Below are 266470 nucleotides of genomic sequence, written 5' to 3' on the forward strand. Positions count from 1 at the left end.
GTCCCGTGCAGTGGAAGCGCGGAGTCTTAACCACGGGACCGCCAGGGAAGTCCCAAACACGTGTGGTTTTAAGCCACCGAGTTTTGGTGATTCATCCTAGCAGCCACGAGAAACCAACATGCCTTCACCCTGGGCTAACCCTAAGGGCTGAGCGTACTGCTGTGACAGACTGGCGTGGCTCCCGGGTGGTTTTGGGGGCCTGGACTGACGGACGAGTACGTTCACTTGACAGAGTTCCCGGAGGAACTCATGGTGGCCCCCGAGCTGAGCTGGAGAAACAGGCAGGGAGATGGGCTCACAGAAAGCAGGAAACGGGCCAGATGGCAGTGGAAGGATAGCAGGGCCAGCAGATGCCGGGCATCTCAAGGCTTTCTCCCTGCACCATGACCAACCAGGGACCTTGGGGGACCAGAGGTCAGGACCAGAGCCCAGTGCCTGGCCAGAGGGAGAAGTTTCCAGCAACTTGGCTGGGGTTCCTGGGCTGCGGGGCTTAGCAGGGACCACCTGATTCCATCTCTACTCTCCAGCAAAGTGCTGAAGGGGTCAAGTGTCCCCAGCGGGAAATGCAGGTTGACCCTCCACATCGGCTAGACGCTCAGACGGGCCCCCGGGGCGGGCAGTGAAGGGGACCCTGATGGCCTGGCGGGTGTGGGGACCGGCCTCCCCCCTCACCCATTTCCCAGCTGGCCTTCCTGGGGCAGAATTCTTGTCCAGGGATGCGAGGCCCTCAGCGGGGCGGCTGGAGGGCGGCTGCTGGTATATGAAACGTCCAGAACAGGCAAATCTACAGGGACAGAAAGCGGGGAGCTGGGGGGCTGGGGCTAATGGGCTCCTTTTACAGTGGTGAGGAAGTTCTGGAACTGGATAGAGGTGACGGCTGGACGACCTGTGAATGGACTGTAAGCCCTGAATTGTCCACTGTAAACAGATGGACTGCAGAGCACGTCAGTGACGGCTCACAAAGATGCTTATCAACAACAGAGACCCTGCACAGCCCAGTGGCGGCTGGCAACTGTGCAGTGACAGCGCCAGGTGGGCATCGAGAGGACCCTGCCGGCCTGGTAACTGAGGTTGGATGCAGAGCAAACATCCGCACGCTCCACGTTTCCTGACCGTGATGGAAGGAAGGAAGGGGTCTGAGTGGACAAAGAGAAGGAAGCCAGCACGCGTCCGCCACAGGTCAGGAGCTGGGCGCTGAAGGCCGCACTTTCGGAAAACATCCACGACGGGAAACAGGCATTTGAGAAAACACCTGCTGTCACTCGCAAGAGATTTCAGTGTACGCAAGAGAGGACATAGCTCAGAGGCGGTGCTGGTGAGGGTGTGAGGTCAGCAGGACCCCCAGACGCTACCCGGTGGGGGTCGGGGAAAGCGCCAACCTCCCGTGCCAGGAGTGTGCCCTGGAGCCTTTGCACCTGCGGGGTCCTGCCCCCAGGGGACACTGGGTCATGTCTGGGGATGGCTGTGGCTGTCACACTGGGGGGCTCCTGGCATCCAGTGGGTGGGGCCAGGGAGGCTGCTCCACACCCCCCAGTGCCTAGGACGCCCCTCCCACCCCCGAGAATAACCAGCCCCAACGCCAGCAGCACTGAGGGGGACAGACCGTGGTCCAGAGAGACTCCCCAGGCGGGAGGAGGAGGAGACGTCAGGAATGTCTCTAGACGTGAACAACTCCAACTGCCTTCATGACATCAAAGAGCCACCGATCTGTGTTCCTGTGACGTGATGGAGTGACCCCAGTAGTTCAATGGTGGGGTTCACGTCCACTTAATGAGAAAAAGCTGGAGGCTCTCACGTGGCCACTGCGACCTGCCTCCTGGTGGTCATGCCCTGGTGCCATCCCCTCCCCTGAGTGTGGACGGCACCAATGAGTGAGGCAGTGGTCACATCAGGTCTTAATGCCCATCTGGCCCAGTCCTCTTGCTGGCTCTGATGAAGCACGTGGCCATGTTGGGGTGACCCACGTGGCAGGGGGCTGAAGGAGGCCTCTGGTTGACAGCCCGCAAGAACCTAAGGCCCTCTGTCCTGCAACTGCAGGGAGTTGAACTCTGTCAACAACCACGAGAGCTTCGAATAGGATCGGTCCCCAGTTGGGTCTCTGGGTGAGACCCCAGCCTTGCTGACACCATAACTGCAGCCCAAGCAGGGCAGGGGAGGGCCTGGACTCCTGGCCCACGGGAACTGTGGACTGCAAATGTGTGTTGTCTCAAGTTTTGTTTGTGGTGCTTTGTTATACAGCACTAGCTGACTCATACAGCTACTCCATTACTATATAACTAACAGCTTCTCTTAAAGACACATACATGCAATCTCCACTTTACTCATGGAAGCTGATGTTTACAGAGCTTACATTTCTTGTTAGGTTTGTCTGACCCTACAGTCAGGACTCTCCCCTTAAAATGTGAGCTCTTCGGCTTCCCTGGTGGCGCAGTGGTTAAGAATCCGCCTACCAGTTCAGGGGACACGGGTTCCATCCCTGGTCCGGGAAGATCCCACATGCCACGGCGCAACTAAGCCCATGCGCCACAACTGCTGAGCCTGCGTTCTAGAGCCCGTGAGCGACAACTACTGAGCCCATGAGCCGCAACTACTGAAGCCTGCGCGCCTAGAGCCGGTGCTCTGCAACCAGGAAGACACCGCAATGAGGAGCCCTCGCACCGCAACGAAGAGTAGCCCCCGCTCGCCGCAACTAGAGAAAGCCCGCGTGCAGCAACGAAGACCCAATGCAGGCAAAAATAAATAAATAAATTAAATAAATAAATTATGAAAAAAACCCCAAACATCATTTAAAAAAAAAAAAAAAATCTGGGCTCTTCCCCCCATGCAGAGGTATCCATTCTGGAGAAGGCTTAGTATGTTTCCGGTGGCTGAGAGTTACTTAATCTTTGGCTATTAATTTCTAGTTTTAGTGGTGTAGTGTAAGCCCTGACAGTTGATTTTTTGTTTTCTTTTTCATAATGCAGGTGCCTGACTTAGATTGCTGACACACCTACTTCAAAGATGGCATCTCGAATAAACACCTTGCCAGCCATGGGACAAAGTAAAGAGCCAGGCGACCACCCCTCACTGAGTTAGAGATCTTGGTTGGTTTCCATAACTGACCATTTGGGCTGCTTGTTTTTTCTCTTCCCATGCTTTAAATTCCTGCTCGTATGTTTTAAAGTCACCAATAACGAGTGAGCCCTTGAAACCTAGGCCCTCACCCTCAACCCCAGTAAAACCACAACCAGACCCCTAAGCTCTCTCTCTCGCTCTTTTTTTTAACTATTTATTTTATATCGGAGTATACTTGGTTAACAACGTTGTGATAGTTTCAGGTGTCCAGCAAAGTGATTCAGTTATACATACGCATGTATCTATTCTTTCTCAAATTCTTTTCCCATTTAGGTTGCTACATAATGTTTCTCTTACCCAGGTGTGCCCTGTAATTCCCAGGTCCTATAGGCAATAAACTTTTTTTTTTTTTTCAAAGTTTCCTGATGCTTATTGCAGGTTGTCCTGCAATCATAATAAGAGCCACAGGGGCCGGTCCAGCCACAAGACTGGTTATCAAGAGGCTGAGATCTGCACACAACAACTGTGTTCTAATTAGAGGCAATGGCCTGTACAGTTTTGGGTATTATTTCATGTTTTTTGGAATTTGATATTTTTCATATAGTTGAATAGATCATCAATTGAAAAAGAAAATCAGTTTTCACAAATGCTTTGATGGTAGTCTGGAAAAATAGAGGCTCTCTAGTTGTTGAGTGAGAAATTTTAAAAATAGCCAGCAAATAAAGTTTAATAAATAGCATGTATAGAAAATATTATTTTACTTTTAATTATATTGAATATATTAAATATTCAGTTAAATATATTAACTTGTAAATCAGTTATATAAGTTATGTTAATAAATTTATATATCATTTTATAATCAATCTATCAATAAATTTATATATTGATATATCAGTATATTAATACATTTTCTTAGCTGGCAAGAGAAGTAACTTTAAATCATTTTGCCATGTTTTCCTTGAATTTCTTTTTTTTTTTAATTGAACTATAGTTGATTTACAATGTTGTGTTAATTTCAGTTGTACTGCAAAGTGATTCAGTTACATATACATATATGTTCTTTTTGATTCTTTTCCCTTACAGGTTATTACAAAATATTGAGTATAGTTCCCTTTTTTTTTCTTTTCTTTTGGCTGCGCTGCATGACTTGTGGGATCTTAGTTCCCCGACCAGGGATTGAACCCCGGGCCCGGCAGTGAAAGCACCGAGTCCTAACCACTGGACCATCAGGGAATTCCCAAGTATAGTTCCCTGTGCTGTACAGTAGGTCCTTGTTGTTTACCTATTTTATGTACAGTGGTGTGTATATGTTAATCCCATACTCCTAACTTATCCCTACCTCACTTTCCCCTTTGGTAACCATAACTTTGTTTTCTATGTCTGTGGGTCTATTTCTCCTTTGTAAATAAGTTCATTTGTATAATTTTTTTTAAGTTTTCCTTGAATTTCTATTTCATTTAATATATTTCAGTACATATAGTTTTCTGACTAATATATTTTCCCTATAGAGCTATTAATCAGGAAACTCGATCAAAATAAGTATACTCTTTCTTGTATGCATTAATACTGCAATCCCTGCTTTCTCATGGTTGTCTTTGCTTGGACATAACTTGGCCTGATCTACTCTGAACCGTGCTGTGCCTTTTGTGTAACAGCTTTGTTGGGATAGAAGTCACATGTCCTGAGATTCTCCCATGGTAAGTGCACAGCTCCTGGGTTAGCATATGCAGTTGTGCAACCATCACCACTGTCTAGGTCTGTGTGAAAAGAAGAAAGTGTTAAGATTGTGGTTTTACTCTTATGTGTGGTTCTCATATTTTACCAGGAGAAGCAACCTCGATGTCAGGGGTTGGCAAACTTTTTCTATGAAGGCCTGAGAGTGGCTGTTTTCAGCTTCTGGGTCGCAGCTGCTCCCCTTGTGCTGTAGGTGATGTGCAGGTGAATGGGCAGGGCCGGGTGTCAATAAAACTTTATTTACAAAACCAGGCATGGACTCCATTTATTTACCCAAGCTCTGTCCATGACTGCTGCCTTGGTTTTTCATGAGCTAATCTCGAGCGATGCTTTAAAATATTCAACCTTGCTGTTTTCTGTATTTTCTATCTTTTGTAGCTGCTGTTGTTCCTGTGTTTGCCCCTTCAGGTAATCTCAAAGGATGCATATCGTTTTATATTTTACTAGTGGTTAGCCATATGTATATATATGAGAGTCATATGTACATACACATAGAGAACTTAATTTTGCCGATTGTCATCAGTATCTACTGATTCTGGCCAAAAAAGATGAACATATTCAATTAACATCACCTGCAATGTGACTCTCTGCCTAGTAAAAGAAGGAAACTCAACTTCAAATTCAGAAAGCTAACCAGTTATGAAATCAATTCCAAAATCAAGAGATTTCCTACATATTCCAGATATAAACATTAAGAAAGTACAGTGGGAAAACATCTCGTTCACAGTAACAACCAAAGATAACTAAGAATTAACTTTAAAAGAAATGGGCAGATAGGAAACGTCCAGAACAGGCAAATCCACAGAGACAGAGAGTTAGTGGTTAGTGGTTGTCAGGGGCTGGCGAGGGGGAGAAGGAGTGACTGTTGATGGGGACGGGGTTTCCTTTTTGGGGTGGATGGAATGTTCTGGAATTAGATGGTGATGGTTGCACAGCTCTCTGGATATAGTAACATCCACTGAATTGCGCACTTTAAAATGGTGAATTTTATAGAGTGCGACATATCTCAATTTTTAAAATCATATGAAAGGAGAACGCAAGTGCTGAACTCTTCCGTGCTGGGAATGGCAAAGGGACCCATGGAGAGATGCATGAGGCTACTGGTGTCAATCTGTGTGCTGCAGTGAGCACCTGGGCCCACGGTATTTGGCACGATTTCTATTTTCACCAAAGTCCCAGAGGCAATTTTTTTTTGGAACTTAAAGTAATTCTAAAGTTCATCTGGAATTTATCTTCGGAAGAGTCAGGAAAATATACTTTCATTTGTTTGTTTATTTATTTATTTATTTAATTTATTTATTTTTGGCTGTGTTGGGTCTTTGTTGTGGTGCATGGGCTTCTCATTGTGGTGGCTTCTCTTGTTGCGGAACACGGGCTCTAGGTGGGCGGGCTTCAGTAGTTGTGGCATGCGGGCTCAGTAGTTGCGGTGCACGGGCTTAGTTGCTCCGCGGCGTGTGGGATCTTCCCAGACCAGAGCTCACACCCATGTCCCCTGCATTGGCAGGTGGATTCTTAACCACTGGGCCACCAGGGAAGCCCTATTTGTTTATTTTTATTTTTATTTTTTTACTTAAAAAAATATTTATTTATTCATTTGGTTGTGTCAGGGGGGCTCCTTAGTTGTGGCTCGTGGGCTCCTTAGTTGTGGCAGGCGGGCTCCTTAGTTGAAGCATGCAAACTCTTAGTTGCTCCGCTGCATGTGGGATCTAGTTCCCTGACCAGGAATCAAACCCGGGCCCCCTGCATTGGGAGCACGGAGTCTCAACCACTGTGCCACCAGGGAAGTCCCTATTTGTTTATTTTTACTATTATTATTTTCTTTGGCCACACCACGCGGCTTGCAGGATCTTTGTCCCCCGACCAGAGATTGAACCCATGCCCCCTGCAGTGGAAGTGTGGAGTCTTAACCACTGGACCGCCAGGGAAGTCCCAAGAAAATATATTTTAGAAAATGAGAAACTCATATTGCCAGATATTAAAATTACTCTAACTTCATAAGGTACATTAAAACTGGAGGTGGAATAGGCAAATTCCTGGAAAAGCCAGAAATGGACCCCTGTGTAAATAAGTAACATTTCTGAGGCAGGAGAGTCATATGGTGTTGGAACAGGGGATTCACTTATTATTTAAAAAATAAAAAATTTGGGCTTCCCTGGTGGTCTAATGGTTAGGAATCCGTGCTTCCATTGCAGGAGGCACGGGTTCAATCCCTGGTTGGGGAACTAGGATTCTGCATGCTGCGGGGTGTGGCCAATAAATAAATAAATAAATAAAAATTCATTGAACACTGGAGCACCTAAATATTAAATAAATAAATAAAATTTTAAAAAATAAAAGTAAAAATTTCTCTAGAGCCTTTCCTTTCACCATACATGGAAATTAAACTCTTTAGTTGACCTGGTATTTAATATTAAAAAAAAAAGAAACATGGAGAACGAGAAGAAAACAGAGGTGAATATTCACATAAAGGCCTTCCCCAGCTCAAGCTTATAAGCTCATCACCAGGGTTAGAAACCATCAGGGAAAAGGTTGACCAAAAATATGAAAGTTCAAGAATAAAGGAAAAGTGGATATATGTGTATGTATAACTGATTCACTTTGCTGTACAGCAGAAAATAGCACAACATTGTAAATCGACTATACTCCAATAAAAATTAAAAAAAAAAAGAATAAGGGAAAAGTATGTCAAAAGGATCATAAGTAATGTTAAGGACAAACAAGAAACCAGGAGAAATTTGTGTAACGTATATGACAAATTATATATAGGAAAGCTTTTATAAACAAGTATGTAAAAAACATTAATAAGCCCATATGTAAAATGTTTTCAGAAACCAATAAAAGACCACTTCCCAATGGAAAAATGGACAAGGGATATGAATTGGCAATATCTCTGGTCAACAATGAATTACTACTAGGGAGTTTGGGATTGGCAGTGGTTGAGAATCTGCCTGCTAATGCAGGGGACACGGGTTCGAGCCCTGGTCTGGGAAGATCCCACATGCCGCGGAGCAACTAGGCCCGTGAGCCACAACTACTGAGCCTGCGCGTCTGGAGCCTGTGCTCCGCAACAAGAGAGGCCGCGACAGTGAGAGGCCCGCGCACTGCGATGCAGAGTGGTCCCCGCTCACCGCAACTAGAGAAAGCCCTCGCACAGAAACGAAGACCCAACTCAGCCAAAAATAAATAAGTAAATAAATAAATGTATTAAAAAAAAATTAAGGATGTTTATAAAGATTCAGCTAGAGGAATATTTATCATAGCTATAAAATAATGGCAACAACCCAGAGGGGCTTCATTTGGTTCTCAACAGAAGGACAAGTCTATCTGGGCTTTTTCAAACTCTCCATCTGTCCCCAGGGCCAACTCTTCCCCTCCATGACCCCACATGGCCTCTCCGTTTGGTGGTCCAGGTGAGAACCAATTCTCAAATTCCAGATTCCACTATCGAGTTTTATGAACTGTAAAGGATTCAAATAATCTCTACCTGACCTTCGTTCTGACTCAGGAACTGCTTCTAGAAGCAGTGCCAACAGACGTGGCAGAAATGGGCGGCCGTGGAGACACCACCGACAAGGGCTTAGTGCGACGGAGGAGCTGAGACATTTTCCTTTTATTTTTTATTTTAATTAAAAAAATATATTTATTTATTTATTTGGCTGCACTGGATCTTATTTGCGGCATGTGGGATCTAGTTCCCTGACCAGGGATCAAACCCGGGCCCCCTGCATTGGGAGCGCGGAGTTTTAGCCACTGGACCACCAGGGAAGTCCCCATTTTCCTTTTAGTTGATCTTGAATTAGAAGTGAAACAGCCACCTGTGGCTAGTGGCTGCCATACTGGACAGCATGGGACACTAGGACAATGCCTGCCCCAGTTTGGAAGTTTCCAGTAGCACGGGGCTCCTGATTTTCCAAGGTGTCCCTACTAAGCAGTTCTCCACTTCCTGGAAGAACATCCCTTCCGGGTACACCAGAGGTTGCCTTCTTTGTCACCTCCATTGGGATGATACGAATCCACAGCGATGTCTAAGTGGCAGCCTCTCCCGTGCTGACCGGGAAGGAACAGGGCCAGCTGGTCTTGTACAAGCAGCACAGCTGGTTTCTTCTACCACTGCCCCGGCTGACCAGACTTCCAGACACCAGTTCCTGCCCGCCACTACCTCTCCTGGTTGGACAAGTTTTGGGGCGAACTGTCCTGTTAAGACGAGTGATTCTCAGGTCCGTGGAGGGAGGAGTTGCTCAGAAGCTGGCCTGGCTAATTCTCGCATTCCAGGCATGCGAAATATTTCCTTCTAAAGGGTGTGTGTTTCCCATGGCGGCTCTAACAAGTCACCACAAACTCAGTGGCTTAAATAATACAAATTTATTCCCTTAAAGTACTGGAGGTCACAAGTCCAAAATGGGTCTCACGGGGCTAAATGCAGGCGAGGGCAGGGTCGGTCCTTCCGGAGGCTCCAGGGGAGCATCGGTTCCCGCCTTTTGCAGCTTCTGGAGGCGCCGCATCCCTGGCTCGCGGCCCCTCCTGCATCCTCACAGCCAGCAGCGCAGCATCTCCCGTCTCTCTCTGCCTCTGACCCTCCCGCCTCCCTCTTATAAGGACCCTGGGATGACGCTGGGCCCCCCGGGGAATCCAGGGTCACCCCCGTCTCAGGGGCCTCAACTTAATCCCACCTGCAAAGTCCCCTCTGCCCCGTGAGCTGACACATCCACAAGTCCTGGGACCGGGATGTGGATGGCTTCGGGGTCTGTTGTTCCGAATCACAGCTCCCCAAACTTTAAAATGGTCCTGGAAACCTCTGTGGTGCATTTGCAAAATCAAGGGGTAAGGAAACAGCGGCTTTTTTAGAAGGTATTTACAAGTGATGGGGAGTCCCCCCAAGTCACTCTGTCCGTCCGATGGAGACGGCACGCCCTCTAGGGGCAGGAAGGTCTGGAGCACAGGCCCCAACCCGCCTGGCAAAAGACCATCCTGTCAGCCCCACGACCCCTGAGAGTAAGTAACCCCTTCCCATTCCTCACGTATAAGAGATTTTTGGGGTAAACCCATGTGTCAAGGTCACAGGATAGTTAGGACGGGGCTGAGACAGAAAACACCCCTCTGTCTGTTCCCACTCGGTTCAAAGTTTTCTGGAACCTTCTTTATGTAGCAAAGAGGCAGCAGTTAAAATGTTTGCTGAGTGCCAGAAGCAACGTGAGACAAAGCAGAAACGGGAGAGGGAGTGGGCGCCTTCTCAACCTGCTTTCCAGACAGTGGCCCTCATCAGCCCCGCCCTGCACCCTGTGAAATTCTAATCCCACTGATATTCTGTGCACGTTTATCTACTTGGGACACTCTGGGGGGCCACAAACTGCTGTGACATCTAAGATTTCTTTGCCACTTGGGGACATGTCCCAATGCCAGGCCCTCCCACCAGGAAGACAGAAATGACAACCAGCAGGTGCAGGTAAGGAGACACATGATTTACTCTGATGGTCCGGTGGGAACATCCACGGGCACGGGAGGGTGGGCAGGGGAGCCCCCCCCTCCAGCCCCGCCACCTTTCCAACCTGGCTGGTGACCTGAGTGGCACAGTGGTTATGGCGTTTGGTCGTGGTTCTGCATTTAAGAGGAGCTACACGCGACCGGGTGGTTTCCTGCAGTCTTTCCAGGACACCGGGAGTGGGATCCCGGCAACTTCAGGAAGGACCGAGGCCCAGGTCGCGTTAATTGCACTTGTTGGGTGTTGGTGTCGGGTGGCGGCCCCGTCTCCCCGCGAGCGTCCCAGACACCCAGAGGTACTCAGAGCTGGTGTGGTCCAGGTGGGCAGGACCGCCACGGCGAAAGGCCACGGAGGATGCTGTGCGCGGGTGGGGCGCGAGTGGGCGGGGCCCCCAAGCTTCTGCGGGGAGACAGTGCTGGGATTTGGTCCCGGAGCCACGGAGGGCCACGCTGACAAAGGGTTTCGATATGAAGCTGGCAGGCGTGTGAAGCAAGGCCAAGTCCGGCTAAACATTCGGCGAAACTCAAAGGTCCCAAACCGGGGGAGAGGCATTCCCTGGCAGAATCGTACTGCTACTCACGACGAAAAGGGGACATTTTTCTAGAGGGGAGGGGGATCACTCCTTGTAGGTAAAAAACTTTTTTCTTTCGGTAACATCTCATGGTGGTCGTAAATGCAACTAGACGAATTCAATCTTTTATGCGACATGAAGGGGCCCCAGGACACCTGGGATGTGGGTGTGGGCTCGGGAAGCCGGCACAGGAGCCTAAGGGTCCCGGAGGAACTGCGGGACGGAAGTGGCCGGGGGGAAGGATGCGGGGAGGACGGAAGCCGAGCACTCGTACCACTCGGAACCAGGCCTGGGCCGCAGTGGGGGGCACTGCGGGGTCTCAGCCTTGCTGACGGGGGCCTGGCCACCCACGGCCGAGCAGGCGGGCTGGTGCAAGAGACGGACCCGAGTGGGGCCAGCCTCCGGGCAGGTGCAAGCGGTTTGCAAACGAAGTGGGTTTTCCCGGTTGCTCATAACACATGGAATCACAGAGTTCAAGTTCTATCTATCTCCCCTGTGCTGGCCGAGGAGACTGGGGCTCAGGGAGGTTCAGACCCACGGGTGCTGCCACCTTGGGATCGGAGAGAGGACGCAGCCCAGACAGCACAGAATTTGCTGGGCTAGAAAACACCGGTCCCTGTTCTGGAGACGTGGCCCTCAAGTAGGACTGTCCCCCGGATGTGGACTCGGTGACAACGGGGCCGAGGGGCTCTCAGTGGCACATCCGTGCGGTCATTTCTTTCTGTTAAGAACAAGCAGGACATCAGGAAATCACACAGGAAATCGGGAGACGCAGTCTCATGGGGGCCCTCAGGCCTCACTTAAAGCAAATCTTACGAAATACAGAGCAGACGGCAGCGCGTCTCAGGCTGGGGCGCAGACTCTTTCTGTGAAGGGTCCCACAGTCCCTGTGTCCAGAAAGAGCTAACTCTAAGCATCAGTGCGGGACAAATGACCATGCGATTAGGGCACTGAGTTAAACAAAAGTGAGCTGATCACAAAACTGCACACGATGATTTTTAGTATTTGGTGAGATTCACATAAAAGGAACTGTGGTAAAGCGGCATTCACCTCCACAAGGGTGCACAACCCCACTTCTAATTCCAGAACATTCCACTACCCCAGAGGAAAACCCCAACCCCACTAAGCATGCACACTGTAATTTTAACTCTGGAAAAATGTTTACTGATAGGCAGAGCCTGCAAGGGAATATACAAAAATGAGAAAGTTCTGTGAAGGTGTTTTCAGAGATTTTTTAAAGTTGTAAAAGAATAGGGGCTGGGGCTTCCCTGGTGGTGCAGTGGCTAAGAACCCACCTGCCAATGCAGGGGACACGGGTTCGAGCCCTGGGCCGGGAAGATCCCACATGCCGCGGAGCAACTAAGCCCGTGCGCCACAACTACTGAGCCCGCATGTTGTAACTACTGAAGCCCGCGCGCCTAGAGCCTGTGCTCCGCAACAAGAGAAGCTACCGCAATGAGAAGCCCGTGCACCGCAACGAAGAGTAGCCCCCGCTCACTGCAACTAGAGAAAGCCCTCACGCAGCAACGAAGACCCAACACAGCCAAAAATAAATAAATAAATAAAATAAATTTAAAAATAAAAGAAATAAATAAAGTGGGTTAGTGGTTGCAGGGGCTGGGGAGGAGGATGGGGGTGACTGCTGATGGGGACGGGGCTTCTTTTGGGGTGGTGGAAGGAAGGTTCTGGAACTGGATAGAGGTGGTGGTTGCCCAACCCTGTGAATGTGCTAAACACCACTGAATCGTCGACTTTAATGATGGCTAATTTTACGTTATGCAAATTTTACCTCAATTAAAACGAAAAAAATCCTTGTTCTCAGCAGGCAGGGGACGGGGGTGGGTGGAGGAGGTGTAGGTGGGGACAGGCACCCAGAGGCCCATCTGTTTCTCCCACAGGGAAGCGGGGGCAGCTGCAGGCAGGAGCCCCTCTGGGCTGCGCGACGGGGTGACCCGCCCACCCGCGCCCCGATGGGCGTGCAGCCCCAGGATAGGGGGCACTCGCCTCCCCACGACGCCCCGACCCGCTCACCAGCGGCTCCAGCTCCTTGGTGTCGATGAGGCCAAACTCCGTGACGAAGTAGTAGAAGTGCTTATAGCAGGTGTTGACGTGTGCCTCGGAGCCCAGCTGCGCGATGCGGTCGAAGTGGTGGATGTAGACGTGCACGAACACGCGGAAGAGCCGCGACAGGATCTTCTTCACCACCTGCAGGAAGTTCTTGGGGAACGGCGTGCCTGCAGAGGCGGCAGGGGCAGCTCAGCTAGGACACGCCCCCAGCTGCAGGCGCGAACCCCTCTCTGCAGGACCCCAGGCCTGGGAAGCCCACTTCTCGGCTCCCTAACAGTGCCTGGGGGCGGGGCGGGGCGGGGCGCCGGCAGATAGAGCGCCAGCACTGCAGCCCCCTTGCGGCCCAGCGCCCGCTGGACGTGTCCCGCACCCCTCGCCCCGCCCCACCCCGGTCTGGCCAGCTGTGGACACGCCATCCCGCTTCCGGTGGCTCACAGGCTTCTGTGTGTGTCTGTCTCCAGTTACGTTTATTTTTCGTAATAGAACTGGAGAACCCATAAAAACCTATGTTTTGGCCTTTGACATTTTTCACTTAATACACTTCTCTCTCTCCAGCGTATGTGTCATGACATCACTTAAATCTGAATGTACATATCCTAACTTAATTGCATGCATACACTATATTGCACTTTCTTGTCCAATTACTGAATTTAATACGTTTTATTTCTATTTTCTCAAGTGTATTTATTATTTATTTATTTTGGCCGCGCTGGGTCTTTGCTGTGGCACACTGGCTGTAGAGCGCTTGGGCTCAGTAGTCGCAGCACGTGGGCTTAGCTGCGGCACGTGGGATCTTAGTTCCCTGACCAGGGATCGAACCCGGGCCCCCTGCACTGGGAGCGTGGCGTCTCAGCCACTGTGCCACCAGGAAGCCACTCTGTTTTCTAAATCGCGGTGACACACACGTACTGTGGGACTGGCGGACCCAGCCCTCCTCTGGCATTAGTCTGCACCCCCCATGTGCTCGCCCGCTCCCACCTCGTGTCCTCTTCGTCCCACAGGGCAGAGGCCACGCATTCGCTCCACCTAACCGGTACTACCAGGGGGCTGCCCAGGACCAGGGTGGACCGGCCCCAGTCCTTCAAGAGAGGGGCTCCCGAGCTGGCAGCCCAGGGGGAGGAGCACAAAGGTGCCACCAAGCGCAAGGAAAGCCACGGTGCCCCAGGCACGCGCTTGCGGAAGATGGAGAGGTCAGCTGCTGGACGGTGCTGTGCTTCACAGCCCTGTGGTCAGCGAGCAAAGGCCCCAGAGACGTGCGGGCAAGTGCCGGAGATCCGTGCGCAGGGTGGCGTCGCGGGATGGCGTCTGCAGTGAGACGGGGAACAGCCCGGCCCAAGTGGGAGGTGGAAGATGAGCCCACGCGGCGGCTCACGCCAGGGAAAGGTCCCAGGCCTGTGGAGGCACGAGGCAAACGGGAAAGACGCTCCCATGAATGTGCGCCTTCCCAGCTCCCGTCCTGCTCCCTCCTGCGTGTCCCAGTGGGTGTGACAGCTGATGGGACTGGTATTCCATCAGCCGGAAGCGCCTGTGAACGTCTGTTACAGGTGGACAGGGTCCAGCGGCTCCAGGGATCTACCTCTGCGGAAGGTTCGTTCAGCATCAACGAGGCCTTTGGGTTCTCTCCCTCCATCCGACTGGAGAAAAAAGGCTAAACAAAAGTAATGCTCGGGGCTTCCCTGGTGGCGCAGTGGTTAAGAATCTGCCTGTCAATGCAGGGGACACGGGTTCGAGCCCTGGTCTGGGAGGATCCCACATGCCGCGGAGCAACTAAACCCGTGAGCCACAACTACTGAGCCTGCACTCCGCAACAGGAGAGGCCGTGACAGTGAGAGGCCCGCGCACCGCGATTAAGAGTGGCGCCCGCTCGCTGCAACTGGAGAAAGCCCTCGCACAGAAACGAAGACCCAACACAGCCAAAAATAAATAAATAAATAAATAAATAAATTTATTAAAAAAAAAATGCTCCACCCTCGAGAGACGACCACATTCACGGGGCATCTCAGGAGCACACGCCGTCTTGAAGACCTGTGAAAGCCACTTGGTGGGACAGCGGTCTCCAGGGCATGGGGATCCCCATAAGGGAAGTCCCCTAACAGTGTCAGGAAGTCAGAGAGAGTGCAGAGCCCATGGCAAGCAGAGGAAGGTGAGCACAGGGTGTGGCTGGCACCAGCCACACGGGGTCCTGGGCCCAACGAGGCTAAGGCCCTGCCCTGCCCCCTCTCCTGGGAGAGGGATGCCAGGAGTCACCGAGGTCAACCTGGGCCATCCTGGGTGGAGGGGGAGTGGCAGCTCCGTAGAAGGGCCTAGAAACAGAAGATTCTGGGACTGCATTGCCCACACCTGCCACGATGCCCTCACACAGGGGTCACAAATCCAGCCCACCGCCCACTTCTGTAAATAAAGTTTTATTGGAACGCAGGCCCACTCCTTATGCACCCTTGTCTGTTTATATATCGTCCATGACAGCTTTCAGGCTACACAGCAGATCCGCGTAGCTGAGACAGACCATCTCGAGGGAAAAACCGGAAAGATTTACTGTCTGACCCTTTACGGGAAAAGTCTGTGAAAGAACTTTTCTTTTACGGGAAAGATCCTGGGTCTAAGCTCAAGAGCGTGGGCAGGTGGCTTTGGGGCCTAAGTGGATGCTCAGGTGTGAGTGGAACCAGCACGGGAGGTAGGATGAACTTTGGAGCTGCCCTTTCTTTGCCCGGCCACAAATTTCACCTTGAGGAGCGCGGCAGGCTCTGAGCAGCACCACAGACGAGCAAAGGGAAGCATTCCAGTCTGCGTGCCTGGCTGGGGGGTCGAACCAAGGCGAGGGGTGAAGCTGGCCCCAGGGTCCGTGGACAGGGCTGGAAGGTGTGGCCTGGGCCAGGTGGCCCGAGGAAGGTGGCAGCAGCCACAGAACCCACTGCGGCCGTGTGGCAGAGTCTCTGACCCCTGCTGGGCAGCTGAGTGATGTCTGCCAAGTTCATTTCTCTCGCCCTTCTAGTGCTTTCCTCTTTGGTAGGATTACTAGAACTTGCTTCCGTGGGCGAGGCGCTGACTAGAGGCCCTCAGGGTCTGAGTTCTAGGATGTGGACCGCTCAGGAGCTGAGGAGGCTTCAGGGGGTCCCAGCAAGGCAGGGACTCAGGATGACAGGGAGCATGTGTAGACCTGGACCGGCAACCTGATGGGGGACTGCCCAGGAATCTCTATTTTGAGAAAGTGATGATTCCCGGATGGCCTTTTCCCAGATGAGTCCCTGAAAACCCCGCCAGAGTCAGCCTGGTTCACTGTACCGACGGCGGGCGAGAAACTTAACGAGGCACAGAGCACGCCAGCGGCCAAGAGCTGGGCCCGAGGCCTGCACACTGGCCGGTTTGCCAGGAAGCCGTGTCGCCCCGGGTGAACATTGAGAACGACATCTACCATCGCCCGCAGCTGCCAGGACAAGTTACCACCTGCTCAGTGGCTCAGAACAACTCATACGGGTTCTCTCACAGCTCCTGAGGCCAGAGTCCACATGGCGCCCTGGGCCGAAGTGCAGGTGTGGGCAGGGATGGGTCCTCCGGGGGCTCCAGGGAGAACCTGTTCCTGCCTTTTCTGGGCTCACAATCCCTTCCTCCTCCCGTTGCTTCACTGTCTTCTGCTCTCCTGGGTGTCTAGTCTCCCTCTGTCTCCCTCTTGTTAGGACCCTTGTGATGACATTTAGGGCTCACCCAGATAATCCAGAATAATCTCTCCATCTCAAGATCCTTAACTTGAAGCAAAATGTAGTCCCTCCACACATGGGAGCATCACTCAGCCATGAAAAGGAGGAAAGTCCTGACACTCGCTACCATGTGGATGGACCCTGAGAACACGATGCTCAGTGAGAGAAGCCAGACGCAGAAGGACACACAGTGTGTGATTCCATTGATGGGAAACGTCCAAAACAGGCAAACCCAGAGACAGAGTGGGTTCCTGGTTGTCAGGGGCTGGGGAGGGGGTAGGGAGTGACTGCTGACGGGGACGGGGTTCTTTTAGGGTGATGGGTTTATTTATTTTTATTATTATTTTTTAAATTTTTGGCCACACTATGCAGCATGTGGGAGCTTAGTTCCCCGACCAGGGATCGAACGCGCACCCCCTGCATTGCAAGGCGGAGTCTTAACCGCTGGACCACCAGGGGAGTCCCAGGGCGATGGGTTTAGATAGAGCTGATAGCTGCACGACGCTGTAACTGTCCTAAAATGACATCAAACGGTGCACTTTAAGTGGGTGGGTTTTACGGTGTGTGGATTCCATCCTGATAAAGCTGTTATGAAAAGAACATGAAAGCGCAGAGACTCACCGACATTGGTGGGGAAGACGTCCTCGTTGTTGATCTGCACCTCGATCCAGTCCATGAGCAGGTCCATGTACCGGGGGGCCGACAGCGCCGTGGGCCGCCGGAACCTGTGCTCGTCCTGCCAGCGGTACTCGTACTTGGGGCCGCCTGACATGACGGGGCAGGAGCGCTCGGTGCAGCCGTCGCTGATGGTGCCGTAGATGAGGTTGACGCGGTTGAAGAAGTCCACCACGTGCACGGCCACCCAGTCGTTGAGCTCCTCGCCGGTGGGCAGCTGCACGGCCAGCTTCAGGTCTAGCCCCGCATTCAGCGACGCCTGTGCCTTCTTGTGCAGCTCGAAGCGCTGGGTGCCCGGCTCGAACTTGCGCTTGGGCCGGAAGGTCTTGTCCTTGTTGAAGACCTGCTTCAGGAAGGGGTTGGACATCTCCGCCGCGCACTCAGGACGCCCCCTGCGAGGCCTCCACGGGGAGGGCCGGGCGGGACGCTCACGATGGGAAGGTCACCGGGTCCCTGGGTCTCCCCCAGACCTGGAACACACAAAGAGGAGGCACTGTCACCCTGCTCAGAAGCCTGTTCTGGAAGCACCGGCGGGCAGACTGGGGACACTCCCGGGACTTGTGGTTTTGAGTTTCACCAAAAGGGCGCACAGCACTGCCCCAGGCACATCCCCCTGCCTCAGAGCAGAAGACACTGAGCCGGGCCCTGCAGCATCCTCTCTGCGCCCAGAGGCTTTCGGTAAAGCGGAGAGACCGCTAGCTCCCACACGCTGGCTGAGGGCGGCCCCCGCAGGTGAGGTGGTCTCTTCGTCTCCACGAAGAGACGTCCACAGCCCTGGGACTTGCGAATGGACCTTATTTGGAAGAAGAGACTTTGCAGTCTTTGCAGATGTGATTGGGTTAAGGATCTTGGGATGCCCTCTTCCCGGATTATCCCCGTGGGCCCTAAATCCAATGATGAGTGTCCCTATAAGAGAAGACAGACACCCAGGGAAAGGCCATGTGATAATGGACGCAGAGACGGGGTGATGCATCTACAGGCCAGGGGACACCAAGGACTGCCAGCACCATTAGAGTCGGGAGAGAGGCCTGGGACAGATGCCCCCTCAGAGCCCCAGGCCGAACCGGCCCCGCCCACACCCATCTGGGGCTTCTGGCCTCCGGGACTGGGAGGGGGTACACTCCTGCTGCCTCTCTGATCCTCCCTGTGTCTTGTGTCCCAATCTCGTCACTGGATTGGGGGCCGCCGTGACCCATCGCGACCTCATCTCTCCATCGTGACATCTGCACAGACTCCATTTCCAAGGGGTGGATATGAATCTGGGGGGACACTATCCACCCCAGTGCACTAAGTAAAGATGCCTCTACGAGTCGTCTGGTCTCGTGACTGACGCCGCCCGTTTTGGGGCACGAGGCCCCGGTACAGGGGCAGCAGCTGCCATGGCCCTGCCGTGATGCCCGGTCCCCCCTCCGGCTCCTCCCGAGCCTTTGCTCTGCGTCGTCTCCTCTGTTACAAACCCCACCTCAGAGGGCACGAAAGGATGAGATCGAGCACAAGGAGCCCAGGTCGGGCTCACGCTCGGGACTGGTCACGCGCCATCCCCGCCCCCACTGCTGCTACGATGACAGCGCTGGCCCGCCGCCCCGGCTCTCCATCTCCGGCCCGGGGATGCGCTTTCCCGGGAGTGCGGACGTGGCCGGCACGGGGGTGTCTCGGGCGCTCACCCAGGAGCAGCCGCAGAAGGGGAAGTCGGCCTAGAGGGAGAGCGGAAGCAGAGCCTCTGCACCGCCCAGGCTGGGCTCCACCGCACGCACCCGTGCACCCCCATATGATGCACACCCCACTTATCTGTGACGTTTTAGTAAATCCCTCAGGAGTTGGTTTCTGGGCCCTGGGACCATCAGCCTTGTCCGGTGGCCCGCCCTCCAGACTAGCACACTGTGTGGCAAACTGCCACAAACTGAGGGGCTTCGAACAGCCCTCTTTCATTATCAGAAAGTTCTGGATGTCCCACATCTGAGCCGGGCCTGATGTGTCTTTGAGCAGGGACCCTGTCACCCCCCAGGCCCAGGGCGGCCCTGCAGAGAGGACGTCAACGTCACCAGGACGGCCTCAGTGACAGAGAAGCCGTTCCAGGTGGGCAGGCCCGAGGCCGGCAGGTCTGGTCACCCCGGCCTTGGAGGACCCGTGTCCGCGGGTCCAGGCGGAGCGACCGGGAGGGGTAGGACCTCAGCAGACGGTTAGTAAGAGCTGAGGCACGACCCACCACGGCCTGTAGGCCAGCGTCTCCTGCAGGCTCAGCCCTTCCACAGCTCGGAGGTCTGGAAACCCACGCAGGCCTAGGGCTCCTGGCCTGGCCTTCAGCAGCTGCCTCTAGAATGTGAGCCTCTGGGTTAATTCCGGAGGCTGGATAGGTGATGTCTAGGGCGCAAACCAGGGTTCTAGCCAGGGCGGTCCTGCCCCCAGGGCAGCAGAGCCAGGAGCGATGCAGACTCTAAGTTATGAGAATTTACAAAGCAAAACGTTGCCCTGGCCTAAAGGGAGATGGCGCTCAAGCTGAGCCTTGAGAGCAGATCCTTCTGGAGCCCAGGGGTGGGGAGGGTGGGGCCCGATGGAAGGGGGGCAGAGGAGACCCCAGCGTCTCTCCCCTTAGGGCGGGAGTGACCGTGACCCTACCTCCTCCTGTGTCCTCAGCGTGTCCACAGGGCCTGCTCACAGAGGGCTCAAAAAGTATCCAATGTGAAAGCATGGAGGAGGCCTCCCTGCCCTGGTTAGGGGAGAGGGCGTGGTCAGCAGGATAAGGGCCCCAGGGACACCCCCGTCCTGGTCCTGGGCCCCGAGGACGTGTCACCTCAAATGGCAGAGGGGACTTTGCAGACAGAATTAAGTTGAGGCCCCTGAGACGGGGATGACCCTGGATTCCCCGGTGGGCCCAGCATCATCACAGGGTCCTTATAAGAGGGAGGTGGGAGGGTCAGAGGCAGAGAGACGGGAGATGCTGCGCTGCTGGCTGTGAGGATGCAGGAGGGGCCGCGAGCCAGGGATGCGGCGCCTCTAGAAGCTGGAAAAGGCGGGAACCGCTGCTCCCCTGGAGCCTCCGGAAGGACCAGCCCTGCCCACGCCTGGATTTAGCCCCGTGAGGCCCGAGTCAGACTCCTGACCTCCAGAACCGTGAGATAATAAATCTGTGTGGTTTTGGGCTACAAAGTCTGTGGTGACTTATTACAGCAGTCTTAGGAAACTCAGACAGAGGCTACGCAGATAATCCTAATGAGCGCTGGGCAAAATAACTTGCAGTTGATGTAACTGGGTCACTCAGGCCCTGGTAACATGTGGGCCTGGGATCTTCTGTTCTCCCCGCTGGCAGGCGAAGCCCGCTCATACTTCTGGGCCCCGCTGGACACTACGGGTGTGGGAAGGTCAACTCAAGGCAGCATGAACTGTGCAAAACACAGGAGCTGAGCATCCGGGGATGGAGCCAGATGGACGGGAGGAGCTCCAGTGAAGAGCGGAGGGACCCACCTCCCCCCACGAGGATGGCCGTAAGCTAAAGACAATCAACAGGGCTGGTGAGGACGTGGAGCAGTCGGAACCCTCCTGCACTGCTGGTGGGAACGTAAAGTGGGGCCACCGCTGTTGAAAACAGCCTGGCAGTTACCAAAACATAGTTAAATCTCACCCAGCGATTCTCTCCTGGGTGCCCACCCAAGAGAAGTGACAACACATGTCCACACAAAAACCTGTGCATGTGCCCAGCAGCATGGTTCACAACAGCCAAAAGGTAGAGACACCCAAATGCCCAGCAACGGGCGCACTGATCCACACACGGGAACATCACTCCGTCGTGAAAAGGGGTGAATCCCTGACACTCGCCACCACGTGCATGGACCCTGAGGACACGATGCTCAGTGAGAGAAGCCAAACACAGAAGGACCCACGGTGTGTGATTCCACTGATGGGAAACGTCCAGAACAGGCCAATCCACAGACACAGAGAGTGGGTTCCTGGTTGTCAGGGGCTGGGGGAGGGGATGGGGAGTGACTGCTGTTGACGATGGGGCTTCTTCTGAGGTGATGGAATGTTCTGGAACTAGACAGAGACGGTGGCTGCAAACGTTGTGAATGTACTGAAAACGCTGGAATGCACACGGGAGACAGGTGGAAAGTCCGGTATGTGAGTGACAGTCAGTAAAGTTGCCATTTTTAAAGCAGGGCGCGGGGGACAAGCCGAGCAAGTGCGGGCTGAGCCGCTACCCCAGGCACCGCTACCCCGGGCACCATAAAGAACTCAAGCAGTTTCCCTCTCAGCTCAAACTGAGGTCAGCGCTACCTGTAAAATCTGTTTACCGTGAAAGGTAACAACACAAGCACGGAAAACTACATGGGGTAAAAGGTGCAGTCACTGATGTGTCACAGAGTGAACACTCGCTGCGTAAGGAGCCCCCTGGCGACGCAGCTAGAGGCCACCTGTGCTCTGGAGCAAGGAGGCCCCGTGCCTCGTCCACAGACCAGAAGTGCCTTCACTTCCTTCCCCAAAGCCATCATCACTTCCTGCCACCTTGGTTAACACCCAGCGAGGCATTCACAGTAACCCTCAGAACAAAAGAGAACCCCCACTTTAGAGACTGAGGCCCAGACCTAGCACTGCTGCTATCAGGGCCGGCCCGGGCAGCATCCCTGCCCCCACCCCCTCGATGCCAGGAGCTCCGCCCAGTCCTGAAGACCACAGATGTCCCCAGACATGGCCCAGTGTCCCCTGGGGGCAGGACCACCCTAGGTGAGAACCACTGGGTTAGAAGATGGTGACTCAGCCCCACTAGTTAATGATTAGTAAATCAGTGCTAAGTCACGCAGCTGGCAGCGGGGGGGAGTCGACTCCGCACCTTGGACCGTGGGGGTGAAGCCGTGGCTCCTTCTGCCCGGCCACCCGCCTCCACAGCCCCACCCCTCCGCTATTCGAGCTTCTGCCCGTCTCATCCCAAACCCAGGGCCAAGTGCCCTCTGGGCCGGGGCTGCTCCCGCACCAGGTGCCTCTGCAATGCCTGCAGGCCGGCTGGGTGCTTCCGGCTCCGACTCTCCCTGGTTTTGGCGGTGCAGGCACAGCCCCAGGTGCCCAGGGCCTGGAGGGCAGGAAGGTGGTGCGTCCGAGAAGGGAATGCATTTGAGTACAGGGTGCAGCCACAAACGCCCCACCTGCCCGCTTCTCTCCCGACGTGGAGGACCTCAGACCCCGCAGGAGGCACTGATTAAAAGAGGCCACCTGCCCCGACCCTCTGTTGCAGAGACTGACCGTGTCCCCTGCGCTGGGCAGCCGGGACCTCTCTACGCGAGGGCATGGGCGCTGGACGCGTCGCGTGGGGACCCTGCGGCCCCACCTGTGACTGCAAACTTCCCAGGGGGCCGTGAACCTGCCCAGGTGATTCATCTGCAAACCAGCCACTCTCAGGCCACTTGGCTGCAGGTCAAGGGACAGTGACCCTGTGCGGACCCACTAGCGACTCAAGCCATCCTGCCCCGTGCCCACCACCTGCCAGCGGCACAGACCGATTTCAGCTTCCAAACACCCTTCGGCCCGGGCTGAGCGCAGCCCCACTTTGGTCGCGAGAAGACGGAGCGGGGTGCTCCGTGTTGTCCAGCCGGGGTGGGGCGGCGGGGGTCGGGGGGGAGAGCTGGGCCAGACCGGCCGCTGAGCCCTGGCAGCTGCTTCTGTGCACCCCCCCGCCCAGGTTCCTTATCCACCCTGCAGCCGGCCTTCTAGCCCTCACGGAAACCACAGTGTCAAGAGAAACGCAGCCCGCTAGTGTCCCACTGCTGCCTTCTATTGATTCTGAGGCCTCTCTGCGGACAGGTTTGGGAGTCTAACTCCCCACGATGTCACCTGGGGACGCATGACCTGTCAGACAGGTGCGTCTGCGGGGTGGAGAGGAGGGCCTCGGGGAGGGGGCGGGGGCGACCCCGCGGCTCTATCCACAGCCCGTCATGCCGTGGGCTGACCCAAGCCAGGACAGTTCTGCAAGACAGGGCGGGGCAGCGGAAGGGGCTTGGAAGGTTCCTGCCTGCCCTTCTGTCTCCTCAGAAAGTGGGAGGGTTTTTTTCTAAGTGGAAGCAATGATTTTCTGAAAAACTTCCTGGATGGGCAAAGGTCCCATCAAAAGCAAAGAGCTTTCTATCAGAAACACATGCTCCCGCGGCCGCGGGGTGGCCGGCCACCGGAAGTGCCTTTTCCTCGAGAAGTGCTGCCGCAGGCCAGGGCGCCCGGGAGTTGCTGCCCACCACCGCCCCGCCGTCCCGGGTACCGTCTCTGGGGCCGTTTTGTCTTGGTCCTTCTCAGAACACCTCCAAGGACGGCGGGGCCGGGGGGTAGGCAGGACAGGCTTCTCGGAATTCAGCGCCAAGGGCTCCCCTGGTTCTTCCTGCAGACGAGATGCGTATGGCACTCAAACTCTGAGAGTGACAAAAGTTAAGATGACAAAGCTCGCCTCCCCAGCACACACGCACCCCCGTTTTCTTCTAAGAACAAAATGAAACAGTTCCTGTAAGCAACTGCCGCACCTTGGCCCGGCGGCCACTTCCTTCCGGTGCTTCCACATCTTGCCCGGCCACCGCCGCCATGGGGACAGGCCCCAAGCTCGGAGGTCCCGCACGTTTTCGGTTGGTGTGTAAGCCCTGGTCCCTGGCCTGGAAGGCTGAGTGTCTGGCTGGAAGATGCTCACGGCCCAGGATCTGTCCTGTTAAAGATGGCTGCGCTCCAGAGCTGTCTTCCATCAACTAAATGTTTATATTTAAATACTGCAACTGCAGCCTGGGTGGCGAGGCGGCCCGCCATCCTGTGGGACACACACGAAAGCCAGGTGCTTTAGCGGGTTCTGTATATTCCAGCCCTCCTGATCATCCTTTTTTTTTTTTTTTTTTTTTACAAAAGCCAATTGAGATATAATTCACACAGCTATAAACTCCACCCTTTAAAAGCATACAATTCAATGGCTTTTAGAAAAATCATGGAGTATGCAACCATCACCACTATCTAATTCCAGAACATTCTCATCACCCCACAAAGAAACCCCGTGCCCATAAGCAGTCACTTCCTATCCCCCTTTATGGGCTAAATCACATTCCCAAGCCCCAAAAGACATGTTGAAGTCTTAACCCCCCAAACCTGTGAAGGGACCCTGTTTGGAAGTGGGGTCGTTGCATATGCAGTTAAGTTAAGATGAGGTCACACTGGAGGACGGTGGGCCCTAGGCCAGTGACTGTTGTCCTTATAAAAAGAGGGAGATCTGGACACAGACACCGGGAGACAGCCATGTGAGGGAAGCAGAGATCGGGTGATGCGTCTATAAGCCCTACAAGCCAAGGAATGAGTAGGATGGCCGGCCGCACCAGAAGCCGGGAGAGAGGCAGGAAGGACCCTCCCTGGGGCCTCTGAGAGCCCTGAGCCCACAGCAGATGAGAGCTGGCCTGGGATCTAAACCTGGCTGTCCCCACGTCCACGGCCTTCACTCCACCCAGACGGAGAGGGGCTGCTGGGTGCACACAGCCCAGCGCCACGATTCTCCTCCGAACCTCCTTCCTCAGTCTCAGTTCCCCATGGGGGCAAACGCGATTTTCTGTTCAACAGAATGGTGTCACGGGGGGTGGGGGGGGGACAGAAAGGAGAGAAACGCGAGGGGAGGTCGTGGGCGGTGTGTCTGTGTAGGAGCCACACCTCTTCCTTCAGAGGACCCGGTCCGAGGCTGCAAGAGCCGTCACCGCGTGTTTAACTGACCCGAGTCCTGCGTGTCAGAAAGGGTAACGGACAAGAAACCGTGGCCCAATCTCCCGTCCACCACGAGCTCCCCTTCGCTGGCTGCCCAAACTTCCTCTCAACATCAGGGTCCTCGGGATCTGGACTGGCCTGTGCGCTGACCCAGTCTGTGGGGAGGGCGTCCACCAAGGACCGCACTCTCTCCAGGCGCCGGCAAGAGCTCCTGCCACGCTCCTGCCACGCTCAGCCGCAGCCGTGGGTCTCGAATGAGGCGACCCTACCCCCAGGGGCCACGGGGGACTTCTGTGGTTGTCACTATGGGGATGCTCCAGGCACCGAGTGGGTGGAGATCAGGGAGGCTGCTCCACACCCCACGGCACCCGGCACGGCCTCCCCAGAGAGTGACCCGGCCCCGGATGTCTTATTTGGGACTCAGGAGCCGCAGGAATGACCATCTCCTTCCCAGAACTCGGTTTCTGAAGTCGGATTCGCCTCTTTTGCTGCAGCAATCTGAACCTCGCAATTCCAGGAAGTCAAGAGCAGAGCTCACCAGCTGGGGCATGTCCAAAAGTTCCCAGAGTAAAAACCCAAGTTCCAAGCCGGCTGCCTGGGGAATTTTTGTTCAACCTCCATTTCGAGAAGCCCTGGATATGAGAGAGCAGCTCCCGGAATGATGGTTAATGGCTGACTTTTCCATGAACTCTGGCTGGCTTGGGAGTGTCCTCACACGTGAAACAGACTAGCTTAACCTTCTTAGGAATACAAATCATCTAGAGTCCTGGAACTGAAACAGCACTTCCAAGAACCCCCTCAGGGACAAAAATAACCACTTATGCTTTTGCTGAGAGACACAGGTGATCTTAGAACTCAGCCTGTCACAGCTATCTGAGGCACCTGGTGTGCGAATGCCACGGTCCAGATTTTCAAGATGATAGTTACTCTTCCTTTAGGGAGGTCCAAATAAAAAGCAAACTATCAAGCCACGAAGAGACACGAGGAACCGTAAACACCCACCACCAAGTGAACGAAGCCCGTCTGACAAGGCGACACTGCGATTCCAACTCTGTGACGCTGTGGAAAGGGCAGAGCAAAAAAGGACCAGTGGTTGTGGAAGGCAGTGGGGGTGGGGGCTAAGGGACACATGAACGGGGGGCACAGGGGGTTTTTAGGGAAGCGAAACTACTCCGTGTGATAAATGATGGGTACATGTCAGTACACATTGTCCAAACCCAGAGAGCATACAACACCAAGAGTGAACCCAGGGGCCTTCCCTGGTGGCACAGAGGTTAAGAATCCGCCTGCCAATGCGGGGCATACGGGTTCGAGCCCTGGTCTGGGAAGATCCCACATGCCGCGGAGCAGCTAAGCCTGTGCGCCACAACTACTGAGCCTGCGCTCTAGAGCCCACGAGCCACAACTACGGAAGCCTGCGTGCCACAACTATCGAAGCCTGCACGCCTAGAGCCCGTGCTCCACAACAAGAGAAGCCACCGCAATGAGAAGCCCGCGCACCGCAACAAAGAGTAGCCCCCGCTCGCCACAACTAGAGAAAGCCCGCACGCAGCAACGAAGACCCAATGCAGCCAAAAATTAAAAAAAAAAAAAAAAAAGAATAAATGCCATGGAACACATTGAAATATAATGTACACCACGTATGTAATTTTTAACCTTTCGGTAGCCACACTGAAAAGTAAAAAATGAAAAAAGTGACTTCAACATTGATAATATATACTATTTAACCCAAGAGCACCAAAACATCACTTCAACATCTAACAAACATAGAAAATATTAAGGAAATAATTTGCACACACTCCCCGCCCCACCCCCACCTTAACACACAGAGTCTCCGGAAACTGGTGCATATCTTACACGAATGGCGCATCCCATTTTGGACCAGCCACGTTTCAGGTGCTCATTAGCCATGCGGGGCCAGTGGCTGCTGCACTGGACAGCCCGGCTCCGGGGTGGTTTAAAAGGGGAAAACCCACCTGTCAGAGGACAGGAGCAATGGGATGGGTGCTGTCTGAGGTGGGCGCTGGATTCGGACCCCGGGGAGGGGAGAGGCTCTGGATCAGAGAAGGTTGAGGTTTGAGGTGAACAAACAAAGGGCGCCTCCGGAAGGGAGGGGAGAAACAGGGCGCCCCACGGTGCAGGCAGGGGCGGGGCAGCCAGGACTTCCACTTGCTCCACTCCATAATCAGTACAACAGACACTGACAGGCTACCATGAACTTGGGGTGGGGGGAGGTGGGTGGACGGGTGCTCAGGGCTTTGGGAGGCTGCAGCGCCCTGTCCTGACACTGGCCAGGGCCAGGATTCTTGGCATCACTCCGCGCTGAGTCTGTAAAATGGGCTGATAAAAGCCCCTGAACTTTATGTTGCGGGGAAGGAAGAACAAAGAAGCCGCCGGCGGGGGCCACTTGTAACAGAAGCAAGTCCAAAATCACGAAAGTGCCGACAGGCAGTGGGGGTGAAATATGCAAAGTGCTCGCGCATCACATACCAAAATTTATCCAAGTGTATGCTGTGAATGTGTGCAGTTCATTGCATGTCAGTTGAGCCTCTATAAAAGGTTAAAAAAAAAAAAAAAAAAAAAAAGATGCAAGGAGCAGAAAGCACATATGAGTAGACTGGAAGACTCTTACCCCAAAATGAGCAGTGAGTGGCTCTCTGGGTGGAAGCATCACTGGCAATTTATTTTCTGCTTTGTGACTCTCCGTCACAAAGAGAATCACCCCGATCACACACCCCCTTCCCTCCTCAGTGACATTTTGTAAAATACATGGGCCTTTAAAGCAAACGCAAGCCCTACAGCCAGTGCACAGACGTAGCGGTGGAGTCAGCCAGTGGGCAGTGCTGACACGCAAACACCTCCCACTGCTCACGGGTTCTGGGGACCGAGAAGCCTGCTTTCAGAGGGCGGGGTCCCGGTGTGCTGGGAGCCGTAAAATCCTGTGGACTTTCCATCCACACCAGGAGGTGGGGTCCTGGTTACTGACACGGCCAGGGGGTGACCCCAAAGTGACACATGTAACCCCTAATTCCACCAAGGGCCGCCACCGGCTCCCCTCCCCTCCACTACCGTTCACCCTCTCTGAGGGGCCCGGTCTCCCCGCCGCCCGCGGTCTCCTCTCCTGAGGGGCTCGGTCTCCCCAACGCCCGCGGTCGCCTCTCTGAGTACCCACCTGCCGCCTGCCGCCAGAAGAGTCGGGCCAAGCTCGCCGCTGAACCGCGTCCCCGGGCCGCTGGCCAGCGTAGCCTCGCCGCCAGGCCGGACAAACTCCGCGCACGACCACCCCACCCCCCGGCCGGATATACTTCCGCTCCGGGCCGAGGCCTCCCCGGCTTCCGGGGAGACCTGCGGGCGGAGCTTGCGCGTAGCGCGGGGCGGGGACTCGAACAGAGGCCAGCCTGGAAGGAGGAGCTTGCGCCGGCCGATGGCGCATGCGTGGAGCGAGGTCGCGGGCGGGGCCAACAGAGAGGTGGAGCCTCCCCGGGAGTGGCGGCTCGTGGGCGGGGCCTGAAAAAGGAACCGGCTTCCTCAGTTGTCCGTTGCGGGGGCGGGGCCTAAGCCGGGGGCGGGGTGTGGGTGGGGGGCGCGGCCCGGGCCCGAGAGGGCGTCGTTGGTTGGTGCCCGGCTGGGGGTGTGGCAGGAGATACCGTTGGTTGGTGCGCGGTGGAGGGGCGTGGCGCGGGAGGCGCCGTCGGTTGGCCGGCGGCGGGCGGGGGCGGGCCATGGCACTGCTGCTGTGCCTGGCTCTGACAGCGGCGCTGGCCCGTGGCTGCTTGCACTGCCACGGCAACTTCTCGGAGAAGTTCTCCTTCTACCGCCATCACGTGAACCTCAAGTCCTGGTGGGTGGGCGACATCCCCGTGTCGGGCTCGCTGCTCACTGACTGGAGCCAGGACACAATGAAGGAGCTGCATCTGGCCATCCCCGCGGAGATCAGTGAGTGCGGGGCCGCGATCGGGAGCGCCCCCGGCCCAGCCAGGCCCCGGCCCGCTCACACGCCTCCTCCTGCCGTCCCCAGCCCGGGAGAAGCTGAACCAAGTGGCGAACGTCGTGTACCAGAGGATGGATCAACTGTACAAGGGGAAGATGTATTTCCCTGGTAAGGGGGCGACCGCCGTGCACGGGGGACTGAGGCAGAGCCCACCCGCCCCAGGACACCTCAGGTCCGCCCGCCGACTGTGCGTGACCTCCCCCCTCTTGCCTTCCCGCCATCAGGGTATTTTCCCAACGAGCTGCGAGCTATCTTCCGGGAGCAGGTGCACCTCATCCAGAATGCCATCATCGAAAGTGAGCAAATGAGGGCTGGGGGAGAGAGAGGGTGCTGCTGCCCAGGGCCTGAGGACCCAGGGCCACGCGAGTATTTCAGTCTCCTTCCAGGCCTGGGGTCCTGGCCAGGTCGTGGTGAGGCTGGAGTAATGTGAACAGGGCGTCTGGCCTGGTGCAGCCAGGTGTCAGAACTCAGAAAGGGCAGAAACGGGGGAGAAGGGCCATACCCTGAGAGGGGCCCTTTTCATCCAGTGGGCACCAACAGGAGGCCTTGAAGGATAAATCCCACCCGTCCCTGCTACCTCCCCCCAACGGGTCCCTGGAGGCCTCAGAGTCTTGCGGCCGCCCTCCCCCGTGCTTTGCCCCATCCCAGGCTGGGGCCCACCTAAGTGACCAACGGACAGGCCCTGAGCCTTGGGCAGCCTGGGAGGGGGAGAGAGCGGGGGACAGGCCAGGCCTGCTAAGAAGGCGCCGGCTGTGCTCTCGTCCCCCCACAGGCCGCATCGACTGTCAGCGTCACTGCGGTGAGTGAGCCTCTGTCCGGGTTGTGGGGTGTGGTGGCAGTGGCGGCAGCTCGGGGCCCCAGAGGCTGAGGGTGAAGGGAGGGTGCGGCCGCCTCTGGTGTGTTACAGGCATCTTCCAGTACGAGACCATCTCCTGCACCAACTGCACGAACTCGCACGTCGTCTGCTTTGGCTACAACTGCGAGTAGGGCTCAGATGCGGGCGGCCCCCTGCCCCTGGGGTCCGAGGCTCTCCCTGGAGGGTCCCCTCATCACCCGGGCAGGGGATGGAAGCCCCCCACCTGGCCCCTGAATGTGGGCTGCGCCCCCTCCACACCCCGTGTCCCCGCAGGTCGTCGGCAGAGTGGGAGACAGCAGTGCAGGGCCTCCTCCAGCACATGTGAGTCAGGGCAGCTGGGCTCGGGGAGGAGAGACCCCCGATCAAGGCCGCTTGGCCCTGACTCCAGTCTTGCTGTCATTGTAGAAATAACTGGAGCAAGTAAGTAGTTCCCGCTCCCCAAAGGCAGTGTGCGTGTGCGTCCTCGTGGGTGAGTATGTGCTGGGGCAGCCACAGAAGGCAGCACCTGCCCCTGGTGTGGCGGGCCCAGCCTCTACCTCCCAGGGTCTCTGAGCTCGGCTGGCACGAGGAGCACATCCTGGTTAAGGGGTCCCCAGAGTCTGGTCCTACCCCTGCCCCAGGCCAGTGGCAGGCTGTGGTCGGAGCTGGGGAGGGCGCCCCCTGGTGGAGGCGTGCCCCAGTGGAGGTGCCTCAGGGCCACAGGCACAACCTCAGCCCCAAAGCTCGGAGCTAACTGGGGCCTGTTGTGTCTTTCAGACAGGACACCAACACAAGGTAAGGCCCCCCCCCCCAGGCCCGTCCTCCTGGAGCAGGCGGGGGTATGTGGCGTGGGGTTGTCCCAGTCAGTGGGGGAGGGCAGGGGTGTTGGATGGGGTGGGCGCAGCCGGGCAGGACTCCCTCTCTGCACCTGGGACATGTGGACATCACGTCTGCAACCCCGCCCATGCCATCACTCCATGAATAAACATGAGCTCCTCCTCCTCCTCGCCTGGACACACAGAACCACTCCAGCCTTGTGAGTGACCCAGTGGGGGTAAGCCGCAGGGACATGGGTGAACTCCAGGGGCAGGAGTTGTGCCTAAGCCAGAGATCAGAACCCCATGCCCCCCCCACTCATTGCTGCCTTTTCAGCCCTAGTCGTGGGAGTGTAGGGCGTGACCCCACTGCTGTCCTAGGGATGTGAGAACACGCAAGGCCTCCGAGTTCAGCTTGAGGGTCTGTCTGCAGCCCTGTCACATGCCCAGCTGGGAGGAGGGGCCCAGGTCCCCAGCAAAAACCCACCAGGGAGAGCAAGGTGCGGGAGGGGAGGAAGGACCGGGGGCACCCACGTCTCCTTGCAGCTTGTTATCACCAAGCTTCAGGTGTCTGGAGCCCCCGCACCTGGCCAACCTGACTCTGGAAAACGCCTCCGAGTGCCTGATGCAGCACTGAGGGCGGCCAGGCCCGCCAGACCCGCCCCCGCCACGGTCTGGCGCTGTGGAGCAGGCCTGCTGCTGCCTGGGTGCCCCACCCCCTTGGAGCCCAGGCTGGGCCGGGCCGGGGCTGGGAGGAGGGGAAGGGAGGTAGATGGGTTTGTACATAGCAGCGGGATCACAGCTGTTTGACGGAATGATTAAATATCCCTGACATTTCTCATCCCGAAGTGGTCCTTGTTGGGGCTCCGGGCTGGGGCCCCAGGCGAGGTGCGACCTTGGCCTACAGGGCAGGGCTGCGGGGCTTCCCGGGTGCAAACGGCAACTAGCCTTCAGGGCAGGTGGTTCTCTTGATGACATGAAAGGAGGCTGGTGAAAGCCAGGGCCAGCATCGGTGCATCTTGGGGCTCCTACCACATCGGCTGCATCTCAGCCGAGGCACGGGAACTGCTGTGCCCACCGCTTGGCTTCTTGGTTTTGAGGAAACACCCCACATGGGTCATGAGGGGACAGACCCAAACTGTGACCCAGGGCTCAACATCCATCCAGCAGATGGGAGGTGCCTCTGTGCCCGCGGATGCTGTGGTGAGCTTGGCAGCTGTCTGGCTCCTGGGCTGGCCCTTCACAGCCTGGTCAGCCGCCGATCCCTTCCCCCAGCTAAGGGGTCCCCTGCCTGGCGTGGCGCCTTCCTTCCAAGGGTTCACTGACAGAACACTGGCCTCTGCCTGCCCAGGAATGTTGCTGAGGTCAGGGGAACTGAGAGCGGGAAACTCCAGAGGGATGCTCCAACGCCCTGGGGCCTGTGCGGGGTCCACGAGCTGGAGCAGGGCGGGCCAGGCCAACGACCACCCGGGGGCCATCCGAGGCCTCTCTCCCCACCCGCTGCCGGAGGGGGCTTCCGTGCGGGGCTCCACACCTGCCCACGTTTTGGATTCAGGCTGGAGTTGATTTGGGCTCTGCTGGCACAGCCCTCTGTCCACATGGCGTCAGTGAAGCCATCTGAAACGCTGAGAATCAAAACAGCAGCAGGGGGCTTCCCTGGTGGCACAGTGGTTAAGAATCTGCCTGCCAATGCAGGGGACACGGGTTCGAGCCCTGGTCCGGGAAGATCCCACATGCCACGGAGCAACTAAGCCCGTGCACCACAACTACTGAGCTTGCACTCTAGAGCCCGCGAGCCACAACTACTGAGCCCACGCGCCACAACAACTGACGCGCGCCTAGAGCCCGTGCTCCGCAACAAGAGAAGCCACCACAATGAGAAGCCTGCGCACCGCAACTAGAGAAAACCTGCACCCAGCAACGAAAACCCAAGACAGCCAAAAATAAAATATAAAATTAAAAAGAAGAAAAAAAAACACGAAACAAAAAACCCCCAAAACAGCAACAGGGCCTCCCTTCCGGCATCTGCCCCTGCTGATCCCTGGGGCCCTGGGCTCTGTACATGTGTGTCTGGACTCCTAACCCTGCCCTTTTCTCACTGGGCGCTTCGAAAATTAGAAACGAGGGTGTGTGTGTGCGTGTGTGGACAAGCGTTTACCTAACTTAAACTTTCCTTATTTATTTCAGTAATGCTTCTGCTCACCCCGCACACCCCTTACGAATGGGGTTCCCTGGTAAGGGCGGGAGACCCGTGGACCCCTCAGAATCCCGGGGGGGGGTCAGGTGGCTCCTCGTTACCACCGGAGCCCAGGGGCCTGGATACCGTGAGGACCACGTCCCCTGCCGAGGGGCTGAGGGGTGCAGGGCAGGAGGGCAAGGGCTCCCCTGCACACCGCAACCTCCATGAGGGTGCCCTGCACCCCCCGGGCCACGGGCATTTCAGGGGTGTGTGCTGGCCCCCACAGTGGGTCAGAGTCCCCTGGCTGGGGGGGCATACACTGTCATGGGCCAGAGACCCAACAGGTATACGTCTGTTTTGCAAGTTTATTGGATCATCTTGACACAGAATCATTACAGCAGCGTGATATGTCTCTCCTTTATACGGGAATGTCGATAGCAAATAAATTCTTATATAACACATCATACATTTCGAAATTCTAGAATCACTGCACAGGATTCTGTAATAGGTTACTCTACATGCTAAAGTGACAGTTTTCATCAAAAGGAAAAGTTAAAACGTCATCGAGGACTATCGTTTCTGAGGAAAGTTCAGTCTCACGGGGGTGGGCTGGGGTCCCCCTCCCTGCCCCTGAGGTGCATTTCAGGGGCCCAGCCGCCCCTGGACACACGTGCTTCGCCGTCAGGGCTGCGGAGCCCAGGACTAGGCCCTTCCGCACGTGCAGGCACAGACCTGCAGAGCGTCCAGTGATGAGCGGAGGGGCCAGAATCGCAGCTCTCCACCACTCACCCCAACACCCGACTGGGCACGAAAGCCAGTGAGGTCCGGGATCCCCGCTGGGCACCCCCCACTCGGCGGACACACGAACACAGCGGTGGGATGAACGGGATGTGATGGACGAGAGCCTGCATGACCCTCTCCCACCATGTGTCCTGCGGGGAGGACGTGACCCTTGGCGTCAGGGATCAACAGGAATGTCGCCTGGCTGAGCAGCTGGCCTGTTCTTCACCCCCCAGCTGCCAGTGGGCAGGGCATCCGGGGACTCACGGGACTCGGATGGCTTGACAGAAGCGGGACGCGCCACCCCGTCTGGTCCCCACCAGGAACCAGCCTGGATGGCGGTCACCCTCACCCTCGGGCAGCTCCTGTGGCCATGTGCACAGTCTGCTCCGGCTACAGAAGCCCCTGCTGGCCTGGGGAGTGGAAGGGGGCTTCTCGCCAGAGAGGGCGGTGAGGGCAAAGTAAAAAAGATGACAGGATAAATCAACGCAACATAAACCTCGGTGTCTACACAGTGGATGACGGTGGACTGGGTTATCTCCCGGCTGCACCCAGTCCTTGCGACAGAGGAGAAACCCGGCACCTGGCCGCCCTCCCCGCGAGCCCTCCCCATGGCGGGTGGCGCGCTCAGCATTTGGCCAGCGTTTCCTTCATCTCCTCTAGCACGTTGCTCAGCAGTGTTGAATCGCTGCACTTCCCATCCACCGACACCGACTTCTCACCCTGCAACGGGGAAACAACGGCCAGCGCCTTGAGACGCCGCCCTGCGACTCCCGTGTACCTCCAACTTTTGCAAATGCTCTCCTACGCCCGGGTGCTTTCATAATCAAAAGGAGGGGCTCCAGGCACGACGGAGCAGGTGCACCGCGCCCTGCTGTCCCCCAGGGGCCCAGGATGGACGCTCTGGCAGAGCGCGGCAGAGGCAGCGATGCCATGGCCCTGCGGAGGACACACAGCCCCACCCGGCCCGGCCCCACAGGGGTACGCAGGAGGCAGCTGTGCAGAGAGGAAGGCTGTGAAAACCGGCGGGCGTGGGCCCAGATGTCCTGCAGCTGGAACCTGTGTGTCAACGCCCTCCACAGGGTCTAAGGAAGGCCCAGGGTCTCCTCCTATTCAGAGTGTCCAGGATACAGTCCAAAATCACTCGGCACCGCAAGACCGGGGAAATCTCAGCTCACGTGGAAAAGACAATCAACAAACGCCCACGGAGAAGAGGTGGATGTTGGAATCACCTAACAGGCTTTGAAGTAGCTACTACGAGAACCTCCCATCACCAACCACGTACATTCCTGAAGCACACAGGAAAACACAACATCTCAGCAAAGTAATGGAAGAGTCAAGATCAACCCAGTGGAACTTTGAGACCTGAATACAACAGCCAAGATGAAAAGCTCACTGGATGGGCTCAACAGCAGAACGGACATGACAGAAGAGTCAATGACCCAGACAAGAGATTAATGAAAATAATCCAAGCTGAACAGATAGCGGAAAGGAGTCGGAGGTGGGGTGGGGTGGGCAGAGTAACAAAAGGTCTGAGATTCACATCACAGGGGTCCTGGAAGGAGGGGACAAAGAATGAAGTGCTGAAGAGGTACTTAAATCATAGCTGAAAACTTCCAAGTTGTGCAAAAGACATAAACGCACAAATTCAGCAAGTTCGGCAGACTCCACACAGTTAACATAAACCCAAGGAAGTCAATGCCCAGACACATCACGAACCGCTGAAAACTGAAGACAGAGAAAAACCTAAAATAGCCAGAGGAAAACGATGCATTCCCTAGTAAAAGGAAAATGTTCCTTGTCAGAAACCACAGACACTAAAAGGAAATGGCCTAGGGCCTTCCCTGGTGGTCCAGTGGCTAAGACTCTGTGCTCCCAATGCGGGGGGCCCAGGTTTGATCCCTGGTCAGGGAACTAGATCCCGCACGCCTCAACCAAAGATCGCTCATGCTGCAACTAAAAAGATCCTGCATGCTGCAACTAAGACCTGGTGCAGCCAAATAAGTAAATATTTTCATTTTTTTTCTTTTTAAAAAGGGGGAAATGGCCTATTTTTGAGGTACTGAGTGAAAAAAGACCGACAAAGCCAGAATTTCATACCCAGTAAAAATAGCCTTGAGGAATACTGAAATAAAGAATAATCAATCAGATGAAGGAAAACTAAGAGAATACACATCCAATATACCTGATCTAAAAAGAAGTTCTTCAGACAGAGGGAAATGAGCCAGAAGGGTGGAACGTGAGGAATGAAAGCGACAGAAATGGGAGACATGTGGGCGAGCACAAGAGGCTATCTCACCCCCTCCCGCCCCCACCCGCACCCCGAGTTCTCTGAAATCTGTAAAGCTGTAATGTGGTGTAAGGCGTCTTCAACGTCTGCAAAGGCAAAACCTAAGACAACTGCCCGTGCGAAGGGATGGTCAAGGGACCGAGAGGGTGTGAGCTTTTTACATTCCGCCTGAGTTCCAAGTAGACTGTGCACACCAAGTGTGTAATGTAGTCCCTTGAGCTCCCCAAGCAGATACACAGAGACCATCAACAACACAGCCAACATATAAACACAGGATACTGTAATGCTCACATACACCACAGAAAGTGGAAGTGGGAAGAAGAGGAACGAAAAACACAGGGAAAAAACAAAATGTGGGACAAACCCAAATGTATCAGTAATACTTTAAGCACAAATGGTCTCAACACGACAACTGAAAGACAGAGATTGACAGGATGAATAAGGACACGTGACCCAAACTCCACAGCATTCACAAGGAATTCTTATCCAAACAGGATAAAGGCAGGTTCATAGCAAAAGACATACCACGTAAGCACCCATCAAATGAGAGCAGGAGTGCCTGTACTGATACCAGACAAGGTAGCCTTCAGACAAAAGAACACAGCCCAGGACAGAGAGGAGCACACCCACTGATGAGAGGGTCCCTCGCCAAGATCCCACAATTCTAACGGTCCACACAGCCAACAACAGGGCTCCCACACATGGAGTAAAGCCTGACGAACTGGGGGAACAGACCAACTGACCACCACTGGCCTCATACTCCTTGCTCACTCATCAAGGGCCAGAAGAGAGAAAATCTGCAAGGATCCAGAAGAAAAGGAAAACGCCATCAACCAGCAGGATCTAGGTGACACGTATAACATGCTTTCAGGCACCTATGGAATATCCACCCAGAATGACCACATCCTGGGCCAGAGCACAGGCCTCAGCACATTTCAAAGGCCTGAAAAGTCAAACTAGAAATCAGTAACCAAAAAGCAACAGGAAACTTTCTAAATGCTTAGAAATTAACATACTTCTAAGTAATCCATGGGTCAGAGAGGAAGGAGTGATAGGAAGTATTTTGAACTGTACAGAAATGAAAATGAATCACAAAAATGTGTGCAGTTCATCCAAAACAGTACTTAAGAGGAAAATTTATAACACTAAAAACTTTATTAGAAGAGACAGGTCTTGGACTTCCCTGGTGGTGCAGTGGGTAAGACTCCGCGCTCCCAATGCAGGGGGCCTGCGTTCGATCCCTGGTCGGGGAACTAGATCCCGCATGCAGCAACTAAAGAGTTACATGCCACAACTAAGAGTCCACATGCCACAGCTAAGAAGTCTGCGTGCAGCAACTAAAGACCTGGCTCGAGTCAAAAATAAGTAAATAAATAAACGAACAAACAAACAAACAAATAAATATTAGAAAAAAAAAAAAGAAGAAGAAGAGACAGGTCTTGGTCTAAGTTTTCACCTTAAGAAACCACGAATGAGCAAAATAAACCCAAGGCAGGCAGAAGTAAGGAGATATGCAGCAAAACTCAATAAAATTTATTGTTTAAAGAAATATTAACTTTTTAAATTTTTTGGCCGTACCATGCCAGGGATCAAACCCGGGCGCCCGGCAGTGGAAGCATGGAGTCCTAACCACTGCACTGCCAGGAAAGTCCCTAACTTTTTAAAAAGATTGGTTATCAGGCTTCCCTGGTGGAGCAGTGGTTGAGAATCTGCCTGCTAATGCAGGGGACACGGGTTCGAGACCTGGTCTGGGAAGATCCCACATGCCACGGAGCAGCTGGGCCCCTGAGCCACAACTGCTGAGCCTGCGCGTCTGGAGCCTGTGCCCCGCAACGGGAGGGGCCGCGATAGTGAAAGGCCCGCGCGCCGCGATAGTGAAAGGCCCGCGCACCGCGATGAAGAGCGGTCCCCGCACCGCGATGAAGAGTGGCCCCCGCTTGCCGCAACTAGAGAAAGCCCTCGCACGAACCGAAGACCCAACACAGCCAAAAATAAATAATAAATAAATAAATAAAGTAGCTATAAAATTAAAAAAAAAAAAAAGAATATTAAAAAGATCGGTTATCAAATTGATCTTTCAAAAGATCAACAAAATGGATAAGTAAGACTTCTGGCCAGGATAACCAAGAAAAATGAGAGAAGACACCAATTACCAACATCAAGAATGAAAAACAGGGCTTCCCTGGTGGTGCAGTGGTTGAGAGTCTGCCTGCCAATGCAGGGAACACGGGTTCGCGCCCTGGTCTGGGAAGATCCCACATGCCACGGAGCAACTGGGCCCGTGAGCCACAGCTACTGAGCCTGCGCATCTGGAGCCTGTGCTCCGCAACAAGAGAGGCCGCGATGGTGAGAGGCCCGCGCACCGCGACGAAGAGTGGCCCCCGCTTGCCGCAACTAGAGAAAGCCCACGCACAGAAACAAAGACCCAACACAGCCAAAATTAAATAAATAAATCAATAATTAAAAAAAAAAAAAAAAAGAATGAAAAATAATCACCACTGATCCCTCAGACACTAAAAGGACACGAAGAGAACCGGCCAACTTGACACACCATCAGCTCCATAACCTGGATGAAACAGGTTATGAAACAAGTCTTACAACTATCAAAGAAAGAAACTGAACTCGTAGATAAAAACCTTTCAAAAAAGAAACCCCCAGACCCAAACGCTTTCCTTGGCGAATTCTACATAACGTGCAAGAAGGAATACTGACTACACGCAATCTCTTCCGGGAAATGTGAGAAGGGGGAACACACTAGTGCCCTGATGCCAAGGCCAGATGGAGAAAAGGAAAGGCCGACACCCCTCACAAACACAGGCTCAAGGAGGCACGGCGGCGAGGCGTGGACAGGCCTGGCGGGGGCCCTCCCGTGGGGCTCACCTTCTTCACCAGGAGGCAGACGTGGTGGCCCTGGATGGAACGGCTGTACATGGAGGCGCAGGAGTCCACCCGCTCCACAACTGCAACAGAGGGCCTGGGGGTGAGGCCGGGCCAGCCCCTGGCGGCAGGGGACAGTCACAGGTGCGGGAAGAGGGCCAAGCCATCTGTCGGCATGTCCAGTCTTACCGGAAAAATGGTGGTGAAAACAGATCTTTGCCAGAAGGTTCTGGAAGGACATACTAATGCCATCAACCTTGACTGAGCTCATGCTCAGGTCCCCGGACTCCAACAACTTGGCAAACGCGTCACTGTGGGAAGGACACAGAACGGGGAGGGACAACAGGGGGATCCCCTGCAGCAGGGCAGAGACCCCAGCCCAGGGGGTGGGGCGCCTCCTTTGTGGGCCTGTAACTCAGGGTCCCCCAGGGTCTGGTAGGAAGTCAAGAGCTGAACGTGTCCCCAGGACACGACTGCACTTGGAGACAGGGCCCTAATCTAACGTGACCAGGGTCCCTGTGGGAACAGGAAATGAGGATGCAGACGTGCAGGGATGGATGACCATGTGAGGACACGGGGAGAGGGCCACGGAGAGGGGCCTCAGGAGGGCCAGCCCTGCCCGCGCTCTGGGCTCGGACGTCCAGCGTTAGGGCCACCAGGCCTGTGCTGACAGTCAGGCGCCCGAGCTGGCCGGCCCGGCAGACGCGCTGGGCGTTCTGCGCCAACCACGAGCCGGTCACCCAACACTCCGTGCACATCCTTGTCTCGGGTCAGAGGACGTTGCCAAGGTGACCGCATGGAGAGCTTCCCACGGCACAGAAGTGGGGAGCCAGAGGTGGGCAGGAGGGTGGCGCACCTGTAGCACGGCGTGGTGACCAAGTACGAGGTGCAGGTGAAGTGCAGCTTGAAGTCCAGCTTCTCATGGGTGGAACCTTCGTCATTCTGCAGGAGCAGGGGCGCAGGGTGAGCGGGGGTGGGGCACGCGGCTGACCCTCAGGGTGCCCCCCTTCCCCACCAGGTACCTTGGCGATGAAAGACAGGGTCCCTTTGAGCTTCTGCGCCGTGACGATGCTCTGAATGGTGAACACAAACTGGGCTTCGTTGGAGATGCCTGGTGAGGGCGAGAAGCGGACCTGAGAAGCAGCACGGGGCACGGCCTGGGGTGGCGGATGGGGGTGCAGCCACCTGGGCAGGCGGCAGGGACGCAAGCCTGGCCTGGGTCTGTCCTTAGTGCTGCCTGCCCTGGTCAGGGAGCCAGGCTCAGCCCTGAGGGGGCACCAGATGACAGGATCCGGGGGCTCCTGGCCGCCCCGGGGGCCACTCACCAGGGGGCAGCTGGAAAGGCACGGGGACACCGTCGTGGACCGAGGAGCCCTCTGGCCGGGCCAGCCGGGCGTTGAGAGAGTCCAGCACGTTGAGCTCCATGTTCTTGAGGAAGCTGCTGCTCTGGTTCTCCAGGACCACGGACACCGTGACCTGGCTGTCCTTCTGCAGGCTGCCCTGCACGTCGTACGTCTGCAGAGCAAGGCCCGGGGTCGGCGGGGCAGGGAAGCCCACCAAGGACCCCCGTGGGCCTAGACGAGGGCCCGGGAGAGTGTGGGCACCACCCGCTCTCTCAGCGCATGAATGTGCAAAGAAGGGAACGTCCTGAGCCCTCGCACGAGCACCCGAGTTCCAGCTCTGTCCGCGACTGTCAGCTGTTCCCGACCCACAGTGAGCAGGCCTCGCTGGCCGCCCAGCTCCACTCCATGCCCTGCGTGTCCAGAGACAAGAGCCCTGAGCCCGCCCGGCCCCACCCCCCATAACCCCCACGTGGCTCACCATCTTGATGTAAGAATTCTCAGCCAGGAGAGAGTAGCTAGACATGGGCTGGAACAAAAGAGAAACGTTTCAGCTTCGGGCGGCGAGGACCTGGGACCGACGTCGGGAGCTGCCAGGTGCCGCCGGCAGGAAACACTAGGAGCCCCCGCGGGTCCCGGACAACACGAGTCTACACCCCGGGGCTCCTGACCCTGGCAGGGCCGGGAGGACCGCAGGGAGGGTGCAACGCCCATGGCCCGCTCCCAGCGTGCTCGGGAAGCACGCTCACCGGGAGGGGCTCCTCATCGAGCGCGCCGTTCTCCACGGGCTCGGCCTCCCCTTCCCTCGGAGGCGCCCTCTTCTTGGATTTCTTCTGGTCTTTGGAGCGCTCCTCCTTGTCCTTCTTGTGTTTCTTCTTCTTATGCTTGGAAGGTTTCTGAAACAGGAACAGGGCTCAGGCCAACCCCACGCTCCTCCAGCGAGTTACAGCCCCATGGTGCCGTGTGGAAGCAGAACCCCACACGCACAGCGACAGGAGGCCACTGTGAGGAGGCCCCAGCGGCCCCCCTCGGTGGGACCTGGGTGGCGGGCTAGCACCTCCCCCAGCCCGGATCCTGCACACCACGCCCCCACCTTCTCGAGGTCCTGCTCCCCGTCCTCGGCGGCGTCCTGCTCCTCTCCCCTGGGCTCCTCCTGCTCCTCCTTTGGGGCAGCGACCGCGGCGTTCACGCCGGGCTCTTCCTGCAGGAAGACAGGTGGCAGGCTCAAAAGGCAGCTGGGGCCCGGGATGGGGTGGCCTGCGCCCTCAGCCCTGACCTGCCTGGTCCGGGACACCCCGCAGTGACGAACCTCCCTCCGCACGCCAGGCGTGTCGCCAGAATGCAGACAGACGTGTGGCCCCCAGTAAGTGCCGGTGGCCAGCAGAGGGGAAAGGAGGCCCTGCCTGAGGCCGGCTGGCACTGACCAGGGTCACGGCTGGAGACCCCAGAGCCACCAGGCCCCAGCCACTAACACAAAGCGGTTGCTCAGGAGCGCTGCCTGGCTCTGGGGGCCCGGGATCTGCGCTGAGGGCCGGCCACGCAGCCATTGCCTGGGCGAGACCTCGGGCACAGAACCGAGCCGGCCCAGACCGGGCTTCTGCCTGAGGGTCCCCCACCTCCTCCACCGCCGGGGCAGGGCGCCAAGGTGGCACCCTGACGTCTCCAAGGCCGAAAAGCACAGGTGTCCGCCGAGGGGCACTTGGGGCCAGCACAGGTCACTGGCAGGCTCTTACCGGGGCCGGGGTGGCGGCAGGCGGCGTGGTGGACAGCCAGAAGTCTAAGTCCGCACCCTGAAACCACAGGAACACACGCCTTTGGCCAGAGCAGCAGCCCTGAGAGGGCACGGTGGCTCCGCCAGGCACAGGCCACTGCAGCCCCGCAGGACCCGAGCGTGCACGGAGCCGGCAGCACGTCCAGCGCTACCGCCACGGGAACGAGCGCCCGCCGAGACCACGCGGCCAGGCGGAGTCACGCTGCTCTGCGGCAAGGCCCACGACCCGTGCGTGACGGTTCTGTAGGAGCCCCCCTCCACACGCATGACACGCACGCCATGGAAGAGGGGCAGCTGGCAGCCCGGGCCCGCCCCGCCCAACGTGACACACGCCGCCTGGCCTCTCACCTTCTCCGCCTCCTTCTTTTTCTTCTCTCGCTCTTTCTCCTTGTGCTTCTTCTCCTTCCTCTTGGGCTTCTTGCTCTTTTTTTCCACGACAGCGATGTCCTGTCTCTCCGGGGACTTGGAGGTCTCAGCGTCTCTGTGTTTCTGGACGGGCAGCTTCTCGCTGTCGGCTAGGGGCCTGGGGGTGGTCACAGGAGGCATGGCCCGTGACAAGGCCACTCCCCCTCTGTGCAGTAAACAGAGAACAGAGGGAGGGACCAGGCCATGGGGAGCCCAGGCCATGTCCAGCCCCGCGGGGCAGCTGCCCAGGTCTCAGTCCCAGCACTCACTTGTCCAAGTCGATGTCCAGGGCCCTGTAGGGGTCGTTGGGGTCTTTGTCGTCCTCGTCGCTGGGCAGGGCATTCTGAGGGGGGAGAGGAGCCCTGTGTCCATCCAGATCAACCCGTCTGGCCCCCGACCCCGCCGAGCCTTACGGGTGGACAGGGCACCCATCTCCCTTCTCAGAAACAGGCCACCAGGTCCACACCCATGAGGGAGTCTGATCTGGGGCCTGGCGCTCGGCGCGGGCAGCGAACTCAACGCAGGTAATGGGGGCAGGAGTGCAGGGGCCGCCTGCTCACGGTGCACAGGGCACAGCTGGCTGAGGCTGCCCCATGCCACAGAGGCAGCAGTGATGGGCAGGCCCACGCGAGGGTGGAGCCCACCTCGGGGAAGGGTGCCTGCCCGCCCGCCACGCAGGCCCGCGGCTGACCTCGGGCATCTCCTCGGTGACGATGTCCACACGCTGGGCGGGGGTGATGTCCTCGTCGCTCTCCGTGTGCAGTGAGCTGTGGCGCCGGGCGCCCCGCCTCTCCCGCTCCCTCTTCTTCCTCTTTCTCTTGTCCTTCTCCAGCCTCTGCCGGTGCCGCCGTTCTTCCTCCAGCTTCACGTACTGGTCTGACATGGGCATCCCTGCCGACAGGCGCACACGCGGCACTCAGCCCGGAGCCGTGGACACGTCCCACCCGGCCAGCACCCTGCTGCCACCTGGTTCACCCACAGCCCCGAGACCCAGGCCTGGGGGAAGGGGAAGCTGGGCAATGCCCTCTGGCTACCGGGACACAGACAGGGTCCCCAGGGCAGCGAGGGGTATGGGGCTGAACCTGGGGGCCGTGGCGTGCACCCCTGCCTGCTGGGACGAGGATGCAGCACGGGGTGCAGGGCTGGAGCGCAGGCCCGAGGTGGCACCTGCACCTGGCCTGAAGCCCCCGTCACCCGTGCCACCGGGCACACACTTGCCTGGCACCTTCAAGGGCACCGAGAGGTCAATCTGCACCACGGGAATGTGGTCCACGCCTGGCGCGTCCTGGTACCGCTGGAGAGGAGACACCGAGGCCCCGTCACGGGGCAGGGCGGCGGGCCCAGCGTGATGCGCCAACGCCCCAGAGCAAGGGGTCACAAAGACGGGGGTGGGCTGCCAGCGGGGACGAGTACAGGATGGGGTGCAACACTTCCATTTTTTGCACCTGAATCTTTTTTCTTTCCGAGTCGGAAAAACAGTGCAGGCTTGGAACCATGGTGACATAGCGCTTCCCGCCCCCAGGACGGCTGGAATCAGCAAGCCCGACACACAGGTGCCGGCGGGGGACAGTCTGCAGCCCCTCAGAGAGGTGACCCAGAAATCCCAAGAGCAAGGAAACCGCGCAGCACCCGCCCCGTGGAGCCACGTGTCCCCAAGGGAGCCCAACACGGACGACGGGTCTGCGGGGTGGAGGGTACAGATGAAGGCCGTGGCTCCAGGCAGGAGCCCAGGTCCCCTCACGCCCCCTCCCCTCCCACCAAGGCAAAGGAGCCTGACCTCGCCCACGCAGGACTCACTCCCCAGGTGTTGGTGTCGGGAGCCCCTCACGGTCCTGCCCGTGGACCTGCTGACAGCCCCACACGGGCCGTGGGCAGAGAGCGGACGGGCCCCGCGGGAGCGTGTCTCAAGGGCGAGCAGGCCGGCCTCACCTTTTGGGGGGACGGGGAACTCTTGATGTAGAATGGGTTGTTGGCCTGCTCCTGCTTCCGGGCCTCGCGGCGCTGAGGGGACAGGACGCAGCGCGCACGTCAGCGGGCACGCGGAGCCCTCACCTTCGCATCCCCCAGGTGGGGGCCACGTCCACGCGCCAGACCCGGGGGGGGTGCTGCCGGGACCCCTCGCCACTTTCACTGTCGGCCTTTGACCACGAGGAGACGGAGGGCGGCGGTGGGAAAGAGCAGGTGGGAGACAGGCAGGCGGCAGGCGGGACAACCCAGGAGCTGCACGGGCGGGGCTCGGAGAGGCCGCGTGCTCCGGGGCAGGGCCTGGGGTGGGGGGCAGGCCGGGCGAGGAAGGCCGGCGGGGGAGCGGGGGACGCAGCACGCCTTGCTTCTCCAGTCTGCACGGCACCCTGAGGCTCCGCACCCAGGAGCGCAGGCAGCAGGCGGGCGCGGCATGCCGGGCACCCCAGGGCCTGAGCGCGCTCGGGCCCCACGGTCTCCCTAGGGAGCTCCCGGCCCAAGAGGCCACTCCTGGTCTCAATGAGAACCGCACGCAAGGTCGAAGGTGGCTCAGCGCTGCCCGCCGGACAGCGGACCCAAGCCCAGACCCGCCCGCGCGCGGCCCCGGCCCGCCCCGCCTCACCCGGGCCAGCTCCTGCTCGTCCGCCTCGGGCGGCCGCTGCCTGGCGTGCCGTGGCTCGTCGGCGTGGAACACGGCCTTGGGCTTCTCGTCCTCAGACTCGCTGTCCGAGAGCGGCTCATTGATCCAGGCGTCCAGGTCCAGGCTGCAGGACACAGTGAGACCACACGGTGGCTCCGGCCTGCACGCCTGGCCCTGGACACTGCCGTCCCCTTGGAGACAAGGACGTGAAGGCTGGGCAGTGGCCCGAGGTCACAGTGGGCGAGGCAGACCAGGGGCCCTGGAGCCTGGGCAGCCCCCCTCCCACGTTCTCACGCTGCCCCCAAGGTTTGTGGGCGACGGCTGCCAGCCAACCTGCTTCCCAGGGATGGCACCAGGGGCGGGGTCAGCAGGGCCCCAGGAGAACTAGTGAGTGACGTGCATACGGTCTGTGTGAGAAAGCTCTGTCCCGCCCACAGGGGGCTGGGGCCGCAGGGGGCCTTCCTCCCAGCCCCCTCCACCTCGCCCGTCTGGACGGCAGGTCCGGGCTGTGGTCCTGCTCCCACGGGCCCTCGTGCCACCCTGCATCTGTGTCCTCTGACGGACCGCACAGCTCACCCTTCGGGGACTGGAACCTTCTTCTGTGCCTTGGGAGCCACCGGGTTCAGCTCCCCAGCAAAGAGGGCGCTCACTTCTTCTGCCACTGGCACATCTCTGGCCTGAAGTTTCTGGATGTGCTTGACCAGCTGCAAGATGCAAGACGCCTGGGGGGGCCGTGGATGAGTCAGGAAGGAGTTACGGAGGCCTGGCCTTGAAGGCCACTCAGCCCCCACGGGGCATCGCTCAAACCGTGCAGACGCCCAGCCAGACCCCTGCTGAGGACTTGCAGAACACGCCGCGAGGAGCCGCTGACTGGGCCAGCCAGGAGGCCGGCCCAGCTGCTGTCTCCTTCACGAGGACACAAACGGGCTCCCGGGCGAGACAACGGGTTGGGGGTGGAGGGAGCACCGCCCCGCAAGGCAACCGCCCCAGCGAGCAGCAGGGCCGGCCACCAGGGCACCTTCACACGGCCCCCAAGAGCGCAGCTGACCCTCAGCCAGCAGACGGGCGCACGTCACACACCCGCCGGTGACCGCAGAAGCCGCCGGGGTCCGCTGAGCGCCAGTGCGGGGTCTGGGTAGCTGAGAGCCCCACGTCACCAAGGAGCCAAGAGGCGAGCTCCCAGGCCACCGATGCCCAGACGCCATGCCAAGCTCTCCTCCGACCAGCTCTCCTCCACCCTCCCGGCCAGCGCCCTCCAGGACCGCGGTCACCTCTGATGCTTCCCTCTCAGGCTGACCACATACCCTCACATGGTCTCCCGTTTGCTCACAGTCTCCCACCCCCCTTGACCCAGGGCTTCCCCAGCATGGGGGCTCCAGATCTGCCCAACCCCCGGGCCGAGCGCAGGGGAGCCACGAAAAGAACACCTGCCCAAGCTGCTCTCCCGGAGCTGACCCGACCCCGAGGACGTGCCGACGCGCGGCACTCACCCGCTCCTGGGCTTCCAGGTCCGCGCTCTGCACAAACTGGGGCAGCCGCTCCACCAGGAGCTGCGTGACCTCCTGGGCCGCCTGCGTGTCCGCGGCCCGCTCCTTCTGCTGCAGGATGGCTGCGTACAGCTTGACCACGTTCTGCACGTACACGGCCTGGATGTGGCCCGGCAGGGTGGTGACTTTGGGCCGCAGCATGGCCTCGAGGGTCTGCTGGGGCTCCTGTAGGTGCCTGAGGACAGGGAGGGCCAGTGAGCAGCCGCCCCAGCGGGTCTGTGTGCCAGGGCTGGCGCCAGCCATGCAAGTCCCCGCCCGATGTCAGGTGCTGAGGGAGGAGATGTGAAGGGAGAAACCACGGCAATGGCGAGACAGTCACAGAGCAGCCACACAAAGCAGTCGAGAAAAAGGAAAGGAAAACTATCAACGGCCTGAATTTGGCAACAGATGACCTGTGGCTGCAGCAGTGAGGAGGGGAGGAAGGCTGGGCCAGCGGCTGGCAGACCTCTCACCGCTCCCCGTGACGGGAGACGTTCGCGGCGAGAGCAGTTGTTGCCCAACGAGGGCGGGAGAGAGGAGACGGGCCGGTGGGCGGGGCGGCTGCTGGGGCTGGGGTCTGGTGGGCACACCCGCTTCCCCTGGGGAGCAGGAGGCCCCTGGCCCCCACTCACTCGGAGAACTCCCCGCAGATCCAGGCAGCCGCATAGAGCACCTCGCAGATGCCACTGCGCTGGGTGCTGCTGGCCACCAGATGGGCGCTGTCAAGCAGCGCAGACATCTGCGACACGGCAAACCGGCGGATGGCCTTCACGCGGATGGCCACATCCAGCATCTGGGCGGCGATGAGGTGGCCGTGGCGGGTGCCCTCCAGCCGGGTCAGCTCCACCAGGATGCTGATGTACCTGCGGGACAGAGCCCGTGAGGGCAGCGCCCCCACCTGCCCGTCCACCCGCCCGCACGCTGGGCCGCGGGCCGCACCACTCGAAGTTGGTGATGTGCTGGTAGTTGGACTGGCTGCAGATGTCGATGATCTTGGTGAGCAGCTCGTCGCGGTAGGTCGTGCCCTCGGCCTTGTCCACGTGGGTCATCAGCTTCTTGACGATCTCCATCAGGTTCTTCTTGGACACCTGGGTGGGGGCGGCTGGTGAGGGAGGGGCCGGGCAGGCAGGCGGGGCGGCTAGGCGGCAGGGTGGGCACGCACCATGCCGTACAGGAGGTCGAGGGCCCGCAGCCGGATGGACTCGTCCTTGTCGTCCAGGCACTGCAGGACAAGATCCTTGTGCGCCTGCACGGACTTGGGGTGCGTCCTCAGGATCTTGGACATGGCCAGGAGCCCCAGGTACTTCACTGCAGAGACAGCGCAGAGCTCTCAGACGTGGATGAGGTTCGGAGCGCGAGGCCGGGCCTGCAGCCCCACCCCAAACCACCTGGGCCCCGTCGGCCCACGTCTCACGGGCACCAGGCCCACCTCGCTGCCCACCTAAAGCAGCCCAACGCACTATCATCTAGACTGGGCCACAGGCCACGTCCGGCCGCAGCCCGTCTCTAGGGCAGCGTTACTGGCACACGACAGGCCTGTGGTCTACACCCGCCAGCAGGCTTCTACGCTACAGTGGCAGAGACCACACAGCCAGCAAAGCTGACGAGAATTACTATCTGGCCCTTTCCAGGAAAAGTTCGGCAACTCCTGCTCAAAAAAAACAGAACTGGGTTCAAAATGAGCAGCCAGGGAATTAATTCCCTGGCTGTCCAGTGGTTGGGATTCCACACTTCCCCTGTAAGGGCCCAGGATCAATCCCTGGTCTGGTTGGGGAACTAGGATCCCAGCAGCCACAAGGCGCAGACAAAAAAAAACAAAAACGAAAAACAAAAAATGAGCAGCCCACGTGAGCAGGCCCTCAGAAGCCCTCTCCACCGTGGTCCTGGCAGCAGGGGCGTGTGACTGGCTGGAACCCTCGACAGCACACGTCAGCTGAAGGAAGTGCACGAGTGGGCACCTGGGCAAGACAGACAGCGGCTCCCCCTCGCTCATCAGGAGCCCCACGCACCACCCCACCTGATTAACCGCCGGGGGGCCTGCAGCATGCCCGTGGGGACTTTCCCCCACGCCCAGCCTGCTCCTCCCGGGCCTGAGCTCGCCCCTGCTGCCAGGACCACGGTGGAGAGGGCTTCTGAGGGCCTGCTCTCAACTGCGCTTCTGCCGGCCTCCCCGGCTCCTCCCTGCAACCGGGTTCCAGCCCCCCGTGGATGTGGGCACGGGGCCCAGAGCTTAAAGACCTTTCCAGTGGACACAGCCAAGCCACACCCTGAGATGCTGGCTGGAAGGGACCTGCCGTGCAGACGAGGGGGCCGTGCCCAAGGAGGAATCTGCCAGCCATGCCAGGCCCACGCTCCTCTCGGGCGGGGACGAGCCCTCACTGGCGGAGGTCTAGGGCGCAGGGCCTGCAGGGCCTGCAGAGGGAGCAACTCACAGTTCTGATCGGAGTCTTCTATTAGTATCCTCAGTTTCTGAACACAGAGCTGTAAAGAGGGGAGATGCCACTGGTCACGTCTTCTAAACCAATGGCAGAGTCGGTGTCCCTGGGGCCTAGGAGGGGAGCCCCTGGTCCCATGACATACCTGGATGCTGGCACTATGGTTGGGCATGCCAGACGACAGCGAGATGAGCACTGAAACAGATGACCGGGGTGAGGGCCCCGCGTGACCGGCCCCAGTGAGAACCCCAGGCTGGGTCTCTGCGGCCAAGAGAGCAGACCACAGGCCCTGGGCACCAGGGCTCCTTGTCTAGGGCAGGTCTATGGGCCAGCCCCCAGCTGAGACCCGCTGGCCCCGTGACGCACGATGGACCAGGCCCACCTCCCGTCTGCATCCCCACTCCCTCTGCCCATCACCAGGGCCATCTGTGATCCTGCCACACCTTGATCCTCCCCTTGGACCTTTCCAGACTCAGGGACCACTCTCTGGCCAGCCTGCCCTGCTCCCAAGTCCCATACTCGCCCTTCCTCTCCCTTTCACTGTCGCTGACCCTCAGCGACACTCACAGCCCACAGAGCAGTCACGAGCGTAGACCCCGGGCCAGCTTCCTGGGCTTTACTGAACTTAAGGCTGCCCACGGGCTGTGAGGAGCATCCCAACAGTTTGGGGCAGGGACAGGAAGGCAGCGAGAAGCTGAACCCTTGGGCCACCAACTCCCTCTGCCTATCTACAGGAAACTGGGCTGCAGGGACAAGTCACCAGGCAGTCCGACTGCAACTAACGAACTCTGCGAGACCCTTTGGGGAACACGTGCCGATTCTCTCTCGAGAACTCTCCTGGTTGTAGGTCCTATGCTAAAGACGCCACAGGGGAAGTGGCCTGAGATTTGCTTTAAAATGCTCATGAAAAGCGGTCTTGCTGGTGGGTGTGGCAGGTGCCAGGGTGCAGTGTTTATCACTGGAGTCCAAGGTTGGCGATGGCTCTGGCTGCAACCGTGTCCGAGCTGACACTTCCAAAGGGGCTGCAGACGGGCCGGGCCAAGCAGCTTCCCAGCCGGGAACCTCAAGGTTCTGGTGAGGCCCGGGGACCAGCTCCCCCGCCAGCGACAGCTCCCTGCTCCAGAACAGGTCTCCCCGGGTGCTCACCTGCGATGACGGTGTTGACACACTCGTAGAGAAGGGACATGGCAGACGTGCTAGAGAAGGAAGCACAGGAGTCGGGAAGACAGGGCCGCCTGCCTCCCGGCTCACCCCACGAAGACCCCTGGGGGCACCACCTCCGAGGAAACGCGGAGCCCAGGAAGCCTCAGGTCTGAAGGCCATGCCGGTGACACCCCACCCTGGGCAGTGAGGCCATCAGATTCCTCCAAGGGACAGAAACACCCCTTTTAGCCCTCAAAAGCAGCCTGAAATGCTCCCGCCACTGCAGCCCACGCACAAATAACCTTCTGATTCTGCGACCCCCATAAAGAGAAGCCTAGTTCCCCAAAGGCCTCTCTCCTCCAGCCCAGACCCCGCCAGCCGGCTCCACTGGGACAGGGAGTAGGCCTGGCCACGCGCAGGCAGGAGGAACACGGAGTCATGTCCCATGTCATCCCTCGGGGGTGTCCAGGGCCACAGTGAGCACAGCCCAGGACGACCAGGGTGGGCACCAGGCACGTCCACTCCACTCTGATATTCTCACAGTGATGTTCTTGAGCCCAAATCCCCCAAACCCGAGAGCACGGGCCACCAGAGGCAGTCCACATGAACAGTCATAGGACCGATGGCTTCTCATCAATGCTCTGAAAACCACAAGCTACTATAAACCCGGTGACTGGTGATTTGTTTAAAATCAGCAACGTCCCAAGCCCTTGGCCACTTCCCAGGGGACCCCAGGAGCAGAATCTCCTGGCACCTGAAGCTTGGCCCCCACAATTCAACCACAGGCACCTGAAGTTGCGTAGAAGCTCCTAGAACATTCCAGAACTGGGCGGTGACACACTCACCTAGGGCTCTTCAACTAGGCTGCTGAGGTCTACTTGTGAACCAGAGACTGGCTGGGACAGCTTTCTCCAACCTTTTTTTATTTTTAAAATATATCCTCGTTGCCTGCCTATCTGTCTGTCTGTCTACTTCTGGCAGTGCTGCACAGCTTGTGAGACTTTAGTTCCCCAATCAGGGATTGAACCCGGGACCTCGGCAGTGAGAACTCGGAGTCCTAACCACTGGACTGCCAAGGAATTCCCTCTCCATCCTGTCTTGACTGTGCTGTCTGCAGACTGAGGAAGGGAGAGCCCAGAGACGCGGCTCCTGGCGGCGGCAGGCCCTCAGGCCTGGGTGCCCCTCCACCCGCCCCTCCTTGGGGCACCCCTCCCACGCCCGCCCCAAGCCCTACCTGTGGATCAGGTTGGTGAGAGGCTCAATCAGCTTCTTACCCAACCTTGGCTCCAAGGGGGTCAGAGCACCGAACTAGGGGACAAAAGAGGCCAGCGGTCACCCGAAGCAGGGATGGGACGGCAGCCCGGGGCTCTGCTGGCTGCGCGTGTCCAGGAAACCCCAGGGGCAACACTTGCCAGTTTGATAATCTTAATGAGGACCCAGTTGTTAGTGGAGGAGGTCATGAGCTTGAAGAAGAGCGGGGCGAGGGAAAGGTAGTTCTTGGGGTTACGTCTGGCCAGCTCACAGATGACGTTGACTGCCGCTGACTGGACCCCTGTGAAGCGAGGGACGCCATCAGCAAGGGGGCGTCCTCCGGAGCAGGCTGGTCCCTCGGGGCGTGTCCCCAGCAGGATCAAAGTCAATCCAGGTGCTCCGTCTGCCTCCACCAGGGGCTGCCCCCGCTCACGCCCCCAGCCCGCCTCGCCTGCCCCTTGGCTCCTGACCCTAACCACGACGCTCCACACCCCGTGATCCTCTGCGATGCACAGCAGATTCTCCCAAGACAAGCAAATATTTGGAGAAGTTGTCTTACACCTGCATGGCCTGAGGTCTCCCCAGAAGGAGTTACAGAAAAGGACGGGCGGAGGCAGGAGTGAACCCTGTGGCGTGGGACTGCCAGTCAAGGCAGCAGAATAAACACGAGACAGTGAACACGCGGACAGAGAGGCCTCCCCAGGGAACGAGTGTGGTGTCTGCTGAGGCCTGGAGGCAATGACGGCTGGCAGAAATAAGCACACCCAGTGGTCTTGGTTTCTAAATCCCACATCAGCTAACAAAACTAGAGCTGTTTGGAGAAATGGCGGATTCCAGGACTGGCGGGAAAGTAGAAAGTGAACCTGGCATCTCGTGGTGCCAGGAAGTAAGAAGGTGCCCTATGGGGGAGGGCTAGGACGGGGTCCCGGGACCTAGTACCCCTCCACTAAGCCTCACAGACGCTGATGAAGCATCACGGCCCTGCACGGGCCCCTTCTTAACTCAAGTCAACAAACCGGGATCGGGGTCCTCCAGCTTCTCCTTCAGGCGGGGAAAGGCGGGGCGCAGAGACTCAGGGTACTTCAGGAACACCTTGTACATGATCAGCACAGCCTTCTTCCGGATGTACGGCTTGGTGTGCGACATCTGCAGGGGCAGAGGCTGTCAGTCTCCCTGCTGACACCACTGCGCCCACCCTGCCCCGGTCCTTCCCGCACCCCCTGCTCCCCCCCCCCGCCTCCCCTCGCCTCCCACACCTGCCCGCGTCTCGCCTCCATCACCTGGAGGATAACCCTCTCTCCAGCTCATCTGGCTTCTGGCCTCTGAGCCCGGCCTGCATGTTTACTCCACTGCCCCCCCAGCCCAGGGGTTACACAACAGTGTCTTGGACGGAATCGAAACCTGCCTCCCTGAGTCCATGACCCCAGCTTGCCCTCTGGAGGCTGAGACCGGCCTCCTGGACTCACTGGGGCGCAATGAGGGACAGAAAGAGGGAGGGTGGCCCCAAGTGGAAGGTCACGCTGGAGAGAGCCTCCACCTGTCAACACTGGCCTCAGACTCTTCGGGCCACCCAGGCCTGTCCCCAGAGCAGTGCCCCTCGCCCGGGCCTCAGCCCCCTCCGCACCTCTGCACTGCACCCCTGGAGCTCCTGTCCTTCCTCGGGACTGTGCTCCGGCCAGGAGGGCCTCTCGTCTGCAGGTGGGCGCACTCCTCACCTGTCAGGGCCCCGGCAGCCTGGCCCTGAGGAAGCCACCCCGCCCCCGAGATGCATTGTGACAGCTCACTACCGCCCCACTGTGGGCTCGTGACCGCTTTCACCTAGAGAGCTCCTCACACTTCTTGAAGAGGGCCTGAAGATCAATACTGTCGGCTTTGCCGGCCAGAATCTCTGTCTGACTCTGCCCTTGCTGCTGGGAAGCCCAGGGACACCGTGTGGACGAAGGGGCGGGGCCGCGTGTGGACAAACCATTTATACCAGGCAGTGACTGGATGCAGCCCGGGCCGTGCTGTGCTAGCCCCGGATCTAGAAGCTGCGTGTACCCAAAGCCTTCCAGACCGCGGGCCAAGACCTGACCATCTGCACAGCGAACAGGCCACGTACGGACAGAATCCTCCCGGGAGGAACGTGCCACCCTTCCACGCTGCTTTATCGTGGCTGGAGGGGGAAAGCCTCCCGACCATGGAGAATCTGGCATGCAGGCGACCCTCTGAGGGCCGTGATTTCTTTCCTTTTTTTTTTTTTTTTTACGGTCAATTCCAGTTTTGTTTTAATTTTTTTTATTAATTTTTATTGGAGTCGAGCACTGTGATTTCTAAGAGCACGTCCACATTTCAGAACAAAGTTCTTGCTCACCTTGGAGATCAAGGCTGGCTGGGGTTTCTGCCTTTTGGATGGACTGGGCCCCAGACAACAGATTTGCTCAGATGAAAATAAAAAGTTTCCTGGCCGGAGAACCACCTGACCACTGCCTGCCAAGACCACTGCCATCACCACCCATGCCTCAGAACACAGCTGATGGGTCATGCGCTCACGACAGGCCATCGTCCCCAGCCAGACCCCGTCCCTCCCCAGCAGGACCATTTCAGAGGAGGTGAGGTGTGAATGCCGGGCCCCACCAGGTGATGGAAGGGGAGACGGTGACTCAGTGTCCCAGCTCATCCTGGGGACCCAGGCCGTTTCCGCCCACCCAAGTGCCCTCGACGTGAAATTACAACCTCAGTTTTCCAGGCACGTCAGGGAGCAAAAGCCAAGGGGGGGCGGGCACGCTCCCAGACTCACCAGTGTCATGATGTCGTTGGCCAAGTCTCTGGCAAGATCTGGGGTAACAAAACAGGACAGGCCAGTCAGCGCAACGCCAGTGTCATACTGGCTGGGGCTGCTCAGGTCCTGGAAAGGGAGAGAGAGGGTTAGAGGCAGGCGCCCACTGCGCCTCGCTGGGTCCCAGCTGCGCCTGCCAGCCCTGCTCTGGGTCTGGAGACGGGCTTGGATGAGGACTCACAAGAAACAGCCAGCTCCACGCTCTGTCACCGAGCAAGAGCCAGGACGGCTCTAAGGGGAGGGCTGTCTCGGGTCCGCCCCTCACTCCAGGGGTGCAATGGAACAGAGCCAGTGCCACCCACGGCTTCCCTATAGGAGAACCCAAGGGCCGAGGAAATGGTGCAGCCAGCCGGCTCCGACCGCCCAAAGGCACAGAGCAGGGGCCCCCCAGGGTGGAACCCTAGAACCTCCGTTGGGGTGTCTCCCCTACTACAACCAGGGGTGACTCCTCTGGGCCCCTCCCCAAAGCGGAGAGAAGCTTCCACCAGAGCTCTACCCCTCAGGGTAGCAGGAAAAGCAGCCACAGGAAGCGCACATCTGCCCTAGCCTCTGACGTCACTCGCCTGTGCTCCCGCTAAAACCGATGCGGAAGCCCCATCTCGGCACAAAGAGAGGACTCTGTTTACATAGAGGAACCTCCCCAAACTTCACACATGTGGTAAAAGATACACTGAGAGACGTTTTAAGAGTTAACCTTCCAGGGACTTCCCAGGTGGTGCAGTGGTTAAGAATCCTTCTGCCAATGCAGGGGACACGAGTTCGAGCCCTGGTCCGGGAAGATCCCACATGCCATGGAGCAACTAAGCCCGTGTGCCACAACTGAGCCTGCACTCTAGAGCCGGCAAGCCACAACTACTGGGCCCATGTGCCACAACTACTGAAGCCCACGCGCCTACAGCCCGTGCTCCGCAACAAGAGAAGCCACCGCCATGAGGAGCCCACGTACCGCAATGAAGAGTAGCCCCTGCTCGCCGCAACTAGAGAAAGCCCGCAAACAGCAACGAAGACCCAACGCAGCCAAAAATAAATAAATAAATTAAAAAAAAAAAAAAAAAAGAATCTGCCTGCCAATGCAGGGGACACGGGTTTGAGCCCTGGTATGTGAAGATCCCACGTGCCGTGGAGCAACTAAGCCCACGCGCCACAACTACTGAGCCTGCGCTCTAGAGCCCGCAAGCCACACCTACTGAGCCCGCCTGCCTAGAGCCCGTGCTCTGCAACAAGAGAAGCCACTGCAGTGAGAAGTCCGTGCACCGCAACGAAGAGTAGCCCCTGCTCGCCACAACTAGAGAAAGCCCGTGCGCAGCAACGAAGACCCAATGCAGCCCAAAAAAAAAATGAAAAAAAAAAAAAGGAGTCACTAAAAAAAAAGAGTTAACCTTCCAGACTGTGATAACAATACGAAAACACAGGCTTTTAAAGTTCACTCCAGGGACTTCCCTGGCGGTCCAGTGGTTAGGACTCCACGCTTCCACTGCAGGGGGCGCAGGTTCGATCCCTGGTCGGGGAACTAAGATCCCCCATGCGGGGAAAGAAAAAAAAATCACTCCAGCCCAGGCTGAGCAGACAGGGCCTCATGGCACAGTCCCTCCAACTCAGCGTGACTCACAAAGAGCCCGACAAGAGCAGCAGGCACCTCGGGAGCTGCCTGGGGCGTCAGCCAGCAGGTTTGCGGAGGGGCCCTCAGATGCCTGCCAACAGCCTGCCTGCCCTGCAGCTCCCGCTTGCAGCCCCGACACCAGCCACCTGCGGGGCGAGCACAACAGTTCCGCCCCGGCCCTGGCGCCAGCCGTCTGAGAGCCCCGGGCCACAGGGTCCGATGCGGGGTCTGGGGTGGGAAAGGGTGCCTCTGACACACCCTCTAAGTGTTTGCAGAGAGGCGGGAGACAAGAGATACTCAAAGTCTTGAGGCCAAGGAGGAGCTGACTACTCAGTGCTCTCACTGCAGAGCACAGAAAACCACATGGGGCCGAGAGGCGCACCCAGTCCAACTCACAAGACCCAGTGGGCACAAAGGCCCCCACGCTGGGAGGGGCGAGCCCTCAGCAGGCGCCCCCAAAAGAGGGGAAAGGGGCTGAAAAAAGGAGTGACCGAGAGGGCAGTCCCTGTCGCCAAGGGGGGAAAACGAGAGAGGAAAGTCCCGCGTGCCCCGCCGTCCCTTTTCCCATTTCCGAGGATCGCAGAAGGCTGTCCATCTGCCCGCTAACCTGCTCCCGCAGGAGGGGCCTACCTTGCGGATCTGGTTGGTGGTCAGCATGATGACGTCGGTCCCTTCGTGAAAGCACTGGGAAGCAGCGAGGTAGCCGATTCGCTGTGAGTGGAACAAATGGAGTCGTCAGGGGTGACAAGGGGACCGGGCGCCCTCAGGGAAGCACCCAGCCCTCCTGAGCTTCGCGCCAAGCAGCCCTGGCTGGCCCGTCACAAACCAGGAGGAGGGCACCCCTCGCCCTGTCCCAGGCGTACGGTCTCTGGAGCACAATGTCTTTCAGGGGTTGCCAAGCACGTCCTGTTGCTAACGTGTGCATCCTCACTGCCTTCTTGACAGCGGGAGCTGCTGTTATGGCCTGACGGAGTAAGTCATCACGAGCGCCTAAACTCGCGCTGAGTGTAACCTAAAATCGCACCCGCACGTGCGTGTGATACTTAAACACACGTGCAGAGCACTGGCCCAATTTTGGCAAATACGGCATTTAGTTTCTTCACCAAGAGTAACCGGCAGGCAGGACAACTGTGTCCTTCAGGAGGACGGGAACCCGCCCTCGGCAGTGACCCGCCGGCAGGACACAGCCTCAGACGCCGCGTGGTGTGTGTTCCCAAGGAAAACTGAGCCAAGCCAGGAAAACCACGGGACACCCCCACATGGGCTGTGGGCACTGAAAACCGCTTTTCAGAACGTTTACTAAAGCAGGACACGTGCTTATTTGTTATGATATCAAGTAAGAAGCAATATCTCAAACTGTGCACGAGTAGGATCCCTGAGACGCCAAGAAAAAACGCTCAGAGAGTGCTAAGAGACACAGGGACAAGTGACAAGTGGTGGCCTCTGGGGGAGACGATCAGCGTCTGCTTGTTTTTTTTGAAGAGTCACAAATTTACTTTAATTTGTATTATAAAACACATAACCAACCCTACAAACCCGAATTTCACTGACACTACTTAAAATGGAAAGAAAAACGTGATGCAAATAGTGGTAAGACCTAACTGGACAGAAGTGGTGATGGGAGTCGGTCGCTGTTGTCTGTCACTGTGTCCCCTCCCAGCATGGCCTGCATCACAGGACAGACGCCCTCCTCCCCCAGGACCCCACCCACAGGGCTCAGGCCCCAGAGCGAGCTGGTTCCCTTCACCTTGAATGTGAACTTGGAGGCGCTCATCACTTCTATGATGTTGAAGGCGGCCCAGCTGATGTCATATCCTAGCATCTGCAGCTGCGGAGGAAAGAGGCCGATTCTCACGCACCCGCCCCAGCTCCCCACCCCTATACACTCTGGGGAGATTCCTTTCTTTTTCTGACAGGTGAGTCTTCACGTTTAAAACCAAAGCGACAGGTTATAACACACTAAAATAATGCCTGATAAATAAACACCTGCAGTTTAAATACCAGCGTTACATGGGTTAAAATTCCCCACGAGGACCGGTAACCGGTCAGGCCGTTCATCTCCGTTCTCTGACCGGGGAGGCCAGCGTGGGGTTGCCTGGTCCAGGCTCACACCCCAACCAGGGACTGCAGGGCTCCACCCACCAGGCTTCGGGGCCCAGCCCGCAGGGGAGCCGTGATAGCTGGGGCGCTCCCGCCCCTCCATGTGGGAAAGGCCCACTGGACGGGGCCCCAGTTTGCCCTGTGCCATGTGATCACCACACATGCCTCACCCTCCACCCCAAGTCAGCCCGGCATGTGCCCCCAGGCTGGCGCTTGGAGCGGACGGTGTCCATCAGTGGTGGTGGGACGGATGGACAGACAGCAGGGGGATAGTGGAGCCAGACCCGGCCTGACAGAGTGAGCGGCCCGGCACTCACGTAGGTCAGCTTGCAGACCGCGTTTGCTTTCACCGCAATGTTGTCTTGCTTCAGCTCTTGCTTGATTTCATCAATGCACTGAGAGATATATTTTGCCTAAAAGGGAAAAAAAATTGAAAAGTTGCAAGTGTCTGGCTAAAACCTAAAGAAGCCAGACACAAGAGGTCACACAGTGTGCAATTCCATTTAGATGAAATGTCCAGAACAGGCAACTCCAGAGAGGCAGAGGGGAGTCCTGGTTGTCAGGGGCCGGGGGAGGGGGAAAGGGAGGGTGATGGAATGCTCTGGAATTCAACAGAACTCTGTGAATATACTAAAAACCACTGAATTACACATATTAAAGGGGTGAGCTGAGTGGTATGTGAATGATAACAAGGTTGTTATCCTGAAAAGCCCTGTCAGTGCGATAAGCTGCCTGGGATCCCCCAAAGCTCTCCTCCCAAGGGCCAGGGGACCACGGGAGAACAGGAGTGGCCTAGGCTGATCTAGCCTGAAGCAGGCACACTGAGCTCTGGGAATTCTGCTTCCCCTACTCGTGTGTATATCTGACATTTTCTACAATGAAAAGTTTTAAAACTTAGAAAAAAAGAATAACCATTTCAACACAGAGCATTAAGACACGGAAACGTTCTTAGTCCTCCAGTTCAGCCCTTTAACCAGCTGTGGACGAGAGAAAGCGCAAGCCCAGAAGAGAGCCCACGTCCCACCACCAGAGGCCCGTCCCTCAGCCCGCGTGGCCGGGGGCGGCAGGTCCACCTCGGTCCCACGCTGCTGTGACTGGGGAGCCCGGGAGCTCTGCCCAGCACGGCCACCCACGTGGGGCGCCCCACTGGCACCCACAGCAGGAAGGGCCCGGCCGCCCCAGGAAGCGTGCCTGTTGGGCCCCTGCCGTCCACCTCCACGCAGCCCAGGTTCATTACTGGCCCGTCCTGGGCAGCCGTCCTCCTTCCCCACACCGCGTACCACGGAGCCGGGGCCTCCCCCCAGACACCTGTCACAGCGCTTCACGTAACTCCACTCATAACTTCACATAACTCCACTTACGGAGACCCCCCTCCGTGCCCCCGTCCAGGTGAGTGTGCTGGTGCCTTCCAGCTCCTGCAGGGCCGGTGCTCACTGCCCACGTGCAGCGCTGCCCCCCAAGGGCAGGAGCACCCAAGGGTCCCCTGGGAGGGCCCCTCGCAGGCCTCTCGTTTGCTCTGGGGCTGGCCGCCCAAGAAGAACGTCGAGGTACCTAAGGCCTAGGCGGGCCAGATGGCATGGGCGCAGCAGGTGAGAGCTGCCGGGGGTGGGAGGGTGAACACCTCCGGCCCCCGGGACCCCCGACTCCTCCCAGGACCAGCCACACTGGCGGGGGCACTGCGGGCTCCCCTCGGGCTCCCCACTTCACTGAGGCCCTTCTCTAGGCAGCCTCTCCCGCAGGCTTCTCAGGCCCTGTCTGACAGGGTCTGTGTGCACGCCCCACCGGCCTCCCTGTGACGGACGCTGCAGCGTGTCAGCGCTCGGCGGCGCTGCCACCATGCGTGTCCACCCACCCAGCAACGCGAGGGCTTGGATCCTTCCCACTTTCCGGCTCTCGTGACGCACACTGCCGTGGATGTGTGTATACAGGCGCCTGCGTGGACACCTTTTCGATCCTCTTCAGTTTCCTCGCTACCCCAGCACTTGTACTAAAACACGGATCAAAAGGTCAGTACCGACACACACGGTCCAGAGTGAGGAATGTGTCCCATGGGGCGCAAGGCTCCACCCCCAGAGCCGCACAGAAGTCCCATTGGCAGTCTCAGGAGAGCCCAGCCCTACCCAGAGGCGGGTCGTCACTCAGGGCTGGGAGGAGTGTGGTGCCCCGCGCTCCCGTCACCCACCAACAGTGGCATCGCCTAAACCTGCCAGGCTGGCGAGCTCAGCGACCCCGCCCAAGTGGCTGCACCCTCCTCCCATGTCACCCCAGACCACTCGTAGGCCCAGCACAGGCTCCTGGGGAAGGCGCCACCCTGAGAGCGCTCTCAGCGAGCGTCTGATGAATATTCCATGACCAAGAGTCGGACAATGGAACATGGGTCACCAGATCCTTCCAACGGGCTTCCAGTTACTAATCCCCCAGGCGCCTCAGTGCCCATCCCAGTGCACGATAACCCCTTCGTGCACCCTGGATGTGCTGTTAACGATTCAAAAGGGAAAGAACAGAGAGATGATCCCAAGTGTGGGAGAACAGGCCCAGCACACAGCGCTGCGGGAGATGGTCTGCAGGTCCCAGGTGCAAACTGGTGCATGCGCGCACACACACACAGGCACACACACACACAGGCACACACACACGCTGGCCCCTCAACGCCCAGATGTCTGTCCGCTGGTGAACGGCCAACACAGTGCACCCTCTGCACAAATCCATTTCCTAGGCGCCCCAGTGACCCCTCAGCTCTCAGGAAGCCAGGCAGCGTCCACTCCCGGCAATGTCTGCGCAGCCACCGTCAGACCATGCCTCCCACCAGCACTGTTTGGAGACAAATGTCCAGGCAGCGCAGGACAGGCGAGACCACTGGTCCTGCCCCGGCTTTGGTCCTGAGAGCCATGCAGAGCAGGGAGCAGCCTGGGCAAACGCAGCTGCTGGGAAGTGAGGGGGGAATGGGGGTGGGGTACATCCTCACGTGCACTCTGCACCCACTGCGCGCCGCACACAGCCCAGCACTCCAGCGGCCTCGTGCCCACTGCAGGACAGGCTGAGCCGAACTTCCAGCACAGACAAGCTCACTGCCCCTAAAACACTTCCCCTCCCTGCAAAACCAACACTCCACTGAGAGTACAACAGAATCCAGTGTCTACAACATACCAGCCACAATGTCCGGGTCACAAGCCAAAATTATTCAAATTAGAAACAGGAAGGACTTCCCTGGTGGTGCAGTGGTTAAGAATCCGCCTGCCAATGCAGGGGACACGGGTTCGAGCCCTGGTCTGGGAAGATCCCACATGCCGCGGAGCAACTAAGCTCGTGCACCACAATTAGTGAGCCTGTGCTCTAGAGCCCACGAGCCACAACTACTGAAGCCCGCACGCCTAGAGCCCGTGCTCCGCAACAAGAGAAACCACCACAATGAAAAGCTCACACACCACAATGAAGAGTAGCCCCCGCTCGCCACAACCAGAGAAAAGCCTGCATGCAGCAACAAAGACCCAACACAGCCAAAAATTAATTAATTAAAATAATAATAAAAAAAGAAACAGGAAAACATAACCTATACCCAAGGAAAAAAAGACGGCCAATGAAGACCGGCCCTGAGGTGACCCTAGTGATGGCATGAACGCATTCATCTGCTGAGACTTCAACACAGCAACTGTAACCATGCTCTCATGACCAAAAAGAAAATATGCTCCTAATGAATAGAAAGAGAGAAAATCTCAGCAGAGAACGGAAAGTGACACAAACAACCAGATGAAAACCCTAGAAGTGAAAAACAATCTCCGAGGTAGAAGAGGCACTGCGGGGACTGGACGGGGAGCTGGAGCTGAGAAGAAAGTGGAGCACCAGGGCCCACCCAATCTGAAGGGAGGAAAGTCAGGCAGGGCCGTGGTACACCAAAGGCGTAGCGTGTGTACAACTGGGGTCCCAGGAGAGGAAGGACAGAGAAAATATGTGAAAACCAAACAGCTCAAACTTCCCCAAATGTGGTGAAAGGCATAAATTTACTATTTCAAGAAGCCCAGCACCGCCCCCCCCAAACAGGAAATATAAAAGAAAATCACACCCAGACATATCACAGGCAAACTGCTGAAAACTGAAAATAAGGAGAAAATCTTCAGAGGAGCCAGCGGAAAAGGGTGTGCTGCTACAGGGGAGCAGGGGGCTGAGGGAGGTGGGAGGACTCCAGGCCCAGGGCTCTCCATCCAAGAACACCCCTCAGGAATGAAGGCAGAGTAACATCCCTGCACCTCGGAGCACCCGCAGGGGTGACAAATGAGCCCACAGGAAGTGGCTGACCTGCAGGAAGACCCAGCCTCAACACGAGTTTTTAGCTATAAGACAGGTGCACAGGCTCATGGTTCCTACAGGCAGGAAAAGGGAGGAATGGGTTGTAAAATATTAAAATAATATTTCAGGAGGGTGGAGTCAAGATGGCATACTAGGAGGATGTGGAATTCGCATCTCCTCACAACCAGAGCACCTACCAGGCACCGGTGGGGGACCATGGACACCTAAGGGGACGGGAGGAACCCCCAACGACTGGTTGTTTCAATTATAGTTTTATTTTTCCTAATGTATTTTTTATCTCTAATTTTATTTTGGTTTTTATTCTTTGATATGGTACTGCTCCTTTTTTCTTTCTTCTTCTTTTTTTTTTTCTTACTGCACCACAAAGCTTGCGGGATCTTGGTTCCCAGGTGGGAGGTCGGGCCAGAGCTCCTGTGGTGGGAGCTCCAAGTCCAAACCACTGGACTAACAGAGAACCTCAGACCCCAGGGAATATCAATCAGAGTGAGGCCTCCCGGAGGTCCTCATCTCAGCACCAAGCTCTATCCAACTGCCTGCAAACTCCAGTGCTGGACGTCTCAGGACAATCAGTAAGACAGGAATACAGCACCAACCATCAAAAAAAAAAAAAAAGAAAAAACAGAAAAGACAAAAAAATTTGTTTCAGACGAAGAAGCAAGGTAAAAACCTACAAGGCCAAATAAATAAAGACAAAACAGGCAACCTACCTGAAAAAGAATTCAGAGTAATGATAGTAAAGATGATCCAAAATCTCGGAAACAGAATGGAGAAAACACGAGAAACGTTTAACAAGGATCTAGAAGACCTAAAGAGCAAACAAGCAGGGATGAACAACACACTGAAATTAAAAATACTCTAGAAGGAATCAATAACAGAATAACTGAGGCAGAAAAACAGATAAGTGAGCTAGAAGATAAAATGGTGGAAATAACTGCCAGGGAGCAGAATAAAGAAAAAAGAATGAAAAGAATTGAAGACAGTCTCAGAGACCTCTGGGACAACATTAAAGCACCAACATTCGAATTATAGGGGTCCCAGAAGAAAAGAGAAAAAGAAAGGGTCTGAAAAAATATTTAAAGAGATTATAGTCGAAAACTTCCCTAACATGGGAAAGGAAATAGTCCATCAAGTCCAGGAAGCACAGAGAGTACCATACAGGATAAACCCAAAGAGAAACATGCCGAGAGACACATATTAATCAAAGTATCAAAAATTAAGTACAAAGAAAAAACATTGAAAGCAGCAAGGGAAAAGCAACAAACAACATACAAGGGAATGCCCATAAGGTTAACAACTGATTTTTCAGCAGAAACTCTGCAAGCCAGAAGGGAATGGCAGGACATATTTAAAGTGATGAAAGGGAAAAACCTACAACCCAGGTTATTCTACCCAGCAAGGATCTCATTCAGATTCGATGGAGAAATTAAAACCTTTACAGATAAGCAAAAGTTAAGAGAATTCAGCACCACCAAACCAGCTTTACAACAAACGCTAAAAGAACTTCTCTAGGCAGGAAACACAAGAAGAGGAAAAGACGCACAATAACAAACCCAAAACAATTCAGAAAATGGTAATAGAAACATATATATCAATAATTATCTTAGGGCTTCCCTGGTGGCGCAGTGGTTAAGAATCTGCTTGCCAATGGGGTTCGAGCCCTGGTCCGGGAAGATCCCACATGCCGCGGAGCAACTAAGCCCGTGCACCACGACTACTGAGCCTGCGCTCTAGAAACTGCGAGCCACAACTACTGAGCCCGCGTGTCACAACTACTGAAGCCCACGCACCTACAGCCCGTGCCCCACAAGAGAAGCCCCCGCAATGAGAAGCCCGCGCACTGCAACGAAGAGTAGCCTCTGCTCGCCGCAACTAGAGAAAGCCTGCATGCAGCGACAAAGACCCAATGCAGCCAAAAATAAATAAATAATTAATTTTTAAAAATTATCTTAAGTGTAAATGGATTAAATGCTCCAACCAAAAGACACAGACTGGCTGAATGGATACAAAAACAAGACCCATATATATGCTGCCTACAAGAGACCCACTTCAGACCTAGGGACGCATACAGACTGAAAGTGAGGGGATGGAAAAAGATATTCCATGAAAACGGAAATCAAAAGAAAGCTGGAGTAGCAATTCTCATATCAGACAAAATACACTTTAAAATAAAGACTATTACAAGAGACAAGGAAGGACACTACATAATGATCAAGGGATTAATCCAAGAAGATACAACAATTGTAAATATTTATGCACCCAACATAGGAGCACCTCAATACATAAGGCAAATGCCAACAGCCATAAAAGGGGAAATCGACAGTAACACAATAATAGTAGGGGATTTTAACACCCCACTTTCACCAATGGACAGATAATCCAAAATGAAAATAAATAAGGAAACACAAGCTTTAGATAACACATTAAACAAGATGGACTTAATTGATATTTATAGGACATTCCATCCAGTAACAACAGAATACACTTTCTTCTCAAGTGCTCATGGAACATTCTCCAGGATAGACCATATCTTGGGTCACAAATCAAGCCTTGGTAAATTTAAGAAAATTGAAATCGTATCAAGTATCTTTTCCAACCACAACATTATGAGACTAGATATCAATTACAGGAAAAGAACTGTAAAAAACACAAACACATGGAGGCTAAACAATACACTGCTAAATAACCAAGAGATCACTGAGGAAATCAAAGAGGAAATCAAAAAATACCTCAAAACAACTGACAATGAAAACATGATGACCCAAAACCTATGGGATGCAGCAAAAACAGTTCTAAGAGGGAAGTTTATACCAATACAATCCTACCTCAAGAAACAAGAAAAATCTCAAATAAACAACCTAACCTTACACCTAAAGCAATTAGAGAAAGAAGAACAAACAAAACCCAAAGTTAGCAGAAGGAAAGAAATCATAAAGATCAGATCAGAAATCAATGAAAAAGAAATGAACAAAACAATACCAAAGATCAATAAAACTAAAAGCTGGCTCTGAGAAGATAAACAAAATTGATAACCCATTAGCCACACTCATCAAAAAAAAAAAGGGAGAAGACTCAAATCAACAGAATTAGAAATGAAAGAGAAGTAACAACTGACACTGCAGAAATACAAAGGATCATGAGAGATTACTACAAGCAACTATATGCCAATAAAATGGACAACCTGGAAGAAATGGACAAATTCTTAGAAAAGCACAACCTTCCAAGACTGAACCAGGAGGAAACAGAAAATACAAACAGACCAATCACAAGCGCTGAAATTGAAACTGTGATTAAAAATCTTCCAACAAACAAAAGCCCAGGACCAGATGGCTCCACAGGCGAATTCTATCAAACATTTAGAGAAGAGCAAACACCTATCCTTCTCAAACTCTTCCAAAATATAGCAGAGGGAGGAACACTTCGAAACTCATTCTGAGGCCACAATCACCCTGATACCAAAACCAGACAAAGATGTCACACAAAAAAACTACAGGCCAGTATCTCTGATGAACACAGATGCAAAAATCCTCAACAAAACATGAGCAAACAGAATCCAACAGCACATTAAAAGGATCAGACACCATATGATAATCGCAACAGATGCAGAAAAAGCTTTTGACAAAATTCAACACCCATTTATGATAAAAACTCTCCAGGAAGTAGGCACAGAGGGAAACTACCTCAACATAATAAAGGCCATATATGACAAACCCACAGCCAACATCATTCTCAATGGTGAAAAACTGAAACCATTTCCACTAAGATCAGGAACAAGACAAGGTTGCCCACTCTCACCACTATTATTCAACATAGTTTTGGAAGTTTTAGCCACAGCAGAGAAGAAAAAGAAATAAAAGGAATCCAAATTGGAAAAGAAGAAGTGAAGCTGTCACTGTTTGCAGATGACATGATACTATACATAGAAAATCCTAAAGATGCTACCAGAAAACTACTAGAGCTAATCAATGAATTTGGTAGAGTTGCAGGATACAAAATTAATGCACAGAAATCTCTTGCATTCCTATATACTAATGATGAAAAATCTGAAAGAGAAATTAAGGAAACATTCCCATTTACCATTGCAACAACAAGAATAAAATACCTAGGAATAAACCTACCTAAGGAGACAAAAGACCTGTATGCAAAAAACTATGAGACACTGATGAAAGAAATTAAAGATGATACAAACAGATGGAGAGATATACCATGTTCTTGGATTGGAAGAATCAACATTGCGAAAATGACTGTACTACCCAAAGCAATCTACAGATTCAGTCCAATCCCTATCAAACTACCAATGGCATTTTTCACAGAACTAGAACACAAAACTGCACAATTTGTATGGAAACACAAAAGACCACAAATAGCCAAAACAATCTTGAGAAATAAAAATGGAGCTGGAGGAATCAGGCTCCCTGACTTCAGACTATACTACAAAGCTACAGTAATCAAGACAGTATGGGAATGGCACAAAAAACAGAAATATAGATCAATGGAACAGGATAGAAAGCCCAGAGATAAACCCACGCACATATGGTCATCTTATCTTTGATAAAGGAGGCAAGGGTATACAATGGAGAAAAGACAGCCTCTTCAATAAGTGGTGCTGGGAAAACTGGACAGCTACATGTAAAAGAATGAAATTAGAACACTTCCTAACATGATACAGAAAAATAAACTCAAAATGGATTAAAGACCTAAATGTAAGGCCAAACACTATAAAACTCTTAGAGGAAAACATAGGCAGAACACTCTATGACATAAATCACAGCAAGATCCTTTTTGACCCACCTCCTAGAAAAATGGAAATAAAAACAAAAATAAACAAATGGGACCTAATGAAAGTTAAAAGCTTTTGCACAGCAAAGGAAACCATAAAAAAGATGAAAAGACAACCCTCAGAATGGGAGAAAATATTTGCAAATGAAGCAACTGACAAAGGATTAACCTCCAAAATATACATGCAGCTCATGCAGCTCAATATAAAAAAAAAAAACCAATCCAAAAATTGGGCAGAAAACCTAAATAGACATTTCTCCAAAGAAGATATACAGATTGCAAACAAACACATGAAAAGATGCTCAACATCACTATTCATTAGAGAAATGCAAATCAAAACTACAATGAGGTATCACCTCACACCGGTCAGAACAGCCATCATCAAAAAATCTAAAAACAAAAATGCTGGAAAGGGTGTGGAGAAAAGGGAACCCTCTTACACTGTTGGTGGGAATGTAAATTGATACAGCCACTACGGAGAACAGTGTAGAGATTCCTTAAAAAACCAAAAACAGAACTACCATATGACCCAGCAGTCCCACTACTGGGCATATGCCCTGAGAAAACCATAATTCAAAAAGAGTCATGTACCACAATGTTCACTGCAGCACTATTTACAACAGTGAGGACATGGAAGCAATAAGTGTCCATCGACAGATGAATGGATAAAGAAGATGTGGCACGTATATACAATGGAATATTACTCAGCCATAAAAAGAAACGAAATGGAGTTATTTGTAGTGAGGTGGATGGACCTGGAGTCTGTCATACAGAGTGAAGTAAATCAGAAAGAGAAAAACAAATACTGTATGCTAACACATATATTTGGACTCTAAAAATAAAAATGGTTCTCATGAACCTAGGGCCAGGACAGGAATAAAGACGCAGACGTAGAAAATGGACTTGAGGACGTGGGGAGGGGGAAGGGTAAACTGGGACGAAGTGAGAGAGTGGCATGGACTTATATATACTACCAAATGTAAAATAGCTAGCTAGTGGGAAGCAGCCGCATAGCACAGGGAGATCAGCTCAGTGCTTGGTGACCACCTAGAGGGGTGCGACAGGGAGGGTGGGAGGGAGATGAAAGAGCGAGGGGATATGGGGATATACGTGCACATATAGCTGATTCATTTTGCTGTACAACAGAAACTAACACACCACTGTAAAGCAACTATACTCCAACAAAGATGTTTAAATAAATAAATTTAAAAAATAATGTTTCATATTCCCTTGAGAGTATTTAAATATTTATCTAAAACATAGTTACACACATGAAGTTAAAGTAAGGAACGTGGGAGAGAATGATTAGTCTTTGCAGTCTTATTTACACACAGCATTGCTAACAAAGAACTATTTACTCTCCTTTTCACAAAAAAAGAAAAAAAAATGGCCAAGGTACACAGACATGATCTAGATCCAGGAAATTATACAGGCAGACCTCAGAGATATTGTAGGAAGGGTTCCAGACCACCTCAATACAGCGAATATCACAGTAAAGCAAGTCCCACGTAAAAGTTACGTTCACGCTATTCTGTAGTCTGCCAGGTGTGCAGTAGCATTATGTCTAAAAAAACAACATACAAACCTTAATTAAAATTACTTTATTGCTAAAAAATGCTAACCATCATCTGAGCCTTCAGCAAGCCATCATTTTTTTTGGGGGGGGGGGGCAGGATCTGAGTTCCCCGACCAGGGATTGAACCTGAGCCCTCAACAGTGAAAGCGTCAAGTCGTCCTAACCACTGGACCGCCAGGGAATTCCTAGCGAGTCATAATCTTTTTGCTGGTGGCGGGTCCTGCCCTGATGCTGTGGACGGGGCGGCCGTGGCCATTTCTTAAAATAAGACAACAATGAAGTCTGCCGAATCGGTGGCCTCTTCCTCTCACGAACAGTTTCTCCGTGGCGTCTGATACTGTTTGATGGCATTTTACCCGAAGGAGAACTTCCTTCACAGTTCGAGTCAATGCTCTCAAACCCTTTATCAACTAAGTTATGTAATATTCTAAATGCTTTGTTGTCGTTTCAACAATCGATTATGTCACGTCTTACGTGGGCGAGGTTCGTGGAGCCCCAAAACAACGGCAAGAGTAACATCAGAGATCACAGACTACAGATCACCATCACGTAATAATGAGATAGTTTGAAAACTTGTGAGAATTACCAAAATGTGACACAGAGACACGAAGTGAGCAAATGCTGTTGGAAAAATGGCGGCGACAGGCGTGCTCCCTGCAGGGTCGCCACAGACCTTCCATTTGTGAAAAACGCAGTATCTGCGAAGCACAACGAAGGGAAGCGCAAAAAAATAAGGCCTGTCTGTATCAAAAACATGAAATAGAAATATTTTAAGATCTAAAGTATAAATAGCTATCACATATCACTGACACTGTTTTCCAAAAAAGAAGTTGGAGATGCAAGCATGATGAAATTCTCAAACACCTCGGCCTGTTCTGAGCAGGGTCACACTTCACCACAGAGCAAACAGTGCTGAAACGGAGGTGTGATTCAGAATTTACCTGAGAACAAAGGATACAAACTTCCCTCATATACGAACCCCGCAGCTATAATAAAACAGCCATTTCAATACTGCCTGCTCAGCAGAGTTCCCTGGGACACTTAAAAATCCTCAGGATCCCCAGGCCCTCCCAGAGGAGTGGAGTCAGACCTCGAGGGCCGAGGCCCAGAGAAGCTGCCATTGACCCTGAGGTGCTGGCAGGCTGCAAAACCACGCAGCTGGACGCTGGACTTTTCTTTTGGACTCTTTTTAAGAGATTTAGGTTCACAGCAAAACTGACTGGGAGGCAGAGGTTTCCCACCCCCGCCCCACGTGTGCACAGCGTCCCCACTAGCAGTATCCCCCACCAGTGCGACGTGTGTTACAGCTGACGAATCTACACGGACACTTCGTTATCACCCAGCAGCCACAGCTGACGGAGGTTCACTGGTTTGTGGGTTTGCACACACGTTCACTGACCCACATCCACTGTTACGGCGTCACACGGCGTAGTTTCACTGCCCTAAAACCCCTCTGGGCCCTGCCTATTCATCTCTCCTCCCCCCAACCCCCGCACCACTGATCCTTCCCCCCGCTCCAGAGTCCTGCCTTTTCCAGAATGTCCCAGAGTTGGAATCACAGCGTGTAGCCTTACAGACTGGCTTCTTCCTCTCGGTCACGTGCACTTCAGGCTCCTGCGTGTCCTCCGTGGCTTGACGGCTTTCCCCTCAGCGCTGAGGGACACTGCATCGGCTGGATGCTCCGTCCACCACCTGGGCGACATCATCTCTGCTGCCTCGTCCCCTGCCGTCTCCCACAGGTGCTCTCCGGATCGTCCCAACATGCCGGTCCTGCCACCACCCACAGCTGCTCGCGGGCGCCCCGGCTCGGGACCCAGAGCCTCAGCACCCTGCTCTCGTGAGCACCAGCGCCAGCGTGCTCAGACCTTTGGGGGCTTGGACGGGTTGAGACCACCACCGCCGCTGCCAGAGATGGGTGTAACGACAGCAGCATTTCCAGGGCATGCCAGTGTCAGACCAGAAACATTTCAGAAGTCGTTACGATACGCGACCAGGGAGGGCTCTCCCCGTTATTCCATCCACCTTGCCAAGAACAACCCAGCTGCCATCTACGACCATCGCTTCCACAAGAAAATATTAACATTTTAACCCAGAAACGTAGGTGAGTCAGTGTCGAGACGAGAGGACTTCTCCTGACGAGATGCAAGCAGGACCCACAAGGAAGGCGCTGTCCTGTGCTCACCTGGCCAGGGATGGGCGCCGGCGCCTCTGCAGCCGGAAGAGCCAGGCCTCCTGCAGAAGCCCGAGCTGAGGCCCACCCTGGGGTCAGGACCCGTCACCATCCCAGCAACGAACACAGCCAGGGCTCGGCGCTGAGCAGTGCAACGGACAGAGGCCAGACAGCCCATCCGGGACCACTGCCACCCCGTCGACCCCACGAGCCCCTCGTCCCCGTGCTCAGCCCCCGGGACCCCACGCAGACAGGTCAAGCAGCTCCTGACGGCCAACCATGGCCCTTCTCGTCACCCAGTCGCCCTTGGCCCAGACTGGAGCCCCACCTCAGCAGAGACAGAAGCAGATGGGTGGGGGCTGGGGGCTGGGGGAGGGGAAATGGGGACCGTAGAGTGGGGACAGCATCTCTGGTGGGGTGACGGAAATGTAAAGGTAGATCGTGCTGACGGCTGTGCGCTTTTGTATATACACTAAAACCTTCACTGAATTTCACACTTCAAGCAGGTGGATGCTAAGCTATATAAACCATACTGTCTCAATAAAGCCACACAGAGAAAAACCACTTCGTTGCCACCAGAATGGAAAGACGTTATTCGACGACATGTGACCCGACGGGCCTGCGCCTCTGGTTCTGCAAATGCTCACAGCACTAGTCTACACCGGAACAGCGACCCTCCTCCCTGCAGGGTGACAGCGGCCCGGAGACCCGGCCGCCCAGCAGTGGCCTCCAGGGCCCGAGTCATTCAAGTGGAGAAGGAGGAGACCCTCAGCGCCGGGGTCCCCCGGCAGTGGACAGTGACGGTGGCACCAGGGCTCACCCTGAGCCTCCGCGCCCAAGTAAGCGCTGGCGCCCGACAAGACCAGGTCGGAGGATTCGTGGCGGCACTCTGGGGAGGCCGAGCCTCGGGAGACAGCGAGGGGGGCGTGCCCGTCCTGCCTGTGCCCGCCGCGGACCCGGGCGCAGCTGGGGGGCCCGGGACTCGGCCATGGGGCCGCAGTCAAGCCTCAGGCTTCCCGACCTTCGAGTCCCAGCCCATCCCCCCAGCAGAGCTCCCAGCGCAAAGGCCGTGCCCCCAGGGGACGCCAGGCCACACCTGGGACGTCCCTGGTCCTCAGACTGGAGGGTCTGGCAGGCAGTGGGTGGGGCCCGGGAGGCTGCTCCACACCCCAGTGCCCAGGACGGACGCCCCCCCAGGGGATGAGCAGGCCCCAGAGTCCACAGTGCCAAGGGGGCACCCTAGCATCGAGCCTACCTAGGTCACCATTCCTTCCCTGTTTTTTTTTTTTTTTTAATACTTTTGGCCACACCACACGGCTTGCGGGATCTTAGTTCCCCGACCAGGGATTGAACCCACGCCCTCAGCAGTGAAACCTGGAGTCCTAACCACTGCACCCAGTGAAACCTGGAGTCCTAACCACTGCACCGCCCCCGCTCCTGCCTTTCAACCTCCTGGAATTGTTATGCAAATGAGCATTCCCAGGAGCTGATGACCCGCACAGACACAGCCCACTACAGACTTGGTCCTCACAACTGCCACCCGCCCGCAGCCTGGCCACCCACTGCGCCGGGCCGCGCCCTGTGAATAACGCCTCCAAGTCAGGGAGAGCTGAGAGCCTTGTGCTGGGAGCTCTGCTCGGGGGACGGGCTGGGGGTCGAAGGTCGGGAAGCTTGAGGCTTGACTGCGGCCCTGCAGCCGATCCGTGGCCGAGTCCCGGGCCCCCCAGGCTGTGCCCGGGTCCGAGGCGGGCACAGGCAGGACGGGCACGCCCCCCTCGCTGTCTCCCGAGGCTCGGCCTCCCCAGAGTGCCGCCCCGAATCCTCCGTTCTGGTCTTGTCGGGCACCAGTGCCCAGACTCGGGCACGGAGGCTCAGGCAGACAGCGTCACGAAGGCTGCAGACAGCACTACGCCGAGGAAAGAGTAAAGGCAGGCGAGGCCGCGGCGGCTGCTGCTGGGAACAGGAGCCACAGGAGCGCTTCTGGTGGTCGTGACACCGCCCTGGAGGCCAAGGCTGCTCCTGCCCACGCTGCGCTTCATCAAATGCCCCAGGCAGGAAACAGCCCAGAGGTCCGCAACAGTCTGAAGGATAAATCAACCACAGCAGACCCCTGCTGGCGACCAAAGCGAACAAGCCACCGTGGCCCTTCCCTGCAGCAGCGAGCGACAGAGGTGGCCACTGACACCAGCCTGCAAGCAGAAGTAAGCGAGACGTTCAGGGACATTTAAGGGACAAAACTATAAGCAAGGCAAGGAAATTACCCTCGGAGAACTTAGGATAATTATCATAATACTTCAGCTGTACGAATGTGCATTATATACTTCACAACTAACAAGAGTTCAAAAAAAACACACAAATCTAGGAGACCCACCCTGTGGGCTGTCTAGGAAACCTCCCCGTTTCCCTTCACTCTGACCTCCAGCGCGGGCCTCCCACACAATGACCGACTCCCTGACACCAGCTGGGTGTCCCAAAACTCAGTTTGGATCTGACCCTCTCTGCCCGGTGTCAGCGCAGACCCCACAGGCTGAGGGCTCAGCCACAGGTCTGTCCCCACCTCACACACCCGCCAGCAATAAACCAGAGTTCCCGTGACCCGCTTCTCCGCAGGGAAGCACTTACTCATGTTTTCCAGTTTATCGCACTGCGAGAGGCACAACAAAGGATACAGATAAACAGCTGGATGAAGAGGCAGAGAGGGTGGGGTCCAGCGGGTCGGGAGGCAGAGCTTCTGTTCTCGTGGCACTGGGGGGCACCACCCTCCTGGCACATGGATGCTTTCACCAACCGAGAACCTCCCTGAACCTCATACTTTAGATTTTTATGGAAGCTTCATCACGTAGGCATGATCCATCATTAACTCCACCTGCAGCCCCTCTCCCCTCTCTGAAGGATTGGCGGGAGAGCGGGTGTGAAGCTTCAAACCACGGCCTGGTCTTTCTTGTGACCAGTCCCACCCAGGAGCATCTCATTAGAACAAAAGACACCCCCATCATCCAGGAAACCCCAAGGGATTCAGCAGGTCAGTGTCAGGAACCAGGGGCAGAGACCGAATATCCCAACAAGGATGCCCCTAGTACCTCTGTTGCTTAGGAAACGACACAAGTTCCAGGAGCTCTGCGACAGGAGCAGGGACAAAGGCCATCTTATCTCACAATAGCACAGGGTCCAACAACACGATGACAACACAGGGGACAAGGGACACCTGGATGAAGGGCCAGCATTAGGGAATTCTGGGAAATTTTCCTTTATCAGTTTGGGTCAGGGGTTCTCATCTGGGCAATCCCACCCCCCCAGGGGGCACGGCCACGTCTGGGGACATTGTGGTTGTCAAGACTGGGCATGGCCTGGTATCAGATGGGTGGGGCCAGAGATGCTGCTCCACACCCCAGAGCGCCCAGGCCGGCCCCCCTCAGAGGATGACCCGGCCCTGATGTGGGCAGTGCCGAGGGGGAGAGACCCTGACTTAGGGTAACAACCTATTCACTAAACGTCCTATCTCCACTCTCCTCAGAAGCTGTTAAAATAAAAGGAATCTTACAGAAATAGTTTAAAAGCACCAAGCGCTTAGCCGTGCCAGACATGACATGTGCTTCAGTCACTGTCCCCGGAGCGAGGGTCAGCCCCGCACACCTCGGCACCAGGTTAAACCCCAAGAAATTGCCATTTTTGAGGTCAGAAGCACTAGAATATCAGCACTTCACACAGTTCCATCTTAATCCCAGATTATACCCAATTTCAAAATACCTCTCTACAGTCACCCCTTGGTATCTGTGGGGGACTGGCTCCAGGACCTCCGAAGACACCGAAATCCTCAGACGCTCAAGTCCCTTGTATAAAATGGCGCAGACTTGCATACAACGTGCACACAGCCTCCGGTACACTTTAAATCATCTCTAGATGACTTACAATACTTGATACGATGCAACTGCTGTGTAAATGGTTGCCTGCGTTCAGCAAATTCAAGTCTTGCTTTTTGAAACTTTCTGGAAAATTTTTTAAATGTGTTTAATGTATGTAACAGCACATATATGATATACGCTTTAAAAAAAATATTTACTTATTTATTTATTTGGCTGTGCCAGGTGTTAGTTGCAACACGCGGGATCTTCGTTGCTTTGTGCGGGATCTTAGTTCCCTGACCAGGGATCGAACCCAGGCCCCCTTCGTTGGGAGCATGGAGTCCTAACCACTGGACCACCAGGGAAGTCCCGAAACTTTCTGGAATTTTTTAAAAAAATACTTTCAATCCACAACTGGCAAATACAGAACCTGCAGATACACACAGCCGACCATACACAGTTAAAACTGAATTTTTTAAAGTTCAGAAACTTTGGGACTTCCCTGGTGGTCCAGTGGTTGAGAATTCGCCTTCCAACGCAGGGGATGCGGGTTCGATCCCTGGTCGGGGAACTAAAATCCCACATGCCACGGGGCAACTAAGCCCATGCGCCGTAACCACTGAGGCCGTGCACTGCGACGAAGACCCGACGCAACCAAAAAAATAAACAAAATTTAAAAAAATTTAAAATAAATAAATAAAAATAAAGTTCAGGGGACTTCCCTGGTGGTGCGGTGGATAGGACTCTGTGCTCCCAACGCAGGGGGCCTGGGTTCAATCCCTGGTCAGATCCCACATGCATGCTGCAACTAAGAGTTCACATGCCACAACTAAGGAGCCTGTGTGCTGCAACTAAGACCCAGTGCAACTAAATAAATATTTTAAAAGTAAATAAATAAATTAAAAATAAAGTTCAGAAACTTCAGTTAAGTGGTTCGGAAATTTTTAGACCCAGGAGAAAACGCTCAGACACCACCCAAACCCTGGCTGATACTGCTGAGTGTCGCCCGATGGAATAAGCTGTGGCACCAAACAGAAAACATGGAACCCACCTCAATGCCACTGGGGGGCAGGGTACCTAAACTGCAGTGCCCCCACGTGGAACCCACACTCGTGAGGGCTGAGCCCTCAGGAGCGCCTGGCGTGCGTGGACAGCACTCAGGAAGGCTAACAGGCAAGAACAGGACAGAATCTTAACAGACAGAACCTCTCTCAATTTCTACGCACAGAAAAAATTCTCAAATTGACTTCTGGGGAGAAGAATGTTACCTTTTGACTTAATAAACGCTAAGCTCGGGCTTCCCTGGTGGCGCAGTGGTTGAGAGTCTGCCTGCCAATGCAGGGGACACGGGTTCGAGCCCTGGTCTGGGAGGATCCCATATGCCGCGGAGCAGCTGGGCCCGTGAGCCACAATTACTGAGCCTGCGCGTCTGGAGCCTGTGCTCCGCAACAAGAGAGGCTGCGACAGTGAGAGGCCCACGCACCGCGATGAAGAGTGGCCCCCACATGCCGCAACTAGAGAAAGCCCTTGCACAGAAACGAAGACCCAACACAGCCATAAATAAATAAATAAATAAAAATTAAAAAAAATAAACGCTAAGCTCATTACAAAAAGTTATGGGTATAATTTAAAAGACTGAAAGAAAAACCTTTCCCCAAAACATGAAAAATACTCATAAGAATGAAATGTTAAAAAGTCATTTGTTTTTTCCTAGTCATACCCAAGTTTTGGAAGCAAGGACATTCGCAAGTGAATTTCCACCTACCTGCCAACATTACCTGTACTGTATCTTAGGAACTGAAGCAAACTCAAGCATCCAAGAAACAGGTGAATTAGCCCACTGTTTCTCAAACTTCTTTGACTCATTAGAAAACATACATTTTCCATGGTAACCCAACTCACAGGCATGCATACACTTAGTATCATAAGCTGAAACAAAAGTTTCAAAAAACAAGTTTACTCCACCAGTGGTCCAGATTTTCTAGTTTCTTCTTTTGGGGGCTCACAGAAGCCTGCATTCTATCACTTGCTGCACCCTCACAGGCACTCAGCAAGGTGGAGAGGTGGCTGTCACCCCCACTTCAAAACATCAGGGGGCTCTCCCCAGGTCACCCAAAGAGACCCAAGAACCAGGATGCGGGTCTCCCAAACGTCACACACTAAACCACGCTGCCTTTCCACATGGCTTTTAAAGTCACCGCTAAGCCTCACTTCTGTGGTGCCGCACAGAAGTTTTAAGCTAAAATCTATTACTTTGGGGACTTCTCTGGTGGTCCAGTGGTAAAGAATCTGCCTTACAATGCAGGGAACGTGGGTTCGATCCCTGGCCGGGGAACTAAGATCTCACATGCCGCAGGGCAACTAAGCCCACGCGCCTCAACTAGAGCCCGCGTGCCACGAACTACAGAGCCCACGTGCTCTGGAACCCGCGCGCCACAACTACAGAGCGCACGCACCACAGCTAGAGAGAAGTCCACACACAACGAAGACCCCGCGCGCCGCAACTAAGACCCGACGCAGCCAAAAATAAATTAAATAGATAAAAAAATAAGTAAATCCTTAAAAAAAAAAATCTGTTACTTTGAGGGTAAACTATACTGCTGCCAGAAGTCTTCCCTGGAATGAGCGGGGCGGGGCGGGGTAGAAGGGAAGAACTCATCTTGGAGCTAGAAGAGTCACCCCACAACCACCTGCTGTGCTCCAGAACATCTGGAACCAGTAATGACCCTCCAGATCACGACTCTTCTGATGAGGAAACCTCCACATCCCGATGCCACGTCTGTGGGAATCGCCAACAGGCTAAGGGCAGTATTCGCGTGGAACCTGGCCTTGAGGACTCCCAGCACCAGCGCCTCCACCACCAAAACCCCATTTAGTGGGCTCCGAGCCTGTGGGGACAGCGCCATCAATCCCCACCAATTCCAAATGAATAGAGCACGGCCCAGGGTACTACCAGTGATGACCGGCACACGCCGTAAAAAGCAGACCCCCTTAACTGCATTGTGCGTCTCTCTACTGGAAAGACCCCTCGGCACCTCCTCAGAATCCCGGAACAGACTGCTCAGTAACATCGAGTAACCAAGGCGGGAAAATCAGGAGACCAACCGGCACAGAAAAAGAAATCTAAGGGTGCAGACACCTTCCAAATTCACTTAGCCATGCTTAGTACCTAAAATGCAGGCCAGGGCTTCCCTGGTGGCTCAGTGGTTAAGAATCCGCCTGCCAATGCAGGGGACACGGGTTCCATCCTTGGTCCGGGAAGATCTCACATGCCGCGGAGCAACTAAGCCCACGAGCCAAAACTACTGAGCCCGCATGCCACAACTACTGAAGCCCACACGCCTAGAGCCCATGCTCCGCAACAAGAGAAGCCACCGCAATGAGAAGCCCGCTCGCCGCAACTAAAGCCCGCACAGCAACGAAGACCCAACGCAGCTAAAAATAAATTAAATAAATAAATAAATATTTCAAAAATTAAAATAAAATAAAATGCAGACCAACCAGCTACTCTTTCAACTCAAAGAGAAACTGAAAATCAGACCAAGAGTTTCCTACACTTGTAACCAACGCAGCTGGCCAGAGCTTCCAACCTGATGCAAAACCCAAGTGTAGCCAGAGAAGAGAAGGGGTGACAGAAATGAACCAAAACAACCTAATTACATTTCAGCGAGGTCACACCCATTCTGAGAAAGTGCGACAAAGAGGCAAGGAACTCAGGCCCTCAGCTGAAGGACAGAGCCCAGGGCCCTTGGTGCCTCCCAGCAAATTCCTTAACTTCTCTGCACCTTCCTCCGGGTACTTGCTGGGCTTCCCGAGCGCCACTGTGAGGGCCGGCGGGGTGGAATCTGGTAGTGGGACCTGCACGATGTCCAACAGCTGCTCTCCATCGGGCAGTCTCACTCTCCAGCCGGGAAAAGGGGACCTTCTCCAACACCCCACTGTGTAAGTGCAGGCTTGGACCTCCATCCATGGAAGTCAGCGGCCTGGTGGTCACTAACTGTCCCCGATCCTCCTAAATCTAGGTCACCGGTTGGGGCGTGGCGGGAGGGAAGAAAATGGTGCCCACGATTACAACATTACTTATGGAAAACCTTTTCCCACCGACTTTCGGGTGTCTGGTTTAAGTCTGCTTCCCTATTGCAGGACCCCTGAGCGGCTTCCTCATTTCGGCCTAGGACGTCCGCTGCCCCACCCCCTCACACCGTAAAAGGCGCGGCCCCACCTTCCCGGGGACACGGGCCCACGAGGCAAGGCCCAGTTCCGGGCCAGGCACCAAGGAGTGACCTGGACGTGCGTTTAGCCCACCAGGGGTTCCCTCCGGGGGCGACCCGCGGAGAGGAGAGTCCCCCAACCAGGAGTCCAAGGCCTGGGGCGGGGCCGGGGGCCCTCCCTTTTGAACAGGAGACCCAGAAACACATTCAAGATTAGAGATCCACCGCTGGGGGGGCGGGGGGGGGCTGTGAAGTCTCTTCCGGGCCACCCTCGGGGAGGAGGAGGCGGGCCCCCAACGCCGGGCAGTAAACTGAGGCTCGGAGACGGAGCGGGCGTGCGGAGGCCCAGGCCGCGGACAGCTAGGGCTCGAGCCGGGAGCGGGGCCTCGGGGGCGGGCTGGGGGCCGGAATCAGGGGCAGAGCCGGGGTCGGGGTCGGGGCCGGGGTCGGACTGGGTCGGCGCGAGGGTCCGGGTTCGGATCCGGGCCCGGGCCGGCGCGCCGGGCTCACCTCGTCCTCCTTGTGGTTGCGGATGCCGCGCACCAGGTCCTGCAGATTCTTGTCGAACATGCGGTCGATGCTGCCCTTGACCATCTTGAGGGCCATCGCGGCGGCTGCCGCCGGGCCCGAACCCCGGGAGGCCCGCGGCCAGGCGCCCTGAGGGGGCCTGGGGGCCGCGTCTGCCGCCCGCGGAGCGCTGCGCTGCCAGTCGCCGCGGCGGGGCGGTCTCCCAGGCCAGGTCGGCGGCGGTTGGCGGGGCGGCGGCTGCAGCGGACCCGCTCAGCAGGCCGCGCTCCCCTCCCCTCCGGCTCCGCGCCGCTTGCAAATGGCGGACAAAATGGCGGCCGGTCAGCTGACGGCGGTAACCCGGACCGGGCGGCCCGCCCCCAGAGGCCCCGCCTCCCTATAAACCCCGCCCCTTCACCCCCCGAGACGCCGCGTTTCCCTGACGACGCCAGACAGCCCAATGGAAACGCAGACAACGGCCTCCGGGCCGCTCGGCCACGCCCCCTCCAGCTCAGGGCTCTTCCCTCTCATAGGTCAGTGACCTCCGGAACTCCACCTACTTCCTCATTCCGGTTGTAACCACGCCCCCTAGGCTCTCCCTCCCTGGCCCGCCCCTCAGCTAAGTGACAGGTGTGGGCGGGCCCATCTGTGGGCGGGGCCTGCTATGGGCGGGCGCGCTCACGTGGAGCTTCCCAGGGTGGTTCCTGGAGAAGAACCCAGCTCCGCCCTTTCTGATTCTAAAAGCTGATGGTGTCAGAGAACCTTCAAAACCGAGTCTGCGGCGAACCGATCCTGAGTCTCCTGCACGTCTCACAAAATCCTGTGATATGGGCAGGACAGGGATTAACATGGCCAGTGGAAAAACTGAGGCCCAGAACTAGGACTTCAACACAGTCTTTCACTCAGCGAACTACTTTATTGACAGCCTACTGTGTGCCAGGCCTGACCAGTGAATGAGATACACTTGGTTCCTGCCCACCGGGATCCACCATAAAGAGAGTAAAAAAGCAAGCCACAAACTGGGGTAAGATATTAGCAATACGTATATCTGACAAAGGACTTATATCCACAATGCGGTTAAACAGAAAATAAAGCAGAACCAAACAAAAATTCCTACAAATCGCAAAGAAAAAGACAAACCAGTTAAAACATGGCAAAAGATTGTGAATATGCGTTTCAACAAAAGAAGACATCCAAATGGCCAATAGGCTGCTGTATCTCAGTTATGAGGGAAAAGTAAATTTAAACCACACTGAGATATTTCTGTACCCCCATAAAAATGGCTAAAATTAGAAAGATTGCCAATTTCAAGTGTTGCAAGGATGTGGAGCAACTGCAACTCTCTTGTCTTACATTTCAGGTAGGAATGTAAAACTACACAGCTACACTGGAAGCCTTTGCAGTGGAAGCACAGAGTCTTAACCACTAGACTGCCAGGGAAGTCCCCTGGCTGTATCTTTTAAAGCTAATGTATGTATGCCCTTTGACCCAGCAACTCTACTACTGTACCCAACAAGAATGTATAAATACATCCACCAAAGACTTGGACAAGAATGCTCACAGCAGCCGTATTTATATTAGCCCAAAACTCAAAATGATCCAAATGTCCATTGACGTAAAATGGATATATAACTCCTGTGGTATATCCAACAACGGAATAATGCAGCAACAAAAAAGAACAAATCACTGGGACTTCCCTCGTGGCACAGTGGTTAAGAATCTGCCTGCCAATGCAGGGGACATGGGTTTGAGCCCTGGTCCGGGAAGATCCCACATGCCGCGGAGCAACTAAGCCTGTGCGTCACAGCTACTGAGCCTGCGCTCTAGAGCCCATGAGCCACAAGTACTGAGCCCACGTGCCACAACTACTGAAGCCCATGCGCCTAGAGCCTGTGCTCCACAGCAAGAGAAGCCACCGCCATGAGAAGCCCACGCACCGCAACAAAGAGTAGCCCCCAATCACCGCAACTAGAGAAAGCCCACACGCAGCAACGAAGACCCAACGCAGCCAAAAACAAATAAATTTATTTTTTTAAAAATCAAAGAATGAATGGCCACAAAGTTTCCAAATATAGTAACTATAAAACCACAATCTAAGAAGCTCAATGAACTCCAGGAGAGATAAACACAGAGAAAAGCACAACCAAGCACATTATAAATTAAAGTGTTAGAAATCAGAGATAAAGTGGGACTTCCCTGGTGGTCCGGTGGTTAGGACTCTGAGCTTCCACTGCAGGGGGACTGGGTTAAATCCCTGGTCGGGGAACTAAGACCCCACAAGCCGCACGCAGCATGCAGTATCTTAGTTCCCCGACCAGGGATTGAACCCAGGCTCCGTTCAGTGGAGGCGCTGAGTCTTAACCATTGGACCACCAGGGAAGTCCCAGGAAATACCTATTTTCAGATAAATAAAAGCTGAGTGAATGTGTGGCCAGTAGACATACAATAAAAGAAATGTTTTCATTCCTAGGTTTTGGCACCAAAAAAAAAAAAAGAAAGAAAGAAAAAGAAAATAAAAAAGAAAGGAATGTTAAAGGAAGTTCTTTGGACAGAAGGAAATGTTACCAGAGATTTGGATCTATGCAATGGAATGAAGAACACAAGAAATTCTAAAAATGTGGTTAATGCAATTTTTTTGTTTTTTAATTTGGCTATGCCAGGTCTTAGTTGCAGCATGCAGACTCTTCGCTGCAGCATGCGGGATCTATTTCCCTGACCAGGGCTCGAAACCAGGCCCCCTGCACTGGGAGTGCAGAGCCTTAGCCACTGGACCATCAGGGAAGTCCCAGTATAATTATTTCTTTTTCTTTTCTTTTTTAAATAGTCTCTTCCTTACTGCATTCAGGGTTTTTTAAAAATTAATTTATTTTTTATTTATTTATTTTTGGCTGTGTTGGGTCTTCATTGCTTCGTGCGGGCTTTCTCTAGTTGCAGTGAGTGGGGGCTACTCTTTGTTACCGTGCACGGGCTTCTCATTGCAGTGGCTCCTCATTTTGGAACATGGACTCTAGGCGCTCGGGCTTCAGTAGTTGTGGCTCGTGGGCTCTAGAGCTCAGGCTCAGTAGTTGTGGCATGCGGGCTCAGTAGTTGTGGCACACGGGCTCAGTAGTTGTGGCTCGTGGGCTCTAGAGCTCAGGCTCAGTAGTTGTGGCACGGGGGCTCAGTGGTTGTGGCTCGTGGGCTCTAGAGTGCAGGCTCAGTAGTTGTGGTGCATGGGCTTAGTTGCCCTGCGGCATGTGGGATCTTCCCGGACCAGGGATCGAACCCGTGTCCCCTATATTGGCAGGCAGATTCTTAACCACTGTGCCACCAGAGAAGCCCTATAATTATTTCTTAATGTTTTCAGATGATAATTCCCTTTTAAAGAAAAACTAACAGCAATGTACTATGAGATTTATTTTACATCATATTTGAAGTAAAACAATAGTATATACAGAATGGGAGGTGGAAATGGAAATGTAAGCTTGTGAGGGTCTTACATGATGTGTGAAGCAGTATGTTTTAACCCTAGTCATATTCAGAGACAGAAAGTAGAATGGTGGGGGCCAGGGGCTGGGGGAGGTGATGGAGAGTCAGTGTTTCATGGGGACAGAGTTTCAGTTTGGGAAGATGAGAAAGTTCTGGAGATGGATGGTGGGGATGGTTGCCCAGCAATGTGAAGGTAATTAATGCCACTGAGCTGTGCGCCTAAAAATGGTTAAGATGGTGAATTTTATGTTTATGTGTATTTTACCACAATTAAAAATTAATGCATAAAAATCCACTATGAACAGTATATCAACATTTTACAGGAAGACAGGATCTGAACCTGCACTTGACCAAATCTCCTCCTCTCCTCCTCCTAATCCCAGCCCTGTCAGATGCAAGTGAAGGGATACACACAATGTGGTCCCTCCACACACGGGAGCATCACTCAGCCATGAAAAGGGGTGAAGCCCCGACACTCGCTACAACGTGGACAGATCCTGAGAACACGATGCTGTGAGAGAAGCCAGACACAGAAGGACACACAGGGTGTGATTCCACTGATGGGAAACGTCCAGAACAGGCAGATCCACAGACACAGAGAGTGGATACCTGGTTGCCAGGGGCTGGGGATGGGGGGTGACTCTGATGGGGACAGGCTTCTTTTGGGGTGATGGAATGTTCTGGAACTGGATAGAGATGATTGTGGCACAACTGTGGGAATGTACTAAATACCACTGGATTGTACACTTTACAGAGTGAATTGCACATGAACTGTATCTCAATAAGGCTGTTATTTAAGAAAATGACAAAGTAATTTCCCGTACAGCTGGGCTGGGCTGAGTGGTGTGTGTTCGATGATTGACTAAACAAAGGTGTGGATGGGTGACTAGGTGGGATGATACAAAAGCAGCCCACAATTGAACGTAAATTGGTGCAGACACTATGGAAAACGGTATGGAGGTTCCTCAAAAAACTAAAAATAGAGTTACCGTATGTTCCAGCAATCCCGCTCCTGGGCATATATCCAGACAAAACTCTAATCCAAAGAGATACGTGAACCCCTATATTCCTAGCATCACTATTCACAATAGCCAAGACATGGAAACAACCTAAATGTCCATCGACAGAGGAATGGATAAAGAACATGTGGTACATATATACAATAGAATACTACTCAGCCATAAAAAAGAATGAAATAATGCCATTTGCAGCAACATAGATACAACTAGAGATTATCATACTAAGTGAAGTAAGTCAGAGAAAGACAAATATATGATATCACTTATACACGGAATCTAAAATATGACACAAATGAACTTATCTACGAAACAAAAACAGATTCACAGACATAGAGAACAGACTTGTGGTTGCCAAAGGGAAAAGGGGGGTGGGAGAGGGATGGACTGGGAGTTTGGGATTCGCAGATGCAAAATAGTATATATAGGATGGATAAACAACAAGGTCCTACTATAAAGCACAGGGAACTATATTCAATATGCTGTGATAAACCACAATGGAAAAGAACATGAAAAAAGAATATATATACATATAACTGAGACACTTTGCTGTAATGCAGAAACTAACACAACATTGTAAATCAACTATACTTCAATTAAAAGAAAAAAAAAAAAAAACAGCCCACAGTTGAGCCTCACTGCCCCCCTGGGAGGAAATGACCCCACTTTCCAGATGAGGAAACCAAGGCCTCTGAGCTGTGCCTGACCCGGGTCAGCCAGCAGAGCCTGGGTTCTTTTCGATGGTGTCATCCTCCTCCCTGAAGCCCTCCCTGATGGACCCCGGCTCCACAGGGATGTGGTTGTTTAGCTGCTCCTGAGTCCGGCACACAACAGGTGCTCATAAAGGCGAGGTAACCACGCTTTGTGGGTGCTCCCGCCCCCCGGGACCCTCTTTTCTGAGGCTGAAAGAGGAAGCAATACTCCCAGAGTCACCGCGGCCAGCCTGGCGGTGGCTTTGTGCTCATGGGGGTGGAGCCAGCGCCTGGCCCTGCTCCGAGGTGGGGATGTGCCCCAGCAGGGACCTCAGGCTGGCCCTCCTTCCACCCCCGCGGCGGCTGAGGAGCTGATTGGCCCACCTCGCGGCCTCCAGCCACCTGCTGCTGTCTGTCTTGGGGCCACAAGCCCCGTGCTCCATCCTGCCCACCAGGCCCAGCGTGGCAACAGCGGGGTAAGAGGGGCAGAGGGAGGCCTGGGCAGAAGTGGGGGTCCCTGGGATCTGGGAGGGCGTCCCTGAGGTCCACGGGGGTCCCCGACTCCTGTGGCTGCCACACACACCCTTAGGGGCACCCCCTGGCCCACTGGGCCCCTTCCCCACGGCCTGCTCTGGCCCCAGGGATGGGTCACACTAACGCTGGCGCCGGAGACCCTGGGGACCCCAAAGAGCAGGGCTGTGGAAGCCAACAGACGGGTTTGGCTTCAGCTCTGCACAACCTCTGGCCCACGGTTCCACCTCCAGCCTCAGTTTCTTCATCTGCCCTATGGGAGCAGAGACGGCCAGAGGAGGCGGCGACCCCAGCGTTGGGGTCTGCAGGCCAAGGACCCCTGCCCCTGCCTGCCATGGCCAGAACCAGGCTGGTCCCGACTGCTGGGGCTTGAGCTCCTACACCCAGGGTGTCTGGGGGGAGGTTGGGTGCCAGGAATAGGGGGTGAGGATGGTCCAAAGGGAGACCCCAGGGGGGCAAGGGCCTAGGAGGGGCTGGGCCCCACGTTGGCCTGTCCTGCTGGCCTCGGGCACTGGATAAAAATAGTCGCTGGTCTCTGAGAACATGAGCCGACCCTGGGGCCAAGGGTTCCGGTTTGGGCTCTTTGCTCACCTCTGTGTGACCATGGCCAGAACCCAGCCCACTCTGGGCCCCAGCAGCCCAGCAGCCTGTCAGGAGGGGTCCTGAGGCAGGCCTGAGGGGGTCAGGGAGGGTGCCTGGCGGAGGGCTGTGGTCGTGCCCTGCGTGTGAAGCTACCAAGGAAAGGTGGCTCCAGGCAGAGGGACGAGCAAGGCGGTGTGGGGAGGTAGGGAGCCCCCTTCTCCCCAGGTCAGGCCCAGGCCCAGGCTCATACCAGGGGCTCAGCAGATGCAGGTTGCCTCTTCCCCCTACCCCCCAAGCCGGACTCTGGACCTGCTGCTTCTCAGACGTCTCCATGACAACCAGGGCCTTGGAGGAGCTGGATGGAGGCCTGGGCAGTTGCCAAGTGGAGGAGGACCTCTCTGCACTGCCTGACCCCTGCCCAGGCCGGCCCCGGGAGGACAGGGCTCAAGGTAGCCAAGAGGGTACCACAGGATGAAGCCCACGCCCCCATCCTCCTGTTGAGCCAGGTGGCTCACCGTCAGGGACCAGGACTTAGCCTCCCACACTGGACTGACTTAAACCATGCCCCCCATTTCCAACCTGTGTCCATTAGTGTGTCGGGGGTTTGTAAAGAGCCCAGAGAACACAGCTGCTGGGCCACACAGGTCAGGGTTTGAATCCCAGCCTGGCAGTGACGTGCTGTGTGCCTTTGTGCAAGGCTGCCTCTGAGTCTGTCTGCTTTCTAATCTGCAAAATGGGAGCAGTCACCTGCCCCCCACCCAGCAGGACTGAGCGGAGGGTGGGATCAGCCTGGGGGTTTCCACGACTGTGACTGTCCCTCTTCTCCCGCCAACAGTGACATCCAGGCTGGCCGACTCCAGCAGCTGGCCCCGTGTGAGTAGCCGGGGCCCTGGGGTTTCAGCCCAGGGTGCCCCTAGAGTAGGGGACATGTTGGCCAAGAGGGTGCGTTTCTGCAGCCCATGGGAAGGGTTTGGTCTCCCTTAGGGAAACACCCAGGATGACATGTTACTCCCCACAGGACTCTCAGGAGCCGGCAGCTGAGGGCAGCCCCGCAGGCGGTGTGGATGCTTGGCCCAAGAAAACAGAAAAGGAGCCTGTGGCCAAAGTGGCCTCCGGACCTGGTAAGGAGAGGCTGAAAGCAGGAGCAAGTGGGTTTCCGGGAGGCAGGGGTGAGGTGGGGGGTGGGTGTGGACCAGCATGGGGGTGGGGGATCGGTCCTGGGCTGGGTCCTTGGATCTGGGGGGCAGGGCGATAGCGTGCATGGGGCTCCTGACTGGGGGGTGTCTGGGTGTCACAGGCCGTAACTCAGTGGGCTGTGGGAGCCTCTGCTAATTCATGATAACAGCAGCTTAGGTGCCACTAAGCTTCAGCTAATTATCTTCTAGAATATTCTCGGCATCCCAGTGAAGCGGCCAATCCCTTAGGGCTTAGTTCCTCGGCCCAGGGCCGCACAGCCGGGCAGGGCAGAACTGAGTTTAGCCGCGGGTCGGCCCCACGCGGCCTGCGCCCAGCCCGCACTTGCTCCCGCAGGCCCCCGGAGCCCCGCGCGGAAGAAGGCGCAGGCCGCGTCGCCCTCGCAGCCGCCGCCCCCGCCCCCGCCCCCGCCCCCGGTCCTGAGTGAGGAGCTGCTCTGGGGACACCTGACGCTCAACAAGTGCCTGGTGCTCGCCTCGCTCGTGGCGCTGCTGGGCTCCGCCTTCCAGCTGTGCCGCGGTGAGCCTGCGCCTCCGCACGTGGTTACTCCCTCCCAGAAGCGCGGACAGCCCAGGGGGCGGGTCTGTGCGATCCCACTCTAGGCCGTGCGCGCCCCCTTCCCCCCAGTATGGACCTTGTGAGTGAGGGGGGGTTCCCCCGCCCCGTGCACTTCCTGCTCAGGGACAGACTGACCTTGTGCACCCCGACGGTCGCGCCCCAGTCCCTCTCTCCAGGACCAGATTTGACCCCCGCCTCCCATAGACCTTAAGAGGAGCCCTGCCCCCCCCCACCCCCCAGCAAGGACCTCGGTGCACCTCCCTTCCCCGGTGACCGACCCTCACCGCCCCCGACTCCCACCCCGGGCCTTGCAGGCCCAGGATGGGCGTGTGCGCCCCCGTTCGGTAGCGTGCCGCTTTCTCTGTGCGCCAGGGCGGGCGCTCCTGCGGCCCTCAGAGAAACGGGAGCGTCCTTTTGCAGCCTGAATGAGGGAGGTTTGAAGGGAAGGTCATCGCAGCAGCGGAGACTCCGAACCCCTTCCCGGGGCTCGGAGGGACCCAGCCCAGCCTCAGCGTACCCGGTGGGGTCCGGCTGGGCCCCCTTGCATGTCCCCAAGGAGAGGGGGCTCTGGGGGCAAGGGCGGGGATGGACGGTGTGCAGTGGTCGGTCCCCTGGGCCAGGCTGTTTTGCATCCCCTCCCGTCCCCTCCCAGAGGCCGTGGCGGGGGAGGCGGAAGCCCCTGCGCCTGTCCCTGAGCCGTGGGTCCCGCCAAGCTCGGCCCTGAAGGAGCCAGCGTCACCCCTGGTAAGCACTTCCTCAAGCGACCTGTCAGTGGGGCCTTCACTGGGGGAAGGGGCCTGGGCCGTGGAACCCTGCGCCGACCCCACCACCCCACACTGTCCGCGTTGCAGCCAAAGTCCGTGGCCTGGGCCCCCCCACTGGGACCGCCGGAGCCCCCGGCGAAGGTAGAGGAAAGGGCCGCGGTTCCCAGGAGCAGCGGGGCTGCAGGGAAGGACAAAGGGGAGTCTGAGGAGGCCGCTGAGGAGGAGCGCGTGCCGCTTGCCAACCGAGGGCCCAAGGAGAGGCGGAAGAAGGAGGAGAGGCCAAGAAAGGAGAGGACCCGGAAGGAGAGGCCACAGAAGGAGGAGAGGCCGAGGAGGGAGAGACCCCGGAAAGAGGAGAGGCCGTGGGCTGCCGGGGAGGCCCTACCCCGACGCCGGGAGGCACGCGAAGGGGGCCATAGGGCATGGGCGGGAGAGTCCAGAGACCCCGAGCATAGGAAGAGGCAGGCCTGGGCCTCCCCGCGGCGCCCCGACGAGGAGGACCGGCCTCCCGGCCACCAGAAGCGCCACGCGGGCAAGGGGCGGGACTGAGCCAGACCTGGGTCCTGCACGGGGGTCCCTGAACCTCTGCTCGACCGCCCCGCGGTTCCAGCAAATAAAGCGAGTGCTGTGGTCCCCCTCATCGCCTGCTCCTTTGTGCCTGGACCCCAGAACCTGCCCGGGGCCTGAGTGACAGGGATGGGGAGCTTTAGGCGGCTGGGGGTGGGGGGTCGGGGGCAGGGAGGCAGTGGGTACCAACGGGGAGGACGCGGCCCTGCCCGCCAGAGGAGAAATGGGGGAAGGAGGCCTCCGCCTGTCCCCAGACATGCACGGACACCCCAACCGCGTGCTTTCTGGTCTTTATTGGGGGCGATGAAGGGGTCCGAATAAATATGGGCTGGCCGGGGCACGGCGCGGGGTCACCGGCAGCCACACTCGGTGGCCACCATGTTGGGCACGTGGTGCGCGCTGATGCGCTCCTCGGACAGGCTGATGAGGAGCTTGCCGGCGTAGGCCGTGGGCACGCAGCAGGGCGGGCGCTCCAGGGCGGCGCCGCGGGCCTGCATCTTCAGCAGGAGCACCACGTGGTTGCCGTACCGCGGGTTGCGGTCCGATTGCGGCCAGCCGCACGCGCCCTGGCAGTTGTTGGCCTGGTACGTCTCGGGGATGAGCACCGAGCGCTCGGCGCGGAGGTCCACGCTCAGCTCGCGCAGCCCGCACGGCCCGTCGGTGGCCGCGGCGCCGGCGCTGCGCTGCGCCCGTGCCGACCCGCTCCGCTCCCGCCCGCGCCACTCGGCGCGCAGGCCCTGCAGCGCTTTCAGCAGCAGCAGCGCGCGCAGCGGGCCGCCGGGGCCGCCCGGGTCCTCCGGGCACAGCGCCAGTAGGCGTGCCAGCAGCGGGTTGGCGGCGGGCGGCAGCCCCGGGAGGTCGCGCAGTTCCGCGGCCGCCGCCTGAAGCTCGGCGGCCACCCGGCGCGCTAGGCCCGCGGCCCACAGCGCGGACGCCGGACCCTGCAGTGGCGCGGGGACCCCGGCGGTGGCTGCCGTGGGCGGCAGCAGCAGCAGCAGCGGCTCCTCGCCGTCGAGCAGGCGCTCCAGTGCCGCGGGGTCCGACAGGTTGACCTGGCCCTGCGGGAAACCGGCCAGCGCGCCCGGGTCCAGGGCCAGACGCGGCGGAGAGGCTCGGGACGCGGGTCCCCGCAGTGCGCGCACCAGGCGCGTGAGCGTCTCCAGGAAGGGATCGGCGCTGGGCGGCGTCTCCTCGGGCTCTGGGGACGGCCTGGACGGCAGAGTGGGGAATCGTGAGGGCGCAAGGCTGCGCCGCCCCCCACTCCCCGCGCCCCCAGGCCCGGGCCCGCGCGCACCTGGGCTGCGGGAAGGGCACCGAGTCCAGCCGGCCGTGCGCGGGCATCGGCGCGGGACCCCGCGGCGGCAGCAGGAGCAGCGCCGGGGTCATCCGTGTGAAGCAGCGGGAGTCGGCGCCGAACAGCAGCGCCTGCAGCTGGGCGGTGCTCAGGGGCGCACCTGCGAGGGGAGGCGCGTGCGCGGCGCTGCTTCAGCGCCGGGGGTCTGGGGGTCGAGGACAGCCGTCCCCACGCCCCGCGGCATTCCTGTCCCTGTCTGGGCGAGACCTACCGTTTCCGCGGCGCCGCAGGGTCAGGGCGAGCCCAGGCCCGCGCCAGGCCGCCTCGGGGCGTCCCACAACCAACGGCAGGTAGCTGGAGTCCTGGCTCAGGCAGAGGCTCTGCGGAAATGGGGGCTCAGTCAGGCAGTGGGTGCGCGGGACGCCAGCCCTGCTCTGCCTGCTGCCCTTAACATCCCTTCAAGATTCCAACCTGGGCACTTGCAGCCTTTTTCTTACACCCAGTTAAAAAAATCAGCAAATCCGTAACCCCTTCCTCGCCCTGAGCGGGGGCTCCTGGTGGCCCAGGGGCAGTCCCCTTCAACTCCCTGGTACCTGGGCGCCGGGCAGCCCGGCCCCGGTGACGGTGACCTCCGGGCCAGGCCCTGGGTACAGCACCATCAGCGCCAGCTCTTCGGGGCTGGCTCCTCCAGGTGGAGGCTCCTGGAACCTCAGCGAGGGTGTCGGCTCCCACGTCACTGCGGCCAGGACAGGGGGGGAGGGGACACCTGAGCCCCTCCCCCAAGCTTGTCCCAGTCCTGCAGGAGGGAGAGCCCCCACCCCACCCAGAGCCCGGGGGAACCTAGTGGGAGAGGCTTGATGCCCCTGGACCCCAGGTGTAGGGCTTTCTTGGGACACGGGTGGCCTGGGAGGAGTGACGGACACTGTAGGCAGTGGGGTGGAGCCCTTGGGGTCTCTTGGTCTGGGGATGTCCTGGGGGGAAGCCCTTCCTCGTAGTGGGTCTGAGGCCAGTGGTCCCTGCGGACAGGCCCCCTGGGCAGCCTGGTGGGGGAGTGGGGGGAGGGGCCCTCCTCCGCTGGACCTTCAGGCTGTGCTGGTCCTGCCCCCTGTGGCTCCCAGGTCGGTGGAGAGGGGACCCTCCCCAGGCACTGCAGGAGGACTTGCGGCCCCAGGCAGGGCAAAGATAAGGTCACCCATCTCTGTGGCCATCAGCCTCCACTTCCCGAGGGGTCTCCCACCCCGGGGCACCAAAGCCGGCCCCCCCCCAGGCCCCCGGATTAGGGCCCCACGTACCTTCCTCCAAGTGTAGGACCACCAGCCGCCGCCCCCCGGGCCCCCCAAGCCACGCCTGCAGCTGCCGCAGATGGGGCAGGGCGGGCTGCCCGTCTCTGTGGGGGCAGACCGCAAAGGTGGCCAGGTCCCGGGGCCCCCAGTGGGCGCGCCGCACAGCCTCTAGGAAGGCCCGCTCATAGCCGCTCAGGGCCCCCACCACCCGCAGGGGAGCACTGCTCCTGTTGCCACCCCCATCCAGGGTCACCAGGCACAGGGGGTCCCGAGGGCTGCCTGGTGGCCAGATGCCAGGGGGTGGCCAGTCCCAGTCTTGGTGGAAGATGAGCCCTCCGCTGCCTGGGGTTGGCTCCCTGGGCAGGGCCGGGGTGCTGGGGACCTCTCCCCTGAGGGTCCTGGCCCCCAGCAGGGCCCCCATTGCCGACAGCACCAGGGCCAGCTGAGAGAGAGGTGGACCCTGCATCGTGGGAGCTTGGAGGGGCCGGGCTGCCCCAGCTTATATGGGGGAGCAGGAATGTTTGTGCCAGAGGGCGGCCCCTATCTCCTTCAGGGATGTGACCTTGGGGGCCAGTGCCCGCCGTGAGCCCGGGCAGGCCGGCAGCCTTCTCAAAGCCCCTTCTGTTCCGGCCCGGCTGCCTATCTATCTCCTTCTCACCAGTGCTACAAAGTGTGGCCTGTGACCCATTTGTCAGACTGTCCTTGACGAGTTTTCCCCTTTGGAGCCAGGAGCAGGAATGTGAGCAGGGAGTGTGTGGCCCAAACGATCAACAATTTGGGAGGGTGGAGGGTGCTGGAGGAGGGCAGAGGTGCAGAGCCCCTGCCCCACAGGACCACTGGGTAGGTGGGTGGGGGGCGCCCCCCCCCCCGTGCCCACTGCACGCTCGCTCACCACGCCTTTGGGGCCCACAGAGACCCCCAAGGAGAGCGAGCAGCCTTTGCTCTGCTCTCCTCCCAGAGGACGACCCCAGACCCACTGCTGGCCAGCAGGGTCTGTCCTCACCCAGCAGCCTCCAAGGCACAGCATCGCCAGTGGCCACCCCCTGGGGTCCTGGTGGGGCCCCGACCCTGAGCCACCCCCATAGATGGCGGAGGGCAGCCGTGTGTGTTCACCCACAGCGAGTGGGTGCTTCTCGCCCACCCGCCCGCCCGCCCGCTGGCCAGCCCACACAGCAGTGCACTCCAGGGTTAGCAGAGACTCTTTAATGGGCTCTGGAAACACGGCCCAGCCCTGTACAAAAAACTCAACTTCACTCTGGGGGGGGTAACACAGGAAAACAAGGCCAGGCTTGCTGGGACAGGGGTGGCTTTTCAGTTGGTAGGGGGAGGGGGAGGAATGTTCCCAGGGCCTTCGGAGGGCAGCGGGGGTCTCAGCATCGGGGGCATGGGAGTCGGGGGGTGCACCCCGGGATTTGAGGGGTGAACTCCAGGAGGCTGGGGATGGACCCCAGGAGCTGGAGGATGGACCCCAGGAGCTGATGGGTGGACCCCAGGAGGTGGGGGGTGGACCCCAGGAGGCTGGGGGTGGATCCCGGGGGCTGGTGGGTGGACCCCGGGAGCTGGTGGATGGACCCCTGGGGCCTGGGGGTGAACTGCAGGAGCTGGTGGGTGCACCCCCGGGGCCTGGGGGTGAACTGCAGGAGCTGGTGGGTGCACCCCTGGGGCCTGGGGGTGAACCCCAGCAGATGGGGGAGGATGGACACCAGGGGCTGGAGGGTGGACCCCTGGCGCTGGAGGGTGGACCCCCGGGGCTGGGGGATGGACCCCTGGAGCAGGGGGGTGGACCCCAGATGCTGGTGGGTGGACCACTGGTGCCGGGGGGTGGACCCCAGGAGCTGGGGGGTGCACTCCAGACGCTGGGGGGTGGACCACTGGTGCTGGGGGGTGGACACCGGGAGCCGGTGGGGGCAGCTGAGGAGGGCCTGGGGGTCCTGAGGGCGCAGGCCCACTGGGCGGCATGGGGGGCAGGGGCAGGCCTCCTGGCGGGGGCGGGGGCAACGACTCGGGCAGTGGCGGCCGAGGGGGCAAACCATTCATCAGCGGGGGTGGGGGTCGCTTCACCCCAGGAGGCCCGGCGGGGAGGCTCGGTGGGGCCGGTGGCTTCTCCATCTTAAAGTGGAACTGGAGAAAAAACTGGACAGAAAGGAGAGGCTGAGTGCGGCCCCTGGGCCTTGGGCTGGGAGAAGGTTCGGGAACTGCCTGGACCTGCAGTGACTCACCTGCTTAGTTTCCCGGTTCCAGTGAGTCCAAAACTTGCCTTCAGCCTTGTCAATCTCCCTGCTCGGCACCTGCGTGGGGTGTAGCAGAGGGCAGAGACGGGCCTTCAGGACCACGAGATGGCCCGGCTGAGGAGGCCCTTCTGTGAGGGGACAGGGTCTAGCGTGGGGGTAACAGAGTCGACTGATGTCCTCGCTCCCTTGCTCAGCAAGCCTGCAACCCCGAGAAAGTCGTGAGCTACGCTATCCCGTTAACGTCCGTCTGGGGACCAGATCCGGTCACAGAATCCACGAACAGCCAGCAGCAGGGACACCTTACTGCTGGGGCCACGTCAGGAGTCTCTGCTTCTTGGCGGACACCCACCTCGGACGCCCAGCCCCCGGCCCTCATGCTACCTCGTCCTTCGCCACCCCATCAAGAGGCAAGGGCCCAGAGGGACACCCCCGGGCCTGGCAGGAGGGGCATCCTGGAGTGGGCTAGATGGAGCAGACTCCTCGGCCGGCTCCCCACCTCTCGGGGGTCCAGCGCGCGCTACCTTGAAGGCGATGGTCTCGTAGGGCTCGGCGGCCATGAGCAGGTACTGCCAGCGCCGGTCCGGAGGCTCGATCCTCTGCTCGTAGGCGGACATGAAGCGGTGGCGGGGCATGATGCCCTCGGCGATCTCGGGGTAGTCGATCTGTGGGGACACGACCGGGTGGCAGCACTGCCTCTCAGGGAGCCCCTCCCCTCAGGACTGGGTCCCCAGCCTTTGCTCACCTGGAAGAGGAGGCTCTGCTGACCCATCTCCGTGTCCCTCTGCTTGGTCACTGCAACACAGGAGGGTGTCAGGACCAGCTAAGGGGCCCTGGGGCTGGCCTAACACCACCCACAAACGGGAGAGCAGGCATGGGGGTGGTCACCTGGCTGGGGAAGCACAAGAGCCATCTGCAGCTGGATGGGCACCGCCCAGGGCTGGGAGGGCTGCACCCCGGGTGCCATCTGCCCCAGATCACACGGGTGGGGGTGGTGGTGAGAGGGAGGCCTCCCCACTGCCCGCCCCCCCCGACCTGGGGAGCACCGAGTGTGAGGGTCGAGACTGTGCCCCCACTTCTGGGAGAGGGTGCCCACTGCCAGAGCTCTGCGGCTTTGGCTGCTTTCCACACGGGTGCTCAGTGTCTCCCCGCTACACCCAGGAAGACGCCAGATGGCCGGAACTGGCCAAAAAGCCTGTGGTGGCCTCCCCAGGGGGATGGTGCCATCCCTGTCCTGGCTCACCAAGCAGGCCCACCCCAGGGCCTTTGCACGCCACGCCCCGAAACGCCAACCACACGCAGGATGTCCCCACTTTAGCAGGACACCTACCAGGTGGCCTGCCTTCCCCCCACCCGGCAACACGGTCCTCTGTATCCCCTGTACTCCAGCTAGGCAGCTTGACTGGCTTTCCGAACCAGGTAACTCAGGCGCCACTGCACGCGCAGACCCTCCCCCTCCCCCTCCTTTCTCCTCAGGTGAAGAGGAGCCAGCACCCAGTTCCGAGGTCAGAGGAAAGAGCCACACCAGGGCCCGCGGTCGCATCCCACAAGCTCACCCACCTTTGCTAGGAGCGTAAAGAATGATGACAGGCACGGACGGGACACCACGCTCCCCGCCCCTCCTCCGGCATGTGTGTGAAAGTTCACAGCGGGAAGGCGGGTCCCGGCCCCCAGAGAAGGAAGCCCTCTGACGGGAAGTAGAGACACTCCCCAGAGGCGGATGATGTGGGTGTGGGTGTGGGTGTGGGTGGGTGAGAGGCTGCCCGCCAAGGCCACAGAGCACCCTTACCTTTGTAGCCCGGGCGGCCGATCTTCACGAACTTCTTCACCTCCACCTTGACCTTCTCTGGCGCCGGCTGGGCGGGGGCCTCCTTGGCCTCCTTGGCTGCTCGCCGGGCCCTGCAGGCAGGACGGACATGGTGCTGAGGCCCCTCCACACAGGCCGCCAAGGCCACAGGCCCAGGTGCCAGGAGTGCCACCCCCCCGCCCTGCCCCAGCCAACCTTGGAGCTTCGAGGTCGGGGGGGACGGGGGCCAAGTGAGGTGACAGCTCTGGTGGGGGTGAGCGCCGGGCATGGGAAGGGGCGTGAGGTACTCACAAGTTAGTCTGATGCTTTTTCCCTTGGGTGTGCGCGAGGTAACTCCCCTAGAACGGGAGAGGGACGCACAGCTCAGGACAAAGCGAGCGGGGAGGTGCCGGTAGGCACCCGATCGCTGCTGAGTAGACGAGCGCTAGGGGAACGAGACCCCCAAAAGCCGGAGGTGAGGCGGGCCTCCAGAGGGTGTGACGCGGGCAGTCTCGCAGCTGCTGGGGTGCAGTGTGGGCTGTGGACACTGCTTGGAAGTGGTGGGGAAACCCGGGAGTGACCATGTCCCGTGATTCCATCTCCACGACGCCCCAGGGATGAGACACGCGAAACAGTGGTTCTCAACTAGGGGGCGGGGGTGGGGTGGCTTCTGACCCCCGGGGACACCATACCCAGGACGGTCCTCCCCGGAGGATGAGCAGCCCCATTGCCGCGGGGAGACCCTCCCATATCAGGCCGTTCAATTCAGTGCTGCCGTCTGGGGCTGGGAAACACCGGAAACAAAGCACGTACTCCACGCGAGAAAAGGGACAAAGGGACCTACTCGTGCCAGGGGAGGGGCCCAGCGCGAGGGAGCATCAGACTCTCGCCTGCTTCAAAGGCGCAAACTAGAGCCACACCGGCTAGACTTCACGACCCCGATCCTGACGTGGAACGTGCCAGGGTGTCCCCACGTTCCCAGATACACATCTGTGGCAACGGTGCCACCGGTACTGAAGGAAATGGACGGAAGGACTCAGGAGTCCACAGCAGCGCTGTGCGCTGTGCAGGCAGGTGGGGCGGGGCAGGGGCGGGGCAGGGCCGCACCTCATTGTTGTGCAGCGTCAGGCACAGCTTGCACTCGTAGGAGCCCAGATGGTTCTTCATGAAGTACGGGTCCTGCGGAGGAAGCACGCTTGTTACGCGGTGGGAGGGGCCCCGGGGCCCTGGCGGGCGCTGAGAGACCACCACTCTCTTCCGGGCAAACGCTCGCGGCGGGGGAGGGGGGGCAGAGGACACGCAGGAGCCCCCAGGGCAGCACCGCAGAGTCCACTGGGTGGGGCTGGGGCTGACCACGCGCCCCTGCAGCAAGCTCCGGGGAGGGGTCCTCCGGGAGCCCCGGCCCCACGTCCTCGGCAGCCTGGGGTCCAGGAGGCAGAGCCGAAACACCACCGCCGCTCATCCATCTCCACGGCGCGGACCGGGCTCTGTCGCCGACCAGGCCAGCACTCCTCGTGCCGCAGCACAGCCAGGTGCGGGCAGAGGAGAAGCAAGCGGGCCAACCCGAGGCCCTAGGGGACCCCGTCTCTGCACGTCCCATGAGTGGGGCCGGGACTCCAGGGCCAACTGGTGACCACCCAAGAGGCGCAGAGCAGACGGCAGGGGTTCAGGTCCCAACGCCACCGCCCAGAGACTGTGTCGTCATTGGCGATGACAATCCCACCCCCAACTCTGTTTCCTCATCTGGAAAACGGGGAGGGTAACAGAACTGACCTCCCAGACCAGGCCTGTGAGGGACTTTGGGGGTGCCCGGCACACGGTGAGGGCTCGACACACCTCAGGGCATTTCAAAGTCTAAGAGGACCCAGACACCAAGGGGCACATCGAGGGCAACTCTGCCTCCAGGGGCCACTGGGCGATGTCTGGGGACGTCAGTGGTTGTCACGAGTCGGGGGGCTCCCGGCATCAAGTGTGCAGGTGAGGGTGCTGCTCCACACCCCACAGCGCCCGTGACGGCCCCCACCCCCCAGGGAGTGGCCCGGCCGCACGTCAAAGTCCACGCTGACAAACCCTTAGTCAGTTATTCGCGAAGATCTCGAGTCTGCTCCCTGCTCACACTGGACACCAGGATAAACCCCCGATGGTCAGCTGGTGTAAACCAGGGGGGCCCCCAGCATCTGTATCACCTCCTCTCCCTCCCGCTCAGGTGTGGATTTAAATGTGTGCAGCATCCCAGGACCTCAGAGGTCAGGTGGTCATGGAACCCAGTCTCCTGGGGTCAGTGGAATCCCTAACCCTGGGGTCTCACCGGAGGTGATTCCGCCCCCCAAGGGACACTGAGCGACATACGGGGACATCTGTGGCCGCTGTGACTGGAGAGCTCCTGGCATCTGGCGCGGGGGCAGGGCAGGGATGCTGCTGCACACCCCACAGCACCCAGGGGGGCCCACATACGTGTCCCCAGGGCCGAGGCGGAGGCCTGTCTCCCTACAGCTCTGTACGGATAAGCTGCTGTCCTTCGCTGCCTGTGGTGCCATCAGGGCCCCCACCACTGGCGACTCCCGACACCTCTGGTTAAGTATAGCTTCCTGTGGTAACAGACCCTTCAAATGTGGGGCTACGAACAGCAGCCGGCCTCTGGTGGACACTGAGAGCTGCCACTCCAGGTGAAGCTCCCTGGTGCATGGTGGGCACAGGCGGTGGGAGGGCGCGTGTACCTTGTTGATGTCGATCGTCTCCAGGGCCAGCTGCCGGAGGCGTTCCCTGCGGTCCCGGTTGCTCTCAGAGGAGGAGGCCACGCCCCCGCTCCCGGTCTTGCCTCCAGGGCGATGCTGGAAGTCCATGGTGAGGACCCTGAGGCTCTACCAGACCAGAGGGGAAACCTGTGGAGGCCAAGGGGCAGCTGTGAGGCTGTGCAGAAGGCCTCACCCTCCTGGTTCAGCCTCACCCCCCGCCCCGCTCTCGCCGCCCTCAGCCCCACGCCCAGGCTTCACCAAGTCTCTTCCAGTGGCCGAGGGTCCACGATGGGCCAGGCACATGGAAACGAGGAAGAAGGAGAAACAGGGCATCTCCAGCTGACCTTGGGGGTGGACTAAGGAAGTCCCCCCAGCCTGAGGAGTGCAAAGGCCCAAGGACCCGAAATGGCAAAGGGCAAAATGAGACCAAGCTCTCACTAATTAGTCTCACCTCCTCCAGGAAGCCTCCCCAGACCGCCCAAGCCCATGCTGTTCACTCCCTCCTCTGAATTCCCTGATTGTCTTACACTTACTTTTTGCACCCTAAATTCTGCTTCTCTGGTTCAACTGTACATTTGCTGGAAACAAGGAACACATCTACCAACCTATCCCCCCCCCCACCACCACTGCCTAACGCACAAGATGTTCACGGCTCGTTCGTGGCTGAGGAAGGCTTTCCCGAGCCCTTGATGTCTCTTCCAGCCCAGCCACTGTTTCCCACCCTCCTTCAGGCTCAGCTCAGACCCAACCTCCAGATACCTCTCTCTCATCTTACACTCCCTTTCGCACTGGTCAATGTTGGCCCCAGGTGTCTGGTATCTTGTCTCTGTTGGGGTAAATTCACAGGGATGGGGCCCAGGAGTGAATATGACCCCCGCCAAAGATGTCCCTATCTCAATCCCAGGGGTTCCTGGACGTGTCACCTCACGGGGCAGAGAAGACTTTGCAGGTGGGGTTAAGGCCCCTGAGATGGGGAGGACCCTGGATTCCCCAAGGGGCCTAGTGTCATCCCAGGGTCCTTATAAGAGGGAGGTGGGAGGGTCAAAGGCAGAGAGAGACGGGAGATGCTGCGCTGCTGGCTGTGAGGATGGAGGAGGGGCCACGAGCCAGGGATGCGGCGCCTCTAGAAGCTGGAAAAGGCGGGAACCGCTGCTCCCCTGGAGCCTCCGGAAGGAATAAAGCTCAGTGAGACTCACGTTGAACTTCTGACCTCCAGAGCTGCATCATGAACTTAGGTCGTTTAAGCCACTAGGTCTGTGGTGGTTTGCTGCACCGACCACAGGAAACTAACAGTCCAGGCACCAGCCAGCTGTGCCATCGACCCGCAGTGTGACTTGATGAGTTTACAAAAACCTCACATATGGTGACCAGCGCGGTGACCTAGTTGGCTGCAGGATCCCAGGGCTAGACTTTTTATTTCACGCCAAGTCCACCCAGAGCCGCCAACTGGTAAAGGCAAAACACTAACAGAGCCAAGAGTTCCAATCGGTTTGGGGGGAGCCCAGTTTCTTCTTAAGCAGCCAGAACAAGCTCTTGTTCTAACCAGGAGTACGTGCCACAGGTGTCGCGAAAGCACCTGTGGAGAGGATCTGACTGGCTCAGGAAACCCAAATGCAAACAAATAATCACTCACCACGTTACAGTGAACGCCAGTACCTATCAGAGACTGAGATGAGGCCAGGGTGAAAAGGAGGCAGGTCCATCAAAACCCACCGGCTGGGGCTTCCCTCGTGGCGCAGTGGTTAAGAATCCGCCTGCCAATGCAGGGGACAGGGGTTCGAGCCCTGGTCCGGGAAGATCCCACATGCCGCAGAGCAACTAAGCCCGTGCGCCACAACTACTGAGCCTGCGCTCTAGAGCCTGTGAGCCACAACTACTGAACCTGCGTGCTGCAACTATTGTAGCCCGCACACCTAGAGCCCCTGCTCCGCAACAGGAGAAGCCACCGCAATGAGAAGCCCACGCACCACAACAAAGAGTAGCTCCCGCTTGCCGCAACTAGAGAAAAGCCCGCGCAGCAACGAAGACCTGATGCAGCCAAAAAAAAAAAAAAAGACAACAAAAAACCCACCCGCTGAGCAGCAGGCAACACCCCTTCCCCTGGTCTGTGTCCAGCAGGCAGGAGACCCAGCTGGTGCTCCCAGCCCAGGGGAGATCAGGAGTCTTTTCTGGGGAGAGTACCAGAGACAGTATTCTCAGACACTCACATTTGGGGGCCCCCCCCCCGCACTCCCCAAACCCCAGCACTCTGCCAGGCCCACTGAGCTCACTAGATGAGAAGCACTGCTCTCCACGCAGACTGGTAACTTAACATAAACAGATGCAAAGAAACGTGTATCTCAGAGAAAAAAAAACCTGGTGGAAACGTCAATGGATGACAGGAGACGTTACCACACCGTGAAACTAAAACAGGTGCCAAAGGTGAGCACGGTGAATTAAAACCAGACGAAACCTGGGACTTCCCTGGTGGTCCAGTGGGTAAGACTCCACGCTCCCAATGCAGGGGGCCTGGGTTCCATCCCTGGTCGGGGAACTAGATCCCACATGCTGCAACTATGAGTGCGCATGCCACAACTAAGACCCGGTGCAGCCTAAATAAACAGATAAAGTTAAAAAAAAAAGACAAACCCTTTAAAAGCAAACGTGATGAACCTGACAAAACAATGAATACAAGCGCTTGAAGGTAAGAGTCAAAGAAGGCTTTCATAAAGAAGAACAGAAAAATGAACAACAATAACAACAACAATAGCGAAATAACAAGAAGCAAAGCAAGAACCTAGAAATCCCGGACTGAAAACAGAACGAAACGTAGACACACTACTATATTTAAAATAGATAACCAGGGCTTCCCTGGTGGTGCAGTGGTTAAGAATCCGCCTGCCAATGCAGGGGACATGGGTTCGAGCCCTGGACCAGGAAGATCCCAAATGCCGCGGAGCAGCTAAGCCCGTGCACCACAACTACTGAGCCTGCGCTCTAGAGCTCGCAAGCCACAACTACTGAGCCCGTGAGCCACAACTACTGAAGCCTGTGCACCTAGAGCCTGTGCTCCGCAACAACAGAAGCCGCCACGACGAGAAGCCCGCACACCGCAACGAAGAGTAGACCCCACTCGCCACAACTAGAGAAAGCCCGTGCGCAGCAATGAAGACCCGACGCAGCCAAAAATAAATAAATAAAATAAATAACTTTATTCAAAAAAAAAAAAAAGATAATCAATAGGGACCTCCTGCATAACACAGGGAACTCTGCTCAATGCTCTGCAATGACCTATATGCGAAAAGAACCTGAAAAAGAGTGGACACACGTATGTGTATAAATCACTTTGCTGTATGCCTGAAACTAACACGATGTTGTAAATCAACTACAGACCCACATAAAATAACAACTAAAAAGAACAAACGTGAAGAATATCATCAAAGGAATGACCTATGAAATAAAAGAAAATACCCTAGGACTGAAAGGACCTAATCTTCAGACAAAACAAAGAAAAACACTCTCAAACGAAGAGACCATGAAATTTCACAGCACTAATGAAAACCTAAAGTTTCTACCAGACAGAAAGAAAATCAGAAACAAGAGGTCGGAAACCAGAAAGGGATGAGACCCTTCAGAACAGCACGGAACTCCTAAGACGGGCAATGCTTTCACAATTCCCACCGGGGGCTTTTGATCTGGAACTTTACACCCACACTTCTGACTGTGAGGGTAAATAAAGCCGTTTTCAGCTAACCGAGAGCTCAATATAAACAAATGAGCCGACTTTTTCAAAAGCTACCTGATGAGCTCTGACGGAAGAAAGGAAGGGGAGTAGGTGGTCACACTGAAAACAAGCCAGCCCAGGGGAGCCCGGACAGCAGGTTCTAGGACAGCTACTCAGCTGCAAGGTGGGGCTCCAGTCCCGACCGGAGCCGGAGGATGCCAGCTTTGAGAGGGAAGTTTCCACGGGGGAAGGAAAAGAGGCATCCATTTGTTTCAACGTGTGGGAAAATACAACCGCTAGGCGTCTGAGGTGAAAACGCTTTGAGTACAAAGGTTTAAAAACAAGCAAAGAAAATCAGGCGAATAGGAAAAGTGAAGAAGTTAACGAGCTTTGGGGGGCAGGAGCGAGAATGGTATAAGAAAAGCAGCACAGCTCAACACACTACCCGCCTAAGCAGCGGACAGTATTTTCAGCCCTAGAAAATAAGACTGACAGGGGGTCCAGTGGCTAGGACTCCGCGCTCCCAATGCAGGGGGCCCCGGTTGGATCCCTGGTCAGGGAACTAGATCCCACGGCCCGCAACTAAGACCCGGTGCAGCCAAATAAATAAATAAATACTAAAAAGAAAAAGAAAAGAAAACCGACAGCTTGGCTAAAGTAGTGTCTACAACCACGTGCAGGAAGCGTAGGGTGAAGCTGGAGCAGGTGGGCGGGAGGCAGACGTAAGACCTCAGCAATCACGGTAGGAGGTCGAGAGACCACGTCTACGCCCGACGCATCCGGAAAAACTCACGCTATTTACAAGCTCCTATCGGTCGCTCTGAGCTGCCAAAGGGCAGAAGGGAGAAGAGGACGGACACCTAGACTGACAGGCGGGGAAGTCACTTAACCTCGGGGCTTCGCTTGCGAAACGGGCCCAGCTAACGGGCTCTGGTGGCCTCGGGCGCGGTGCCGGGCGCTCCGCCTCCGGACCTTCCTTTCTACTCGGTGGGCCTGGAACTGGGGCCACCGTCACCCCTATCCAGGTGAGTCCCGGACCACAGAGCCAGCAAGCCAACGGACGAGTCCCCGGGAGCAGGGAAGGCGCCCCGGACCACGGGAGCCGCCACCCGACCCGACCCGACCTGACCCAACCCGACCCAAAGGGCCTTTGCAGCCGGAGCTCCTAGCGGGCGGGGGTGGGGGGGGTCGGGCCTGCCCAGCGCCGGGCGCGGACGGGGAGCCGGCGCCCGCCCCCAGCCCGCGCCCCTGCCGAGGCGCCCCTCGCCCACTCCCCTCCAGGGAGCCCCTCGCGGTCACCGCCCTAGCCCCGCGCGGCTCTTAACTCTCACCCGCGGCCGCACTGCCGTCGCCTGTTCAGCCGCCACCTCTGCCGCCGCGCCGACTCCGTTCTGCACATGCGCGCCGCGGGCTAAGGAAGCGCTTCCGAGGGCAGGCGGGGCGGGGTCTTCCGTGTGCGCATGCCCGGCCCGCCCAGCGGCGCGGGCTAGACGCTTCGGAGGCTGGAGGAAAGCGGGCAGCAGGGAGTGCAGGCCGGAAGCTGAAGCGCGCGTGCGCACCGGCTCTCAATGGCCTTTCGGTCGGGCAAACTCGCGCGGAGCCAGTTCTCGCGGGAAAGCGAGTTGCTTCTCGTTTCCCACTCCCGTCCGCCTGTTCCCTTGAGTACGGGGCGCTATCGGTCGTGGGGGTGCTTTATTGTTTCCACCCCAGGTCCACCTTGTTGCCTGGTTACATGACAACCGTCCATCTTGCCTACTGCCCCGTGCGCCCCACGAGGGCTCTACTCGGCCCCGGCAGCCCCTGGGACGCTTCTTCCACTCGCCGGTGTAGGACAGGCTGAGCGGCCCGGGAGCGCGCAGGCGTGGTAGCTCCGGCCGCGCTTCCGGGACGGCGCCGTGGGACTCTTTTGGCGCCGGCACCGGCGCGAGCGGGGACGGCGGCTCGGAGGGCGCGGCCCAGCGCTCCGCGTTCTGGGTCCCAGCGGCGCCATGCGCTATAACGAGAAGGAGCTGCAGGCGCTGTCCCGGCAGCCGGCCGAGATGGCAGCCGAGCTGGGCATGCGGGGCCCCAAGAAGGGCAGCGGTGAGCGGCCCGGGGCGCCGGAGCGGGCGGGCGGCCGGGCGGACAGGCGGCCGGGGGGCGGGGGTGGGCAGCCGCGGAACCCGCGCGAGCCCGCCTTGTTCCCGCAGTGGTGAAACGGCGGCTGGTGAAGCTGGTGGTCAACTTCCTCTTCTACTTCCGGACGGACGAGGCGGAGGTAGGGCGGCGGGGAGGGCTGGGGTGGGGGTTGGGGTCAGGGTCGGGGTCCGGGTCTGCAGTCGGGGGCGGGGCGGGGGGCGGGCAGGTTCCCGGCGCCCGCCCCCATGCGCCTGTCTGTCCCCTAGCCCGTCGGAGCCCTGCTGCTGGAGCACTGCAGAGTCACTCAGGAAGAGCCCAGCGGCTTCTCCATCAGTGAGTGCGGCCTGGGGCGAAGCTACTTGACCCCGTCCCGCCCCGCTCCACCCCGGCGCGGCCCCGCCAGAGTCCCCAGAGGCTGAGTCCAGTGTCCCGGGCAGCCCCACTCGCGCTGACTCCTCCGGGTGGGGGCCCAGGCCGAGCGCACTACCCCAGAGGCCGCCCTTGTCTTGTTGGGGAGCACTGCCCTCTCGGGGTGCCTCGCTGTAACTGTTTCATTTCTCCTGGGATCAGGGCCCTGTGCTGGGGGACTGGGAGGATTCAACTGGGTCGTCTTGAGAGGGTGGGGTCTGCAGGCGAAGACGGAGCTTCTAACTAGTCTCCTGGGGAGGCTGCAAGAAGAGTGCCACAGAATGGGGGGCTTAAACAGCAGAAATTTATTTCTCCCAGTTCTGGGGGGCAAGAAGTGTGACATCAAGAGTGTTGGCATGGCTGGTTCCTTCTGAAGGAGAATCTGCCTCCATGATCTCTCTCCCGGTTTCTGGGGGGTCGTTGGCGACCGTTGTCACTCCATCTCTGCCTTCCTTTTCATGGGATCTTCTTCACTGTGTGGTCGTGTCCAGGTTTCACTTTTCTTAAGAACACCAGTTCTGTTGGATTAGAGGCTCACCCCAGTGCAGCGTGACCTCAGCTTAACTGCTTGTAACTACTTAGACCTGCAGTGATTCCACATCCAGATAGATTCATAGTCCTGGGAAATGTCTCATGTTTTAAGACTCGAACATACATCTTTTGGGGGACACAGTTCAACTGACACCCAGCTGGTGGGAAGCAGTGGGCCCAGGCGGGCCGGGGCTGGAAAGGGGACAGTTGTGGACAATGGCAAGAGGAAGTTGAGGGCTGGGTTGCGGGGAGGTGGGAGCGAGCGGGGACAGATGGGGGCTACTCCCTACGCAGGCTTCCTAGAGGACCCAGAGAGGAAGTATCACTTTGAGTGCTGCAGTGAGGAGCAATGTCAGGAGTGGATGACTGCTCTGCGTCGAGCCAGGTGGGGTGCGGCCGCCTTGGGGGCCTGGGGCAGGGGCGGGGCAGGCCCTGTGGACTCACACCACCCTCCTCCCCAGTTACGAGTTCATGCGGAGGAGCCTCATCTTCTACAGGAACGAGATCCAGAAGATGACTGGCAAGGTGCGCATGGGTGCTGGGGTGGGAGGTGGGGGTCTTCTGGGCCCAGGCTCATGCCATCCCCCCCCCCCCCCCCCCCCCCGCCATCGTCCACCCACACAGGATCCCCTGGAGCAGTTCGGCATATCGGAGGAGGCCAGGTTCCAGCTGAGTGGCCTGAAGGCATGAGTCTGGGTGTGGGGCTCCTCAGCTTTCAGCTTTCCTGCTGGGGGCTGGATGAACCCTCCCTTGGTCCCGGGTTTCCTGGCCAAGCCTGGATTTGCCGTGGGAGGTGTCTTGGTTTAAAGATTTTAAAGGCCCCAGGGCCCACAGGGGCTGCCTTTTTGAAGAAACAACCCAGCAAGCCCCTTCTGGATGCACTGGGACCCACTGGACTGGTTTGGCACCTCAGTGCCACATGCTGCTGCCAGGGGACAGTTGTCCCCTCCCAGGAGCTGTGCCCGGCCCCTTGGGTGCGTCCATCCAGGCCTGGCAGGTGCCTGAGGCTGATGGAACTCTCCTGCCCCGTGCAGGCTGAATGTACAACATTAGGTGATGCTGTGAAGGGCGTGGGCCCATGCTGGGGCCGCTGTGAATTCTCCTGCTGAAGGGGCAGGCCCCGGCCGGACGCCTCTGGGCAGAGCTGGAAGGTGCGCCTTTGAGGTGGCCAGTTTGTTCTGTTCAAATAAAGGTACCTCTTTTTCACACGGGATGGCGGTGCAGTGAATGCAGAAAGGGACCTCTGTCCTCCGCAGGCTGCCGGTCCCGCAGAGTCACTGCGGGGTCCTGAGGGAAGTGAGGCCCTGCCCAGGTTCAAGGTTTAAGTGCCCAGTAGGAACAGAGGAGAGGAGGCCTAGAACCCAGAGCCAGGAAAGGTAGGGAGGCTGGGGCCCAGCCCACAGGGCCTCGGGGGCTCACAGGCCTCCCTCTGAGTGCAGGCGGGACTTCGGGAAGGGTTTTGTTGGTGTTGTGAAAAATACCCAAGCAGTTGGTTTCAGTTAGTCAAGAAGGAGGCCCACCCTGGGTGGGCCTGACCTAGTCAGGTGTCGGCCCTCGAGGAGGGGCTGGGCCTCCCTGAGGTGGGGCTCATTGTCTGCTGTGGTCACAGGGCCTGCCTTCCAGAGCAGGTGGGGCTTCTGCGAGTGACCGTCCTCCCCAATGGGGGATGGTGATCACGACCCGGGACTCTCTTTGCGCTCCAGGACCTTGCCGTGTCACGGTCAGGAAGAAACACTGCCACCAGACCAGGTTCAAGTGAAAACAGGTATTTTATTACACCGTCTAGAGATGGAAACGCAGTGCAGTGGGGTTCCCTTGGGAAGAGGGGGTGGAGCCAGCGCCCCAACTGAAACACAGGCTACCAGAACAAGAAAGCAAAGCCCGTCTGCGTTACAAACCAAGGCAGGGATGCGAGAGCCAGCGTGGATGGATGTGTAAATGAGAACAAACAGTCCTAACTGTAGACGGGCTGGCTGGCAGGATAAATAAGGGTGGGGGGGGGGGTTCTTAAATAGGTCACAATTCATAGGTGAACAGAGGACGCATCCCCTGACCGGAGGCTGTCCTAGTTGTTAGGTTTTCCTGAGCAAAGCGACGGCAGCCCTCAGACCTGGAGCGCCCGCGTCGGCAGCAGCGGTGGGGCTCCCGCGGGGCCGCCCTCCACGCACGCCAGTCGGCGCCCTACTCCTGTGGCTGGCGGCAGCGGCGGCGCTCAGGCTGGGACCGGAGGGTGGGTGTGGAGAGGCCGAGCTGGGCCCCGCTGTGGGGCAGACCCCGCGCGGGTCGTCCGTCCCCTGGTGCCTGCGTGTGCGTGCAGAGGACAGACGCGGCGCGGGCGTCCTCCCGAAGTGACGCAGTGTTTTGTACAGTGTCCTTTGTTCAGATGGGGGCTCCGCTGGCGGCGCCGCAGCTTTCTCGGGAGCCCTGTGTTCCTGACGCGGGGAGGGGAGCCTCTTGGAGAGGCCGGGGGTCGGGGGTCAGGACAGCACCATCGTGCACCGAGAGCACCGACCTGGGGGGAAGGGGGCAGGGTGGGCGGTCACAGGAGGAAGGCTCCGTCTCTAGCCTGATTGCTGCCCCGCACGGTGTAGAGGTGGCTGCAGGTAGCGCACTGGCCCGCTCTGACCCTCATGGCCTGCGTCCCGGGGGTCAGGAAGCGGAGCCGGGCCTCGGCCACCACACTGACCCTGCTCGCGGGCAGGCAGAGGGCCCGTGGCGTCCACCTCCGGAGGGTGTGTGGAGTCGGCCAGGCCGGGGAAGGCTCACATTAGGCCGCCACACAGAGGCCCCCCCCTCCCGCGCTCCTTGATGGGTGCCACCTGGGGGGCAAGCACCTGAGGATGGTGCTCCGACTGCCCACGCTCAGCCCTCGCTGGGGCACCCAACCTTGGGTCCAGGCCCGCTGTCAGCACCTTTGGCCGATGTCGGCCCTTTCGGGGGACCGAGAGCTTCTCGGGAGGCACACAGACAACATTGCTCCACCCAGGGGCCCAGGACCGGTCACAGGTGCTGTGCTCGAGGGACCAAGAGCCCTACCGGCCATCTCGGAGCCTCAGGGAGCAGCCCTCCTGCCCGGCCACCCCCAGCGCATCCCTTCCCAAGCACCACCGTGGCTGCTCAGATGGGGCGGGCGTCACCCCAGTGGGGTGGGCAGGCGGGCCCTGGGCCAGCGCCGCTGTGCACTAGAACAAATGGGAGGGTTTCCTCCCACTTTCCTTTCTTCCTTTTCTCTTTAGTTTACTGTGTATTCGTCATACAGTCTAAAAATAAATGAAGTCCGTCTATGAAATTTATAAATTTTCATCACCTCTCTATAAAATACTGTCACCCGTCAGCGTGACTCCCCTGTAGACACAGCTGGCACCCACGGCTAACCCGCCTGCGGCCCCGGCCGCCACAGGAGCCGACCCTGCAGCGGGGGGCTGCGGCGGGAGCCCGGGGCGGGCGGAGACGTACAAATGCACCTGTCACACGAGCGAGCCAGCCAGGCAGGCAGCAGAGTCGGGTACCAGACCCTCCTCACGAGCACCACTGAGAACGGGTCCCCTCCTCGAGGCTCCGCCACCGCAGCCTTGCCGCGCAGGACCGCCGTTCCGATGCCAAAGGCGCCATCCCGAGGGCTGAGCCGAGGCCGTTCACAGTGATGGCGGGGCGGGCCTCCACCGGAGACGCCGCCTTTGGTATGGGAAGAGCGGCGGGAATGAACACGCCAGGCGCTAGGGCCTGGCGTTGGCGTGGTCAACCTCGAGAGTCAGCACCAAGAGCACGTGGAGGCGCGAGCCTGGCGACGAGATAGCACCGGGCCAGCTGGCGGCGTCTCCGCGGTGGGCCGGTCCTTCGGCGATGTCTTTACATATATTCTCTCATATATATAGTATCTACATCTCTCGATAGGTTGCCTTCACGACTTCGGTGGAATAAAATAAGTCAAAATTGTTTATACTTTTTAAAAAACGATAAATACTTTATCTAAAACTATCGACAGTACAGGCTGGAGCCAGGCCCCAGCGCGCCGTCTCCGCAGCTCTGCGCGGCGCTGATTCACAGTAGAGCCTGTCCTCTGGCCTCCGTCCGTCCTCGCCGTCCTGCGGGGGGGCCCGCGCCGCCAGCCCGCCCCATCCTTGCATAGTCTCGCGGTTGAGGTAGAAATCCTAGTTACCTGCGGACACGGCGCGGGAGGAAAGGCAGCATAGCGTTAGCTTCGTGTCCAGACGAGCCCGTCGCACCCCCAGGCCAGGGCGCCAGAGCCGCCTACAGACGGATGGACAGACGACAGACAGCAGACGTGGTGGTGGTGGCAGCACCCTGAGCCACGCCCCTGGGCCCCTTCAGAGGCAGGAGGTCCTGTCCCCGGGCCCTTCCAGTGCGTGTGGGGCGCTGGCTGGGTCCTGGCTTCCCCTCCTCCCCAGGAGACCCCCCCGGTCCCCACAGCGGGCAGCGCCCCAGGACAAGCCTGCACACGCCAGGAGTGAGGCCGGCGCGGCCAGGATGGCAGGCAGGCAGCGTCCACCGTGGGCCTGGCCGCAGACCTCCCAGTGCACGTCCACGTCTGCCCTCTCCAAGCTCCTCTGACGGCGCGAGGCCACTGCAGGCTGAGCCGCCCTACCTTCTGGGCTTCTCCAACAACCGAGGCACAGCCCATCCCCAGGCCTCAGGTAGGGCTGTCTGCTGACCTGCACCCTGACCAGGAGCCCGTCCGACTCCAGCGGCCTCCCATCTGTTTCCACTTAAAAACACGACAGACAGCCAAGGACGGCAGGCAGACCCCCTGCTCCAGTCCTGGCCCCAGGGGGATGTGGACGCGGCACCAGCAGTGGCCGGGCCCGCTGCACCGGAGCCCAGGACCCTCCCTGGAGGCCTCGCAGGCACCTGCCCCGTCCAGCTCCCGAAAGCGGGCCCTTCCTACGCTTGTCTCCGCTGACCCCACACGGACGGTCTGAAAGGCACAGGCCAGGCCGTGCGCCTCGGGGGCCGGAGGAGCCGGGCCTCGGCCACAACTACAGAGCCCCACCACCCGCCCGGCATTCCTGCCTGTGGGGCTGGCGCCACACTCACCCTGCTGCCCATCGGCCCCTGCAGGCAGGCCCTCTAGCGAAGGAGCCCAACAGATGTGACCCCCACGTCCTGAAGGCCTGCCGTGTACCTGGGGCCTTAAACGCGTTGAGCTCCCCCCAAACCCTACATAAGGCGCGTTTATGGAAACGGGCTGAGGGGCCCACGAGCGCACACAAGGCCAAGCTGGGATCCTGAGCTGCCCCCATGACCCCATGCCAGGGCTGCCCAGGTCCCCGGCTGCTGCAGATGCCAAGCCTAGGGCGGCGGCAAGCTCGAGCTGGGCTCCACCCGGCCAGGACGCCAGCCCTGACTGACTCCTCCTGGCCCCCTCCCTCGGTGACCTGGTGGGAGGGCCCACCAGCAGCGGCGGAAGTCGGGGGGGGGGGGGGGGCCAGCCACACCCTCCCTCGCTCTGCTCTCGCCGGCCCGGGTTCCCTTGCCTCCCTGGCTCTTTGCCTTCGCAACTCCCGGCCGCAGGAGAGCAGCCTTGGCCCCCGGGCCCCTCCATGGAGCCCCGCGGGCCCGCCTGCTCTCTGCAAAGGAAGGTCAGTTCAGGTTCTCGTATGGGCCGCCTGGTCGAGCTCTAGCCTTACCTTACAGAATACGAACTGCTAGCTAAGCAAGGTCTTTATCGCGGCTTAACCCCCGCAAGGCGCGCGGCATACGGAGGTGGCATGCCAAGGGAAACCCACACGGCGGGCGGCCCCGTGGAGCTGGCCTGCGGGATCACGGGCGCGGCCTGGGCCAGGGCCAGCCCGGGCAGGGGCGGGTGGTGCACCGTGAAGGAGGGGCGGGACACCTTGTGCGGAAGTGAGGCGAGCTTGATGGACAGAGAGGCGTTAGCAGGCGGCACAGAGGCAGCAGAGGAGGCAGGTAAGAAAGCTTGGTTAGCTGGGAGGGACGCGAGGTTCTGCAGGAGCACGGGCTCAGAGTTAGCCGGGAGCAGCGCGGGGGGCGGAGGCAAGGCGGCGTTAGGAGGGGGGGGGGCGTGGAGGGCGGGCTGCCCCAGAGGGGGCCGGCCCAGGTGCGGAGGGGGCGGGGGCGGCCTCGGCTCCGCAGGGGACGGGGCCTGAAAGGAAGAGGCCGGGGTGCTGGCCACCGCCTGCAGCGGGGTTAGGCTCAGCGTGGCGCTGCGACATGCAGCCCCACTGCCGAAACTGGCTCCAAACGGATGAGCGGAGGCGGGAGGCACCGCGTGGTTAAAGGCACCTGCAAACAGGAGAGAAAAACCCAGCTTCAACAGGCGGGCATCGCCAGCCAAGCCAAGGAAGGCGCGCGGAGAAGGGGAAGCCGACGGCGGCTGCAGCTCCAGCTCCGCGTGCGAGCGGCACAGGTGAGGGTGAAGCGCAGGCAGCGGGAGCGCAGGCGCTAGGATTACCTGCAGGACGGCTCCCCTCCCCTCCCCAGCCCAGCCCCGGTGCCCGTGCCCAGTAAGGGGCCGGCTGTGGCTCCCTGCGCTCCTCTCCACCCCGCACGCGCCACGGTGTGTGTGGCGGGTGCCGCGGCCCTTGGCTCTTCCCCAGCACCGGCCCCAAGGCTGCCCGGAGTCCGGGCCGCGTCAGGCCTGACAGGTGACCTCCGCGGGGAGGAAGGAGAGAGCCCCGTCTGGCGCCAGCTCCCGAGAGCGAGAGGGACGCCGTCAGACCAGAGAGCCTGGCACAGGCCGACTCACGCCTGAGCGCTCTGCCCACACGACAGTCACGTCTGCGTTTCGCGAAAAGGAACGAGGTGACGGGTGCAAAGTAGACCCGAGGGGATACGCGGGCACAGCCTCTCCCCCCTCAGGGGGCCCTGGAAGGGAACCTGCAAACAGCGGTGGTTAAACCCAGCGGTCCTGGAGGGCGCCGGTGACAGCGTGCGGCCCGCGGCCCGTCCCCCAGCGGGTCCCGCGCGGCCGGAGGGCGCTGCCTACCTCCGACTGCACCGCCGGCCACCCCGGAGGAGAAGCTGCCCATGGCGTGCGAGTTGGTCAGTCTGGTGGCAGCGGTTGAGACGTGCACCAGGCCGGCGGCGGGCACGGAGCTGAACAGGGACTGCAGCACGGACGGGCCCAGGTTGGCCTGCAGGGACATGGGGCCCAGCGCGAACTGCGGGCCGGGGGCGAAGGCGCCCAGGAAGGGGCGGTGGGTCTGGGCGGACGGGGCCGTGCCCCCTGCCGAGGACGCCGCCGGGGCAAGGCCCGGGCCGCTGAGGAGGCCCCCGGGGGGCGCGGCGGCGGCAGCGGCGGCGGCGGCGGCGGCGGCGGCCATGAAGAGGTTGTGGCCGTTCTTGACGTCGGGCTCGCGGTCACGGCCCTTGCCCGCCTTGCCGTGCGTCGCTGAGGCCTTGTCCGCGGGCCCGCACACAGGCGGGCCACCCTCGCCCTTTGGGGCCAGTCCGTCCAGCTGCCTCTTGTTCACGAAGGGGCCGGGCTCTGCGGCGCCGCCCTCCTTGCCCCGCGGGCCGGGAAAGCTCAGGGGGGCGCCCAGGCCGGCCGCCTCGGGGGCCTTGTGGGAGAGAGAAGCACCATCGCTGAAGCTGTGTAAACTGAGGTCGGCTGCCAGGCCCCCGCCCAGGGCGAGGCCGCTGGCGGGGTGGCTGCTGGGGCTCAGCCCGCCCGCTCCCGGCAGCGCGCCTGGGAGGCTCTTCCTGGGGTGGGCAGCCAGCCTGGCGTCAGCCGCGCCTGGGTCCTCCGGGCCGGGCCGGAGAGCGAGCAGGGAGCTGTGGCTCAGAGCGGAGGCGGCCTGCAGCGGGCTGTCGGCTGCCTTGGCCAGGCCGAGGTCGGAGATGGGCGAGAAGGTGGACTTCCACTTGCTGCTGTTGACCGGCTCACTGGCCGGCACCTTCCTTCCCGCCAGGCCGCCACCTGCCAGGAGAGGCAGCAGCTGTGAGGCCTGGGCCGGGTGGGGCAGAGCGGAAGCTGCGGGGACCAGACCCCCACCGGCTCGGAATGACGCCCGCCCCCAAGACAAGCCCCCTTGGCGGAGGACGGGGCTGACCTGGTGAGGGTGGGGCCGTGGGAGAAGCTCAGGGAGCAGGGCTGCTCGTGCAGGAGGGCCGGCGTGTCAACACAGAGCACCACACGTGCCCGATCTACCCAGGCAGCATCCAGAGCGCCTGCCACGTCCGCAGGGAAAGGGGCCAGGAGGCCGGGCAGCACCCACACCGCCCAGGGACCACTCTGGAAGCCCCATGTGGCTCCTCAGAGGCCGGGCACCAAGGACTCAGGCATCAGGAGCACTGAACTCACCATTTTCCAAGGTTTTCGGAGGAGATTTGCTTTCTAAGGAGATTGTTGCAATTTTTCTTTCAATTCTATCAGGGAAAAAAAAAGAGATGATGAATGATGGCAGTCCACGGGCACACCAGAGCGCTATACGTTTACACCAAATTGCCCAGCGGGGTCGGTAAGCCGGCAATGCATGACCCGCCGTCAGGGCCCCCCGGCGCCCCCATGCCTGTGCGGTGGCGCCTGTGCCGGCACGATGACGGCTGTGGTGGGGGACACAGCTGAGAGCCGGGCCCCAGCGGAGGAGCAGGGATGCCGTTTCCCAACACGCAGAGACAGCCGCGAGTCCCAAACAGAACTGTCTCTGTGCTTAACGTGTTCTCGAGCTCTAAGAGACCGCGTCGTCCACAGAGGCGGATGCACGGCACCTAACACGTTAACTCCCCAGCAAGCTGTACCCACAGCTGCACCGAAGTACACAGCAGTGTGTGTTTCACGTGTACCCACAGCTGCACCGAAGTACACAGCAGTGTGTGTTTCACGTGTACCCACAGCTGCACCGAAGTACACAGCAGTGTGTGTTTCACGTGTACCCACAGCTGCACCGAAGTACACAGCAGTGTGTGTTTCACGTGTACCCACAGCTGCACCGAAGTACACAGCAGTGTGTGTTTCACGTGTCAGGATTTTCGTGGACCGTCCTGAAGAACTACGACCTCCAGAGACACAGAACTCGCCAAAGAATCCAGAACTTGCACAACGTACTTTTCGTACGTGGAAGAGTAACTCAGCAAGACACTGAAAACACAGGCAACTAAAGAAAACACAGGGACGTCCCCGGCGGTCCAGCGGGTAAGACTCCGCGCCCCCAGTGCAGGGGGCCCGGGTTCGATCCCTGGTGGGGTAACTCGATCCCACACGCATGCCGCAACTAAGAGTCTGCATGCCGCAGCTGAAGATCCCACATGCCGCAACTAAACATGACACAACTAAGACCCGAGTGACCAAAATAAATAAATTAAGCATTAAATAAAATTAAAGAAAGGGACTTCCCTGGTGGCGCAGTGGATAAGAATCCACCTGCCAATGCAGGGGTCACGGGTTCGAGCCTGGTCCGGGAAGATCCCACAGGCTGCGAAGCAACTAAGCCCGTGTGCCACAACTACTGAGCCTGCATGCCACAACTACTGAAGCCCGCGTGCCTAGAAACCCTGCTCCGCAACAAGAGAAGCCACCACAATGAGAAGCCCGTGCACCTCAATGAAGAGTAGCCCCTGCTCGCCGCAACTAGAGAAAGCCCGCACGCAGTAACAGAGACCCAACGCAGCCAAAAATAAATTAATTAATTAAAAAAATAATAAAGAAAACACAGATACACGACACACGGGGCCTCGTCAACACTGAACACTCCTATGCCTCAAAGGACACCAGCAATGGCATGAACACACCACCCACAGGACGGGAGAACACAGCTGCAGATCCCGTACCTGACAAGGGATCCCCTACGTAGACGTCTAAAGAACTCTCACGACATAACAACAGCAGCACAAGACAACCCGACTCAAGCGTGGGCCCGGGACCTGAACAGACCATCTCTCTGAGGAACAGATGATGCTGAGCGGCGTCGGCCACGAGGGAGATGAGGTCAAAACCACGGTGACACCACCACACCCTCACAGAAATAGCTACCGTACTAAAAACAAACCCAGAAAATAACAAGTGCTGGTGAGGATGTGGAGAAACTGGCACTCTCGTGCATGGTTGGCAGCAGTGTGAGATGGGGCAGCTGCCGTGGAAAAGTCTGGTGGTTCCTCAAAACGTTAAACCCAGACTCGCCACACGAGATCCAGCAATTCCACGCCTAAGTACTGGGTACATTGAAAACACATTTTCAAGTAAAAACACATGTAGTATAGGAACGTTTATAGCAGCATGATTCACAACAGCTGAAAATGAAGCAACCCAAGCATCCACGGACACACGGTGGATAAACAAAACGTGATATATACACACAGAAGAATACTAGTCTTAAAAAAGAAGGAGGTTCTGATACCTGCTACACCACGGATGAACCTGAGAACACGACGCTCAGTGAAATAAACCAGACACAGAAGGACACACGCTGCCTGATCCCACTCACAGGGTCCCTAGAGGAGTCACATCCACAGAGACAGGAAGTAGATGGTGGGGGCCGGGGCTGGGGGAGGGGCTCGGGAGTCAGTGTTTAAGGGTACAGGGGTTCTTTCTGTGGCGATGAAAATGTTCTAAAACCGACAGTGGTGATGGCTGCACAACCCCACGAATACGTCAAAAAACCACTGGGTCACACGTTTCAAGCGGGCAGTGTGGTATGTGAATTATACCTAATAAAGCTGTTATAAAAAAAAAAAACCAGAAAGCAAGCACTCTTCACCGTCAGCTGAGTGGACACCAGGCGCCGATGGGAGCCTGCACCCCTGCCTCTTGGCTCTCTGCCATGGCGGCCGCCCTCCCCTTCTCTCTGCCACCAAGAAACACCCGCCACGCACCGCTGCCCCGGGAGCTGCAGACTCAGGGGTCAGCCCCACCCCACACGCACGTGGCGAGATGCTCTCAGATGCCCTGGGCCCTTCACGGGCTGTTTCTTACACAGTTAAAAGTGAACAATCCGGGAAGGGGCCTGTCTGCTCCAGGACGCGCCCCAAGTGGGGTCGGGACCCTGCGCCCGCCGCCCAGCGGCAGGTGGGAAGCTGCCTGCCCCGCATCCCGGCCACAGGGACCTGCCCCGTCGGCCCCACTCGCCTGGCACTGCCAGGCTCGTCCTCAGAGCCCTGCTCCTCATCCGAGGTCAGCGGGGAATAGTGGGCCCCGTTGGTCTGGCTCAGGGGCTTCTCCTTCTTGAGCACGGGCGGCTGGTCGTTGTCCTGGTAAGGGACAGGCGAGCTCTTCAGGGAGCTCTCAGGGGATGAGATGGCCGTGATTTCCAAGGGCTGGTTGATGTTGCTGACCTGAGGGGTCAGACACACAAGCCCGTCAGCAGGCCCCTGGAGCGCCCTGGACCTGCCGCCCCCGACGCCACTCCCAGCCTCACCATGGAGTTGAGGTTCAGGGGGGACCCTGAAGACTGGGTGAAGAGGCCGGCGACGGACGGCAGGGCCCGGCGCTTGGGGGACACGCCCGAGCTGAGGCCGGGGGTCCCTGCCGCGGCCCGCTTCCTCCTGCCCCTCTTGCGGCTGTCCTGCCCGTGGCTCTGGCCGCCGTCACCGCGGGCGCCCGAGGACAGAGGGCTGTGCTTGCTGGAAGGCGACTGCTTGGCGCTGCTGGAGCCGGCCGAGATGGTGAAGACGATCCTTCTCTTGGCTTCACTCTCGGGATCCGAGAAGCCGGCCTCAGAGGGCAGGTCTCCTTTGCTGGCGTCGGGGAGCGGGCCCTGGGCGCCGAGCCGGGGACTGGCGCAGAGCTGGGGGGCGGGCGAGGCCGAGCCGCAGTTGCGGGGCTGCGCCAGCAGGGAGGGGTGCTGAGGGGTGGAGCTGCGGGACCCCACAGTGGCGAAGAGGCTTCCGGAGCTGGAGGACTCATCCAGGGCGGGGGGCTCGGCTCCAGAGACGAGTGGTGCCGGGCTGCCTGCCAGGGCCCCGCTGATGGCCACCGAGCCGGCGTAGGCAAAGCCTGTGGGAAGGACACGCTTTCTCAGGGGAGCTCATCCGGGAAAGGATGCCCACCTGGCCAAACCCGGCGGAGCGCAAGGAAGCTCAGCTCTCCGCGTGCTCAGTGCCCAGCACCTTGAGACGGCACCACAGAACCAGGTTCGGGTGAGGACAAGTGGGGGCCCCCGGGCCGTCACTTGTGTGCTCTTCCCACTTCTGGGCCTGGGATGGTTGGGCCCTGGAGCTCACGCACAAGCCGGTGGACCCCGGGCACCTCCAGCGGTGATGCCCGCCCCACGCGAGAGCAGCGGTGCCCGAGGCGGGATGCCCGTCCCAACAGCAGCCTCCTCCCTGTGCTCTTTACCCCCAGAAGAACAGGCGTGGGTCAGGCCGTGCGGACACAGGCAAGCAACCTGACCACACACGCCTGCCGCCCCCGACGGGCTCCATGGCTGGGCAGTGGCGACAGGCACCCTCTAGGTCGCAGGGCCCCGCCCGGAAGCCTCACTCGGAGCTCTCTGAGGAGGAGCAGAACCGGCTGGAACGCGGTTGGACGAGGACGCCACCGCCCAGAGGACCGGCATGGGCCCAGGCCGAGCACAGCCAGCTGAGATGAGCAGAGCGGGACAGCCCAGCTCGGAGCCCCCGAGCCCCAGGCCGCGCTGTGCAGCTGACGTGCTGAGCCCACCCGGCACCTCTGGGTCCTCGCACGGGAGGGAGCCCTTACCCGCGGGGGCCAGGGCGAGGCTTCTGCTCCCAGCAGCGCTGCCCCCGGAGCCGTGGGCGCCAGCACCCATCTGCTTCTCCAGCGTGGACGAGGGCTCTCGGGCCTGCGGCACGGGGCTGGGGGTGCTTCTCTGCAGAGAGAAAGTGCAGATTGTCAGCTGAGCCGGCCACACGCCGCAGGACGTGCCAAGGGCCCGAGGCCGCGAGCATGGAAGGGCAAGTGGCTGCTCAGGGTGCGAGCCTGGTGGGCAGCCCCGGGAAGGTTCTCACAAGGTGAGGCACAGGTGTCTGACCTCGGTTCTAAGGGATGGCCCTGGCTAACGGGCAAGCACTGGGCCAGGGATAAACGGGCAGGGAGAGCAGTGGGGGCAGCCGTTACGATCTGACCCAGCAACTCCACTCCTACGTGGGGCCAGGCAACAGCAGGTACCCACACAAAACCCGCACGTGCACGTCCACAGCAGCCCGAACGTGGAAACACCCCAGATGACCACCAACAGGTGACGGACGAACACAATGCGGTCCGTCTATGTGGTGGAACATCTCTCAGCCATGGAAAGGAGAAAAGCCCTGACACTCGCTGCAACGTGGACAGACCCTGAGAACACGATGCTCAGTGAGAGAAGCCAGACACAGAACACGCAGCGTGTGATTCCACTGATGGGAAACGTCCAGAACAGGCAGATCCACAGAGACAGTGGGCTCCTGGTTGTCAGGGGCTGGGGAGGGGATGTGGGTGACTGCTGGTGCGGATGGGCTTCCTTTTGGGGGGATGGAATGTTCTGGAACTAGAGATGGCTGCAAGACTGGTGAATGTACTAAAACCCACTGCACCGAACACCTTAGGTGGGTGAGTTGTGTGTGAGTGACATCTCCATAAACACGAACAGCCCACTCCACAGGAGAGTGTCATTTCCAAGTCCATGCGTGTGAGACTGAATGCACATGTGAACTAGAAGGAGAAATTTCTACAGAATCTGGAAGTTTTAGTCCCTCTCCGTTTGCACACGTCACCTTTTACTAAAAGGATCTAAGATAAAAGTGGCAAAGTGTTACTGGAATTAAATGTGGACATCAGACATCGTTTTTCTCGGGCACCACGGTAAGCTCAAAACGTAACCACGTGCAATTGAACAAGGCGGCTCTAGGCCTCGAGGGGAAAGAACAAGAGCAGCGGCCCTCTCGGCGCCTGGGGACGCCAGGCTTCCAGGCCGAGGGCCTCACTCACCACCTTCTCGGCGCGGCTGGGCAGCACCACGCTGGCCAGAGGGATGCTGACTGGCAGCTTGCTGGGCTGCACGGTGCTGAGCGGGATGCTGACGGGCAGGCTGGTGATGGCCTCCCCGCTGCTGGCGTAGGAGCGCTCCTTCCAACCCTGCAGACACACCACCGGGCCGGCCTGCTCCCGCTGACCAGGACACTGGGCCTTGAGCACCGCCCCGAGGGACACAGCAGCCCTCCAACCAGTGACAAGTCACCCCCACCCCAAAGCGATCCTCCCGACCTGCCAGGGCCCCAGCCCATCACCCCAGCACGCACCCCATCACGGGAGCGCAGCAGGCTTTTCCCTTCCCCTGCTGCTCAACCCGCCCTCTCCTTTCCCCAGAGACAACCCCACCCTTCCAGCCTCACCCCAGGGCTAGGGCGCGGCCAGGCAGCCTCCCACCCGCCCTCTCAGCCCTACACCACTCTGCGCGCGGGCGGGCGCTTTCTCAAGAGCTGTGGCCTCACCTTCTCACTGCCCTTCTCTCCCGTCATCTGCAAGGCCGCAGGGGACGAGGGCCGAGGGTCCTGCGGGCTCAGTTTGATGCCATTGGCGATGCCGGGGCTCTGGTACGGGAGGCCGTTCTCCTTGGCATGCTCAGCTCTGGAAACGAGACGTGTCCTCAGTCATTTTCTGGGGAGCCCTCAGAGCCGCGGTTTTGCGTTCAGAGCTGGCCGCCTGGGCCTAACAATCCCCGAGATTCTCTTCCAAACTGACGATCCCCCGGTCAGAAGGCCCCCCACCACGAGCTCACCGTGGGTGCAGCTCGCTGGCAGTCGCCCTGCTGTTGGCTGTGTGGTCCTGGCTCAGGTGGCGCCGCAGCACCAGCTTGGCAGGGGAGAGCCTGGTGTAGTCGGGCAGGGCCAGGCCGGACAACTTCTCGAGCCTCGGCCGGCCACTGTGGTTCGGGGTGCAGGGCACGACCTCCTGGTCCAGGGGGGAGGCCAGGTACTGGGGGGTGTTCTGCTTGGGCGAGGGCCGGCTCAGCGCGCCGCAGAGCTCGTAGCCGGCCGCGTGGCCGTTCATGGACAGCTCTGGGCTCATGTTGCTCAAGTGGGGCAGGGAGAACCTGGCGCAGTCCAGCTCCAGGTGTGGCCGGCCGGGCTCAGCCTCCTGCTCTCGGCCCAGGCCACCCTTCCCGCGCAGGTGCAGGGACAAGGCGTCGTCGGGCGGCACGCAGGACTTGAGCTGCAGGAGCTCCTGCTGCCGCTGGCTCTTCTCCAGCTCCACGATGCTGATCTGGGGGACGAGAGGAGGCATCAGGCCTGAGAGGCCCCACGCCCAGCACCTCACTGGCAGGGCCGGTCCTGCGAGAGCGAGAGGGACGTGGGCCGGCTAGAGGGACGTGGGCCAGCTAGTGTGATGGGCAGACGAGCGTCAGCGCGGGCGCGCGGGGGCCCCGGGGGCTGGGGCCCGAGGCATCGTTTGTCTGGCTCTCCCTACAATGAATCAAGGGCCCACAGCTTCGGGCCGCCTCTCGGTTACACAGGAGCGTCAGGACCCCGCACGCAGCCTCCTGCGACTCCTCCTGCACACAGGCTGGCAGCAGGGCCGGGCCACCACAGAAGGCAGCTCGACACCGTATCCTGGGACCTACAGCTGCTCCGACGGCTACTCGGGGGACGTGTGTCTTTAGGGACGTAGCCTCCAGAGCAGCCTCCGGTGCAGAGGAATTCACTGCATTGCCGTTCTGCAGTAACCCATCCCTGAAAGAGCCCCCAGGGCCGGGCAATGGCGAAAGCTTCATGTAAATCACGAAACCTCACTGGGGAGAAGCAAACACGGCGGGAGGCCTCGGCCTGCAGACGGGCTTCCGGGAAGCCCGCACCCGCGCGCTGATCTGTCCGTCCTTCCTTCCCGCACCGTCCTCTGCTCACCTCGTCAGCACGAGCTGTTCTCACGGTGCAAGTGAGGGCCGCCAGCGGCAGCCTCAGAAACAAGGCGCTCGCCAGCCCGGGCGGTGCAGCGGGGACTGGGCCTAGGACGCTGGTCCTGGTGCCCCAGCTGAAGCCTGAGCCCCGCCGCCTCCTCCGACAGGCCTCCTACCTGCAGCTCCAGGCAGTGCCTCTGCTTCTCCGAGATCTGGCTCTTCAGGGCCTGCTTCTCCTTCAGCAGGCCCTCCAGGGACAGCGTGGGCCAGTCCAGCTTCAGCTCCTCGCACCGTGCCTGGAGCTGTGGGGACGGGTGGGCGGCCGTGAGGCGTCGGAGGGCCCTGGGCGCCCCACTGCCGCAGCCTCAGGGCCCGCCCTCGGTCACCTCTCTGCCCCGGGACCCTGCCCGGCCTGGAGCAGGCTGCCCGCCCCGCCCCGCCCCGCGCACCAGCCGCGCCCCGCCCCACCGCGCCCCGCCCCGCCGCGCCCCGCCCCGCCCCGCGCACCAGCCGCAGGCTCTGGCTCCTCAGCTCCCGGTTGCCCTTTTCCAGCTGCTCCGTCTGCTCCCTCAGCTGCTGGTTGTGAGCCGAGATCTCCTTCTGCGCTTGGATCAGGTCGTTGTAGGTCAGCGCCTTCACTCCCAGCTGAGGACAAACGACGGCAAAGGGGGGGCTCTCACGGGGGGCCGGGGGCATCACGAGGCAGGAGGCCTCCCTCTGACCACCTCCAGGCCGCCTCATCAGGGACACTTTCAACGTGAAGAGCACCAGGAGGGCACCAGTCCTTCTGGATCTTGGCCAGACGTCCGGGCTGGGCCCTGGGCCCCGCCTGCCCCCCATCCCGCACCAGGGCCGTCTGCGCAGCCTCAGGGCGGCCAGGGCGGGGCGTCTACCTCATCCAGTTTCTGCTGGAAAAGCCTCTTGACCTCCTCCTTCTGAGCTTGGCAGTGGCCGAACAGCTGCTGCACGGCGCCCACCAACCGGGCGTTCTTCTCCTGCGGGGCAGGGCCGTGAGCGCGAGGCCCCCGGGACGGGCGCCCCGCCGCACTCGCAGCCCGCCTGGCGGACACGGCGGCGGACACGCACCCGTGAGGAGGTTGGCCAGACCCCCGTCGGGGCCTCACCCCGAAACGTGGCACCACGTTACCAGGAGCCACAGAGCCTGACGCTTCCCGCCCTCAGGAAAGCCGGGGTGCCCGCACCGGGCCCGAGGGCGGCCGCACCACACAGCCCCCAACCCCAGCTCCGCCACCGAGGCTGCAGGGCACACTGTCCCCAGATGAGGACGCCTCAAACGGGGCAGCAGGGCCCGGCCAGCCGTGGCCCGGGGGCCATCAGGCCCCACAGGTGAGGGGAGCTGGGCCTGGCAGCACCAGGTGCGGCTCACCTTCTCCTGGTCCAGCAGCTGCTGCAGGTTGGCCTTGTACTGAGGGGTCTTTGTGTATGCCAGGAACTGTAGGTACTGAATCTTGAAGGATTCTACGAGGGGAGCCGAGACAAGGTTTTAACTCAGAAACCCTCCCGCTGAGGCTCGAGGCGGGGGCGGGTGGGGTTCGGGAATGGGCCCGAGTGGTGCTGGGGTCACACGGTGCCGTTGTCGTGCCGGGGCCCGTGTCCCACACTGCCTCAGCATGTCCCGCCGCCACGTGGGGCTCGTGCCCACGTGGGGACCCTGGCAGCCCCTGCCGTCCCCAGCCCGCTTTCTCGTTCTCCCCAAGGACACGTGGGTTGCGGTCAGCCAGTCGGCCGGTCTCCTCGGTAAACATATGCTACTGATGTTGAATTGAGAAAACTGTACAGGAGTTTCCTTCATCCGCTTTCTGAAGGGACAAGGCATCTCAAGGCAGCCCAGCCACGTGAGCACGAGCTCGACTCGGCAGGACAGAGCCCTGCTCCCTCGGGGCACCGGGCTCATCCCGGACAGCTCTCCCTGACACCGCAGACACGGGGCTGGGTCCTCCTCTGCAGGGCACCCTGGGCACCGTGGGTGGTGGAACAGCATCCCTGGCCTCCACCTTCTCGACGCCAGGAGTCCCCCCACCCCGCCAGTCGTGACGATGGCCCCAGACGTGGCCTCGCTTCCCCTGGGGCAGGACCGCAGCCTCAGACCGCCGCATGGGCCCCGCTGACCCCAAAGCCCAGGGGCGCCCTGGCAGGGCTGAGCCTGAGCCCTGGGAGTGGTGCGCTTGGCCACGCAGTGTGGGTTTCCCAGGGGGTCTGCAGACAAGCCGCTCCTCGCGCTCCGCCCCGCCCGCCCGGCCTCCCTCCCGGGGCAGCTCACCTAGCAGCCTGTGCAGGGCGGGCGGGGCGGGCGCCAGCAGCAGCTGCTCAGGGGGGCGCCGCTGCGTGCTGGGAGGTAGCTGGTAGGGGGCGCCTGCGGGGAGACAGCGGGTCACGCTCCCTAGACGCCAGGCCCTGCGCGACGCCCCAGCTGCCCAGCCAAGCCGCCACCAGACCCCGAACCGCGGCACTTCGCCCTGCCTGAGCGGGGCTTCTGCACGGGACCCCCGCGGAGCCCTCGGGAGGCTTTGGAGCTGGAGCACCCGCCCCCGCACCGAGTACTCAGTGCAGACGCTGCCGCAGTGGCTTCTGCCCAAGCCGGCAGGAAAAGGGACAGCGGTGAGGCTCCCCGGGACCCCAGAGCACAGCGGGGCGGGGGCGAGGAGGCACTCACCCTGCGGCGAGGGTGACGCCGCCCGCGACACGGTCTGGGCGTGCAGCAGGTCCAGTGCGCTCTGGGTCTTCTTGGGCTTGCGCTCGGGGTTGGCGGTGCTCATCTTCTTGGGACGTCCGCGCTTCCGGCCAGCCATCTTCCGGCCCTTCTTGTTCAGCTTCTTCTTCCGGGCCTTGGAGGGAGACGGCTTCTTGACAGCGGTCGCCCCGGCTTTCTCTTCCTCAGCACCAGAGTCCTAGCGGAAGACCGTGTGAGGGACCAGCCGGCGACGTGGGCTCCCGAGGGCAGTCTGGCTCCCTCCCCTGAGACCGGGGCCGGCCCATCTGGCCGGGGGCGTGGCGCTCACCATGGGGGTGTCGGCGGGCATGGCCGCCTTGCTCTCGGGCACCTTGGTGGGGGTGGTCGTGTTGCTCTTGTTCTCCCGCTGCTGCCGGCGCCGAGCTGCCTCTTGTTCCTCCTGGGGAGCAAGCGGGGGGCTCGTCCTCTGAACCGCGGGCACCGCGGAGACCCTCCTGCCTGCAGGGGCCCTGCAGCCCTGGCCCCGGGGGAAAGCGAGGTGCACACACCCCACATCCCGTCTCTGCTGGGAACCCAGTGGCCCCCCGGACGGCCTGGCCTGGCCCCCCCCACAGCCACTTCCCCACCGAGGGGCACGCTGTCCACAGGCGACGGCTGCGGGACACCCACGGCAACAGGAGGGAGGACAGGGCCACCCTCAAGGCCATCCTCTGTCTCCAGGTGGGGGTGGCCGTCACCATGCCCTGACCCGGAGGCCCTAGTGTGGCAGGAAGGGCCTGGGCGGGGGGCTCCTTCAAGGGTCACGTGCTTGTCTGAGCCTCCAAAGAGAAAGACTCTGGGACAGACGTCCCACAAGGTTCAGAGACAAAGTGATGACCACAAGGCTGCAGGACATTTTGAAAGGTTGTAACTCCAACCTATCTCCCCCAAAAATCTCTCAAGAAACGTGGCCAGGGTGAAGCTGCTCAAGACGCGGCCGCCACAGCCAGGGGGCCCCGGCACCCAGGCCCACGCCCGGCCACTCGGGATGCCTCGGGCCCTGGTCAGCTTAGAGATCAAGGACAAATACACAAACTTACCCTGAGTTTTGGATTTTTCAGACTAGAAAAATAGTTTTCAAGCTAAAAATGGAAAAGGAAAAGAAAACGTCTCATTAGCGATGGAAAACCCTGTCAGGACAAGAGCCACAGCCCAGACCCACCGACATCAGGCAGTGATGGGCGCGGTGAGCGCTCGGGACCCCGGGTTGGGAGCAGGACCTCTGCCCGCCCACGTCAGCTGGAGGCGGGTCGGGGAGGAAGGGGTGCCACTCACTATGGTGCGGTCGATGGTGTGCAGGTAGTAAGACACCGGCTTCCCCGTCCACGACACCGAGCCTTTTAGCGGCGACAGCTCCACGACGCGCATGATGGTGCCGATGTCTGCGCACAACGGGGCGCAGGGGTCAGGGGTCGCCAGGGCACCAGGGGGAGGGGTATGGCGGGGCTCAGGTCCCAGGCGCGTCCCAACCGCCGGCTGGGGAGGTGCCCATGGCCCTCCCCGCACCCAGGCGCCTGGCCAAGGACAAGGGCGACGAGCCCACAGGGCGGGCTCCAAAGGCCCGCGGGGGCCGATGTGGCAAGCAAGCAGCCGCGAGGATGCGCAGCGCCTGAGGGTCCCACCTCCCCGCGGCCCCGCACACACTGCTGCTTGTCCTTGTCACTGCTCCCTCGGGTCCCGGCACCACGGTCCTGCCCAGGGCCACGTCTGGGGACGTCTGGGGTTGTCACAACTGGGGGCCTCCCGCATGGAGTAAGTGCGGCCGCCGCTCCACATCCCACAGCGCCCGGGACGCCCCCGCCCCCGTCACCACTGCTGGCGGGCGACCCCGCCTTAACCCACGGCAGGTGCTCATAATTGCACGTGTTAAGAACTCGGCAACACGAGAGCTCTTACCACTCAAGTTTCTACTGTTTATTCTGAAGTTCAGAGGTGCAAAGGGCTTCGAGGACACAATTCTGCCACCTGAAACACAGAGGGGGATCAGTGCCGGCCGTGGGGACACCAGCGCGCGATACGAGCAAGAGCCTGATGAAGGTTAGAGCACCAGGATGCAAAAGCATCCAGAGAAACCAGCCCTCTGAACACAGAAAAGCCGAGGGACTGGGAGTCCTGAGCTAATCTCACAGCTAAAAGCAAAGCGGCGCCTGAGAGCTCCGACCCATCTCACGATTTGCTTTCCTGCAAAACGCGCTCAGGGCCTCACAGTCCCCTGGGTCTCGCCGTGGGGCCCGCTGGGCACCCCCTCTACAGCTTCTGTGCTGTCTAGATGCGCCACACCCACACCAGATCCGGGCCAGAACCAGCCCTGACCCCAGAGACAGACAGAACCTGAGGGAGAACCGGGTCCGGACACACAGACAGAACCTAAGGCTGGACCAGGCCCTAACACAGAACCAACAGAACCTGAGGGAGAACCGGGTCCTGATCCACACACATAGACAGAACCCGAGGCAGGACGAGGCCCGACTCCAGGGAAACAGGACCTCAGAGAGAACTGGGCCCAGACTCCACACAGACAGAGCCTGAGGGAGAACCAGGCCCTAACCCAACACAAACAGAACCTGAGGGAGAACCGGGTCCTGATCCACAGGAACAGACAGAACCTAAGGCAGAACCGGGCCCTGACCCCACATAGACAGAACGCAAAAGGGTCAGGTCGGGAACAGCTGCACAGAAAACAGTTTTTCCAATTAACTCCCGGCATGTGTGCAGTCATTGTAGGGAAAAGAACCACAAGGACTCGCAGCCTCCTGCAGAGAGGTCACCATGATTGACGATGTCACCCTCAGGTTACAGGCGCTTCCCCCATCCTGTACGAAACACTGTCAGGAAATGTAATACACCGGAACGTTCCAGCGTAGGAAATACAGAGCCAAATATAAAAGTCAAAGAAAACGCGTGACGAGTAAACTGAAGCAGTCAGGATGAGCCCTCTGCTAGCGCACGCGCTCACGGCTCCCCGAGCCCCAGCCTGGCCTCTGGGCGCCCCCCACCCCGAGGAGGCGGCGACGCCAGGTCCCGGGCTGGCCAGGGGCGAGTTTGGGCAGTCGGCTGGTTGTGCCAGCAAAGTCACGGCAGCCAGAGGCTGAGGGGGTCCCCCGGGCGCACCTGAACAGTGTCGAAGGGAGGACGCTCGAATTAGGAATGTGCCCCCTGCAAGGCTTCCGGGACAACAGGTGCCCTGAGGGGACTTCTGTGGGCAGGTCACCAGGGGCCCCGAGCCGGCTGCGTGCAATACCCGGGCGCTCAGCTGGGACACGGGGTGCGGAGGGCGAGGTCAAGATGACCAAGAGGGACGAGTGCAGAACGGGCGACATCCCACGAGACAACGAGGCCAGATGCCCAACGGGCCGCGTCCAAAAAGATGGAGGGGCCACGACCCGAGGCCCTAAGGCTAGAGAGTCGGGACCGCACAGCCCAAGAGGCGCCCGGGGCAGCTGGCAGAGCAGGAATCCACGCTCCTCTCCCAGGTGGGGCGCGGGGATGGGTGCCGAGTGCTCAGGGGAAGGGCCTGGGCACGGCGCTCGTTCCCACAAAACCATCAGGAGCGACCCCGCGCTCACCTGCACACGCACACACGCAAACACACACGCAGCCGGCAGTGCTGAGGCCAGCTGGAAACTCTCTGTGCCTATGCTGGGTGATCCTTTCCCCTCTCCTGTTTGCTTGAAACGTTTCATAACAAAACTTGGGGGACACACCCCGTTCCTCTCTCCCGGCCACAGAGGAGATCAGGACGGCATGGGGGCCTCCCCGCAGCTGCGGGGACAGGGAGCAGGACAGAGCGCGGCGCGTCTGCAAAGACCTGACGTGGGAATCGCAGCAGCAGCGGCGGCAGCAGAAGCCGCCCTCCTGAGCCCGAGGACGAAGACGCTTTCTGGAGACCTCCCTGCAGGACAGGTGACTCCTGCCATCTCATGTCACGACTGGAGAAGCATGGGGACACCCTGTCAGGGCCGCATCCCTGGCCAGGCCCCAGGAAGGGGAGCGGGCAGAGCCCAGCAGCACCGTGGGCACGCGGGGCGGCATATCCGACCTCACGCTGAGGTCATAGCCCACGGGGGGCCCGGGAGACCGGTCCCGTCCTGCCAGGAGGACCCCGAGAAGGATGGGCACCTGAGGCTGGAGCTCTCACACGGATGGCGACAGCCCCCGGCCGAGGACCAGAGCCCGGCCGTGTGCGCCTGGGCGTCCAGGGAAAGAAGCCCGCGACTCCACCAGCGGTGGGATGACCCCCACGCTCCTGGAGCAGAGCGCATCACAGGGCACAGACAGAGCCGCCGTCACCCCGAGTGTTCACCACACATGGGAAGCTACTGGCCTCCCCACGGGGAAGAAACAAAGCAGCAGGTGAGAAGCAGGCGCGAGGGCACAGGACAAGGGGAAACGCGGGCCCTCCCCGGGTCCCCCAGCTGCTGCCCTGCTTGTCAGGACCATCGATGGTGCTGGGACAGAAAACGCCCAGCTTTCTGAGGGAGACGGACTGAGGAGGACGGCCTGGAGAAGCAGCCGCTCCTCCGTCCCCTCTTCCTGGAACACACCGGACCTGCTCTCCCACTCTGAGCCTGAGCCCAGCTCACCGTGGGACCCAGGGGCGGGCACGAGCACACACACTAGGCTCAAATGAAACTGGTCAGCTCCCAGCTGTGGAGAAGGCTCCGCCCAGGAGTCCGCATCGGTCTGATGCTCCGCGTGCATGAGGACGCCCCCGGCACAGCTAAAGGGACACCTCACGGGTGCTGCTGGGCCTGGGCGGGCCTTGACGCAGCTCCCTCCCTGCACCTTCAGTGGCCTGGAGGGATCTCACTCGGGGACCACCACGCCAGAGGGAGGAGCTCGGGACACAAGAAGACCGAACAACCCCCGCCCGCGTTCCTGAGGAGGGGAGAGTCCGCTCAGACGCCAGGAGCTCCCATCGTCCAAGCGCTCGGCCTTGGCACTTCCCTCCCAGTCTCTTCATGGCCTGTGGAGACCTCCCCCATACAAGGTTCTGGCCAGATGCCAACAGCACTCACTCCACAAAAGCACCAAGGTAACCCGTGGTTACCCCTAAACGCTTTCATAAGCACGGGGAGAACATGCCCCTCCTACATGCTAAACGGATCCTGACTTGAGAACAGACTCAGCTTTCAGCTTCACCCCGTGACCTCTCCTTCCAGAGCTGTGCTGAGCAGTTCTGGCAGCACTTCCAAGACACGAGAAAGGTGAGGTCCCCTCCCGCTTCCGGGTCTCGGAGGGTGAGGGGGAAGGGGAAGCAGCGGGGGTGGCTCTGGCCAGGCAGCCCAGGTCCAAGTACAGGAAAGGCCCGGCCGGCAAAGGTCGCAGGGGCCGGCCAGGGGAACCCCCGTGCCCTCAGCGCCCCCAGGTTAGGGTTCTAGATCACATGGGGACACCCAATCAAGTTTCAGTTTCCCATACACAGTGAAGAATCCCTTAGGAGAAGGCAGGATGTCCTTGAACTAAGAAGTCACTCCCTGTCTCCCGAAATCTGAACTAACCAGACAACCTGCAGCTCCCTTGCTAATCTGGCCCCGCCCCAGTCCTTTGGGCCGGCTGCAAGCTGGGGCCTGAGCGGGGGAGGCGTCAGGTCTATTCCACCACACGCGCTGAGCTGCGAGGCACCCGCCCACAACCTAGGTGACAGTGAGAACCACGATGGATGGGACCCCCTGCCTGAGGCCTCTCCACCAGGGCCGAACCCGACGATGCCAGTCAGGACCCCGCCACCTGTGACCAGGGCCACAGCCACCCAGCCCCGAGCAGGTGCAGGCGCGGACGCACAGGGCAGGGAGGGGAGCTCGTTACCTTCCTTCATGTTTGCGAACCGCTCCTTCAGCTGGTGATCCACCTCAGGACCAAAGGCAAAGTTATTCACAAATATAACACTGCAAAATAATATTCCAGTTGAGTGAAAAGAGGTTCTACCTGCACACACGTACAGAGCCGCAGCGCCTACCACGCCTACCGCCTCTGCCCGCACCACCTCCGCCCGGCCTGGGGACGGGTGCCGGGGCCCACGGGCTGTGACTGCCACCCTGGGTGCCGTGAACACGGACACCGCGACAAGCAGACCGCTAGCTCCCTTGGCAAGGCGCGCACGGACACGGGCCCAGGGCAACGGGCTGCCCTGCCTGCCCCTCAGGTGCCCCGGGGTTGGAAAGCGGGCAGCTCAAGCACCAGCTGGGCAGAGAGGTGCGAGGACACCCAGGCAGGAAAGCAGCACAGACCCGTCAAGCTGCACCACCACCCGAGGGCCCAGCGCCAAGTTCTTCCGAGGCAGGGCCTGGCCCATCCTCTCCCGTTTCTCAAACGTTCTCTGGCACCCGACGGCCCGAGGAAGCGCTGCCTGAAGACGCCCACCGGGCAGTAGGAGGCTGCTGCCCGCACAGGCCCCCAACCTGTCCCCTCCTCTGCCCGCCGGCTCCTGCCCCCATGTAGGACCCCCACCAGGGATCCCTTCCCCATCTGAACGTGACGGAGAGCAGCGAGCTGTCTGCTGTTCCATGCCACTTGTCTGGAATCTCGGTACTAGGACAGTAACGGAGGATCTGACTGGGGCGAGGACGGACACGGGCAGCAGGAGAAGCACTGAAGGCGTAAGCCAAGCTCTCTCGCTGCCGACCGCTTGGAAAGAAACCCAGATGCGGTGCGGTTCAGGTTGGGGCCGACAGGCAGAGCCCTGACGAGAGCGGCGAGCTGGGGAGGCTCCGACAGGGCGTGGGGCCGGCCTGGAGAGGTCCCTGCGCTGGGATGGAGCCTGGGAAGGCTGCACGCCAGGGTCTCAGGGTGGCAAGCCAGGACAGACCCTGGGCTGCCTGAACTACAATCACCCGAGAGGAACAAGGAAGCTCCCTGAGGCCCGCGGAAGCCAGGATGAAGACCCCTGAGCGCAGAGGAGCTGGTCAGGGCGGGGACACCCCCAAAAGGAAGCAGAGCGCCTAGGGCACTCGCCGTCTGGGGGTCACCGTCTGGGGGCCCCGGCAGAGCCCAGCCTCGGGGCCTCGCGGTGCTCTGGGCGAGCTCTTCCTCGCCGGGCCACAGCTGCTGGGCGCCCCCCACGGCAGCTGCTCCAGAGCCCCCCGACCCCATCTGATGGGGACACCCACGGGGTCAGCACAGTCCCCTCAAGAAAAGGGGGGCGGCGTGCCCAAATCAGGTGAGACATTCTCACGGGAGAGCGAGACAAGGACAGGCCTTTGTGAACGAGGGATGCCTGTTTCCTACCTGCCTGCACGGAACCCAGTGGTGGGGCCTCGGGGAGCCGTGCAGCGAGCACATGCAGAAGGAAGCGGGGAGGCCAGACCGCGAGGTCGAAGGGAAAAGGTGTGACCCGCCCCCCTCCAGAGAGCTGAGAGAGTGACACGCCCGCCCCGCGGTCACCAAGGCCCGGCCACCCCCACTGAGCCACACGAGCACCTCGCGCTCCACAGGCACTGCCACTGCTGCCGCCAGGTGCGCAAGCGCGGGGTCCAGCCCGCTCCCCGGCCCCAGGTCTGGGCAGGACAAGGGAAGGAACCACGGAGGCAGAGCTGCCCGCAAGCTCAGGATACGCGGCGGTGTCGGCCTGGAGACTGCTTGCCACGGCGCTACCATCCATCCCGGGGAGGCCCGACGGCAGGAACCTGCACTGAGCCCAGGCCCTCCCCGCGCTCTCCGGCCCCTGCCTGCTGGGGTGACCCCCGGGGAGGGGGAGCAACCCGGGGAGGGGGATCTGCGCCGCCCCGCGCCATCCTGCCCTGCCCAGCAGGCCCCCGCGGCCCTCGCAGCCTCACGCTGGCCCGGCCGTACCTCGTGTTGGCGATCCGCTCTCTCCACTCCTCCGAGAGGAAATCTCCTCTCTCCAGCTGAAAGGAGAAAAGAGGGACAGCCCATCACTCAGGGGTCTCGCTCGCCTCTGCACCCCGCCCCCACCTGCCCCCCAAAGAAGAGATGGAATGAGCAGAGGCCCTGAGTTGGGAGGCCGCGGCAGGGCGGTGGCGTTGGGGCCAGGCTCCCACAAGGGGACGGCGGGGAGAGGCCGAGACCACGCCATGCCCGTGCAGGGCCAGCAGGGGGCGCCCCGAGGCGGCCGTGCTGGACAGAGCACACGCGGCGAGGGCGCAGCTCTCCTGCACCACCTCGCCTGTCTCCCGGGCAGCAGGGCTGTCCTTACGCCCTGACCACTATCTTTGTTAGCCGACTAATCTCATTGTGCCTCAAGGCCAAAGTCTGCCTGAGACAACTCAGACCTTATTAACCTAACTGCCCAGAACTGTACCACTTAACAAACCAAGAAATCTGGCTTTATAATTCTTAAAAAAAAGGCTATCATCCCACTCCTGGGTGTCCACCCCAGAGAAGTGAAAACAGACCTCCACAGGAAAACCTGCACACCCCTGTCCGCAGCAGCAAAGGTGGGAACCCACGTGTCCGTCATGAACGTGGACATATAAACACCCTGTGGTCCCTCCACACACGGGAGCAGCACCCAGCTACAAAAAGGGGTGAAGCCCCGACACTCGCTACAACGTGGACGGACCCTGAGAACACGATGCTCAGTGAGGGAAGCCAGACATAGAAGGACACACAGCGTGTGATTCCACTGACGGGAAACGTCCAGGACAGGCGGACCCAAAGACAGAGCGTCTCTGGGGGAGGGTGGAGGTGGCTGCTGGCGGCCCCCGTCTGCACCCCACAAGCCACCAGGTGACCGGAGGCCCTCCAGGCAGCAATGGGGCAGCACCACCCAGCAGGGCTGGCCCCTGAGCCTGTCTCGGACGAGCAGGAGGGAAGACCCCAAGCGGAGGAGCCTGTGGGTGAGTGCCACGGCACCCAGGCAGAGCAGCTGCAGGTCCGGCGCCCTCCAGCACACAGGAGTCACCCAGGGACATGAGGGGCCGAGCCCCGCAGGGCAGAACGGAGATGGCTGTCCTAAAACACGAAGGTGCCGTGGGAGGTCTACGTCCCGGACGTCCGCGTCTGCTCGCTGGGTCCTCTCCCCTCCTGAGGCTGCCACGGTTCCCTGCGCACAGCCCAGCAGGCTCGGGGCACTGACCCAAGTCCAAAGTCCTTACGATGCCGCACAGGAAAAAGCTCAAGCTGCAGGCCTGAGGCCGTGTCCTGCGAAGGCCGCTCGGTGTCTGGAACCGGACCTCAGGGGCTCCCTGTCCGCACACTCTCCGGGAAAACATGGGGTCCACATGGGCACCCGCTCTCCTCCCAGAGTCTGGGGTCTCGGCTGACCGGCCCCCAGTGAGAACCCTGGGCTGGGTCCTGTGAGCCTCCCTGGGGCCCGCACCTCGCTCGTGCTGTCGCGTCTCGCTTGGGGGAGTGAAGCGCGCCCTGTGGAGTCTGGAAGCTGCGCCCGGTCCCCTGGACCCACCCGACGCCTCTTCCCTCCGCTGGTTTTGCTCCGTCCTGTCTCTGAATAAACTGCAATGTGAGGACGACGTCTGCTGCGTCCTGGGGTCCCGCAGGCTTGTCCTGATGTGGCTTCTCTCTCCATGGGGGCTCACCCATCCAAGCCACACCGTTTCAAGCCACAGCGCCACTGCTCTGTTGTGGCCTCACGTTCAAGGCAAGAAAACAGCCATTGTCCCGGCCCCGCCGCCATTCGCCTCTTGACACAGACTGGCCGAGTCGGCTCTGTGTCGCTGGGGCCAATGTGCCCGAGTTAACCGTGGCAGGAAGATGTCGCCCCCCACCAAAGACCCGTGACTGGCCCCAAGATAACCAACACCTCCAGTGTGGAGAAACGCACGCGGGGATAAGAAAGAACGGACTCCAGCCCGCATAGGCACAGCGGCTGCCACTGCCTGCCCGGGGACCTCGCCGGGGGTACCTCCCCACACAGCACTTCCGGGAGGCCGCCACCGCCCCAGGCACGCGAAACCTGTGTGCCAGGCCCACTGCCAGGGGCCGACAGCACGGGGTCACCCGGCTGTCGCCAGGCGGAGGGGATGCCCTGAGGTGTGACAGACGCAGGCAGAAGCCGGGCTTAGGGAGGGCCCAAGGGCTCCGACGGGAGGAGAGCTGTGGGCTGCAGGGCCGGGCAGGGACCGAAGAGGCGGCTCGGGCGCCAGGAAACACGCTGGGCTCGGAGGCTCCTGCTGGCTTCGTTCCCCTGCTCAGTTACTAAGTGACAGAGGCAGGACCCTGCCCGCCAACCAGGGCACCTGCTCCCAGCCACAGAGAGCCGCAGTGGGGGCACCTTTCCAGACCCAGCCGGCAAGCTCCTGCCAAATCCAGGCGTTGGGCAGGGACTGTCGCCACACCCTCCTGGAGCAGGGCCACATGGACGCCAGAGGCACAGCTGGCTGCCGCTCCGGACACGGCCGCCAAGGCCGCGACCAGGAGTCCTCTGAGCCGAGTTCTGCTCGCAGCCACCTCGCGAGGCCGCAGAGCAAGGGCAACTGACAAGCGCCCTGGACCTCACGAGGCCAAAGAGCGAGAAGGTTCACACACAGGGAGCCCCGCCAAGGAGCCAGCTGACGTGCCACTGACCCCCAGACACCCACCAGGCCAGGCGCTGCCGCCCAAAGGTGACGAGGGGAGGAAGGAAGGAGAGGTGACCCGCCGGGGCGGGCAGCCCACCAACCTCACCCCCGCCTCTCCCTCCAGCAGCGGGGATGGTACCAGCAGCTAGAACCACACTCCGGATGAAGCAGCGAGGGCTGCCCGCGGATCCATCGGGGCACCCCTGGGGCCTATGTCAATGCCGACTTCTGCGCTATGGGCTTGAACGGCTTGGCCCTCTCACCAGAGGCAGGAGGCACTTCTTAAATTTAAAAACCTATGTTTTAGGACGTCATGAGGTCTTAGGAAAACGGTAAACCACCCAGGAACTCTTAGCAGCATGCCGGTGGATCTAGGGACTGGGCAGGAAGAAGTTTCCTGGAAACAGAAACCAACTGGACTGACCGCCCTCAGCCTGAGCAACGAACAGCAGAGGACTTGAGGTGCAGGAGGGACGCGGGAGGACAGAGGATACGCCCCTCGTTTTTCACCGAGGGGAGAGAGTCCTGCAAGAAATCCCACCAGGAAAAAGGGGAGCGGAGCTGGGCCCAGCCTGTAGATGTGCAACTCCTGGTCCAAGAGCAGCAGAGCGGAAGCAGAGAGGGCACGGCCGAGCTCACGCCACGAAGCCACACCACCCCGATGCCAAAGCCAGGCGTCACGAGAAAGGAAAACTACAGACCAGCATCCCTCTTGGCTGCAAATAACCTCAACAAAATAGGAGCTATACCCCAGGGCCAGGTGGGATTTACCCCGGGCGTGGAAGTACATCAACCTCTGTACTCTGTCCCCTCAACAGGCCAAAGAAGAAAATCACACAATGCAAAAGCAGCTTTAACAAAACCCAATACCCATTCACAATAAAGGTTTTCAGCACAAAAATAACAACAGAGGTGAACTCTGTCAACTTAAAAAAGAACATCCACAAAAAAACCCTAAAGCTAACATCACACCCATGGTGAGAAGCTTGCGGCTTTCCTGCTAAGATCAGGGGCAAGGCAAGGATATGCCCTCTCATCCCCGCTCTTCAACACCATACTAGAAGCCCCGGCTAATGCAATAAGACAAGAAAAGGAAAGGGTACAGATCGAGAAGGAAGACATAAAACTGCCTTTGTTCAAAGGTGATGTGATCGTCTATGTAGAAAATCCAAAAGAATCAACGACAGCGACGGCAACCCTGGAACTAACACAGCAGCTACAGGAAGGCTGCAGGATGAGGGTATGGCTGTACGTCAGCACAGAGCAGACAGAAGTCAAGTGCAAACCCCTCAGAGTGGCCAGCACATCACTGAAGGAGGAGAACGAGGCTGGAGGCCCGATGCCACGTGGTTCAGGACTGACTCTCACGAAGACGCAGCTGTCAAGACACTGCGGTGCCACCGAGAGAGCAGACGGGGAGAGCGTGGGACGGAGCGGAGCGGCCGCTGGCCTCGGACGAATCAACAAAGACGGCTCAGCAGACAGAGGCAGCCCTGCAGCAGACGGGGTGGGGCAGCTGGATGTCTGCACACGGAGAAATGAATGTAGACGCAGACCTCACTCCCTCCACAAGAAGTAACCAGAAAGAAACCACGAACCTACAGGCAAAACGCACAGCCACAGAACTCCTATACGATACCGTGAGGGTAAACCTAGGTGAGCTGAGGCTTGGCTTTTAAACACGACACCGAAAGCATGACCCATGAAAGGAGAAATGGCTAGGCTGTTCTAAGAGCCTGGAGCCCCCTCTCCTGCGCCCCCATCTGCCTCCCACCTACGATTACGTGACCCACTCTGGGTCCCCGAGGCGACGGGGACGCCGATTCTGGCCCCACAACCCTGCCCGCAGGACGGCGCAGGGAGAGCAGCGAGCACGGCAAGGAACTCTGGGAGGGGGCGTCAGGACCACGTCGCAGCCAGCTGGGGTCTAAGTGACCTGGGGGGCGTGAGATGGGAAGTGGTGGGTGTGGTGAAGATCTGGTTGCGGACCCCGCCCCCTGCGATGCCCCAGCAGCGGCCCAGGGTATGGTGGCTGCGTGGCGGCCGTGCGTCCACAGGCAACCGAAACCTGGCAGGGAGACTGATGGAGCCTTGAGCACAGAAACGCACTCGAGCCGAGGATGCGGACGCGGACACCCTGGGCAGGAGGAGCAGAGAGAGAGGCCAGAGCGTCCAGGATCCAGGAGCGAGACCTGAGGAACCTCGGCGTCGAAAGGCCGGGCTGAGCGATGCTGAGTGAGGGGCAGAGGGGCAGGCAGCACCGGGACAGCTGGGGGACTCATCCGCTGGGCCCCACACTGCTGCGGGGGGCAAGCAGGAGAAAGATGCCCTCAGACGGCCCGCGGACGGGGCAGAGGTCGCCTCGCCCACACCCTGCCGCCCCCACCTGCCGACCCGGGAGGGGCGCTGCCTCTGAAAGAGCCGGTGCTCCGAGGCCTTGCTGGTGCCTGGGGGGCTGAGGAAGAGAAATGCCACGTGGGCCACCTCTGTTCTCTGAGCGCCCGCAAGGGCCCCCAGGAGGGAGGACGAGAGTGGCCGGCAGAGGGGGGAAAGCGTGGGGAGGGCGCTCGGGCAGGGGAGCTGCCCCCGCCCCCGGGGGCGGAGGCTCAGGGCAGGCACTGCACCAGCAGCCGCGGGGCATGGAGCGGTGGCACTCACTGTGTATTCTGCGTGCTTTTTTCCGTACCATTTCATCCACTTCCTGAACTCTCGGTCCATGGTCTGCAAGGAGCCGAACCAGACAGCCCGTCAGGAACCAGGCAGCCGGGAGGGCACCCACGGCTCCCAAGCCCCCTTCCTCCCCTCGCCCGCCCGCTCCGGGGTCCCTGGCAAAGGCTTCCCAACCACAGGGAACCCGAGTCAGCGGGCGTGCGAACCACACTCTAAACGCGTTCCTGTGGGGATGACACCGCTCAGACGCACGCTCTCCCCAGACCCTGCCGCCCCCCAGGCAGACGCTGGCACAAGGGTGACGCCAGCTGACCCCACGGTGCTGGGGGAACTCCCCTCCCCTTGACCCCCGGCACAGGCCACGCCCTCGCCCCACAGGCCACCACAAACCAAGGTTGGAAAGAAAAGCCACGGATGCAACCGTGCCCAGGGCCCAGAAGCGCTCACCTCCGCGTACTTGGCCGGGATGTCAGCTTTCTCGACACCATAGTGATGTTTGCAGTTGGTAGCCGCGGCGACCTGCAGCACAACCTGGCCCACTCCTTCAGAGAGAGAGAGAGAGAGAGAGAGAGAGAGAGACAGAGAGAGAGAGAGAGAGACAGCAGCAGGTGTCAGATGTGCACTGTGACAGAGGCCACACCCCAGCCACTGGGGCGATGGCCACAAGGTCACCAGGCAGAGGCCACGGGCTCTCAGCGAAGGTGCCCGAGCGCCCTCCGAGGTCACAGAATGTGTTCAAATGCCCCAGGCCGTGGGCTGAGCCGCCACCAGGGGACAGCCATCTGGGTTCCACTTCATCATCCAAGGACAACACTCCACGGCCCCCCAGCCAGAATCCGTCCTTGGTCCACGGCCCCATGTGGCATTAACTGTCCAGACACAGACCCAGCTGTGTGAGACCCAGGAACCCCTCGGGAAGGCTCCCGCCCGCCCCGGACACACCACGGTTCCACTACACGGCCAGCTCGCGTCCTCAGCCGAGTCTGAAGCGGGCTCAGAGAGGGGGCGGGAGAGCCCCACACCACACATGCCAGCAGGACGGAGGCAGAGTCTGCGGGCATTTAGGCTTCATGACAAAAGGAAGCTTTTTAAATGGTCTCTCCTTGAACTTAGATCAGTTGCACTTTAAATAAAGTGTCAGGAGCCCCTTGATTTCCCATTTTGAATAGAATGTACTCCAACGATGAAAACAAACCTCTATTCAGAAACACGGGGTAAACACGGGAGAGGATGTGCGGTCCCTCCCAGGGGACAGGGGGAAGGTGTGGAGAGCTGGACCTGAGGAGGCTGGCGCTTCTCAGAAATCATAAGCCTTCTGACACTAGGGGAATTTTACAGGCTTTTAAAGGAATGACCTTTGAAGTACGTGCATTCTTATTAAAATATGAATCGTACACTTAAAGAGGACTTAAACCGACGATGACACCACGAAAGAAGCCATCTTCGTCCCCATCTGCAGGGCGCCTGCCCGGCTGAGACAGGGCTTTCGGGTCTGTGAGCAGGTCACATGGGGTGGCAGAGATGCCCCAGCGGGCTATGCTGGGGGTTCCTGATGGAGCTGCCCAACGACATGCCAGATAGCACCCCCGTCAGCCCGTGACCTCACGGGTCCCACCAGGAACCAGTCAGCCCAATGCTTACTCAGGCAGCACGGCGTGCCACGTGTGCGCCTGCCAGGCCCTAACCCCAGGAGTCTCCACTCTGCGCAGAAGGACGCCCCGTGAGCAAGCAAGGAGGCCGCTTGGGCTGGTGAGTGCGGGCAGGGGGGAGGGACCGCCAGCAAGGTGGGGGCTGGTCCACCTCGGTGGTCCCCGGGGCCGCCTGTGGGCCAAGAGCCAGGAGCAGCCCCAGGCCCAGGAGGGAGCAGGAGGGAGTGCAGCCACGAGGCCTGGGAGCACAGGGAGCAGGGCTCTCCTCTCCGCAGCAGCAGGCACGGGGGGTGGGGGGAACGGGGGGCGGGAAGCAGAGCTGCAGCTCAGCGCTGGCGGCTGGGCGGAGCCCACGGACCTTCTCAGGCTGGCTGAGCAGGAGTGAAGGGGCAGGTTTCTGGGCACTGGAAAGGCAGGCTTGGTTTGCGGCCTGCCGGGTGGGGGGAGGGGTGTGCTGACTAGGACTGCAGGGTCAGGGCTCCCCCACTGCCTAGCACTTGCCCCGGACCCCTCCCGGCGGGCACACGGGCTTGGCCCACACTCACCGCTACCCAGGTCCACAAACAGGTCGTCCTCGGTCATCTTGATCTCGTCGATCATCTGGGCGACCAGGTCGAAGGAGGTCTCCCCGTACACCTCCGGGGAGAAGGGCTCGTAGTTGTTGAGTTTCTCGGGGTCTGTCACCGAGTGGTTGTAGACCTGCTGCAGGATGTGGCGCAGGAGCCCCGTGGACGGCCGCGTGTTCAGCTTCATGGGCTGCGTGGTGCCCTTCCACTGCGGCACAGGGGGCGCCAGTCGGTCCACCTGGGCCCCACCCCGCCGGCCACGCCACTGCCCCCAATGGTGACGCGTGTGCGTGGGAGCGTGTGTGTGAGCCTGTGTGTGGATGTGTGTAGTATGAACCTGCGTGCACGCGTGTACCCGTGCGGGGGTGCGTGTGCACACGTGTGCACCCCTGGACCCAAGCAGTGTGAGCTCCCCAGCACAGCTCCCCTCTCCTAGCTGGTCTGTCCCAGCACCCAGAGTGCCCGAGGGGTGGGTGAAGGACGGAGAAGCCCCAGGAAGGCTCCCCGTCACCCGCCCGCCTGCCGTGGCCCCCAGGGGCGACCAGGGCCCGGGACCCCCTTGGAAGTAACGAGGTCGCTCAGTTCCGACTGTCTGCCTCACAGCGGCTGCGGTTCCCCGCCCCCTCCCCACTACACGGTCCAACGCCCTGGGGTGCTGCAGACTCTGCACTCCCAGGGCCTCAGGGGTCGGGTTGAAGCACCCAAGCGACTCGACAGGCAACGGGGTCCTGAAGCACAGCGTGGGCCCGGAGGAGGAGGCGGGCCCGAGGGGCAGGTGAAGGCCACATACCAGCTGGTGGATGCTGTCGATGGCCCGGTTGTACTTGTCACAGAGCCTCTGCATGCTTTCGAAGCTGAAATAGGCAGGGGATAGCCGCTGGCCACTGCCGAGCTCGGAACAAGCCACCGGGCCTCGTGGGAGGGGGCAGAGGTCCCAGGGGCATCATGGGGCCTCGAGACCAAAGCGGAGGGGTCGGCTCACGGGTCAAAGCCTCGGGCAGCGGCGCCCTGCAGGCCTTGGGTGAGGAAAGGGCTACGCACAGCCATCCGCAGAGAGAGGCGGGCGGGACCAAGGCTGCCTCACCCCCAACCCGTGGATGCAATGAAGTCCCACCGCCCCAGGGCTGGGCCGCCCCTTCCCCGTCCTAGCCGGGGGGAGCCTCCATGTTTACCCCTCGGCCTAACTTGAGTGGGCGGGGGGACAGCCGGGGCACCGAGGGCCACGTGGAGGCAGACGGGCTCCTGCTCTATTGGTCGGGTGGAAGGGGATGACAGCCGACAGCCTGGCTCTGCAGAGAGTAGGGTCAGCACCTCCCCCCTCACGCCAACATCACTTCTGTTTACTATACCTGTTTAAGTTTCTGACACTTTCACAGATATAAGCAGCCTGTGTTAGACGCCTAACAAGGGAGTTGTCAGGAGTTTTTAACAAGACTAGGCTCTCCCAAACACCAAGGGAATGAGTTTTCAACGGAATCCCCTAACCCAGGGGTACCCCCGGGGCGGTATCTGGGGCCATTTGTGGTTGTCACCAGTGGCATTGAGAGATGGGGCGGGGGCTGCCTGGGACGGCCCCGCGGAGAACGACCTGCCCGAGGCCCGCAGTGAGGGGCTGTGCCTGGTGCCTGCGCTGCACAGGGGAGGGGCTGTCACTCGGGGGCTCGTCCAATACCCCCTACAGGCAGGGCAGAAGGCCGCTGCTCCCCAGTGAGACGCCAGGACCCCGGGGAACCCAAGGATGCACACAGGGGTGCAGGGAGCACCCGCCGCAGCCCCTCCCCACCTGCGTCTTCGAGCCCCCCCGGCCCTCAACCCTGGCCCTGGAAGGACTCTGGGAATTTAAGTGCACCTTCCTTCCTTCCTAACAGAAGTAAAAGAATTCAACTGGGACCTGTAACCATATGGCAAGTTCAGTTTCCTAGAATGGCAGCTGCAGCTGAAAAGCCAGAGATCTCAAGCGGGAAAGAGCAGGCACGGCTGAAGCCTGTGAAACTCACACACAGACACACAGAGAGGGATACGCGGCTCCAACACGCTGGGAGCAGGCTGACACGCCACAACAAGGCAGGAAACCCACATTCCGGGTGAGCTAACCACGTGCACAGGCACGAGGGGTCCAGCCCAGCACCGGGCCGCGGGGTCCCGGGGAGCACGGCCCAGCAGCCACCCGAGTGCAGTGTCTGTGAGTGACATGCCCATCCCTGGCCCCAGGCACCCACTCTTCGAAATGGAAGGGTGGACGCGATGGCCAGTCCATTTCCAGCTCCTGTCTTCCTACGCAGGCCACAGGGAGAAAACAACGCACTAGTTCGCAACCTCACTTCCTTGTGTTCTGACTTCTACACCTCCTTCAAAGCCTCTGGCTACACCCTGGAAGAGACCTTTTCCTGGGAGGATGAGCAACACGGAAGCTCAGGGGAACCTGGGCACCCTGATCCCTGCCAGGATCCACCCGACAGAGGAGCTCGGCCCTCTGTGCCGGCCCTGCCGTCACAGACCCTGAGGTCGCACGGGTCCCTGGGGTGGGCGCCGTCAGACCGCCCCCTGCCCTCGCCCAGCCCCACGTCCTTCCAGTCTTTCCTCAACCGGCTGAACACGGAGGGAAGAACACCAAACCCCCACCTGCAAGCACCTTGCACCAAAAGCGCCCTTAAGCACCCCGGCTGCTCTAGGCCGGGCCCATGGCACTCAACCATCATGAGACATGAGCTGCACGGACCTCAAGACCATCATTCAAGGTCAGCGGCCACAGCCGCCCTCACCCCAGGGGCAGGAGGCGTCCTCATCAGGGGTCAGGACCCACGGATGCGCTGGCCGCCCGAGCCCGTGTGGCCACCTGTGCCGACGCTGCCGGGGTCTGGTTGCTCTGGACGAGGGGCCAGCACGGGTGGCCTCTTGTCACAACAGCAAGTACTGATGACTGAACAGGGAGGAGGGGGAGGCAAGGGGGTGGGACCAGGGGCTGACTGAGGCTGGGAAGGCCGGCCAGGACCACAAGTCCTCCAAACGCGGAAGTGAGCCCACGTGAGCAGGTCTGGCAGCAGGGCCTGTGCGGGGCTCGAGGGCGCCTCGGGGCCGCGTTCTCTGCCACGAGCAGCTACCTAAGCTGGAGCCTGCATGCCACCTCGAGACTGCCAAGGACGGAGACAGGCAGGAGCGTTTCTCAAAGAAAAACAAAAAAAATTCCAGGCAGGCATTCCAGACACGGCCTCGCCCTTCCCCACCCACAGGACTCTCCTCGGAGACCCAGGATGTGGCTGTAGGAAACTGCTAGACGTGGCCAAAGCCAAGTGAGACCTTGACCAGAGCTGGGCAGGGCCCAAGGCTCCCCAGGCCAGGCCGCCGGCGCTGGCAGCTGCCTGCCGTGAAGAGTGACTCCTAACTTGGGGTAGTTTCACACACACACCAATCCCAGTTGCTGCAACGTGCAGTTTCCAATTATGTCCTCACTCTGACAGCCTCTGCCAATATTGGATAAACATTTCCTACCAAAATAACTCAATGCTGGCTCTGAAAGGAAACTCTAAAAGGAACTTTCCCATCAGCCTGCAGCATCGAGGAAGATCTAATTATAGGCTGTGTCCACACACGCTGAGCCCGTCCCAAGTGCAGACGCAGCCCAGGCAGAACCCGGCTTACCTTTTGGTGTCATAGTCGATTAAAACATAATTCTCCATAGCGAGCTTGAGATCTGGGATTTCTTCACAGACCCACCTGAAACACAAAGAAAACTAGTATTAGTGCTCTGTTTTTTTACTCTCAACACTGTTCTTAAACGCTGTTTACTCTACAAATACAAAAACAAAACATCCTCATTACCCAACTCAAAATGTGAAAGAGTGAAGGGAGGTGTTACTTCAAAACAAAGGCTGTGAAGTTTACAATGCTGTCATTACAATGATGCTGTCCTTATGAATTACACAAGTATTACATTGCTTCAAGTTCCAACAATGTTGTCCATTGGGAGCTAAATGGACTTAATGTGTTACAGGGTCTAGGAAACCAAATCAGCTCAAATCAGGGAGTCTGAAAAGCAACGTATCCACCAGAAATGAAAGGGAACTATTATTTGAAGAATTAACTAATCCCAAGACAAACAACGGGGCTTCTTCAATAAACACACTGAAGGAATTCCCTGGTGGGCCAGGCCAGTGGTTAGCACTCTGAGCTTTCGCTTCCAAGGGCCTGGGTTCAATGCCTGGTTGGGGAACTAAGATCCCAAAAAACAAAAACAAAAACAAAAAAACACTGCAAGGGAAAAAAAGAGATGGAGGGGGAACCTGCGGACTGAAAGACAAAAATATATCCACCAAACCCAAGGTGTAACCCTGATTGGATCCTGATACAATCTTGAGAAAAGTTGTGAAAGAGGAGTCATCACTACAGAACTTACAGAGAATAAAAGGAAAATAAGGGATATTATGAAAAATGCCATGTCAATAAACTCAACAACTTGGGAGAAATGAACAAATTCCCTGAAAGACACAAATTACCAAAACTGACAGAAGAAGAAACAGAACATCTGAATAGCCCTATACCTATTACAGAACGTGACTTCCTAATCAAATACCTCCCACAAAGAAACTCCAAGCCCAGGTAGCTTCGCTGGTGAATTCTATGGATCACTGGAGAAGTAACACTAATCCTTTTCAGCTTTATGAGGCCAACGTTACCCTGACAGCAAAACCAGAGAAAGACAAAGCCTTGTAAACATAAAGTCATCACGAGGAAGGAAATCTACAGACCAGTATCCCTCACAAACACAGACACAAAAATCCTTTAGAAATATTAGTAAACTGAAGTCAGCAATACATCTTATTCACGTAGAGTTTATCCCAGGAATGAAAAGTTGTTTAACATTCTATAACTAGTCACTGCAGGGACTTCCCGGGCGGTCCAGTGGTTAAGACTCTGTGCTTCCACTGCGGGGAGCAAGGGCTCGATCCCGGGTTGGGAAACTAAGACCCCACATGTCGTGTGGCACGGCCAAAACAAAAACAAAAACAAAAACAAACTAGTCACTGTAATTTACCTCATTAAGAGAATAAAAGAGAAAAAAAGTCATACGATCCTCTCAAAAGATACAGAAAACGCACATGACGAAATTCAATTCCTAGTCACATAAAAACTTTCAGGAAACCAGAAACAGAAAGAGCCACCCTCCACCTGATGAAGGGCATGGGGTCGTGGTGGAGCTGCTGTCTCTGAGCAACAAGCCCGCTGCTGCCTGGGGCTCTGCCAGGAGGGGTACAAGGAGACCACAGGCCTGGAGAGGAAGGAGAGCCGGCTCTCTTGTGCCCACCTGGGTCCCTGTGTCATCCAGCCAGATTGCCTCATCCAGCAGCAGGTAGTTTTCTCCATCGTGCAGACCCCAGGCCCCTCCAAACACACACACCGGCCCTAGCCACTGGTGGCCGGCGCTCCCACGTCAGGGGTCTGGCTCCCCTCCCTGTGAGACCCGCCCAAGCTCACAGTCACCAGGGCAGCTGAGCAGTGCTGGCTCCCGTGTGTCATCCCCCCCAGCCCCCGGCTCCCTCAGACCCAAGGGCCCCTGGAGTCACTGCCCCCACGGTCATCACAGCCTCTCCACCTGGGCCTTCAGGGTGAGCGCCTTCACTGCTGGCGAGCTCTTGTCCAGCACACCTGCGTTCCCTTGGGAGGCCCCTAGCACAGAAGGCAAGGGCCCCCGCAGCCAGCACCAAGCTGGCAGTGCGAGCCTGCGCTCCCCAAGGATGGGATGGGCAGGGACCTTCAGCCTTCTACCACAGGTCCTGGACAGCACCACAAGGCAGGAAAAAGGAATGCACAGCATAAAGACAGGGAAGGAAGAAGCAAAATTGTCCCTACTCACACACACATGACTCAATACACAGACCATCCTAAGGAATTTACAGAGGACCTACCAGAACTCATGTGAATTCAGCAAGGTCACAGGACAAAGATCAACTACATTTATAAATGCCAGCAACAAAGAATTTTAAAAAGGAACAATTTTTTTTTTTTTAATAAATTTATTTATTTATTTATTTATTTTTGGCTGTGTTGGGTCTTAGTTTCTGTGCGAGGGCTTTCTCCAGCTGTGGCGAGCGGGGGCCACTCTTCATCGCAGTGCGCGGGCCTCTCACTGTCGCGGCCTCTCCCGTTGCGGAGCACAGGCTCTAGACGCGCAGGCTCAGTAGCTGTGGCTCACGGGCTTAGTTGCTCCGCGGCATGTGGGATCTTCCCGGACCAGGGCTCGAACCCGTGTCCCCTGCATTGGCAGGCGGATTCTTAACCACTGCGCCACTAGGGAAGCCCAAGGGAACAATTTTACTTTTTTTTTTTTTTAATTTTATTTATTTATTTTATTTATGGCTGTCTTGGGTCTTCGTTTCTGTGCGAGGGCTTTCCCTAGTTGTGGCAAGCGGGGGCCACTCTTCATCACGGTGCACGGGCCTCTCACTATCGCGGCCTCTCTTGCTGCGGAGCACAGGCTCCAGACGCGCAGGCTCAGTAATTGTGGCTCACGGGCCCAGCTGCTCCGCGGCATGTGGGATCTTCCTGGACCAGGGCTCGAACCCGTGTCCCCTGCATTGGCAGGCAGATTCTCAACCACTGCGCCACCAGGGAAGCCCAAGGGAACGATTTTATATGTTACTTAAAATAACATTAAAACGTGGACTTCCCTGGTGGCCCAGTGGTTAAGAATCCGCCTGCCAACGCAGGGAACATGGGCTCGAGCCCTGGTCCGGGAAGATCCCACATGCCGCGGAGCAACTAAGCCCGTGTGCCGCAACTACTGAAGATCCCACATGCTACGGAGCAACTAAGCCTGTGCACCACAACTACTGAAGCTCACGCGCCCTAGAGCCTGCGTTCCGCAACTACTGAGCCTGCAAGCCACAACTACTGAAGCCCACGCACCTAGAGCCCATGCTCCGCAACAAGAGAAGCCACCGCAAATGAGAAGCCCCCGCGCCGCAGTGAAAAGTAGCCCCTGCTTGCCACAACTAGCGATAGCCTGCGTGCAGCAATGTAGACCCAACAAACCCAAAAATAAACAAATAAATAAATAAATGTAAAAACAAAAACAAAAAAACAACATTGAAACGTAAATACTTAGGGATTATCTTAATGAAAAATTTGCAAGACCTCTACATTGAAAACAAAACATCACTGAGAAAAATTAAAGACAACATAATAGTAAATATATAAATAAACAAACAATGCTCATGGAATACAAGACTAAATATTGTTAAATCTCCTCCTCAAACTGAACTGCAAAATAATTCCTATGAAAAAGTCCAGTAGGCTTTTTTCTGAGTAACAGACAAGCTGATTCTCAAACTGACATACAAAGGCAGAGAATCTAGAATAGCCGAAATAGTCTTCAAAAATAACAGCACTGTTTCAAGATTCACACTGCCTTAATTTGAGACTTAATGTAAAGCTACAGTAACCAAGAGTGGGGTATTGGCAGAGAGGTGAACGAACAGATCAATGGTACAGGACATGGAATCCACAGATAGACTAAATTTTAACAGCTGATTTTTTGACAAAAGCACCAAGGCAATTTGATGGGGAAAGGAACATCTTTTCAACAAATGAGGCTAGAACGATCGAATATTGAATGGAAAAAAAAAAATCTTGACCCCCATAAACACAAACCCTCATCAGACATAAACAAAGATTAATTCACAATTGATCTTAAACCTGGATGTAAAAGCTAAAACCACAAAGCTTCCTGAAGAAAACAGGAAAATAACTGCATGACTCTGCAGGCAAAGATTTCCTGGATATGACCCAGACGACCCACCAACAAAGAATAAATTGATAAGTTAAAAACTTCCACTCATCAAGATGCCATTAAAGCCGCAATCAGCCACACTATGCATAATACGCTATCTCACTAGGCACTCAGTTGGAATATGTTAATAATTCTTATAACTCAGTAAGAAGACAAACAACCCGTTCTCAAAAAACAGCACAGCGCTTCCCTGGTGGCGCAGCAATTAAGAATCCGCCTGCCAATGTAGGGGACACAGGTTTGAGCCCTCGTCCGGTTAGATCCCACATGCCACAGAGCAACTAAGCCCGCGAGCCACAACTACTGAAGCCCGCACGCCTAGAGCCCATGCTCCACAACAAGAGAAGCCACTGCAACGAGAAGTCCGCGCACCGCAACCAAGAGTAGCCCCCACTCACGGCAACTAGAGAAAGCCTGCGCGCAGCAACAAAGACCTAACAGCCAAAAATAAAAATTAACTAATGAATTAATTAAAAAAAAACAGCACAAACTCTTCTCCAGGGGAAAAACCAGAGCTCTCTGGAGCAGTGGCCGACTCTTGCGCTGGGACACAGCAAATTCAAGATGACTCTGGAGCATCTGGCGGCTCCAGAAAGTGAGGATGTGCTCAAGAGTGGGTGGGGCCAAGTCAAAGGGACTGGGCACAAACACAAAGAGCCCCCCAGGCCAGCACAGGAACAGCCTGAGGAGCAAAACAAGTAATACAGCAGCGGGGTATGACCCACAGAATGAAGTCAATGCCTGAGGAGGAACAGCCTTTCCTCACAGAAAAGTTCCAATTAATAAATGGTGGGAGAATGACGGAAACAGAAAAGCACCTTTTGGGACTTCCCTGGCGGTCCAGTGGTTAAGACTCCACGCTTCCCCTGCAGGGGGCATGGGTTCAGACTATGATCCCGCATGCCGCGCAGCACGGCCCAAAAAAAAAAAAAAAAAAAGCATCTTTCAAACGCCCCAGTAACTAGTCCTTGCAGTCCACCTCTGGATGCTAAAAGCAGAGGCAAAAGTCCAAGAAGAAACAGGATATCTGCACAGCCTTCAAGTATTGGGTTGGCCAAAAGGTTCGTTCAGAAACCCGAATGAACCTTTTGGCCAACCCAATATTTCCCCCACGATTTTTATTAATTAAAAAGGGGAAAACAGTAACTTTACACTGGAGAAATCTGGAAGATACCACCTCAACCACGTGATCCAAGTTAATGTCATCATGGCAAGACATGTGGATGCCACATGCCTCTTGCTGTACTCAGAGCTCTTATCAGGAACACTTTTTGGTCAAATGCTTTTTCTGCACCCATTCCATACTATTGGGAAGCAGACCACACGTGACGTTTTCATCCATAAATATTTCAGTATTTAACTGTAAAACTTATGGCTTCTTTTTTTTTAAACGTAAGTGGATGCCACTGTCACACCTAGGGAAAATAACACCAGGAATAGTAGAGAATTCCTCAAACTCATAGTGGGCATCTGTGAAGAACCTACAGCTAACATCACCTCAGTGGTGGAAGGCTAAATCTTTCCCACCAGGATCAGGGAAAAGGCAAGAACACCAGATTTCACCACTTCATTGCAAAACAGTCTTGAAGGTTCCAGGCAATTCAGTAAGGTCCAGAAAAAGAAATAAAATCATGAAGCCTGTAAAGGAAGAAGTAACGCTGTCCCCACTTACAGGTGATACAATTATTTCCACAGCAAGTCCCAGGAAATCTATAAAACTACCACTAGGATTGATGAATTAAGCACAAGGTCACGGTTAATACACAAAAATCAACAGTATTTTTACCCAGTAGCAGAAGGCAAATAGAACTTAAAATTTAACACACAATCCCACTTATGGTAATGACAAAAGCATGAATGAGCTAGGAATAAACCTAACAAAAGGTTGTCCAAGACCTCCACACTGCAATGCCAGAGCTGCCAAAAGAAATGTTGAAAGGCCTAAGTAAGTGCAAAGGTATACCATGTTCATGGATTGGAAGACTCAACAGAGATGGCAAATAACTCCAAGATGACCTACAGATTCAATTCCTAACTAAACTGTGCAAAAATCAACAAGCTGATTCTAATATTTACATGGAAATGCAAAGGAGATGGAATAACCAAAGCAACATTTCAAAAGAAGAACAAAGATGGAGGACTGACTCTGTCTGATTCCAAAGCTTACCATAACGCTGTGGTAACCAAGGTTTTGTACTGCCCAAAGGACAGAGCCATGGATCAGCGGCACAGAACAGAGTCTAGAAATAAACCACCTGGTACACTGTCAACTGATCTTTCACAAGGGTGACAAGGAAATTCCACAGAGAAAGGACAGTTTCATCAACAAATGCTGCTAGAACTACTGGACGTCTGGCATGCAAAACAATAAACTTGAGCCCATACTTTGCACCACATGTAAAATTTTATTCAAAATGGATGAAAAGATGTAAATGTAAAACCCAAACTATAAAACTTCCAGAAAACATAGGAGAAAATCTTTGTGACCTTGAGTTAGGCAAACACGTCTTAGCATGCAAAAAACCCACAAACCATAAAAAAAAAGGTGATAAACTGGACTTCTATCAAAATTTAAGATACCTGCTCTTTAAAAGACAATGTCATGAGCGTGAAGAGACAAGCCACAGACCAGAAGAAAACATACCTGAGAAAGGATAAATCACAATGATAAAGAATGCTCAAAATTCAATAATTAAAAAACAACCAGTTTTTAAAACCAGGCAAAAGATGATGAATGTCATCAATTATTAGGAAAACTCTCATAAAAACTGCAATGATACCACCACACGACTCGAACAGGACCAGCAAAAACAACGCAGTGAACATCACCTGCCAACAACGGGCGCCACGGGAGTGGTCCTGCATTGCTGCCTGCAGCGCCAAGTGGGGAGGCCCCTTTGGAAAACACTTTGGCAGCCTGTCTTCAAGCACAACCAACCCAGCAATCCCACTCCCGGGTATTTACGCAGAAGGAAGGGAGATGTGTCCACACAAAAACCTCCGGGGGATGTTTACAACACCTTCATTTACAATTGCCAAAAATCGAGATCCACCCAAACATGTCTGTCATCTGGTAAACGAATAAGTGAACTGTGGTCCATCCTGCAATGATGCACTCCTCACGAATAAAAAGGAAAAACTATTGTTACATTTTTTAAAAATGTAAAATTCTAGAAAATGCAAAGTAATCCACAGCAGCAGAAAGCAGGTTGGGCTGCCCGGGACAGAAGGGAGGGAGAGGTGGCCGACAGAGGGCACAAGGAAACACAGGGGTGACGCCTCTGTACACTGGTACATGGGGACACCCACACATCCACGTCGGCCACTGTACACTTTCCACACATGCAGTCTCCTGCACTTCAACCACACCTCGACTGTGTCATGATAAACCCTAACGTGGAAAAGAGGAAAGTGGGTGGACGTACAGGTGAAACAAAAGCAGCTGAGAGTCGGCGAGTGCTGGGCTGGGCGGCTCATCACACCCACTGCCTACCTCTGGGCATGTCGGAAATCCTCCAGGATAAAAAGTAAAATAAGAGGAAAAACAAAATAGGTTAACTACTCTCTTTGCCAGTGAACAGAACCCGTCTTCGGGGACACGAGGGAAGGAGGTGAAGTCGCCTGTGAGATGAGGAGCAGGCCTGCGGCTGGCAGGCACCGCCAACCCGGGAGGGGACCAGGCCTGTCTGGACAGCTGCAAATCCAGTCCTGACGCCCCGCACTGCAGGGACACCCCCTCCCTGCAGAAAGGAAGCAGGTGGGGAGGCCAACCCGCCCCCCGGAGCTCGCTCGGCTCCGGCGAGTGTGTGAGAACCCAGGCTGGCCGACTCAGTGCCCCCCGCCTAATCACACAGCCCCACTTCCTAACCAGCAGCTTTCTTTAAAAATAAACCATTATTATTTATTTTTTTTTAAACGTTCACCTAGTTTCTTCTTCTTTTTTTAAGTATTTGTTTATTTATTTATTTATGGCTGTGTTGGGTCTTCGTTTCTGTGCGAGGGCTTTCTCTAGTTGTGGCGAGCGGGGGCCACTCTTCATTGCGGTGCGCGGGCCTCTCACTATCGCGGCCTCTCTTGCTGCGGAGCACAGGCTCCAGACGCGCAGGCTCAGTAGTTGTGGCTCACGGGCCCAGTTGCTCCGTGGCATGTGGGATCTTCCCAGACCAGGGCTCGAACCCGTGTCCCCTGCATTGGCAGGCAGATTCTCAACCACCACGCCACCAGGGAAGCCCCTAAACCATTATTTTTATGATAGATTACACCATTAACAAAAAAAAAGTAGATCCCAAATTCTCAGCACCACCCCTGGACAGGCCCACCCTGCGAGACTCACACCCATGATTTCACTCAGTCTTTCAGACAATCCTGCAGGAGGCCCTGCTCAGCCCCGAGAGCAGAGAAAACAATCTCAGGGAGTCTGAGGCCACTCAGCCACCAGGGGCAGGACAGGGCCTCACATCACAGCCCAGACCCCCATCCTGACTCCTTCTTGGGGCACTGCCAGCCCGTCCGCCCCAGGTTCAAGCGGATATAATGGCGTGTGGCCCAGGCAGTGGCTACACAGCTAAGGATTTTAAGGAACAATGCAGCGAGATGCCAGGGCCATGGTCACACACGTGGAACATCTAAAGCCAAGAGTGGTCGCAGGATTCCGCGCATGGGCCCCCGAGGGCACTCTGGAGGCCATCGCAGACCCTCAGGTCCCACGTGAGGAGACAGCCCACTAGAACACAGCAGGCGGCCCTCCTCCCAGATCTCGCCCGGGTCAGCCTCCCGGGCACCCGGCCTCCTCTGCACAGCACGGGGCAGGCTCACAGAGGGAAGAGCGGCCCAAACCCAAAGGTCACAGCAAACCCCACGGGAGAAGAGTAAAACAAGGTGATGAGGTGAGAGGGGAGGGGGTCCCTCAGGAAGCTGGCCACTCAGGATTTCCAGCCTCTTCCACAGGAAGCCAGCTCACGAAGCACCAAGACCTGTCCTGGGTCACACTCAGAGGACTTGACCCCCTGACCCCACAGTCCCGCTTCCCAAGCCTCCTCGATGCTGACGATGCTGACGCAGATCAGCACGGAGGAATGGGGGCGCGCACAGCTGGGGGGCTGCTGGGAACTCAGGACTGGCCCACCCCGAGGCCCCGCCCCAGCAGGCGCCACACTCACCGGATGGTCTCGATGATTTCATGAGCAGCATCGTGGTGTTTGTCCTGAAAGACAATGGGACAGGGTTTAGAGCCGTCCCTCCACCCTCCGGTGATGGTGGCGACCAGAGGAGGCGGGTGCTGCAGCCCCCAGGACTCCCCGCCTCATTTCCCGACCCGCGGGACCTACCAGAGAGCCCTACCCACAGCGCTGGGGCCATGTCCTGCCACGTGGGACACGCTGGCTTCGGGAGCGCCTGTTCCTGCAGTGCCCTGCCGCCCAGCGGGCTGCGGGGAAGGGACCGGGACGGAGTCTAAGCCCCCGACCCTCCTTCCCCAGGACTTCCCCCGGGCGCTCCTGCAGCCTGGAAGCCACAGGCCTGGCTCTGAGTCCCTGAACCGCTGCAGGCCTCGGTTTCCATCTGTAAAATGGGGAAACACCAGTCGTGCAACCACCGGGAGCAGGCAAGCAGCGGTCCTCCCTCCCGGCCACAGCGGCGCTCTCCTGGCCCCACTGCGCCCGGCGGGCTGGCCTCGCCGCTTTCCCCGAGGAGCACGTCGGGGGTCGCTCTGGCCTTTCGTCGGGGTCTTGGCGGCCAGCTAACCCAAGACCGCGCAGAAACCAAGTGAGGACGACGCATCGTGTGGACGGTCTGTAACTCTAGACTGCACCTCCACCCCGCCAGTGAAGGTTTCTATCGCGGTGAGGAGGGGCCTCGAAGAGAATGCACAGCGAGAGGAGGGGCCGCGAAGAGCATGGGCTGAAGCCGGAGGTGAGACGGTCAGGCCCAGAGCTGCCAGCCCTGCCTCGGGACAGCAACTGCCCCTCTCAGCCCAGGCCACCATTTCCACACTTCACAGTGGAGGACGGCAACGCGGGCAGAGCCCCTGCAGGCCAGGGCACAGATGCCCGGAAGGTCCCAGGGCAGGGCCCCCCATGGCGCAGCGTTCCTAACAGGTCAAACAACTCCGGAAACACCCTTCGTGTCCTAAGCCTCATCTTTGCAACAGCAGCCCTACTGAGATATAATTCACACAAAATGGGCCCCCGCTTCAAGTATACAGTTCAGTGGGTTTTAATACATTCAGAGCTGGGCAACCATCACCTCTATCTAGTTCCAGAACATCCCATCACCCCATTAGCAGACGTGCCCCAATCCCCTCCCCAGCCCTTGACAACACTAATCCACTCTCTGTTTCTGTGGATTTGCCAGTTCTGGACGTTTGTAAATAGAATTACGATATGTGACCTTTTGCCCAGAGTCTTATTTTTTAAGGCAAAGGAAAAAAACCAATCTTCTATCGTTCTTAATAACATCCTCCAACTTACCAAGGATGGAGCAGTAAATATCCATTGAACTCATATTACTTAGACAAGGTGGGGGGCGGGAGGTGGAGCACGTGCGGTCCAGCACAGGACAGCCCTGCAGACCAGTGGTTCCCGAAACGGGAGAACCGACCCGCAGCATCAGCACCACTGCTGACCCAGAAACCCTGGGGAAGAACCACTGATCGGCCCCAAGGCCTCCTGGCAAACGTCAGAAAACAGTGAGGACAGCTGGGTTTGGAAAACAGTCTGGCAGCTCCTCAAAGGTAAAACAGTTAGCAAATGACCCAGCAATTCCTCTCCTGGTGTCTGCCCAAGAGAAATGAGAATATTCGTCCACACAAAACCCTGAACATTGGGCTTCCCTGGTGGCTGGTGGCACAGTGGTTAAGAATCCACCTGCCAATGCAGGGGACACAGGTTCGAGCCCTGGTCTGGGAAGATCCTACATGCCGCGGAGCAACGAAGCCCGTGCACCACAACTACTGAGCCTGCATGCTGCAACTACTGAAGCCCGCGTGCCTAGAACCTGTGCTCCGCAACAAGAGAAGCCAACGCAATGAGAAGCCCGCGCACTGCAAGAAAAAGTAGATCCCACTCACCACAACTAGAGAAAGCCCGCGCGTAGCAACGAAGACCCAACGCGGCCAAAAAAAAAAAAAAAAAACCACACACAAAAAAACCCTGAACGTTAATGTTCACAGAGGCGTGATTCACAACCGCCAAAAGGTGGAAACCACCCAAATGTCCATCAACAGATGAACGAATAAACAAATGTGTCCCTCCACACATTGAAATATTATCCATCCATGAAAAAGAGTGAAGCACTGACACTCACTAAAACGTGGACGGACCCTGAGAACACGATGCTCAGAGAGAGAAGCCAGACGCAGAAGGACACACAGGGTGTGATTCCATTGATGGGAAACGTCCAGAACAGGCCAATCCACAGAGACAGAGAATGGGTTCCTGGTTGTCAGGGGCTGGGGAGGGGGATGGGAGGGATGCTAATGGGGATGGGGTTTCCTCTTGGGGTGATGGAATGTTCTAAAATTGGTAGTAGTGATGACTGCACTCAATGAATACATTACAAAGCAGGGAACGGCACGATTTAGGTGGATGAGGTGAAGAGTGTGGAAATTACACCTCAAAACAGCTATCAACAACAACAACAACAACAAGAACTTCCCTGGCGGTCCAGTGGTTAGGACTCTGTGCTTTCACTGCCGGGGGCCCAGGTTCAATCCCTGGTTGGGGAACTAAGATCCCACCTGCTGCACGGCGCGGCGAAAACAAACAAACAAAAAAACCACAACAAAATCTACAGGAGGAAACACACAGTACCGTTAGAAGCACCCCCGCCTCAGTAGGAAGATACTGAGCATCGCAGACACTCACACGGCCGACGGACTCTGTTCCTGCTCCACAACATTCAGTGAGTCCAGACAGACAGTCCTGGCAGCCCTGAATTCCCTGGGCTCCTGTACCCACTGAAAGCAGAGAAGACGCCACGCTGTCCCGCAGGGTCTGCTCAGAGACAAACGCACACAGCACAGTGTACAAGGCGCTGAGTAGTCACAGGGTGAGGAGGAGGATCTAGAACTTTCCACCAACGCTCTCTCGCATCACACGCCTCCTGAGGGGAGCCGGCCCCCGTGCACTGAGGAGCCTCAGCAGCCCTGCGGGGGCCCACGTGCAGAGGAGCCACGGGAGGGGCCTCCTGGAAGCCAGGCATCCCGCCCGGTCCGGCCTTCGGATGGGGCAGCCCCGGCTGAAGCCCCTACTGCAGCCTCCTGAGGGACCCTCGGCCGGAATCCCCTCGCCCGCCTGCTCTGAATCCCTGCCCTCAGAAACCACGGGAGGTCATCAGTGTGCGTCGTCTCAAGCTGCTAAATTCACGTCCGCGTTTAGGCCGATACACTACCCTGAGAGCATGGCCCATAAGAACAAGTCTTAGAGCCACAGGAGGACGTGACAGTACCCAGGAGAGTCTGATTCCGGTCACCACTGTGGAGTTACAAAACAGGGTGCGTGCTCTGAAAGGACCCCGTGAGCACATGCGTGTGCCTGAGTGTGCGCCGCGTGGCTGCCCTGTGCCGGCTCGGACTGCGCTCCCTCCCTCGGCGCCCGCAGGAGGCTGGACGCGCCCCGGAGACGCTCCTACTGCAGGGGCAGCAGGGGCCCTCACGCAGCCCTGGCTGAGCCACCGCGTCTCAGGCCGCGTCACGCCGACCTGGGAAGACAGGGGCCTGGAACGTGGTCTCATCTGTGATGAGATGAACTCAAGATTTCCCAAGCTTTAAAACCAGAACGAAAGGAAGGGAACAGTTTATGACGTGCCTCCTACGATCTGGGGATGCTGCTTTAGGCACTGGCCAGCTTCCAGCGACCGTCCTGAGTCGTGTGATTTAAGATGCCCTGATCACCATCGATGATTCAGAAGCTCTCACAGCTTCTCGGCTGTGGCCTCTTCTCCTTCACAGGCCTTCAGAACAGAGCGACGCCAGAAGCCGACCCAGAAAGGTCCGACTGAGAACAGCCCTGAGGAAGCCCGCGCTTAGGAGCACCCGCACCTCCTCCCCCGGGGGAGCCCTGCAACTCCGGGGTCTGAGGCCAGCCCTGGGCTCGCTGCACGGGACGCCCGGCCTCCCCGTCCCAGCCACAGCCCCGGCCCGCTGCTGGCTGCTTGCTGAGTCACTGACTAACCCAGGCTCTTCTCACGGATGGCGTCAGAGCCTCCGCAGGAAGCCGCGCACAGGCTTAGCGGAATGCTGCTCACCACAGAGCCGGCGGCCTCACTCCGGGATCCTGGGAAAACAGCCGCAGTAAGCACAACCGTTCCCGCCTGAAAAAGCACCCTGTGCGGAAGCCGGAGGCTGTCATCAGGCCTGAGCCGCCACCAAGCCCGTCCCGTCCGCCCGCTCCCCGCCCCTGCCCAGCTCAGGTGAGGGCGGGGGCCGCCCACGGGGCGGGGGAGTCTGGCTGTCCCACTCGGCAGGCCCCTGCCTCCTCCTTGACCGTGAGGACAGGTGTGGGAACAGGAACTCCACCCGGACGCCCGCAGGTCTGGCTCTGCCCCCGCTCGTCCCCGCAGGCCCTGCGCCCGGCGTGACGAGCCTGGACAGGAGGCCTCCTGGGTGCTGGCTGCCAGGGCACCGCCCACCCCTGAGCACGCAGGCCGGTTCACGGTGACAGGGGCACGACATCTGGAGACATCGTCCCTGGAGGACCCGGCGAGAGGCAGGAGGCAGAGACTAGGGAGGAGACAAGACGTGGACTCCGTCCTCCTCTTCCCACTTGCAGCAGGAAGACGCCGGGACCCAGGGGGCCTCCGAGGCAGGGGCATCACACCGGGACGAGCGTCAGAATCCCTGGTCAGAGTGGAGTTCTGGGGCCACCCGCAAAGTTTCAGAGTCAGCAGGTCTGGGCCCCAGGAACCCGCATTCCTAACCAGTTCCAGCTGGTGGGAAAGCTGCTGGCCCAGGGGCCCCGCTCAGAGAACCACCGGCCTGAAGCAAGCAGGGACCACACTCTCTATCACCGTCTGCTGAGGGCACGAGTGCCCAGGAGGTGCCGAGGGGGAGCACGCTGGGCCTCTGCCCGCGGTCCCCGCCCCCCAGCAGGCTGCAGGGGGCACGGCCTGCGGGCTGGGGGTCGCTGCCTTCTTCCCCGCGGCTCTGCACACCTCCGGGGCCCTGGGGTGGGGGCCAAGGCAAGTGGGACAGAGCGGCCAGGGTGGGATGCACGCACTGTTCCCCGAAGTGGAGAAGCACAGCGGGAAGAGTCAAAGGCAGGGGAGATGGAACACGGCGGGAGGTCTGCCGGCTGTCTGTCTGCCTCTCTCAGTGGCAGGGCTTTGAGAGCAGAGGTCTGGCTGGAGGAGTGGAAAATCCACAGAAGGCTCTCCGTCTGGGAGGAAAGCCAGGCGGGTGAGCAGAGGGCCCCGAGGCCCAGCGAAGGCGCTCAGCCTCACCTCTCAGCCCGCGGCCCCGCTGGGGAGCACCCACTCGCCAGGGGGAGGGAGCAGGGGGTGAAGGGGGAGGGGGAGGGCCAGCGCCTGTGGTGGGCCTGAGTATTCAAGAAGCGACCAGGTTTTCACTTGAAAATGAGTGCATCTCACACAGGGGCGGGGGTGGCAGAGAGACTGGCTGTGGAGCATCACATGGGTCTCGTCCACAGTCAGCCCCGGACGTCCGCAGGCCCCCAGCAAGGGGGTGCTGCCTGGCCCCAGGACCGTACCGGAGGACAAGCCAGGCCAAGGAGGGGAACCGCCTGGTAAAGCGAGGCAAAGGAGAGAGCCAGGAAGGAGGCTCTCCTCCCACCGCCGACCCGGCCCTCTCCCCGCAGGGCCAGGCGACAAACCAGGCTGGTCTCGGGACTGAGCTGCGTCGCAAAAACCTGCCCACAAGACCGGCACTGCAAGGAACAGTCAACATGGGAAAACAGGAAGGGGCTGCCGGGACCCCATGAGGCCAAAGTCCAGCTGGAGGAGGAAGAGAGAAGAGGGAGCGGGCCCGTGGCTCCCGGGCCACAGACACAGTGCAGGACACGGTGGGCCCGTGGCCCGGACCCAGGCGGGTGGGACCCGCTGTGCACACAGGGGCCCCGATGACCAGGGTCCAAGGAAGGAGTCCTCACGAGGGAGAGGGGTCTAGAGCCTCACTGTGCCCACAGCGGCCCCTGGCCACCTGGACGAGGGGCAATGGTGCGCGCTGGCCCACTCCAGTGCCATGTGCTGTGAGCACAAGATGCACATGGATTTCTAAGACATAGTGCGCGCATGCACACACACACGAAGTAAAACTGCCCTTTACTAATTTTTTAAACGATACGTTGAAAACGTAGTATTTGGGCTATACTCAGTTATGTACAATCAATGCTGTGAAAACGTACCTCGCCTCCTCCTTTTGACTTGTCACGTGGCTACCAGGAGGGCACGTGCGTGGCTCATGTACCACCTCAACTACCGCCGCACCTGCGGGAGCGTTTCCAGACCTGACCCTGAGCCTGAGCTCCACGCCTGGGTCCGCAGCTCACGGAAGCCAGTCTGCGCAGAGCCAGGACCGGCCGGGACGTTCTGCTGTCCGGGCAGCCGTCCTTCTGTAGGACGGGCATGGGTGTGTCCCCAGGAGGACAGGGCGCCACGGTGGCTCCAGGGGTGACAAGACCATTTCAGTTGCTTCAATCCAAACTAGCCCACCTGTAACAGCCCAGGCCGCCCAGCCACCCAAGGAGCCCCTGCAAGTGCTGAGCGCCAGACGCCGGGGGCCCGCGTGGAGGGGCCGTTGTGCAATGACTCTGGTGGGACGGGGGAACGCGACGACCAAAAGTTCACCACCAGAACTTTTCTTGCCGTCACCAAAGAAAATGCTTTACTGCCACAGAGCAGTCCAGCCTGAGGCCAAGGCCAAGGCCGTGACGGGAAGGGAGGGAAAGCCCAGGGATGGAGGAGGCCCTTCCGAGGGGGCACAGCTGGAGAAGGACTCCCCCGGGGCTCCCCGAGCGAGAAGTGGAAGCACGGCCTCCACCCCGCAGTCTCAAAGGCCAAGGCGAGCCGCGCCCCCAGCCTTCAACTGTCTCCACTCCAGCAAGGGGTCCTGTTAGCACCGTATCAGTGCAACTGACGTCGCCCCACCCCAGGACCAAGCCAAACGAACGCCTCTCCAGGGGCCTCGAGACCCCACGACCTGGTCCACACAGACGGGAGCATCACTCAGCCCTGAGAAGGGGTGAAGCCCTGACACTCACAACAACGTGGACGGACCCTGAGAACATGACGCCCAGTGAGAGAAGCCAGACACAGAAGGACCCACAGGGTGTGATTCCACTGATGGGAACCGTCCAGAACAGGCAGATCCACAGACACAGAGAGTGGGTTCCTAGTGTCAGGGTCTGGGGCAGGGGACTGCGGGCCCTTTCCGCTGACGGAATGTTCTGGAATTAGAGGTGACGGTTGCACCGCTCTGTGAATATAGTAAAAGCCACTAAATTGTACACTTCATATGGGTGAGTCCTGTGGTGTGTGAATGCTATCTTGACAAAGCTGTTATTTAAAAAGACACAAGACCCAGCACGGCTCCTCCTCCCCTTGTCCCGCCCCTTCACCTGGTGTCTGTCCCAGACCAGGTGTGGGCCCAGCGTGTCCTGCGGCCCCAGCACCTGCTCCCTGGTGGGAGCCTCACTCAGCCCGCAGGGCGAGCGCAGAGCAGACGCCAGGGAGCCACCTGCACACCAGGGGAAACGTGAGCCACCACCACCACGCGACGTGCAAATCCTTCCCGAGAGCTCCCCGCCCCGAGCCCCACGACTCCCGCCGTCCCCATGGGCGCCACCCCGTGGCGGCCCCTCGGCCCCCAGCACACAGCCTGCAAAACCCCTTCCCCACCCGGGAAAAGACGCGTCAGGTTTTTAAGGGACAAGCGTTCTCAGAGATAACCTCTCTCACACACCGGCTGCCCGTGCACCTGGCGTGACTCTAACACGCTTTCCGGGCATCGGCCACGCACCCCATGACTAACTGAGGGGATTCAAACGGAAGCCCCTCAGAGATGAGGAGGCATCGTCATCCAAGGTCAATACTCAGTGAAGCACACAGCCTCCGACCTCCCAACTGCAGCTCCCGGGAACCTGTGACTCGGCAGCCCTGCCAGGCACCATGGACAGGAAGAGGGCCCGGTCCCACACGGGGGCGCCAAGGAACAGAGCCCCGGGCCAGGCACCGCGACAGCGGCCGTGGGTGGGGAGACAGAGTCTGGGAAGGAACGACAAAGGCGGGCAGTGAGGGAGGCACTACAGAGCCATGCGTGAGCTGCGGAGCACCGCGGACAGACACCCGGCACGTCCTCTGTGAACACCCTTGGGACCGCTCAACGCCACGGGTGCGGCAGGAGACCCGGCTGGTGGGAACGGCAGGGACAGCTTGAAGGGACAGAGAAGATGCCAAAGAGGCCTCCAGGCAGCGCCCTGAGTGGGAGGAAAGAAAAAGGACTGTCATCCCACAGCCAGGGAGACAAGGCGCACGCACTGGCGAAGAGCGCCAGGACCACGAGAGGAGGACACGGCAGAAAGAAAGAGGGAGGAGAGGGGTTTCCTGGGAGACGAGCGCCGGGCCCGGGACCCAGGGACGCGCAAACACAGCCAGTCGCACCCTACAGGTCCCCAAATTCAAAAGGGACGCCAAACACTCTGTATCTTGATTGTACCAATGCTAATGAAATCATTACATCGGTGCGTAGCTTTGTAAGATGCCACCATCGGGAGAAACTGAGTAAAGAGAACGTGGGATGTCTCCGTCTTATTTCTGACGGCTGTGCAAGAATCTACGATAATCTCAAAATAAAAAGTTTAATTAAGGAAAAAAGGATGCAGCTCCTAGAGGTAGATTGGGGGTGGGTCCCCAGCAGCTCCGCCACCTCCTGCCTAGTGAATATCCAAAGGCCCGGCCACCTCTGGCTCCTCCCACCAGGAACAGAGCACACAGGCGGTATCTGGATGTTAGGGACCAAAGTACAAAAGCTAACAGCCACGTACGTATGGAATATCAGGCTTTTCCGGTATGGAATATCAGGCTTTTCCGGTGATCCCTTCCTCTTTAAAGAGGCTACTTCACCCACAGAAAGTCGTCAAAGGGTTAACCTGCCTTCCACCTGAGCTCAGATTAGGCAGGACTCACGCCAGCAGAGGTCAGATCAGAAAATATTTTCTGAGTCACAGGGAGGGATGGCTCACTCGGCCGCCCACTTCAGCTACTACTCACAGTCGAGTGAAGGGCATGACTGCTCAGCGGGCATTCATCAGAGACTCGTGGGCTCTCAGGAGGAAGCCAGAAGCAGGCGGGGACAGTCACGCTGGGGCCGCTCCACGCCCACAGCCTCAGTGAGTCACGGAGGGGAAGGACCACTGCACGCCCTCGCAGGCTCCTGCCCAGCCATCAGGCAGCCGAAGATACCACCTGCTCCCTCCTGAGCTGAGACCCGGTTTTCCCACCAAAAGAAGGGCCATGCTGCTTTAGAAATGCCGCCGTGAGCTGCAAGTGCATATCTGGGAACTCTCAGTCACAGAAGGAACAAAACTCGCCCTGCACCCCGCCCTCCCATTTGTCAACTGCGCAAAAGCCCATTTTGGAGGCTGGACACTTCCGCGTGCGGACGGCTGTGGCTGTTTGCACTTCCTCCTGCGGGTGCCCCCTCCTCAGAGAAGCCACTCACACCTCCCCCAGGGCAAACCTGGCAGCCCCACCCTCTGGGACCTCAGCTGGTCCCATATACGGGGCACTGCACCTCAGCTGAACTTCTGTGTTTATAGATCACCTACCGTCCTCGGTTCATAAGTTCCTTGAGAATAAGAATACTGTCTACTGTCCTCTGCGGCCCCGGAACACTCACTGTAAATATCCAGGAGGTGCTTGCAGAATGAATGAATCAATGAACAAACAAGCTCAGTCATTTCAAACGTGCGGTCACATGAGTAATCTGACCTTCTGAAAAGTTAAGCTTCTGGAAGGAGCCCATTTTCTTAATGTATTCAGCATCGAGTCATCACAAAATATGAACTCTTATAAAGTACCGCCCCCTCACTTCCCATGAGAAAGCAAAATTCCTCAGTGGGGAAATGGGAGGGTAGCAGACGTTACCCGCAAAGCTTTAGGAAGGCTGCGGCTCGCTGAGCACGTCACTAGGGCCCCTGACCGCCTGCCTGGTAGTGGGGCAGACACACCAGGAACGGCTACTGACCGGCAGGAGGAGCGCCCGGCCAGGCAGGCAGCACACCCCGCACCCTGCCAAGCGAGGTCCGGCCAGCAAGGGAAAGACGCTCTCCAGTTCAGAACCGCCCACCGCTAGAAAGCCAGGTCCTGCCATGGCCTGGACACACAAGGTCTTTCTTACAAGGGTTACAAATCTGTGGCCTTGCTGTGCCTTGAATAAAAGACGGTGATGGGGACAACGTGACCATCTCCAGATGAACCTTCATCTTCGTTTCAAGTGCCTGGGTGCTGGGTCACAGTGGATTTCTAAACTCTTCCAATACTCAAAAATACCAATTTCTAAGATGCAGAAGGGTTGTTAAACATACACTTAGCACAGACCCCAGTCTCACTCCTGAGTATTTTCTCAAGTGAGGTAAAAACCCAAGTTCACATGGAAACCTGCCCTGGGATGTTTACAGCAGCTTTATTCCTGATCCCCATAAAACTGGAAATATCCCACAAGTCCTGCCACCCGCAGGCGAATGGACAAACGGAAAATGGAATACAACACAGCAAGAAAAAGGGGTGACTTCTCATACCCGCAACAACAGGGATGACGGACTTCCCTGGTGGTCCAGTGACTAAGACTCCGCGTTCCCAATGCAGGGGGCCCGGGGTCCATCCCTGCTCAGAGAACTAGATCCTGCACGCGGCAATGAAGAGCCCATGTGCCGCAACTAAGACCCGGCACAGCCAAGTAAATAACTAAGTAAGTAAATATTAAAAAAAAAAAAAAAAAAAAAACAGGGATGAATCTCTGATAGGTTTTGCTGAGCCAAAGCAGCCAGAATCAAAAAGCTACATACTGTTGTTCCGTTTATCTGACTTTCTGGAAAAGCCAAAACCTTAGGGACAGAGAGGAGATTAGTGGCCAAGAGGCTAGAGGCACGCTGGCGCCAAAGGGCAGCAAATGGGATGACGGGATTGCTCTGCCGCCTGATGGCGATCATCTGTCAAAACTCCTAGAACTGTGCACTACAAGTGAACTATGCTTCACGGCTACTAAGGATAAACAAATTATTACATTTTGAAAAATGCGCCGGCCAGCCAACCGGTACATGACAAGTGCAGTAAGAGGGGCGGGGGAGGCGAGGCAAGTGGATCAGCTGGAGTTCTGAAGGTTCTCCCCACTTTCAGTTTCCGTGCCCTGGGATGTCTCCCCGCCCTGCCCATTGCTCAGGCCGCCCACCCGGGCCACCCGGAGCTACCCAACCGGAAAAGCCAGAGCCCGGGCTCAGCCGCGCCTCCGGGCGCAGGAAGAGCAAAAATAGAAAGCGCCGGTGCGCAGTGGCGGGCTGGAAACCCTCCGACCTCGGAGAACCGCGGAGAACCGGGGCCCGGAGCCAACATCGGCTCCCGGGCGGTCCCAGCGTCCCGACCCCGCCCCCGGCCGCGACACAGTTTCCACAAACTGACACACACGGAGCCCGCGCGAGGGGCGGGGCGCGCGGGCTTCCCCGCCGGGTCCCCTGGAGGCCGGTCCCCGGCAAGCCGAGCGCGCGAAAGGGCGCCCCAAAGGCGCCGGCCCACGGCGCCCGCTGCGCTTTCCCTCCCGAAGGCGGGCTGCAGGGCCCAAGCGTGGACCCTGGGACACGAACACGCGCACCACGCCGCCACCGGGGACGAGAGGCCGGGCGCCAACCCGGCCGGGCACCCTGCATTTCTGGAATCACCGGGACGCCTGTGTAAATTTCCGTTTGGCCTGTCATTTTCCAAAGGCCACTCAAAATCAGGGGACATAATGCCTCCTCTCCAAGGGTCCAGACAGCCCACCCATTCAAATTAGGGGACAGAACGCCTCCTCTCCAAGGGTCCTGCCAGCCCACCCACTCAAGATCAGGGCACAGAACGCCTCCGTTCCAAGGGTCCTGCCAGCCCACCCACTCAAGATCAGAGGAACAAAATGCCTAACTAAAACAAAACAAAAACACAAAAAACTGGAAAGAGGGAGAAAAGGGTGTCCTCAAAATTAAAAAAGCTAAGCACGTTGACAGCGCCAAGAATAAACTACCAGGAAAAAGAAACCCTACATGTCAGATCATAAAGTACGGAAGGGCAAGCCCGCCGGCAGTCCAGGCCCGGGGGGACCGGGGTCCCCAACCCGGCAGAGCCAACGGCAGCCCGGCTCGGGCGCCCCTCGGAAGCGCGGAATCCCCGCGGCCAAGTCTGCGCCCCAGGCTGGCCCCAGCTCCCCTCTGCCCACCCTGCGCGCGGGGGCTGGAAACGGCTGCGGAGAACCACGGCGGGGTGGGAAGGAGGGTCCAAAGAGGGTCTGGGGACTCGAGTCGCTCAGTTTCTCGGTGGGCCCAGCGCGCGCCGTGGGGGAAGAGGGGCGGGGGTCCGAGGGGAGGGGACGGGCGGCACTCACGTAGACCGGCAGCGGCCACGGGTAGACGGCGGGCTCAGCCCCCACGGGCGACTTGAGCCTCAGCTCCAGCTTCTCCCCCATGTCTGCGCGCGCGGCCGCCGCACCATGCTAGTCGGGCGGTTGGGGGAGGGGCGGGGCGCCGCCGGCGGGGGCGGGGCAGGCGGGAGGGCGGAGGAGGGCGGGCGGGCGGGCGGGAGGCTGAGGGGAGGGGGCCTGGCCTGGGCCTCAGCCGCCGCCGCCGCGCTCCCGTCCGGCCCCCGGCTCCCTCTTTGTGGTCACAGGCCCGGAGCCTCCAAAGCCGCCGCCATTTTGGGCCGGCGTGAGTCGAGCACAATGAGCCGGGGGCCGGGCTGAACCACTCGCGGCGCGCGCGCGGGGGGGCCCGGCGCGAAGAGGCGGCGCGCGCCCGCTGCCCCGCCCGCCGCTCCGCGCGCGCCCCCCCTCAGCCCCGCCCCGTGGGCTCGCCCGCACTCACGCACGCACTCACGCACGCACGCACGTCCCCGGCTGCCCCCGGCCACCCCCACCGGCCCGACGTGGGGACCCGGGGAGACCCCTCGGGGCTTGCGGTGGCGGGTTCGAGACCCTCTCTTGGCGTACCGTGACAACCCCCCCCCCCCAATAATAAGACTATAATTCCTCATTAAATGTGAAAGCCGGAATCCCGGCTTCTGTTCACAAGAATGCCGTGTGTTTAGCCTATGCTAGGCACCAGACCCTGGACGCTCAGTACTGGCAAAAAAGGAAATGCCCTGCCCTCATGGCGCTGCCATTTTAATTGGAATAGTAGTGACAATGCTCAGGGGAGAAAATAAAGTGTCATCAACGCCACAGGGATGGTTAATCTCATGGGCGCACTGCGTGGGGCCCTGGCAACCACAAACATTATTCCAGATATGGCCAGAAAGGTATTTTTCAGGTGAGATTAACACTGAAATTGGTCCACTTTGCATAAAGGAGATTGTCAATGCCGCGGCGTGGGTGTGCCTCATCAATCAGTTGAAGGACGAGAGAAAAATGAGGTTCCATAGAAAGAGGGCACTGTTCCTCCAATGGCCTTCGGACATCAGCTCTTCCCTGTGTCTCCAGCCCAGAGTCCTGCCCTGACTTGCCTGCCGCACCGTCACGTGAGTCAACTCCTTAAAACAAAACTATATATCTAAAAATACTGAATATATACAAGCCTATTAATTTGTATATGTGTGTATCCATATTATATATATGTATGTACGCATGCATATATATTGAATATAAGGTATGTGCATACACATATATATGTATATACCCATATGTTTATATGTGCGTGCGTATGTAGTATATGTGTAAGTACTACATATAGTATACATAGAAACCTATATATTTGTGTGTATATATTGTATATATGTATGTATGTATATATATAGTATACGTATTATAAATGTGAACATGCTGTATAAATACACACCCATATATTTATATATGGGTGTGTATAAATACAGTATATGTACACTGTATGTATGTATACAGTGTATATTTATATATAGGTGTGTATATATGTTGTATACCTGTATGTGTATATGTTGTATAGGTATTATATGTATATATGTATATACTGTATATATACACACTTGCATATGTATTTATATGTGTATATACATGCGCATATTTACATATAGGTGTGTATGTGTGTATATACATTGTATATATGTATGTGTATATTTTTTATATATATGTATGTATATATACTGTGTATTTATATATACAGTACATATATATTTTTATGCTATATGCTTTTATATGTAGGTGTATATGTGTGTCTATATGTATGTATGTGTATGTATTGCATATATTATATGTGTATGTATAGCATATGTGTATGTATGTATACTGTATATATACACACCTATATATCTTTGTATGTGTGTGTATATATATGATATATATATACCTAGGTGTGTATATTGTATATGTTCTATGTATGTGTATGTACTGTATACATACAAACTATGCATTTTATATGTGTGTATGTATAGTGTATATGTATGTGTATTGTATATATTATGTGTATATGTGTGTATGCATACTGTATATATACAAACTATGCATTTTATACGTGTGTATATATGTATGTGTGTATTGTATATACTATATGTGTATATGTGTGTATGCATACTGCATATGTACACAGCTGTCTATTTTTGTATGCGTGTACATATGTGCGTGTGTGTGTATATACACACACACACTCTATGGATTCTGTTTGTCTGGAGAACCCTCACTGATACGGACACTTATGACAATTGAGTACCTGCTCTTTGCCAGCCAGGGAGCCAAAGGCTTGTCCTTTCGGTGTCTCCCTTAGGTGTCACAAGTCCCAAGAGGGAAGGCGATGCCGCTCCTACCAGTTGAGGTGCCTCAGGGTCAGAGAGGTGCACAGGGCGGGGGGGCTGGAGCCTGGTGGAGCCCAGGTGGAGTTCTAGCAGCAGTACAGCCTAGCAGTCCCACTTCCCCGGGTGCTTCTCACAAAGACGCCGAGGGAGAGACGGGATCTGAAGGAGGGGATGAGGAAGCTTCCGTGGGTCCGCAAGCCCAGACCAAGGCTGACTCGTCAAGGGTGTTAGAGGTCAGGACTGTGGTTACCCTGAGGGTGGGCTTACACAGAGCCATTTACATTCTGAAAAAGTATCCGTTCTGCTCTTGTTTGTATGTTTACCCCCCTCCCCCAAATCTTTTAAAAACAGATTCTCTTGGTTGCTGGGAACACACACGGGGAAGTTGTGTGTGAGGGGGTATGATCCAGGGGACAGGGAGGATAAGCCCCCCACTCGTAGGGCAAGGAGTGGCTCAGCTTTGTGAGCTGAGGATGGCCCACGAGGTCCCAGAGAGAAGGGTCCCTGCTCCATCCCTGCTCTGTGCACCCCATTCCCAGCCTGAGAAGCCCAGAGCCACCCCCCCCCCAACACACACACACCAGGCAGGAGAGCCAGTCGCCCTGGCTCCGAGGCTCCGGCTCCAAGGCTCTGGGCACTAGGAGCTATTTTCAGCTTTCATGCCCTAGGACACGGCCAGAGCTATTGTCTCCGGAAACTCTCTGTCTCTCGCCCGGCCTCCCTCCCTCCCTCCTCCCCCTCTTCCCCTCCCGCTCGATCCGTCCTCCCCTCCACCCTGCATTTCTACACAGGATGGCTCCCTGCTCCCCGTGCCCACCCCCACCATTCGATGGATGTCAAGCCCTGGGGACTTCCCTGAAGGTCCAGTGATTAAGACTCCGAGCTTCCACTGCAGGGGGCGCGGGTTCGATCCCTGGTCAGGGAAATAAGGTCCCACATGCCGCACGGCACAGCCAAAAAAATAAATCAATAAAAAATAAAGTTATAGTGATGAAACAGCCCTAGTGGTGCAAGGATGGGACGTATAGCTCTATGGTATAGAATAAAGGTCCAGAAACAGATGTATGAGAACTTGATATGACAGAAAGTGGGGAAATTAAGGAGTTTTCAATAAATGGCATTAGGACAATTGCATATCCACGTGGGAAAAAGTAAATTAAAAAAAGAAAGCAAGCCCTGGTCAGGTGTGACCTTGGGCCCAGGGCCATTGGCACACGTTGTCGTGTGGGACGTTCTTCCTTAGACTCCTCCCTCCCTCCTGTGTCACTGTCACTTCCTCCAGAACCTTCCTGGACTCCCTTACACAAGCCTGGGGTGTGCCCTCACCCGCCCTGGATCACCAGAATTCCAATCCCGGCCCACCCTTCCCCGCCAGGTAAAGAACTGTGCCTGGTCAATAAGACTGTAGAGGCCATTGGCCATTGCTATTGCAGCTGGAATTGTTACTGTGTTTAGATAGGGTGACCAACACCCGCCCCCAGTTTGCCCAGGACCGCTCAGGTTTGAGCGCTGGAACTCTGGGGAAAACCCTCAGTCCCAGGGGACCCCAGAAGGCTGGTCAGCCTATTTAGGACGGATCTTTCACTTGATCTCCCAACCCCCGAGAGCCAGAAAGGGAATCTCCCCCCTCCTTCCACTGTAACCTTCATTCATTCATCCACTCATCCCTTTATTCAACTCCTTTATTCAGCAAGTATTTATGAAGCATCTACTACACAGCAGACACTCTTCTAGGTGCTGGGGACATAACAGCATCCCTGTCCTCACAGAGCTCACGTTCTAGCGAGGGCAGCAAACAGTAAACTGAGAAGATGTGATTCATTACATGGGGATGATGTCCCGGAGACCACTGCAGGGCAGGGGAGGTGGGAGAGGAAAGGGGCAGGTCTAAATGCAGGCGCTGACGGGATTGGGGCAGACCTTGCCCTGGGCCAGGCTGGTTGCTTCAACACAGCTGTCCTCGCCCAGAGCCATCCTGCCCCCGCCTCACCCAGTTCTTCCGTGATGTGTGGGGAAAATCTGTGGTTGTCACAACTGCGGGGGAGGGGCCCCTGGAATCAAATGGGTGGGGCCAGGGTTGCTGCTGAACCCCACACAGTGCCCAGGAGGGGCCCCCAGCAGAGGATGACCCGCCCCGAATAACCCCAGTGCCGCGGGGGAGACCCTGCACTAATATTATTCAGACCCGCTGGTGCCCCCAGGTTCCTGCACAGGCAGGGACTCTATCCGGGTCACCTCTGTATCCCGAGGTGACCTAGAGCGGGGCAGCCAGGAGGGCTGAGATGAGTATCGGGGGTGAAATGACAAATCTCTGTGCCCAGTCTCCCCGCCGCACCCCAGGGGCGATGGCCTCTATCTCCTCCCTGTGCAGGTAGCTTTTCCCTGAGCCATTTCTTCTTGTCAAGGTCCCTGTCGCAGGTTGGGTTCCCCAAAGATGACGTTGAGAGCAAGGATTGGAGTGCAGGTGGTTGATGTGAGACGTGCAGAGAACAGATACAGCTGCCATAGGGTCCTGCAGTTCCACTCCTGGGCATAGATCTGGAGAAAACTCTAATTCGAAAAAATGCGTGCACCCCTGGGATTTCCCTGGTGGTCCAGTGGTTAAGACTCTGCACTTCCAGTGCAGGGGGCATGGGTTCCATCTCTGGTTGGGGAACTAAGATCCCACATGCCGTGTGACAAAAAAAAGAAGAAGAAAAAGAAAGAAAGAAAAGATACATGCACCCCAATGTTCATTGCAGCACTGTTTACAGTAGCCAAGAGATGGAAGCTACCTAAATGTCCACTGATGGATGAATGGATAAAGAAGATGTGGTACATATATACAATGGAATATTATTCAGCCATAAAAAGAAGGAAATAATGCTATTTGCAGCAAAGTGGATGGACCTAGAGATTATCATACTAAGTGAAGTAAGTCAGACAGAGAAAGAGAAATATCATATGATCTCACTTATATGTGAAATCTAAAATATGACACAAATGAACTCATCTACGAAACAAAAACAGACTCACAGACATAGAGAACAGACTTGTGGTAGCCAAGGGGGAGAAAGAGTGAGGGAGGGTTGGATTGGGAGTTTGGGGTTAACAGATGCAAACTATTAAATATAGGATGGATAAACTACAAGGTCCTACTGTCTAGCCCAGGGAACTATATTCAATATCCTGTGATAAACCATAATGGAAAAGAAAGAAAGTTTTATTTATAGGTTCAATCCCTAACTGAGCTGGCCCATCCCCTCCCATGGTTCTAAGTGCAGCCCGAGTCTGCAGACTTCCCGCCGTGGTCCTCACCTCCAGAGCAAGCCACCTGCAAACCACCCACATCTTCCCAGGGGCTGGCAACTCTCCTTTGCTACTGATTCCAAGACACATCCAGATAGCAAAAATGTGACCATGAAAAGAAACTCAGGCATGTTCAAATCAAGGAAATAACATTCTTATCTCTGTTTAGTACTTGCTTAATTTTAGAATAGCTTAGAGTTACAAAAAAGTTGCAAAGATCTGTACAGAGAGTACATTGTGCCGTGGACCCTGACCCAGTACCCCTATTTCCAACACGTTAGTACGTTAGTACGACATGTTTATCCAACTAAGGAACCAAGATGGATACATTGTTATTAACTAAAGTCCACACTTGATTAGAATTTCCCTAGTTTTCCCCTAACATCCTTTTTCTGTCCCAGTCTCCTCTGGGCTGTGACATTTCTCAGACGTCCCTGGGTTTTGATACTTTGAAAGTTTTGAGGAGGACTGGTCAGGTATTTTTTCCCTCAATTTGTTTGTTTGTTTTCTGATGTTTTTCTTATGGTTGGCCTGGAGTTACAGGGTTTGGGGCGGAAGATCCAGACAGAGATAAAAATGCCATTCTCCTCAGGTCACATCAAGGATACACTACATCAATGAGACTTATGACAAACGAATTTACCGTTGATCACCTGGCCAGTATCGTCTTTTTTTTTTTTTTTTTTTCTGCGTTGGGTCTTCGTTGCTGCGCGCGGGCTTTCTCTAGTTGCCGCGAAAGGGGGCTGCTCTTCGTTGTGGTGCGCGGGCTTCTCATTGCGGTGGCTTCTCTTGTTCCGGAGCACGGGCTCTAGGCATGCGGTCTTCAGTAGTTGTGGCTCGCAGGCTCAGTAGTTGTGGCTTGCGGGCTCTAGAGCGCAGGCACAGTAGTTGTGGCGCGGGCTTAGGTGCTCCACGGTATGTGGGATCTTCCCGGCCCAGGGCTTGAACCCGTGTCCCTTGCATTGGCAGGCGGATTCTTAACCACTGCGCCACCAGGGAAGTCCCAAGTATCGTCTTTTAACACTCGGGTGGACATTCCTCTTCCTCAAAGAGCCAAAATTAAAGAGGCAGACAATGCGGAGTGCTGGTTCAGCTGGGAGCCACTGGAACACCCGTATCTTCCTGGTGGGAGTGCAGATTGGAGCAACCGCTTTGGAAAACTGTCCAGCAGGATCCACCAGAGCTGACATTACTACTCCAGGTCTCAGCAGTTCCCCTCCAAAGGTCACACCCAAGAGAAACATGTCTACTCCCTTCTAAAGGACGTGCATCAGAATGTCCATGGTGGTTCTGTTCACAGTAGCCAACAACTGGAAACAATGTGAATGTCCTTTCAGAAGACAACGGGTGAGGGACTTCCCTGGTGGTCCAGTGGTTAAGACTCCGTGCTCCCAATGCAGGGGGCCCGGGTTGGATCTAGATCCCGCGTGCCACAACTAAGACCTGGCACAGCCTAAAATAAAAATGAAAGAAAAGAATAAAATAAAACTAGGTCTGCGATGGTGGAAGTGTAAAATGGTGCAGCCACTGTGGAAAACAGTTTGGTGGGTCCTCACAAAGTTAAACATAGAATTGCCATATGATTCACTAAATTCTATTCCTAGGCAGACAGCCAAAAGAATGGAAAACAGGGACTCAAACAGATATTTGTACACCCATGTTCATAGCAGCACCATTCACAGTATGCAAAAAGCAGAAACACCTCAAATTTCCATCGACAGGTGAGTGGGCAAACAAAATGCGGTCCCTCCATACAATGGAACATTATTTAGCCTTACAAAGGAAGGAAATTCTGACACTCATTACAACGTGGATGAACCCTGAGGACATGATGCTCAGTGAAATAAGCCAGGCACAAAAGGATAAATACTATATGATTGCAGTTATATGAGGTCCCTAGACCAGTCAAATCCACAGAGACAGGAAGTAGATGGTGGGGGCCAGGGGCTGGGGGAGGGGCTGGAGAGTCAGTGTTTCATGGGGACAGTTTCAGTTTGGGAAGATGAGAAAGTTCTGGAGATGGGTGGTGGGGATGGTTGCACAACAATGGGAATGTACTTAATACCAGTGAGCTGTGCACTTAAAAATGGTTAAGATGGTACATTTTATGTTTATGTATATTTTACCACAGTTAAAAGAAAAACAGTGGTAGCACATACAATCATAATAACCAGCTTTGCAGGCAAAGCTTCTGCCCCAGAAATCTGGACCCCTCTCAGCGTCCTCTTGATGCATTCCCGATGCCTCCTTTGCTTTGTCCTGGGGTCAGTGAGCTCATTCTTGGCAAGACTGGGAGCACGGATGCATCTGTCTCAGCAGGGAAGGAGGATGAGAAATCTGTATGCCAAGGTGAAGGTCATCCAGCAATGTAACTTTGGACAGATGTCCTCATGGAGAAAGATGGACACAACACGTTCTACGAAAAAAGCAAGGTGCTGAGGGGTGTGCAGAAGAAACTCATATTTGCACACACACATGTACATACAATGTGCTTGCATATGATGGGCTCTTTCTGGCTCACAAGAAACACACCACACATGGTACCTGGAAGGGAAGAGTAGATTGCTATTCCCAAATATTCGAGTCTCTCCCAACAAGAGGACTGTGCACGTCCCCACACTCTGCCATGTGTGTTTACAGGGTCTCCCGCTAGAGTGCTCAAAACATACCCCCCTGCCCCACTGACCCCAGGTTTGATGATGCAGAGCAGTTACCTGCTGCTGCGTACAAACCAGCACACAACTTAGAACATCCACCATGTAATACACTCCTTGCTCTGTAGGTCAGCAATTCTTCAAAAAATTTTTATTGGAATATAGTTGCTTTACAATGTTGTGTTAGTTTCTGCTACACAGCAAAGTGAATCAGTTATACACATACATATATCCTCCCTCTCTTTTTTGGATTTCCTTCCCATTTAGGTCACCACAGAGCACTGAGTAGAGTTCCCTGTGCTATACAGTAGGTTCTCATTAGTTATCTATTTTATACATAGTATCAATAGTGCATATACGTCCATCTCAATCTCCCAATTCATCCCACCCCCCTCTTCCCCCTTGGTGTCCATATTTTTGTTCTCTACATCTGTGTCTCTATTTCTGCTTTGTAAATAAGATCATCTATACCAATTTTTTCAGATTCCACATATATGCATTAATATATTTGTTTTTCTCTTTTATTCTTTTTTTTTAAGTCTTTTTTTTTATTCATTTTAAATTATTATTTATTTATTTTTTGGCTGTGTTGGGTCTTCGTTTCTGTGCGAGGGCTTTCTCCAGTTGCAGCAAGCGGGGGCCACTCTTCATCGCGGTGCGCGGGCCTCTCACTATCGCGGCCTCTCTTGTTGTGGAGCACAGACTCCAGACGCGCAGGCTCAGTAGTTGTGGCTCACGGGCGTAGTTGCTCCGCGGCATGTGGGATCTTCCCAGACCAGGGCTCGAACCCGTGTCCCCTGCATCGGCAGGCAGATTCTCAACCACTGTGCCACCAGGGAAGCCCTGTTTTTCTCTTTCATTCTAACCAGTATGAGGTGATACCTCACTGTAGTTTTGATTTGCATTTCTCTAATGATTAGTGATGTTGAGCATCTTATCATGTGTTTGTTGGCCATCTGTATATCTTCTTGGGAGAAATGTCTATTTAGGTCTTCTGCCCATTTTTGGATTGGGTTGTTTTTTTGATATTGAGCTGCATGAGCTGCTTGTATATTTTGGAGATTAATCCTTTGTCAGTTGCTTTGTTTGCAAATATCTTCTCCCATTCTGAGGGTTGTGTTGTCGTCTTTTTTATGGTTTTCTGCCATGGTTTTCTGTTCTGTGTAGCAGAAACTAACACGACATTGTAAAGTAACTCTACTCCAATAAAATTTTTTAAAAAATTGCTGATCTACAGAGCAAGGAGCGTATTACATGGTGGATGTTGTAAGTTTTGTGCTGGTTTGTACGCAGCAGCAGATAACTGCTCTGCATCATCAAGCCTGAGGTCAGTGGGGCAGGGGTGTATGTTTTGAGAACTCTAGACCCTGTCTTTAATCAATCCTCCTTAGGGGAGAAAGCGTGGGCCCTTAAAGCCTCTCCAAATGGCCTCAAGAGGTCTGGAAACTTCCATCCTTGTCCTCTTACTGGAACATCAGGATGTACTGTACTGAAGTCTGGTTTGCCTCCTGGAGGACCAGGATCAGAGATGAGCCAGCCCAGCTGAAGCCCTCTAGAGCAACCAGCCTGCCGCCCACCGGCTAAATGAGCACATATATTTGAGTGACTCCTGGCAAGACAAGCAGGGGAACTGCCCAGCTGGGCCCAGTCCAAATTGCTGATCTACACACTAGTTATTAGCCAGGACCATTTTTTACAATAGCCAGTACCATTTTTTTTTTTTTAGAGTCCATATATATGCGTTAGCATACGGTATTTTTCTCTTTCTGACTTACTTCACTCTGTATGACCGACTCTAGGTCCATCCACATCACTGCAAATGACTCAATTTCGTTTCTTTTTATGGCTGAGTAATATTCCATTGTATATATGCGCCATGTCTTCTTTATCCATTCCTCTGTCGATGGACACTTAGGTTGCTTCCATGTCCTGGCTATTGTAAATAGTGCTGCAATGAACACTGTGGTACATGACTCATTTTGAATTATGGTTTTCTCAGGGTGTATGCCCAGTAGTGGGATTGCTGGGTCACATGGTAGTTCTATTCTTAGTTTTTGAAGGAACCTCCATACTGTTCTCCCTAGTGGCTGTATCAATTTACATTCCCACCAACAGTGCAAGAGGGTTCCCTTTTCTTCACACCCTCTCCAGCATTTACTGTTTGTAGAGTTTTAAATTTTATTTATTTATTTATTTAAAATTTTACACTTTATTTATTTATTTTTGGCTGTGTTGGGTCTTCGTTTCTGTGCGAGGGCTTTCTCTAGTTGCAGCGAGTGGGGGCCACTCTTCATCGCGGTGCACGGGCCTCTCACTATCGTGGCCTCTCTTGTTGCAGAGCACAGACTCCAGACGCCCAGGCTCAGTAGTTGTGGCTCACGGGCCTAGTTGCTCCGTGGCATGTGGGATCTTCCCAGACCAGGGCTCGAACCCGTGTCCCCTACATTGGCAGGCAGATTCTCAACCACTGCGCCACCAGGGAAGCCCTATTTATTTATTTTTAAAGTTTTTATTGAATTCGTCACAATGTTGCTTCTGTTTTATGTTTTGATTTTTTGGCCACATGGCATGTGGGATCTTAACTCCCTGGCCAGGGATCGAACCCACACCCTCTGTGTTAGAAGGGTGCTTCCACTGGACCACCAGGGAAGCCCCATATTGTCTGTAGACCTTTTGATGATGGCCATTCTGACCGGTATGAGGTGGTATCTCATTGTCATTTTGATTTGCATTTCTCTAATAATTAGTGTGTAGATCAGCAATTTGGACTGGGCCCAGCTGGGCAGTTCCCCTGCTGGTCTTGCCGGGGGTCACTCACATATATGTGTTCATTTAGCCGGTGGGCGGCAGGCTGGTTGCTCTAGAGGGCTTCAGCTGGGCTGGCTCATCTCTGATCCTGGTCCTCCAGGAGGCAAACCAGACTTCAGTACAGTACATCCTGATGTTCCTGTAAGAGGACAAGGATGGAAGTTTCCAGACGTCTTGAGGCCATTTGGAGAGGCTTTAAGGGCCCACGCTTTCTCCCCTAAGGAGGATTGATTAACGACAGGGTCTTCATCCTGACCACCTCTGGTTTTTGTAAATAAAGTTTTATCAGAACACCCATTTGTTTACACACTGTCTGTGACTGCTTTTCCGCTGCAACAGCACAGTTGCACCATCGGACGGAGACCACCTGGTCTACAAAGCCAACAACATTTATTTACAACAACATTTACTCCAACAACATTTACTCCCTGGTCCTTTACAGGAAGTTTGCCAGCCCCTGACGTAAAGCATCAGAACACCCTCCCCTTGGAATCAGCTGCCGAGCTGCCAAATTTCCCTCCGAACTGAAATGATGGAGCTGCCAGCTCTTCGAGGCCTACTAAAGTCTCCAGAGGTGGACTTCCCTTGCAGTCCAGTGGTTAAGACTCCGCACTTCCACTGCAGCGGGCGCAGTTTCGATCCCTGGTCGGGGAACTAAGATCCCACATACCGTGCGGTGCGAAAGAAAGAAAGAAAGAAGGAAGGAAGGGAAGAAAGAAAGAAAGGAAAGAAAGAAAGGAAGGAAGGAGGAAAGAGAGAGAGAGAGAGAAAGGAAGGAAGGAAGGAAGAAAAAGAAAGAAAAAAGAAAGAAAAAGAAAGAAGGAAAGAAAAAGTCTCTGGAGTTGTTAAGGGAACCATTGACCGAAACCCCCTGTCCCGCCCGGCCAGACACGATAGTAACCACTTGCATGAGTTATCTTACAACAGGAGGTCCTGGTAGGGATGTGGAACTAACAGGCTACCACCAACTGGAAGAACTTGGGAAAGGTCAAAAGGAGAGAGGAAACACCAGTCCATGTCCTACCAACTCCTAGAATCCTTCTCGCTGGAATCCATCTCCTCTGAGTGATGCACGCGCCACCAGGAAGGACCCTGAGTCATAATGATTGCCCAGAGGGACTTCCCTGCTGGACCAGTGGTTAAGACTCTGTGCTCCCAATGCAGGGGGCCCGGGTTTGATCCCTATTCAGGGAACTAGATCCCGCGTGCCAAAACTAAAGATCCCACACGCTGCAACTAAGACCCCTAGCAGTCAAAATAAATAAATAAATATTTAAAAAAAAAGAATGATTGGCCAGAGATAACCCGGAAATTAACCCCATTATCATAAAACCCGAGACTGTGAGCCCCGTAGCAGAGCAGTTCTCCTGGCTTCCTTTACCCTGCTGCTGTCTGCCTGGGCGCCCCTTCCCAATAAAGTCTCTTGCTTTGTCAGCACATGTGTCTCCTCGGACAATTCACTGCTGAGTCTTAGGCAAGAGCCCACTCTCAGGACCTGGAAGGGGTCCCCCTTCCTGCAACAGAGGGACAGCAAGGGCTGCAGAGAACAGAAGAATCACATTGGCTCTGCTGGGCCAAAGTCCAGCCTGCCAACCCCTCCGGAGCCCAGAGTCTCTGAGTTCCCTGCTACTGGGGACTTAGGCAACTAAAACACCTCCAATTACTGAGCAACTACTGCATTCCTGGGCTGGACCATGCACTTTACACACAATCCTCACTCGATCCTTCAAGGAACCCCGTGGGAGACATTCTTTTCATATCCGTTTCCTACAGCTGCTATAACAAAGGGCCGCAAAGTTAGTGGCTTAAAACAACACAAATTCATTATCATACATATATTGTTTCCCTGGAGAACATTGACTAGTACACTGGGCTAAAATCGAGGTGTCATCAGGGCTGCATCCCTCTCTAAAGGGTCTGGGGCGGGGGGAATCCATTCCCTTCCCCTTTTCAGCTACTGGGAGCTGCCTGCAACCCTTGGCTCGTGGCCCTTTTCTCCATGTTCAAGGTCAGCAACATCAGGCTGACTTCTTATGCTGCCATCCCTCTGGCCTTTCTCCACTTTTCAAGAGCCTTGGGATTACCTTGTGTCTACCAGCATAAACCAGGATAAACTCCCCGTTTAAGATAAAATCCCCAGTTGGTCTCTCAACAAGGTCAGCTAAATCACAACGTGAATTCCACCTATAACCTTAATTCGTTTTTAAAAATTTTATTGAAGTATAGTTGATTTTTTTTTTAATTTATTTTTGGCTGCGTTGGGTCTTCATTGCTGCGCACAGGCTTTCTCTAGTTGCAGCGAGAGGGGGCTACTCTTCGTTGCGGTGCGTGGGCTTCTCATGGCGGTGGTTTCTCTTGTTGCGGAGCACGGGCTCTAGGCATGCGGGCTTCAGTAGTTGTGGCACGTGGGCCCAGTAGTTGTGGCTCGCGGGCTCTAGAGTGCAGGCTCAGTAGTTGTGGCACACGGGCTTAGTTGCTCCGCGGCATGTGGGATCCTCCCGGACCAGGGCTCGAACCCATGTCCCCTGCATTGGCAGGTAGATTCTTAACCACTGCACCACCAGGGAAGTCCCTGAAGTATAGTTGATTTACAATGCTGTGTTAATTTCTGCTGTACAGGGACTTCCCTGGTGGTCCAGTGGTAAAACTCCGAGCTCCCATTGCAGGGGGCCGGGTTCAATCCCTGGTCAGGGAACTAGCTCCCACATGCCGCAACTAAGAGATCCCGCATGCCGCACTGAAGATCCCACGTGCCACAGTTAGGACCTGGTGCAGCCAAAACAAACAAACAAACAAATACATACATACATACATACATACATATTTTTAAAAATTTCTCCTGTACAGAAAAGTATATACATTCTTTTTCATATTCTTTTCCGTTATGATTTGACACAGGTTATTGAATATAGTTCCCTGTGCTATACAGTAGGACCTTGTTGTTTATTTAATTCCTTTTTATCCTAACATATTCACAGCTTCTGGGGACTGGGATGTGGACATCTTTTGTGGGGAGGCCCTTTGACCTGCCTACCATATTTTATAAAACATCCCATGGGTTCAGTGACTTGCTTGGGTCACAAGGGACTAGTCAGTGGTTGGGCTGGGTGGTCTAACTCCAGAGCCCAGGCTATTCCCCAGAGCTGTGATTGTCAGGGCCCCAAGTGCCCGTGGACAGAAGGAAGGCAGTGGAGGGCTGAATGCAGGGTTTAGAAAAGTGAAAACCTGGTCTTTCACTAAGTAGGCGGAGCTATTTTAGGACACTCCACATTCCCCATAAAGTCCCTGGGGTCTGAGGTTGCATCTCCTCTGCCCCCTTTGTCCAGGCTGCTGCGTCCTCCCCACTTCAGCAGGATCTGGGCTCTTGTCTCTTTCTGGGCAGCTTGGCGCTCTCCGTGGTACTGAAATGCACCCACCCCCCCAACCCAGCTTGTCTCTAGAGAGAGGTGAGGGTCTCTGAAGTTCTAGCTCCTGCTTTGTCTTGCTGACTACACCCCAGGCCTCCTTATTTCCAGATCCTTACTTGGTCTCAAGCTGGGGGTCATCCTCAAGTTCTAGGGCAGCCCATATCTTGGATCTTTCCTGGAACCTCTAAATATTTTTGCACTTAGAGACTCAATGGATGTGAAGTAAGGGAGGTCTGTAACTGAAGGAAGCGCTCCCTTTACTGACACGTCTCTTAGGAATTAGGCAAGATCAAGTGTCCACGTTTGGGCTTCAAATTATACCAGTTGGTTTGAGCATGCTGATTAAAAACAAAGGGAAAATAAACAAAAAACAAATTCTCTTCTGCTATTTTGACCTCATGGCGGCCTCCAGAAGCCATCTGGTCAGCCACATAGGATCCCTGGAATCTCCAGATGTGCTTTTTAAAAAAACTGTGGTAGGGACTTCCCTGGCGGTCCAGTGGTTAAGACTCTGGGCTTCCACTGTAGGGGGCATGGGTTCGACGTCTGGTCAGGGAACTAAGATCCCGTTTGCCACGTGGTGCAGCCAAAAATAAATTAATTAATTAAATAAAATAAAAAATTTAAAAATTTGGTAAAATACACATAACATAAAATTTACCATTTTAATCATTCTAAAGTGACAATTCAGTGGCATTAAGCACATTCACATTGTTGTGTAACTATCCCCACCATCATCACCAGAACTTTCTCATCTTCCCAAACTGAAACTCTGTCCCCATGAAACACTGATTCCCCACCCCTCCCCCAGCGCCTGGCCCCCACCATTCTATGTTCTACTCTCTGTCTCTATGGATTTGCCAATTCTGTGTCCTTTTTCTGTTCCAGGATCCCATCCAGGGTACCACATGATACTTAGATGTCACGTCCATTCTCTTAAGTGCCTCTTGGCTAACACAGTGTCTCAGAAATTCTTGCTTTTGATGACCTTGACAGTTTTGAGGAGTGCTAGTTGGAAATTTTCTGGAATATCCCTCAAATGCAGCTTGTCTGGTGTTTTTCTGATGATTAGGCTGCGGTGATGGGTTTTCAGGAAGGAAGACACTGCAGAGGTGAAGGGCACTTCTCATCATGTCGTATCAAGGGTCTGTGCCATCCACATGACTTATCCCTGTGGATGCTGGTCTTGATCACCTGGCTGAGGTGTGTTTGTCAGTTTTCTCTACCGTAAATTTACTCTTCCCCACAGTCTTTCCAGCCCACACTCTTTTGAAAGAAGTCAAAATGCACAGCACATACTTTTTTAAAAAATTTATTTTATTGGGACTTTCCTGGTGGTGCAGTGGTTAAGAATCCGCCCGCCAGTGCGGGGGACACGGGTTTAATCACTGGTCCGGGAGGATCCCACATGCCGCGGAGCAACTAAGCCCGTGTGCCACAACTTCTGAGCCTGTGCTCTAGAGCCCGCAAGCCACAACTACTGAGCCCGTGTGCCACAACTACTGAAGCCCACGTGCCTAGAGCCTGTGCTCCGCAACAAGGGAAGCCACCACAAAGGGAAGAATGTACATCACAACGAAGAGTAACCCCTGCTCGCTGCAACAAGAGAAAGCCCTCGCACAGTAACGAAGACCCAATGCAGCCAAAAAAATAAATTAAATAAATAAATTTTAAAAATTTATTTTATTGAAGTATAGTTGATTTACAATGTTGTGTTAATTTCTACTGTACAAAAAAGTGATTCAGTTATACATGTATATACATTCTTTTTCATATTCTTTTCCATTGTGGTTTATCACAGGATATTGAATATAGCTCCCTGTGCTATACAGTAGGACCTTGCTGTTTATCCATTCTCTATATAATAGTTTACATCTGCTAACCCCAAACTTCCGATCCTTCCCTTCCTTACCCCCCGGCCTTGGTAACCGCAAGTCTGTTCTCTATGTCTGTGAGCCTGTTTCTGTTTCATAGAACCCCGGCCCCCTGCATTGGGAGTGTGGAGTCTTATTTATTTATTTATTCATATTGGTTTTATTTATATATTTGGTTGCACTGGGTCTTAGTTGTGGCAGGCAGGGTCCTTTGTTGTGGCATGCAAACTCTCAGTTGTGGCATGTGGGATCTAGTTCCCTGACCAGGGATGAACCTGGGCCCCCTGCATTGGGAGCTCGGAGTCTTAACCATTATGCCACCAGGGAAGTCCCAATTGTGGTAGATTTCTTAACACTTACTTTCTGTAGCACAAGATGCTCCAGGCTCATCTTCTATATTTCCTGCCCCAGCCTAGAATCAGCCATTTCTCCGCAAAGCTCTGGTTCCTTTTATTGGAGAATGGTATTAGAAACCAAGATCTGGGTGCTGGGTGTCATGAACTTTTTTTTTTAAATTAATTTATTTAATTTGTTTATTTTTGGCTGCACTGTGCGTGGGCTTTTTCTAGTTGCGGCTAGCGGGGACTACTCTTGGTTGCGGTGCGTGGGCTTCTCATTGTGATGGCTTCTCTTGTTGCGGAGCACGGGCTTTAGGCGTGCGGGCTTCAGTAGTTGTGGCACGCGGACTCAATAGTTGTGGCTCACGGGCTCTAGAGCACAGGCTCAGTAGTTGTGGCACACAGGCTTAGTTGCTCCACGGCATGTGGGATCTTCCTGGACCAGGGCTCGAACCCGTGTCCCCTGCATTGACAGGCGGATTCTTAACCACTGTGCCACCAGGGAAGCCCTGTCATGAACTTTTAAGTGTTCCATGTGATGGGGCAGGGATATGTGATGTGAGTCTGTATAAATGGCTTTTATGAATCACATTGAGGATATAGTGCTGGACCACACTGTACTCTAAAATTATAGACTGCCATTGCTGTTCTGAGTCCCGTTAGTGAGAATGCAACATCTTGCTCTTGCCTGGAGAGTGTGAACCCTGTAGGTCACTTTGACCCAGAGAAGCAGCCTGGTTTTCCAGCCCAGGTGTGGAGCTTCAAGTAAAGGTTGTCTAGACACAACATTCCATTTGGTAGTTTCCAAGGAAACAGGACCCTGCATCCTCATCTCAGCCATATATATATATATATATATATATATATATATATATATATATATATATATATATATATATAATTTTTTTTTTTTTTCTGGCCATACTGCACAGCTTGTGGGATCTTAGTTCACTGACTGGGGATTGGACCCGGGCCATTGGCAGTGAAATTTCAGAGTCCTAACCACTGGACTGTCAGGGAATTCCCATCAGCCCAAGCTTAATGCCAACCTCTTTACTCATAGCTCTGCCTAGCTTTGAGCCTAACAAACTCCACTTTATGTAAATATTACCTAAACTCTACATTTCCCCCAAATCCTATAATATGTCTCTGTCTTTTTGTTTTTTTGTTTGGGGAGACACCCCATACTTTCTCTACTAGGTGGTGTCTCTTGCTGCAGCAAGTTATTAAGCCTAACTTTCAGAGACCAAAATTGTGTCCCGGGAGGTCATTATCAGATGGGCTTTACCAGTGAAGGGGATGGGGGTGGCGAAGGGCCATTTCTGCAACACAGAGAAGGAAGTGGGGATTAGCCCTTGCTAAGTCCAGGTCTTTAGACTCATTTTTTTCTGTGTAGTGTTCCACAAGACATTCGGCTGTTCTGAGACACAGTTTTTTCATTAGCATAATGGGGTCAGTAAATTTGTTCCAGTGAACTTCCGTGGATGTTGTGAGAATCGAAGAGGAGAGAGAAGTGAGACATATTTCAACTGTTCTCTTCACGGGAGGAAAGAAAGGAAGGGGGCTTCCCTGGTGGCGCAGTGGTTGAGAATCTGCCTGCCAATGCAGGGGACACGGGTTCGAGCCCTGGTCTGGGAGGATCCCACATGCCGCGGAGCAACTAAGCCCGTGAGCCACAACTACTGAGCCTGCGCGTCTGGAGTCTGTGTTCCGCAACAAGAGAGGCCGCGATAGTGAGAGGCCCGTGCACCGCGATGAAGAGTGGCCCCCGCTTGCCGCAACTAGGGAAAGCCCTCGCACAGAAACGAAGACCCAACACAGCCAAAAATAATTAATTAATTAATTAATTAATTAATTTAAAAGAAAAAAGAAAGAAAGGAAGGGTCTTGGGGAAAGGTGAGGCTGCAATGTGGGTGGGAGGAGGGAGAGACAGGATCAACAATCCAGATATTTAGTCCCTTTCCGTTTCCCTCCTGTGAAGCGTCTGCAGTAGAGAGTTTCCAGAATTAGGGTTGTCAGATTTAGCAAATAAATATACAGGATTCCCAGTTAGAGTTGAATTTCAGATAAACCATAATTTTTGTAGTATATGGCCCAAATATTGAATGGGACATGGTTATACTAAACAAAATTCACTATTTATCTGAAATTCAAATTTAACTGGGCAGTCCTGTATTTTAGGTGGCATTCCAACCCAGAATTATACTGGCAGCCTTTTTGGAAAAATGGTCCTGGGCAATTCCTGGGGCCTGGGTAACCATATTTGTTATCACGTGACCCTGTCACGTGACCATAGTTCCTTGACAGGGATTGGATCTCCCAAAGCTGCCAGCCATATGTTTGGAGAAGCAGCCTATCAGGTGGCCTGGTGCTCTAGCCAATAGGGGCATTGGGCGATGACATACTGGACCAATGAGAGCCTTCCTCTGTAGGAATATTGAAGGTAGAAATAGAAGTGGGTTCAAGTCCTGCCTCTGACCCTTAGTGGCTGTGTTTTGGAGGGTCCTCAGCCTCAGGGTTTTTTTTTTTTTTAATTGGGGTATAGTTGTTTTACAATGTTGTGTTAGTTTCTACTGTACAGCAAAGTGAAGTAGAGTTCCCTGTGTTATACAGCAGTTTCTCATTAGTTATCTATTTTTAAGCCTCAGATTTTTATATGAACTTCATAAAGGGAATTAATCGAGGCACCATAGGCAAAGCTTATACTAAGTGCTCAATAAATCTGCCCATTGTTGTCATTATTATTATTATTTGGCCGCGCCACACGGCTTGCGGAATCTTAGTTCCCCGACCAAGGATCAGACCCCGGCCCCCTGCAGTGGAAACGCAGAGTCTTAACCACTGGACCACTAGGAAAGTCCTATTGTCATTATTAATGTCCATATAATTAACACCTTTACCCTTCCTTCTTTTTATTTTCCTGTCAGCGCTGCCTTTCCTTCTTCCCATGAAATTAGGCAAGCAGGGAATACAATAACCCCACTTTACAATTGATGAAACCAAGGCCCAGGATCACATTGTTGAGTTGAGTTCCTGGTGGAGCCTTGGCTATGACCAGGCCCCTCCAGGCTCCTGAACCACCTCCCTGGCAGCCCAACTCACACAGAAGCCGTGACAGGAGTTACCAGCCCTTCCATGGCCTCCCAGCGGACCTGGTGCCTGTGTTTATCAGTACCGCAGGTGATGCAAGATGATGGGTACTTTGGTGGGATCTCCTCCCTGGCCAACAGGGGCCTGAGGCAGCCTAACTGGTGTGTCTGGGGGCTGGAAGTGCCTAATCACTCACCCAGACACCAGCCAGACACAACCCTCGGGACCCCACCTTTCAAAGGCAGAAGCAGAGGTGTCTTCTGGCTCTGAGTCAGATGGCTGTTCCTCTGCCATTGACCTTCTGAGTGACCCGGGCAAGCTTCCTCACCTGCCATGCGGGCACCAGAACTATCGCCTTATGTGCATGTATTAATTGAACAAACTTTTTGACAAAACCGGGAGTGGGCGAGAATAGATAGCACCAGAACTCCCACCCATTGCTGCTGGGATTGTAAATTTGTACAATGCTTTGGAAAACTGTTTGGCATCAATGACTAAATCTAGCAGTCATTTACCCCATGACCCAGTGATTCCATTCCCACATACATAGCCAAGAGAAATGAGAGCACTTGTCCACCAAAAAACATGCACAGGACTGTACATCTTTTTTTTTTTTGGCTGCTCCATGAAGCTTGTGGGATCTCAGTTCCCTGGCCAGGGATTGAACCTGGGCCACAGCACTGAAAGCGCCAACTTGTAACCACTAGGCCACCAGGGAACTCCCAAGAATGTACACCATTTAGATAAATGTCACATCATCGGAAGGAAAGCCTCTTGTGCTTCCAAGCACACAACTGAGAAAATGAAAGGACAACCCACAGAATAGGAGAAAATATTTGCATCTAGGTATCTGAAAAGGGACTTCTATCTAGACTACATAAAGAACTCTTACAATTCAGAAAATTTTTAAAAACTCAGTAAAAAAATAGGCAAAGTAGCTGAATAGACATTTCTCTAAAGCTGATATGCAAATAGTCAATGCGCTCCTAAAAGTTGCTCAACGTTATTAGCCACGAGGGAAATGCAAATCAAAATCACAACGAGGTATTGCTTCATTTCCACTAGGATGGCTAGAATCAAAAAGACAGATAGGGCTTCCCTGGTGGCGCAGTGGTTGAGAATCTGCCTGCTAATGCAGGGGACACGGGTTCGAGCCCTGGTCTGGGAAGATCCCACATGCCACGGAGCAGCTGGGCCCGTGCGCCGCAACTACTGAGCCTGCGCGTCTGGAACCTGTGCCCCGCAACGGGAGGGGCCGCGATAGTGAGAGGCCCGCGCACCGCGATGAAGAGCGGTCCCCGCACCGCGATGAAGAGTGGCCCCCACTTGCCTCAACTAGAGAAAGCCCTCGCACGAACCGAAGACCCAGCACAGCCAAAAATAAATAAATAAATAAAAATAAAAGTAGCTATAAAAATTCCCCATGTAAAAAGCTATATGACTCCTCCAAAAAAAAAAAAAAAAAAAGATAGGGCTTCCCTGGTGGCGCAGTGGTTGAGAATCTGCCTGCCAATGCGGGGGATGCGGGTTCGAGCCCTGGTCTGGGAAGATCCCACATGCCGCGGAGCAACTGGGCCCGTGAGCCACAATTACTGAGCCTGCGCATCTGGAGCCTGTGCTCGGCAACGAGAGGCCGCGATAGTGAGAGGCCCGTGCACCGCGATGAAGAGTGGCCCCCGCACGGCGATGAAGAGTGGCCCCCGCTTGCCACAACTAGAGAAAACCCTCGCACAGAAACGAAGACCCAACAAAGCCATACATACATACATACATAAATAAAAAAGAATGTAAGCAGAGAAGAATAGCATTAAAAAAAAAATTAAAAAAAAGACAGATTAAAAAAAAAGTATATATATATATATTTTAAAAAAAGACAGATAATATCAAGTGTTGGAGGGGAAGTGCAGAAATTGGAACACTTATACATTGCTGATTGGGATGTAAAATGGTGCAGCTGCTTTGGAAAACAGTCTGGAAATTCCTCAAAAGTTTGAACAGAGTTATCATATGACTCAGCAATTCCACTCCTGTGTATATGCCCAAGGGAAATAAAATATGTGTCTACACAAAAACCTGTATATGAATGTCCACAGCAGCGTTATTCCAAATTGCCAAAAAGTGGAAACAACCCAGATATTCATCAACAGATAAATGGATAAACAAAATGTGGTCCCTCCATACACGGGAACATCACTCAGCCATGAAAAGGAGAGAAGCACTGACACTCGCTACCACGTGGATGGACCCTGAGAACACGATGCTCAGTGAGAGAAACCAGACACAGAAGGACACACAGCGTGTGATTCCACTGATGGGAAGCGTCCAGAGCATGCAAATCTACAGAGACAGAAAATGGATTCCTGATTGCAGAGGCTGGAGAAGGGGGTGGGGTGCGACTGTAGTGGACACAAATTTGTTTTTGTTTTTCGGTGATGAAACTATTCTAGAATTAGATGGAGTGATGGTTGCACAACTTTGTGAATGTACTAAAAACCACTGATTTGTACATTTAAAAGTGTAAATTTCATGGTATATAAATAATATTTGTGGGACTTCCCTGGTGGCACAGTGGTGAAGAATCCACCTGCCAATGCAGGGAACACGGGTTCCATCCCTGTTCCGGGAAGATCCCACATGCTGCAGAGCAACTAAGCCCGTGCGCCACAACTACTGAGCCTGCGCCCTAGAGCCCACGAGCCACAACTACTGAGCCCACGTGCCACAGCTACTGAAGCCCACACGCTCTAGGGCCTGCATGCCACAACAAGAGAAGCCACCGCGATGAGAAGCCTGTGCACCGCAACAACGAGTAGCCCCCGCTCGCACAACTAGAGAAAGCCCATGCGCAGCAACAAAGACCCAACGCAGCCAAGATAATAATATTTGTGAAAGAATAGAAAAAATATATATATATATTGGTCTCTGCCCCCTAGTTTCTGGGGTCCAAAGCTCCTAAATCTCTTTTAATTTTCTGGTTGATTGGAGTGTTTTTTGGTGTAATGAGATAGCTCTGGGTGGGCTCCTGGCTGGGACTGTTCACCAGAAAGACCAGGCCATGGTTAGAAACTTGGAACTTTCAGCTTCACTGCCACCCTCCAGGGAGGGGAGAGGGGCCAGAGATGGAGTTAATGACGGATTGTGCCTCTATGATGAAGCCTCCATAAAAATCTCTAAACTGTGGGGCTCAGGGAGATTCTTGGTCGGTGAACATGGGGAGGGGCTTGGAGAGAGAGCATGAAAGCTCTGTGCCCCTTCCCACATACCTCGCCCTATGCATCCTTTCATCTGGAGGTTCATCTGTATCCTTTATCACACCCTTTATAATAAAGCAATAAGCAGTAAGGAAACAGTTTCCCTGAGTTCTGTGAGCTGCTCTAACAAATTAATCAAACCCAAGGAAGGGGTCATGAGACCTCCGATCTCTAGCCAGTTGGTCAGAAGCACAGGTGACAACCTGGACTTGAGTTTGGCATCTGTGGGGAGGGGCAGTCTTGTGGGACCGAGCCTTTAACCTGTGGTGTCTGATGCCATCTTCAGGTAGAGCGTGTCAGAATTTAGTTGAATGGTAGGACTCCCAGCTGATGTCACAGAGAATTGCTTGCTCTGGGGGAAAAAAACCCATGTATCTGGTGTCAGAAATGTGAGTGGGCAGCAGTGTGCAAGTAAAAGAGAAACACAAGAGGACAGAGGACTCAGGAGGTGATATTAGGAGGTGGGCTATTGGGATGAGGTCATAAAGGTGGAGCCCCCACGAATGGGATGAGTGCCTTGTAAAAGAGACCCCAATGAGCTCCCACACCCCTTCCACCATGTGAGGACACAGCCAGGAGATGGCCACCTAGGAGCCAGGAATCGGGCTCTCACCAGATGCCAAATCTGCCGACACCCTGATCTTGGACTTCCAGCCTCCAGAACTATGAGAAATAAAAGTCTGCTGTGATATTCTGTGACAGCAGCTCAAACAGACTGAGACAGTGTGTAATGGCCCACCCCTCCATCTTTCTTCCTAATTCTGCACTCAGTGATGTCACAATGGTAGCTTGAAATCAGTGAGAGTATTTACACGGCAGAAATTGGCAAAGGTGACAAATCAATGCCCCCACCACCCCACCCCTGCCAAGGAGCCCATGGTTAAACATTTGCCAGCTCACCTTGCATGGAACATACTTGGGCGAATTTAAACTTTGGAATCAAGACCAGGTGAGCCAAGGTTAGACCTACTGAAGCCTGGCTGACCATGGGTGACCATGATCTAAGCCACTGAGCTTTGGTGTAGTTTGTTACATGGCATTATCACAACACTTGCTGACTACTACACCAGGTGTCCACCATGTTGGACTGAGAGAGCGTCAAAGCAGTGAAGCCAAGTGCAGATGAGAGTCTATTAAGGGTGATGGGTGGGGTCCAAAGGTAGCTGGGAGCACAGGCGAACATGAGACCCGGGTTCAAATCTGGCAACTTAATAATAGCTGTGGGATTTTGGTTAACTGACCTCAATTCTCTGAGCCTCTGGCTGTCAAGAGCAAATGGACTCCTCAGAAAACTAAAAAGAGAATTACTGTATGATCCAGCAATCCCACTCCTGGGCATGTATCCTGACATCACTATAATTAAAAAGGTACATGTACTCCTATGTTCATAGCAGCACTATTTACAATAGCCAAAACGTGGAAACAACCTAAATGTCCATGGACAGATGAATGGATAAAGAAGACGTGGTACATATATACAATGGAATACTACTCAGTCATGAAAAAGAATGAAATAATGACACTTGCAGCAACATGGGTGCAACTAGAGACTATAATACTCAGTAAAGTAAGTCAGAAAGAGGAAGACAAATATCATATGATATCACTTATATGTGGAATCTAAAATATGGCTCAAATGAACCTATCTACAAAACAGAAACAGACTCACAGACATAGAGAACAGACTTGTGGTTGCCAAGAGGGAAGGGAGTGGGGGAGGGATGGATTGGGAGTTTGGGATTAGCAGATGCAAACTATTGCATTTAGAATGGATAACAACAAGATCCTACTGTATAGCACAGGAAACTATATCCAATCTCCTGTGATAAACCATAATAGAAAGGAATATGAAAAGAAGAATGTATATATATACATATATATATATGTATGTATATATATACTCACACACATATATGTGTGTAACTGAGTCACTTTGCTGTACAGCAGAGACTGGCACAACATTGTAAATCAACTATACTTCAATTAAAAAATAATAATAATAAAGAGCAAATGGAGATAACCCCCACCCATTGTCTCGAGGATCAAAATAGAACACGTGTGCAGTATACCATAGGCACTCAATAAATTCTTCCATAAGGTGATGCCTGATCTGGTCCTTGATGACCTTGCCAAGCTCACCCTCCTTCACTCCCTTCCTTGCTCACTCTGTTCCAACCACACTCGCCTCCTCTCTGTCCCCCCATCATACCAAGCACCACAAGTTCATTCTAACCCTTCACTTTGTCCTGACACCTGCCTGGACCATTTCCCCCAAAACTTTTCTTGGCTATGACTTTGTTTTCTACCTCTGCTCACTGCCAAAGTCAGCACACAATCGACACTCAGTATACTGTTACTGAATGAATGAATAAATGGGTGGGTGGATGGGAGGATGGATGGGTGGATGGATAGATGGGTGGGTGGATGGATGGATGGTTGGATGGGTGGATGGATGGATGGATGGGTCATTTTGGGATGAGAGAACTGACTCAGGGCTGGAAAAGGGACTGATCATATGTGTCCAAACCTCTGGCCAGATCCCCATGCTCAGAGCTCCAGGCCAAGATCATTTCAGAGAAGAGCCATCCCTTCTCTGAGGCTGACTAGCACTGCCCTCTGCTGGCTGTCCTGGAGTTTGCATGCAGCCCACCAGTTCCCAGTAATGTAAAAATAGGCTCTTGTCAAAATCCTGCTTTAGTCTTCATCTTCTTCCTTTTTTTTTTTTTTTTTTCGACATGCAAGAAATTTTTTAGTTGTGGCATGAGAGATCTAGTTCCCTGAACAGGGATCAAACCCAGGCCCCCTGCATTGGGAACACGGAGTCTTAACCACTAGACCACCAGGGAAGTCCCCAGTCTTCATCATCTTAATAAGCATTTATTAAGCACCTATCCATACAGCAAACAAAAAGACAAAGATCCATAGATCATAGAATTTGAGTTCAGGGTGGGAGAAGTGGTGGATACTGATTATAAGCCTAGTGGTCAAAAATATGGTGCTAGGGACTTCCCTCATGGCGCAGTGGTTGGGAATCTGCCTGCCAATGCAGGGGACACAGGTTCGATCCCTGGTCCGGGAAGATCCCACATGCCGCGGAGCAACTAAGCCCGTACGCCACAACTACTGAGCCGGCGTGCCACAACTACTGAAGTCCCTGTGCCTAGAGCCCGTGCTCCACAACAAGAGAAGCCACCGCAACGAAGAGTAGCCCCCGCTCACCACAACTAGAGGGAGCCCATGCACAGCAACAAAGACCCAACGGAGCCAAAAATAAAAAGATAAATAAATAAATTTATTTTAAAAAAATATGGTGTTAGAAGATAATAAAGTTTATGGAGAAAAATTCAGCAGGAGAGGGAGCAGATATCACGGGGTTTCATTTTATTTTTTTTAATTTATTTATTTTTAAAAAATATTTATTTATTTATTTGGTTGAGCCAGGCCTTAGCTGCGACAGGTGGGCTCCTTAGTTGTGGCATGTGAACTCTTAGTTGCGGCATGCATGTGGGATCTAGTTCCCTGACCAGGGATCGAACCCAGGCCCCCTGCATTGGGAGCTCGGAGTCTTAACCACTGCGCCACCAGGGAAGTCTGGGGGGGCTTCATTTAAAAAAAAAATAACAGCTTTATTGAGGTATAACTGACATACAGTAAAATGCACATATGTAAATTACAGAATCTGGTAAACTTTGACATTAGTATACCCTGTGAAACTATCAGCACAATCAAGATAGTGAACACCTCCATTATCCTCAAAAGTTTCCTCATGCCCTTCTGTGATCCCTCCTTCCTTCCCTCCCCACCCCTTGTCCCCAAGCAACCAGTGATCTGCTTTCCATCACTATGGGTTACCTTGCATTTTCTAGGGCACAGTTTCTCTACTTCATCACGGCTGACGTTGGCCCTGAAAAGGTGAATCCGACTTAAGAAGCTGGATTCTGGGAAAGAGATGATCACTCCTGCAGCTTCTTAGCCCTCTCCCCCCCCCCCCGAGTCGTGACAACCACAGATGTCCCAGACATGACCCAGTGTCCCCTGGGGAGCAGGATCACCCCCAGGTGAGAAATTCTGTATTAATCCTAGTTCAACCCCATGAATCAAGGACTTTTGTGTAGTTTTCGTCTCAAAACAGATGAGGAAACTGAGGCTCCAATAATGAGCTGCCTGAGTCCCCGACAGAGTCGTGGGCATAACCACCGTGTGCAGGCCGCCCCTCACTCCACCTCACCCCCCCCCCATTCAACCTTTCTCTAAATTTGTGCTCTGCAACACAGCAGTCACTCGCCACCATATCCAATTTTTTTTTAAAGGAATTCCTTTATTTATTTATTTATTTATTTATTTATTTATTTATTTTTGGCTGTGTTGGGTCTTCGTTTCTGTGCGAGGGCTTTCTCTAGTTGTGGCGAGCGGGGGCCACTCTTCATCGCAGTGCGCGGGCCTCTAACTATCGCGGCCTCTCTTGATGCAGAGCACAGGCTCCAGACGCGCAGGCTCAGTAGTTGTTGTTCACGGGCCCAGTTGCTCCGTGGCATGTGGGATCTTCCCAGACCAGGGCTCGAACCCGTGTCCCCTGCATTGGCAGGCAGATTCTCAACCACTGCGCCACCAGGGAAGCCCCATATCCAATTTTTTATTGCGGTAAGATACATGTAACACCAAATCTATCATTTCAACCATTTGTAAGCGCACAGCTCGGTGGCATTAAGCACACTCACATTGTTGGGCAACCATCCCCACCATCATCTCCAGAGCTTTCTCATCTTCCCAAACTGAAACTCTGTCCCCATGAAACCCTGACTCCCCATCCCCCTCCCCCAGCCCCTGGCCCCCACCATCTACTTCCTGTCTCTGTGGATCTGACTCTCTAGGGATCTCCTGTGAGTGGGTTCACACTGTATGTGGCCTTTTGTGTCTGGCTTCTCTCATTGAGCATGATGTCCTCAAGGTTCATCCCTGTTGCAGCAGGTGTCAGAATCTCCTTCCTTTTTAAGGCTGAGGAATATTCCACTATAGGGATGGACCACATTGTTTTTATCCATCATCCATCAGTGGACACTTGGGTTGCTTCTACCTTTGTCCATTGTGAATACACTGCTTTGAACATGGGTGAAACCCTGCTTTCTTTTTTTATACCAGCTTTATGAGATATAATTTACATACTGTACTCTTCACCCTTAAAAAGCATACAGTTGGTAATATTGAAAGGTGTGAAGACAACCCAAGAGTTACTTATCGATGGATTCCATTTCCTATGGTCGAATGAACAGTACCGGCCCTGTGAGCTTCTGTAGAATCTTAAAATACCACTTCACCTGATAATTACTAAAACATCCATTGGTCGTTACCAAAATGGCATACAAAGTGACCGAAAATAATTTAACCCCCTTCCACAAGGGCTGCCTGTACAAACCTCACCCTGACGAAGAAGCTAACGTGCATTGGCAGAGTTACAAGTCACAGGCTTATCTCGAAAGCACTGAGGAACTTTGGGATACTCTCCCTGAGCTATATAATTTGAAATCTGTAAAAGGACGTGATGTGATGGTAGGTCTGTGGTTCTCAACTGGCGGTGATCCTGCCTGCAGGGGACACCGGGCCACATCTTTGGTTGTCACCACTAGTGGGGGCTCCCGGCATCAAACGGGCAGGGCCAGGGAGGCCGCTCCACACCCCACGGCACTCAGGATGGACCCCGACAGAGGGTGACCCGACCCCAATGTCAGCAGTGCTGGGGGAGACCCTGTTTAATTTAAACCATCAAAAAACATGACACAGTATAAAATACCATCAGGACAAAGCCTTGTTAGTTAGTCCAAACACTTTTAGCACACATGGGCCGTCATAGTAGTTACCCATGAAAACAGGTCTGCAGGAGGGGCTGAGAGGGCTGGCTCTGGATTCCGAGGCCCCAGTTTGAGTCCCAGCCAATTCTCCCACGTCCAGATCCATGTCGTTCGCTGGAAGAAAGGTACTGTTCGTGCCTGTCTCTTTGAGTTACTGTGGGAAACCCGCCTTCATTCAGACTGGGAGTGCTGTCACCCCACATCACCTGGTCCCCAGCTCCCTGGTGTTCCCCCGCCCCAGTTATGGGTTAGTGCACTACCTCCAAAAGATACGTTCGAGTCCTAAGCCCAGACCCATTTGGAACGGGGTCTGCTATAGGGTGAATGTTTGTGTTCCCCGCCTCCAAATTCATATCTTGAATCCTAACGCCCTCCACTTGTGATGGTATTAGGAGGTGGGGCCTTCAGGAGGACACTAGGTCAGGAGGGCAGAGCCCTCGTGAATGGGATCAGTGCCCTTATGAAAGGGACCCCAGAGAACACCCTTGCCCCTTACGCCACATGAGGACACAGCGAAGAGGAGGTGCCAGCTATGAACCGGGACACAAAATCTGCCGGTGCCTTGATCTTGGACTCCCAGCCTCCAGAACTGTGAGAAGTACACTTCTGTTTATAAGCCACTCAGTCTGAGGAATTCTCTTTTTTTGTTTGTTTAATTTATTGTATTATTTATTTATATTTTGGCTGTGCCGGCTCTCAGTTGCAACATGCATGCGGGATGTAGTTCCCCGACCAGGGCTTGAACTCGAGCCCCCTGCATTGGGAGCGCAGAGTCTTACCCACTGGACCACCAGAGAAGTCCCAGGAATTCTGTTGCAGCAGCTCGAATGGACCGAGATAGAGTCATTGTAGATGTAATTAGTTAAATGAGGTCATACTGGAATGTTGGGGGCCCTAATCCAGTATGACTGTGTCCTTATAAGAAGAGGGAAATTTAGAAACAGAGTATCCACGTGAAGACGGAGACAGAGATTGGGGTGATGTATCCAGAACCCAAAGGAGCCCCAGAAGCTGGAGGGGGCAGGAAGGACCCTCCCCTGGAGCCTCTGGAGGGAGCTCGGCCCTGCCACACCTGGGTTCAGACTCTGGCCTCCTGAACATTCGAGAACAAATTATTGTTGACTGAAGCCCGCCAGTATGCAGTCACCTGTTACAGCAGCTGCAGGAAACTCAAACACCCTGAATATTCATCCCCCCCCCCATTTGGTGGTGCAGAGAAACCCAGCTCCCCTGCTCTGGGGGGACCTCAGCCTTCAAAGGGACATCCTAAGACCTGCAGCCAGGTGTTTGCAGCTGGGAAGCGTGGGCCACTTTGGGACCCCTGAGAAGAAAGGGAAGTGGATTTCGTCAATGAGTCACCACCAGTAAAAATCCTGAACACATAACCCCGCTGCCCTCCCCACCCCCAGAGGCACCCGGAGGCCAGACACACCTGCCCACCTTCGGGGCCGAGGCCGGCGCCTTCCTGCCCCCTCCCACCTCGCTCAGAAACAGCTCTTATTCTCTGCCTTATGACGCAGGCAAAACCTGAACATTAGAAACGTACCCAAGTTCAAAGAGGACAGTTTTTAAAACACCCGCCTGCTCCCATCCAAAAACAGACGCTGTTTAATATTCGAGGGTTCTCTCCTCAGATGTTTTTGTAACCTTGTGTTTCAATATTATTTACATATTTATTTTTACAAGACTGGCATCATTAGTGAAGGTCTGAACATCTTGTTTTGGAACCTACATTTTCTTTTTTTCCTCTTAAGAGTATATTACGGTTTGGCAGTTCCTCAAAACGCTAAACATAGAATCACCATATGACAGCAATTCCACTCCTACGTATACACCCAAAGGAGGAGAAAGTGGGGACTGGAATTGATATTTCTACATGCATGTCCATGGCAGCATGTTTCACAAAAGCCAAAAGGTGCGAATGAGTCAAATGTCCTTTGACAGATTAATGAGTGGATAAACACACGTGTCCCTCCACACACGGGAGTATCACTCAGCCATGAAGGGGGAGAAGCCCTGACACTCGCTACAACGTGGACGGACCCTGAGAACGATCCTCAGTGAGAGAAGCCAGACGCAGGAGGACACACAGTGTGTGATTCCATTGATGGGAAACGTCCAGAACAGGCCAATCCACAGAGACAGAGAGTGGGTTCGTTTTTAACTTCTTATTTTGAAATAATTTTAGGCTCGCAGGAGAAATTTACCATTGTACCCATTGGCGGGATCACGTCCAGGCTGGGGTATTGAGCTGCTGGCATGATTCCTTCCAGGGCCACAGTGAAGTCCAAGAGGGTAGGGTGCCCGGGCCAGTCTGGGAAGCAGCACCCCGTGTGGGCCCCGGAAGGCCACCGAGCAAGAGGAAGAAATACCCCTGGATTGTGGGTGTGGGGTGCCGTTTTTTTTTTTTATTGTGGTAAAATACACATAACAAATTCACCATCTGAACCATCTTTAAGTGCACAGCTCAGTGGCATTAAGTACATTCACATTGTCGGGCAACCATCCCCACCATCATCTCTAGAACTTTCTCATCTTCCCAAACTGAAACTCTGTCCCCATGAAACCCTGACTCCCCATCCCCCTCCCCCAGCCCCTGGCCCCCACCATCTACTTCCTGTCTCTGTGGATGTGACTCCTCTGGGGACCCCCTGTGAGTGGAATCAGACAGTATTTGTCCTTCTGTGTCTGGTTCTCTCACTGATCATCATGTCCTTGAGGTTCATCCATGATGTAGCAGGTGTCAGAACATCCTTCCTTTCTAAGGTTGCGTAATATTCCAGTGTGTGGATGGACCACATCGTGTTTATCCATCACCTGTCAAATGGACATTTGGGGTGTTTCCACCTTTTGGCTGGTGTGACTCAAGCTGCTCTGAACACGGGTGTGCAAATATCTCTTCAAGACCCTGCTGGACTTCTCTGGCGGTCCAGTGGTTAAGACTCCACACTCCTACTGCAGGGGGCACGGGTTCGATTCCTGGTTGAGGAACTAAGATCGCACATGCTGCAGTACGGACAAAAAAAAAAAAAAAAGACCCTGCTTTCAGTTCTTTTGGGGATGCACCCAGGAGCGGAATTGCTGGGTCATACGGTGATTCTATGTTTAACCTTTTGAGGACCCTCCAGACTTTTCCACAGCAGCTGCACCATTTTATATCCTTCGGAGCAGCCGTGCACAAGGGTTCCAATTTCTCCACATCCTCGTCCACACTTGTCATTTTCCATCTTTTTGATAATAGCCACCTTACTAGGTGTGAGGTGGCGTCTCACTGTGGCGAGCCCCTCGTGCTTTAAGCCAATGAGCTGGGGACTTTTGTTCCTGCAGCAGACCCCAGACCCCAGCCTTCCTGACTAACAGAAACACAGCAGAAAAAAATCTCACCACGTGGAAACTCTCCAACCCCACAAGTGACCATTAACATGCAGATCAAGGCAAAAAGAGTTCCAAAACATTTTTTTTATAATACTTCCTTTTGGTGAGGCCATGGCAAAACAGGCCTTCGCCTCTGCTGCTTGTGGGAAAGTAAATTCTTGTAACATTTCTAGAAGCTCTGAGGTAATAGCTATTTCTTTGACCTAGAGATTCCACTTCTAGGAATTGATCCTAAGAAAATTATCTAGAATGCCACAAATATGTATACACCAAGAGAGTCAACACAGCCTTTGTGTAATAACCACAAAAGCAGAAACTCCAAAATACACAGCAAGGACCTACTGTGTAGCATACGGAACTCTACTCAGTGTCTTGTAATTACCTATAATGGAAAAGAATCTGAAAAAATATAAATATATATGTATAACTGAATCACTTTGCTATATACTTGAAACTAACACATTATAAATTAACTATATTTCAAAAAAATATATATGAACAACATAAAAAGTAGCCCAGAGTTTGAGATAAGCCTGCTCATTTCCCCCATCACCCCCTCTAGTCCTTGGTGATGGTGTTTTTACGGGGCTGTCAAAACACCAGGAGCGTGTTGGGGTGTCCTGTGCTTTATCACTCGGCAACAGACGTGTGTGCGGATTTGTGGCCAAATCCGGCCATTTGAGGCTGTTGTCCTTTGGCCCGGTTCTCACTGAGGGCTGTGCAGGCATAGGAAAAGTGGTCGTTTTTTGTTTACTTCCCTCTTCTGGCTGCTTCCTCAAGAGGCCAGAGGCCTCCTGACTTTCTCTTTGGAGAATAAGGTTAGGAGAGAGGGCCAGGCTTGAAAAGGATGCTGAATGTGGTGAAAGGACTTTAGCCCCTTTTATGTTTACTTTTTAGCAGTTGATGACGAAATTTTTCAAACGAACAGAAAGGTTGAGGGAAATTTACAGTGAAGGCCCACATTGCCGCCGCCTAGATTCTACAAGTCATATTTTGCTGTGTTCGCTTTGTCCTGTCTTTGTTTACCCACCTTACTTTTAAAATTTCATTCCAAAGTCTACTGCAGGCATCAAACCCCTTTAGCAGGCGCACTGTTTACTGGGGATCCATAAATGTTTGTGTCTTTAATAGGGACTTTCATGGCAGTGCAGTGGTTAGGGTTCCACGCTTCCACTGCAGGGGGCGCGGGTTCGATCTCTGGTGGGGAACTAAGACCCCACAAGCTGCGTGGCCAAAAAAAAAAAAAAAAAATCATTTGACAAATGTTTGTGTCTTTAATGTTTGGATGAAATTCACTTGAGGGAAATGTACACATCCCAACTGCACTGTCAGATGGGTTTTGTCCAATGTGCCGAATGTCACCCATGGCCCATGAAGATCCTGAGTATTCCCCTCACTCCGTGTGTGAGCTCCCTGGGGCGGCTGTAACAAATCATCATCAGTGTAGTGACCTAAAACAACACAGATTTATCCACTCACAGTCCTGGAGGCTGGAAGTCCAACTCGGGTCTCATGGGGCTAAAATCCAGGCGTGGGCAGGGCTGGTCCTTCCGGAGGCTCCAGGGGAGCAGCGGTTCCCGCCTTTTCCAGCTTCTGGAGGCGCCGCATCCCTGGCTCGCGGCCCCTCCTGCATCCTCACAGCCAGCAGCGCAGCATCTCTCGTCTCTCTGCCTCTGACCCTCCCGCCTCCCTCTTATAAGGACCCTGTGATGATGCTGGGCCCTCCCAGGGAATCCAGGGTCACCCCCATCTCAGGGGCCTTAACTTAACCCCACCTGCAAAGTCCCTTTGCCAGGTGAGGTGGCACATTCACAGTTCTCAGGACTAGGACGGGGAGGTGTTTGGGGGCTGTTACTCAGCCGACTACACTCCATGAATCTTTCTAAAAATCAGAGTGAGATCCCTGGCATCCTCCCGCCTCGCCATACTGATTTTAGCAGGACACCGGGCATGGGCCCTCCATCCTTGACGTGCCTGTCCCATGTCTTCTGTTATCCCTTCCCAGCAGCTCAGCTCTCACCTCCTCCAGGAAGCCCTCCCTGATGCCCCCCTCTTCCTCCCTGCAATCTGGGGCCCTCGCCTCTCACAGACTCCCTGCTCCCAGTGAGGCACCTCCCCTCTGTCTGATTTCTTTCTTTTTTTGGCCTTTTAATTTTTATTTATATATTTACTTTTTATTGAAGTATAGCTGATTTACATTGTAGTGTTAATTTCTGCTGTACAGCAAAGCGATTCCATTACACATATATACATTCTTTTTCATATTCTTTTCCATTATGGTTTATCACAGGATATTGAATATAGTTCCCTGGGCTGTACAGTAGGACCTTGTTGTTTATCCATTCTCTATATAATAGTTTACATCTGCTAATCCCAAACTCCCAATCCTTCCCTACCACAGCGCCCCCGTCGCCCCATCTGATTTCTCTCTCCATCCCCAGCAAGCCCAGCCAGGGTGGCTGCCTTGGGCACCTGTGCCCACCCTGAGCCTTCCCCACTGTGGTCTGCTCAGTGTGTAGGTTCCCCCTTCCCAGCACACGCAGGTGCCCCCAGATCAGTGGGAGAAAGAAAGAGAAGGTGACACTGGGGGGGGAGACTGGATGATGTCTGGGGACTTCTATGGTTGTTACACTGGGAGGGGGCTCCTGGCATCGAGGGGGTGGGGGCCAGGGAGGCAGCTCCACACCCCACGGCACCCGGGATGGCCCCGAATGTGGAGAGTGGGCATTCATTTCTGCCTCAAGAACCCAACCCTAGGACTTCCCTGGCGGTCCAGCGGTTAAGACTCTGCGCTTCCAAAGCAGGCGGCACGGGTTCGATCCTGCATGCCACATGGCATGCCAAAAAAAAAAAACCCCACAAAAAGCACAAAAATAACCAACCCTGACTGCAGGCTCACAACCGAGATCTGACAGTGAGCAAGGCTTTTGGTGCCGGATGAAACCTGGAAGGAGAGTTTGGTCTTGTTCAGAGTTTACAATCTCAGTGGCAGGTGCTTTGGTGCCCCCAACATGCACACACAGGGATAGAGCAGAGGAACATGGTCCCCATCCTGTGTCATCCTGTACCAGGTCACTCTCACCTCCCCGACAGCAGGCAGAGAGAGCTGTCCCTAGAACCGGAGCCCACCCTCCCCACGAGGAAGAAGTGACACTGCTCCCCATATCCCCGCCCAGAGCTGGGGGCCCTGCAACCCCCGGAGACCCCACGGTGACTTTTCCGGACACGTCTCACCCCGACCTCATGTACACCCATTTTCTCCTCCACCCGTTTTTTTTCCCCCAGCTGCTGCAGTTTGTTTTTTCTACCAAGAGGTTACATATTTTTCCCCTTTCCACCCACAGTGATTCCAAATTAAAGCGTGCTTTGGCCAGCAAGGGCGCAGGGCCTGCTGATGAAGAAGGAACCTCCCACCCCAAGTCCTGGGTCTGGAGTTTTCTGCTGGTTCCCCTGGACTGCAGAGACCTGGACGTGGCCTAAATGTCATCCCCCAGAGACTGGCCTGGCATGCGAGGCATTCTTGGAGACATCTCCCTGGACCAGGGTCTGCGTGGCTGCTTGAGCCCACTGTGCTGGCAGTCAGCTGGGAGCCCTGTCACCCCCTGGCCTCAGTCATGGGGGGTAAACACGGCTCGACCCAGTGACCAGTGGCCAGCCATGGGCAGTTACAGATCCTGGACTCTTAGCCCAGAATCGCCCGTCTGTGTAACACACCCGAGAGTTGCCATGAGGCAAAGACCCAGATTTCGAAACCCATAGGTTCTTCCAGCCTCAAGAAAATAGAGCCTGAATAATGGTACACCAGGGACTTCCCTGGCGGTCCAGTGGTTAAGACTCCGTGCTTCCACTGCAGGGGGTGCAGGTTCGATCCCTGTTCGGGGAACTAAGATCCCGCATGCCATGCGGTATGGCCAAAAAGTTAAAAAAAAAAAAAAAAAAAAAAAAGCATACTAGCCTCACAAATAGTGAGGACACTTAAGTGGCACCCTAAGTGGGTCGGTGGGAGTGAGCCCTGGCAATAAAAGAAACACTGAAAACAATAAGAAAGTTAACTACAAATTCATCTGGTTTTGGTTTTGACCATGAGCGGCAATTCTAAGCAATGTCATTCATTAAATATTCTTTCTCTGGTAAATTTCTTTGGTTGGCCTAACATTTGCAATTATTACAGTCTCTGTTGAGTTTTAATAATGTACATACAGAAGCTGTAAATTAGATATTTGTATTACTTATAAATGCTGTATACGTAAACAATAAATTCTGCATTCCACATGGAAGGGTATTTGGAGACACACAGGGACTTCGCCACATGCTTTGGAGAGTAAATTTCTATCAGTTTTGTAATAATTCAAGGTCCTTTTGCAGAAAGTTTGTGCCTCTAACCCCAATGGACACAGTAGCTTGGAAATAAAAATGAGATAAAAAGGACAGGCAGGGATTGTAAAGACAAAGAAACAAGTAGGAGTTACTTCATTCCATGTAACTCTTCAGAGACTCTGTGCTTAAAACGTAAAAACATGAAACAAAGTGGGACCTGCAAGAACAATATTTTTGCTTGGGGCAAATTTTAGTTCACACGTGAAATATCTTTGTGAGTTTATCTGCAAGGAAAAGCATTTTTGCTTAAGTCCAAATGTGACGCGAAATATTTTCCTGAATTTGAATAATATCTTTGACATTGAAAGTAAACTGTAAATTGTTTTAACACGTGAAAGACCGAATCCACAAACACCATTATTAGGATCGATCATTATGAGGTTATTACTGAAAATAGTTTTGTTCTATGGGGCGGTGTGGGAGCTGGGACCCTTCTCTCCAAATACCCGGGGCCTTTGTCGCCAAGAGCCGCTAAGGGGAGGGAGTCCTTTAGAGGGAGGGGACCCTAGCGAGGGCGACAGGGACCACCGCGGAGACGTGGCCACCGCGAGTCCCCCGAAAGCGGGCGCAGCGACACGCCCAGCCCCCAGGCCCGGCTGCGGGGCGGGGCGGGGCGAGGCGCGGCGCGGCGCGCGGCGCGCGTTCCCGACGCCACGCCGGCCCCGCCCCCTCCGCGCGCCCGCAGAGCTACGACGGGGAGGGGGAGGGGGAGGGGGAGGGGGCGGGACCCGACGCGTCCTGCTCAGTCCGAGGCGCGGCCCCACCCCGGGTCCCTCGCCGTCTGCCAATCAGACGCCGAGAGGGGCGGGCGCGCCTGGGCTTCCTGGTGGCCCCACTCCCTCGTGCGGCCGCGTTCCCGCGGCGTGGGGGGGGCGTGGCCTGGGCGCGGTACGTATAAAGGCGGGCGGCGGCGGAGGCGCCATTTTGCGAACGGCGAGCAGCGGCGGGGGCGCGGAGAGGCGCAGCGGAGGTTTTCCTGGTTTCGGACCCCAGCGGCCGGATGGTGAAATCCTCCCTGCAGCGGATCCTGAACAGCCACTGCTTCGCCAGAGAAAAGGAGGGGGATAAACCCAGCGCCACCGTCCACGCCACCCGCACCATGCCGCTCCTCAGCCTGCACAGCCGCGGAGGCCGCAGCAGCGAGAGGTGAGCGCCCCGCCCCCGCCCGAAGCTTCCAGAAGCGCCGCCGCGCAGGCCCGCAGGCGGCCGGCCGCGGGGCGCCACGGAAGTCCCGGGAGCGCGAGGTCCGCCCCTTTGTCGAGGCCACAGTCGCGGCGGGGGGGGGGGAGCAAAGGGGGTCTCTGATTGGATTGAGGGGCCCGCAGTCTACTTGGTCGGATTGGGGGGGACACGAGGATTTCCGGTTGGATTGGGGGGTCGCCAGGGTATCTGGTTGGGATTGGGGGGCACGGGAGTCCACGGTCCGGTTTGGGGGTGGGAGGTTCCGGGGTCGGGTTTGGAGGGCGGTCGGGCCGGCGGGTCGCGGGAATCTGCGCTTTGCGGGCGCGGAGGTTTTAAGCGCTTAGCGGAGCGGCCCTTACCCCTATCTCGCGCCCCGACGTGGCCCCGGGACGCGGCCGCCCTCGCGGTCACTTTTTAGCCCTGAGGATGCGCGGAGCCGGGCGGCGCCACGTAGACGGTGCCCGGGGCCCTTCTCGGCGTGGTGGCCGGCCCGCCTCTCTCCCGTAGGACGGCTGGGTCGAGGGCGGTCGTGGCCGGGGGCGGGGGTCTAGGTGAGCCGCGCTCGGCGCGGATCGCGAGCTGTTTGACCACGGCCCCGGGGGTGCCCTCGCGCGGGCCTTGAGCCACGATGCCGACGCCCGCGGGTCGGGCGCCCCGGATGGGAGCCGAGCAAAATGGAGGCGACCGCGGGGCCTGTTGACACTGCGCAGCAAATGGCTGCTGGCGCTGCCGGCTGCGCGATTGTGAAAACCTCCCCCGGGGCCGAGGGCCGCTCTGCCGAGATGACGCAAGCGGAGGCCTCGGGGTGCGCGCGGGAGGGCGTCTGCGCGGGCCCGTCTCCGCTGCGCCGGCGGGGACACCGAACTGGCCCCGCGCCTCCCGGCGGGTGCCGACGACGAAAGGGCCGCAGTAGGGGCTGCTTCAGTGGAAGGACGGCTTTGCTGGACTCCTAAGAAAAGGCTGTTAGAGCTTCAGGTCTGCTGGAGACTGCAAGGTGGAAAAGGGGAAGCTGAAGCGCTGGACTTAGAAGTGGGAAGTAGAACCTGGCGCAGGGCTGGGTGGGGCGACACTTAGCGCCGGTCAGAAGATAGTTAAAGGGTAGAAGAGGCACCCAGGGGACTGGTTGGACCTTACCAGCGTCACCACCTGAGGAGGTGGATTTGAGGGGCTTCTTGTTGCTGTGGCTGCTGACCAGACGGAGGCAGATGTTGACTCTGCACCCGGCGTAAACATTGCGCTTGAAAGATGGAGGCGCGTCCCAGGGACCTGGGCTCTGGTAGGCCTTGGTCTTCGCTTGGCCTTGCTGGGGCTCGGGGCCCTGTCAGCGGAGGCGGGGCGTCTCCCCCAGTGCTGCTCACCAGTGCCTTTTCTCCAGTTCCAGGGTGTCCATCAACTGCTGTAGTAACCTGGGTCCAGGGCCTCGGTGGTGCTCCTGATGTCCCTCACCCACCCCTGAAGATCCCAGGTGGGCGAGGGAATAGTCAGAGGGATCACAATCTTTCAGCTAATTTATTTTACTCTGTAAGTATCCTCGTTCCTCGGACCTCTGCGTACGTGAGGTGGGGGGGAGAGAGTAGCCAGACCCACAAAATGTTTTATGCACCTTTCGTGTGCCAGGAACTCTCCACGTGGTTTTCCTGAACCCAAGATGGAAGGAACAAAGGTGCGGACCGCAGCGCAGGCTTTGACTGAGCCTCTAGGAGCTGTTGGCAGCTCCTGTTTGCGCGCAGCCCGGGGCTCCTGCTCCGGCCTTGGGTGGAACCACCATTCCTCAGGGGCCCGGGAGGCTCCACACCCAAGCAGCGCTGCAGGGCGTGGGGTGAACGGTCGTATGGGTGCTTTTCTGGGTTTTCCAGACTGTCAGGCTACCAAGGGGGAAGATCCCCAGGCTGTGAAGGCTGGCGTTCAAGGTTGGATTTGGTTTTCTTCCGCAGGATAATCGGCTGAATGTAACAGAGGAACTAACGTCTAATAACAAGACGAGAATTTTTAACGTCCAGTCCAGGCTCACGGATGCCAAACACATTAACTGGAGAGCGGTGCTGAGCAACAGCTGCCTCTACGTTGAGATCCCAGGCGGCGCTCTGCCCGAGGGGAGCAAGGACAGGTGAGGGCGGGCCTGTGTGTGCCTGGGGGGCAGAGCGAGGCAAACCGTGTTTGCACCTCAAAGTTGGACTCCAGAGGAGGGAAGCCTGAGTCAGGAGCCAGGCGGTGGTTATTGTTTCCGGAGTGAGGGTTCCCCTTTTAAGCAGTGGACCAGCAGTATCACCCAAGGGACACCAGGGGCCATCTGTGGTTGTCACATTGTGGGTGTTGCTCCTGGTGTCAAGTGGGTGGGGCCAGGGATACCCCACAGTGCCCAGCACGGTCCCCCAGAGTGACCTGGCTCCAATGTCAGCAGTGGCAAGGCTGACCCTGGATTAGACCCGGGAGAGGCTGGTGCTCCCAGTATGCAGATGAGGCCACAGACAGAAGTGGGAGAGCTGGGCTAGGGCCCCTGTGGGGCGGCCGGGGCGCGGGCCCTGACGCTGGAACCTCAGCTTCGCAGTTCTTCTCGAGTTTGCTGAGGAGCAGCTCCGCGCTGACCACGTCTTCGTTTGCCTCCATAAGAACCGCGATGACCGAGGTGAGTGATCTCCACGCGAGGGAGAGGAGGAGATGGGAGAGGCTGCCCACTGCCCTGGAGGCCAGGCCCGGGGTGGGGTCCACGCGGTCCAGGGGCCGCGCTACACCCTGCTGGGCAGTCCCCTTGTCCTAGACTTGGGCCTTCTGTCTCAGGCGGTCCCCGGGCCGGGGGCCCTGCAGGTGGACGGGGGGTTCTGACCTGATGGTGTCTCCTCCGCAGCCGCCTTGCTCCGTACCTTCAGCTTTCTGGGCTTTGAGATTGTGAGACCGGGGCATCCCCTTGTCCCCAAGAGACCCGACGCTTGCTTCATGGCCTACACGTTTGAGAGGGAGTCCTCCGGTGAGGAGGAGTAGTCTGAGGCCCCTGAGGCCCCTGGGGCTCGATTGCAGACCGTTCCGTGTGCACTTGCTGCCGTGTTTTGGGCGGGTGGTGTGATCAACTGCGCGCTGACCTGCGTCAGCCTGCTCACCTGCTGGGTTTGTCCGCATGTCGTAATTGTGCAAATAAATGCTCACTCCAAATTAGCCGTGTATTTCTTGAAGTTTAATATTGTGTTTGTGATACTGAAGTATTTGCTTTAATTCTAAATAAAAATTTATATTTTACTTTTTTATTGCTGGTTTAAGATGATTCAGGTTATCCTTGTACCTTGAGGAGGAGTTTCTTATTTGAAGTCTTTTGGAAACAGTCTTAGGTCTCTTAACTTGGAAAGATAGGTATTAATCTACCCTTCTATTGCTCTCAAAAATCCAAATAAAACGATTACCCTTCCAAGACCTGTGTTGGCTCAGTGGTGTTGACAGGGGCGCTGTCTGAATGGAGGGCAGGTGGAGGGGTGGGAGGGGGCCAAGGGGAGAGGGGCCTCGAGGTTGCCTGGGGTTCAGGGAGTTGTGCGAGCGTCCTGAGCTGAGTGACTCCGCTACACACACTTCTTTCTGCAGAGGGGTGGGGAAGCCAAGGGCTTGGTCTCATCTCTGGCCACAGCCAGCCTTGGCCTCCTGTGGGCAGCTCTGCCCTGGGGCTCCACCCCGGCTGCTCCATACCTCGCCTGCCCGCCACTTCCAGGGCAGATGGCAGCCTGCCCCACCCCACACCGTGGGCCGTCACTCCCCTTTCCCAGTGCCATTCCCTGGGGTGGCTGAGGCTGGCTGGAGTGGCCTGGTTCCAGTCTGAAGCTGTTCACTGGGTCCTGGGAAGTGGCGGGGGGTGGGGTGGTGTCTAGCTGTGGGCACCCTGCCCTTTAGCCTTTGTACAGTGTCGTGCTGGGGCAGGAGCACTGCTGGTGGGTGCCCTGGCCGGGGCAGAGGTGGGGAGGTCTGAGGCAGCCAGAAGGTGAAGATACTGCAGTGGCGGGGGGCTGTGGTGAGGTGGGGGCGGAAGGCGGAAGAGCTGCAGGGCTTCAGCGCCACCTGCTGGCTGCATCTGCGAGCGTGGCCCGGCGATTGACAAACAGGCTGCCAAGCGGGTATCTTTTACTGAGGAGGACGGGGTTTAGGGGGATTCAAGTATATTTGGGGGTTGGGTGGGCTATTCAGCTACCTGAATGATGATGGAGTTGGCTTTCAAAGGTCTGGGGAGACAGCTGTCTCCAGTCCACGTCGGCAGGGCAAGGGCCGAGAAAGGGGTTTGGAGTTGGGGTGTTGGAGGAGGTACAGGAGTCTGAAGCAGAGGTAGGGGGGAGGGTGTCTGCAGTGGAGGGAGCAACGGGCAAGCCCTGGAGGCCAGAAAGCACCTCCACGGATGGTGATGTGGCAGGCGGGGCTGGCCAGAGAGCATGCAGAGCCTTTAGAAGAGCCCCATTGTACTGTGAAGGCACTAGGGAGCCATGGGAGAGGTCTGAGCAGGAGAGGGCCCTGGTCATACCTGGGGGTCAGAAAGTTCCCCCCAGGATCACCATGGTAGGGTTGGGGTGAGTGAGGGGGCATGACTGGAGACCCCAGGCTACGGCAGTGGGGCCCCTCAGGGCTCCTATGTCCATTTTTCAGAGGTATAAACCGAGACCTCATTTTCTCCCTCAGGTCCCCTGTTGTATACCACTTTGTTCATTCCATCAGTTAAACGCCTAGCGCGTGTTCAGCCTGGCCCCTGCCCTCAGGGAACTCCCAGCCTGATGGGTGAGGTGAACAGGTGACAGGTAAAAAGATGAATAAATACTTCCAGGTGGTGACAAGTGCTCGGGGAAGGCAGGGCGCGGAGCTAGAGAGGGCCCAGGAGGGGCAACTTTATTTGCTTAGAAGAGGTGAGATTTGGACAGTCTGGCAGAGGGAACAGGCCATGCAAAGACTTGGTGGCTGGACGGAATTTAGTGTCACAGAGGAACAGCAAGGAGGCCACGGTGGGTGGAGGGAGTGGGGGGGCAGGGCATGGGCACGTTTGGGCAGGTGAGCCCAGACCCCACTGGAGTGGGCTGGCTGTCTCAGGTTCCAGGGAGCCTCCCTCCCCCTGGAGGCCCCAAGCAGTTCTTGACAAGGTAGTTCACAGCACAAGGGGGTGTTCCAGGGCCAGGAATGCCTCTGATGCCGCCATTCGGAGGAGTGTCCACACTGTCATGGAGACAGTGGCCATCAGACCCCAGCATTAGAAGGGCATCCTGGCTTCTGCTGGAAGGCGGTAGGAGCGGTTCTACACACTGAGAAAGACATTAATTGTCGGGGGGTTCCACACCTGGAAGAGGGGTGGGCACCTCTGGCATCAGAAGGCCTCAGCAGGCACTGGCCATTAGCCCCCAGCCCTGGAAGGGGGGCACCTGAATTCTTAGGGGGCCTTGGGCCCAAGTTCCCAGCTGCATCCTCTGCTGGCCTTCTGGTCCCTTCTGGAAGGGGGCGTCCACCCTATCACCAGCCCCAGCCCTGGGAAGGGGGACCCGCCTCCTAGAGAGGCCCTGGAACAGGTGCATTGCTCACGGGAAGGATCAGTTCCACAGCACCAGGGCGAGGTACAAGGAGTCCTCAGTGGCCTTGGCCAAGTATTCACAGCACAGCCAGTCTTCCAAGCTGGGCACCTCCCCACCCACGGCCCGCTAGGCTAGGTGCAGGACCAGCAGCGCGTGGCGCATCCGCAGCCAGGACCCCAGCGGGGCTCCGTGGCCACGCAGCTCGGGCCCGGGCCCCCAGAGCAGCACCTGCAATGCGCCGCGCCTCCCGGCCGCCGAGGGCCGCGCGCGGGCCAGCTGGGCCGCCAGGTGCTCCAGGCCCACGGCCAAGGACGTGGCCAAGAGCACGCCCGGGCCAAGCAGCTCTCGGAGTGGGCGGCCCAGCTGCCGCGCGTGGGCGGCCGGGGGGTCACGGGGGGCCGCAGCCGAAGTCCACCAGCAGCAGGCGCTGGGGCCTGGTGGCCGAGCAGCCCCGCGGTGCCGCCAGCAGCAGGTTCTCGGGCCGCAGCTCGGCCAGGGCCGCAGCCCGCGCCTCCGGGCGCTCCAGGGCTGCAGGAGCAGCAGGGCCACGGCCTTGCGAACTCCTCGGGCAGCTGCGCGCCTGTCTCCACAAGCCACTGGACCACCGTGAGCTCCGGCACCTCCGCCGCCAGCGCCACGGGGCTGCTCCAGGGCGTCTCGGGAAGTGCGCCCTCGGGCGCCAGACCACACAGCTCCTGGAGGTTGAAATGCCGGGCCAGCGAGGCCTGCGGCCCTAGGCCACACGGGTGGGGCTCGTCTGCTCCTGGCTTGGGCACCTGCGGGACAGAGGGACCCTTCAGAGCTCCCCGCCACCAAACCAGCACAGCTCGCCCAGTGCCTCTACCTGTTCTGAAGACTTCCCACCCAACCCAACCTGCCCACCATCACTGTATCCCTCCAAAAGCAGGGGGTTCGTGTTAATTCGGATGTTGGTCGCCAGTATGATTTTAAGGAAAGCTACACCAGGGAGGATAGTGTTTAGGGGATTGGACTTTCCACTCTGCCAAAGGGGCGGACGCTTGCCACTTGGTAGCAAGGGAGATGACAGCTAAGGTGCCAGAGCTGGGCTGTCCAGTAGAAATGCAACTCGGGCCACGGTGGAATTCAAATTTTCCAGTAGCCATGTTTTAAAAAGTGAAAAGGAGCAGGTGAAAGTAACTTTCTTTCTTTCTTCTAAAAAAAAAAAAAAATTCACTAGTTTATTTTTTAGATTTCACATACAATTGAAAACGTACTGGATTTGTCTTTCTCTGTCTTATTTCACTAAGTATAATACCCTCCAAGTCCATCCATGTTGCTGCAAATGGCATTATTTTGTTCTTTTTTATGGCTGAGTAGTAGTCCATTGTAGATATAGTTCACATCTTCTATTGATGGACGCTTAGGTTGCCCCCATGTCTTGGCTATTGTAAATAATGCTGCTATGGACATAGGGGTGCATATATACTTTCTAATTAGCGTTTTCATTTTTTTCTGGATATATACCCAGGAGTGGAATTGCTGGATCATATGGTAGTTCTATTTTTAGTTTTCTGAGGAACTTCTAGACTGTTTTCCACAGTGGCTGCACCATTTTACATTCCCACCAACAGTGTACAGGGTTCCCTTTTCTCCACACCCTCGACAGTATTTGTTATTTGTGGTCTTTTTGATGATGGCCATTCTGACAGGTGTGAGGTGATACCTCATGGTGGTTTTGATTTGCATTTCTCTGATTAGCGATGTTGAGCATCTTTTCATGTGCCTGTTGGCCATCTGTGTGTCTTCTTTGGAAAAATGTCTCTTCAGGTGTTCTGCCCATTTTTTAAAAAATAAATTTATTTTTATTTTATTTTTGGCTGCGTTCGGTCTTCGTTGCTGCGTGCAGGCTTTCTCTAGTCACGGCGAGCGGGGGCTACTCTTTGTTGCGGTGCGCGGGCTTCTCATTGCGGTGGCTTCTCATTGCAGAGCACGGGCTCTAGAGGCACGGGCTTCAGTAGTTACAGCACGCGGGCTCAGTAGTTGTGGGGCACGGGCTTAGTTGCTCCGCACATGTGGGATCTTCATGGACCAGGGCTCGAACCTGTTTCCCCTGCATTGGCAGGCAGATTCTTAACCGCTGCACCATCAGGGAAGTCCCCTTCCCAGTTTTTAATTAGGCTTTTTTTTTTTTTGATACTGAGTTTTATGACCTTGAAAGTAACTTTCATAATCTATTTTATGTAATCCAATTTATCCAAAATGATATCATTCAACAGGTCACCAAATGAAAAAAGTATTAGTGAGATGTTTTACATTATTGTTATTATTATTGATACTGAGTCTTGGAGACCTGGTGTGTATTTGGTACTCAGAGCATATCTCAATTGGCACCAGCCCCACTTCAAGTGCTCAGAAGTCACCCATGGCCAGCAGTTGCAGTACTGAACAGCAAAGCTCTTTCTAGAAAGTAGGAGAGTATTAGCCCTGGGGATTACATTTGAATCACCTTGGGGCAGGGGTTAAAAAGGACAGGTGCTGAGGTAGGGCTCTGGGAGTGTGTAATTTAAAAATAAACTCCCTAGGGGTCTCTGAGATGGATGGAACAGGGATGGAGCTGTCAACTAAAGAACTCACAGCCAGCAGCAACTTACTCCCTCCATGCTCCAGTCTGTAAAATGGGTGCATAATAACACATTCTGCCGAATGGGTGAGGTTCCTCCAAAATGGTGATGTGTCTGACACTTGGTAGTCTGGTTTATTTGATGGGAATCTTTTTTTTCTTTTTCTTGGTGGTGCATAAAACAGAAGCATCTTATAACAAAACGTGGTGATGCTTGCATGAGGATTAGCTGAATGAAAGTGTCTAAAAGTCCTTAGAACAGCACAAGACATGAAGGAACAGTGCTCAGTATATTTTGTTGAAGATGATGATGGAAAGTGGGAGCTATCAGCCGGCTGTGGGTTTCTAGCGCCAGAATTCGCGGGTGAGTGAGTTAAAATGCAGACTACTGGGGCCCTGAGAGTCGTGAGGGAGAGTTTAACAAGACTCCCAGGTGATCTGAATGTAGGTCGCCCCACACCTGAGAAACGCGGTTCCAAGGGCTGACGGTGTTTGTTCGTAAGTTAGTTGCAAAATAAGCAGTTGGGCCTGAGTCTGAAGAGCCCTGGGTTATGCCTTGGACGGGACACCGGGGAAACCTCCGAGGAGGCGGGGCGGAGGCGGGGCTCACGTTGGCAGCCAGGAGGTACCACGCCTCCTTGTTCCTCCGCACCAAGCGGTAGTAGAGGGCGTCCCAGCTCTCCACGCGGGGCGAGCTGTCCAGGAGGCGTAAGCGGCGGCCGGGGCGGCAGGGGCCCGGGAGGCACCCCAGGAGCCGGGCGTGCAGCCGGGCGTACACGGCGCGGAGGCCCTCCAGCTGCCGGGCCTCCAGCGCGGCGGAGGGAGAGGCCCAGCTCGGTGTCCAGCGAGAAGAAGGGCAGCTCTGCAGGGGGACAGGCTGTCCCCGCCCTGTCGTCGCCTGCCTGGCTCTCGTCCACACTGCGGGATCCCAGAAGGGGCTTCTGAGGCTGCCCTGCTCGAGTGGGGCCGGGGCTGGGGGACTTGTGGGTGGGCAGCGACTGGGCCCTGGTCAGGGTCTTCTTGGGTAGGGGCTGCGGGTCAGTAGCGGGGCGCTCAGATGTCCGTGGGCAGCAGACCTGGGAGGGCAGCAGGCGGGCACGGACCTCACCTGTGGGGGGAGGGAGTGGGGGAAGGGCGTGAGGCCACGCAGAGTGGGGTCCTGTGCGCATGACTCCACCCTCGGCCATAATTCCTTCATCTCTAGAATGGAAACAATGGGGAGCTCCCTGGTGGTCTAGTAGTTAGGACTTGGAGCTTTCACTGCTGTGGCCCGGGTTCAATGCCTGGTCAGGAAACTGAGATTCCACAAGCCACGCAGCACGGCCGAGAAAAAAAAAAGGAAAAAATACCAACTCTAACTACGTTATGCCTTGTGGGGTAAGGATGCCATCTCCAATTTACAGATGAGGAAACAAAGGTTCAGAGGAGTGACAAGTCAGTGGCAGAGAAACATCTGGCCCAGCACAGGTGACCCCCACTTCCCTGTGTGGCTCTGGGCAGGTGACTGAACCTCTCTGAACTCCAGTTTCCTCATTTTTAGAAGCTGGTTATCCAGCTTTTTTTTTTTTTTTTTTTTAAACAAAGAGTTTCATTGAAGGTAGTTAAAAAGCTGCTATAGGACTTCCCTGGTGGTCCAGACTCCGCGCTTCCACAGTAAGGAGCACAGGTTTTATCCCTGCCAGGGGAACTAAGATCCCACATGCCGTGCGGCATGGCAAAAAAAACGAAAAAAGAACAACAAAAAATCCCTGCTGTAATCTAGTTAAACCATTATGGGGCAGAGCGTTCCTTACATGGTAATGAAACACTCAACCTTTCTTCTCTGGCTGCCTCACCAGCCACCTGTCCCACCCCCACCCGGGGCCCCTCCCAGGCTCTCACCAAGGTTGCTGTACGTGGGCTGGGTCAGCCAGGTCGGGGCGTTGGCCCCCGGGGGTCTCAGTGGGTGGCTCTGGGTTGCTCATGCTGCTAGGGGAAGGTCAGAGTGCAGGGCATGTGTGGGAGGGGCCCAGCGCCTCCTGTGTGGCCCTGGGAGGGTTGCTTGACCTCTCTGGGCAAATGTCACCCATCAACCTTTCAGGGTGGCGAGAAGGACCCTGTACTTTTGTGACATGGACAGAATGTCCAGCTGTGAGGACAAGACCTCAAGGGGGTGGGGGAAGAAGCTGGGGGCCGGTGACAATACCCAGGGAACCCATGCTTAGGCTTTGTCCCCAGAGCTTAGCGCTCTCAAGCTGTGTGGTTGCCAGCAGCAGCCTGGGCCCCAGCTCTGCCCGGGCCCCAGCTCTGCCCCACCCAGATTCCAAGTTGCCCAACCTTGAAAAGCAGCTGCTTCTGCCCACTCCCTGCCCCAGCCCCCCTCCAGGAGTGCCCTACCTTCAGGACTGGAGTGACCTCGGGGCAGGGGGATCTTGGGGACAAACTCCCAATAGCTGCAGCCCCTGGCCTCCCGGACTGTCTGACCGGTTGCTGGCAGTGAACCGGAAACACCCAGGCAACTGTTAGACCGCAGGCCCCGGCAGGAGGGGGAGTTTTCTGCATTACTTCCCCATGAAGGCCACCCGGTTCCAGGGCTGAAAGCGGGTGGCAGGAGATGGGAAGACAGGCTGAGGTCCCAAAGTTTACACGAGGTGGGTGGCAGAGGGGAGCCCTGAGAGATGGGGAGGATCGAGACTTTTTAGACTCCCCAGCCTTTGGGGAGGGCAGGGAACCCCAGCAGTGACTGTTTAGGGAAAGATTTGACCAGGTGACCCTTTCGTCTGTGGCTTTCACTTCCTCCAGAGCCACTTCCCCTTCTGCAGGATCATCTGAGAAGCCTCCACTGCGCGTGCCCCCACCTCCCACCCATCCCAGGACCCTTGGCAGGTACCGCTCCATTTGAGCCCCAGCTCTGCTCTGACTTGCTGTGTGATGTTGGGCCAGTCACCACCCCTCTCTGTTCCAGCAAATAAAGAAAAGTGGCTCCTGCTTGCTGCCTCCTGACAGCCACGGAAGCTGGATTTTTCTTTAAAAATTTAATCAACTCACTTCCCTTCCCCCCACCACCTTAACGCATTGATTTAGAAAAAGGCATTTGATATAGAATTACCATACACAGAAAATCAAGAAGAGTGAAAATCCAGGGAAAGCCAGACAGTGTGAAATTCTAGCTTAAGCACACACTGTCGAAGCTGTCTGGGGGCCTGAGGCTTGCCCTACATGCCCGGAGGCATGAGAGGTGTCTCAGCTGAAACCCAGCCTCTTCCCCTCTGTAATGGAAGAACCAAGAAATCACTGCAGATGCGAAGATGCAAAGACGTTCTTGCTTCCTAGCTTGAGTGTCTTTCATGCTGAGTTTCTCCCTCCGCCCCGTCTCGTTTCCCGTAGGGGCAGTGAGCCCAGAGAGGGCTGGAGTCCGTGCGTGGTCACATAGCAGGTCCAGGCTGGGCAGAGGGGTCCACAGGCCATCGCTGGGTGCCCCCTGGGTGTGGGAAAGAAGACAACTCCATCTCACGGAGGCCTCCAAGTGGGTCTCCTGCCACAGTTTGGGCCACACTGACCTGCTAACAGCCAGCTTCTCAAGTGTGAGGGTCTGTAACTTGATTCAATATTTTGTCTTTCCCAGCACTCAGCTTCTGTAATTCATAGAATTTATACTCTTTGTCTCAATCCATGGGGCAGCCCGTGATTTGGGCAGATTTCAGGATCATGCAGTCGGAGAATGGCGGACTCGAGGAAAGATTTGCCAATTATATGGGACAAGGATTCCACAAATCCTGGGCTGCTCCAGGTGGAACAGAAGGGACCAGAGGTGCCGAGGAAGTGGCCTGCTCACTGCCCAAACCCCTGCTGACCATGAGTGCTTATTCTTTCCTTCATGAGACCCTGTGGGGTCACCCAGCTGGGCCACGCCTCCCATCCAGGACTAATTAGGGTGAGGCAAGCAAGGCACTCACCTCAGGCACAGAATTTAAGGTGATGCCAACAAAACAAAACAAACCATCGAGGTGGAGAGACTTCTGACCTTTTGCTACCTCTTGAATTCGCGAGAACAGGACGTTGGTTGGTGATGGCAGTTGTGGCCGTGACACTTGTGTTTTCCTCCTGTCGCCCTCCTGGGCCCCCCGCCTGTGCCCCCTCTCAGAAGGGGCACCTGTACTTCCTCCGTGCGCGCGTGGCCAGCCGGCCACCCTGAAGGTGTTCTGAGTGTGCTCCTGGGCGTCAGGGAGCCCGAGCTGCCTCTCCTCTGGGCCCGAGTTGGGGTATGGGTGCTCCAGCCCCTGGGGAGCCCCCGGCACAGGAGCAGGTGCCGGGAGACGGGAGCCACACGGTGGGACAAGTTCCTGGCGGCTCCCGGCCAGGCCAGGACGGGGCGGAAGTGAGACCACCCCCCCCCATCCTGTCCCCTGGGCCTGCAAGAGCCTCACCTCGGGAGAGCAGCAGCCCCTACCTGACCAGTGCGGAGGGGCTGACCACAGGGATGTGTACCTCTTCTCCCACCCCCCGGCAGGGTGGGGACCTGCTCTGCTTTGGCATCTCTGGGCAGTCTGGGGAGAGGCTGGCTGCCACCCATGGGCTCAGCCCTGAGTCCCCCGCCAACCTCACCTCTCGCCTTGGGCTCCCCGCCAGCCTCAGACACGTCCATGGGCCCAGAGCTGCGCTCGCAAGGCCAGGCCGAGGTCGAGAGGTCGGCCCCACTGTCCCCAGCCCGCTGCAGCCACAGGGCTGGACCAGCGGCTTTATCTTCTTCGTTTTGCTTCAGGTTTTTATTTCTTTCTACTTTAAGTTCAGACCAAAAAATTCCGGAGTCATCCCCAACCCCTACCCTCCACCCCTCCAGAGACCCTCCAGCTGAAACCAGAGCCTGAGTTCAGGGACCCGAGTGGTGGGTGTCGGGAGTGAGGGCACGAGGGCCACGCGGGGCCCTGCTGAGCCCTTGGGGTGCCCCCGGCCTCAGGCCGCTCCTCTCCCCTCTGGGGACTCGTGTTCCAGCAAGTCGGGCGGGGCCCCTGCAGCGCCTCTGCTCTCCCGACCCCCCTACTCCGTCGGCACTTAAGCCACACGACAGAAGTCTGTAGCGGGAGCTGCACACACGCCCCTGGGCGTGGACCCCAGTGAAGCAGGTGGTTCAAGGCAGAGCTTCAGGGACTGGACGCAGAGGCCCTCACTCGACGACCTTCGTGCGACGTAGTGTTGTACCCACCTGAGTATTGTATCATATATCGAGCCTTCTCTGTATTTTTTTTTTTTTAAAGAAATTCACGTTCTTTTATTTATTTATTTATTTATTTATGACTGTGTTGAGTCTTCGTTTCTGTGCGAGGGCTTTCTCTAGTTGCGGCAAGTGGGGACCACTCTTCATCGCGGTGCGCGGGCCTCTCACTATCGCGGCCTCTCTTGTTGCGGAGCACAGGCTCCAGACGCTCAGGCTCAGTAATTGTGGCTCACGGGCCCAGTTGCTCCGCGGCATGTGGGATCTTCCCAGACCAGGGCTCGAACCCGCGTCCCCTGCATCGGCAGGCAGATTCTCAACCACTGCGCCACCAGGGAAGCCCCCTTCTCTGTATTTTAACAAGAAAGCAAAACACTAGTTTCCTATTTAAGACTTTAAGGGTTTGTGGGACAGGCGGGGTTAACACGACACTTGGTTTTGTTTTCCTTTTCCTTTGGTTTCATGTGGAATGCGTGCTCCTGAGTGTGTGCATGGACGTGTGTTACAGCCTCACCAGGAGATTAGGCTGTTGGAGGCCAAAGGGCGGCTTACAGTTCTCTGCTTTAGTCACTTAATTCCTGAATGTTTCGGAGAAACAGGAAACAGAAAATAGCAGATGTCATGTAGGAAAGAGGATAAACACGACAAAAAAAAAAAAAAAAAAAAGAAAAGAAAAAGAAAAGCTCACACCCAAATGCACAAAACCTATTTTTAAAACCAAAGCACATTTTGAATGCGTATGGAACCTCAATGGGCTCAGAAAAAAAGATGCTAATATATTTATCTCATTGTTTGTTTACATAAACTTATACAGTTTCAGACCTCAGCAGATAAAAGGCCAGTCCCAGTGAACCCCAGCTTCCACCAGAGCCCCTTCTGAATAGGCCCTGGGGGGGGGGCGTGGAGACCCCTGAGCCCTCCTCCCAGCCCGGCCTCTCCCAGCCCAGCTGGCACCACAGAGCCTGGGCCCGTGCTAACCCGCCCCAGGCCTCCTGGCCAGACCCTCGCGGTCCTGCCAGCTGGCACAGCAGGGGTGGCTGTCACTTGTGGCCGCAGGACCTGAGCCCGGGCTTGGGTCCTTGGGATGGATGTACGCCCCCATCCCGCTGCTCTGCCTGCGACCCTCGGGTGGGTTGATGTGAGGGTCCCTCTCATGCCAAAAAGCCAGGACCTTTGCGCAGCTCCGTGAGCTCCAGCGGGTCCCCGCCCCCTGAGAACCCCCACCTCCACCCCGGCCGTGGGAGGGGCTCACTGGGCAAACACTGCACGGACGGTGCAAACGCTCTGAACAGTGTTGTTTTTGTATCAATATGTCTGTGCAGTGACGAATGTATTTATTTCTCAGACTTGGGGCGAGCGAGTGGCAGACCAGGCTCCGACACCGCCGGGGCTCCTCCAGGATTGCAGAAAAGGTAAAGAAGGAACGACGAACCTTTAAGCAAATACGAATCTCAGAGACTCGCAGCATAACCACACACCTCAGCCTGTGAAACGAACAATCTGTACCCAGATGGACTTCCAGAACCTCACACAGCCGTGGGCTACCCCGACTCCCACCCTTCAGAATGCACTGGACTGGCCGTGTGCAGGAGTGCGATCCACCAGGGACCCCAGCCGCCCTGCCCGCGGCCGTCCGGAGTCGGGGTGAGGCCTGGGCAGCCGGGAGGGCAGGGTTCAGGGCAGAGGCGGCCGCATCTGTCCTGTCCCCTTGGCTTGGTAGCGGGGGACGAAAGCAGAGGTGCCAGGCCTCAGAACAGACCAGGGATCCCAGCCCTGCCGGCCCCCTGCAGGGACCAAGGCCCTCGCTCTTCCCCAGAGCCAAGTCGGGCATCACTGAACCTGTGAACCCGATGCCAGGAGCGGGTGGTGGAGCGGGGCCTGACCTCAGTCTGACATTCCAAATCAGGGGGTGGGTGTGCGCTGTGGGGACTGAGCCTGCCCGGGACCCCCTGCCTAGGACCACCCACCCCCCGCCGGGCTTGTCACCCCACTTTAATTTTCTACCGGGAACCCCTCCCCCTACCTCACCTTGCTATTTATTGCTGTAATTTATTGACCTCAAATATGCTGCATAACAGACCTCACTCAGGGCCGGGAGGATCCCCAGGGCTCCCCGCCTCCCCTTGGCGGGGCCCCGGGGGGCCAGGTGCTGAGGGGAACCTCTCTGTCCCCCACCCATCACTTGCTTCCCCCCTCCCCCGTTGGGGGACCTCAGGTTGGGCACTGGCCCATTCACAAATACCTCGAGGGGGAGGAGGAGGGATGGGGTTATAGCTGTTTTGTTTATCGGGAACTGGAAGAGGGATCATGTCCTGCTACGCGCCCTTCCCAGGAAGGGGGGACCACGATCGCACTCCTGTACTGGCCACCGCTATGGTCAGTCATCACACCGAGTTCACTTCCCTCGAGAGTTTGGATAAATTCAGGTCAGAGCTGCAGGTATGCAATCCTCAAGTGTCATAGTAAAGCAGTTCACCGATCTCTCCATTTAGAAGTGTGCAGTCTTAATGTACAGTGATGAGAAACTGTTATTTTATGATCTTTTCATTAAAAGGGTGATTGAAAAAAAAACAACAACCCAGTAATCAAGATAAATAACATTGTAATATAATAATGTAATATTAGAAAAAACATCTTATTTGCAAACTATGGCCCTGGGGGCGGCCGGCTGTTTTTGTAAATAAAGTTTTATTGGCACCAGGGCCAGGATTAGGGTGTGGGGAGTGAGGCAGGGTCATGCCAAGGCAGAGTGGATCCTGTCTTTATCTAAAAGGTTGATATTGTGTCCATCGTGGACTCAGGGCATGAATTAATTTTGTTTGTAGAATATTGATCTTGATGACTGAGTTCTGGGTGTCAGGTCAGTGCCTCACTTGCCTGACCTTGGGGTGGGGTTTGGGGAGTGGGCAGAAGGGCCAGGCTGGGACAAGCAATGACATCCCTGGGGACTTCTCCACCCAGGACAGGCAGGGTGGAGGGCAGCTGGTGCCCAGGGACCCCCCTGCCTGCCTCAAGATGACCCCTCCTTGGAGTGGTTGGGGGCCCTTTGTGGGGGAGGAGAGCAGATGCCAGCTGACCTCTGCTCAGCACCCCAATGTGCCTACCACCCCACTGAGCCCCAATGGACAGTCCTCCCTTGAGGCCTAGAAATGGGGACCGATTGCCTCAGCTCACCCTGAAAAGTGGCCCCTGTGTGTCAGCCCTGGCCGGCCATCCCACATCAGGGTCAAACCCTCTGCAGATGGTAAAGCTGTTCTTTTATTTGAGAAGTGTTTCTGGAGCCCTGCGGGGGCTGGGGCCGGGCTCTCCGCATCCCTGGCATCGCCCTGAGCAAGGGCTCGGGATGCCAGATCCTCCCGAATTTCTCACGACTTGGCACTTCTGAGAAAAATGCCTCCATTTTTTGTGGCGCGCAGGGTTACATTCCCAAAGATGTCCATCTCCAGAACCTGTGAATATGCTACGTGGCACGGCAGGGGGAAGCGGCTGCTGATTAGATGAGGACGGGGAGGACCCTGGATTCCCAGGGGGCCCAGCGTCATCACAGGGTCCTTATGAGAGGGAGGCGGGAGGGTCAGAGGCAGAGAGAGACGGGAGATGCTGCGCTGCTGGCTGTGAGGATGCAGGAAGGGCCGCGAGCCAGGGATGCGGCGCCTCTAGAAGCTGGAAAAGGCGGGAACCGATGCTCCCCTGGAGCCTCCGGAAGGACCAGCTGCCAATCCATTTTAGACTTCTGAGCCCCAGAGCTGTCAAATAATAAATCTCAGTTGTTGTAAGCCACTAAGTTTTGTTACAGCAGCCATAGGAAGCTCAAACAGTTCCCTGCATAAAAGAGGACCATAATCCTCCAGTTTATAGATGAGCACACTGCACAGAGAGGGGCAGCGACTTCCCCCAGGCCACACAGCACTGAGGCCACAGACACCCCTCTGAGGGGCCCCGCCTTGGGTTTCTAGCCACCAATGGGGCGGGTCCCCCTTCAGCTGCCCTTGGCCAGGGGAAGCCCCAGGGGAAGAAGTCGCCAGCTCCGGAGGCGCAGCAGGGACGGAGTGGGTCTGCACCTCATTTCTCCTTTCCTCCCTGCCGCTGGCTCTGCCCCTGGACCGAGCTCAGGTCAAGAGTTCCCCTGGACAGCCCAGTGCCACTGGTCCCTCTCAGCACCCTGCTTCTCCCTAGCTGGGGACTTGACCCTCCCTTTGCCCACCTGTAAAATGGGGTCATAACAGGACCCAGCTCACAGGGGAGTGAATACAGGCAGCACAGGGAACAGCGCTGGGAACAGCACGGGCACTCCTGAAGTGTGACCTCTAACCTTATCACATGGGTCATTCTCCACAAATGCCCTATGACTCAGGGTCAGCTTTGGTGCTGAAGCCAGGCATCTCCCTCAGGGACCCCCAGCAGCCCCTACTTTGTGCCCCCATGCTTCCCATGAGAATTTTAAAAAACCCTGAAGTTTGTTATTAAATTGGTTTCATTTTTATTGGATTCCAACCAAATACAGCAGGGTAGGGGTGGAGGGCAGGGGCTAGGGGTCTTGGTTGATGTTGGGACAGGGGGCAGGCAGAGGGGTCTGGGAGATCTCAATATGCTGACCTTCTGTAAGTCCTAACACTGCTGAGAACATACTCCCTCCTGTCTTGATGATGTTAAAGGCACTTGGATGTCGTTTTGACGGGCCCTCAGTGTTGTCGTGGCAACCAAGGTCAGGAGGATGCTAAGGGAACAAAACTAGTCCATTCTGTTCGACTCTGTGTAGGGCTGCTAGACACCCCATTCGGCCCTCCCTTACTTCCTGTCATGAATGGGGTTGGGTGGGGTTGGGTGGGGTCCCCACCCTGGCTGGCTGTGGTCAGCAGCCTGCCACACAGTCCTGTTGGCCCATGTGCACACTGTGGAAGCAGGATCAGGGCCTCCCGGTGTTTCCAGCCCAGGGAGAATGGCCAGTGTCCCCTTCCACCTTCTGGCTGAATCCTTTGTGCAAAACTTCCAGGAGGGACAGCTTTCTCTCTGGCTCATCTCAGAAAGATCTTGAGGGATCCAGAATCCAAGTCAATCATCAAGCTTGTCCACGGGCCTGGCCTCTACGTATGTAGCAATAGGTTTGACCGTCAGACCCATTTTATAGACGTGGACACGAATGGTCCAGGTGGTCCTCGGTTGCCAACAAAGATTACACAGCTGCGAGGGCACAGAGCTGGCTTTGAACCTTCTTACAAGGTCCTTGAGAATACTGTCTAACCTCCCTTCTGGCCAGGGCCAGGCCACACAAAATTTCCTGTGCCCCTTCCCCCAGGTGATGCCCTAACTGGTCTGGCCGAGGTAGAGGGTCGGGGCAAGGACCAGGCTGGGCGAGGCAGGGTCATGTACGGTTCCTGTCTGGTATCTGAATACTTCTGCAAAACCTCAGCTCCTGCTTGCATACCCCCAGTGACTGGGAACTCACTATCTGTAGAGCAACAGGGCAGTGACCTTGGGGAAGCTCTTCTTTCACCTGAGCTAGTCTTGCTGTGACCCTCTCTACTCTTTGGCCCAAGATCTGCCCCAACGTTGCAGAGACCAAGGTGTCTCTGTCACCTTCTCCCAACGACCCAGGTCCAGGCCTCCCTGTAGCTTGAACCTCTGTCCTGGCCTTTCTCCCGGTCGCTGCCCCTTCCATGCCCATAACAGGGACCCTGAGAACCGTCCACGCTCTGGTCTCCTTCCCGAGGTGAGCAATGGGCCATGGGACTGGGCAGGGGTGGTGCAGACTCGGGATTGAAGGTCACTCCAACTGGCCTGCTGGAGAGGGACACCTGGAAGCCATGCTCCTGGGCCAGGGGCCAGGACGGCTGTCCCTCCTGGGTGGTGAGGGCAAGGAAGCAGGTGGCAGCTGTGAGGGATGGTGGGAGGAACCAGGGAAATGGCTTCTCCTAGCAGGCAGCCCACCCTGCTTGGCCAACAGGTCCTGGCGGGCGGGAGTCTGGGTGCAGGGGTCTGGGACCATCCTGCGTGCTGGACCGCCTCAGGGTGAGCCTGACCTCCTCAGCGAGACAGTAGCACAGCGCCTGAGATCTGCCCCAAGGTGGCCAGCTGAGCGGGAGTTGGGTGTGAGCTGAATGTCTGGGTGCAGGCTGGCCTCTCCCCAGGGCCCTGCGCGCCCTTGGTGAGCTCTGGAGCTGGGGGCGCCTGCTCAGTGTCAGCTGGGTGTGGGGTGTGTGTGTTCCACTCTGGAGGCATGCGTCTGGTTGTATGTTCCGGGTGTGAGTGTGTGCTCTGGTGTAGGGACGGGGGCGGGGTGTGTGTGTGTGTGTGTGTGCGTGCAGGTATGAACAGTGAGGGCTTTCACATGCCCCTGCTGACCTCCGTGGGGTTCCAGGTGTAGACCATCTCCACCAGGTGTGAGCGGTTTACGCCCAGGACGCTGGGCCTCTGAGCACCCCCCCGCCCCCTGCCCAGCTCAGCGACCACACCAGGGGCAGGAAGACAGGGTGAAACCCTAAGAAAACGCTTGAGAAACTCTGCAAAAGATGCATCCTGATGAAAAAACAGTCCTGTGGTTGGGTCTCTACAAAAAAAGGGCAAGTTCTGCCAGGAGCCGGCTTGCGGCCGCCCCCTACGGGAAACGCATAGATGGTCGTCAGATGGGTCAGCCACGGGCTGGCGTGGACTTGGGCGGAGACGGAGACGTGGCCTCCGGCGCAGGCGCAGCGGCGGGGGCCGCGGGAGGTGGGCCGGGGCCTCTTAGATCATCTTCATGTTGAACTTGCGGGCGCCTCCCTGGCCGGTAGCCGCGGCGGGCCCGTCCACCTTGGGGAAAGAGTACTCCACCGAGAAGTTGTTCTTGTGCTGCCCGCGGCCGCGGCTCCACACGAAGAGAAGCAGGAAGCAGAAGAGGACGACGCCCAGGAAGGTGATGCAGCCCATGGCGGTAGACACCAGGATGGTGGTGAGGTCCAGAGGGAAGCGCGCGGCCGCCTGCGTGTCGTTGCGGCCCTCGCCCGGGGTCCGGTTGGCGGCCGGCTCGGGCTGCACGCTCAGCGTGGCGAAGTAGGTGTCGTTGCCGCCCGCGTTGCTGGCCACGCACGTGTAGGTGCCGCTGTCCCCTGGCCGCGCGTCCCGGATCTGCAGCGTGCCTCCCGGCAGCACGCGCGCCCGGCCGGCGCTGGCGGCGGTCACCGCGCGGTGGCGCGGCGTCACCCAGGCCACGGTGGGCGCCGGCTCGCCCTCGGCGCGGCACTGGAAGCGCACGTCGTCGCCCGCGGCCGCCGTGACATGCTGCAGCCGCCGCTCGCGGATCTTGGGCTTGCGGCACACGAAGTACTCGAAGAGCACCGAGTCCGGCAGGTTGCGCAGCGCGTCGCCGCGGACCTCGGCTGGGGTGGCGCAGGCCGGCAGGCGGCCGTCGAAGTTGAGGGTCTTGCGGCGCTGCACGATCCAGAGCAGGCGACAGTCGCAGGCCAGCGGGTTCCCGTCCACGCGCAGCGTCTCCAGCGTGTTGACGGAGTGGAAGGTGCTCTCCTCCAGCGTGGACAGCAGGTTGTTAGAGAGGTTGAGTAGGCGGATCTGCCGCAGCCCCAGGAAGGCCTGCGGCTCCACCACGGCCAGCAGGGCTCCGGCCAGGTGCAGCTCACGCAGGCGCACCAGGTCGCGGAAGGACCCTCGCGGCACCGTGCTGATGGGGTTGTGCGAGAGATTGAGGCAGGTGAGGTGGGCCTGGTGGCGCAGGGCGGCGGCCGGCACGGCGGTGATGTTGGTGTGCGTGACGGACAGCGAGGTCAGGTTGAGCCCCCGCAGGCTGCCGGCGGCCACCTCCTCCAGCAGCGGCCAGTTGTCGATCTCCAGGTGCAGCAGGCCCGGGAGCCGCTGGAAGTTCTGATCCTCCAGGGCGGCGATGGCCAGGTGCCGCAGCCGCAGGGCGCCCAGGCCCCGCAGGTGGCCCAGCGACTCGCCCGACAGCGCCGTCAGGTTGCAGCGCTCCAGGGTCAGCTCCTCAAGCGCCAGCAGCCCCGCGAAGGCCCGGCGCGAGATGAACACCAGGTCGTTGTCGCCCATCTCCAGCCGGCGGAGGCTGCGCAGGTCCTGGAAGGTGTAGTCCAGGAGGATGACCAGCTTGTTCTCGCTCAGGTCCAGCAGCGTGAGGTTGTCCAGGTGCGTGAAGACGCCGGGCGGGATGAGCTTCAGCAGGTTCCCGCGGAGGCGCAGCACTCGCAGACGCGGCAGGTTGGCGAAGGCGCCGGGCTCCACGTGCGCGATCACGTTCTCGCTCAGGTCCAGCTCCTCCAGCAGCGGCAGGGCGGCCAGGTCGCCCGGGTTCAGGCAGCGGATGCGGTTGCGGCTGAGCTCTAGCAGGCGCGTCTCGGCCGGGATGCCGTCGGGCACCGCGGTCAGCCGGCGCCGGGGACAGGCTACCGCGCGCATCTGCGCTGTACACTCGCAGCGGGCCGGGCAGCCCCCAGCGGGGGGCGGGGCCGCGGGCAGAAGCAGGAGCTGCAGGCTCAGGACACACAGCCAGCAGGTCATGGTGCGGAGCCTGGGCCTAGGGCCGCGCCACCATCCTCGTGGGCACCTGAGGGCGGGGGCAGCGTCAGCACCCGCATCCCGCCATCCCGCCATCCCGCCACCCCGGCCCGGCCCATCCCATCCTAGTAGCGCGCTCAGGAAGCGATTACCCACCGTGGGACCCGGGATCCCCCTCTGGGGTGTCTACCCAAGGGCTGGGTAGGGAAGCAGTGTGGACGGATGATCAAGGTGATCAGGGTCCATGGAGGGGGTGACTTCAGACCAGGACAGGTGACATTTGAGCTGAGACCCTGTGCTGGGTTGAACTGTGTTCCCCCGAAAGAAACGTTTAAGTCCTAACCCTGGTACGTGGGAAGGGGGCCTCGTTTGGAAATAGGGTCTTTGCAGATGTGCTGAGTTGAGACGAGGTTATATTGGATTAGGGTGGCCCTGAATCCAATGACTGATGTCCTTATAATAAGAGGGAAGTTTGGACTCACACATAGATGCACACAGAGGGGAAGAGGCCGCGTGAAGATAGAGGCAGAGGTTGGAGGGATGCGTCTACAAGCCAAGGATGGCGGGGGCCCCCAGAAGTTGGGAGAGGCAGGAAGGACCCTCCCTTGGAGACTTCAGAGGGAGCATGGCCTGAGACCCCTGGATTTCAGACTTCTGGCCTCCAGAACTGGGAGAGCATAGATTTCTGTTGTTTTCAGCCACTCAGTCTGTGGTACTTTGTTTTTGGCAACAGGAAGCTAATACAGACCCAAAGAATGACCAGGAAAGGGCCCATGGGTGTTGCAGAAAGAGGGTTCCAGGCTGGGGGAAGAGCCAGTGCAAAGGCCCTGAGGCAGAAGGAGTGGCTGGCGAGGCTAGGAGTACAATGAGTGGGGGTGGGGAGTGGGAGATGCACTGGAGGGGTCACGGAGGCTGGATGATGTGGCTGGGGAGGCCCGGAGGGACAGATGCCAACACGCCTGGGCCTTTGCACCTGCGCCTTCCGAGTTGCTCCATCTCTCCTGACAGCCAGCTGGCCCTCCATCCCCTGTCCCCACACTCTGCTGGGCTGCAGCCCAGATCCTGGGGCCAAGGTGGGTGGGGGTGGGGAGGGCATAGGCAGATGGCAGCCTGAGGGTGCTGCTCCGTTGGCCAGGCAGCTATTTTCAGCATCTTAGCAGCTGAAGCCCCCAGGCATCCCCTGACTCCCCCTGACACATCCTTGCTGCCTGTTTCCTCACTGTTCCCACAGGCCCAGCTCAGCAAGGACCCAGGCTGTAGATTCTCATCTGCTAAACAGCGGTGAGGCCAGCTCCGGCCTTCCTGGGCCCTTTTGGGAATTTTAGGTGAGCATTAACACACACAGAGCCCCGAGTAGCTTAATGCCAGAGGTGAACCATACGTCACTGGGGGGGAGAGTTTGTATTTTGCAGGTGTCATCAATTTAAGATGAGGTCACACTGGAGCAGGGTGGGCCCTGATCCAATGACTGGTGTCCTTATGAAAAGGGAAATTTGGATGCAGACACTCAGGGAAGATGGCCACGTGACAACAAAGGCAGAGACTGGAGTGATGCATCTATAAGCCAAGGGACACCAAAGATTGCCAATAACCACCAGAAGCTGGAAAAAGCAGGGAAGGATCCACGCCTAGAATCTCTGGAGGAAGCACAGCCCTGCTGACACCTTGATTTTGAATGTCTGGCCTCCAGAACAGAGGGAATAACTTTCTGTTGTTTTAAGCCACCATGTTTGTGGTATTTCATTATGGCAGCTACAAGACCTAAAGGAATATCCATGGATCCGTAAGAAAAACTCACACATGGGAGCAGAGTGAACAAGGAGGTTTGCTGCAGAGTCGTTTGGAACAGCAGAAACTGTGACTAACCTAGATATCCATCAATAGGGGATCAGGTAAATAAATTGTGGTCTGTGCCTGCTGTGGAACACAGGGAGACTTGTATGTACCAATGAAGAAAGACAGTGGAGATGTAGTTATATGGGGGGGGGAATAAAAATCCCAAAACTAACCTAAGTGTCCATCAATAGGGGATTAGTTAAATAAACTGTGGTCTGTGCCTGCTGTGGAATCAAGGAGATCTGTATGTACTCAGTAGAAAAAGAGAGCTGAGATCTAGTTATATGGAGGAAAAATGGAACTAACCTAAGCACCCATCAATAGGGGATCAAATAAGCCATAATCTATGGTTATTGTGGAATGCTGGGAGATTCAAATGTACCCACAAGGAAAGCTGGCTGAGGTGTAGTTCCACAGGAGGCCAGGGGGAATCAAGGTTGCCAAACAATCACAGACGGCACAGTCCTATTCATGGCAAAATAAAATCAAACACCAAACTCAGTTCTTGATTTGGGTGGGCACATAACCACAAGCGCAGGTGCCCCTGAAACACCTGGGAATTCACACACCATTCGGGACAGCACTGTGAGAGGCGGGAAGGGAGTTGCCGTAGTGGAGAGTGTGGTCACATCATGAGCAAACCGAGGCGCCCCTGGCCTCCAGGAGGTCACAGGTCTTAGCTCCCTGTCCCCGGCTGGGGAACCTAGCAGGGGGGCAGAGGGAGGGAGCGAGAGGCATCTGGTTGTGCCTTCCCACCGCAACTGTCCTTAATCCCGACCTGGGCATTGCAGGGAACATAATCCTTCCCCGAGGCAAACTCCTTTCCCAGGCTCTTTTTCTAGGTCATTCTCTCCCGTGTCGTTGCCCTGGACAGCATGTGGAGAGGCCGTGTCCCAGGAGGGGACATGACAGAACTGATGGTCCCCTGTTCAGCCATCTCTTTCTACGTTAAAGGGGCTCTGAGGTCACTCCCAGGTCGCCATCCCAGCCCAGGCCGCTCCCTGTGGTCAAGGGATAACTGTCCCCCAGCCGGGGATGGGGCACAGCTCCTCAGCAGTCTGCTTTGGGGGAGCAAGGCCCTCCCTGGCTCTGCCCCAAGAAGGAAATGGCTGGTATTGTTCGGCGCCCCCAAACAGACTCCTTGTGGGGGCAGAGCTGCCTGCGTTGTTCCTTCTGCAGGAGAGAATTTCATGCGCCCGGCCCCTCCTTGCCTTCCCCTCCTCCCTCTCTCCCCCTCGCTCTCTGCTCCAGCCCCACAGGCCTCCTCGCTGTTTCTCCAACATGCCCGCTATGGTCCTGCCCCAGGGCCTTTGCACGGGCTGTGCAAGACCCAGACCACTGTCCCTTCATGGCTCTCTCCCTGACTTTATTTGGGTCTCGCCCCCACTGTCACTTCCCTGGTGACTCTCTGCACTAAACTACCCCTCCCCTCCCCCCAGGCTCTCTGAAATGCACCTTAAACCCCTGTTCAAAGCTGGTCTCTCTTCCTGGACTGGAAACATCATCTTCATCATTATCATCATCTTCATCAAAATGGCAAACTCTGCTATAGCCCCTGCTCTGGGCCAGCCCTGGGCTAAGGCTCCACCTGGATCGGCCCGTTTAATTCCCACAACAACCTCACAGGGGCGGGTCCCCACTGTCATGCCCACTTTACAGATGGGAACACTGAGGCTCAAAGCAACATAAGTCACCCTCTCAGGTTCACACCGCACGTCAGAGGTGGCAGGGGACAGTCTCGGAGTGAGGTGGGGTGGTGCTACACCCTGTAACACTCGCTAATCTTTTTTTTTTTATATTTTTTAACAGAGGCAGGAGAGGGTCCTGGCAGTTCATCCAGCTAGAATTCAAACTACGGCTCTGTTTTTGCTGGACCTGTTTTCATCATCACCTGCGCAAATCCTGTTAACACTGGTCTCCTCTCATTCGTTGATTCCGTCCATCGGTCAGTCAACAAACATCTACTGTACCAGGCATTTTCCACGTGCTGAGGACACACAGTGCGTGAGACAAAGGGGTCAGCTTTCTTGGAGCCCACGGATAATAAAAGAGGTAAGTAAATACACTCTCTCCCGCCTTAGGTGGCCATAAGTGGAGAGAAATAAATCCAGGAAAAGGGCGAAGGGGGTGTTGAGGGGATTGCAGTGATCTAATTTGCCAAGAAAGGGACATTCATACAAAGACTTAGGGAGGGAGAAAGGGAGCCTAGCAGGGGGGTGGGGGGGGCAGCAGGACTAGGCCGTTCAGCCAAGGAGGCCGGGGACGGGTGCTGCAGAGAGAGGAAGGTGGACTTTTTACAAACTTAAAAAATTTTTTTTAAGTTGGAAAGAATTTTTAAAAAAATAGTTGTCGCAGAACAGTATCAGGAAGGAAGTACTTAAGTGACGAGAGGTCAGCACGGCCAGGGCACAGCCACTGTGATACAGTAGCAGAAAGGCCGGCAGAGACCTTGGTTCTGACGCGCTGTGTAACCTCCAATGAAAAATGCACCCTCTCTGAACCTCGCCTGTCAAAGGGGGCAAGTCCCGGGGCGCCCTCGGAGCACTCGCGCTGTAATTGCTCCCGGGATGAGAGGATAGCTGGTCCTTGGCACCCAGCGGGGCCTGCTCCAGCTGTGACCCAGTTTGTGAGCTATAACCTCTCCCCCCAGCATGGGCCTGTCATCTCTGTGCAGGGTGGGTGGACTCGCAACTGGGCTGGAGCTTGTGAGGCCTCCCCCTCCACCCCAGGGTTCTGGCCCCTCCACCCCAGGGTTCTGGCCCCTCCACTGTGGGAAGGTCTGGTCTGGGCGAGGGAGCAGCGGGGACTTGACTCTGTCTCTAGCAACCCTGTTCATTCACTTACCCCGACGTTGGCTGGACTGGGAAGCGGGAGAGCTCGCGGGAGGGTGGTCTCGGTGGAGGGCTGGGCGCCCTGAGCAAGTGAGTCACCCTCTCTGGGCCTGTTTCCTCGCCTGGAGGCCTGGGCCTTGAGGTGGGGTTAGAAGGCCAGGATCCCAGGTCCCGATTAGGGTAGGGGTCTGGCTTCCAGTCCTGCTTTTGCTGCTAAGTTTTTAGGGCATCGGGTCCATTTCCTGAAAGGTGGTGAGAAGGCCAGCCAGCTGTGAATGGTGGTGGGAAGGGCAGGCGGGGGCTGGGAGGGACGGGGCTGGCAAAGGCCACTCAGTGGGGCCGTGCTGGATGGCAAAATGAGGCTGTGTGGACAGGTCCATGTTGATTCGACACCTTCTCTGCCCCTTCCCTCCTCCTTGAGGCAGGGGCCTTGGGGGAGGTGACACCCACAGGGCGGTCAAGGTCACCACCTGCCCTCCAGACACTCCTTTTCCCCCCAGGGACCTGCCACCCTCTCCACCCAGGACTAAATACCATCTGTTCACTGATGACTCCTGACCCTGTGTCTCTCCTGAGCTCCAGCCCTGGGGACCAGCCACATCCCTGACATCGCCCGGAGGCCCCACAGTGTCCCGACGTCACCCGTCCCCTGGCAGCTCCTCATTCACACCCCCGGCCAATCCATCACCAGGTGCTGTCAGCTCCACCTCCAAATATATCCCAGATCCACCTTGCTCTGCATCTCTGCCACCGCCAGGCCACCACCAACCCACTCCAAACCCCCCTCCTGTCAGCATGGGCTCCAGCTCACCCACCACCGTTCAACAGACACCCTGCCTTCTTCAGGACTCAGTGTCCCCACCTTCAGAATGCACTGGGGTTGTGTGAGGTCCCTCAGCATCGCTGACTTCCGGGGCTGGATCAGTCTCTGTGGGAGGCCGTCCTGGGCACTGTGGGGTGTGTAGCAGCACCCCTGACCCCCACCCCATCGACGCCAGGAGCCCCCAAGTCGTGACAACCACAGACGTTCCCAGACATCGCCCACGTTCCCTGGGGGGCGGGATCGCCCGGGTGAGACCCGCTGTCGTAGAGGATGCTGGGCACAGAGCAGGCATCCAGTGGCTGCCCCAGGAGGAGACAGGCTGATTATCAGCCTGTGTTGTAGATGGGGAAGCAGAGGCCCAGAGAGGGGAAGTGACTTGCCCAGGGCCACACAGCAGGTGAGAAGCAGATGTAAGACTTGGATCCAGGACTCCACGCCCTGTCCTCCCACGGTTCTTCCAGGGTCGGGGCGGTGGGAGCCCGTCCTCGTGGGACCCTGACTTCCTTCAGCTCTGCAGACCCAGGAGCCTGCCCTGTGCCAGCCGGGCAGAACTGTGAGGCCCCGGGGCCGCCCTTGGCAGAGCGAGGCTCCCTCCCCCCACGCCATGGTCAGCGAGCACGCGGCTCGTGGCCAAGGGTGGAGGAGGCCCTGGGGGCCAGCCTGGCCCTTCCTGGGCTGCGGGTGCAGCCGTGTTGGGGCTGAGTCCCCATGTGACTGTTGGTGTGGGAAAAACTCCTCGCCACGTGGATTGAGCACCGCTCACGCTGAGCGTGGTGCAGACCAGACCCCCCGAATACCCAGGGCCACCCCCCCTCATTTTCCACACCGGGGAGCCAGAGCCTCGGGACTGGTGGCCGAGAACCTTCCCATCTCTTCTCCCCAGCGAGGGGCAAATCCCACCGGGGCAGGTCTGCCCTGGCCACACTCCAGGACTCCCTCTCTCCCTCTGAACCCCAGTGGGCCAAGCGTGGGTGCTGGGGGCTCAGCAGCACCGGGGCCTTCCTCGGGGTGTTTTTTTCCCATTTCAAGTGTCCAGTGTTTTTTTTAGTACTTTCACATATAGGTGCAGCCATCACCTCTAATTCCAGAACATTCCATCACCCGCAGAAGAAGCCCTGTCCCCATGAGCACTCACCCCCTACCCCCTGCCCCAGCCCCTGACAACCCACTCTCTGTGTCTGTGGATCTGCCTGTTCTGGACGTTTCCCATCCATGGAATCACACCCTGTGTGGCCTTCTGCGTCTGGCTTCTCTCACTGAGCATCGTGTCGGGTGGGCAAACAGGCAAGACATGCAAACACATCCATGAAGTAGATCGTTTGCGAAAAGTGGGGGTCTGTTATCTGGTCTGATGCTTTGTCCAGCATGGCCGGGAGGGCCTGTCTGAGCTGAGTCCTGAGCGGCGGGCAGGAGTGAGCAGGCAAAAGGCCGGGGAATGGTGTTCCGGGTGGAGGGATCCGCCGGGGCAAAGGCCCTGGGGTGGGAATAGGCTGGTGCTCAGAGGACAGAAAGGGGGGTTGAGGCTGGAGGCTCAGGGTGCGTCTGAGTTTGGGTCTGGGGGGTCGGGGTTGGCAAGGGTGGAACCACGCAGGGCTCTGAACCCACAGTGAGGTGTTGGGACTTGATTCTGAGAGTGCGGGGGCGTCATGGGCGGACTTTGGGCAGGAGCAGGACGTATCTGAGCTGGAGTCTGAAGATGCGTCTGGCTGTGTGTGTTCTGGCCCTGTCACCCCGCATCATCTGAGGCTGGAAACTTGTGTCTCCTGCCTGGACAGCACTGTCCCAAGGGCGGGGACCACGTTAGTCCTCCTTCTACCCCCTACCACCAACATGCACAGAGCTGGGTGCTCCGAGGGCCCAAGAATATCCAACGAATGAAGCAGAGAATCAGCGAAATCCCACGCCAGGACGAGCTCTTCCGGGTCTCCATCAGAGCCCGCCCCCGACCGCCTTGGAAGAGACTTTTAAGGCCCTGAGCCTCAGCTTCCTCTTCTGCAAAAGGGACTCATGTGACTGACAGCCGCCTCCCGGGGCTGACGGAGTGGCAGGTGAGAAGTCGGAGAGAAGATACTTCATAACCTGGGCGCCTTCAGAAAAGTCTCCACTGGGTGCCGGCTGGGGTCGGGCGCCCCGAGGCCTTGTTCTGCCCTCGGCCAAGTCCTCACCTCATCCGCTCATTCATTTGTTCATTCATTCAACAAGCACCGAATGGGCACCTTCTGTGTGCCAGGCGCTGCTCTTTGAGGGAAACAGCTTTGAGCAACATGGACGGAATCCCTGCCACTCATCCACGGGTGATAAACAGAAGGAGTAAAACAGAGGCCACGTGTGGACAGGGCTACGGAGAGGAAGAACGGGGGAGGTGGGGGTCTGTGGTCGGCAGAACAACGCCCCCATCCAAACATGCCCGCGCACGACCTGATCCCTGGAACCTGCGCGTGTTACTTTACGTGGCAAAGGGGGATGAGATTAAGGATGCTGAACAGTTCACCCTGAGACGGGGAGGACCCTGGATTCCCCGGGGGGCCCACTGTCATCCTAGGGTCCTTATAAGAGGGAGGCGGGAGGGTCAGAGGCAGAGAGAGACGGGAGATGCCGCGCTGCTGGCTGTGAGGATGCAGGAGGGGCCGCGAGCCAGGGATGCGGCGCCTCTAGAAGCTGGAAAAGGCGGGAACCGCTGCTCCCCTGGAGCCTCCGGAAGGACCGGCCCTGCCCACGCCTGCATTTAGCCCCGTGAGACCCGAGTCGGACTCCTGACCCCCAGGACTGTCAGAGAATCGGTGTGTGTGGTTTCAGCACTAGGTTTGTGGTGATTTGCGGCAGCAGCCTCAGGAGACTCACGCAGGGTCTTTGCAGGTTTGAAGGGGGGTGGGTGGAGGCCTCCCCAGAGCTGTGCGCCTGCTCTTCTGGGCGGAAGGTGGAGGGGCCGAGCTCCCCGCAGGGTCTGTCATCAGCCTCAGCTGCAGGGCAGGGACCTACCCCGGGGGAGGAGCCCGAAATCTGTCCGCCCAGGCAGGACCTGGGAAATGGAGACCCCTCCTCCCCTTCGCCCCAAGCTGTCCTTTACCCAAATTTACCAGGAAGTTCTTAAGCCGAGGGGGCTGGGGTTGCCGGGGCCCCTCCCCTGGAGCAGAGGCAGCCCAGCCCCAGGACCCCTGGCCAGGTAGCTAGCTCCCTCCTTCCCTCCTGGCCAGGGCCCCTCCCCCTCCCACCCCTTCTATCTTGAGCCAGCTTTTGCCCCCGACAGGCCACATGGGACTCATCCTCCGGACCCCTCTCAGGCTGGGGTATGCTGAACACTCCCTTGAGCAAGGCTGAGCCAGGCCCCCGCCTGCAGGCAGCAGCTGAACCCACCAGGAGGGTGGGGGCGGGGGGAATAGATGGTTGCAGCCAGCCCCTCTGTCCCCGGGGCCACAACTGGGGCCAGAGGGAGCAAGGGCAGTGCGGCTGGCAGGTCCTCGAAGCGTTCCCTGTTCGAGCGGCTAGACCGACCTGGGAGGTGGGGCCCAGCCACAAGCAGCGCCCGGCCCCCTGAGGCCTGCTTCTGGGGACGTACTGCCGACCCCTCAGGATTGGTGCATCCTTCGTCCTAGATCCGGGCCCTCCCGGGCCTTTGATCCATGACAATTCATTAAGCCCTAATTAGCCTCCAGCTGCCGTTAGTCCCTGTTAACCCTTCGGGGGGCTGGGGGCCTCCTGACCCACTTTCCTTGCCAGCCTGTGCAGGGGGGCTGTGGACCGCCCTCTGCAGGTGAGGCCTCTAGATCTGGAACCACGTTTTGAATGCCCACTGTATAGCACAGCCGCTCAGCCACTAGCCCAGCCGAGCCCCGAGGTGGGGGAATAACGAAACCCACTTGAAGAAAAGGAGACTGAGGGTCAGAGTGGTCCCCAGCTCGCCTGGCAGCACTCAGCTTACGAGTCAACATTTGAACCCGCGTCTGATGCCAGCTCCCTTTCACTGAATCCCAGAGCCCTACTGGAGCGTGGATGGACGGTCCTCTTAAGAGGCCCAGGATTGACATGGGGTGGTGTGCGGCTCGCCCGGGCCCACCCAGGACAAGCTTTGCTTGGAGAGTTCTCCAAGGGGCTCTCTACCTGGTGACTAGGTGGTGACTCAGGGGAGCCCAAGAATGACAGCATTGTGGGAAGAGAAATCAAGTTGATGCCTAAGATCTGCTTTGTAATTCCCACTCAGCAAGGCACCTTCGGATCCCAGGCATCATGCGGGGGTGGCTAGGAGCAGCCCCCTCCATTCTACAGATGAGCACACTGAGGCCGAGCAGGTGCAAGGTAGAGCTGCTGGGGTACCAGAGAGGATGATCATGGCTGCCCCACAGTCACAGAGCATCTATCTCATGGCAGCCCCATGCCGGGGGTCCAATGCACCTCCATTTATTACATCCCGTGTTGATGTCCATCTCAAAACTGGAGCTCAGAGAGGGGCTGTCCTTTGCCGGAAGTCACCAGCTGGGACGGGGAACAGAGAAGCAGGCCGAGGACAGCTGGCTTTAGCCCTACTGAGCCCTCGTCCCAAGGTTGGGCGGCCCCGTCCCATCTCCCCACGCTATCCAGGTAGAGCGGAGGAGCTGCATCTGCGGGGGAAGCCTATGGGGTGGGCCCACGGGGTCTTCCAGCTCAGATCCTGTCTCAGATGGCTGCCACTCCAGCTCAGTGGGGAATGGAGCAAGGCAGTATGCCCACAGCCCAACGGCCCCAGACCTCTCCCCGCTTGCCTGCACCTGGTTTCCACCAGTCTCATCCACAGAGACCCTGTGTCCTCCACCTCTGGGCACTCACACGCCATAGCCTTCCCAGCCTCCACACCTCCTCCAGGGAGCCCTCCTGGGTTGCCCCAGGTTTCAGAGCCCTGCTATCCCTGAAAGTTCCCCCATCAAGCCCCCGATGGTCCCTCTGCTGCTACCATACTGCAGCAGACACCCCCTCCCCATGCCCCCACCAGCAACCACCTCTGTACAAACATGGCACTGCTTGTTAAAAATGCAGGTTCTGGGGCACAAACCCCAGAAGTTCTGATTCCTCAGAACTGGGGGGCCGGGGTGCCTGTGTTGTCAGTGCCTGGGGCACATGTTGAAAAAACCAGTCACAAGGCGGTCTCAAAAATAAGGACCGGGTCCTTTCCTGCACCTGCACCCAGATCAAGCAAGGCACAAGGTGCTGTCCCCCACCCTCACAACTTGTTGAATGGGGCTCAGTGGCCTCCCAGGCCTGGCCCCAGAGGCCCTGGGGGGCACCCATGCCCAACCTCACGGGATGGAGAGAAGCTCCCCCGACCCCATCCTTGCTGCTGCTTGGACACAGGCCCTCAGTGCAGGGGGCTTGGCCCTGTGCTCCCAAATCCCTCCCACCCGGCTGAGCTGTCCCCAGCCCCAGGGATGCAGCAGGTCCTGGTGTGGACCCCAAACGCTTCCTTCTCCTTCCTGGCAGCTCGGCACCCCCTAGGCTGGACCAGACCCCGCTGGAGGGGAGGGCAGGAAGGCTTGGGGCTGACGCTACCATCCCGACCGTCGTCCACCCCCAGACCCAGCCAGTCCCCCTTCCTTCCCCTCATGGAAGGGGGCGCATCCCCCCAGGCGTACCCACTGCCCCAGAGAGAAGCCCACCTGCCTCCCTGCTCCTCGGCTCCCCAGGGGAGGAACGGGGGACCCCAGCATGGGGAGTGGCCCCCCAAAGTTTCCAGGGGGAGCGCTGGGGGCCTGGCGAGGAGCAATGAGCCCGGGAGGGGCGCTCAGTGAGAGTGGTCCCCGGGCGAGGGTGGGGGCTTGGGGGGGGGGGCGCTGCGGAGCGCAGGCGCAGCGGGGTCTCGGTGTCCGGCGCGGCCACTCACCTGGGCGGCTCCGGCGCGGACAGGGCGCGGGCTGCGGCGCGGAGGCCGTCCGGAGCCGACAAGAGCAGCCGCCACCTCCCGGGTCCACCGTGCGCGCCGCCGCCGGCGCGTGCCCGCCGCCGCCCTCCACGGCGCGCGGAGCGGGGGCGCGTGGGGCTGCGCTCGGCCGTGCGCGCGGCCTGCCGGCTGGGCTGCGCGGTGACCCGACCGCAGGCAGTTGTGCGGGGCTGCGGGGCGCGAGGACACGTGCGCGAGGACACGTGCGCGCAGGTGCCGGGACTTGCGCCAGGGCGGCGGGCGGGGGAAGGGCAGGGCGTCCAGGACCCGGGAGCGCCTGCCGCTCGGTGCGCACCCGACGCGGTGGCGCGAGTGAGGGCCACCCCTGTGGCCATGGCTTTGGTGGGTCTGCAGAGGCTGAGGTGCAGGAAACGCAGGGCTCCCCATCTGTGACCCTCTGGGATCTGGCCCCTCCTCGCTGACCCCTCTCCAGGCCTCCGCCACCTGGCACCTGGATACCTGCCCCAGCCTCTTCCGATCCAGCCAGCGCTCCAGGCCCATTCCTCACTTGGGCCCCAGAGGATGCTTAACCACTGGCCTCTAGAACCAGCTACGGCTCCCTGTTGCCCTCAGATTCATGTCTAAACTCGGTGTATGTTTCTGGATCTTCCCTACCCATGCCTTCCTCCCGCCGGCCGCCTCACTCCTTCCCAGTGAGGCCCCCTTGCCCCTTTTCAAACATGCCAGGCTCCTGCCGGTCTCAGGGCCTTGGCCTTCGCTGTTCCCTCTGCCTGGAGTGCCTTTCCCTGCATCCTTTGTTGGCCAGTTTGTAATCGCTTATTTATGCTGCAGCTCAATGCTGTGCTCAATGGATGTTTGTGGAAAGAATGACCCTTTTACTTTTACTGTGGTGGTTTGGGGAGCCGTGGGCACCCCCAAGCTTGGGAACCTCAAGTTAGGAGGGAGGTCTGCCTCATCTGATGAAAGGCATCTTGTTGGAGCAGATGTCCTAGAATCACTAAAAGTTGGGGTGAAGTGTCCCTACCCTGACTCCCAGGTTGGGATATTGTGCAAGCCAGGGCAGAAATGGAATCAGGAGTGGCGTGTCCTGACCCCCCAGGACAGAGCCTGACCAGCATCGGCCCTGTTTAGGGAGCTCACGCTGTGGAGTCCAGTGTGAGAGGCAGGACATTACTGCAGTGTGGGAGGCGCAGGGGCAGAGGATGGGGAGGGGGCACCCTCCCCCTCCCAACCATCATTCTAATACACGATTAATTAGCGAGATTACTGAGTACTTACTATATGCTGGGCTCCGTTCTAAACACGGGCCCTCTTGTGCTTGCTGCAGGGTCATGGTTACAGGTGGACACTTATTATTCCCATTTCACAGATCAGCAAGTCGAGGCTCAGAGATACTATTTGTCCCAAGCGAGGGGCTCAAGGTGGGCCTGGCTGCCCGGGGAGCTAGGCGTGTAACCTCGCGTGATTCCACCCCCACCAGCCTTCCTTGCCCGCTGCGCCTTCCCAGCTGCTTCCATGGTGGCCTGGCGTCAGCTCAGCCACCTGTGATTCAAGCAGGCTCCGTTCCCAGACTGTCGTGTTGGCCAGAGGCCTGGAAACCGCATCCCAGGAGGCCGCAGGCCAGGTCCCCATGGGACAAGGGGGCAGATCCCTTTCCTGGCCAGCAGAGGTCCAGGAGGAGGACGTGGGCTCCCCCCCTCCTGGTTCCCCACCCCCACGGACAGCCCAGCGCCCGCATACAGGAGTCACTGCTGCAGAGGCTGTGTGACCTCAGGGCAGTCGCTTCCCAGCTCTGAGCTTCTGTCTCCCTCTGTAAAATGAGGCTCTGATACCTGCCACCCAGGGCTCTAGGAAAGCAAGCACTTTCCTACTGTGTGCCAGTAGGTCTGTGTACCAGGTCAAGCGCTGGGCCGGAGGGAGGAGACGTGGCAGTGGGGGAGGGCTTGCCATGGGCCTGGGGGAGCAGACTTGTGAGATTATCACAAAAGGGGGTGGCGGAAAACTCAGCAGATGATACCCGGTACCCAGCCTAGGCTGGGGGTCAGGGATGCTTTTCCAAGGAGGGGGTGCTTGAGATGAGTCCTGCAGGGAGAAGGGGGTAACCAATGCGGTGGTCAGGGTTCGAACCTACTTCCTGCCTGTGGAACTGTGGGAGATTCCCCTGCAGCCTTAGTTTCCACATCTGTAAAACGGGGACCCAAACAGTACCCGTCTTCTAGGGCTGCAGAGACCCCACTCAGTGATGGAGGGGGACATCATTGTCCTCAGTGTCCACAGGGGGACACCAGGGCGCTCAGTGGCTCTGCCCAGCTTGCATTCATTGCTCCGGAAGGAAGCCTGGCTGAAGAGCAGGATGAGGTCTCGGACACTGCCCGCCTCAGGACCTTTGCACAGCTGTCCTGTCTGCCTGCAGCGCCTTCCCCCAGCCATCAGCCCGGCTCACCCCTTCCTGACTCATGGCTCCACCTTTTGCCTCCTTCTGTCCCCTCTCTGCCTCCTCGGCACTCTCTCCAGTTAAGACACTGTGTAATTTACTGATTTATCCTGTTTATCGTGGGCCCTGCCTTCTTCTCGGCCGCAGCTCCAGCAGACACAGAGTAGGTGTCCAGTAAGTACTGGCTGACTGAACCAATAGTTCAGTGACGTTGAGGGCTGTAGGTTTTGCCCCTGGAGGTGGAGGTTCTGGGGGTCTGAGTAGGGAAGCATCTACCGCTGCCTAAAACCACTGTCTTGTCTTCTCTCTGTCCATGGTCAGCATCAACCTACTCTGTGCGCCAAGAGGGAGCCTGGGAGCACATAGTAGGTCCTCAGCAACCGGCTAGAATGTGCACATCGTCATTGCTGTTCCGTTGCATTCAGCAAGGGGAGGGAGGTGGGCTCAGCGGCTGGGTGGCCTCTCCCGGCCCAGCATTCCCAGTGGGATGCTGCCGTGGGGGCCGAGGGGGGGCATGGGAAGGGGATGCGGCCGGGGGTTCCAGCCTCCCAGGTGGTGGGGCAGCAGTACCTGGTCGCCAAGGTTACGACCACCTGAGATGGGGATGTTGCCGTGGAGACAGACCCCCTGGGAGGAGAGGGTGGCTCCAGATGGGGGAGCTGTGGCAGGGGCAGGGGGCCTGGAGGTGGCTGCCAGCCCAGGGGGCTTCCCTAGCCCCCGTGTGTCCCTCTGGGTGGGAGTGTCGCGGGGCCATGGCTCTCCCCATCCTGCGTCCTCATGCCTGGGAAAGCCAGCAGGAACCCTTAGGTGGCAGTAACTATTTCTAAAATTAAAAGCTCTTCTCTCCTTCGTTCTCTGGCGAGATGTGCAGGACTGGCGGTCGGGGCCAGGGGAGGGAGGGGTCACATGGCCTGGGAGCCTCAGGTATGGCTTTGGACAAGTGGCTTTCCCTCTGTAACGGGAGCAGAGTCCTGGATTTCTGGCAGGCCAGAGAGCAGAGGGATTGAGGCCTTGGGCTCCAGGCCCCTGGGGCTGTGCCGGGTCCCCTCAGGGTGACCTTGACTAATGACCTAACCTCTCTGAGCCCCAGGAACCTCATCTGTAATGTGGGAATCATAGCAACCAGTCCCTCGAGGTTGTTGGGAGGATGACACAGGCCTGTACGATTCACAAGTCTGTCTGCCCGATCCTCGGTAAACAGCCTTGAGTGGTTGGGTTAGCTGATGTTATTTACTGAGTCAGCATTTTCCCGGGCTGTGCATGGGGATGCTGGTCCCCAAATGCGGCTCCCGCCACAGAAAGGGGCCCAAGGCCAGACTGCAAGGCAAACATCACAGGACAAGCTCTGAGGGCCCCAGAGGGTGGGAGAGGCCTGCCGGCAGAGGGCCCGGTGTGGGCAAAGCCCGCAGGGCTGCCCAGATGTGGCATTGGGCCTCTGCAGCCATTCTGTGTGGTCAAGTGGGGGCCTCGAACTGACACTAGCCTCTTGTGCAAGGCAGACCCTAGTCGGCAACTCCCAGGGTCCCAAGTAAGTGTAGGTCCCTGGTACGATTGTGAGAAACAGCACCCTCAGGGCCTCCCTACGTGCACCCCATGGAGCTTACCAAAACCCCCTCTTTTTTGGTTGAATTGACAAATTGACCAATCTGGCCTCAGCCTGGGGACCCCACAGTGCTCCACCCTTGGGGCAGGTACCATTTTGATCCAGCTGAGGGGTGCTGGGGCCTGAATCGCAGCAAGTATTTTCAGCAGGTAATTGTAATTCAGCAAGTAAATCTTGCAGCAGCAAGCAGCTTCAGATTTTGCAAATAGGGCCCATCTTAGTTCTTCCTTTCCAACACTTACCATTGATTTTGTTTTCCTGTCCTATCTCACTGTTGAGGCTCTCAAGTACAATGTCCAAGGTGACCGTGGGTGTCCTTGCCTTGCTCCTGGTCTTACGGGGAAAGCATTCGTTTTTTCACCATTCACGGTGATCTTAGCTGTCAGTTTTTTCACAGATGGCCTTTATCAGGTTGAGGAAATTCCCTTCTATTTCTAGTTGCCACGATTTTAACCTGAATGGGTGTTGAATTTTGTCAGATGCCTCTTCTGCAGCTATGACATGGTCATGGTTTTTTTTCTCCTTTATTCTGTCAATGTGGTGAATCACAAAGATGGATTTTCCAGTGTTAAACCAACCTTGCATTCCTGGCCATGACCACTTGGTGGTCACGATGTGCAATCCTTTGGATCCAATCTGGTGATGTTTTGTGAGGGGTCCTTGCGTCTGTATTCGTGAGGGATATTGGTCTGTGGTTTTCTTTTTCTGCAATGTTTTTGACAGGTTTTGCTTACACTGCCCTCATATAACAGGTGGGGAATATTCCTTCCTCCTCTGGTGTCCGAGGTTGGATTGGTGTTATTTGTCCCTTAAGAGTTTCAGGATAAGTTCTGAAGTAGAGTTGTCAGTACTTGCTGACAGATGGGATGCATGGGGGGGGGGGGGGTCAAGGGTGACCCCAAGGTTTGGGGCCTGGGCAAGCGGGGGACTTGTGGGGATGGATCCTGGGATGAGGAAAGCTGGGGAGGTGGCAGGCGGAAGGGGGAGCATCAGCTTGGGGTGCATTAATTTGGGGTTCCTCTAAGACACGCAGTGGGTGTGGATCTGGTGCTTTGGGGGAGACGGGGTGGGGGTGGGGCGCAGAGGTGGGGAAAGGGAACTCAGAAATTAGCGACAGGGTGGGGCCCAAAGGCATATCCGCCTGGATCCCAGGCTCCTGGTCAGCCCCCCTCAGCCAGGAATGTTGTTTTCTCTCTGGGCTCTTCATGCCTGGGTGAGTCTTGACCCCTGCAGGCTCCAGTCAGCATGGCTTGGGGACGGGACAGGGTGGGTCAAGGAGCTGACCTGGGCCCTGAACACAGGCAGAAAGCATGAAAAGACATGCGCTTTTCAGCAGAGGACATTTATTGTGCATCAGAGCCAAGAAGTTCCCGGTCTGATGGAGTGGATGGGGCGGGGCGGGGTGGGGCGGGGGTGAGAGGCACTATTCCTGCGGACAGTGAGGGCTGCGGGCGGGCTTGGAGCTGGGGAGGAAGGGAGAAGCAGGAGGGCCAGACCCCCGGGGGCGTCGCAATCCAACAGCCCCAGGGACCCAAGACCCCCTCCCCCTCCCCCCACCCTATTTGCAAAGTCAACAAAAGCTTCTTCCTTTTACATCCACGTCCACGTCTGAGTCCAGACGGAACTGGATTCCTCTCCTGCCTCACTGGCCAGCCATGGGGGGCTGCAGGGCTCTGCGGCATCACTGGTGCTCCAGGGTGGAGATGAGGGCTCCCCAGGTCTGTGGGTGGCAGGACCGGAAGTGGTCGTGAGAACGGGGGAAGCTGTTCCCTCCCAGCTCCTGGGGCCAGGTGGGCAGGTGGTTCCTTCCCGTGTGCTTCCTACCCACCTAGCTTTGGCTCTCAGTCTCTCACCCACGAGACAGCCTTCAGAGCACAGGAGGGATGTGGGGGGCAGCGCACCCCCGGGGTTAGGATCCCGGCTGTGTGACCCAGTACACGTTGCTCAGCCTCTCTGGGCCTTAGCTGCCTCATCTGTGAATGGGGATAAGGAAAGGGTTTGGGGTGGGGGGCTGAGTGAACCAGAAGGTGTACGTCAGCCCAGCCTGTTGCTAAAGCTGTTCTGGGGACAAGGAAGCTGTGGGGAGGGGCAGAGCTGACCATCAGCCATGTCAAGATCCTGTCCACCTTCAGGAGACTCTGGAATCTGCCGTGGGGCGGGATCCTGGGGCTCTCCGGCTGGTCTGGGCTCAAGGCGGGGCCTGCCGGGGCCTCTGGCGACGTCTCCCAGAGCGGGGCCTCGGCAGGCGGACAGCACCTGGAAGCTGTGGGCTGTGGTGACCGTGGGCACATGGAGCAGGACCGGCCCCCCCGTCCGATGGCCGCAGCCCCCGCCCGGTGTTCCGAGGCCCGTGCTGACCGTGGGCAGGGAGCTGAAAGGGTGGGAACTGGGCAGGGGTCAGCGGGGAGCCTCCGGACGGCATGGTGGGCTGGCTGGCAGGCTGGCCAGCCGGGAATGCCGGGGATTTACACGGGGGCCAGGGGGCGGAGGGGGCGGGATCCGTGTCACCGGCTCATTTCTCCCTCTTCCTGCTCTAGTCTCTGCCTCTGTGTCTGCCTTTCCTAGTCTCCCTCAGTCTTCCTCTGCGTCTCCCTATCTGCCTCTGGCCTTCTCTTTCTCAGGCTCCTTGTAAAATATTAAAATTTCAATATAACACTCTGTAAAATATTAAATATTAAATTTCTCCTCATGAAATATTAAAATGTTAAGGATAGGCTAATATCCCCCTTTCATCACCATCTTCAATCCTGGGTCAGCAGGATCTTTCTAGGTCCTCCTCTATATATTTAAAAGCATAGAAACATAAGATCTTCTTAATAAGGATCTTAAAGAAATGGTGTTACACCACGCACATGCTACACTTGTATGTCAGCAAGTCTCAGTGACCTGTCACTGCGTAACAAACAGCCCCCAACGTAGGGGCATAAAAATTTATTATTCCTCATGATTCTGTGGGTTGGCAGCAAAGTTCCTCTGCTGGGCTAACTCAGTGTCACCTGGGCTAACTCAGGAGGCCTCAGACACACGGCTGCCTCTGGGCAGTGTTCCAAGAGGACAAAGGTAGGAGCCACAGGGCTCCTTGGCAAACTAAGCTCTGAATGCCACAACGTCACTCCTGCCATATTCTTACCATCAAACCAAGTCCCCAGATTCCAAGGGGTGGAGAAACAGACTCCCCCTCCTGTGAGGGAAGCTGCAGGGAATTAGTGGCTGCACAAAGAGATCTATCTACCTCTCTGTGAAAAGTTGCTTTGTATTGATATTTGGCTGGAGGAACCTGAGTTTCTCCAGCAGATCCCCCGGTGATGGGCAGCTAGGTTATTTACGGTTTTTTACAAACGAGGTCATAGTGACTCTCTAGGGTGGATACGGTTCAGTGGAACAAGCTCATCTTATCCCCCTTTCTGGGGAGTTCTGCCTGAGCCTCCAGGAGGTCAGGGTCTCCCTCTCTTGGGCCCCTGGAGCATCTTGTTCTCAGCCTCAGACTTGAACACAAAGATCTGTGCTCTTAACTAACTCCCCGCCCAACAGCAGCCCAGTGCCCGGCCACAGAGTGGATACTGGATGACTTTTCCTGAGCTTAAGAGAGAAGGAATGGGACCTGAGAGAGGTTGGGACACTTACTCCCAGCCACACAGCAAGTGGTGGAAGGAGATTGGGGCCCCAGACTTTGTGGTCACAGGGAACTTTTGCGCTCATCGGCTGGGAAGTGAGGGGTGGGTGGAGAGCGGTCTGAAGCCTTTGAGGGCTGTAATGATGGAGCAGAGAGGCTCCCGAGACAAGCCTTGCTTTCTGTGCAACCGAAGCTGGGAGCTGGAAAGCCAGGTGTCCTTGTCCTTCTGTCCTGGCCCCTGGCTGCCCCAGGGCTCTAACGAGGTCTGATTAGCCTCCAGGCCTCACTGCTCCCTCACCCCACCCCACCCTGGGGTCTGGACCCCTGGGCCTTCTGACCCCGATATCTGGGTCTCAGCCTTTGTGTCTCAGCCTCAGATAGGACAGGCTGGGTGTGTGGAGAGAACAGAGGCGCCAGTGCCCAGGTTCTCGGTCCCTTCACCGTGTGTCCCCCCTGCCGGAGTCGCGGTCCCCCGGCTCTTGAACGGGCACGGGAATTGCCCCCAAGAGCAGGACGCATCGGGTTGGATGTTGGCAGTTTGGGTGCGCCCAAGTTCTCGGTCACAGCCTTCCCTGGGGCTGTGACCCCAGCTAGCCCAGGCCCCACCGCTGCCAGCTGCTGGGGCTGAGGCCTCAGATGAGGGAGCTGGACGAGGCAGGGCCGCCAGCTGGCAGGGAAGTGGGGCGGACGGGATGAGGAGCACGTGGAGCTTGGCTACGCGGCCCCACGACTAATCCCCGGCAGCAGGGCCACAGCAGAGCTCAGATCCCCGCGACAAGCCAGCTGCTTTCAGTTTATCTGGTGGCAACGAAGGACAGGTAGCGTGGGAGCCATCCAGCCGGGTCCCCTTGTGCGGCGGGTTCCTATGTGTCGCCAGCCGTTGGCGGAGGGGCCCTGGTCTACAGTTCCCGCCAGGACGACTCCCACTCACTCCTGGCCCCGCTCATCCTCACACGCTCGGCGCTCCTGAGTGACAAATAGCAGACACGTGCCTGCCCTCAGCAGCCGACGCCATGGAGGCCGGGTCCTAACGAGGACACTGGGTTTAGGAAATGGGGCCAGGAGAAAGCCCTGCTTCCTGAGGACGGGCATGGGGACATTCACGACCATGGCCCCGGAGTCGCCAGCTGAGAGGCAGAGGTGGGCTCGTCCTCCGAGCTGAGGCGGGAAGCAGGTCGGGCTAGGAGGTCGTGGGACCGGGCGGACGGCAAGGCTCCACCCAGTTTGTTCTTGGTGAGGTCACGGCTGTGCGGGGATGTGACAAAGGACCCGGCTGTGGGGGACCACTCGGGCCGGCGTACAGAGGCACTGAAGTGACAGGGCCTGCCGCTGAGAAGGCTGGCCGGGGGGTCTGCATGGGCTGTGGCCCCAGGGGGGCTCTGGAAAGGCTCCGGCCTCCACGTCCCGTGCCCTCACCTGGACTGTGCACGCTCAGTCCCCTCCGAGCCCCCCAGCCCTGGGCCTGGACCCCAGACGGCGCGCAAACTCTGCTGGATGGACCGCATCCCTGGGGCCCAGGTCTTGCCAGAACACCAAGGCTGAAAGCCACAGTCCAGGGCTCCTGGACACTTGAGGTTTGCAATTTTATAAAGAAAACAAAAACATAAGCTATACAAAAAGGAAAGTTCCGTTCCTACGGGTGGCCCGAGTCCTGGGGGAGGGGCGGCCCCAGCCGCTAGGCATCTTGCTGCTGGATGAAGGGGTTGGGGATGGCCTCCATGCCGTCCTGCGGGCAGATGAGCACCACGGAGGTGCCCCTGCACACCACCAGGCCCAGCTGCCGGGTGTCCTCCGTGAGCTTGTACTGGTCGTCAGGGTCTGTGGAAGAAGAGGGGCAGCAGTGAGGCGGCGTGGGCTCAGAGGCCCAGGAGGACTGGAGATGGGCCTGCGGCGGGGGGATGGGGGGGGCAGGCCAAGGGCCCCACTCCCAAGCCAGCTGGCAGCCTCTCCCCGAGACGGACCACGAGGCTCAGGAAGAGCTCTGGAAATAGCCGCGTGCAGCCTGTCCTCCTTCTACAATGAGGACACAGCCCGGGGGACAGCGGAGACCGAGTTCTCAGATGGGCGGCAGAGAAAAACCCCATCTGCAGAATCTCGGAAGCCCTGCGGGGCCACCATTCACCCCAGTGCCAAAGGGCTGTTCACGGTGGGGCGAGGGACCCGGGGAAGTGACGGCACGCCGAGGAAAGCTCTCCTGAGGTCACGGCGGCGAGGCCTCCATTACTGTTACTGCACGATGGCGGGTTGGGGAGGCCCGCCTTGCGGTGCGACTCCCCACTCCCAGACCCCGCAGGATGACAGCTGTCCAAGCCTGCCCCTCCCCTCCCGGAACCGCGTGCATGCGTCAGGGCCTCCGTCCCGGGGCCGTCCTGGGGGTGAGGAGGGGGCGCAGACTCAGCCAAGGAGCGAGCCAGGGCCCAGGTGGGAGTGGCCTCTGACGCAGGAACAGCAGCCAGGCCTCCAGGGCTGCTCGGCGCGGGCCGTCTAAGCGCGTGGCACACCCCAGCTCCCCTGGTTTTCCCTACAGCCCCACGAGGTGAGGCTGTCCTTTTCCAGAAGTCATCCGCCCAAGGAGGCCAGGCCAGGATCCCAGTGGGGGGGACTCTGGGCAGACTCAGCGGGAAGAGGGAAGACGAGGGCAAAGCAAGAGGCCCCACGGGGTCGCTTCCCCACAAAGAGGGCCTCTCCCTGGGGGCCCTTTGACACTTCCGTGTGGCTCCATTAACTCTTCACCAGACTAACGTGTGTCTCAACATCGACAGTCCCCAGAAAAGACACCGCTTCTCTCCTAGGCCTTGGTGTCCCCTTCATGCTACGGTCAGGCTGAGCTGGAGAACTTGCTGGCTGATGGGCAAGGGCTGGCCTGACCACCATGCGAAGGGTCTGGGGACCTGGGGGGACAGGGAATAAGGGGGAGGGGGCCCTCTGTCAGCAGCCGGGGGTTAACACACAGGAACAGCAGGAGATGAGGGGGCAGGACGAGCCCCAGGGCAGCCGGCTTTCTCACGGCGGGCGCAGCATCTTTCTAGCCCCGCTGGGCACGCCTCAGCCCCAGCAGGTGCTCAGTGTTGGTGAGGAGTGGATGCGGAAAATACTCCACCTCCACCTCAGACCAAGTCCTGAGACGATGGTCTACTGAGCCTCGCCGGGACAGCGGGAGATCCAACACACCTGTCAGCCGTCCGATCCACAAGGCACCACGTTCACAGTCAGCAGCTGGGTGGCGGCGGAGCAGCTTTGGAACGAACAGTAAGAAAGGCCCGGCGAGGACGCCTCCGAGCCCCACGCGCTGCACTCACCTCTCATGTACTCGATGGTACCATCCAGCACGAGGTTGAGCAGCGGGTCAAACCCTTTCAGGATTCCACTGGCTTGTCGGAATCACCGAGAAGAGAAGAGAGACAGACAGGCGTAAGATCAACGGTCATCCTGGGCAGATGCAAGCTGTGGCCAGGTGTCAGCACGTGAGATTGGGGTGCCCCTGCCGGATGCAGGTGTGGGAGCAGCCTCTCCAGGGACGGGACAGATGGGAGACCACGGGGGAAGCAAGGGAAGGGCTCCCGGACAGGGAGCAGTGACAGCAGACCCCAAAACCATCGCCACCACAACATAGTCGGCAAAATCCGCCTGCGCCTGTTTTGTAAACAGTTTAACTGGCACCTAGCCATGCTCATTTGTTAAATGTCGCCTGTGGCTGCTTTCCTGCTGCAATGGCAGAGTGGAGTAGCCGCGACAAGAGACCGTCTGGCCGGCGCAGCTGAATATGTTTCCTGTCTGGTGTCCTACAGAACAAGTCTACCAGCCCCGCCTGAGTGCGAGGCCCTGGCTCTCTTCCTCTCCTGCTCACCCCTCCCCTGCAGAACAAAGACCGTGAAGGCACCCACCTAATGGGGTTACGGAGAGTGACAAATCCAGTAACACATCCAGGCACTTGGCCCCAGCCGGGCAGCGAGCCTGCACCCGCGGGGCTGCCCTCCTCACCAGGACGGGGGCGCTGCAGCAGGCGGGCACGATGCCAGACAGAGCCAGCATTCCCCCACCCCACCCCCCAGTGTGGGACGGGACCCACGATGGGACGCCAGTCTGTGCTCAGGCTGCGACAGACAGACGGCTTCATGGATCTCATTAAAGTCCATGAGTCGGTCGACTTTCAGTGCATCTGAAGAGAAGCTATGCTGGGTGGGCCTGACCTGATAGGGGAGCCGTTAAAGGGATGGGCCCTTTCTGAAAAAAGAGACTTGAAAAATGAGATTTTCCTGCTGGTCTTGAAGACGTGAAGTGCAATGCTGTGGACAGAGTCCGTGGCAGGGGCAGTGAGCAGCCTCTAGGAGCCGAGGGGGTCCCTGGCCAACTCTTGGCAGAGAACGGGGACCCCAGGCTTGGAAGAGGACCCTGGGCCTGAGATGACAGGCTCTCAGAGACACTCCTTTACTGCAACCTCATCAGAGACCTGAGCCTGAGGCACCCAGAGTCTGGAACCACAGGTGCTGTGAGACAGAAACATGTGTTGTTCAAGCGTAGAAAACGAACACTAGCGCCTTGAGAAGCAAGAGCCCCATCTCTTCATACATCCCAGAGCCAGCACGGTGCCAAGTGTTTGTTAAGATTCCAATCCTCACTGCATTGGGTACCTAGACGGGCAGGCGCTGTGTTTTCAGCCCTCTGACGCTGCCCACTCATCCACATCTCAGGGAAGGAGGGGTCCAGATCACTGTCTTACAAAATAAAGAAACTGATGATCAGAAGCAGCTGAATAAGTGAAATGTTGACCGGGCTCTCACTAAGTGTCGGGAACCCTGTTAAACACGTTACCTGGGGCTTCCCTGGTGGCGCAGTGGTTAAGAATCCGCCTGCCAATGCAGGGGACACGGGTTCGAGCCCTGGTCCGGGAAGATGCCACATGTCGTAGAGCAACTAAGCCTGTGCGGCACAGCTACTGAGCCTGCGCTCAAGAGCCCGCAAGCCATAACTACTGAGCCCTCGTGCCACAACTACTGAAGCCCGTGCGCCTAGAGCCCATGCTCCACAACGAGAAGCCACCTCAATGAGAAGCCCGTGCACCGCAACGAAGACCCAATGCAGCCAAAAAATAAACAAATTTATTAAAAAAAAAAAAAAGAAAAACACGTTACCTGCTTTAAACCCTTTAATCTCAGTTCCACTACTGAAGTAGGAAGAGTTAATAACCTCTGACCAATGAGGAGACTGAGGCTCAGAGAGGGTAGCAACTTGCCCAAAGTCCCACAGCCAGTGAGCTGGGGCTGTGCCACGGGCGGCGCTCCCCGCATAACCCTGCAGCAACCTTCCTGCCGTCTTCGCATCAGACTCCAACGGCAAGTTCAGAGTTAAAGCCTCACAATAACAGCATAAAGCCGCAAAATGTGACAGGTACTACCAGGAACTTATAACAACAGGGGCCTGACCTGGGGTGGAGGCGTGGGGGTCAGGGAAAGCTTCCCCGAGCAGTCGAGAGCTCCCTGCGTTACTCAGGTACAAAACGTTCATCACGTTACCCTGGAACAACCGTGAACTAGGAGACGAGATTTGTTTTAAACAAACCTTTAAAGCAGTTTGGTGGAAACTGACCATAGGGCCGTGCTTCGCAACTGGGGCAATTCTGCCGCCCAGGGGACACTAGGCCATGTCTGGGACGTCACGACTAGGCGGCTCCTGGCACCGAGGGGGTGGGAGCAGGACGGCCCCCAATGGAGAAAAATGCGGCCCCAATGTGAGCAGCGCCGAGCCTGAGAAACCCTCAGGTGCAGGACGACACGTGAGGAGCTGGGACAGTCGCCTGAGTCAGGCAGGACCCACAGGAAGCAGAGCCGTGAATCCCAGCCACTGTAGCTTCCAGTGAGGTCGGGGCCCCTTTGCGTGCCTCAGTTTCCCCACCTGCAAAAGGGGCGTAACCGTTCCTACCTGCCGGCGCCGTCAGGCCAGCACGAGTTGTCCAAGCCTAGCGCTTAAAGCGCAGCCCAGGCATCCGTTATCGGTACCGCCGCCCGTTACTCCTCGTGGACCGTGGAGGGGGCGGGAGGAGGGGCCTTACCTTCTCGGCCTCCCTGGAACTTCACTCGGATCGTCTTGTCGATGTACTTGGACAAGTCCAAGATGCTCTCCTTCTTTTTCTTCTCTTTGTCCTGCAGGGGAAACAGAGCTCTGTTAGGCGGGGAGCGCGGCCGGACTCCGCCCCGCCAGCCCCGCCAGCCCCGCCAGCCCCGCCAGCCCCGCCAGCCCCGCCAGCCCCGAGAGCCGCGCCAACCCCGCCAGCCGCGCCGAACGCTCACCGCCATCTTGCCCGGCCGCTTCGTTGTGCGCAGGAGCCGCCGCCGCGCCCTTTGTACCTTGCCCCGCGCGCATGCGCGGCGGACGCAGGGCGCCTGCGCGGCGCCGTGCGCCGAGGCGTTGCTGGGAAACATCTGCCGACGCCTGAGGCTGGGACCGGGCGACATGGCGGCGGCGGCGGTGGCGGCGGCGGCGCTGGCGCGGCTCGCGGCGGCCTTCCTCCTCCTCGCGGCCCAGGTGAGGGCGGCACCGACCCCGCCGGCCTCGCCGGCCGCGGTGCCCCGGCCCCTCGCCCCCCACCCCGGCCCCGCGCAGGACCCCGCCCGGCCCGGCCTGGGGCCAGCTTAGGGGATCCGCGCCCCGCGCGCGGGCGGCCCGCTGGCCCGGGGCTCGGTCGTGACCTTGCGGGCCTGTCCCCGGCCCGTCTCCCTTACCCGCCTGGAAGTCCTTCTCAGCCACAGCGTCACCCGCTCCCGCCTCGGCCCCTGCTGGTCTGTCTCGGGGTCTCCCACCGCCGCCGGGGACGCCCCTCTCTGGCTCTGTGGCTTTGGCCGGGGGGCTACCCCTCTCTGAACCTCAGTTTCCCCTTGAGTGCCATACTACTCCCTTTCCCCGTGGTTGTGGTAAACTGTCGAGCGCGGCACCCAGTGTCTGGTAGTGTCAGGAAACGGCCCGGAGCCCAGCCCTGGAGTGGGGTCGAATCGCCGCCCCATCTTTTGCTCCCGTGACCTTGGCAAGGGAGTTCCCCGCTTTGAGCGTCCGTTGCTCGTCTGCAAAAGGAAGATAAGTATACAGTGCAGAGTCAGCGAAATGATGTAGGGGATCACGAGCGCGCAGTATGCTACTTGTTTGTCACTAAATCTTCAGGGTCTCCAGTGCTAGGGGGGGACCGACCAGGAAATGGCTGATGTGCGTTGTCATAAGCGCATCTTTTATTTCCAAATCCTCCGTCTCCCTGCCAGGTTCCACAGATCAGGAAATGCACCCCCCCCCTCAACAGCCCTACAAACTGGGCCGTTAACCTTGACCCTTCTGCTCCAGCGCCCCCACCTCTGCTCCAGGCGGCTGGCGTTCTCCCGTGGCCACTTTTGTCCCCCTGAATCCCCAGTTCATTCTCAACACTGCAGGAGTGATCCCTTTCAAAGTGTGTCAGGTCTTGTGTCCAGATGCGAGCCTTCTGGTGGCTTCCTGGCACATTTGGGGGGCCTCTGTGATCTGGCTGTCAGGAAGTGTCCCGTTTCTCTCCAGCTCTAGTGTCTTGAAGGCACTCTGCTCGCTGGTCTCTGTTTCCCTGAATTCCCCGGTTATGTTTCTGGTCTCAGCTTAGCTGTCCCTCCCTCCCAGAAGCTCTCTGGGACGCCCCCTCCCCAGCTGCTTTGCCAGCCCCCTGTACTTCCCCCAGCCCTGTTCAATCATCTTCCCCAGCAGCCTGAGCATTTGGAGGAAGGGACTTGAAGCTCTCCGGGTATTTCAAATGAGGGCCAAGCGACAGGCAGGCGGAGATCACGGGAACACCACAGAAGGAGGGACGCAGTTGGCCTGGGAATGCTTTTCAGAAGCAGAGGTGCCTGAGGGGCGATCTGAAGGATGAGTGGGTGTTTGCCAGGTCAAGAAGGTAGAGAAGGTTGTTGCAGGTGATGGGAGCAGGGCCGGAGGTGTGAGAGCTGATGATTTTTTTTAATAATAGATTTATTTATTTTAATCCTTATTGGGGTATAGTTGATTTACAATGTTGTTAGTCTCAGGCGTACAGCAAAGTGAATCTGTTGTACATATACATATATCCATTCTTTTTTAGATTCTTTTCCCATATAGGTCACTACAGAGTATTCAGAAGAATTCCCTGTGTATACAGTAGGTCCTTATTAGTTCTCTATTTTATATATAGTAGCGTGTATGTGTCAATCCCAGTCTTTCAAGTTATTCTTCCCCCTTACCCCTCGAGAGCTGATGACTTACTTGGAGACGGTGAGAGTCCACTACAGCTGGCGTGTAGGATAATCCAGTGGTTACACCTGAGGAAGGTGTCATCCCAGTGGAGGCCCTTCAGGTGCCCTTGCAGGGAAGGCCATGGAGGGAGCAGCAGTGGGAGTGGCTCCAGGCGTGTGGGGTAAAGGGCAGGCTGAACGTGTGGCCTCTCCGGGCTGGAGTCCAGGGGAGCAGGCCTGGCTGGTCAGAGCCGGGTGCTGGGACGTTTGGACTTTACTCCCGGCTGGCTGAGGATTTGGAACTTTACCCTGAGTGTGGGGAGCCAAGTAGAGTGTAGAAGCGAGCGGGAGAGCACCTGGGCCAGCCAGCCCTTCCCAGGACAGAACCCTGCGTGTGGTTCTTCATGGCGCCCCAGTAAGGCCAGCTCTCCACGGGGCGGGAGGCTGCTTGCTCATGGCCCGAAACTCACTCCCTACCATTCTGTGACCCTGGGCGAGGGCTTGGACCCCTGCCCAGTTGCTGTAAGTTGTGCACATAACAGCCCACGTGGGGCCTGTTACTCGGCAGATCTGAACACATTGGTGTTCTCCCTGCCTGCCCCCTCCACTGCCCCTTCACCTCTCCCACTTTCCTCCACCTGAACATCTTTTTCTAAGCTTCCTAGGTCCTAATTAGCCCCTTCTAGAATTCACCGAATCTTAGGAAGACTGCTCCCCGTCTGGACCCCTTAGCTTCTTTCAAAGTCCCCTGACATGGATGCTTTCACCGTCATCTTGAAGCATAGTTTCCCTAGGAGTTCCTGAGCCCGACGTGATTGTGGCGCGTCGGGAAGTGGCCTGTCCTCGGTAGCCCCGGCTGTTTCTCGTCCTCCAAACTGGGATGGGCTGTGCTGTGCTGGAACGGGGGCACTCACAGCCCTGGGCCCTTTGGAGGAACTTCTCCTAGCCCTTTAAGTCCCCGGGGAGGAGACCGTATTCACGGCGAGACTGTGTTCTCGGGTGTTTGATAGAAGCCCAGGCTTATTTCTTAACAGAAAGCCAGTTGTGCACATTGTGAGGGGAGAGCTGTGAAGTGTGCCCTTGTGCTTCTCAGTGACCTTTTAAAAACAAATGCTTCTAGTCATTCCCATTTTATACAACCGACAGTTTTCACCAGCAACTCGGATCCCATAGACCAGGGGTCAGCAAACATTTTCCAAAGGGCCAGACAGTATTTGTGGCTTTTCAGGCCACATGGCCTCTGTTGTAACTCCCCGGCTCTGCAGAGAGCAGCATAGGCCCTACCCTACGTTCTGCAACCAGGCAGACGTGTTACGATAAAACTATTGACAAACACAGAAGGTGGGCCGGATTCGGCCTGGGGGTTGAGGGATCACAGAACCCCTGCAGTGGCCCGTGGTGGGGGGGCACAGGGCCGGGCACTGTACTTGGGGGCAGCCTGGTGGGGAGAACCCGGAAGAGGGGGCTCCTCGTCCTGCCTCTGGTCGAGGAAACGAGGTTGGCCAGGCAGGGATGGGTGGGTGACGACACCAGGCTTCCCTCCCTCGAGCGCTGGTGGCAGCGCCCACGTGCCCTGCAAACACAGCCTCACTGAGCACACCCAGCAGCCCATTCGGCTGTCGGCACCTCGCTCCAAGCGACAAGCCAGAGCGCTGGGCAGGGGCAGTGGGGGCCCCGGCTCCTCTCCACGCCGCCAGCAGAGGTGGGCCTGTGGGGAGAAGCTCCCAGAGCGGCTGGGCCCCGTTATGCATTCACAGAGGGCCTGGCCTCCTGAGCTGGTCTGTGCCCCAGGCCTGCTGTCGGGGCCACGGGCCCTCGGGACCCCAGCTGAGTCGGAGCACCGCCGCCCACAACTTGGGAAGGCCAGGTCGGGGGGTGGGGGTCTGTCCCCGCACAGACAGGCTACTGCCTGTTGTCACCGAGGGGTGCGGTCTCCGTCTCGGCCTCCGGGCGGTACAGAGGGACGGCCCGGGAGCCGGAGTGTGCAGAGTTGGGGTCCAGTTGGGCCCCTCCAGCTCCAAGAAGCCAAGGGGCTGGGGTGGGCCCGGGCCCCTGTGGGCGTGGTGTGGCCGGGCTCCTGGCTCAAGGCTCTCTCCGGGACCCCTCCTCCCTCGCAGGTCCCACAGCCCCGGGGAGCAGCCTAGACCTGGGCCAGACAGCGTGAGACCCGCTGGGGCCGAGGTCCTCACGGGGGCTCCGCAGCCGGGCCCGGCCTATAGGAGGAAGCAGCCCCGGCCGGGACGCGGCGGTCCAGGCGGGAGAGGAACGAGCAGTGGGGACAGGCAGTGGGGACACTCGTGTGCGATACAACCGCAGGCAGTGGGGGACACTCGTGTGCGATACTGGTTTCTCATGTAGATAAAGCTGCTCCCAGGCCCTGGCCACCCCGCTGCCCTCAACGGAGGGGCTGGAGTTCCAAGGACTCTGGGGCCTGTCCCTCTGCCTCACTCTGAGTTCACGCTGGGAGCAAAGGCCCCGATGGCCCGTGTGCCCAGCCCGCCCCGTCCTCCACGGTCAGCCAGCTGCCCTCGACCTTGCTCCATGTCAGAGCGGGCGGGGTCCGTGTGGACTCTCTGTGGGGCCCTCCACGAGCAGCCTGCTGCCTGGAGGGCCTGGGCAGGAGGAGCTTGAGGCCTTGTCGTCCTCCTGGGAGTAGTGGGCCAGGAAGCCGGGCACTTCTGCCCGTGCCCATCGGGAGCGCTGCTCTACTTGCTCGGGACGTGCTGGGGAGGAGGTTCTGTCAGCTGCCTGGGCCCTGCTGGGGTCCTGGTGACGCCATCTGTCATGGAGCGCCCCCTGCCCAGAGCAGCCCTGCCTCTCGCACCGTCCACTTCTCGCCGCGCTTCTGAGCAGGGAAGGTCAGGGTCCTGACCCAGGGGTTCCCACTGGCCTGTGGCCTGGCAGGTGCTGGTCACGTGACCCGGGCTCCGCGACCCCCTTTCTGCCCTGAGCCTGCTGGCCTCGCTGGCGGGGGGCCTGTCGGCTGTTTTCCCGTGAGCCCGTCGGGGAGCCTGGAACCTGCTGGGGCACCGCTGACTCTCCCCGTCCCCTTCCTGCCTTATGGCAGCGGTGTGGGGCTCTCGTTCTCCCTGTAGTCCCAGGGGGACTCCCCCGCTCCTGCCACTGGAGCCACAGGGAGGGGACCTGACATGGCCACTGTCAGTGCCCAGGTCTCCCTGAGGAGGCTCGGCCCTGCCCTCCTCATCATGTCCCCCCTAAGATGTGACAGTCGTGCCCCATCTGTGCTGTCAGAGGGAGGGACCAGCCCAGCCAGGTCGTGCCGTGGGCGGCCCCATGCCGGCTCTCTGACTGCTGCCCCCGTCCAGGTGGCCTGTGAGTACGGCATGGTGCACGTGGTGTCCGAGGCCGGGGGCCCCAAAGGCAAAGACTACTGCATCCTCTACAACCCGCAGTGGGCCCACCTGCCGCTCGACCTCAGCAAAGCGGTGAGTACCGGCCAGTGCGGGCGCCCCCTCCCGACACAGGGTCTTGTCTGACGCAGGGTCTTGTCTCGCTTGCCGCCCTCCCTCCACTCCTCCCCTGGGTCTCCCGAGGGCCTCTGGAGGATGGGTCTTGCGGAGAGCCGTTGAGGATGGAGGAAGGGCCTCGGCTGGGAAACGGAGGTGGGATGGGTCCCCAGAGGAGCTCCCCGAACTCTCGGGGCCCCGGTTTCCTCGGTCATAAATGAAAGATGTCAGGGTGCTGCCGAGGGCCAGCCCCTGGCGGGGACGCCGGCCAGGCTCCCCCCTGCACCCGCCCGTGCTGGGCTGGGGCGGCTGGCGAGAGGCGTGACGGTAGCCTGGACGCTCTGCTCCCTGCTCTGGCCTCACTCCTCCCAGAGGGACTCAGGGTGCCCAGTGCCTGGCTTGGCGGGTGGAACGAAGGCCAGGGCTCCCGCCCGCGCCTTGTGCTGTTTGTGATGGGCTCGAGAGAGGTGGGGAGGGTTCCTGAGCGCACGCCGCCCTGTACCCCTCCCGTCTGCCTTGTGCTCGGGGTGGGTGTGCGCACACGCTTGTGCACGTGCGTGTGTGTGCAGGGCTGAGATCCCGTGGGCCTGAGGTGAGGCTGCGCAGGGGCGGTGGTCGCTGCAGTGGCCTCCGCCGACCCGTCTCCCCGAGGACGCTGCGCGCCCTGGCTTTCCTGGAGCGGCTCACGTGAAGGCCGCCCTCCTGCAGTCTCTCCTGCAGGTGCGGGACTGGACGACCTCCGTGCTCTGCTCTCCGGCCGACCTCCCTGCCAAAGGCTTCAGTAACCAGATCCCCCTGGTGGCGCGGGGGAACTGCACCTTCTACGAGAAAGTGCGGCTGGCGCAGGGCAGCGGGGCGCGCGGGCTGCTCATCATCAGCAAGGAGACGCTGGTGCGGCCGCCGGGCCCCTCCTGGGCAGCCGGGGGCCGTGGGGGGCAGGGGCAGGCCAGGGGAGGCGAGGAGTCTGGTTTCCTACTTGTGGCCTTGGAGGGGCCCTGTCCCAGGGCGGTGCTGGGGTCCGACAAGGCCTGGGGCGGAGCTCTGGGCCTGCCGCCTGAGGAGCGGGTGGCGTGGGCCACGTGCCACCCTCTCCCTCAGGCCCTTCAGGGCCGACCGGAGTCACCCAAGCCCAGGGTTGAGAGGGAAGGGGAGCTTGTCCTCCCCCAGAGGGAGGGGCCGAGCGCGCAGTCCTGCCCTCCCAGCGGTGTGGCCCTCCCACCTGGCCCCCGAGGACCCCGACACACACGCAGGACTCCTCCGCCCCCTCGGGGAGAGCTGGCACCGCGGACCGCGCCGTTGGGAGCCCTTGGCAGCCTGCCCCGCCCTGGGTGGGCCTTGCTAAAACATCCAGCCGCCCTCTCCCCCCTCCCCCAGGTCCCCCCAGGAGGCAACAAGACGCAGTACGACGAGATCGGCATTCCTGTGGCCCTACTCAGCTACAAAGACATGCTGGACATTTTCGAGGTAGGCTCGTCCCCCACCCCGTCTGCAGCTGGGCCCAGGGCCTGAGGAGACGGTGTGCCCGCAGTGCTGTGAACGTCAGGAATGGAGACCCCGGCCCTGCCCCCGTGCCAGAGACCCTGAGCGTCACCCCCTGCTCAGGCCTGCCCGGCCCCTCGCCTGGCTCGGCCCTGTCTGACCAGAGGCCGGTGCGTCTTTGATTTGGGGAGCTGGGTCCGGAGCAGGCGAGCTGCAGCACACAGTGACGTGGGGATAGCCAGGTTCCCCACTGCAGGCTTCGCGTCTCCCCCAAGGGACCCACCGTCCGTCTCCGGGCCGCCTCCCAGGCCACGTCCACCCTCGTTCACTCATGCGTGTCCGGCGGTGGGGTCTGTGTTTCCGCACGCGCGCGGCCCTGTCGCCCACCCTGTGTGAAGCTCGTCCTGCAGAGCCCGCTTCTCTGGGGTCAGGAGTAGCGGGTGAGGGCGTGGGGTGAGGCGGGATCTCCCGGCCGCCGGCTCCTCGAGTGGGCCAGCCTCGGCCCTCTGGGTGGCGAGGGGACGGGTGGGTGGGCCCCCCCGTCCTTAGCTCCCTTGTGTTCCCTGAGGCAGACTTTCGGCCGGGCGGTACGGGCGGCGCTGTACGCCCCCAAGGAGCCCATGCTGGACTACAACATGGTCATCATCTTCATCATGGCTGTGGGCACCGTCGCCCTCGGGGGCTACTGGGCCGGGAGCCGGGACGTGAGGAAGTGAGTGGCCCGCGCGTGTGCGTGCGTCCCGGATGGGCGGCCCTAATGCTGGGCAAGTAACCACGAGAGTCCGCACGCCCAGAGAGCCTTCTGGAAAACAGCTGCTATAAACACCCAGGAGACCCGTTGAAAGCCCCGAGGACCCTGCTCCCCACGATACTGTCCTGCCCTCAGGGTTCCCGGCCCGGGCCCAGCCCGGCGGGGGCGTCCACGGGAGACCTCGCCCCGGCCGCCCAGGGAAGGGCGGTGGTGGGGTTGGTACAGGGCCAGGGTCCAGGGTGGCCCCCATGAGGCCACCACAGCTTGGCCCTGGGGACCAGAGCCCCACCTCCGGCAAGACTGGCTCCGTCGGGGGGGACCCCAGGTACACATGGTGGGCGGGGACCGGGGACTGGCCGACGGGGCAGGTGATGGTGGTCACCTCCGGGCAAGCTGTCCCTCAGCCTGTCCCGACCCCTTGTGTCAGGCTGCCCCTGCTTGTCCTTCCCCATCTCTGTGGCCCTCGGCCCCCGGGAGCGGTGCCGGCCGGCAGGGCGTCCCCCAGCCCGTTCTTGTCTTTCAAGGAGGTACATGAAGCACAAGCGGGACGACGGGCCCGAGAAGCACGAGGACGAGGCCGTGGACGTGACGCCCGTCATGATCTGCGTGTTTGTGGTCATGTGCTGCTCCATGCTGGTGCTGCTTTACCACTTCTACGACCAGCTCGGTGGGTCCCCGTGCCCGGCTCTCAGGGCGTCGGCTGAGGGGGCAGTCCAGGGGCCATGTGGTGGCCGGTGGCTGGAGGCCCCTGTTGCTGGCTCACCAGGAGGGGCCTGGGGCTACCCCTGCCTTCCTCTGGGGCGGTCACCCTGCCGGGGAGTGAGGCACAGAGCCCTCCTTCAGGCTCCCCTCACCGCCCACCCGCCCCGCCCCGCAGTCTACGTCATCATCGGCATCTTCTGCCTGGCCTCCTCCACGGGCCTCTACAGCTGCCTGTCGCCGCTCCTCCAGAGGCTGCCATTCTGCAGGTGCAGGTGAGCCCCGGGCGACCCCCACCTGGCCCTGCTCGCGGGGGTGCCCCTCTGCGGCCTCGCGGCCCGTCCGCTCCCACCTCCCGTTATGCGGCCCCCGGAGGCTCCACGGCTTCGCTGAGGCCGAGGGCCCTCACTCTCCGGAGCCCTCGGTCAGTCTGGCACGGTGCAGGCGTCACAGCAGGCGCCCGCTCCGTGCTGGCTGGGGGGCCTCCCTCCCCCGACCTCCCGCGCTGGGTCAGGGCCCGTGGGACCCCTCGGGGGACACCGGCTGGGGGCAGCAGGCGGGCTGCGCCGCTGATGCAGGCTCCGGAGGTTCCCTGCGGTCAGGGGTCTGGTCTGCTTCTCGTGGGGCAGGTGGGGAACGGAAGGGTTTAGATGAGGTCCGACGGGGGTCAGGAAGCTTGGCTCAGGGGGGTTGGGGGAGGGCCTGGAGCAGGGCGGGCTGTGCGAGAGGGGTCACAGCACCCGACGGAGGGCTCCTGCGGGTGGGGTCGGCTTAGCGACTGGCTGAGGTCCGCTTCCCCCAAGGCCCTGCCCCTGCCCGCTCTGCCCTGCCCTGCCCTTGGGAGCCTCCCTTCTAGAAATGAAAGGTGAGGGATGGTGAGTTTAACAGATAAGGTAAAGGAGAGGAAGGGATTAGAGCCCAGCGGACAGCAGGAGGACAGACGGGGAGGCCGCGGGCTTTTGGGCAGGAGTTGAGCTGACCCTCCGGGCGCTGGGCAGAGACGGGGCTGTGAGGGTCAGAGGCCGCTGACCTCCCCACCTGCCTGCCCGCCCTCAGGGTCCCCGACAACAGCCTGCCCTACTTCCACAAGCGCCCCCAGGTCCGCACACTGCTCCTGGCGCTGCTGTGCCTGGCTGTCAGCGTGGTGTGGGGCGTCTTCCGGAACGAGGACCAGTGAGTGCAGCCCTGGAGGCCCTGCTGGGGGTGGGGGCAGCTGTCCTCGGGTGCTCTGACCTCCCTGCGACTCCCCGAGCCCTCCGCTCGGGGCGCCTGGAGCCGGGCCAGCTCCCGGTATGAAAGGCTCTCCTGTCAGTGCTCTGGATGCAGTGGCCGCACGCCGTCCAGGCCTGGCCCTGGCTGCCCTGTGGCTTGTCCGGTGCCCCGGGATCTGCGATCTCAATCTGGGCGTGAGATGCCGCCGGCACTGCTGCCCGGGCGCCGAGCCGTGTGCTCTGGGGCAGCCTGGACATGGCCTGGCGCCGCTCGGCCGCTGCTCTGTTGTGTGCCCGCCTGCCTGCTCAGCTAGCTCTGCTCCTCCCACCACCCGCCTCCCCTGGGCCGGCCTCCCCCGCGAGGCAGCGCGCCACCGCCTGCCGTCACTGACACCATCTGGCACTTTCTCTGAGCTTCTCCCAGGGCAGTTAAACGCTCTTGGCTGTGCTGCTGTTTGGAGCTACAACAGATTTAACTGGCAGAAGGAAAGCGTGAAAATATTTTGAGTCTTTTGTACACAAAGAGAATAGGGACGCTCACGGTTAAATCCAAGCCAGAAGGCTCGCTCCTTCGCATAAAAGTAGAACAGGCCACGGTTTCCGCCACGTCTGGGCGCCCACGTGGCCTTGGTGAGCCTTCTCTGTTCTCACCAGTGCCCTGGCCCAGAGAGGTTCTCATTCTGCGCTCAGGTGAGGCTCTGATGAGTAACTTGAGGGGCAGGGAGCACGGGGCCGGCCCTGGGGCCGTTTCCCGGCGGGGAGCCTCACCACACAGCTTTGACTTCCCAGTTCGGGAGCGGCCCCGCAAGGTGGCGCCCTGCTTCCCGGGACTCCAGATCGTGTCCTCAGCGCCCCGAGCCCCTATTTCCCCAGAGAGTATGTGGCACTTGGCTGGGTGGGTGCAAGTTTTGCTTTTCTAAATCGCTTAAAAGATATTTTTGAGGGACTTCCCTGGCGGTTCAGTGGTTAAGACTCCACACTCTCACTGCTGAGGACCCGGGTTCGATCTCTAGTCGGGGAGCTCGGATCCCACAAGCCCTCCGGCACGGCCAGAAAAAAAAAAGAAATTTTTTTTTTTTTTTTTTTGAAAAGAAATTTGAATCCGCTGGATGCATGGCCCCCCATGCCCTGCACCCCCTGCCCCGGGCTGTGATCTGGGTGGGAGAGCCGCTGCTGCAGAGGGACAGAGGCCCTGGCACGCGCCCGCCTTTCTCTGGCCATGGTGTCGGGGTTGGGGGTTCGGTTCCCCCCTGCTCCTACCGGCCGTTGCTGCCCCTCCTGTCCCCCCACGGGCCTCAGGACGTCGGCCGCTGCCTTTGTCTGCGTAAGGGTCTCTGCGGCTCGTCTGGGCGCTGGGCGCCTTGGACTTGGCGGCTGAGGCTTCCAGGGTGGGGGAGGGGCCCGGCAGGCAGAGGTTCTTGGTGGAGACCCCGCCCGAGGGTGGCTGCGCTGCCTTCCAGGTGGGCTTGGATCCTTCAGGACGCGCTGGGCATCGCCTTCTGCCTCTACACCTTGAAAACCATCCGCCTCCCCACGTTCAAGGTGAGGGCCCCTCGGGGTGGCAGGGGCGCTCCGCGGACGAGGGGACGGGGTCTCTTGGGGTCAGCCCCGTGCCCGCCAGCCACGCAGCCCTGCCCAGGGCCTTCCACTCTGAGCCTGGCCCTGTGTGGGCCATGTGGTCTTGGCTCGTCCGTCCCTCTAGCCACCCTCCCGGGGATGGGGCTTAAGGATCAGTGCAGAGTTGTCTCCCGGCGTCGCAGCAGCGTCTGTGACTGCTGGCCGAGGGGACACCCGGGCGGGCGCGCGCAGCAGGGCCGCCTCCTTGCTGGTGAGGTGAACAGAGGAGGGAAAACCAGATGAAACCAAGGGGGCAGAAGCACAGGGCTCGGGCCGGGACCCTGGGCCAAGGCCCAACCCCAGCAGGAGGAGCCTAGAAACCCAGGCAAACGTGAAGCCGGGCGTCACCTGCCCAGACCCGCAGCTGGCCGGTCGCGGCTGTGTCTCTCTCGAGTGTCCCATCAGAAAGTCGCCCTCCCCGAGCCTCGGGCCTGACGTTGCCTCCAGGGCACCGAAGGTCAGGCTGCCCGTGCTCAGACTTTCTCCTAAAGGCTTCGTCCCCACAGGGAGACTCTGAGCCTTGGGAGAGGCAGGGACGCGCCCCGGAGGGTCTGTGCGTCTGGGACCCTGGGCGGGGCGGGGTGGAGGGCAGAGCCGGTGGAGGTCCCTGAGCAGAGCCCTCAGGCCGCCCCGTTCCCAGGCCTGCACGCTGCTGCTGCTGGTGCTGTTCATCTACGACGTCTTCTTCGTGTTCATCACGCCCTTCCTGACCAAGGTGGGCTCTGGGCCCCGCCCCCCCGCCCCCCCCCCCCCCGCGTTCCCGCGTCTGACGCAGTCCCCCTTCTGTTAGAGTGGGAACAGCATCATGGTGGAGGTGGCAACCGGGCCGTCGGACTCGGCCACCCACGAGAAGGTACGTGGTGCGCGCGGCCAAGGTGCTGAGCAAGCGGAGTGAGCGCAGGCTGGCGGGTCCTGGACACGCTGCCCCCTCTCCCCAGCTCCCCATGGTGCTGAAGGTGCCCAGACTCAACGCCTCACCGCTGGCCCTGTGTGACCGGCCCTTCTCCCTCCTGGGCTTCGGGGACATCCTGGTCCCAGGTACTGCGGCCGGGCTTGGGCGGCCTGGGTGCCCTTGGGGGTGTCAGGCCACAGGGGCTGGTGGGCAGAGGCAGAGCTGAGCCAGTGGGGCCTGGGGGGCAGGGAGGCGGTCCCCCAGAGGTGTCCCAGCCGCACTGCCCCCAGGGTCCCCCTCCGGGCCCCTCCCCCCACCAGGCGGCCTCTGAGCCGGGGTTTGCGCTCGCTGGAGGTCTGGTTACCTGCCAGGAGTCGAGGGTGGCGCCGGGCCAGCTCCCTCCTGAGCCGGGAGGAACGCACGGTGCCCGGTCTCTCCGGGGGAACCCCCGGTGCCTGGCTGGGGCTGCAGCCCGGCCTCAGCCCACGGCCTCTCTCCCGCAGGGCTGCTCGTGGCCTACTGCCACCGCTTCGACATCCAGGTGCAGTCCTCCAGGGTCTACTTCGTGGCCTGCACCATCGGTAAGCCCGCTGCCCCGGGGGCTCGGCCGTGCCCCGTCCTCCGCCACGGGGTGGTAGGGACAGGCCTGCGCCCGCGTCACAGGCCTCCTGTCACTTTCCACGGTGGTCGTTGTTTCTCTTCTTTTTGGTCTTCTTTGTCTTTCTCTTTTTTCGTCTTCTGTTTGTTTCCTTTGTTACTAAAGCCATTTACACCAAAGGGATGTTTTCTCATTTTCTGTTGAGTCCAATCATTTCTAAAAATGTCCAAACCAGTTCTCTTGTCCTGCTGGGTCAGCTCTTCAGGACGAGCAGGGGTGCAGAACGCACAGGCCCCGCCAGCCGACACGGGTGAGGGGAGGCCCCGCCATGGCCCCCAGCAGTGCCAGGCGGACGCAGGCCGGCCATCCCGGCCTACTTTGGGCCATTGCCATCCGCCCCTTCCCACCGGGTTCCTGAAGGTCCAGACACGTGCTCCCTGCCCCTGCCCCCTGGGTTCACAGACTCCATGATTAGCTCATCCAGATGCGCCTGCAGAGCTTTTCTCCATGTGAACCACAGTTTGTCAAATTGTTCTGTAGTTCCCGTCACTGAAATCCTGTAGTTGGCTCGGTTGAATCACTTCTTTAGGACAGGTGGCTAGTCCACAGCCGATAAGCGGGAACTCTCCCTGCACAAGCCTATCGCTTGGAAACATGGAGGTAAGGGGCAGGGCAGGCAGCCCGAGCGGACGCAGGTGCTGGAGACGGGGCTCTTTGCCTCGGAGGGGATGTGCCAGTAAACGGTGTCTTTCTTTGTAACTCTTCACCTGGGAGTAATTGCACGTGTACGGCTGCAAGGTTAGTACAGTGAGCCCCGAGCCGCTGTGCTCAGGCCGACCCCTCTAACTCCTCCTCGTGTGTGCTGTGTTGTATGTCCGTCCCTGTGCTCTACGTGCGTGGGGGTCTTTATACGTTGGACTCACACATCCCTAAATAACACACGCTGTTTTATGCTGAACGGTGAGCAGGAAGTGCGGACGCCTCTCACCCCTCAGTGCTTTCATGTGGTCACAACTCAGTTATGAAAGGTTTGATTTCCTAATTCTGTACCTATGTTACTTCAGTTCAAATTATTTTTCTAACTAGAGGCTTACAAAAATGAGATATTGGGGCACCTTCGCAGCTCCTTCTCCACTCCTGGGATTCCAGACCTTCCCGTAGCGGCCGCCCACTTCCTCTCCCCAGTCTGGCGGCTGGGCCCTCGCTCTCTCGTTTCCCTGCTGACCCCTGCGTGCACTCTCGCCTGCCAGCGTCCGGGAAGGTGTGGGTGGGGAGGACCCGCTGGCCTGGCCCGTGGGTCACGGTCACGGCCCTGGCGCGAGCTCTGCCTCTCCTGCCCCTGTGAGCAGTGGGTGGCGAGCCTGGGACCGGCCAGGGTAACGTGCTGCCTGTCTCTGCTTCCGCAGCCTACGGCATCGGTCTCCTGGTGACGTTCATGGCGCTGGCCCTCATGCAGCGCGGCCAGCCCGCCCTCCTCTACCTGGTGCCCTGCACGCTCGTCACCAGCTGCGCCCTGGCGCTCTGGCGCAGGGAGCTGGGCATGTTCTGGACGGGCAGCGGCTTTGCGGTGAATACCAGTTTGCTATGACTGTCTGCGAGAAATAATAGCCTAATAAGCCCTAACTAGAGTTAAAGTTGAGTAAGACCTCCTAGCGTTACAACTAAACCCCGCAGCCCGCGTCCCGTCTCTGGAAGGTTTTGCTTTGGGTGTGGTGCTCCCGTGGCCGCAGGGCGGGGAGGGGTACGTGTGCTAGTGGTGCGGCTTGGGGAGACGCTGCTGCCCCGCTCCTAACCCCAACCCTAACCCATTTGGTTGGATTGGTTGGACTTGGGGTTCCAGCTGCTTCTGCTGCGGGCAGGGGGTGGGCCGGGCCTTGTTCTTGTCTGAAACTGAAGAGGAAAGGGACAGAGGCCACTCCCCGTGCAGCGCAGGGCGACCGCTATATCCCCGCAACTCAAGGGCATTCCGGGCCTGCGGGGTCTCTAGTGGGCCCTGTTAGGAAACCCGCCCTGCCCTGATGGGGGCTCTGAGCACTTCCGGCGTGTGTGTAACTTGTTCGCGTAGATGTGAACACGCTTTACATGTGGTGTGACTGTTGTGACCCGGTGAGTCGGGAAGGCTTCCTGGGCTCAGTGCCCACTGTCCCCAAAGGTCTCCCTCCCGGCGGGCGTTGGCTTTGCTACAGAGCGGGTGGATTGGTTCTGGAAGGTTCCCGAGGGAGAGCAAGCCAGAGAAGGCAGGGTGGGGCCCTCCTGGGGCCCTGATGCGGCGCTGGTGTCGGTTGGGGAGCGCGGCTCCTTCCTGGGCCCGGAGCCCCCCTCCCCGTGGCTCCGCCAACCCGGGCCTCTCTCCTCCCTCCCCCAGAAGGACCTACCTCAGTCGCCGTGGGCGCCCGCCTCCGCCGACGGCCCGCAGCCCCAGGCGGACTCCGACGCCACCCCCTCCCGGCCGCCTCCCGGCCAAGAAGCGGCCCTGTCCCCTCCGCCCGCGGAGCAGCCCCCGGAGCCGTCCATGCCCGAGGAGAGCGGGGCCGGCGCGCCCCCCCAGGAGACCGAGAGTCCGACCGGCCTCGCCCCCGGCCCTTCGGCCTAGGGGAGGGCGCAGACTCGGCCCCCGCGCCCCGGGACTGGACCCGCGTGGCCCCCAACTTGGTGCTCTGGTCTGGCCGATGCGCACGTCCTGCTCCAGCCCGGCCACACCCCGGACCCCAGCCCTGCTCCGAGCTCGCGTGGCCGCGAAGCCCCCGGCCGGCTGAGGCCACCCCCGCGCGCGCCCCGCTTCCTGCGGCGGTGGTGCCCCGGGGAGGGCGGAGCCGTCACCTCCGCCGGTGGCCGCGGACACGCCCAGTTTGGTGCTTACCCTGCTGCTGCTTCCCTTCGGGTCCGGGCCAGGAGAGGGAGCGGCTCTGGCTCCTGGTGGAGGGGCGCCTTTGCCCAGCAGGGCCCCCAGGGGTTTGGACTGGACCCCGCCGCGGCCTTGGGGGCCCGCGGTGAGCGCCGAGCCCTGCTCCCGGCCCTTCCATCGCCCGGAAGCGCCCAGCGCCTGTGCTCCAGCTCCGACATGTTTGAATAAACGGCCACGACTTTCTGAAATTCTGGTAGTGTCGCCTCTTGGGGTGCGAGCCCTTCGGACTGCCCCTCTCGGGGGCGGGGCTGGTGCCAGGCCGGTCGCCCCATCTTGCCTTTCAGCTCAGAGGAACTCGGCCCCCACCCTCGCCACAGGCACCCGCACGCTCTCAGCACCCCATCCAGTGCACGCACCTCGGCCTCCAACTCCAGCACGGGGGACGGGGAGCTTCTGGAATGTGGGAGGATATTCCGTAACTGGCGTTATGTCTTCTACCTCATGGACAGGGTTCTCTGAACCTCACGACGGAGATGCCGCCGGCCCCCGTGTCACCGCCTGGCGACAGAGCCGGCGCCCGGACAGGCACCCGGGGCTGCTGATCGCCAGGGCCCCGGCCCGCTCCTCCCCGTCCACGACGTGAGGAGGGGCACAGACCCCACGCCCCACGCCGGCTCTGTGTCCCTCCGGCCCGCTGCTGTGCTGCAGACAGCAGGCGGGGGCCGACCATGATCCATTCCAAACAATACCAGCGCCAGCCAGACTCACCGCCTCTCAGCCACGCCTCTCGAGGAAGAAACGATGTTTATTCCTTAAAAAAACTAGAAGACGTCTTCCACCTGTTTCTGTGTGTTTCTCAAAGAACAGGTGATCCGGTGGGAGGGCGGGGCTGGAGCAGCTGGACCTGCCCAGCCCCACGGGAGCCCCTGACCTTAAAGGCCGGGACCAGGACGCAGCCACGGGGCAGCCTGGGGGGAAGGCCCGAGTGGACCCCTGCCCTCCCTCGACGGACTGCGCCTTCCTCTAAGCCATTTTGTACGTCGGTAAAGAGCGCGGAATCTCTCTTTTTTCTGTTTTGGAGGTTTGATAAACGTCAAGGAATTCAAAGGCGGATGTTAGTTTCTGAAGTTTCCGTTTGCAGTTTTTGCCTTGCTTCTGTTTGAATCTTATAATTAAACACAGCTTTTGATACTTACGGCTGGGTCTTTGCCTTTTCTGTGGTGCAGTGAGCCGGGGGTGGGGGGCGGGGCTCGGGGGCGTTGGGGGGAAGCCCTTGGTGGGCCGGTCTGGGCCCTGGTGGCCTTCAGCCTGCAGGAATTCCTGTGTGGATGGAGGTGTCCGGAGCAAACCTGCAGCCTGTGGCCGCTGGTGCCGCCCAAGTGGGGTTTCAGCTTTGCCGCCATGTGGCTACTTGTCTTTACTCGGTGCTCGGGGTCCTCATGAGGGGAGGGGAGGGTAGCAGAGCCTGCTGTTGCCTGTGTTTGGATACTGTTAGCTTGTCTGTGATGATCTAAGAACCACGGAGGGAGTCACCTGTAGCAGGGCCTGTGGACTTTCTGTAAAGAGCCAGATGGTCAATGTTTGGGCCCTTTTGGGCCACATGGTCACTGTCACAACCGGTCAACCCAGCTGTGTAGCCAGAAGCATCAGACAACGTGTAAGCAGACAGGCGTGACTGTGGCCAAAAACTTGGTGGACACCAAAATGCGTTCGTGTCATTTTCACAGGTCACAAAATATTCTCATTTACAACTATTCAAAAACGTAAAGCCCTTGCTTAGCAAGCAGCTCAGCAAAGACGGGTGGCGGCCCCAGCAATCAGACCCCGGCCTGCAGGAGCGCAGGTGGTGAGGATTGCAGGCTGTGTGTGGGGCGGGGGCCCGTGTGCCGGCGTGTTTCAGCTTCACACACAGAGAAGTCGAGTCTCTGGGGCCAGCGCCTCCAGGCTCACGCCAGGCTGTGCCACTCGCCACATCACCATCAGCGTCTTGTGTTTGAGCTACAAAGAGGACCAATGCTGTGAGCACAGTGATTTTCCTTCAGTAAGTAGACCAGATCTTATGCATTTCTCATTCATTCACCTGCTCATTCACTCACTGGTTCATTGCACGCCTGCTGTGTGCCAGGCCTCCGCTCAGGCCTGGGATGCCTGTGTGAGTCTGGGAAGGCAGTCCATCCGAGGGTCAGCACGGGAGAGGCCCCCAGCTCTGTCTTGGGGGGCAGGTGGCAGGGAAGGTTGCTTGGAGGAGGTGACTGTCCAGCCC

At 57.4% G+C, this 266470-nt stretch overlaps 13 protein-coding genes and 1 long non-coding RNA gene across 33 annotated transcripts; 6 read left to right on the top strand and 8 right to left on the bottom strand.

The window, feature by feature from the left end:
- Positions 1-10226: 10226 nt before the first annotated feature.
- MOB3A (MOB kinase activator 3A) lies at positions 10227-28295 on the bottom strand. 6 transcript variants are annotated; one of them, XM_082381840.1, is made up of 6 exons: positions 28143-28286; positions 27461-27520; positions 23511-23627; positions 17222-17745; positions 12870-13072; positions 10227-11559 (listed from the first exon to the last, which is right to left on the bottom strand). In XM_082381840.1, exons 4-6 carry the CDS (start codon positions 17640-17642, stop codon positions 11530-11532), a joined length of 654 nt encoding a protein of 217 aa, XP_082237966.1. In that variant the 5' UTR covers positions 17643-17745; positions 23511-23627; positions 27461-27520; positions 28143-28286; the 3' UTR covers positions 10227-11529. The 6 variants fall into 6 exon arrangements, with proteins under 6 accessions (XP_082237966.1, XP_082237964.1, XP_082237969.1 ...); XM_082381838.1 differs by lacking the exon at positions 27461-27520 and having other exon boundaries at positions 28143-28293; XM_082381843.1 differs by lacking the exon at positions 23511-23627.
- A 101-nt stretch (positions 28296-28396) lies between these two features.
- Positions 28397-31448, top strand: IZUMO4 (IZUMO family member 4). Of its 3 annotated transcripts, XM_082381818.1 has the most exons (9): positions 28662-28906; positions 28989-29069; positions 29186-29257; positions 29734-29760; positions 29869-29944; positions 30091-30138; positions 30223-30237; positions 30574-30591; positions 31158-31448. In XM_082381818.1, exons 1-9 carry the CDS (start codon positions 28693-28695, stop codon positions 31246-31248), a joined length of 642 nt encoding a protein of 213 aa, XP_082237944.1. In that variant the 5' UTR covers positions 28662-28692; the 3' UTR covers positions 31249-31448. The 3 variants fall into 3 exon arrangements, 2 of the variants coding, with proteins under 2 accessions (XP_082237943.1, XP_082237944.1); XR_014241768.1 differs by lacking the exon at positions 31158-31448 and having other exon boundaries at positions 28397-28906; positions 30091-30237; positions 30574-30588; XM_082381817.1 differs by lacking the exon at positions 31158-31448 and having other exon boundaries at positions 28397-28906; positions 30223-30589.
- A 1693-nt stretch (positions 31449-33141) lies between these two features.
- On the bottom strand, positions 33142-79455 carry AP3D1 (adaptor related protein complex 3 subunit delta 1). Of its 3 annotated transcripts, XM_082381755.1 has the most exons (32): positions 79119-79454; positions 58046-58141; positions 57376-57456; positions 56259-56339; positions 53990-54097; positions 52227-52356; positions 51372-51511; positions 51194-51267; positions 49963-50012; positions 48962-49011; positions 48814-48862; positions 47544-47689; positions 47321-47469; positions 47014-47244; positions 46346-46577; positions 45432-45577; positions 44838-44979; positions 44183-44254; positions 43472-43547; positions 42945-43144; positions 42523-42596; positions 42197-42371; positions 41811-41867; positions 41171-41278; positions 40827-40973; positions 40559-40606; positions 40063-40252; positions 39760-39848; positions 39594-39679; positions 38927-39048; positions 38741-38820; positions 33142-34293 (listed from the first exon to the last, which is right to left on the bottom strand). In XM_082381755.1, exons 1-32 carry the CDS (start codon positions 79212-79214, stop codon positions 34198-34200), a joined length of 3621 nt encoding a protein of 1206 aa, XP_082237881.1. In that variant the 5' UTR covers positions 79215-79454; the 3' UTR covers positions 33142-34197. The 3 variants fall into 3 exon arrangements, with proteins under 3 accessions (XP_082237881.1, XP_082237882.1, XP_082237883.1); XM_082381756.1 differs by lacking the exon at positions 41811-41867 and having other exon boundaries at positions 79119-79455; XM_082381757.1 differs by lacking the exons at positions 33142-34293; positions 38927-39048 and having other exon boundaries at positions 38785-38921; positions 79119-79455.
- A 5179-nt stretch (positions 79456-84634) lies between these two features.
- On the top strand, positions 84635-88560 carry JSRP1 (junctional sarcoplasmic reticulum protein 1). Of its 2 annotated transcripts, XM_082381814.1 has the most exons (7): positions 84635-84767; positions 85701-85853; positions 86240-86277; positions 86423-86525; positions 86935-87117; positions 87809-87900; positions 88008-88560. In XM_082381814.1, exons 2-7 carry the CDS (start codon positions 85736-85738, stop codon positions 88467-88469), a joined length of 996 nt encoding a protein of 331 aa, XP_082237940.1. In that variant the 5' UTR covers positions 84635-84767; positions 85701-85735; the 3' UTR covers positions 88470-88560. The 2 variants fall into 2 exon arrangements, with proteins under 2 accessions (XP_082237940.1, XP_082237941.1); XM_082381815.1 differs by lacking the exon at positions 84635-84767 and having other exon boundaries at positions 85683-85853.
- Positions 88561-88731: 171 nt separating this feature from the next.
- Positions 88732-92201, bottom strand: AMH (anti-Mullerian hormone). Of its 2 annotated transcripts, XM_082381790.1 has the most exons (5): positions 91074-92200; positions 90375-90517; positions 90053-90161; positions 89782-89941; positions 88756-89696 (listed from the first exon to the last, which is right to left on the bottom strand). In XM_082381790.1, the coding sequence occupies exons 1-5, from the start codon at positions 91528-91530 to the stop codon at positions 88838-88840; spliced, it is 1728 nt and encodes a 575-aa protein (XP_082237916.1). In that variant the 5' UTR covers positions 91531-92200; the 3' UTR covers positions 88756-88837. The 2 variants fall into 2 exon arrangements, with proteins under 2 accessions (XP_082237915.1, XP_082237916.1); XM_082381789.1 differs by having other exon boundaries at positions 88732-89941; positions 91074-92201.
- A 51-nt stretch (positions 92202-92252) lies between these two features.
- On the bottom strand, positions 92253-102992 carry SF3A2 (splicing factor 3a subunit 2). Of its 2 annotated transcripts, XM_082381799.1 has the most exons (10): positions 102848-102934; positions 99447-99567; positions 97796-97960; positions 96186-96257; positions 95391-95437; positions 95082-95191; positions 94038-94087; positions 93817-93957; positions 93284-93352; positions 92253-93197 (listed from the first exon to the last, which is right to left on the bottom strand). In XM_082381799.1, exons 3-10 carry the CDS (start codon positions 97919-97921, stop codon positions 92376-92378), a joined length of 1437 nt encoding a protein of 478 aa, XP_082237925.1. In that variant the 5' UTR covers positions 97922-97960; positions 99447-99567; positions 102848-102934; the 3' UTR covers positions 92253-92375. The 2 variants fall into 2 exon arrangements, with proteins under 2 accessions (XP_082237925.1, XP_082237924.1); XM_082381798.1 differs by lacking the exon at positions 99447-99567 and having other exon boundaries at positions 102848-102992.
- Positions 102993-103134: 142 nt separating this feature from the next.
- PLEKHJ1 (pleckstrin homology domain containing J1) lies at positions 103135-105784 on the top strand. 2 transcript variants are annotated; one of them, XM_082381844.1, is made up of 6 exons: positions 103135-103598; positions 103706-103773; positions 103901-103967; positions 104868-104958; positions 105035-105098; positions 105608-105784. In XM_082381844.1, exons 1-6 carry the CDS (start codon positions 103505-103507, stop codon positions 105680-105682), a joined length of 459 nt encoding a protein of 152 aa, XP_082237970.1. In that variant the 5' UTR covers positions 103135-103504; the 3' UTR covers positions 105683-105784. The 2 variants fall into 2 exon arrangements, with proteins under 2 accessions (XP_082237970.1, XP_082237971.1); XM_082381845.1 differs by having other exon boundaries at positions 103165-103598; positions 105198-105784.
- A 539-nt stretch (positions 105785-106323) lies between these two features.
- On the bottom strand, positions 106324-164115 carry DOT1L (DOT1 like histone lysine methyltransferase). Of its 4 annotated transcripts, none has more exons than XM_082381739.1 (30): positions 163781-164115; positions 151362-151405; positions 142056-142130; positions 139207-139270; positions 138396-138624; positions 136649-136743; positions 136190-136252; positions 135724-135831; positions 130845-130900; positions 128862-128941; positions 124950-125018; positions 124329-124435; positions 124094-124135; positions 123343-123453; positions 122997-123231; positions 122604-122696; positions 121710-121801; positions 121216-121317; positions 120830-120967; positions 120499-120624; positions 119207-119691; positions 118920-119055; positions 118417-118614; positions 117190-117319; positions 115907-116484; positions 115618-115823; positions 112858-112922; positions 111541-112473; positions 110222-110837; positions 106324-108732 (listed from the first exon to the last, which is right to left on the bottom strand). In XM_082381739.1, the coding sequence occupies exons 1-29, from the start codon at positions 163859-163861 to the stop codon at positions 110257-110259; spliced, it is 5322 nt and encodes a 1773-aa protein (XP_082237865.1). In that variant the 5' UTR covers positions 163862-164115; the 3' UTR covers positions 106324-108732; positions 110222-110256. The 4 variants fall into 4 exon arrangements, with proteins under 4 accessions (XP_082237865.1, XP_082237864.1, XP_082237863.1 ...); XM_082381738.1 differs by lacking the exon at positions 163781-164115 and adding an exon at positions 155446-156681 and having other exon boundaries at positions 118417-118563; XM_082381737.1 differs by lacking the exon at positions 163781-164115 and adding an exon at positions 155446-156681 and having other exon boundaries at positions 118417-118596.
- Positions 164116-201361: 37246 nt separating this feature from the next.
- On the top strand, positions 201362-205039 carry OAZ1 (ornithine decarboxylase antizyme 1). The gene is given in 6 exon segments (XM_082381827.1): positions 201362-201603; positions 203015-203072; positions 203074-203160; positions 203574-203746; positions 204180-204265; positions 204485-205039. Coding segments are annotated over 6 exon segments (684 nt in total). The 5' UTR covers positions 201362-201457; the 3' UTR covers positions 204619-205039.
- An 846-nt stretch (positions 205040-205885) lies between these two features.
- Positions 205886-211703, bottom strand: PEAK3 (PEAK family member 3; the record flags this gene model as incomplete). Its single annotated transcript, XM_082383131.1, is given in 9 exon segments — positions 205886-207284; positions 207288-207561; positions 207563-207686; positions 207689-207715; positions 207718-207934; positions 210350-210557; positions 210559-210847; positions 211621-211678; positions 211680-211703. Coding segments are annotated over 9 exon segments (1329 nt in total). The 3' UTR covers positions 205886-207176.
- A 5812-nt stretch (positions 211704-217515) lies between these two features.
- LINGO3 (leucine rich repeat and Ig domain containing 3) lies at positions 217516-234900 on the bottom strand. Of its 2 annotated transcripts, none has more exons than XM_082380017.1 (2): positions 234768-234900; positions 217516-223478 (listed from the first exon to the last, which is right to left on the bottom strand). In XM_082380017.1, exon 2 carries the CDS (start codon positions 223430-223432, stop codon positions 221654-221656), a length of 1779 nt encoding a protein of 592 aa, XP_082236143.1. In that variant the 5' UTR covers positions 223433-223478; positions 234768-234900; the 3' UTR covers positions 217516-221653. The 2 variants fall into 2 exon arrangements, with proteins under 2 accessions (XP_082236143.1, XP_082236142.1); XM_082380016.1 differs by lacking the exon at positions 234768-234900 and adding an exon at positions 225652-227063.
- Positions 225183-229066, top strand: LOC309623286. The gene is made up of 3 exons (XR_014241307.1): positions 225183-225321; positions 227075-227317; positions 228597-229066. It is a non-coding gene; the product is annotated as an uncharacterized lncRNA (long non-coding RNA).
- Positions 234901-244004: 9104 nt separating the features above from the next.
- On the bottom strand, positions 244005-248887 carry LSM7 (LSM7 homolog, U6 small nuclear RNA and mRNA degradation associated; the record flags this gene model as incomplete). Its single annotated transcript, XM_082380306.1, has 4 exons — positions 244005-244253; positions 245735-245806; positions 248485-248575; positions 248723-248887. 4 exons carry the CDS (start codon positions 248885-248887, stop codon positions 244111-244113), a joined length of 471 nt encoding a protein of 156 aa, XP_082236432.1. The 3' UTR covers positions 244005-244110.
- SPPL2B (signal peptide peptidase like 2B) lies at positions 248838-264098 on the top strand. Of its 3 annotated transcripts, none has more exons than XM_082380303.1 (15): positions 248838-248957; positions 253975-254094; positions 254824-255006; positions 255490-255579; positions 256167-256306; positions 256870-257012; positions 257223-257319; positions 258101-258217; positions 259716-259797; positions 260513-260587; positions 260663-260725; positions 260811-260910; positions 261268-261345; positions 262769-262929; positions 263728-264098. In XM_082380303.1, exons 1-15 carry the CDS (start codon positions 248886-248888, stop codon positions 263953-263955), a joined length of 1749 nt encoding a protein of 582 aa, XP_082236429.1. In that variant the 5' UTR covers positions 248838-248885; the 3' UTR covers positions 263956-264098. The 3 variants fall into 3 exon arrangements, with proteins under 3 accessions (XP_082236429.1, XP_082236431.1, XP_082236430.1); XM_082380305.1 differs by having other exon boundaries at positions 262769-262996; positions 263728-263864; XM_082380304.1 differs by lacking the exon at positions 254824-255006.
- The last annotated feature ends 2372 nt before the right edge of the window (positions 264099-266470 follow it).

This window comes from Balaenoptera borealis, assembly GCF_965194805.1.
Source record: "Balaenoptera borealis genome assembly, chromosome: 2".
Lineage (NCBI taxonomy): Eukaryota > Metazoa > Chordata > Mammalia > Artiodactyla > Balaenopteridae > Balaenoptera > Balaenoptera borealis.

Bases quoted from the DNA above. Each gene is read 5' to 3' on its own strand.
- SF3A2 (XM_082381798.1), bottom strand. From the start codon at position 97,921: ATGGACTTCCAGCATCGCCCTGGAGGCAAGACCGGGAGCGGGGGCGTG. The intron at 95,192-95,390 runs GTGAGTACCTCA...TCCTGCCTGCAG, and splicing joins AAAAAGCATCAGACTAACTT to GGCCCGGCGAGCAGCCAAGG. The intron at 94,088-95,081 runs GTAAGGGTGCTC...CCTGTGTTGCAG, and splicing joins CGGCCGCCCGGGCTACAAAG to TGACCAAGCAGAGGGACACG.
- JSRP1 (XM_082381814.1), top strand. From the start codon at position 85,736: ATGACAACCAGGGCCTTGGAGGAGCTGGATGGAGGCCTGGGCAGTTGC. The intron at 86,278-86,422 runs GTGAGTAGCCGG...TACTCCCCACAG, and splicing joins ACTCCAGCAGCTGGCCCCGT to GACTCTCAGGAGCCGGCAGC. The intron at 86,526-86,934 runs GTAAGGAGAGGC...TTGCTCCCGCAG, and splicing joins CAAAGTGGCCTCCGGACCTG to GCCCCCGGAGCCCCGCGCGG.
- AP3D1 (XM_082381755.1), bottom strand. From the start codon at position 79,214: ATGGCCCTCAAGATGGTCAAGGGCAGCATCGACCGCATGTTCGACAAG. The intron at 51,268-51,371 runs GCAAGTGTTGCC...TTTGTCCCCTAG, and splicing joins TCATTAAGATTATCAAACTG to TTCGGTGCTCTGACCCCCTT. The intron at 48,863-48,961 runs GTATGTCATGGG...CCCTCTTTACAG, and splicing joins ACCATAGTGCCAGCATCCAG to CTCTGTGTTCAGAAACTGAG.
- LINGO3 (XM_082380017.1), bottom strand. From the start codon at position 223,432: ATGACCTGCTGGCTGTGTGTCCTGAGCCTGCAGCTCCTGCTTCTGCCC.
- SPPL2B (XM_082380303.1), top strand. From the start codon at position 248,886: ATGGCGGCGGCGGCGGTGGCGGCGGCGGCGCTGGCGCGGCTCGCGGCG. The intron at 255,580-256,166 runs GTAGGCTCGTCC...TCCCTGAGGCAG, and splicing joins ACATGCTGGACATTTTCGAG to ACTTTCGGCCGGGCGGTACG. The intron at 260,726-260,810 runs GTACGTGGTGCG...CCCTCTCCCCAG, and splicing joins ACTCGGCCACCCACGAGAAG to CTCCCCATGGTGCTGAAGGT.
- AMH (XM_082381789.1), bottom strand. From the start codon at position 91,530: ATGCAGGGTCCACCTCTCTCTCAGCTGGCCCTGGTGCTGTCGGCAATG. The intron at 90,162-90,374 runs GTACCAGGGAGT...CCATTTCCGCAG, and splicing joins CCGGGCTGCCCGGCGCCCAG to AGCCTCTGCCTGAGCCAGGA. The intron at 89,942-90,052 runs GTAGGTCTCGCC...CTCCCCTCGCAG, and splicing joins CCTGCGGCGCCGCGGAAACG to GTGCGCCCCTGAGCACCGCC.
- MOB3A (XM_082381839.1), bottom strand. From the start codon at position 17,642: ATGTCCAACCCCTTCCTGAAGCAGGTCTTCAACAAGGACAAGACCTTC. The intron at 13,073-17,221 runs GTGAGTCTCTGC...CCGCCTCTGCAG, and splicing joins CGTCTTCCCCACCAATGTCG to GCACGCCGTTCCCCAAGAAC. The intron at 11,560-12,869 runs GTGAGCGGGTCG...TGTTCTTAACAG, and splicing joins CCAAGGAGCTGGAGCCGCTG to AAAGAAATGACCGCACGGAT.
- DOT1L (XM_082381737.1), bottom strand. From the start codon at position 156,012: ATGCCCCTGCCTCGGAGGCCCCCTGGGTCCCGGCGTCTTCCTGCTGCA. The intron at 119,056-119,206 runs GTGAGCTCGTGG...TCTCGTTTCCAG, and splicing joins GCCAGCGAGCTGCACCCACG to AGCTGAGCATGCCAAGGAGA. The intron at 117,320-118,416 runs GTGAGTGAGGCC...TTCTCTCTGCAG, and splicing joins CCAGCCGCGCCGAGAAGGTG to AGAAGCACCCCCAGCCCCGT.
- IZUMO4 (XM_082381817.1), top strand. From the start codon at position 28,402: ATGCGTGGAGCGAGGTCGCGGGCGGGGCCAACAGAGAGGTGGAGCCTC. The intron at 28,907-28,988 runs GTGAGTGCGGGG...TGCCGTCCCCAG, and splicing joins GGCCATCCCCGCGGAGATCA to CCCGGGAGAAGCTGAACCAA. The intron at 29,070-29,185 runs GTAAGGGGGCGA...TCCCGCCATCAG, and splicing joins GGGGAAGATGTATTTCCCTG to GGTATTTTCCCAACGAGCTG.
- PLEKHJ1 (XM_082381844.1), top strand. From the start codon at position 103,505: ATGCGCTATAACGAGAAGGAGCTGCAGGCGCTGTCCCGGCAGCCGGCC. The intron at 103,774-103,900 runs GTAGGGCGGCGG...TCTGTCCCCTAG, and splicing joins TCCGGACGGACGAGGCGGAG to CCCGTCGGAGCCCTGCTGCT. The intron at 105,099-105,607 runs GTGCGCATGGGT...TGCCCCGTGCAG, and splicing joins TCCAGAAGATGACTGGCAAG to GCTGAATGTACAACATTAGG.